General features: G+C 36.9%; 1 protein-coding gene, 1 long non-coding RNA gene and 1 pseudogene across 3 annotated transcripts; 1 reads left to right on the forward strand and 2 right to left on the reverse strand.

The window, feature by feature from the left end:
- Positions 1 to 37,814: 37,814 nt before the first annotated feature.
- Positions 37,815 to 38,869, reverse strand: LOC143660093 (histone chaperone ASF1-like; annotated as a pseudogene).
- Positions 38,870 to 62,981: 24,112 nt separating this feature from the next.
- ZNF568 (zinc finger protein 568) lies at positions 62,982 to 148,468 on the reverse strand. 2 transcript variants are annotated; one of them, XM_077133386.1, is made up of 6 exons: positions 147,544 to 148,468; positions 146,307 to 146,374; positions 142,953 to 143,011; positions 77,769 to 77,895; positions 77,396 to 77,491; positions 62,982 to 67,899 (listed from the first exon to the last, which is right to left on the reverse strand). In XM_077133386.1, the coding sequence occupies exons 1-6, from the start codon at positions 147,693 to 147,695 to the stop codon at positions 66,326 to 66,328; spliced, it is 2,076 nt and encodes a 691-aa protein (XP_076989501.1). In that variant the 5' UTR covers positions 147,696 to 148,468; the 3' UTR covers positions 62,982 to 66,325. The 2 variants fall into 2 exon arrangements, with proteins under 2 accessions (XP_076989501.1, XP_076989502.1); XM_077133387.1 differs by lacking the exon at positions 147,544 to 148,468 and adding an exon at positions 147,395 to 147,533.
- LOC143660096 (uncharacterized) lies at positions 147,371 to 202,411 on the forward strand. Its single transcript, XR_013163840.1, has 3 exons — positions 147,371 to 148,737; positions 197,035 to 197,151; positions 202,068 to 202,411. It is a non-coding gene; the product is annotated as an uncharacterized LOC143660096 (long non-coding RNA).
- The last annotated feature ends 43,987 nt before the right edge of the window (positions 202,412 to 246,398 follow it).

Here is a 246,398-nt window from a genome sequence, read left to right on the forward strand (position 1 = left end):
ACATCGCAATTTGAAGCCATTAAAACCAGCCTATAACCTTCCCTCTGTCTCCACCATGCACACAGCAGGGAGAGCCTTTCAAAGTTAAAGGAGCCACAACATCTTTTACTGGTGGGACCCGCAGACAGACAAATGCCACATACTGGGCAGGATAAGAAAAAGAGAGCCCAGAGACTTCACAGGAAAATCTTTCAACCTGCTGGGTCTCACACTCAGGGAAATCTGATTAATGTCCAGATGCCAGCAAAAAATAACAAATCACACCAGGAAAATTGAAGATATGGCCCAGTCAAAGGAACAAACCAATAGTTCAAAGGAGATACAGGAGCTGAGACAACTAATTCTGAATATATGAACAGAAATGGAAAACCTCTTCAAAAACCAAATCAATCAATTGATGGAGGACATGAAGAAGGCAAGGGATGAACAAAAAGAAGAAATGGAAAGTCTGAAAAAACAAATCACAGAACTTATGGGAATGAAAGATACAGTAGAAGAGATGAAAAAAAAAAACAATGGAAACCTACAATGGTAGATTTCAAGAGACAGAGGTTAGGATTAGTGAACTGGAGGATGGAATATCTGAAATCCAAAAAGAAACAGAAACTATACTGAAAAGAATGGAAAAATTTGAGCAGGGGATCAGGGAATTGAATGATAATGTGAAGCGCACAAATATGCGTGTTGTGGGTGTCCCAGAAGGAGAAGAGAAGGGAAAAGGAGGAGAAAAACTAATGGAAGAAATTTTCACTGAAAATTTCCCAACTCTTATGAAAGACCTAAAATTACAGATCCAAGAAGTGCGGCATACCCCAAATAGAATAGATCCAAATAGGCGTTCTTCAAGACATTTACTAGTTAGAATGTAAGAGGTCAAAGAGAAAGAGAGGATCTTGAAAGCAGCAAGAGAAAAACAATCCATCACATACAAGGGAAACCCAATAAGACTATGTGTAGATTTTTCAGCAGAAATCATGGAGGCAAGAAGACAGTGGGATGATATATTTAAATTACTAAAAGAGAAAAACTGCCAACCAAGACTTCTATATCCAGCAAAATTGTCCTTCAAAAATAAGGGAGAAATTAAAACATTTTCAGACAAAAAGTCACTGAGAGAATTTGTGACCAAGAGACCAGCTCTGCAAGAAATACTAAAGGGAGCAATAGAGTCAGATATGAAAAGACAGAAGAGAGAGGTGTGGAGAAGAGTGTAGAAAGAAGGAAAACCAGATATGATATATATAATACAAAAGGCAAAATGGTAGAGGAAAGTATTACCCAAACAGTAATAACACTAAATATTAATGGACTGAATTCCCCAATCAAAAGACATAGACTGGCAGAATGGATTGAAAAACAGGATCCTTCTATACGCTGTCTACAGGAAACACATCTTAAACGCAAAGATAAATATAGGTTGAAAGTGAAAGGTTGGGAAAAGATATTTCATGCAAATAACAACCAGAAAAGAGCAGGAGTAGCTATACTAATATCCAACGAATTAGACTTGAAATGTAAAACAGTTAAAAGAGACAAAGAAGGATACTATGTATTAATAAAAGGAACAATTCAGCAAGAAGACATAACAATCATAAATATTGTGCACTGAGCCAGAATGCTTGAAAATACATGTGGCAAACACTGAAAAGAGAAACAGACACATCTACCATAACAGTTGGAGACTTCAATTCCTCACTCTCATCAATGGACAGAACATCTAGACAGAGATTCAACAAAGAAACAGAGAATTTGAATAATACAATAAATGAGGTAGACTTAACAAATATTTATAGAACATTACACCCCACAACAGCAGGATACACCTTTTTCTCAAGTGCTCATGGATCACTCTCAAGGATAGACCATATGCTGGGTCACAAAGCAAGTCTCAATAAATTTAAAAAGATTGAAATCATACAAAACACTTTCTCAGATCACAAAGGAATGAAGTTGGAAATCAATAATAGGCAAAGTGCCAGAAAATTCACAAATATGTGGAGGCTCAACAACACACTCTTAAACAACCAGTGGGTCAAGGAAGAAATTACAAGAGAAATCAGTAAATACCTCAAGGCAAATGAAAATGAAATTACAATATATGAAAACTTATAGGATGCAGCAAATGCAATGCTAAGAGGGAGATTTATTGCACAAAATGCATATATCAAAAAGAAGAAAGGGCACAAATGGAGGAATTAACTGTCCACTTAGAAGAAGCACAGAAAAAAACAGCAAACTAACCACAAAGCCAGGAAAAGGAAAGAAAAATGAAGATTACAGCAGAAATAAATGAAATTGAGAACATGAAAACAGTTGAGAAGATCAATAAAACCAGAAGCTAGTTCTATGAAAAAATCAATCAGATTGATGGACCCTTAGCAAGATTGACAAAAAGAAGAAAAGAGAGGATGCAAATAAATAAGATCAGAATTGGAAGAAGAGACATAACCACTGACCGCACAGAAACAAAGGAAGTAAAAAACAGGACACTATGAACAACTTTATGCTAATAAATACGACAATGTAGATGAAATGGACAACTTTCTCAAAAGGCAAGAATAACAAACTATGACTCGAGAAGAAATAGACAACCTCAACAAACCAATCACAAGTAAAGAAATTGAATCAGTCATTAAGAAGCTCCGCAAAAAGAAAAGTCCAGAACCAGATGGCTTCACATGTGAATTCTACCAAACATTCAAGAAAGAATTAGTACCAATACTGCTCAAATTCTTCAAAAAAATTGAAGGGGAGGGAAACCTACCTAACTCATTCTATGAAGCCAACATCACCCTCATGCTAAAGCCAGACAAAAATACTACAAGAAAAGAAAACTAAAGATCAATCTCTCTAATGAATATAGATGCAAAAATCCTCAACAAAATTCTAGCAAATCAAATCCAGCACCACATTAAAAGAATTATACATCGTGACCAAGTAGGATTCATCCCAGGTATGCAAGGATGGTTCAACATAAGAAAATCAATTAAGGTGATATACCATATCACAAAATCAAAGCAGAAAAAACACATGATCATCTTGATTGATGCAGAAAAGGCATTTGACAAAATTCAACATCCTTTCCTGTTGAAAACATTTCAAAGGATAGGAATAGAAGCGAACATCTTCAAAATGATATAGGGAATATATATGAAAAACCCACAGCTAACATCATCTGTAATGGAGAAAAACTGAAAAATTATCCCATAAGATCAAGAACAAGATGAGGATGTCCACTATCACCACTTTTAATCAACATTGTGTTGGAAGTTCTAGCCAGAGCAATTAGACAAGAAAAAGAAATAGAGGGCAACAAAATTGGAAAGGAAGACGGAAAACTCTCACTGTTTGCAGATCATATAATACTATATGTCAAAAACCCAAAAAAATCCACAGCAAAATTACTACAGCTAATAAATGAGTACAGCAAAGTGGCAGGTTACAAGATGAACACTCAAAAATCTGCAGTGTTTCTATACACCAGTAATGAACAATCTGAGGGGAAAATCAAGAAAACAATTCCATTCACAATTGCAACCTAACGAATAAAATATTTAGGAATAAATTTAAAGAGACAAAAGACCTATACAAAGAAAACCACAAGAAATTGTTAAAAAAAAAAAAATCACAGAAGACCTAAATAGATGGAAGGGCACATCGTGTTCATGGATTGGAAGACTAAATATAGTTAAGATGTCAATTCTACCTAAATTGATTTACAGATTCAATGCAATACCAATCAAAACGCCAACAACTTACTTTTCAGAAAAAGAAAAACCAATAACCAAATTTATCTGGAAGGTCAGGGTGCCCCAAATAGCTAAAAGTATCCTGAGAGAAAAAAATGAAGTTGGACGTCTCATGCTACCTGACGTTAAGACATATTATGAAGTTACAGTGGTCAAATCAGCATGGTACTGGCACAAAAATAGATATATTGACCAATGGAATCGAATAGAGTGTTCAGATATAGATCCTCTCATCCTTGGACAATTGAACTTTGATAAGACAGTCAAGACAACTCACCTGGGACAGAACAGTCTCTTCAATAAATGGTGTTAGAGAACTGGATATCCATATGCAAAAGAATGAAATAGGACCCACATCTCACACCCTATACAAAAGTTAATTCAAAATGCATCAAAGAACTAAACATTAGATCTAAGGCCATAAAACTGCTAGAAGACTAATTTGTTGGATATTAGTATAGCTACTCCTGCTCTTTTCTGGTTGTTATTTGCATGAAATATCTTTTCCCAACCTTTCACTTTCAACCTATGTTTATCTTTGGATCTAAGATGTGTTTCCTGTAGACAGCATATAGAAGGATCCTGTTTTTTAATCCACTCTGCCGGTTGGATACTAATATCCAACAAATTAGGCTTCAAATGTAAAACAGTTAAAAGAGACAAAGAAGGATACTATCTACTAATAAAAGGAACAATTAAACAAGAAGACATAACAATCATAAATATTTACGCACTGAACCAGAATGCTCCAAAATACGTGAGGAATACACTGCAAATACTGAAAAGGGAAATAGACAAATCTACCATAATACTTGGAGACTTCAATTCCCCACTCTCATCAATGGACAGAACATCTAGACAGAGGATCAATAAAGAAACAGAGAATTTGAATAATACAATAAATGAGCTAGACTTAACAGACATTTATAGGACATTACACCCCACAACAACAGGATACACCTTTTTCTCAAGTGCTCATGGATCATTCTCAAAGATAGACCATATGCTGGGTCACAAAGCAAGTCTTAACAAATTTAAAAAGATTGAAATCATACACAACACTTTCTCAGATCATAAAGGAATGAACTTGGAAATCAATAATAGGAAGAGTGCCAGAAAATTCACAAATACGTGGAGGCTCAACAACGCACTCTTAAACAACCAGTGGGTCAAGGAAGAAATTACAAGAGAAATTAGTAAATATCTCGAAGCGAATGAAAATGAAAACACAACATATCAAAACCTATGGGACGCAGCAAAGGCAGTGCTAAGAGGGAAATTTATTGCCCTAAATGCGTATATCAAAAAAGAAGAAAGGGTAAAAATTAGGGAATTAACTGTCCACTTGGAAGAAATGGAGAAAGAATAGCAAACTAACCCCAAACCAAGCAAAAGGAAAGAAATAACAAAGATTAGAGAAGAAATAAATGAAATTGAGAACATGAAAACAATTGAGAAAATCAATAAGACCAGAAGTTGGTTCTATGAGAAAATCAACAAGATTGATGGGCCCTTAGCAACATTGACCAAAAGAAGAAGAGAGAGGATGCAAATAAATAAGATCAGAAATGGAAGAGGAGACATAACTACTGACCTCACAGAAATAAAGGAGGTAATAACAGGATACTATAAACAACTTTATGCTAATAAATACAACAATGTAGATGAAATGGACAAGTTCCTAGAAAGGCATGAACAACCAACTTTGACTCAAGAAGAAATAGACGACCTCAATAAATCAATCACAAGTAAAGAAATTGAATCAGTCATTCAAAAGCTTCCTAAAAAGAAAAGTCCAGGACCAGATGGCTTCACATGTGAATTCTACCAAACATTCCAGAAAGAATTAGTACCAACCCTGCTCAAACTCTTCAAAAAAATTGAAGTGGAGGGAAAGCTACCTAATTCATTCTATGAAGCCGGCATCACCATCATACCAAAACCAGGCAAAGATATTACAAAAAAAGAAAACTACAGACCAATCTCTCTAATGAATATAGATGCAAAAATCCACAACAAAATTCTAGCAAATCGAATCCAGCAACACAAAAAGAATTATACATCATGACCAAGTAGGATTCATCCCAGGTATGCAAGGATGGTTCAACATAAGAAAATCAATTAATGTTATACACCATATCAACAAATCAAAGCAGAAAAATCACATGATCATCTCAATTGATGCAGAGAAGGCATTTGACAAGATTCAACATCCTTTCCTGTTGAAAACACTTCAAAGGATAGGAATACAAGGGAACTTCCTTAAAATGATAGAGGGAATATATGAAAAACCCACAGCTAATATCATCCTCAATGGGGAAAAATTGAAAACTTTCCCCCTAAGATCAGGAACAAGACAAGGATGTTCATTATCACCACTGTTATTCAACATCGTGTTGGAGGTTCTAACCAGAGCAATTAGACAAGAAAAAGAAATACAAGGCATCAAAATTGGAAAGGAAGAAGTAAAACTATCACTGTTTGCAGATGATATGATACTATATGTCGAAAACCTTGAAAAATCCACAGCAAAACTACTAGAGCTAATAAATGAGTACAGCAAAGTAGCAGGTTATAAGATCAACATTCAAAAATCTGTAGTGTTTCTATACACCAACAATGAACAAGCTGAGGGGGAAATCAAGAAGTGAATTCCATTTACAATTGCAACTAAAAGAATAAAATACTTAGGAATAAATTTAACTAAAGAGACAAAAGACCTATACAAAGAAAACTACAAAGAACTGTTAAAAGAAATTACAGCAGACCTAAACAGATGGAAGGGCATACCGTGTTCATGGATTGGAGGACTAAATATAGTTAAGATGTCAATTCTACCTAAATTGATTTACAGATTCCACGCAATACCAATCAAAATCCCAACAACTTACTTTTCAGAAATAGAAAAACCAATAAGCAAATTTATCTGGAAGGGGAGGGTGCCCCGAATTGCTAAAAGTATCTTGAGGAAAAAAAACGAAGTTGGAGGTCTCACGCTGCCGGACTTTAAGGCGTATTATGAAGCCACAGTGGACAAAACAGCATGGTAATGGCATAAAGATAGATATATCGACCAATGGAATCGAATAGAGTGCTCAGATATAGACCCTCTCATCTATGGACATTTGATCTTTGATAAGGCAGTCAAGCCAACTCACCTGGGACAGAACAGTCTCTTCAATAAATGGTGCCTAGAGAACTGGATATCCATATGCAAAAGAATGAAAGAGGACCCGTATCTTACATCCTATACAAAAGTTAACTCAAAATGGATCAAAGATCTAAACATTAGGTCTAAGACCATAAAACAGTTAGAGGAAAATGTAGGGAGATATCTTATGAATCTTACAATTGGAGGCAGTTTGATGGACCTTAAACCTAAAGAAGAGCACTGATGAAAGAAATAAATAAATGGGAGCTCCTCAAAATTAAACACTTTTATGCATCAAAGAACTTCATCAAGAAAGTAGAAAGACAGCCTACACAATGGGAGACAATATTTGGAAATGACATATCAGATAAAGGTCTAGTATCCAGAATTCATAAAGAGATTGTTCAACTCAACAATAAAAAGACAGCCAATCCAATTACAAAATGGGAAAAAGACTTGAATAGACACCTCTCAGAAGAGGAAATACAAATGGCCAAAAGGCACATGAAGAGATGCTCAATGTCCCTGGCCATTAGAGAAATGCAAATCAAAACCACAATGAGATATCATCTCACACCCACCAGAATGGCCATTATCAACAAAACAGAAAATGACAAGTGCTGGAGAGGATGTGGAGAAAGAGGCACACTTATCTACTGTTGGTGGGAATGTCAAATTGTGCAACCACTGTGGAAGGCAGTTTGGCAGTTCCTCAAAAAGCTGAATATAGACTTGCCATATGACCCAGCAATACCATTGCTAGGTATCTACTCAAAGGACTTAAGGGCAAAGACACAAACGGACATTTGCACACCAATGTTTATAGCAGCATTATTTACAATTGCAAAGAGATGGAAACAGCCAAAATGTCCATCAACAGACAAGTGGCTAAACAAACTGTGGTATATACATACGATGGAATATTATGCAGCTCTAAGACAGAATAAACTTATGAAGCATGTAATAACATGGATGGACTAGAGAACATTATGCTGAGTGTGACTAGCCAAAAACTAAAGGACAAATACTGTATGGTCCCACTGATGTGAACTGACATCAGAGAATAAACTTGGAATATGTCTTTGGTAACAGAGACCATCAGGAAATAGAAATAGGGTAAGATAATGGGTAATTGGAGCTCAAGGGATACAGACTGTGCAACAAGATTGGATACAAAAACTCAGAAATGGACAACACAATACTACCTAATTGTAATGTAATTATGTTAAAACAACGAATGAAGCTGCATCTGAGGTATAGTTTTTTATTATTATTTTTTTATTTTTATTTTTTATTTATTTTTAATTTTTAAAAAATTTTTTTCTCTCTATTGTTTTATTTCTTTTTCTGCTGTCTTTCTATTTCTTTTCCTAAATCAATGCAAATGTACTAAGAAATGATGAATATGCATCTATTTGATGATATTAAGAATTACTGATTGTATATGTAGAATGGAATGATTTCTAAATGTTGTGTTAGTTAATTTTTTTAATTAATAAAAAAAGAGTAAAAAAAAATCAGGCTGGGGGCTGCATTCATAAAGACTCCTAATTGGCTTGCAATTTGATATTGTGTGGTCTTTTTGTTGGTGCGCCCCACTACAATACTACAACATGGATGAACCTTGAAATCATTACGTTGAAATAAACCAGACACAAAAGGACAAATATTTTATTATTCCACTTAATGAAATACCTATAATGAGCAGTTTCATAAAGAAGAAAAATAGATAAGAAATTACCAGGACTGGGGACAAGGCAGAATGGGATTACTGCTTAATGAGTACAGAGTTCTCTTTGGGGCAATAAAACATTTTGGTAATGGATGTTCGTGATGATAGCACAATATTGTGACCACAATTAATACCACTGAATTATATACTTAAAAATGCTAAAATGAAATTTTTATTATATATATATATGTATACACATACACATATACATATAAAACCACAATAGAAATTTTGTTTTTAAATTAAGAAGGATGAAATTTTTTTAGGCTATTAAACTTCCCACTGAGTAGCTCATTTATCCAGGTCTTTGTATTGGTTTGTTAAATGCCACTGGAGTGCAAGGTACCAGAAATGGAACTGCTTTTAAAAACAGAATTTATTAAGTTACAAGTTTATATTTCTAAGGCCATAAAACTGTCCAAACTAAAGGCAACCAGAGAAAGATATCTTGAATGAAGAAAGGCTGATGTCTGTCACATGGGAAGTCATGTGGCTGGCATCTGATGGTCCTTGTTCCTGATTCCGTTGCTTCTGGCTTCTGATGCTAGTGGTTTCCTATCTAAGCATCTGTAGTCCTTCCCTTAGCTCCTCCAGGGCAAAACTCTGGATTCTGGCTTGCTTAGTATCTCATAGGAAGACTCAAGGTGATATCTTCTGGGCTCTGCATCTCCAAACGTTTCTGTCTAGGCCTCTACTCTCTTGACACTTCAAGCATCTCCAGATGTCTGTGTTACTGTCAGCTATGAAGCAACTGTTCTCCAAGCATCTCCAAAATGTTTCCCCTTTTAAAAGATTCCAGTAAACTGATCAAGACCCACCCCGAAGTGGCAGAGTCACATCTCCATCTAATCAAAGGGTCACACCTACAATTAGGTGTGGCACATCTCTATGGAAACAATCCAAAGTTTCCACCCTAAAACAATAGATCTGCCCCCACGAGATTGGATTAGGAGAGAAAACATGGCTTTTCTGGGGTATATAACAATTTCAAACCAGCACAGTACTCCAATAGAAATTTCTGGTTTTCTTCAAATATGCTTTCCTATAAAATATATGCCAATTTTTAAAATTTCTGTTTTGATTGCATATGTTTTTGTCTCTTTCTAATTGATTATTTCCGCTTTAAGCAAATAGTAGTGGATTAGCATATGTTGTTTACTCTCTTAAATGTGTTTATTAAGGTTTTATCTTTATTTCTTGCATTGTCTTGGTTTGTGGTCACATTATGCACACCTAAAATAAATTTTTGGCCTATATTTTCCAATATTTATACTACTTCATAGGTTGTATGGACTTAGATTGGTTATAATTTTTAAAACAATGTTACATCATAAGTCATAGTAGTGATTTGAAGATTCTATTTTATTCCTAATTTTAATGTTAATGGCTTTACTACTTAATCATTTAATATGGTATTTATTTTATTAGGAAAGTGTGCTTAATTTTGCCATATGTATTAGTTCCTTATTGCTGCTGTAACAAATTACCATAAACTCGTTGACTCAAAATAATAGAAATTTATTACCTTACAGTTCTCAGTGTCAGGAGTCCATAGTGGGTTTTATCAGCTAAAATAAAGGTGTTAGCAGAGCTGTATTCCTTCTGAAGGTTCTAAGGGAGCCAGAATTCCTCAATTTACAGCCCCTTCCTCTATCTTCAAAGCACATCACTACAATCACTGCTTCTGTTGTGACATTTTCTCTCTGACTCTGATCCTTCCTCTTATAAGAACCCTGATTTTATCTTGGATCCATCAGATAATCTAGGATAATCATCCCACCTCAAGAACCTTAATTTATTCTTACCTGCAAAATTGCTTTGCCAGGGTGGGCCACGGTGGATCAGCAGGTAAGTGTGCTTGCCTGCCATGCCCGAGGACCTGGGTTCGATTCCTGGTGCCTGCCCATGTAAAAAAAAAAATTGCTTTGCCATGTAAGATAACATATCCACAGGTTCTGGGGATTAGGATGTGGACATCTTTGAGGGACCATTATTCTGTCATCATTTTATCAGAATCATTTCATATATGTATTTTTTTCTACTTTAATTTGTTGATTTGATGTATTTTGTAATTACATTTCTTAATGTCCTTTCAAAATTAGAAATATTTTGACATAATTCATTGTATAAATTTTATACTACATTATTGAAATCAGCTTCATTCTGGAATTTTGCATCTAAAATCATAAATGAAGTCAATTAACACATTTCTTTTGGCCTGTCTTTATCAGCTTTTATGCTAGTTAGACAAAATTAGAAAACATTCTGTCTTTTCCTAACATATTTATAAATGTAATAATATAATCATTATTAGTTCAAAAATTAGTTAAAATGCAACTACAAACCATCTGAGTGTGATACTTTTCTCCCCCCAACTGTTTCAGACAAAGGAAACTTTATTGAGTCTCAGGGTCATGGGTTTCAGGAAAGAGGTAAACCCGTGTGAGGCCAAGGAGCCATGAAGAACCTTTATTTGACTTTCTTTTTGGGGTGTGGATTGTTGGTGTGGCCACACTTCTTACTGCAGTAGCTGACAATGCAGGAGATAGAGGTGAGCATAACACCTGTGGCAGATCATTGTATTGCAACTATACTTCTGGGCAAGCTGGCAGAAGGACAATTCAATGGTGCGTCCCCAGAAGTGAAGCAAAAGTGTGGGTTGGACTCTTTCTGGATGTTGTAATCTGGGAGAGTAATATTATATATTAGTTTCTCTAGCTGTTTGTGCTGTTTTATTAGTTTCCTAGCTGTTAAAACAAATACCATGCAATGGGTTGTTTTAAATTTAGTAGCACAAGGTTTCAGAGGCTAGAAGTCTTCTTTCCTAATTGGGTTAGTATCTTCTGGCTGGTTGGCAATCTTTGGGGTTCCTTGGCTTTTCCATGATGTAGCAATGCACATGTTGATGTCTATTCCTTTCTCTTCTGGTTTCTATTGATTTCCAGCTTCTGGCTGTTCCCCATGGCTTCTCTCTCTGTGGCCTTCTCTATAAAGCTCCAGTAATAGAATTAAGACCCATCCTGATTCAGTTGCGCCACACCATAACTGAAGTTGCCTCAACAAAAAATCTTATTTACAATGGTTTCACACTCACAGGAATGAATTAAAATTAAGAAGTTGTTTTCCTGTGGTACATAACTCCAAAGCACCACATCCACAAATATCTGACACTGCTGGTCAAGTGGGATGCCCTCCTTGACTTGGATTTCAATTTTGACATTCTTGATGGTATCAATAGACTTGAACTTGAGGGTGATGGCCTTGCCCATCAGGTTCTTCACAAGGATCTGCATCTCTGTATCTCTTGGCCACCTCATTGAAGAGATTGTGGTACTTTTTAAATATTTTTAAATACTTTTATATTTTTTTATAGTTATTGTTCTGTTCATGCTTTCTACCTCTTAGTAGAAATTGGTAATTTAAACTTTACTATAAAATCTACAGTTTTCTCTACTATTGATATAGAATTGCACATAACTACTTCAAAATTCTTTAAAACTCTATGTCTATGGTTTAACTGCTATCATTTCTAATGGAAGGGACAACTGAAGACTGGCAAGAAGGGCTGGCTTACAGACTTTTGTGAGTGTGTGCTCACATGGGTGAAGAATTTCTATTTCCTTCAAACTATTTTGTTTGTTTTGATTATGGAACTATGAAAAATTTTGAGTGTAATACAATTCTGTACATCATTCACACTTATGCACATCTCAATTAATAACTTGAATTTTTGTAATTACTTTTTTCTTATGTTTTGTTTGTTCCTATTCTACTTATGAAAATGTAATTTTTACTGTTGACCCTAAAAAATAAAAAAAAATTGGGCTTGTTTTTTGTCCTTTTTTTCTTTTTCAAACAATTAATGTTTACTACATTTTCCAAAAGTCTTGGTCCATAACAGATTGCAAATTTTAAAGAAGGAAAGAACTATTCTAAAAAACAAAGGATGGGGGGCAGTGCAATGGTGGCTCAGCAGGCAGAATTTTCACCTGCCATACTGGACACCTGGGTTCAATTCCCAGTGCCTGCCCATGTGAAAAAAAAAAGAAAAAAGAATGGGCTATTTACTTGATCTGCTTTGAAGAAACCACTAAATGGTTATCTGTATTCCAGTTAAAGTGACCAAAGACTCTCAGGATAATAAGATCAAATTTAATCTTTAACAAAAACTGTAAGCCCAGTGGAATTGTCTGCCTAAAGCACCTGTATGTCCCCAAATAGCTAAAAGTCATGCCAACTAGTAGAAAGAAGAGATCAGTTATTTTGTTTAGAGGTCCACCTCTTCCACTTCTAACACTGGGGCATCAGTCATCCTGTGGGTGACTTTTATTGTCAGCTCAACTACTCCTTGTGTTCACTTTCACTTCAACATTTTGACTATATGATCTGGCCAGTCAGTTCAAATGCCTTCTCTTTTTTTTTTCCATGCATGTCTTTATTTTGTTACTCATCTACCCACATACTGGATAAAGGATGTGTCTATCACAAGGTTTTTACAATCACACAGTCACATGATAGCAAGTATATAGTTATACAGTCATTATCAAAGGTGGGGTTACTGGATTACAGTTCAACAATTTCAGATATTTCCTTCTGGCTATTTCAATACACTAGAAACTAAAAAGAAACATCCATATAATAGTTTAGTTGTGATAATCATTTGCTAAATCCTAATTTCTCAATTATAGCTCCTCCCTCTCATTTGATCTTTCTCTCATTCAGATGCCTTGTGTTTTAGATAATGATTAGAGTTTATTTTTTGCCATTAGTATTTTTCCCTTTAAGGAATACCCAGTCACAGTAGAAATCAAGTTTGCACTCTTGTCACTGGGAAGTCTTAGAAAGTTATGATCCAACATGTAACAAGAAAGTCAAATTCTACAAAAGTTCAGAGGCTAATATAACAAATTTGCATGTGTCTTGGGCCTGGCCAAGACATGCATGCAGGAGTATCACCAATGATAAGAAACCACTTTGCAACAAGGCACCAACCTAGCACAGTCCTTCTGCCAAGCTCAATTAACAGACCATTTCAGGAGAATTTCATTAAATGGCAGTTCATGTTCTCTTGGTTAAATTTAGAGGAGAAACAGCAGTTGGTTACATGGGAACACTAAAATGTCTTTCAGAGGCAGTTGTTAATTATGCTCCAGAAGCAGCTGCTGAGGCAAGTGGCCTTTGCTTCTGTACTGGCATTATGTCCATGGTTTTTGCAGCTGACATTCATCTGTATTTGTTGGTACACAGAGTTATCAGTTGAAACCAGTCACTGTGGCTATTATTTCCATGGCTTGACATGCTGAAAAAAATGAAACTACCGAGACAGAATTAACAGCACTAAAAGTTAGGAACTTTCATAAATGTATAACTTCCATATGACCCAGACAGTCCACAACTAGGTATTTATGGGAAAAAAAACCCAAATATATGTATTTATATAAAGACTTGTACACAAATGTCCATGGTGGCTTTATCTGTAATAGCCCAGAACTAGAAGAATGATTCCCTAATAGGTGACCGGACCAACAAATTCTGATACCATTACTCAGCAATACAAAGAAACAAACCATTTATACACACAACAACAGAGATGAGTCTTACAATATCTAAGCAAATGAAGTCAGACACCAAAGAAATTGTATGATTCCATTTACATGAAATTCTAGAATAGGCAAAACTATTATATGGAGAAGATGTTAGAACAATAGTTACTGAAAATAGGGATGATAGTTATTGTTTGCAAAGCAGTCAAGGAAACTTTCTAGGGGGATGGACATATTCTATTTTTTGATGTGGGTGATTACCACACATACATATATATATGTAAAAATTCAACAAGTTGCATACTTAACATTCTTATATTTTACTATATGTAAATTATACCTCTTTTTAAAAAAAAAGAGAAAAGGAAAAACTAAAAGAAATCAAACTCTTGTGGTTAAGGAAGTGAGTAGGGAAGTTTTGGAGACCTGGGTCAGAGACAAGAGTAGAGAAAAAAGGAAAGAGTAATTTTGGGCAAATAGCTTGATAGCTGTGGGTTAATCAAGGCCCTACAAATATATTTTAGACCTAAGAAATATGTATAGGCTTTACAATATGAAAACCACAAGATGAAAATCAGCATTTATAGTATAATGTTTCAAAAATTTAACATGACAGGTATATTATTCAAACCAATTACATATATAAATAAGTTAATAAATGCTGTGTAGGTGATATGTGTTTTAACACATTTATTTATTTTCTGAATGCTGAAGTCCTCACAAGTCCCAAAAGTTTATTTGGATCTTAAAAGAGCCCTGGTAGAACAAGTGGACAGATTGGTGTTTCTGTTGTGGTTAGTGGGTGAGACTGGGTTAAGAATCCTCATATTACGACTTTCTTTTTTGCCTGCTTTAAATCTCCAGCTAATACCAAAGGGAATGGCAGTAGGTTTTCTTATCACCTTTACCATATGTGGGACAGAAAGGAACATCGAAGGTGAAATTTTTTGCTAGGCAACCACATCCCCAAATTGAAATCAGACTCTTTGTAACATAGCTCATATAAGGTTTTCATAAATTTCCCCAAATCAGGATTTACTTCAAAGCATTTCAGTAAAATACATTTGACTGTGAAAAAACAAATAGCCCTGGTCTTTCCTTCTTTAATCTCTCACCTCTCACCCCTTTGTCTCCCTCAGTTCCAATTTCTGTGTAAGAAATAACCTTCTGCTCCAAGGATCCTGGCCTCTGTCTTTCACATTTCAACTTGGTTCAACATATCCAGTCCAATTCAACCCCTGGTGAAAGAGCTTTTCACCAGACCCAGAGAGGATTAATAGAATTTGGGATTCCCTCTCCTGGGAGATCTTTTTTAACCTACTTCACCTGGCTCTTTGACCCACAGGTCCCAGAACAATTAAATTTTCTCACAAAACTAACCCAAGATCAAGGCTGCCTTTGGGCAAAGTTTGAGGCCCATTATGCAGAATTCTAAGAGAAAAGACAATGTAGCATGATTAAGTTAAGCATGGGCCCATCTTTCTTACTAAAGCCAAACCTACACATCCTTCCTATAAATCCTCAGGACAGAGACCTTATAGGGATGGAGACTTCCAATTAACCCCTTGGAAATCACAGGAAACTGCATACTTCCATCAAAATTTCATTTGAAAACTTTGACTTTAGAGACACTGTGTCTTGATTGTTGGCTTGGAAAGTGTGTAATTATTTTTTAGAGATGCTACTTTTTGAAGACATTTAGTTCAAGTTTTAGGACCTTTTGTGGACTTGATAATTATAAGGAGAGTGATTCTACTGAGAATAAACAGACCCTAGATCCATGTCTCCCAACTGCGTCATTAGTTTTCTCAGGTCTTGTTTGATATTTTTATCTCAGGTACACATTGTTATATTACTCACAACCCTTGGGGTATACATATGTTCATCACTGATCATGTAGAACCCACATTTAATTATTTAGTTGGTTAGTGTAGTAGATTGTGATATAACATTTTTAGCTCCTCCCTTCTGGGTTCCTCTTATAATAAGAGTATTATACTTCTTGCCATTGATACCAGACTTGATGAAGTGACTTGCTCTGGTCAGTGAAATGTGAAAGTGACATGCCAGTTCAGAGCAGAATCTTTAAGAGCTGTTGGATGGTTTTGTCAACTCTCTTTAATATTCTTAACACTCTTTCTTTCTTCAAAAATTATAAACATACCACACTAATGCTAGGGATCAATAATACGGGGTGTGCAGGTTTGGAAGTATTATATGTGCCCCAGAAAAGCCATATTTTGATCCTCATTCTATCTTGTGGGGGTAGCTGTTTCTTTTAATCCTGATTCAATATTAAGGGGCAGAATTTTTTTACTGGATTATCTCCAAAAGAGATGTGACATGCCCAACTGTGTCACAGCTTTCAATTAGATAAGCTGTGACTACACCCATTCAAGGTGGGTCTTGATTAGTTTACTGGAATCCTTTAAAAGAGGAAACATTTGGAGAAAGTTTAGAGCCAACATACAGAGCAGATGTAGATGCTTGGAGAACAATTGCTTCAGAGAACAGAGATACAGATGTTTGGAGATGCTTGGAGCCCAGCAGACATTGTCATGTGCTTTCCCATGAGATGTTAAGGAAGCCAGAACCTGGAGAGAGCCAAGAGAAGCCAAGAGATGAAAGCCACCCTGGTAAAGTGAGGAACCCTCACAGGAACAGAGGCTGAGAGCAATGGAGTCCAGGAGCAAGGGACAAGCAGATGCCAGCCACGTGCTTTCCCAGCTGACAGAGGTGTTCCAGATCCATTGGCCTTTCTTGAATAAGGCATCTTGTCCTGGATGCCTTAGTTTGGACATCTTCATAGGCTTAGAACTATAAACTTGTAACTTATTAAATTCCCCTTAAAATTAGCCATTCCATTTCTGACATATTTCATTCTGGCAGCTTAGCAAACTAATACAGGGGAGATGAGGATGTTTGGGTTTTATCCTTTTTTTCTTTTTACTTTTGCTTCTTAAAGTAATGGAAATGTTCAAAAAATTGACTTGGTGATGACGCACAGCTATGCTGACACTGTGAGCCACTGATTGTATACTGTGGATGGATTCTATGGTGTGTGAATATATCTCAGTACAATTGCATTAAGAAAACCCTGCCAAACTATTTTTCAAAATGGCCCATCAATTTATGTTCCTACTAGCAATGTATTACAGAACTTGGGAACACACTTCCTCTCCAACACTTGGTATTAGTGCTGAATAGTTTTAATTTACTCCTCTAGCTAAACTCTTCACTCTTTCCCACCCTACTCTGTGCCTCAGAGGCTGACCTGTATGGACTGCATCAATGTAAGTTTATATGTATAGCTAATATCTTTTCCTAATTGTAACTTGTTTATTCTGGTTTCTGGTTGGATTCATCCCATGGGATGCACACCATGAGATCAAAGGGAGAGAGAGGAGTGGATGATTTATTTATTACTCCCTAATCCATTCCTGAGGGATTGTAACAGGTTGGCCATGTCCCTAAATCAAAGGGCACAATTCTTGCCCTCTGTTTCTCTGGTTCTGATATCATCTTCTTTTCCTACATCTTAAGGTTTAGTAGTGATTTGGGACTTTTGCACCAGGATACATCTCTATCTCTTGTGTTTTTTCTAGACACTACCCACATATTTGTAAAAACTTCCTCTAATAACCTCTACTCAACTTAGCCTATTTGAATGGTGATCTATTTTCTGCCAAGCCCTGTTGATACATTATTGTCAGGTTCTAACTTTTGCCAATTGAGTGAATGCAAAATGACATCTTGGTGTGGTTTTGAACCTGCATTTTCATTATTCCTAATGATGATGAATGTCTTGTCATACATTTTTTTACCTTATATATTTCTTTTTCTTGAAATGTTTGCTCTTGCTTCTTGTCAATATTTTTTATTGATCTGTAGAAGTTTAAATATATATATAATCTTGATAGCAATAATTTGCCAATTATATGTAGCAAATTTCCTTTCCTAATTTATAACATTTTTCTTTTGCCTTCCTAAAGTTGTCACTTAATATTCTTAGTTTTAAAATGACCAAATTTATTAATTTTTTCTTTTCTAATAAACTGTACTTTGTTTGAGAAATATTTCTCCACCCTGATGTTTAAAAGATATTTGACTATATGTTTTACCAAGTGTTTTAAAGTTTTGATACTAAAATCCATTCAGAGTTCATTTTTGTGTATCTTTGGAAGTAGGAATCTAATTTCATCCTTTGCCAAATAAATAAAGTTTTCCTGCTCCACTGATTCCACTGTCCCTCCTATCCCCCTGGCCTGATATGCTGTCTCCAACTGTAATGGATTCAATGGTGGCCCCCAAAAGATATGTCCATGTTTTAATCCTTAGAATCTAAGAACATGACCATATTTAGAAACAAAAGTAATAAAGGTAAATATTTCAAGATGAGATCATCTAAGATTATCTTGGTGAGTCCCTGGCCTGATATGCTCTCTCCAACTGTAGTGGATTCAATGGTGGCACCCAAAAGATATGTCCATGTTTTAATCCTTAGAGTCTAAGAACATCACCTTATTTAGAAACAAATGTAACTGGGTGAGACACACAGAAAGAAGAGGAGGAGGCAATATGACCATGGAGATTGGAGTGAGGTAGCCACAAGCAAAGAAACTTCTGGAGCTGCCAATAGCTGCATGAGACAAGGAAGAGAATATCCTCTACAGCCTCTAAAGGGATCATGGTCCCGCCAAAGGCTTGATTTCAGATGTCTGGCCTCCAGAATTGCGGGAGATTATATTTCTCTTGTTTTAAGCCATCAGGTGTGTAGTAATTTCTTACAGCAGCTCTAGGAAACTAACACACTATCAAAAGTCTATATGACTTAGGGAAAGTTTCGGGGTTTCTACTGCATTCCACAGATCCTGACTATGCTGTGACAATATTACTTTGTCTCAATAATAGATGCTATTGGTGTTGCCAAAGGGATCTTTTATTCAATTTTGAACAATTTGTGGTGACTGGGTAACTAAAGACAAGTAAAGTGAGAATGAAAAAGGGAAGAGATTTGGATGCAATAATTCAACAAGCCCTGGTGGGCTCACAGGTAAACTGATCCAAACATGTTAGGAAGGAATAACACCAATTATATACAATCTCTTTCAGAAAATAAAAAAGGAACGTTTCTAAAATCATTTATGAGGTCAGAATAACCTTGACACCAAAACCTGATTAAGAAAAGAATATTATTGGTAAATATCTCTCATGGATATAGATGAAAAAAACCCTAAACAAAGTATCAGCAAATTCAATCCACTAATACATATAAATTACAACCAACTAAGGTTTATTCCAGAGATGCAAGATTAATATTTAAAAATCAATCGGGTGGGCCACAATGGCTCAGCAGGCAGAGTTCTCACCTGCTATGCCAGAGACCTGGGTTCAATTCCTGGTGCCTACCCATGCCAAAAAGGAAAAAAATCAATCAATATATTTCACCACATTTATAAAATAAGGAGTAAAACTACATGCTTATCTCAATGGATTAAAAAAACTAATAAAATTCAATACAGGTGTACCACATTTTATTGTTCTCAGATAATGTATTTTTTACAAATTAAAGGTTTGGGGCAACTCTGCATTGAGCAAGACTATCAGCACCATTTTTTCCAACAACATGTGCTTACCTCATGTGTCTGTATATATTTTTAGACATAATGCTATTTTACACTTAATATAGTGTAAGCATAACTTTTATATGAACTGGGAAACCCCAAAATTTGTGCGACCTGTTTTATTGCAATATTTGCTTTATTGCAAACTGAACCCACAATATCTCTGAAGTATATTTGTACCTATTATGATACAAACTCTTGGCAAGCTAGATATAGAAGAAAACCTCCTTGATCTGATAAAAGGTATGTACAGAAATCTTTAGTTAACATCACACTCAATGGTGAAATATTGGACATCTTTCTCCTATGGCCAGGAAAAAGACAAGGATAACACTTTTATTTAAAATTGTACTGGATATCCTAGCCAGTGCAGTAAGGCAAGAACAATAGATAAACATGTAAATATTAGAAGGGAAGAAGTAAAGCTGTCATTTTCACAGATGACATGATTTTCTATTTAGAAAATCCAAAAGAAACACAAACTATTCAAATGAATAAATGAATTAGCTAGGCTAGTGGATGCAACAGCAATATTTAAAAAATTGTATTTATATATACTAGCAATGAATAAAATACAAATTTAAAAAGTGCTACTTATATAGTAGCATGCAAAAATTCAAATACATATACTTAATGTAAGATGGCAAAAGTTTTATACCAAAATCTACAAACCATTTTTAAGACAAAGTAAAGAAGACATAAATGAATGGAAGCCTACCATGTTCAGGGGATTATAAGTCTATTAAGATGTCAATTTGCATTCAAATTAATCTATACATTCAATGCAATCCCAACCAGAATTACAGCACAATTTTTTTGTGGAAATCGACAAGCTAGTTCCAAAATGTGTCTGGAAATATTAAACACCTGGAATAACCAAGGAAATATAAAGAAGCTGAAGGACTTACATTGGCAGACAGGAAGCTTATAAATAGAGTTATAATAAATAAGACTGTTTTGGTGCAAAGATACATAAGTAGACAAATGGAACAGAATAAAAGTTCAGAAACAGACAATAATTTTAGATTATTGATTTATTACAAAAATTCCACTGAAATTCAGTGGGGAAGAATGGTCTTTTCAATAAATGGTATTGGGTCAATTGGATATCCATGTGAGAAAAAAATGAAACCTTGATTCTTACCTCAAACTGTACAAAATAATTAATTCAAAATTGATCATAGACCTAAACGTGAAACAAAACATGAAATCCCTAGAAGGAACCATAGGAAAATATCTGTATGTTCTTGGGGTAGACACAGGTTTTCAAACTGGAAATAAAATGCACTAACCACAAAAGAAAAATAATGATAGATTAGATGTCACTAAAATTTGAGAAAAGTCAAAATAGTGGGAGAAGATAATGTATACATCTAACAAAGGATATGTTTCCAAAATACACATCCACAAACCAATCAGAAAGACATGATAAAAAAAATGGGCAATAATTATTCACAATAGGCAAAAGCTGGAAACGACCCAAGTGTGCATCAACAAATGAATGGATAAAATATGTAATATACATAAAATGGAACATTATTCAGCCGTAAGGAAAAAATGAATTTATGAGACATAGTGTAACATGGAAGAACCCTGAAAACATTATGTACAGTGAAATAAAAAGGACACTTAAGGAGAAAAGTTATATGATATTTCTTACAAAAGATGACTAGAAATACCAAATTTGCAGAGATAGAAAGTAAATTAGAGGTAAGGGGGTGTTTGTAAAAAAACATGGGGAATAGACTAGAACAGGCACTTGATAAATGAAGATATTTAAATGGCGAATAACATATGAAAAGATGCTCCACATCATTAGACATCATAAAAACGCAATGATATACCACTGCACTCTCAAATGTCTTTTTATCATTGGTTTCTGTGAAAATGGATCTAAATAGGAACATATATTGCATTGGATTGTAAGGGATCTCAAGTTTCTTTCCATCTAGAATGTTCTTCTCTTTTGAGCTATGTCATTGACTTATTGAAAAGAGATTTGTTGTTCTGTAAAATGTGCAATATTCAGGATTTATCTGATTGTTTCTGTATGATTTCACAACTTTTTTCTATATATTTTATGTAAATGAGAAATTAAATGCACAAGTAGATTACCATTAATTTTTTTGACTGTCTTTATATTGTATCACATCAATTGGTACATAATATTTAGATGTCCTACTTTTAGTGAGGATGAGATTGACCAGTAAGGAAACTGATCTTTCCATTTATTTAAAAGTTTTAGTCACACAGCATAAATCCATCGTAAGTGTCAATCAATTGCTCTTGGTAATATAACATAGTTATGCATTCACCATTACAGTCAATATAAGGACATTCTCATTTCTTTCAAAGAAAAAAAAACCCATACTCCTTATATCCCACTGTTATTGACATTTAGCTTTGGTTTAATGCCTTTGTTACAATTCTCAAAAGAATATTACAATGTCAGTGTTCCGTATAGACCTTAGTTTACATTACTTGTAGGATCTTTCCATTTAAAAATTTCACTTTATGCAGGGTGGCACTTTGGTGTCCTTGTCTCTTTTAATTGTTTTACATTTGAAGTCTAACTTGTTGAATATTAGCATCGCTACTCCTGCTCTTTTCTGATTGTTGTTTGCATGTGTTCTAGTTTGCTAGCTGTCAATAAGCTTCTAGTTTACAGTTCTAAGGCCGAGAAAATGTTCCAAATAAAATAAGTCTATAGAAATGTCCAATCAAAGGCATCCAGGGAAAGATAACTTGGTTCAAGAAGGCCAGTGAAGTTCAGGGCTTCTCTCTCATGGAAGGGCACATGGTGAACATCTGCTCACTTTCTCTTCTGGCTTCCTGTTTCATGAAGTTCCCTGGGAGGTGTTTTCCTTCTTCATCTCCAAAGGTCGCTGGGTGGTGGACTCTGCTTCATGGTGCTGCAGCATTCTCTGCTCTCTCGAATCTCCCATTCTCCAAAATGTTTCCTCTTTTATAGGACTCCAGTAAGCCAATCAAGACCCACCCAACTGGGTGGAGACATGTCATCCTCCACCCACTCTTGACTAAATCACATCATCTAGGAAGATGATCTGATCACAGTTTCAAACATACATATTGAACAGGGATCATTCTGCCTTTACAAAATGGGATTTTGATTAAAACATGGCTTTTCTAGGGTCCATACATCCTTTCAAACCAGGACAGCATGAAATATCTTTTCCCAACCTTTCACTTTCAATCTATGTTTATCCTTGGGTCCAAGATGCATCTCCTGTAGACAGCATATAGATGGGTCCTGTTTTTCAATCCATTCTGCTGGTCTGTACCTTTTGATTGGGGAGTTTAATCCATTAATATTTAGTGTTATTACTGTAAGGGCAGTACTTTCTCCTACTATTTTTCCTTTTGGATTTTATATGGCATATCTAATTTTCCTTCTTTTTACCTTTACTAATAGTCTTCATTTCTGCATTCTTCTCCACACCTCTCTCTTTCCTGTCTTTTCCTATCTGTCTCTAGTTCTCCCTTTAGTATTTCTTGCAGAGCTGGTCTCTTGGTCACAAATTATCCCAGTGATTTTTTTGTCTGAAAATGCTTTAATTTCCCCCTCATTTTTGAAGGACAGTTTTGCTGGATATAAAATTCTTGATTGGCAGTTTTTCTCTTTTAGTATCTTAAATATATCATACCACTGTCTTCTTGCTTCCATGGTTTCTGCTGAGAAACCTATGTATTGTCTTATTGGGCTTCCCTGTTATGTAATGGATTGCTTTTCTCTTGCTGCTTTCAAAATTCTCTCTTTCTCTTTGACATCTGACTTTCTGATTAGCAAGTGTCTTGGAGTATGTCTACTTGGATCTATTCTGTTTGGGGTACACTGCATTTCTTGGATCTGTAATTTTAAGTCTTTCATAAGAGGTGGGAAATTTTCAGTGATAATTTCCTCCATTAGTTTTTCTCCTCCTTTTCTCTTCTCTTCTCCTTCTGGGACACCCACAACACGTATACTCATGCACTTCATGCTGTCATTCAATTCTCTGAGTCCCTGCTCACATTTTTCCATGCTTTTCCCTATACTTTCTTTTGCTTGTCGAATTTCAGATGTCCTGTTCTCTAGTTCACAATCCTATCTTCTGCCTCTTGAAATTTAACATTGTAGGTTTCCATTGTTTATTTTTAAAGTTCTTCTATTGTGCCTTTCACTCCCATAAATTTTGTGATTGGCTTTTTCAGACTTTTGATTTCTTCTTTTTGTTTGTCCCTTGACTTCTTTATATCTGCCCTCAATTCATTGATTTGTTTTTGATGAGGTTTTCCATGCCTGTTGAACATTCTGAATTCATTGTTTTAACTCCTGTATTTCATTTGAATTGTTGGTTTGTTCCTTTGACTGGGCCATATCTTCAATTTTCCTAATATGATATGTTTTTTTTTTGCTGGCATCTAGGCATTTAATTTCCTTAATCAGTTTAGTCTGGAGATTGTTTACACCTTTTTTACCTAGGATTTTCTTGCTGGATGACTTTGTTGTCTATCTGTTCTTTGACATTCAGTTCAGCTTATTCTAGACCTCTAGCTTAGGTTTTGTTAAATAGATCAGAATTTTTCAATTCTTGTTTTCTTGTTTCTTGCCCTGCTTGTATGCTGTCCTTTTTTCCCCCTTTATTAGGGCCTATTATTTATTAGGGTGTATTATATACCCCAGTCAGATTTTCCCAGACCAAATTGGCCTCCTCTCAGGAGGAAAGAGTCACCTGCATCAGTTTTCCCTGAGGGTGAGACCCAGCAGGTTGAAAGACTTTCCTATGAAGCCTCTAGACTCTGTGTTTTTCCTTCCTGCCCAGTATGCAGTGCTTGTCTGCTTGTGGGTCCCACCAGCATAAGGTGATGTGGTACATTTAACTTCAGCAGACTCTCCCTGCTGGGGGTGTGGTTGAGACAGAGGAGAGGTTGTAGGCTGGCTTTAAGAGCTTCGGTTTTCCAAACCCTGGGGTCTGAATTCCTTGAGGGAGGGAGTCCACCTGAGCTGGGCCCCACCCCTCTTCTGGGGAAGGCCCAGCCTCCAGCCAAACTCTTAGACGAGATTAATTCTGCCCTTGCCTGGAGCCTGAGAAGCCTTGCTGTTTATCCAAAGAGCAGTCAAGCCTTAGAAACACAGCCACAAAAAAAAAAAGAAAAGAAAAAAATAGATCCTTTTTCAGAGTAGGACCCCCATTCCTCAGGTTTACTGATCAAGAGCTTAAGTTAGTACATTGCTCTTTGTATCTCCAGGTCCTACAGGCCCCTCCCTTCCTTCAGGACCCTTTCAAGAATTGTGTGCTGTCCGATCCAAAAAACCTTTTTTTTTTTCTTTTCCATCTGCCCTGCCTCCTCTGTGCCAGGGCAAAAACCAGCAACCTTAGCTTTTACTCAAGGTTCAGCTAAGCTGGGGGCCTATTTTTATTAGTTAGAATTTGTTAATTAATTCCACAATTGCAGCTTGATTGTGCTCAGCCCCTGCTGCTAGTAAAATTTCTTTCCTTTCCCCTCTGGGAACCAGCCTGAGGGGGTGAGGTGCCAGGCACCACAGCTTGGGGGACTCACGGTTCTGGGTGGGATCATAGCTGATCCAGCTTGTCCAGACTGGTGTACACTGTGTGTGTGGTCACTGACGTGGCACCAGCAGTTGCTCTGTACTGTTCCTGGCCATTTACTAGCTGCTCTGGAGGATGAACTAAATCCCACACCTCACTAAGTCACCATCTTGGCTCCCTCCTGGTGTCCAGAAAATATTCAGTTTTCAAATTAACATTTCATTTACTGTTTTAGCATATTTTGATGATTATTGTTTGAATCAGTTATTTTATTAGAGGTTGCAAAAATTTTATTTTTTCTAATTCTAGCATTCTTCCTACACTTATTGACCAGAATTATTCTATGTAGGACTTTCCTTTATCAACTATTTGGCTATTTACAACACCCATTAGGACTATTTGGTTATTATGAAATAATATAGTTCCTATAGAGAAAAAAAGATAAATTCTTACTTCCCTTTATCATTTTTACAGAATAAGGAGTTGGTGAATTGGCTATTGTCAGCAGTGAAAAAGTTTTTGATTTCTTGCTTTCTATCTTTTCCAGTATTATTTAATCTTAAGAATTCTGACAAATTTTATATATTTCAATGCTCTCTAGTCATTAATCTTTTTCTTGTTAAAACCATCTTATCATAAAGAGATTTGATGTAAGTGTTCATGGAGAGAGATTTTGGGAATACAGAGGCAGGATTTATTTTAAAATTTTCACTAGTAGGTTAAAGATGCAAGAGGAGTCAAAATACGAGATGTAGATAGTAAGATTGGACAAATAGATGAACAAATAGAAGAAAAGCACAGTAAACATTATAGAATCCAAAGAAGGAAAACGTATTTCAAGAACAAAATAACTGTGTTGAGCAACGAATTTCATTTTAATAAATACTGGAATATTTTTGCTATAATATTAAAATGGCTAAGGGCAACACTATTCATAATATGGCATCATTTAAAATATAGTTAATAGCTTAGATAATCTGTTTTAATACTTTTAATAACATAAAATAAAATCCTATTAAGTTTAGTGTCAGATTCACAAGTAATTTAATGGGTGGAATCCTGGTTTGGCTTCCATAAAGTCACTTAATAATACTGATCTGTGAACAATCATTAACAAATTAATAACAGCCAAGTTTCCAACCACTTTATTGTGTTTTCTTCACCAACCATTTGAATGTTTTGCATATGCTTTTAAGCTTATCAAAGAAATAGCTGACATAATTAAATTTGCACTTACAATTTCATCTGTATTTTGTCTTTTTGGAAAAAAGTCAGCAAAATTATTTTTTTCCATCTTCCCACAGAAAGAATGTTGAAAGAGACTATTTAGTGTTTAAAAGGCACTTCTGCATTTGCAAAGTTATTTGAAATTACATAATATATATTCTAAGTGTGCTGGTCATCAAACTCTTTAGTTTACTGTACAATAGCGTGAACTTGCCTGAAAGTTCCATTAAGAAATATCTCCAGAATGCACTTGACCTTGGTAAATTAGACTGAAAATATGCTGATGGTTTGCATGGCCTAGGAATAAGCACTTTAAAACAACTGGCAGGATTCTAATTTCTCTTGGTTAGTGCATCAATTATGTTTAGTATCCTGTATCCTAACGTTTAAATGAAAACGTGATAACTTATATTAAAATGTCCTTTATGTAGTGATTTACAGTTATTATAATAAAAAAGTATATTTAATTTTTTAAAAACACCATCTTATCTTTGGGCCAATGAGACTCTTCAGATTGGCTCATGTGTCCTTTGGAATGATCTGATTACTTTTTCCTTTCTGACAAACTAAAAGATTCGAGGCTTTTGTAATGATGTCTGGTTTAACTGCACTGTGATCAGAGTATAGTTTAAGATATCAGTTACTGGTATTTCTTTTTTTTAATTAGAAATGTATTAATTTTTTTAAACTTTTTTATTAATTAAAAAATTAACAAACAAAACATGTAGATATCATTCCATTCTACATATACAATCAGTAATTCTTAATATCATCACATAGTTGCATATTCATCATTTCTTAGAACATTTGCATTGATTTAGAAAAAGAAATAAAAAGACAACAGAAAAAGAAATAAAATGATAACAGAGGAAAAAAAAGATTATACATGCTATACTCCTTACCCCTCGCTTTCATTTACCACTAGCATTTCAATCTAAATTTATTTTAACATTTGCTCCCCCCTGTGTTAGTTATATTCAGTTGTCAACTTGGCCAGGTGAGCATACCTAATCTTGTTGCTGTGGACATAAGCCAATGGTATGTGAACCTCATCTGTTGCCAATTACATCTGCAGTCAGCTAGGAGGCGTGTCTGCTGCAATGAGTGACGTTTGACTTAATTGGCTGGTGCTTAAATGAGAGAACGCAATGTAGCACAGCCTAAGCAGCTCAGCATTCCTCATCTCAGCACTCGCAGCTCAGCCCAGGCCTTTGGAGATGCAGAAAGAAGTCACCCCGGGGAAAGTTGTTGGAACCCAGGGGCCTGGAGAGAAGACCAGAAGAGACCATCCTGTGCCTTCCACATAAGAAAGAACCTCAGTGGAAAGTTAGCTGCCTTTCCTCTGAAGAACCAACAAAATAAATCCCCTTTTATTAAAAGCCAATCCGTCTCTGGTGTGTTGCATTCTGGCAGCTAGCAAACTAGAACGCCCCCTACTATTTATTTTTATTCCATATGTTCTACTCTTCTGTTGATATAGTAGCTAAAAGGAGCATCAGGCACAAGGTTTTCACATTCACAGAGTCTCATTGTGAAAGCTATATCATTGTTCAATCATCATCAAGAAACATGGCTACTGGAACACAGCTCTACATTTTCAGGCAATTCCCTCCAGCCCCTCCATTACATCTTGGATAGCAAGGTGATATCTACTTAATGCATAAGAATAACCTCCAGGATAACCTCTCAACTCTGTTTGGAATCTCTCAGCCATTGACACTTTGTCTCATTTCACTTTTCCCCCTTTTGGTGGAGAAGGTTTTCTCAATCCCTTGATGCTGGGTCTCAGCTCATTCTAGGATATCTGTCCCACATTGCCAGGAAGGTCCACACCCCTGGGAGTCATGTCCCATGCAGAGAGGTGGAGGGTGGTGAGACTGCTCATCATGTTGGCTGGAGAGAGAGGCCACATCTGAGCAACAAAAGAGGCTCTCTTGGGGGTTACTCTTAGGCCTAAATTTTAAGTAGACTTGACCTATCCTTTGTGGGGTTAAGTTTCATATGAACAAACCCCAAGACTGGGGGCTCAGCCTATAGTTTTGGTTGTCCACACTGCTTGTGAGAATATCAAGAATTCAACTTGGGGAAGTTGAATTTCTCCCCACTCTCACCATTCCCTGAAGGGGGCTTGCAAATACCTTTCCAGTCACTGACCAAATCACTCTGGGATTCATTGGGGCATCACTCTGGACAAACCAACAAAATCTCATGTCCTACCTGAGATTCCAAGTACTTATGACATTCAAACTATCTACATGAATTATATTAGGAAATGCTCTAGTCAAAATATAAATTTTGTAACAAACATTTTTTGCTTTAGTCTCACATATAAGGTGACATTTTAAAGTATTAGTTATCATCTATTTTCAGCACCCTGCAATAATGACATTCCTTTGTTCTTCCTCATGCAAAAACATTTTTAAAATTTGTACATTGTACATTTCACTATTATTATACACTCTAGGCATTCCTAGATTATACCATCTCGATCTTTAACATCTATCTTTCTTTCTGATTTCATTTATGTCCCCAGCCCTCCTCCCTCTATCATTCTCACGTGCAGCTTCATTCAGTGTTTTAACATAATTACATTAGTTAGGTAGTATTGTGCTGTCCATTTCTGAGTTTTTGTATCCAGTCCTGTTGCACAGTCTGTATCCCTTCAGCTCCAATTACCCACTATCTTACCCTATTTCTATCTCCTGATGGTCTCTGTTACCAACGAAATATTCCAAGTTTATTCACTAATGTCAGTTCATATCAGTGAGACCATACAGTATTTGTCTTTTGTTTCTGGCTAATCACACTCAGCATAATATCCTTAAGGTCCATTCATGGTGTTACATACTTCATAACTTTATTCTGTCATACAGCTGCATAATATTCCATCTTATGTGAATGTCACAGTTTGTTTAGTCAACTGTCTGTTGATGGACATTTTGGCTGTTTCCATCTCTTGGTAATTGTTAATAATGCTGCTATAAACATTGGTGTGTAAATGTCCATTTGTGTCCTTGGCCTCGTGTCCTTTGGGTAGAGACAGCATATAGATGGGCCCTGTTTTTAAATCCATTCTGCCAGACTATGTCTTTTGATTGGAGAGTTTAATCCATTAACATTCAGTGTTATTACTGCATGGGTAGTACTTTCTTCTACTATTTTGCCTTCTGGATTTTATATGTCATATCTAATTTTCCTTCTTTTTACCTTTACTCATAGTCTTCCTTTCTACACTCTTCTCCATACCTCTCTCTTCTGTCTTCATATCTGTCTCTAGTGTTCCCTTTAGTATTTCTTGCAGAGCTGGTCTCTTGGTCACAAATTCTCTCAGTGATTTTTTGTCTGAAAATGTTTTAATTTCTCCCTCATTTTTGAAGGACAGTTTTTCTGAATATAGAATTGTTGGTTGGCAGTTTTTCTCTTTTAATAATTTAAATATATTATCCCACTGTCTTCTCGCCTCCATGGTTTCTGCTGAGAGATCTGTGCATAGTCTTATTGGGCTTCCCTTGTATGTGATGGATTGCTTTTCTCTTGCTGCTTTCAAGATCCTCTCTTTCTCTTTGACCTCTGACATTCTGATTAGTAAATGTCTTAGAGTATGTCTATTTGGATCTATTCTCTTTGGGGTACACTGCACTTCTTGAATCTGTAATTTTAAGTCTTTCATAAGAGTTGGGAAATTTTCAGTGATAATTTCCTACATTATTTTTTCTCCTCCTTTTCCCTTCTCTTCTTCTGGGACATCCACAACATGTATATTCATGCGCTTCATATTGTCTTTCAATTCCCTGAGTCCCTGCTCATATTTTTCCATTTTTTTCCCTATAGTTTCTGTTTCTTGCCAGATTTCAGATGTTCCATCCTCCGGTTTTGAAATCTTATGTTCTGTCTCTTGAAATCTACCATTGTAGGTTTCCATTTTTTTTCATCTCTTCTACTGTGTCTTTCATTCCCATAAGTTCTGTGATTTGTTTTTTCAGACTTTCAGTTTCTTCTTTTTGTTCTTTCCTTGCCTTCTTTATATCCTCCCTCAATTCATCGATTTGGTTTTTGATGAGGTTTTCCATCTTTCTTCGTACATTCTGAATTAATTGTTTCAGCTCCTGTATGTCATTTGAATTGTTGGTTTGTTCCTTTGACTGGGCCCTATCTTCAAATTTCCTAGTGTGATTTGTTTTTTTTTTGCTGGTGTCTAGGCATTTAATTACCTTAATTAGTTTATTCTGGAGATTGCTTTCACTTCTTTTATCTAGGGTTTTCTTGCTGGATGAATTTGTTGTCTATCTGTTCTTTGACATTCCATTCAGCTTTCTGGACCTTTAGCTTAAGTTTTGTTTAACAGAGGAGAATTTTTCAGTTCTTGTGTTCTTGTTTCTTGCCCTGCTTGTGTGGTGCCTTTCCCCCACACACACTTAGAAGGGTCTACTTAGATATTATAGACCCCAGCTGGATTTTCCCAGACCAAACTGGCCTCCTATCAGGAGGAAAGAGTCACCTGCGTCAGTTTTCCCTGAGGGTGGGACCCAGCAGGTTGAAAGACTTTCCTGTGAAGTTTCTGGACTCTGTTTTTCTTATCCTGCCCTGTGTGTCACGCTTGTCTGACTGCAGGTCCCACCAGCATAAGATGATGCGGTACCTTTAACTTTGGCAGACTCTCCCTGCTGGGGGTGTGGTGGAGACAGAGGAGAGGCTGTAGGCTGGTTTTAATGGCTTCAAATAACCAAGCCCTGGTGTCTGAATTCCTTGATGGAGGGATTCCACCTGAGTTGGGCTTCACCTCTCCCCTTGGGAAGGCACAGGCTCCAGACAAGCCCCAAAAGAGCTCACTTCTGCCTATGCCTGGGGCAGTGCAGCCTGAAAAGTCCTGCCGCTGTATCCAGAGGCAGTTAAGCCTTTGTAGATACACAGCCACAAAAACCTCTGTTTCTACTTTTTTTTCCCCCCTTTTTCTGTCAGTCCTGCCCCCTTGGCACCGGGGCAAAAATGAGCAACCTCCGCTTTGATCAGGTTCACCTAAGCTGGGGGCCTATTTTTAGTAGTCAGAATTTGTTAATTATTTCCACAATTGGCATTTGATTGTGCCCAGTCCCTGCTGCTGGTAAAGTCCTTTTCTTTCCCCTCTGGGAAGCGGCCTGTGGGGGAGGGGCACTGGCCACCGCAGCTTTGGGAACTCACGGTTCGGGGGGGTGCTCGCAGCCAGTCCAGCTGGTCTAGACTGGGGTATGCTGTGTGTCCGGTCACTGACGTCGCCCCAGGAGCTGTTCTATACTGTTTCTAGTTATTTAGTAGTTGTTCTGGAGGACGAACTAAAACGCACACGTTGTTAAGCCGCCATCTTGACCCGGAGTCAGAAACTTACTAATTTTAAATAGCAAACCTGGAGATACTGATTTTAATCATATTGAATTTCAACAAAGAAACAATAATTGCTAAATCTTGTTGAAGCATCACAGAATGGTAGCAATTTCTAATTGTTAGTAAATAGTGCCAAGAGATACTACAGTATGCAGATATTTATTCTGAGAATTCATAAAACTTCAGCTATTACAAAATTGCAAGAAGAGATTCTTGATTCTCTGAAGATTAAAAGACATAGGAATTAACAGAAATGTAAGGAAAGAGTGAAAACTGACAGCTGCAAATAAAATAGAAAATGACAAAAATATATATATGTAACATATATATACACGTAAATAACATTAGTCTGAAAGACCATGAAAAGACTATCAAAATTTTATATTTTTCTTTAATATTCCAGATTATTTCTATTTACTTTAATTTTTTTTTTAATTTATTAATTAAAAAATCAAGAAACCAAATAAAACATCAACATACATAATCTATTACTGGTATTTCTTGATATTATATTTATGATCAATTTCTACAAATGTTCCACACAAACTGTATATTCTGAAGTTGCTAGGCACATTGTGCAGTAAGAAATTTAACCTTGACCTTTGCCCTCAGTTTCTGGGAGTTAATCTGTAAACCCTTGGAATGTCATGCCTGACAGGTAAGTCTTCGTTTGCCTGGGGGCATTGGATCACATTGGATAGTCTGACAATGTGATTTAGTAAACGGGCTGGCCATACCAGATAGTAACATGATTTAGGGTGGGGGTTTTGGGTCATGCAGTATCAGTCAACTTCCAAAGGGCCCGGATATTATGTCCACATAATGGAGCCCTAATAGAAACTCTGAACATCAAGACAACGGTGAATTTCCTTGGTTGGCAATACTCCATGCATATTATCCCATACAGATACTAGGACAGAAAGGCTGTTTTGACTCCATGGGGAGAGGCCACCTGGAAACTCTGCATTTGGCACTCTCCTGGTGTCTACCCTATGCACTTCTACCCTTGGTTGATTTTAATCTATACCATTCCCTGTAATAAACCATAACTGTAAGAGTAACTGCTTTCGATGAGTTCCACGAGTCCTACTGAATTATCAAACCTGAACGTGGAGAAATAAGGGCAGCCTTGAGGACTGGGTAACTTTTTTTTTTAATTGATAAACAACATACAATACAAACATTCCTAACATACTGTGCCAGTTTGAAAGGATGTATGTACCCTAGAAAGATCATGTTAATTCTAATCCCATTCTATAAAGGCAGCCGTTTCTTGTAATCCCTATTTAGTATTGTATGTCTGAAACTTTAATTAGATCATTTCCCTAGAGATATGACTCAATCAAGAGTGGTTGTTAAACTGGATTAGGTGACATGTCCCTAGGTGGGTCTTGATTACTTTACTGGAATCCTATAAAAGGGAGATTCAGTGAGAGCAGAGCAGAATGACAGAGCCATGAGAAAGCAACAACACAGAATGCCATAGAACCATGAAGCAGAGAGTCCACCAGTCAGTGACTTTTAGAGATGAAGAAGGAAAACACCTCCCAGGGAACTGGATAGGAAGCTAGCAGATGATGCTGTGTTCGCCATGTGCCCTTCCAGCCAAGAGAGAAACCCTGACCATGTCCGCCGTGTGCCTTTCCACTTGAGAGAGAAACCCTGAACTTCAGCCTTCTTGAATCAAGGTATCTTTACATGGATATCTTAGATCGGACATTTCTACAGACTTGCTTTAACTGGGACATTCCCGCAGCCTAAAAACTATTAACTTGCAATTTATTAAATTCCCCTTTTTAAAGCCATTCTGTTCCTGGTGTACTTCATTCCCACAGTTAGCAAACCAGAACACATACAAACATTCTATACATGGTGTACAATCAGTGGCTCACAGTATTATCACATAGTAGTATATTCATCACCATGATCATTTTTCAGAACGTTTGCATCACTCCAGAAAAAGAAATAAAAAGAAAAGAGAAAAACTCATACATACCATACCTCTTACCCCTCCTTCTCATTGACCACTAGTATTTCCATCTACCCAATATATTTTAACCTTTTTTCCCCTTATTTCTTTTTCTATACCCCTTACCACTCCCTTTCATTGATCACTGGTATTTCAATCTACTCAATTTGTTTTAACATTTGTTCCCCGTATTATTAATTTTTTTAATCCATATTTTTTACTCATTTCTCCATACTATAGATAGAAGGAGCATCAGGCATAAGGTTTTCACAATCACATGGGACTGGTTAACTTTTGCATGTATGTTCTGGATAAATCTAATAGGTTAATTTTGTTAATAATTTTTCAAATTATCTGTAAACCTAATAACCTTTTGTCTGCTTGATTAATCATACAGACAGAGGGAAAGAGAGAGATGTTATAAAATCTCCACTTTACTGAAACTACTCTTGTCAAGGTCACCAAATAACTTCAACATTGTTAATAACTTCAACATTGCTAAATTGTTTAGCATTCTTCTTTTACTTATTAACAAAATTTCATAAAATTCATCACTTTCTCCTTTTTAAAACACATTCTTCACTTTGCTTGCAGTATACTATCCTCTTTGGGGGGGATTTCCTACTTTGTCCGCTCCAACTTCTTGTCTCTTTGCTGTTCTGACTTCTAACCACTGTTGCTCCCCCTGAGATCAGCACTTAGATCTCTTTCCATCCATTCTCATGGCTTTGAATACTATCAACATGCTAACAACTCATGAATGTTTATCTCTAGTCAGATCTCTACTCTGGATTTCAAACCCACAAATCCAATTGACTACTGGACTTCTGTGCTTGGAAATCTAAAAGGAATCTCTCTAATAACCAGTCACCCATACTCCCAAACCTACTCTTCTTATAGCTTTTCCATCTCAACAAATGAAAATATGTATTTTATGTTGATCAGATCAAAACTATTGATGCTTTTCTCTCACACACACACAAGCACCAAACCAAATCTGTCAATCTTTCTATCTCCACCTTGAACATATCTCAAGAACCTGACTACTTCTCAATTCACCATTATCACCCTGGTCCCAGACATCTAGCCACTTGTTTTGTGTTTCTGCATCTACACTGTTCCTCTCTTTCATAAATCCACTAAAAGTTCCCTTAAAATACATTACATTATGTCAAAGCTCTTCAATGGTTTCCATTCCCTACAAAATGAGAGCCAAATTAATTCCTAAACTCTTTGAGGCACTACATAACCTGGTCTTGCTCCCTGTTTGAATTTTATAACTTTAAGATTACTCTTCCCCTCCTCACTTTGTTCTCACCATAAAGTCTACTTCTTACTATTCCTTGAACATGTCAGTCATACTCTCACTGTGGGGTCTTTGCATTTTGTTTTCTATAGCTGAATATTATTTATTCAAATTTCTTCAGGACTCATTACCTCATCTCAGATCTTTGCTCAAATGTCAAAGAGTTCCACTTCCTGTAATGGAAAATTTATGTCAGACTAACCCACCCATGGATAATAATTATAAACTCTGGACAAAATATGTATTAAAAAAAAAACTACTTGAAGGCACTGGGAAACAACTAAAACCACGCAAAACTCTGAGGGGAGAATACCCTTGAAAAAGGAAAAGTGCAATGGGAAAGATACACGTTTGTACAGATTTTCAACAAAGGGCACTTCCCAGACCCTGGGGGATGGATGGGTAGAATTCAAGCAGAAAGCCACAGTCTTACTGACTTGAGAAGTCAGAAGATGGATTTTGGGGCTGCTAAAGTGAGGGGAAAATTCCAGAAAAGAGGGAGTCGCCGAGAAAGAGTACTCAAGATCTATATATAAACTCCACCCAAATCTTTGACTTATGCCTGCACATGTTTAGGGAAACTCCAAGCAGGCCAGCAAGCAACAGCTAGAAGACTGAAAGAACTATGTGGGAATTTCAGCTACTTCAGGAAAGAGAGAGTTTGTATTTTACGTCCGGTCAAGTGAACTGCTTTTTAGAACAAAAATGAAGAGTCCGAAGAAAAATAGAATTCTAGAGTCTCTATAACATATTATTCACCATGTCCAGTATATAATTAAAATTAATAGCTATGCAAAGATACAGGAACTGTGACTTAGAGTCAAGAGAAATTATTGGAATTGTAAAGGGTTTTTAAAAAACTTTTTAGTTTGACATAATTTTAGACTTACCAATCAATTTTAGACTTACTAACATAATTTTAGACTTATTTACTAAATATTTTTACTAAATTTTACTTATTTACTAAATATTTACTAAATTTACTAAATTTAGTAAATTTAGACAATGTTAAAGTCTAAGTCTAACTGGATGAAGGGCATGTGGAAAGTTCCAGTTTCCTGCAATGTTCACATTTTATATTTTCATAGTAAAATGATCAAAACCAGGAAATTAATTTTTTTTTTTTTTTGCATGGGCAGGCACCAGTAATCAAACCCAGGTCTCTGGCATGGCAGGTAAGAATTCTGCCACTGAGCCACCATCGCACTGACTGAAATCTTTTTTTTTTTTTTTTTTTTTGGTTGGAAAATATTACGTTAATTTTCATTTTAAGTAATATTTTAACATTTTCTTTTCATTGCAATTAGACAAAAATGAGATTTTTCTTTATATAGTTTTAGCGGTCACAGTATTTTCCTTTTACAGTCTATGAACTGGTTAACAGACAATCTTTTAATAATCTGGTGTATTAGACTTCAAAGTTTAACATTTAGCAAAATTTTGCTTCACAAATTAATTTTTATAATGACAGGAAATAGGTACAACTTAGAATCCATGTTTAGACAAATGTCTTTTTCCCATCGTTAAAATAAAAGCTTTAAAAAGTGCAGTATAAAAATTTTAGATATGAAGGCACTGCATAAATTTGCATCATATGGCTAATGTCTTGCTAAGCAGCAAGGGTAAAATACTCTACTTAATTTAATGAAGCATAAGAAATTTTTTGAGGAAGGACCTAATTCTTACCAAAGAAAAATAACCTTTTGACCCATCTAGTTAATGGATTCCTCTCCAAGACTGTGCTTTAAAAATTTATCTGGAAAAGGTTTCTAGAGTATATCAACCACAAATCTCCCTAATGTTATTCTGAATGAGTGTCAGGGAGTGTGGAGAAGAGTACTACTGGTGTGAAAAAATACATATTTCCAAAAAAGTAACTTATCTTTTTTGTTAAAGTTAAATATACCTTTCCAAATCCACTGTTTTTATATAAATGTAGCCAACAACAGATGATCCATTAGAACAATTTTCCAAAAGTTAAGTTCATAGTATTTTTATAAATCTAGCGAACAGATCTGAGTCATTATAATCTCTTATTCTTAAACTCAGGGAATTGTATTTGTTTTGGACATGTTGAATTCACTGGGCAATAATGACTTATGATTCAGTGAGTTGTCTGATATCCTAAACTCTGTTGTAAAAACAAAAACCACAGCCAGAGGACCTTATAATTAGACACATCTGTTATCTTAAGACACCAAACCAAAAGCTGTCCAACATTCATGAACTGCAGTAATAGCCATAGAGGCTTCAGGGAAGACTGGAAAATCATCCTCAAGTTCTTGTTAGCATATAGCTGATTTCATATGTACCCTTTTTACATACATGTGAAAAAAGAATGTAAAATTTCCCCTTAAACTAAACCACACTATGTATTTTCAAGGAAGAAACATTTTAGTAGAACTTCGTTCTTTTCAGGCCAGTAAAATAGTGGCCCACAAGATTATTGTCCAAGAAGCTACAACATTTTTACAACCTGGTCTAATGATTCATGGTTTTCTTTATAAGTACATTATAGAGGAAAAGAAAACAATATATATGCTTTAATCAGATTAGTTTCAAATAAAATTACACATTAGAGAAAATTTTACTTAAAAATAGCTGTATTTATATTCCACAATTTGCTTAAATAATGGTTTTCTTATAAACTTTCTACAAGATGTTTTCAAAACAAATTCTTCACATTGTGTCTTGACTATGTATTTTTGGAATTTCAGGGAAATAGTTCTGTGTGTTTTTATAGCTTATTTTGTACTTAAAGGGATGGTAGGTGGTCACATGCAGTCCATGTGGAATTCTAACATGACATTTACTGAGTTTTCTGACATGGCCCATCCCTTTGATGCTGAAGGCAATACATCTGTTCAAAGAAGTGACTGTAGATTTGGATTACTGCTCTCTGCATCTTCCAGTTTCTCTGTGTTATCTTCCCAATATGGAATATTGTGACCCTGGGATTAGATGCCAAAATATTCCTTTGAAGCATAGAAAAGTATGGTTTTACTAGTGGATTTTCCCTTAATTCTGTCTCAGTATATTCATTATTTACATAATAGCCGACTCTAATAAATTCTTGACCTCAATAGGTGCATGTGATTAGCACAACTGTTACACCTACTGCATCTGCATCTGGAATGAGTCCTGGATTACATGCATCAGCCTGAAATACAAACATGTCTTCCTGTAGGAACAGGACAGAGCCTAAAACCTGGTCGTATTCTTCACTTTCTGCAGAGCCCACACAGATGATTTTCCATTCCAAGTCTTTTATTTCCTAGCTTACTTTTGTGTTTTAAGTTCAGGGTGTATTCTGTATCTGTTTGGATGTGGAGTTATTTTAATTTGATTTCAACACGTTCCTGGAGAGAGTCTTCTTTCAGACTATTTAGAAGCCAGTGATTAAGTGTCCTGGAAATTTATTTAAACATTTTTACACATTTCTGCTCTTGGGTTAAACAGAACTTTCTAGTTTAGAAATGTTTTTCTTACTTCAGACAGGTCCTTGATACACTAGAAGCTGATCTCGAACTGGAAGTGGTTGTAGAAAGGAGAAGGGTTATCCAGCACCACTACACTGTTCACCTGAACCTTTGCCATATTTTGAAAAAAAAACAAACAATGGGAACCCGGGCTGCCTGCGGCACAATAAAGTCTGGCGCTCGGAGGCTCGGGAGAGCGCAAACCCCCGCCCGGCGCGGCCCCTGCAGCGGCGACTTGAAAAACTATTTCTCCTTTTTTATTTACACTGGAGTACTCCACAGTGTCACTGCCCGGGATTAACTTTTGATATAATACTATTATTCTAAATTTAAGAATATATGAAATATGTCAAGAACTCTATGACATAGGGAAGTTAATTATTACCATTTTACACTACATACAGTATGATAATATCACTAAAGAAAGGCTCACATTAATATATGGGATGGGTCCTGGCAACCTATATGCACCCAATTCCCCAAAAGGGTTTCATCCACAAAAATGGGAACCACCAAGTTAGCCTTACTTAACAACAGACTGTATACTTGTGAATGCAGAAAATGCTAATCCTTTTGTCACCTCTTGAATAACACATTTTATTTTGAGAATAATCTTGCAGTATTATGCTTTTTCCCCCAATTACCCATAATGCCTATTTTATGTATAACTTTTAAATTATATTTATTTTATCCTAAAATATGTTTCGCAGTGTCTCAACAAGCATTTTTTCCTTTAAGATATTATGCCAATACCACTTATTAATTCCGTTTATTCCTTTCTCTTCTTAAAATTGCCTCCCAGCTCCTTTCAGGACTATTTTTTCTATTCTTCGAGCTTCATATCTGTATTTGCATAGTGTTTAAATCATTATTACATTTTAAAGCTTAAATAACTGATAACACCATACTTTTTGTTTTTGGAGATAGTTTTCCTATTTTTCTTTTTAAAAATTAAACTTTATTGTGAAATAATTTTAGAAAATACAAAGACATACAAAGAACAAAAGAATGGTCATCTCTAATCCACTCAAGCAGTGATAACTACTGTCAAATAGTGGAGCAAATTCTTTCGGCTTTCTCCTACAAAAATATACTGATGCTTTATATAAAGTACTGTAAACTGCCTCTGTTACAAGACACATAAAGAATATGTTTTCAGGTTGGTTAATATAGGTCGTTATCATTATATTTAATGACTTTGTTGTGTCATTCATGGTATTCACGGCTCTACAATTATTTTATCAAACTGCTACTGTTGAACATTGGGATTATCTCCAAATTTTTGCTGCTTTAAACATCCCCTGAATTCATTTTGTTATGCTTGTCTGCTTTTAAAAATTAATTCTAAATTTAAGAATATATGAATATCTTCTCCTTCTAAAAGATAAAAACAATGTAACTATGGTTAAATTTTCCCTTGACCACTATGTCCAACCATAACCCTTTCCTAAATTTTACTAACCTCATGGTAGTTGTTAGTAAGCAACAAATGTTGAGGATTAAATAAGTTAATATTTAGAGAGCGTACTTGTAACTATGCCTGTCACGTATTAGGTCATCAGTAAATGTTAGCCATTCTTATCATTTTTATCAGCACCATGATTATCTCTTGAAAGGTCTTCAACTTTAGACAATTTATATTCAGGAAAGTGTAACTAATGTGGGAACTTGTCATCACCTCTTCTTTAGCGAGCAATAAATATTTCAACCTGAGAAAAAAATAAAGAGGTAATGTGTATAAAAAGCTTCATTAAGAACCTCAACCTTTATGTTGAATCACTAAATTCATACCAGCAAGAAACCTGGGGATATAATAGTGTTGGGGGGAGGCTATTTGGGAGTACAGCTTTTAAACAAGTAGGAATAGACCTGAAAAAGTTCTCCAATCAATTCCAAAAGAAGCAGGAATTATATGGGTCATGTACTCTGGCCCAAATTAATCTAAATTTTTCAATAATATAGTAAAAAGTGTATGAGTATTGATTTTAAATCTTATCCAAATAGCTCTTTGGATTAAGGGGAATTTTTTTTTTTTAGAACCTGAGATCTTGTTTATTCTTTAACAAATTATTTGATGCTTAAAGCATTCTAGTGCATCTCAATGGAAAAAATTTTATCTCATACATATATATATGAAATATATATACATTTCAAATATTGTTTTGTTAATAAATTACCCCTAAATATTAATATAGTTCATGTCAGATTAATTTTCATAAACTGCTTAAGAATTTGGGTGAGGAACAATGTATAATTGACATTGATCTTTGTTGGACTTTACAGGTATAGGTATAATGTATGGAAGATTCTGAGTAGTTGGTAACCTAAAATACTTATCTTTAGCTTTCTTTGCATTCCAAGTCTTGACAAAGGCATTTCAAGCAGCATACATGAGAAATTCTGTGCCACTGCTAACTCACTCTTTGTTGTGGATGTGAATGAATATTTTTAAGTATTGTGGTTATTGGTATTCTTTTTTTCCCCACTATATCTTTCCATTTACATTGGCTTTCTTTATTTCACTTAGTAAAGGTACTTTTGTTTGCATATAAAGTTCTTGCATTTCTTTTATATATATATTAACTTCTTATTGTATAGTGTAACATATATACAAAGAAAAGAAATAAAAAAGCAATCATTTCCAGAGTACTCTTCAACAAGTAGTTACAGGACAGATCCCAGAGATTATCATGGGGTACCTACCATATGATCCTCTCAGATCTTCCTTCTAGCTGCTCCAGAATATAGGAGGCTAGAGGGCTTCAATATCTTTTTATCATCACAATCGACTTATTTTTCTTCTTTTTTGTGAAAAATAACATTTATACAAAAAAGCTATAAATTTCAAAGCACAGCACCACCATTAGTTGTAGAACATGTTTCAGAGTTTGATGTGGGTTACAATTCCACAATTTTAGGTTTTTGTTTTTAGCTGCTCTAAAATACTGGAAACTAAAAGAGATATCAATTTAATGATAAAGCATTCATATACATTTGTTAAGTCCTATCTTCGATGTATAAATCCACCATCACCTTTCATCTTTCCATCTCTCTCTTTAGGGGTGTTTGTGCTATGGCAATTCTAAATTTTTCATATTGGAAGGGTCTGTCACTAATATGGGGTAGGGAGATGAACTATCCGATGTTCTGGAGAGGCTGGGCTAGGTTTCAGGACTTATCTGGACCAGGGACCCATCTCGAGGTTTCAGGTTTCTGAAAAGTTACTCTACTGCATGGAACCCCTGTGAAATCTTATACATTGCCCTAGATGTTCTTTTTTTTCTTTTTAATGTTTTTAAATTTTATTTATTAAACATACCAACATACAAAGCCAAAATTCTTACCATATGATCATTCTATTTTACATATATAATTAATAACTCACAATAACATCATATAGTTGTATATTCATCATCATGATCATATCTTAGAACATTTGCATCAATTCAGAAAAAGAAATAAAAAGACAACAAAAAAATTCATACATACCATTCACCTTACCCCTTCCTTTCATTGACCATTAGCATTTCAATATACTAAATTTATTTTAACATCTGTTCTCCCTATTAATTATTCATTTTTACTCATCTGTCCATACCGTAGTAAAGGAGCATCGGACAGAAGGTTTTCACAATCGTACAGTCACATTGCGAAAGCTATATCACTATACAATCACCCTCAAGAAATATGGCTATTGGAAAACAGCTCTACATTTTCAGGCACTTCCCTCCAGCCTCTCCACTATATCTTAACTAAAAAGGTGAATCTATATTACTATGCATAAGAATAACCTCCAGGATAACCTCTCAACTCTGTTCGGAATCTCTCAGCCATTGACACTCTATATTGTCTCATTTTGCTCTTTCCCCTTTCTGTCAAGAAGGTTTTCTCAATCCCTTAATGCTGAGTCCCAGCTCATTCTAGGATTTCTGTCCCACAATATCAGGAAGGTCCACACCCCTGGGAGTCATGTCCCATGCAGAGAGGGGGAGGGCAGTGAGTTTGCTTGTTGTGTTGGCTGAGAGAGAGAGGCCACATCTGAGTAACAAAGGAGATTCTCTTGGGGGTGACTTCTAGGCTTACTTTTAAGTAGGCTTGACCTATTCTTTGTGGGGTTAAGTTTCATATGAACAACCCCCAAGACTGGGAGCTCAGCCTATAGCTTTGCTTGTCCCAACTGCTTGTGAGAATATTAAGAATTCAACTTGGGGAAGTTGAATTTTTCCCCATTCTCTCCATTCCCCAAAGGGGACTTTGCAAATACTTTTTTATTCACTGTTAAAATCACTCTGGGATTTATCAGGGCATCACTCTGGACAAATCAACAAAATCTCATGTCCTACTCGAGGTTCCATGTACTTATGGTGTTCAGTTAAGTTCAATTCTCACTGCTTGTGAGAATATCAAGAATTCTCCACTTGGGGAAGTTGAATTTTCCCCTCTCACCATTCCCCCAAAGGGACTTTGCCTATACTTTTTTATTCACTGTTCAAATCACTCTGGGATTTATCGGGGCATCACTCTGGACAAACCTACAAAATCTCATGCCCTATTCAAGGTTCCATCTACTATGATGTTCAAATAAGCTGTCCACTTAAGTTATATTAGGAACTGCACTAGTCAAAATATAAATTTTGCACAAAATAAGCAGTTTTTTGCTTTAGTCTCACAATAAGTTAAAGTTTTAAAATATTAATTACCATCTATTTTCAACACCCTTCAGTATTGACATTCCTTTGTTCTTCCTCATGCAAAAACATTTTTAAATTTATAGTCACTATTATTATACACTCTAGGCATTCCTAGATTATACCATCTCAGTCTTTATCATCTATCTTTCCTTCTGATTTCATTTGTGCCCCCAGGCCTCCTTCCTCTATCATTCTCCCATTCAGCTTCAATCAGTGTTCTAACATTGTTGTATTACAGTTAGGTAGTATTGTACTATCCATTTCTGAATTTAATAACCAGTCCTGTTGTACAATCTGTATCCCTTCAGCTCCAATTACCCCAGATCAACCCTAATTCCTATCTCCTGGTGGTCTCTGATACCAACTGAAATTTTCCAAGTTCATTCACTAATCTCAGTTCATATCAGTGAGACTATACAGTATGTGTCCCTTTGTTTCTGGCTAATCTCAGTCAGCATAATATCCTTAAGGTCCATCCATGTTGTTCCATACTTCATAACTTTATTCTGTCTCATAGCTGCATAATATTCCATTGTATGTATATATATATCACAGCTTGTTTAGCCACTCGTCTGTTGATGGACATTTAGGCTGTTCCCATCTCTTGGAAATTGTAAATGATACTGCTATAAATATTGGCTTGCAAATGTCCATTTGTGTCCTTGTCCTCAAGTCCTCTGAGTAGATACCTAGCAATAGTATTGCTCAGTCATATGGCAATTCTATACTTAGCTTCCTGAGGAACCACCAAACTGCCTTCCACAGTGGTTGTACCATTTGACATTCCCACCAACAGTGGATAAATGTCCCTCTTTCTCCACATCCTCTCCAGCACTTGTTGTTTTCTGTTTTCTTGATAACGGCCATTCTGATTGGTGTGAGATGAGATCTCATTATGCATTTGATTTACATTTCCCTAATAGCCAGGGAAGTTGAGCATCTTTTCATGTGCCTTTTGGCCATTTGTATGTCTTCTTATGCCAGTACCATGCTGCTTTGACCACTGTACCTTTGTAATACACTTTAAAGTCAGGTAGCTTGAGACCTCCAACTTCATTTTTCTTTCTCAGGATACTTTTAGCTCTTCGGGGCACTCTGCCCTTCCAGATAAATTTGGCTATTGGTTTTTCTATTTCTGAAAAGTACGTTTTTGAGATTTTAAATGGTATTGCATTGAATCTGTATATCAATTTAGGGAGAATTGACATCTTAACTATTTAGTCTTCCAATCCAAGCGGTATGCCCCTCCATTTGTTTAGGTCTTCTGTGATTTCTTTTAACAATTTCTTATACTTTTCTTTGTATAGGTCTTTTGTCTATTTAGTTCAATTTCATCCTAAATATTTTTTTTTGGTTGCAATTGTAAATGGAATTTTTTTCTTGATTTCCCCCTCAGACTGTTCATTGCTAGTGCATAGAAACACTAAAGATTTTTGAGTGTTGATCTTGTAACCTGCCACTTTGCTGTACTCATTTATTAGCTCTAGTAGTTTTGCTGTGGATCTTTCAAGGTTTCTGACATATAGTATTATATCATCTGCAAACAGTGAGAATTTTACTTCTTCCTTTCCAATTTTGGTGCTTTGTATTTTTTTTTCTTGTCTAATTGCTCTGGCTGGAACTTCCAACACAATGTTGAAATACAATGGTGACAGTGGACATCCTTGTCTTGTTCCTGATCTTAGGGGGAAAGATTTCAGTTTTTCCCCTTTGAGGATGATGTCAGCTGTGGGTTTTTCATATATTGTTATCATTTTGAGGAAGTTCCCTTCTATTCCTCTCCTTTGCAGTGTTTTCAACAAGAAAGGATGTTGAATTTTGTCAATTGAGATGATCATATAGTTTTTCTGCTTTGATTTGTTGATATGGTGTATTATATTAATTGATTTTCTTATGTTGAACCATCCTTGCATACCTGGGATGAATCCTATTTGGTCATGGTGTATAATTCTTTTAATGTGCTGCTGGATTCAATTTGCAAGAATTTTGTTTAGGATTTTTGCATCTATATTCATTAGAGAGATTGGCCTGTAGTTTTCTTTTCTTGTAATATCTTCGTCTGGCTTTGGTATGAGGGTGATGTTGGCTTCATAGAATGAGTTAGGTAGGCTTCCCTCCTCTTCAGTTTTTTTGAAGAATTTGAACAGAATTGGCACTAATTCTTTCTTGAATGTTTGGTAGAATTCACGTATGACGCCATCTGGTGCTGGATGTTTGTTTTGGGGGAGTTTCTTAATGACTGATTCAATTTCTTTACTTGTGATTAGTTTGTTGAGGTTGTCTATTTCTTCTCTAGTCAATGTTGGTTGTTCATGCCTTTCTAGGAAGTTGTTCATTTCATCTACATTGTCTAGTTTATTAGCAAAAAGTTGTTCATAGTATCCTCTCATTACCTCCTTTATTTCTGCCTCCTCTTCCATTTCTGATTTTATTTATTTGCATCCTCTCTCTTCTTCTTTTTGTCAACCTCGCTAAGGATCCATCAATCTTATAGATTTTCTCATAGAACCAACCTCTGGTTTTGTTGATTTTCTCAATTGTTTTCATGTTCTCAATTTCATTTACTTCTGCTCTAATCATCATTAGTTCTTTTCTTTTCCTGCTTTGGGGTTAGTTTGCTGTTCTTTCTCTAGTGCTTTCAAGTGGACAGTTAATTCCTCCATTTTGCCCTTTCTCCTTTTTTGATATAGGCATTTAAGGCAATAAATTTCCCTCTTAGCACTGCCTTTGCTGCATCACATAGATTTAGATATGTTGTGTTTTCAGTGTCATTTGCCTCAAGATATTTACTGATTTCTCTTGTAATTTCTTCCTTGACTCATGGTTAAGAGTGTGTTGTTGAGCCTGCATATAGTTGTGAATTTTCTGGCACTCTGCCAGTTGCTGATCTCCAACTTCATTCCTTTATGATCTGAAAGTGTTTTGTATGATTTCAATCTTTTTAAATTTACTGTGACTTGCTTTGTGACCCAGCATATGGTCTATCCTTGAGAATGATCCATAAGCACTTGAGAAAAAGGTTTATCCTGCTGTTGTGGGGTGTAATGTTCGATAAATATCTGTTAAGTCTAACTCATTTATTGTATTATTCAAATTCTGTTTCTTTATTGATCCTCTGTCTAGGTGTTATGTCCATTGATGAGAGTGAGGAATTGAAGCTTTGAACTGTTATGGAGGATGTGTCTATTTCTTTTTTCAGTGTTTGTCTCATGTATTTTGGAGCATTCTGGCTTGGTGCATAAATATTTATGATTGTTATGTCTTCTTGATGAATTGTTCCTTTTATTAATATACAGTGTCCTTCTTTGTCTCTTTCAACTGTTTTACATTTGAAGTCTAATTTGTTGGATATTAGTATAGCTACTCCTACTCTTTTCTGATTGTTATTTGCATGAAATATCTTTTCCCAACCTTCACTTTCAACCTATGTTTATCCTTGGGTCTAAGATGCGTCTCCTATAGACAGCATATAGATGGTGCTGTTTTAATCTATTCTGCCAGTCTATGTCTTTTGATTGTGGAGTTTAATCCATTATCATTTAGTGTTATTACTGTAAGGGCAGTACTTTCTTCTACCATTTTGCCTTTTGGATTTTGTATGGCATATCTAATTTTTCTTCCTTTTACCTTTACTGACAGTCTTCATTTCTACACTGTTCTTCACACCTCTCTCTCCTGTCTTTTCCTATCTGTCTCTAGTGCTCCCTTTAGTATTTTTTGCAGTGTCAGTCTCTTGGTCACAAATTCTCTAAGTGATTTTTTGTCTGAAATTTTTTAAATTTCCCCCTTATTTTTGAAGGACAGTTTTGCTGGATATAAATTTCTTGGATGGCAGTTTTTCTCTTTTAGTAACTTAAATATATCATCCCACCGTCTTCTCACCTCCATGATTTTTGCTGAGAAATGTACACATAGTCTTATTGGGCTTCCCTTGTACTGATGGATTGCTTTTCTCTTGCTGCTTTCAAAATGCTCTCTTTCTCTTTGACATCTGACATTCTGATTAGTAACTGTCTTGGAGTACATCTATTTGGATCTATTCTGTTCAGGGTATGCTGCACTTCTTGGATCTGTAATTTTAAATCTTTCATAAGAGGTGGGAAATTTTCAGTGACAATTTCCTCCATTAGTTTTTCTCCTCCTTTTCCCTTCTCTTCTCCTTCTGGGATACCCACAACACATATATTTCCATGCTTCATTTTGTCGTTCAATTCCCTGAGTCCCTGCTCATATTTTTCTATGCTTTTCCCTATATTTTCTTTTGCTTTTTGGATTCCAGATGTCCTGTCCTCCAGTTCATTAATCTTATGTTCAGCCTCTTGAAATCTGGCATTGTAGGTTTCCATTGTTTTTTCATCTCTTCTACTGTGCCTTTCACTCCCATAAGTTCTGTGATTGTTTTTTTCAGACTTTCACTTTTTTGTTTTTGCTCATTCCTTGCCTTCTTTATATCCTCCCTCAAGTCTTTGATTAGATTTTTGTTGAGGTTTTCCATGTCTGTTCGAACATTCTGAATTAATTGTTTCAACTCCTGTATCTCATTTGAACTGTTGGTTTGTTCCTTTGACTGGGCCATATCTTCAATTTTCCCAGTATGATTCATTAGTTTTTGCTGGTGTGTAGGCATTTAATTACATTAATTAATTTATTCTGGAGATTGTTTTCACTTTTTTTACTTAGGATTTTCTCACTGGATGACTTTGTGGTCTATCTGTTCTTTGACATTCAGTTCAGCTTATTCTGGACCTCTAGCTTAGGTTTTCTTTAACAGATCAGAATTTTTCAGTTCTTGTTTTCCTGTTTATTGCCCTGCCTGTATGGTGCCTTTTCCCCCCGTAAGAGGGTCTACTTAGGTATTATAGACCCCAGCCAGATTTTCCCAGACCCAACTGGCCTCCTCTCAGGCAGAAAGAGTCACCTGCTTCAGTTTTCCCTGAGGGTGAGACCCAGCAGATTGAATGGCTTTTCTATGAAGCTTCTGGACTCCGCACTTTCCCTATCCTGCCCAGTATTTGGCGCTTTTCTGCCTCCGGGTCCCACCAGCATAAGGTGATGCAGTATCTTTAACTTCAGCAAACTCTCCCTGCTGGGGGCGTGGTTTAGACACAGGAGGGGTTGTAGGCTGGCTTTACTCGCTTCACTTTTCCAGACCCTGTGGTCTGAACTCCTAGAGGGAGGGATTCCACCTGAGCTGGGCTGCACCCCTCTCCTGGGGAAGACACAGGCTCCAGACAAACACTCAAACAAGTTTAATTCTGCCTATGTCTGGGGCAGTTGGAGCCCGAGAAGTCTTGCAGCTATATCCAAAGAGTAGTCAACCATAGAAACACAGCCACAAAAAAGAGAGAGAAAAATCCTTTTCAGAGTAGGACCCCCATTCCTCAGGTTTGCCAATCAAGAGCTTAAGTTGGTATGTTGCTTTGTGTACCTTCAAGTCCTACATGCCCCCTCCTTTTCTTCAGGGCCCAGACCCTTTCAAGTATTATGTGGTATCCAATCAAAAAAACCTCTGTTTCTTTTTTTATTTTTTCATCAGCCCTGCCACCTCTGTGCTGGGACAAACCCAGCAACTTCTGATTTTACTCGAGGTTCAACTGAACTGGGAGCTGAGTTTTAGCAGTCAGAATTTGTTAATTAATTCCACAATTGGAGCTAGGTTGAGCTCAGGCCCTGTTGCTGGTGAAGTCTCTTTCCTTTCTCTTCTGGGAAGCAGTCTGTTGGGGAAGGCGCCAGCTCTGCAGCTTGGGGAACTCACGGTTCTGGGTGGGCTCACAGCCAGTCTAGCTGGTTCAGACTGGGGTATGCTGTGTGTCCGGTCACTGATGTGGCCCCAGCAGTTGTTCTATACTGTTCCTGGCTATTTACTAGATGCTCTGGAGGATGAACTAAATCCTACATCTCATTAAGCTGCCACCTTGGCCTGATCTTGTCTCACTTTCCCCTAGGTGCTCTTTAGATTGGCTGGAATGATCCTGGTTGGGGGTTGGCAGGTTATGATATATAGCAAGGTCTAACTGAAGCCTGCTTAAGAGCAACCTCCAGAGTAGCCTATCAACTCTATTAGAATTCTCTCTGCCACTGATACTTTATTAATTACATTTCTTTTCCCCCTTTTAGTCAGGATGTAATTGTTGATCCCATGGTGCCAGGTCTGGATTCATCCCTGGGAGTCATCTCCCACGTTGCCAGGGAGACTTTCACCCCTGGATGTCATGTCCCATGTAGCAGGAAGGGCAATGATTTCACTTGCAGAGTTGGGCTTAGAAAGCTGAGGTCACATCTGAGCAACAAAAGAAGTCCTCCTGAAGTAACTCTTAGGAATGCCTATAGGTAGTCTAAGCTTCTCTGCTACCTACATAAGACTCACAGGAGTAAGCCTCCTGATCAAGGGCCTGGCCTATAGATTTGGATGTCCCTAAAGTTTGACACAGTATCAGGGGATTCCCTCATGGCAAGACTTAATAGTTTCATATTTTTCTCCCATCCCTCAGGGGACTTTGCCAATATTTTTTGATTATCTGCTTAATATACTCTAGGATGTATCCAGGCATTGCAATAATCCATACAGGATTTAAGGACCTCTTTCTTATTCTGTGCTCCCTGTGTTTCAATTGTTCAAATGAGCTAAAGAGAAACAGGTTGAATTAGATTATGCACTACCGAAAATTTCAGTTCCAGACCAAACAAACCTTTCTTCTATTTTTCTCAAATAGTATGTGCGGTTCTAAATTTTAGACATTGTCTTCATTACCCCTATGTTCTGAATTACTTTTACCTGGATTAAGGGGAAATTTTTAAGCTATATAATTTCTTTGGAACTAAATAACACTAGATATAGTACCTTACAAAGCCAACTGTTGCCAAAACTATTCTTAGAGAAAAATGGATATCCTTAAAATTCATATACATATCAAGATATTAACATACCAACCAAACAACTAACTATATAACACAGTAAGCTCTGAGAACAGCAAAATAAACCCAAAGACAATGGAAGGTATTCATAAAGCTAAAAGCAAAGTTAATTTTTAAATGCAAAAAAAACCCTATAATATGAAAATAATTTGTTTGAAAGAAACAAAAAACTTTGAAAATTCTCATGTAAACAAAGGCAAATGAATACTGTTATGAATGATTTATAGATTTATTTTGAGAAATGTAAAGGTAACATTACATAATAATAGTTCCTTTTGTAAAATAGGTCAAATGCTGTTTTTTCCAGGAAAAAAAAATCACCAGAATTTATTCAATGAGAGAAAAACTTAATAGATTGATAAACTCACACACAAAATAAAACATAGCCAGTAGTTTCATCTAAAGTAACATCAAACTAGATATTTATAGGATAAAATCATCGAAAGATTTCATGGAACTCCTAGAATATATTAAAAGATAAAATGCTTGACACCTCATCCTACAACTGGAATAACCTTAATTAAAAAAATATTGTGGTAATGTACATACAGCATAACGTTTTCCATTTTAACTTCTTTCAAGCATACAATTCAGTGGTGTTAATTCAACTAATAATGTTGTGCTACCATCACCATTACCATAACTTTTCCATAAACAGAAACTCTACCCATTAACCAATAACTTCCATTTCCCTCCCCACCTCTGTATGTTTTAATCATCTATCTCCATGAATTTATATTGTAATAGCCTCAATTTTCAAATGGAACTACGAAGTTACAACCAGTTTTCCATTTTCAATTATAAAATTTACACAAGAATCTTAAGTAAATATGCAAATTTAATCTAGTAATCTATTAAAATAGTACAACAGAAGAGAAAACAATCAGAAAATTTGAGGTGGCTTGTTTCAGATTAAATGTATTTCCAGAGTTTTAATAACAAACTTTCAGGGGAAAAAAAAAAGAGGAATTGACCCAACCTCAGCATCATCTAGGTGCAGTCTCTTCATATTACTCAACATTAAAGGAGATATTTTGATATATAAATGATATATAATTCATTTTTCATGTACAACTGTAATTTAAACATTTAAGAGTTAACTTTCTCTCCATCCACTCCCCCACCCCCCAAAAAAGACTCACAATACCAATATTGCAATAGATTAATTCTCAATCTAGGAAATAATGTAAACATTAAAATATGAAAATAGTTTGCAAGGTCTTTCAATTAAAATAAAGGCAACAATATCAAACCTCCACAATTTACCTTTTTAAACCCAACATGTCTCAATTTAACTTGAGACTGCTTTTCCCCTAATAGCTAGTAACACTGTGGCATAGACACAAATTGTGATAGTTATGACTAAGGGTGGAACTTTACAAAATTATTATGGATGGTTAGCTAAGTATTTGGGGGACACAAAGCTTCTCTGGGTTTTTCACATTTCTATAGTCTTTAGTTAGCTGGATCCAAGGTTGAATCACTTGAGGGCATTTTTCTTTAAACTTTTTTATTGTATAGTATAACTATATACAAAGCAAAGAAATAAAAAAGCAACAGTTTTCAAAGCACTCTTCAACAAGTAGTCACAGGACAGATCCCAGAGTTTGCCATGGGCTACCATACGATCCTCTCAGATTTTCTTCCTTCTACCTGTTCCAGAATATAGAAGGCTAGAAGGCTTAAATATTTTATCACCACAATCAACGTTTTGTGTGTGTGAAAAATAACATACATACAAAAAAGCTATAAATTTCAAAGCACAGCACCACAACTAGTTGGAGAACATATTTCAGAGTTTGATATAGGTTACAATTCCACAATTCCAGGTTTTTATTTCTAGCTGCTCTAAGATACCGGAAATTAAAAGATATCAATTTAATGATTCAGCAATCATATACATTTGTTAAATCCTATCTTCTTTGTATAACTCCATCATCATCTTTGATCTTTCAGTCCCTCCCTTTAGGAGAGTTTGAGCTATGGTCATTCTAATTTTTTCATGTTGGAAGAGTCTGTCACTAATATAGGGTAGGGAGATGGAACTAGTTGATGTTCTGGAGAGGCTGGGCCCTCCAGGTTTCAGGTCTTATCTGGTCCAGGGACGCATCTGGAGGAGGTAGGTTTCTGGAAAGTTACACTAGTGCATGGAACCCTTGTGGAACCTAATATATTGCCCTTGGTGTTCTTTAGGATTGGCTGGAATGGTCCTGATTGGGGGTTGGCAGGTTATGATACGTAGCAATGTGTAACTGAAGCTTGTGTAAGAGCAACCTCCAGAGTAGCCTCTCAACTTTATTTGAACTCTCTCTGCCATTGATACTTTATTAGTAACACTTCTTTACCCTCTTTGGTCAGGATGAAATTGCTGATTCCACATTGCCAGGGCCGGATTCATCCCTGGGAGTCATTTCCCTTATTACCAGGGAAATTTTCACCCTATGGATGTCAACTCCCATGTAGGGGGGAAGGCAATGGTTTCACTTGCAGGCTTGGGCTTAATGAGAGTGAGCAACAAGAGGTCTTGAGGATAATTTTTTACTCTGAATTGTGGTATGCTGATGAAAGGAAAAATTGCACAGCATCAATGGTTCTTAATCATTATTTTGAGAAAACTGGAGGTTCTTTTCTAAGTGTTAAAAAAGTCAAGATATGCAAAAGTTAAAATAACCACAATCGCAGTATGCTTTGTTTCTATTTCATATTTTATGTTTATCATAAATGAAACATTTTCTTTCCTTGTATATGTACATTTTCAAGTTTTCATCAGCCAAAATTACAAAGCACGCTTTTAATATAAGCTGAAAACAAATGCAACGTCTTAGAAAGAAAAGATAACATTCTCCATTCCTCACCATTTCCTTTTTACCCTTCTCCTTCAAATAGAAAGAGCATCCTTGGGTTTACAGTTCGTGTGTAATCTTTCATATCCTTCCTTTTGCTCAAACATTAACACACATTTGATCTTTTATTTAATTTTAAAATGTGCATTCATGCTATACATTTCTGTAACTTTTCTCATGCAACAATACATCTTCAGCTTTAATTCATATTTTCCAATGGATACATTATATTCAACAATAGAATAATGCTATGCTGGCATTTTTTATTGTTAGTCTTCAATGCTACAAAACCAAGGTTTTGTTTTGTTTTTTCTTTTCGGCATGGGCAGGCTCAGGCACAGCAGGTGAGAATTCTGCACTGCGCCACAGTTACACTGCCCAAAACCAATGTTTTAATAAACATCTCTCTCTCTCTCTCTGATTCTTTATTTCTTTAAGTTAGTCTCATCAAACGAGAATTCCTGAGGCAAAGGGTATGGATTTCTTAAATAGACATTATTTGGGGAACCATCTTAGATTTAAAGAAACATTTTACAGATAGATTTCCCATCTGCATAGCAGATAGTACATAGGGTTCCCACATACCATCTCTGCCCACCTGTACAGAGTTTGCTCTATTATTAAATCCTACATTAATATGGTATATGATTACAATTAATGAACCAATATCAACACATTATTATTAAGTCAAGTCTATAGCTTATTCAGATCTCTTTAGTTTTTACTTAATGTAATTTTTTGATTCCAGGACTCTATTCAGGATCCCATATTACATTTAGGTTTCATATTTCCTGAAGCTCCTTTTGGCTGTAGTAATTTCTCAAACTTTTTGTTATTGTTGTCCTTGCCAATTTTGAGGCATACTGCCTATTATATAGTAGGATGACCTTCTATTGGAATTTGCCAATGTTCTTCTCATTAGACTGGGATTATAGGCTTGGAGAGGAAAACCTCAGAGGTAACGTGCCATTTTCATCACCTCCTATAAATGGTACATACTATCAACCTGATTTATGACTACTGAAATTGATCTTAATTACCTGGCTGAGGTAATGTTTGTCAGATATCTTCATGGTAAAGTTACTCTTTTCCTCCCTTTCCACACTTGTACTCTTTGGAAGAAGTCATTATGTGCAGCCCAAACTCAAGGAGTAAGAAGTTATAGCTGTCCCCATCTTTGAGGGTGGAGTACCTACATAATTTATTTGGAATTATTCTGCATGGGAGATTTGCCTCTTCTCCCCATTTTATTATTCAATCATTTATTTATATCAGTATGGACTCATGGGTGTATATTTTATATTTGGGCTATAATTCAATACCACTTTATGTTGTTTCTTAGATTGTTGTAGCCCTATTAGGAGCTTGTTTAGTTGGCTCCTGTGCTCCCCTGACATACCTCCAAATTGTGTGTGTCCTGTGAGACTTTGAGCATTTCTTTGTTTTCTGACCCTACAAGATGCTCCTGCCTCATCTTGCATGTTTCCTGTCCTTTTCCCAGAATCAGCCATCTCTCCAAGATCTGGATGTTAGGTGCAGTAGGAATGTTGTTTCTTCTAGACCCTCTCACCTGACAGAGCAAAGATATGTTTGTATATACTAACCTATGTAAATGCACATATTTATACACATTTTTAAATATAACCATCTGTAACAATATTGTATTAAACATAAGTTTTTACTGATGCTTCTAACTCTAATCCAGTACCACACAGATCACTCTGGTCTCCTCACCTGGAGGATCTGCAAATTTATAATGCAATGGTGAGAAATCTGGCTCCTACTATCTGTCATCTATTTACTTAGTTGTTCGCTTCCAGTACACATATACAGCAGTATCAGAATTATTAACCCATAACCCACTTATAAAGTTGGGAAACAACTTTATTGACTAGAGTACATATTTATGTGCTGTTCCTTTTGTCTCTAATCTTATAGACTATATCCATTTCCAAGGTTATTTAGATTAGCACCTTTTCCCATTCCCTTTACTGAGGCTGTGTTACAGATTGAATAGTGGTCCCCAAAACAGATATGTTGACATCTAATCCCTAGTACCTCAGAATATGTCATTTGGAAATAGGGTCGCTAACAAATGGAATTAGGCAAGTTAAAATGAGGTCATAGTGGAATAGGATGGGCCATTAATCTAATATGACCATTGTCCTTATCAGAGAAAATATAGACACAGACAAATGAGGGAGAATGTTCTGTCTTGACTGAAGCTAGAAAGTGAAGAACACTTTTGACTGCTGGCAAACCACCAGAAGCTAGAAGAGATGTAGAACAGATTTTTTTCTTCAGATTTCAGAGGAATCACGGCCTTGCTAACACCTTGATTTCAGACTTCTGCTTCCAGAACTGTGAGACAATAAATTTCTGTTGTTTTAAGCCATTTACTTTGTGGTACTTTATTATGGCAGCGGTAGGAAACTAAGACAGGCTTTTTCACACATTGGTAATAGATTCTCTTATCATAGTCTGCATAATTTCCCAGGGATCCCCTGACTTGCTATGTGGTTTTTAAATTTTGCATATATTAAGGTTCATTCTTTGCATTGTTAAAATTTATAGGTATCGCCAGATGCATAATTTCATGTACCCACCATTACACTGTCATACAGAATTGATTCCTCCTTTTGGCTGTTGTGAATAGAGTTCTATCAGCTTTTGCCTTATGTATTTTGATGCTCTGTTGGTAGGAGTCAATATATATCAAGGACCGTTAATGTCTTCTTGGAGAACTGATCCCATTATCGTTGTGGCACTCCCTCTTTATCCCATAATTTTCCTTTTTTGAAGTTTGCTTTGTCTGAAATTAAAATAGCTACTTCAACTTTCATTTGATTAGCATCAGCTAGGTATATCTTTCTTCATTCTTTTATTTTTATCTGTCATTATATTTAAAATAGGTTTCTTGTAGACAACATAATGAGTCATTTGTATCCACTGATGGTCTGTATTTTAATTGATGACTTAGATTATTTACATTTAAAGTGTACTGATATAGTTAGATTAATCCTATCATAACTATTTTCTATTTTTAGCACTTGTTTCTTTTTCCCCCTTTCTTTTTCTGCCTTTATGTTATGATTTCTTAAATTTTGATAACATAATACATAAAATTTGCCATTTTAGCCACTTCCATGTGTTCAATTCAGTGGTATTAATATTTACAATGTTACGCTGCCATCACCACCTTCTATTACTAAAATTTTTTCAACACCCAAAACAGAAACTCTTTTATCCATTAAGCAATACTTCCCATTCTCCTTCATCCCAGCCCCTGGTGACCTTTAATCTAACTTTTGTCTCTATGCATTTGTAAATTTTAGATATTTCCTGTAAATATAATCATACATTATTTGTCCTTTTGTGTCTGGCTTACTTTACTTAGTATAATTTTCAAGGTGCATCCAAACTTGCAGTATGCATATAACTAATTCCTTTCAAAGGATGAATAATATTCGTTTGTATGTATATACTACATTTTATTTATACATTGATCTGATGGACACTTGGATTGTTTCCACTTTTTGGCTTTTGTAAATAATGCTGCTATGAACATTGGTGTACAAGTATCTGTTTGAGTCCCTGCTTTCTATTCTTGAGGGCATATACCTTAAGAGTGGAATTGCCTGATTGCCAAAAAGGTGTATTAGTTTCCCAGGTGCTAAAACAAATACCATACAAGGGTTTGGCTTTAAAAAAAATGAGAACTTATTAGCTCACAGTTTTGAGGTTAGGAGTCCAAAATCATGGGGTCAGCAAGGTAGTACTTTCTCCCTGAAGACTGGCATTCTGGGATTGATTGCCAGTGATCCTTGGGTTCTTGGCTTTTCCATCACATGACAGTACACATAGCAGCATCTTCTCCTTTCTCTTCCAGGTCCCATTGACTTCTAGCTTCTGCTTGGTGGCTTTCTCTGTGTCCTTCTCTAGAAGGCCCCCAGTAATAGGATTAAGACCCATCCTGATTCAGATGAGCCACAACTTAACTAAAAATAACATCTTCAAAGGTCCTACTTACAAGGGGTTCACACCCACAGAAATGGATTAAGATTAAGAACATGTTTTTCTGGGGGTAAATAATTCATCCTACTATATTGGGTCATATGGTAATTCTAAGTTTATGTTTTTGAGGAACCAGCAGCTACACCATTTTTTACATACCCACCAGCAATGAGTGCAAGTTCCAATTTTTCCACATTCTCAACACTTACATTTTTTATTTTTATAATAATAGCCATCTTGTGGTTTTGATTTCTATTTCATTAATTACTAATGATGTTAAGCAACTCTTTATTTGCTTATTGGCCATTTGGATATCTTCTTTGGAGACTGTCTCTTTGGTTTTACTTGAGTATTTTGTATATTTTCTCTTAGCATATCAAGTATACTTATTTTTGAAATAAAAACAGTGGTTTTTCTAGAGTTTGCAATATACATTTACAACTAATAAAATTCTACTTTCCAATAACACCATATCACTTCACAGGTAGTACAGAGTATTACTAATTACTTCTTCACATTCCTTATAACATTGCTGTCATTGTTTTCACTTAATCCTTAGGCTATCATCCCCTAATTTACTGTTACATTTATTACTCTGAAGTTATTTATTAATAAGAAAAATAAAATATTATTTTACCTTCATTTATTCCTGCTGATAGCCTTCCTTCCTTTATTTATATCAGAATTTCTGACCAATATAATTTTCTTTCTCTCTAAAGAACTTCTTTTAATATTTCTTTCAAGAACAGGTCTACTGTCAATAAATTCCTTCCATTTTGTTTCTCTGAAAAAGCCTTTATTTCTCCTTCATTTTGAAGAATAATTTCACTGGATATAGAATTCTAGATTGGTGCTTTTTAATTTTTCTTTCACTACTATAAATATTTCACTTCTTTCTCATCTTGCTTGCATGGTTTCTGATGGCATGATGTAATTCCTTTCCTTATTCCTGAATAGGTAAGGTGTCCCTTTCCTCTTCTCACCAATACCCCACCCCTATCATCTGGCTTCTTTTAAGACTTTCTGTGTTGATTTTTTGCAAATTGAATATGATATGTCTAGGTATAGATTTTTTGATATTCATTCTATTCTCTGAGCTTCTTGGGTCAGTGCTTTTATGTTATTTATTGCAAAAACCCTTAAACATTATTACTTAAAGTATTCTTTCTGCTCCTTTCTCTTTTTCCCCTATTTGTTATTCCAATTACACATTATACTTTTTGTAATTGTCCCACAGTTCTTGAATATTGGTTCTGTTTTCTTCCATTTATTTTTTCCCTCAATGCATATAGTAGTTTGTAAGCTGCCCAAATGCAATATACCAGAAATGGAATGACTTTTAAAAAGGGAATATAAGAAGTTATAAGTTTACAGTTCTAGGCCTATGAAAATGTCCAAACTATGACATCCAGGTAAAGATACCTTAATTTAAGAAAGGCCAATGGATCTGGAACAGCTCTATCAGCTAGGTAGTCTGCTGGTTCCTTGTTCTTGGGCTCCACTGTTTTCAGCCTCTTTTCCTGTGGGGGTTCCTCACTTTGCTTCTCCAGGGCTAGTTTTCATTTCTTGGCTTCCCTTGGCTCTCTCCAGGTTCTGGCTTGCTTAACATCTCATGGTGAAGTCTGTTGGGATCCAAGCATCTCTAAGCCTTCGTGTCGGCATGTGTGTCAGCTCTGCTCTGAAGTTTCTGTTGCCTCTGTTGTTTCTGAGGTTTCTCCAAAATGTTTTCCCTTTTAAAGACTCTAATATACTAATCAAGACCCACCTGGAATGGATGTCGTCACATTTCTATTTAACCAAAAGGTCACACCCATAGTTGGGGTGTCACATCTCTACTGGAGATAGTCTAATCAAAAGTTTTCAACGAAAAGTACTGAATCAGGATGAAAAGAAGTGGCTGACTCCACAAGATTGGATCAAGACTAAAACATGGCATTTCTGGGGTACATAATAGAATTAAACTGGCACAATGCATTTCAGTTTGAGAAGTTTCTACTGTTATATTTTCAAGCTCACAGATTCCTCCCTTGGCTCTGTCCAGTCTACTAACAAGCACACCAAAGTTATTCCTCATTTGTTAGTTATTTGTATTACTAATGCTTCCATCCCTCTTTTTACACTAGTCATTTATTCTTGCATGTTGTCTAATTTTTCCACTGTAATCCTTAAGACACTTATAGTTACCTTAAATTGCCTGACAATTCCAAAATCGATGTCGTATCTTAGCCTGATATTTGCTTTGTCTTTTTTTTAAATAACAAACTTTGTTTTTAGAATAGCTTTAGATTTACAGAAAAACTGCAAAGAAAATAGTGTTCCTATATGCCCCCCTCAGACTCCTCCATAACTAATATCTTGTATTAGTCTGGTACTCATGGTACAATCATGAACAATACTGATGATTAGTAACTAAAATTTATATGCTAAATAGGCCTTAGTGTGAGATTTTATGTTAATCTGTCTAGGGCTGTGCTTCATGCTTGCTATAGCTGTAGGTCCCACAAGCTTCAGTTCCTCTACTATCTACCTTATTGTTATTTCGCCCCCCTCACCTGTTGTCCCTGATTTTTCCTCGTAACTCCTTAGGTGCAGTCTGTGCCTAGTTCTTTCAGTTAAAATCCATTGTTATAATACTGGAGCACTATTATGATGGTAAGGTGTGAGGAGGGGAAATATTCCAAAATCTTATGAATATAAATCTCAGCCTTTTAGTGGATATGATTTCCTGGGATGTGTCTTTCAGAAGTATTTATTAACCATTTTTTTCCTACCTTTTGGTGAAAGAGTAAGGATAATAGGAGCTGAAGGTAGCTAATTGTCCTTCCCCCAAGTAAATAAGTTTCTGGTAATGTTATTTCCCTGGAAGAGAAGCCCTTTGCTATGGAGAACACTCCAGGGCATTTCAAAATTGTTACCAGATTTTAAAATAGCTATTCCACGTTTAATTTACAAAAGGACCACTTTATTTCACATTTCCCCCAGCAATGAATGATTACCCTTTTACTTGCATCATCACCACTGCTGGATGTTGTTAATCTTTGTAATTTTTGCAAACTAATGCATAAAAACAGCATATTATTACTGCTTTAATTAAAATTATTTTCATTAATAAGGTTAATTATATTTTCTCCTGTATTTCCCATTTGGATTTTCTCTGTAATTGCCTATAGACATATGCTGATCATTATCAATTTGAATGAACTCTATTAATGAAAACATTAAATAAAAAATAAAAGATATTTTCCATGTTTAACATGTCTTTTACTTTTGCTTTTTCCAAACTGAAAATTTTATTATACTGAAAATAAGCCTTTTCTGTATTTTCTTTCTTATGAAGACCTTTCTCACCTCAACATTAATACTGTGAAATTTTTCATATTATTTTAAAGTTGTTTATTTATTATTGTAATCCAGCCGAAATTTATTTATAAGTGTGAAGTAAGAATTTAGCTTTGTTTCCATACAGATGGGAACCCAGTTATGCCAGCACAGATTTTAATTAATCCATCATTATTGCATTGATTTAAAATATCTTCTTTGTATAGTTTGATTGCTGCATCTTCTGTTCTACACTAGTGGCCTTTGTTTTACAGTAACTTTACAGTAACTTTATATATCTGGTATAGCCATTTTAGGCTTTGAAAATGTGGGCTCATGATTATCTGGTTTTAAAAACCTATATTTCCCAGCTGATTCTGCAGTTTCTTCTGGCTGCTTACTGAATTTTAGCCAGCAGGATGTGAAGAAAGGTAATGTGTGTAACTTTAGAAAGCTGTCCTTAAAATAAATCAGAGTACCTCTTTGTCTTCTGCTCTGTACGGTGATTTGGGATGTGCAGAGAAAAAGAGGAACTACATCAGTCCTGGACTATCTAATTGCTGACAATTAAAAGGGAGGTCAGAAAAATCAGCTTCCATTTGAAAGTATGGTTATTTAGGTCCCTGCCACATGCAATTAAATTGTATCTTAAAACATTATTAGCCTTACATTTAACAATAATGGAACGTGAAATACTTTCAAACCCATGGTAACCCCCCTGAATTATATGCCACTGTCTTCCAGTATTTTGTCTTTTTTCACCCCTGTACAATTCTACTATTCTTTTCCACTGTTAATACTCATTTATATTTATCCACATATTTAACATTTTCTTTGTTTACCAACCCTTCTTGCTTCTCCAACCCTCCATCTGGGACTACTTGTATATTAATAGTATGCCAGTAACTTCCCATTTCCCCTCCCCCACATACCTCTTTAGTCCATGACATTGAGTTTTTGAAGAGATCAGGCCAGATGTCAAACAGCTGTGCATAAAGAGTAGTCTGGAAATTCCTAAGGGTCCCTGATGTCAAAACTATTTTTGTAATAATTCTAAGACTTTATTTTCCTTTTTCACTCTCTTTCTCTTATGAGGGTACATGAGTTTCTCAGAGCCTACATGACATGTGACGCTACTACAGACTGAATGCAGAGGCAGATATGAGAACTTAGCTGTCATCGATTAAGCCAGACCATAAAAGGATTTGCAAAATTGTATAAAAATGCCACTCTTTTCACTAAAAATTTTTGTTCTGGAAAGCAATTATTTTTCATAAAAGATATGTTAACATGCAATGAGTTTACTATTTTTTTAATGAATTAAAAATACTTTAAAATTTTCTGTTTGAGATTGCTATTACAAAATCCCCCTTCTCTTGGGTCAGTTTCCCTGGGAAACAGAATCTGAAATGGAGATCTGTCCTCAGGTGGTTAACTGGGGAGAGCTCTTGGGAACATCACCTGCCAAGGAATGAGGGAAACAGAACTGGGTGGAAGGAGAAGTTGAATTGTGATGTAGTTGCAATCCCTTGGGTAGTTTTAGAGCCAGGATGGCTCTTTGGAGTAGTCCTAACTTAAGGCAAAGGGGACCAGGCTGCCCTTAAGGAGGCAGTGTAGCCAGAGGCAGGCAGTTCCTTCATGTGAGAACAATTCCTGCAGGGGAACTTAGCTATGAGTTGTGAGCTTTCAAGATGTCTGGCACTTGGCAGCACCTCAGTCCTGCAGGGGCAATCTGAAACAACTCTGCGGCACTCCTTACTGTGTAATAAGGAATTTAACCTTGCCCAAAGAGAGGTCTGGTCTTTGCCCTTGGCTCCTAAGAGGTAACCTCTAAGCCCACGTGTTAAGACTAAAAGAAGGGTTTTTGTTTGCCATGGAGTCTTTATTTGCCACGGGTATTCAGATCATCTAACAACGTAATTTTGGCTGGGGCTATGGCTCATGCAGTATCAGTTTGACATGTAAAAGGTCTGGAGAATGAGATTACCCATGTGGTAAATCAACCATGCCTTACATATGGAGCCCCAATAAAAACTCTGGACATCCTTATGTTCTATGCTCAGAATTTCCCTGAACTCAGCCCCATGCTTCTTTTTCATTGGCTGCCTTTAATCTGTATCCTTTCACTGTAATAAAATGAGTATAATAGCTTTCAGGAAATTATGTGAGTCCTTCAAGTGAATTATCGAAACTGAAGGTGGTCACGGGGAACCCTGATGTTGCAATTAATATAAAAAATGAATGTCGTCTTAGGACCCCAAACTTGCAATTGGGTATCAGAAAAGAGGGGTGGTGGTGTAAACTATTCCCAACTTTGCATTTCTACTCCAGAATTCTCCTAGCGATCAGGCTGAAATGACCCATGGTGGGACTATGCCTGAGGTTGCATTCTGATATTTCCTCTTTCATTTTCTTCTTCTTCGATGCCCTGTTTTTTTTAGGTTTTTCTTAATAAATCCCTTGCATGTGAATCCTCATTTCAAGGTCTGTTTCTGGGAAATGCAAACAAAAAGATTGTTCACAAGCAGAACTTGATTCCATTACCTGATCTTTACCCCAAAATGCTCCTCTCTGATCTGCTGCATTTTTAAGCCAATTGTTCATCATTCAGTTTCTCCCCCTAAACCATAAATGTCACCCCTTATTCTTTTTGCCTCCTCTTTTACATCAGCAAATTTTATTCATTCACCTCCAAAATACATCTCAAATCTACCAATTTCTACTGATGTATCTCTAATTCAAACCACCATTAATATTTTTTATTTCATGTGTGCCAAGGTCATTTTCAGGAAATGGACATTTTGAAGTTGAAAAAAGAATAAAATCTAGAATAGAAACTCTACAGGCAGCAGTTCATGTATATCCAGGTAAACAGGGATTACCATGCTTTAATTAATGATTTTTCAGATGCTACCTCGACCACTTATCTTATTACTTAAACCCTTTAGGGTAGGGAAAAAAAATACCCCAAATAAATGAATTTAAAGAGCTCAGATCACCCACTTGCTGACACAGATTCAGTAAAACATCTTTCCTATATTTTAGGTTGAGGTTAACCCTCAAGTACTTAACCTCACCTGATAAGCACAGCCATTCTTATTGGCTGAAAGAGGTACCTTATGAACCTTAAGTGAAACATTAAATTGCTCTAGTGACTTTGAAGCCATGCAAAGGAATGGGCAGAGGACCTAAGGCATATAAAGTATGGGTCAAACAAACATGAAGAAGAAAATCAGAGATAAAATGACAGTTTAGACAAAAAACAAAGTCTTGCAAATAATAGTACACAGGTTTTCTAGTGTGGGCAACACATGAACTTTGAAGCTATTTTTTTTTTAAAAGAGGACTACAAGTGTTAAGTGTGCTTTCAAAACTGGATTTAGTATATAACCTTCTAAAGAAGAGACTATTAAATAATAATATTCATTTAAATATTTAAATTTTGGTAAATTTTTGTTTCCATAAAAATCGGCACCTACTGATAAGTCCTAAGTCACTGTAAATCTTTTAGGATAGCTAATAAAATCCAAATATTGATGTAGTCATGACTGTATTTCACAACTTTCATTTGAATAGGAAAGAATTTTGTGATATGAGGTTTCCAAATAAATCAGATGATGTTCAAATATAAAAGCCAAAGATCCTTTTTGATCAACACCCCCAATCCCAATCTCCTTTAAAAAAGGCATTAATGACTTCCTTTAAATCATAATATTTTGGAGATGACATAATAAAAAATTACTCTTAGTAAGGGTTGGTTCATGTACTGTTATAAATAATAGCAGTTTTAGAGGAACACTAGAAGAACTCTAAATATATTGCCCAGAACTCTAAAGTTACTGCTCAGGGAGCACTTGTGGATAAGGACCACAAGTAGTATACCATAACTCTAAAGTTACTGCTCAGGATCTGAGACCACCCCCAACCATCCCACCATTTCCAAACAAAACTAGAGAGGCTGATTAAGTCAAGGGTTGTGGAAATAAGAAAATGATCTGTAGGTTAAGAATGAAGCAATTTTATTTATACAATTGCTTATGGCTGCCTCAAAGAAATAAAAAGGCTTTCTTATTTCAAAGTATTTTAATAATTAACAATAACATTAATGATTATGGGTGGTCATATGGAAACTTACAGGGCAAGAAAACTAATATCCTAGAGACAGTTTCTCATAAAAACCATATTCTCCCGATAATGACTCTACATATTATTCAGTAGTATACTAGGAGCTAAATAAATCTGTTGTCAAATAATGCTAAACATACTCAGAGGATAGGGACCACAAGTAGTATATCATGATGTCATGGAACAGTAAATGACAATTTTTGACTTGTTACAGTTGCCTCATTTGCAAAGTTTTAATAAAGTAATTATATATTTACTTGAATCTAAGACACTATTGGCTGAAATGAGTCCCAATTTCAAAATGTTAAAATGTAAAAAATATGTATTACAGAATAATATGTTAATCTCATATTAAAAACAGGACTACCTGTTTTTGGGAGATATCTTTGATGAAATAGCATTTGATAGGGCATATGTATCTATTATAATATTTTTTCTTTAGGCACAGGCTTTCCCCTGGCCCTTTAATTCGGAGAAATAACTAGAAAAACACTATTAAGACACCCACATACCATCGCACATCCATTAATTTTTAAGATTTATTTTGTATGCTACAAGTGTTGTTTTTTAAGGCATAAAGAATTACAAATAATGCTAAATTAAAGCATGAACATCCCAATCCCAATCTCCTGCCAGACACAACCACTATCAATAATTTGGTGTGTATCTTTCTAATCCATTTAAAATAGTTTTACAGACATACATGTACCAGCAATAAAAACAGAATTTTGTTATTTGCAAATATTTTCATTCCAATTTACATGAGCGGCATTATATAATATGTATCATCTGTACCTTGATTTTCTTCAACTCGGTTCTGTTTCCAATAACTATCCATGTTTAAAAATATGGATGTACTTCATTGCTTTCAACTGCCATATAGCATTTTATCATTTGACTATATTTTATTCATCTATTACCTCATTGATAAATATTTATTTGTTTTCAATTTACATATATAATTTTATGTATCTTTAAAGCATATTGTGAGTTCCTTTAGGATGTATATCCAGAAGTGGAACTGCAGGGTTATTATGTCTTTTAAAAAATGCTTCTCTGCCTCAAAGTCTTAAGGACAGTATCTTGTATTTTCCCCCCAAAGTTTTAGTTTGGCTTTTCACATTCCAGTGTTCAAGTCCTTTGGAATTATATTTCTTTAAATGGTGTGAGGTTATATGTAATTTTATTTTATTTTCCCTAATATGGAGAGTCAAATACTCCAACAACTTTTATTGACCAGGCCATCATTTCCCTACTGACTCATGATATGTTACCTAACACATTTATTCTGGGGTCTGTTTCAAGACACTCTAATCTATAAAACCTGTTTATTTACCTATTTAATGCATTAATCCCACTTACTTTTTAATGACTATGATTTTATAGTACATGTATATATGGTATAGGGTTCTTTTAAAAATTGTTCTCTGTTCTTTTTAAAAACTGACTCAGCATTCCACAGATTCTATGAATTTTAGAATCATTTTGTAAAGTTCCTAGGAAATTCTTGTTAAACTACATTAAGTCTGTAGACTAATTTCAGGAGAATTTACATTTTTTTGATATTGGACTTTTTCATTTAGTTACTTCCTTTGCCCTTCAACAAAGCTTTACTCTTTTTCCATAAAGATCTTGTGTATCTTTTATCAAATTTACTCCAAGATATTTTTAAAGTTAGGTAGAACATGGGTTGAAATTAAGAGACGACCTTAATTTCTCTTTCTTCTCTTATTCAGTATACTATGTGTTTCTCACCTGTATGACCTCTCTTATGTATAGAAAGGGATGCTCTTTGAGAGAATGCTTTACCACATTCATTACATTCAAAGGGTTTCTCACCAGTATGACTTCTCATATGTATAATAAGTAATGAGCACTGAGAGAAGGCTTTTCCACATTTACTACATTCATAGGGTTTCTCTCCCGTATGACTTCTCACATGAAGAGTAAGGGATGAGATTCGAGAGAAGGCTTTACCACAGTCATTACATTTAAATGGTTTCTCTCCAGTATGAATTTTCTCATGTTCAAGGAGATTTTGCCTCTGACTAAAAGCTTTTCCACATTGGTTACAATGATAGGGTTTCTCTCCGGTATGAATTTTCTCATGTTCAGTGAGATTTGATTTCTGACTAAAGGCTTTTTCACATACTGTACATGCATAGGGTTTTTCACCTGTATGAATTCTCTGGTGTCGAATGAGATTTGACATCTGAATAAATGCTTTCCCACATTCATTACATTCATAAGGCTTCTCTCCAGTATGAATTTTCTGATGTGTAATGAGATTTTCTTTTCGGCTGAAGGCTTTCCCACATTCATTACATTCATAAGGTTTCTCAGCTGTATGATTTCTCATATGTACAGTGAGGGATGAACTTTGAGAGAATGCTTTCCCACATTCACTACATACATAGGGCTTCTCACCTGTATGACTTCTCATATGTATAATAAATACTGAGCATTGAGAAAAGGCTTTTCCACACTTATTACATTTATAGGGTTTCTCTCCTGTGTGACTTCTCATATGTAGAGTAACAGATGACATTCGAGAAAAAGCTCTACCACATTCATTACATGCATAGGGTTTCTCCCCAGTATGAATTTTCTCATGTTCAATAAGGTTTTGCTTTTGGCTGAAGGATTTCCCACATTCTTTACATTCATAGGGCTTTTCTCCAGTGTGAATTCTCTCGTGTTCAATAAGATTTGATTTCTGACTGAAGGCTTTCCAACAATCTTTACATGCATAAGGTTTCTCCCCAGTATGAATTCTCTGGTGTCTAATAAGGTTTGACATCTGGATGAAAGCCTTTCCACAATCACTACACTGATAAGGTTTTTCCCCAGTATGAATTTTTTGATGTGTAATTAGATTTTCCTTTCTGCTGAAGGCTTTTCCACATTCCTTACAATCATAGGGTTTCTCTCCACCATGAATTCTTTCATGTCTGATGAGGTCAAATTTATGACTGAACTCTTGTCCACATTGATTACATTTAAAAGGAATTACAACATGTGATGAGCAATGGTAAAATGGTTTCTCATGCTCATTATATTCATAATTCTTCTCTCTTACAGAGCCTTTCTCACTACTCAGTGAGACTGAATTATGTTCCAAACACTTATATTCACAGAAGCTTTGTCTAGAAGTAAGGATGTCTGAACTAAGAGGAAATACTTGTGTAACTTTTTTACACTCACTGACTTTTTCCTTAATCAGAGTTTTCTTGGAGATGGATGTGACTTTTTTCCTCACAAGTGTTTCCTGTTTCTTCTTGATCTGTTCATCAACTTCCCAAACTTCTAAAATGGAGGACCAAAAATTATTACTTGTGAATTTTCTTCTACTGAACTATTAATAACATTTAAGAAATTTGCTAATGTAGAGCTAAATCTTTAATGTTGGCCCTAATCTTCCAATACGAGCAAAATTCAAAGTGTAAATGTCCCTAGTTTCTAAGGATTGATAAGGTAACTCCTATAGAAAATAGTATGGAGAGAAAACTGATATTTATAGGCCCAAGGAGCTCTGATTGCTTTTTTTTTTTTGGCATGGGCAGGCTGTGGGAATCAAACCCGGGTCTCTGGCATGGCATGTGAGAATTCTGCCCAGTTGTACCACCCTTTGATTGCTTTTTAATGTCCCTGCACACTACAGAAATCAGCAAAATGGACAGAATAATTAAGATGAAAGGACAAACACATGACTGAATAGGAAGTCAAATAACTACAGAATAAAATTAACACTCATGGTAAAACACAGTGGATTGATTATATCTCTTTCTCTTCCTTCCTAAAATTTCATTAAAATGAGAGAAAAAGAATAAAGGGTCAAACCCATAAGACAAAGAAAACAGAATTGTAAACAAGGGCAAACAAAGATTCAACAAAATACTGGAAGATGAAAGGTGTATGGAAAACTATAAACTGATGGCAGAGCCAAGAAGCTAAACAAAGTACCCTGAAGGTAGAAAATGCCAATAAGGAACAAAATAATTTGGCCATTCACTGGAAAAGCTTAAGAATGGAGGATTTGGATACTCAAATGACAGGGATAAGAATGGGGCTGAAAGAAGAGGGTTACTTTCTTTCAAGTCTGAATAGGAAACAGGACTCTATCAGCCAAATATCGTGGATCCACTTTGACAACATCTATTCCAACCTTCTTCTATGTTTTTCCATCCTGCAGAGGTTAAGAGAGCTAAAACCTAAATTTTCCAGACATACCTACATTTCTAGATATGATTTAGATATGCCATATAAGATATATCCATAACATTTCAATTAAAAACCGACTTAATAATTCAGAACACAGCAGTAAGGAAGACAGTGTCTATGTTTTAGAACCACACATACTCTCTGAGACCAATGGAAGAAAGGTTTATTTGGTTGGGACCTGAAATATTCTGTAGTGCATAATCTAATTCAACCTATCTGTATTTGAACAAGTGCAACACAGGGAGAACAGAATAAGAAAGAGGTCCTTTAATCCTGTATAGACTGTTGTAACGCCTGGAAGATCCTAGAGTATATCAAGCAGATAATCAACAAGTATTGGCAAAGCCCCCTGAGGGAGGGGAGAAAGAATATAGAACTATGAAGCCTTAACATCAGGGAATCCCCTGATACTGTGTCAAACTTAAGGGACACCCAAATCAATAGGCCACGCCCTCGATCATGAAGCTAACTCTTGTGACGCTTATGTAGGTAACGGAGAAGCTTAGACTACCAATAGGCATGCCTAAGAGTTACTTCTGGAGGGCCTTTTTTGTTGCTCAGATGTGGCCTCACTCTCTCTAAGCCCAACACTGCAAGTAAAATCACTGTCCTCCCCACTATGTGGGACACGACATCCAGGAGTGAAAGTCTCCCTGGCAACATGGGAGATGATTCCCAGGGATGAATCTAGACCTGACCCTGTGGGATCAATAATTTCATCCTGACTAAAAGGGGGAAAAGAAGTGTAATTATTAAGTATCAGTGGCAGAGAGAATTCAAATAGAATCGAGAGGCTACTCTGATGTTGCTCTTAAGCAGGGTTCAGTTAGACCTTGCTACCTATCATAACCTGCCAATCCTCAACCAAGACCATTCCAGCCAATCCAAAAGAACACCTAGGGCAATTTATAAGATTCCACAAGGGTTCCAGGCACTAGAGTAACCTTCCAGAAACCTAGCTCAGCCTCTCCAGGACATCAGATAGTTCCTCCCTATCCCATATTAGTGACAGACCCTTCCAATATCAAAAATTTAGAATTGTCATAGCCCAAACACCCCTAAAGAGAGGGATGGAATGATCAAAAGTTATGGTGGCATTATATAGAGAAGATAGGACTTAACAAATGAATATGAATGCTGATTCATTACATTGATATCTCTTTTAGTCTCCAGTATTTTAGAATAGCTAGAAGTAAAAACCTAAAATTGTGGAATTGCAACCCATGTCAAAATCTGAAATATGTTCTCCAACTAATTGCAGTGCTGTGTTTTGAAATTTATAGCTTTTTTGTACATGTCATTTTTTATTTAAAAAAAAAGGAAAAAAGTAGATTGTGAAGATAAAACAATATTTAAGCCCTCTAGCCTCCTATATTCTAGAGCAGTTAGAAGGAAAAATATAAGAGGATCATATGGTATTCCATGACAAACTCTGGGATCTGTTCTGTAACTCCTTGTTGAAGAGTGCTTTGAAAACTATTGCTTTTTAATTTCTTTGCTTTGTATGTATGTTACACTACACAATAAAAAGTTAAAATAAATAAATAAAAATAAGGACTAGCTGTTGAATTATAAGATCATCTCTGCATCTTTTGACACTATCATTTAGATTTTAAATTATGGATGGGATATATTATATTATTGGATTTTTGTAACACTAAAATATAAAACTTTTCCAGTCTAAGAAAACAAAAACTGACTTGAGTGTAAAGAGACTAGGCATGAGGCATTTATTATGTTTATGACATTTTAGCAGAAGTGGTTCTGGAGCCCAGAGTTTTGTTGTGGCATCTCCTGGTAATTATATAAATAAGTCGAAGATGGCCTTTGTTTATGGGCCTTATGCATTGTTTACTTCTTCAAAGCAGTTTGGGTCTGTTAAAAAAAAAACCTGCTGACAACAAACACAAATTCTTACACATCCAATTGTTTAAAAAATAGCCAAATATAAGCAAAATTTTTTGCCATTTATAGCTGGCCTGCTTTGCATATCCTGCTGAAAAATGCCCAACATCTGAGAGCCAGGAATAAGATAAAATACTGCAGTTATAAAGCCCTAAGTCATTTCAGTGTCTTGGAGCAATTTGGTCCATAGGCTCCTCATCATGCTGTTTTATAGTTTTGACTTTGGAACCATGTAAATACTTTTTCATTTTTAAAACATTCAATAAAAAAGTATAAAAAGCCCAAGAAATCCTACCTTTTGAAAACAAATGGAAATGAGTAAATCTATATATCAAGTTAGTGCCATAATCACACACAGAAGAATTATTTCAAATGACTTTAAAATACAGTATGTTGACTGTACATTTCTAGTAGAATATAACCTAAGGGAGGAAAAACCCATAAAGAAATCTTAAACTACATTGAGTAATACTGATATCAATCTTAATGAGAGAGAGAGAGAGGGAGGGAGGGAGGGAGAGAAGGAAGGAAAGAAAGAGAAAGAGACAGAGAAAGAAAGAGAGAGAGAAATCAGTTTTGCCCTCCAAAGGATTATTTGGCAATGCCTGGAAGACATTTTTGATTGTCACAATGTGGGAGGAGAGCAATGTTACTGGCATCTAGTGGACAGAAGCAGGGATGCTGCTAAAGACCCTAGAAAACACAGGACAGTTCTCATGCCCCCAATAAAGAATTTCCAAAATACCAACAATGATGATGTTCAAAAATGTTGATGTTATTAGGAAAAAGATTTTCAGCATAAGAGATAAGAGATTAAATATAAATTTTAAAAAATTAAGCACAATGGAAGTATTAAGTGTTCAAGAAGCATGATGTATTCAACCTACTCTAAATGTTTAAAAAATTAATGTATAAATAGATTGACAAACAGATAGATAGAATGATACAGAAACCGGCAAAATGTTTAAATTGGTGGATGTGGGTATTTAGAGGTGAGTGAGAGGTATGTTGGGGTTTTCTGTATGGGCTTTGTATTTTTTTTTGTACGCTGTGTGGCAAGTTCACATTTCATTTTTTTTCCATTTGAGTATCCATTTTGCTGTACCATTTGTTGATCATTCGGTTGGTTGGTTCGTTTGATTGTTTGTTTGCTTTGGGAAGTGATTCAGATGTTCTCAGCCTGATCCATGTATTTTAAAGATACATGTGCCATGTACCATCTCTGGCCAAAGATGAGATGATTTGACTATCAAAATAATGAATTACTATTATGAAGCTCAAGTTGCATAAATATAAATGTATGGATCTATAATGATTTAAGTTAGTGAACTGTGGGAATTGCTAGGGTATTAATCATTACTTGAAAGATCTTAATGGGAAAAAAATCCTGTCCTGTATAAAGTAGAGCAATAAAATAGTTCATAAGAACATTCTCCTTTATGGGGGAATTCCTGCTAATAAAAGCAGAAGGAACGCCTAATAAAATAATGGATCTAGGCAATTATCGTCAAGGCTGCCAAAACCCTTAAGTGAAAGGTTAATGGAGATCTTTAAAATATATGGATCAGGCTGAGAACATCTGAATCTACTGATTAATCTTCATATCTCTAAGAGGTAAATAAACAGGCAGGTAAAATGTAAAATATATACACAGCACAACCTATGAGGTATTCTTACCAAAGAATCTAACTTGAATCTAATTAAAGCCAGATTATAAGAAAAAAGGGAATGAGATCTATGTTAAACAATATCAGGATGAAGCAAATTACCAAATAAAGAATACGAGACATTATAAAGTAAGGGTAGGCAAACTTCAGCCATAGCTTGATTTTGTTTGAAAGTTGGAAAAACAAACAAAAAACCCCGCAAGACCAGTGTAATGAATTAATTAATGTTGTTAGGTGTAGGAAAGATAATATTGTGATTATATTATTTTTAAAATTTTATTTGCTGGGGATACATACTGTAGTATTTAAGGGTGAAATCTAAAACAGGTCAGGGCAGGCCACAGTGGCTCAGCATGCAGAGTTCTCGCCTGCCAAGTCGGAGACCCGGGTTCGATTCCCATTGTCTGCCCATGTAAAAAAAAAAAAAAACAGGCCAGAGAAAAGGCAAAACAACAAAACAAAACTGGACTGCAGGAGCAAAGCTGGCAAGTAAACACGATCGGAAAAAGTTGAGAATTTCGAAGCTGAATGATGAATACAGAAGATTTATCATACTATTCTCTTTACTTTTGTGTATGTGTGAAAACTTTCCTACTATACTTTTAAGTTGCAGTATAAGCATATTTATTTAGAGATATGGAGGTCAATACCAAAATAAATAGTTAAATAGGCTGAAAATAATTTCCTAAAGGAAATGAAATGTGAGGTCAGAAAAGGTAAGTCTTATATTTCTGTAATTTTGAGAAAAATTGAAAATGTATATTAAAAGGGAAAGAAATGTTAAAAATAAATAACAGTAGCATTCAGTTTGGAGAAGCAACTAATAATCCAACTTCTCATTACCTTTGCCTAGATTAGATGTTGTATGATCCTTAAAAACCTATTTTTTGTGCATTCTGAATAATATGATTTCTATATAAACAAACTTGAAACTTAAGCCTGTCTGAATTAAATGCAAACCATTGTTGGTAAGAACTATTGAAGAGACCCCAACTTTTTATCTAATTGTAATTCATTCTAATATAGGCCTAAAGAACAAAGCATATACGTATCCAATGGAAAGTGTAAAATAAATCAGAAGCAAGCAATCATTGCTCAAGATCTGATTTACTGCAATATTCTTATAGTGGGTACTATCATTTTGTTCTATATTTATTTTTGGACCCTGAACCTGTCCATGCCACCAAATCCTGTCACTTTGTTTTTCTGCTTTCATCATGGCTGACATACTATCACCCAAAATGACAACCATTTTTTTACATCATTAGTCCTACATTGGTTTTCCATATCCCTGGCATTCTATCAACTATGAGTAACTCTGAGTTCAGATAATTAGTCATTTTTAACCTTTATATTCAGTTATCTTATGAACCTCTGCTTACAACTAACCACTGTAACCTTGCTGCCACCATGTAAAATGCAAAACTATAGTTTCAATAAAAAAAAGAAAATATTAAACTGACTTGTCAATATTTTTCTGAAATATAAGAGAGGGAAAAGAAAGCTGGCAAACCTCAGAACTCTCTGATGCTATACTGGATAACCCATCCTCCATTCCACTAACTCCTTACAATCATCTCCTCCAATTAGGCCACGATTTTAAGTTTATTCCACAAATGTGTCATGCTAATTTTATTCTCCTAACTTTTGTTATGTTTTTCTCATTAAGTATGCTTTAGGAAGCTATAACTCTTTTAGAAAAAGAGATTCAACACAAAGCTCTCCTAAAAAAGAGAGAAAGAAAGGAAGAAAGATAACACTTTCTTTATGTTATTATTCTCTTTGGTAGCCCTTTTCTTAAAACTTTTTAATGTATTCACTGTCTGATTCACTCATTTACTAAACAAATGCTTTGCATGCAGTTTACGATTTCAACAGTATTTCATGTGGCTATGCCCTGCCTTCCTGTCTCTAACTTTTAGTGCTTCTGCATTTCTTTTGAAGGTCTGTAGGTATATATTTTAAAACAGCAAAAACAACAAAAAACTCTCCAAACATAGCTCTACATCAATCATAACATCATTTAAAAGAAGAATAAGACATAGTCCTTTCTTTCGCTCATCTGTTTTATAATTCAAGTCTAAAACATCAAAGTGTGAAAACACATATGACAGTCTATGATTTCAGATTCCAAATCACTCTGGTAGTCATGAAGTAGAATGCTGATTCAGAGATGGGAGATCTAGCACTCTGAAAGTGCTAGAAATTGAGTTCAAGGTTAAATGACTGCCAGAATCTCAATAGGTAGAACACTCATAATTAAAGGTACAGATGTGAAGAATTTCACAATTGTGAGTCATTAAAGATACAAGGTTGTCATTTATGGAGTAAAGTGACATACCAATTTAAAGACATGAATAGCCACATGATGAAATTACATAAAAGAAAAAGGAATTCCTCATGTAAGTTAGAACTGCTTTGAGTGTTAGTTTAGCACATACTGAGAAAAGTGGTCATATAAAAGACATTTCAGAAACAAAGTAAAAACAAACAGGAATGAGGAGAAATCAGAATCCTTTAGAAAGGAGCGACAAAAAGCGATTTACAGAAAGGGCAATACATATGATCAAAGAGGACTTCCTCCTAATAAAGGAAGAATTAAGCATCTCTACCCTCTCTTTGCAAACATGGAGAATGACAAACAAAGAATGAGAAAAATAAATTAAGTCCTTGTTGAAACTAAAACTAAACTCCAACTCCATATGTAAGGAAAGAACAAAAGACAGCATGGACCAGGCAGCAGAAGAACTCTAGACACAGTTCCTCAGACAAAAAACATAGAGAAAAAAGTTTTCCCAAACAGGAGGTATGCCCTATCACTGACTCATCAAGTCCTGTTTTACAACAATGGGGTCCAGAGGTGTTGCGAGTGGTGGTAGAAACATCATGGATGGCATCTGGCATTGCCAAATAGTAGAGAAGACAGGGTTAATGAGGAGATACAAGGAGCCATTGTTCTTGTACAAAGCAGTCTGTTGGTGTGAGAAGGTGAAGATACACTTTGTGCACCAGAGGAACCATGCAAATGATAATCTCTCCTTGACTGAGGAGAAGTAAAGGTTAAAACAACTCTCAACTCAAAATCTTGTATAAGAGACTTCCACGTAGCTCACAGCATTTTTCTGAACAACCTCTAACACTATCCTTGAAAGAAGAGGAAGAAACACCCTCAAGCAAAGATAAGAACTGATAATTGAAAAAGAAGCCAGTACCAGACCTATACAATCATGTTACCAGAAGCAAAAAACATGAATCCACAGGAAAAACTGAAACTGATTGATTAACATTAAGACATGGCCTCATAAAGTTCTGAAGCTTTAAAGAAAAAGAACCTAGAGTGTCAAGGCAAATAACTAAGTGACCTATGAGGAGTAACAATCAAGCTTCAGACTTCTCCAAGTAATATTCAAAGCTAGGTGACAGTAGAAAATTGCCTAAAGTCTTTGGGGAAGTATTATCAAATGGTAGAACCATTTTGGAAAACAGTTTGGCAGTTTCTTAAGAAGTTAAACATAACACCTTCTATATGATCTGATCATTCCTTTATTAGGTATCTATCCAAGAGAAAAGTAAATATATGTCCATACAGAGACTTCTACACAAATGTTCACAGAAGTTGTCTATAAAGTCCTCTGGGAAAGAACGTATGGATCAGAATTTTATACTGTCAACTATCAAATATAAAGATTTTAAAAAAAGATAGTTTTACATGCAAAACCACAGGGACTCTTGTTTCCAATAGTTATAAGATCTATGAGGACAGGGACTTTGTTGTGTACACTGTCATGGGCCCATGCCCAGAATGGCACTTTATCTTTATTGTTACAGCTATAAATGTGTATTTCCTTCCTTCCTATCTTCTACCTGGTTGCTGATATATATATGAAAGCTACTGTTTTTGTTAATTTGATATATTATCATCTCACTGGATTCTCTTACTGTTTGTAGCACTTTTCCAATTGATTATCTTATGTTTTCCAGGGAAACAATCTTATCATATGTAAACACAGACAGTTTTATAGCTCCTTTCCAATTCTTAAAGTACTGATTTTACTCTTGTTTTATGCTTAGGCAAAAACTTAACAAGAAATATACAGAAGCTACAAGGGAAGACTTGAAAGATTTTCTGAAGAACACACAAGTATATAATCTGAACAAAGCAAAGCATGTTTTTGGACAGAAAGCCTCAACACCAAAGGATGCCAAATCTCCAAAAGTTTATTCATACATCTAACAAAAATTCCCAGAAAATTTTCAACAGGTTTTTTCTTAAAATTGACAGTGAGTCTAAACTACATATGGTAAAATAAACAATGAATAATATCACAAGATAACGCTAAAAAAAGAATTATATATGTCAGGGGAAAGGAAAGGACTAGGTGTCAAGAATGAGAGGGAGACCTACTTTTCAATGCATCTTTCAGACTATTTATGTTTTTTACCAAGTACGTATAATTTTCAAAAATTAAAGGACTAGAAGGTGAGACTAACCATGAAGGTGGTACCAATTTGTAGTCAGAAACCTTTAAAGCTGCAGGAGATTGAGAGGGTTCTGAAGCACAATTAGAAGTATGACTATCACACCTCTGAAGTTTTTCAAATGGAAAAAAGGAAAGAAATGAAAAGGAATCTAAGTATCAAGCTAACAAACCATGTTTTAAAAATACTACACATCCATGAAATATTGAATTGCATAAGAAAATAAAGGAGAGAGAGAGCCTAAGGAAAATAAAAAGGAACAATAATCTTGAAAGTAAGGTTGTTGGCATCCTGAAGGCAGATAAGTGAGGCTGCTGCCCTTTACAATTTGAAAAAGAAGATAGCACAAATATAGGAAGAATAGTACATGGAAATGTTACAGAAATCCAAGGCAGTCATACCATTTTTCATTCTAAAAGACCAGGGCCTTTAAGAAAATCTCCTTGGAAAATGTGAAATGGTATCAACCCCTCACTGAAGAACTGTCATATTCTTTCTCATTCAAAGATGACTAATTTTCACTTCTTTACCTGATTTATGCCTCCCAAACATTTCTTCCTCTACCACCCATGGCTCCTCTTCCTGTTCCAACTTGAAGATCACATCAGGTTTGGTGACTTGATAGCCTATTATGGGAAATGGCAAACATCATGTATGTTAATGCAGGGGACCAAAAAAAAAAAACAACCCAGATCTTGGGCTGAATCCTGAGGGCTTAGGACTTTTACAGGAACTTTCAAGGAAGCAAAATGACACAAAGTAACTAACTAGCCTTTATCTTGGAGGCTGGAGCACATACAGTTCATGAAAAAAGGGGAGGCCAGACTGATCTAGCCAGTAAAAGTTTTTACACATTTCTGAAAGGGAAAGGAATTCTGTATTAAATGGCAAAGCTATTCTTACCCACTGTGACTAGGTTGCTATAGTTCTCCAGCATCACATCCCGGTACAAATTTCTCTGAGCAGGTTTCATTTGATGCCAATCCTCCTGGGTAAGGTCCACAGCCACATCCTTAAAAGTCACTGTTTCCTGTAAAAACACAATTCTAATTAATTTGAAGTCATCAAAATTTGGCAATGCAGTTAAAACATATAAGGACTCACTTAGCTAACATTCATGGGTCAGAGGTGCTGAAAACTGTATAGCAGGTCTTCATATTTCCCTAATTTTGTATAATACTGTTGGGAAAAATAAGTTATAGTAGAAATACTTTGTAAAAGTATTTTAATTATTGGGTGAGCCAACTGATGAATTCACTGTCTATAATGAGAGAAGGTGGAGATGGTGGTCACTGAATTATTGGACTGTGACAGATGGACACCTGGCCAGGTGGTTGTATGATCTAGTAAGAAAAGGAAAATGGCAGAAGTTGAGGATAAAAGAAAAAGAAGGCAGAAGTAGGAAAGAGAGGTTTGAAGTCTGAACATGCAAAGTTTGAAATTCCTATAGGACTTTCAGATGGAAATATCAACTTGTAAATATAGAGAAAGGAAATGAGTATTTGTTAGCTGTAAATCCAAATAGAGATATGAATCCGTGGCCAAAGTATGTAAGTGGTTGTGAAGAACACACATGATGGGAACAGAGCTAAGGACACAATCAACAGTTAAGCAACAAAGAAATGGATTCAGGTTTTTGTTTATTTTACACACAAATAGAGGATTAGAATTAAAACAAAGAGAGTGGTGTAAACAGAAGCCAAGAAGCAAATTATCAAAGAGCTAATGATGAATTTTTGGAAAAGAATGTGATAATCACAGATATCTAACTCTTCTTCCATATTTAAAATCTCCGATAACCAAATAAGAAAAGAGACAAAATTTTCATCAACAAAGGTACTAAGAAAGAAAAGCAGCCACATATTTCAAACCTGGATGAATTTTCAAGAAATAGTACAATTATTTCTATTTTTTTAGAAAATAGAATGAGACGAGACAAATGAGAACTACAAATGGAAATTCCCAAGGGCTGAATCACAATGTTTATCAGAAACTATCTCTATGATGTTGAAACCATTATTATCAAAAATATCCTCATCATCATCATCTCCTGAGTACTTACTATGTACCAGGTATTGTCATAATTCTTTTAGATATATTAACTTTTTAAATTCTCCCAATGTTGTAGTCTACCAAAGCTGCCAGAATGCAACACACCAGAGATGGATTGGCTTTTAATAAAAAGGGATTTATTTAGTTAAAAATGTATAGTTCTTCAGAGGAAAGGCAGCTAACTTTCAACTAAGGTTATTTCTTACATGGGAAGACACAGGGCAGTCTCTGCTGGCCTTCTCTCCAGGCATCTGGGTACCAACAACTTTCCCTGGGGCGATTCCTTTCTGTATCTCCAAAGGCTCGGGCTGAGCTGCTGAGTGCTGAGATGAGGTATGCTGAGCTGCTTGGGCTGTGTTACATTAAGCTCTCTTATTTAAGCTTCCAGTCAACTAAATTAAACATCATTCATTGTACAATGCACACCTCCTAGCCAAATGCAGATGTAATCACCAACAGATGAGGTTCACAGGTCATTGGCTCATGTCCACAGCAATAGAACTAGGCACCTTCACCTGGCCAAGTTGACACCTAACCTAACTATCACACCCAATAAGGCTATAAAGTAGCTACTGTTACTTTCCATTTTAAAAGTGAGAAAGCTGGGGCTGAAGAGTAAGTCGCCCATGGTCACAAAGCTACTATATGACTGGGATTCCAGTTCAGGCAGTCTGGCCGCAGAGACCATGATCCTAACTAGCATACTACATTTCCTCTCCAAGACAGCAGGAAAAGGTTCAGAATCTCACAAACATCCCCTTATTTCAGCAGACAATTGGACACCGGAACTCCTATAATTGAAGCCCCCTTTCTTGCTGAGGGTAAATGTATGTGAAATCACTAATAATGGGAAACCACTGGATATATCAGATAAAAAAATCAAAAACCAATGATGTGGTAAATTATGCTGACTTTGGGAAGCACAGAAAGAAGCATGGATGAAGTATGGACTGAAGACAAAATCAGATGTAGAAAACTGACCCTTCATGAGATGGTTTCACTAATTACTATATGAACAAAAAAAGCAGCTGTAAAACCTTTTTGCTGTTTCTATCCAAACCTCCTGATACCCCATAGGATACTGTATTAATCAAACTAGTCAAATGAACTCAAAGAAGCTACTGTTTAAGATTTTAGGTGAAGAGTGAGATAATTATTAAAATAACTTTAAAGCAAATACCTGGGAAGACTTGGGAAATATAAAAACAGAAATTAATTTACAGTAAAAAACAGCTATAAAATATACATATATGTATCTTCATTTCTAAAAAAAAGTGGTTTCTTAAAAATTCTAAAAAATTAGACAACACATAACAAAGCCTTTAACAATAAAAACTACAATTATCCAAACTTGGGATTCAAAAAAGGGCATCTCACAGTGGCTCAGCAGGCAGAGTTCTCACCTGCCATGCTGGAGACCCATGTTCAATTCCCAGTGGCTGCCCATGCAAAAAAAAAAAAGGCATTTAAAATGTTATGAGAGGAGCTCCACTTTCAAGATGGTAGAATGAGCTTCACAAATCTGCTCTCTGGTGAAACTAGCCTGTTACACGCTATAAAAAAAAGTCTCTGGAAATTGTCCTAAGGGTCTATAGCCAATGAAGAAATATTTATTCAAAAAATCTACATTAACTCCCTAAGAAATATGACAGTTTATAGCATTATAGTCACAACCCACTCATTTGCTCTTGACCATTAGCTTGATAGAGGCTCCACTCTAGGTGGATATGGTGAAGAAGTCAGGAACCCCTCTCCCTGCAGGTACTAACCAATCAAGGGCTATAGTATCTCACTGGAAAGTGCAGACAGCAAACATTCTCATTCAAGCTGAAGAGGCTAAATTCCTAGTAAATTCCTGTGGTTGAGAGATCAAGGACTCCTTTCCTCCTTCCTGTCCCAACTAATAGGGTGAAGACTCTATCCAGGCACAGCATGCCAGGATGGAATCACCTTGATTGCGTCTCACTCTCAGGGCAGAGGTTCCACACCCAAGCAGGCAAGCTAAGAAGACCACAGGCTTCTGCCCATACCCAGTACCTAGAGTAGCATCTAGAGATTTTGCCCAGGGGTAGAGGCAGTCCATAAGAACAAGAACTCCAAAGCACTCCACAAAGGCACTGACAATATTTGAAACAGAACGTGGGGAAGTTCAAGCCTAAGGACACACTTAGAAACAAAAAGATTTCAGTGGTAAGCAAATAAGTAGAGGCTGGTAGGCTCTTTTAATTAAGAACAACAAGGTAAAGCACAGGCCAGATAATATACCAGGGAGAACCAGGGATAGAGAGAGCTAAGAAGAGACCTCCTGGGGTCAGAACAAACATAAAAAAAATGGCTTCAGAAACTACTCCTGCCTGAATTTAATTGGATCAGACTGTGGACCAATTTAAGTTCAGGGCATTGTTGAAAACAGTAGCACAATCAGCCATAAATTAGTGGCATCTAAGAGGCAGACAATTTAAACGGGAATCAAGAAAAGGGACAGAGAAAGCCCCGTGTACATGCTCAAGGATGCACTATCTGAGGAATGATACCAAAACCTTTATATTGCAAGGGGAAACACATTTCACAAAAATAGTTTAGACAAGTCACTAAATGAAAAAACAGAAAACAACACAAACAAAGCAAGAGAAACAGGCTAAACACTGGAATAATGTGTGCCAAAATAATATAACAATGGGAGTTCTTAAATAGCACAGTTTCTATTTGGGGTAATAGATGAGTTTTGGTAATAGCTGGTGGTGATGGTAGCACAACATTGTGAATATAATTAACAGCACTGCATTATATATTTGAATGTGGTTAAAATGGGAAATTTTAGGTTGTAATAAGTTACTAGAATAAAAACATAGGGCTAGGGTATGTAAGGATAGTTCAGTGGTAGAATTCTTGCTTGCCATGCGGGAGACCCAGGTTGGATTCCAGATCCGTGCACTTCCCATAAAACAAACAAGCAAAAACAAACAAAACAAAAAAATTCAACAAATGGTGCTGCAATTATGGAATACGCACATGGAAGAATAATGAAATCTGACTCCAGCATATGAAAAACAAAACAAAACATAGGACTGTACAACACAAACAGTGATCCTTATTGTAAATGATGTACTACAGTTAATAGTACAATTATAAAAATGTTCTTTCAGAAATTGTAACAAATGTTATCACACTAATGCAAGATGTTAATCATAGGGTAGTGTGCTGGTTTGAAACTATCACATACTCCCAAAAAGCTATGGGTTAATACTGATTCAACCTTGTGGGGGTTGCTGTTTCTTTTAAACTTAATTCAATATTGTAGAGTGGAAACTTTTGATTAGATAATCTCCAAAGAGAAGTAGTGCACCCAGTTGTGCGTGTGCCTTTTGATGAAATTATATCCACGAAGATACAGCATGCCCAATTGTGGGTGTGGCCTTTTAGATAGCTGGATATGTGACTCTGCCCATTCAGGGCAGGTCTTGATTAGTTTACTGTAGTCCCTTAAAAGGGGAAACATTTTGGAGAAAACACAGATGCAGACACAGACACAGATGTTTGGAAGAGCAAATGCAGAGGTTTGGAGGTTGAGGCAGAAACAGCCTGGGTTCCAAGCAAGGACTCTCAGAAAGAAATAGCCAGAACCTGAAGAGAAGAAATCTCTGGCCCAGCAGATGCTAAGCTAGGAGATGAAATCCAGAGTTTTGTCCAAGAGCAGCTGAGTGAATGCCTACAGATGCTTAGAGAGGAAACCACTGGCATCAGAGGCTGAAAGCAATGGAACCAGGTACAAGAACCAGCAGATGCTAGCTACATGCCTTCCCAGATCACCCTTCCTTGAGCCAAGGTATCTTTCTCTGGATGCCTCAGTGTTGACATATTTATGGCCTTAGAACTGTAAACTGGCAACTTAATAAATTCCCCCTTAAAAGCCCCTCCATTTCTGGTATATTGCATTCCGGCAACTTAACAAACTAGTATAGTCCACAATACAATATTGAAGAATAAAGCTGGAAGACTGATGCTACCCAAGGAAAACAGAAACACAGAGTAGTTCCAAAACTTTTCTGATGTTATAGTTAGTTTGGAATTCAAATCCAAGTGTTTGGGTTGTTTTGTTTTGATTGAGTGGGGAGACAATGCTTTATGCTATAAATCATTATATGGACTTACCTTAGAAATATCTCTGATTAAAAAAAAAACAACAACCTTTAGGAGAGGGGGGAAGGGAATCAGAATTTAGAACTGCAACAATTCATTACCTAAAATGTACAGTTTTCAACAAAATATTACAAGAAAGGCAAAGAAAAGGAAAGTGAGACCAACACACAGGGGGAAAAGCAATGGGAGCTGTCTCTAAGAGGGCCAAGATGTTAATTTAACACACTAAGACTTCAAAGCAACCATTATAAATATGTTCAAGAACTAAAGGAAACAGATTTAAAGAAGGAATGAAGGTATGATGGCAATGCCTCAATCAACCAGAAGATATCCATAGAGATAGAAGTTATAAAAAGGAAAAAAGGGCCAAATGACAATTCTAGAATTAAGTATAATAAACAAAATGAAAAGTGCACCAGAAGGGTTAAACCATAGCTTTCAATGGTAAAATATCAGCAAACTTGAAGATTATACAACCTGAAGAACAAAGAGAAAAAAGAATAAAGAAATATGAACACAGTATCTCAGAAATGTGGGATGCCATCAGGTACACCAACATATCCATGGTGTGAATATGAAAAAGAGAAGACAGAAAGGCACCAAAAAATATTCAAAGAAATAACAGCTTAAAACTTTCAGAAACTGATGAAAAACAATCTATACATCTAAGAATCTTAACAAACTCCAAGTAGGATAAATGCAAAGATTCCACATCTAGATATATCATGGTAAGAATGTTATATCTAGCCACAGACACAGAGAAGCAAGGAAAAAAAAAACTTGTCACAAACAAGGGAAACATGATAAGATTAACAGCTGACTTCATCCAGATAAAATGGAAGCCAAATAAGCACATAAAAAGATTTTCAGTATCATTAGCCATTAGGGAAATGTAAATCAAAACCACAATAATGTACCACCTCACACCCACTGGAATGGCTATAATTTAAAAAATGGAAAATATTAAGTGCTGGTAAGGATGTTAGAAATAGGAACCTTAATACATTGCTGATGGGAATACAAATGGTGCAACTGCAGTGGATTACAGTTTGACAGTTCCTCAAAAAGTCAAACAAAGAAGTAGCACATAGCCTAGCAATCCCATTTCAAGATATAAAATCAAAGGAAACAAAAGGGATTCAGACAGATACTTGTACACCAATGTTCACAGCACCATTATTCACAATAGCCAAAGGGTAGAAGCAACCCAAATTTCCATTAGCAAATAAATGGCTAAATAAGTTGTGGTATATACACACAATGGAATATTATTCAGTCCTAAAAAAAAAGGAATGGAGTTCTCATACATGCTACCACGTGGATAAACCTTGAAGACATCATGCTGAGTATATTAGGTAAAACAAAATGGGACAGATATTGAATGATTCTATTTATATGAAAAAGCTAGAATATAAAAATTATTAGAGGCTGAAAGTAGACTATAGGTTGCCAGGTCAGTGGCAGGGGTGGGTAAGAAAATGGAGAGTTAATGCATAATGCATACAGATTTTCTATTAGGGATGATGAAAAAGTTCTGGTACTGGATGGTGTTAAGGGTAACACAACATTGTGCATGTGATTAATCTCAATGAATTACATGCTTGGAATGGTTGGGATAGAAAAATTCACATTGTATGTATGTTTCCATTATTCAAAGAAAGAGAGAGACTAAAGAGAATAACAACTAAATATAATACCTGAGCCTGCACTGGATCTAATAATGGAAGGAAAAAACACTCAAAAGGACATTATTGGGATAACTGAAAAACTTGGAATTATAAGTTTCGTATTAATGATAAAGTTTTATATTAATGATAAATCTCTTGAACTTAGTAACTGCACTAATAGTGATTATATAATGGAACATCTTTTTAGAAAATATACATGGAAGTATTATGTGTTCACAATGTACCATATGTGCAACCTGCTCTCAAATGTTCAGAAGACAGAACATTGATAAAAGTGATAAAACATTTGGTAAAGGTGGCAAAATGTTAAAATTTGTAGATCTTTTGGGGGTTTGTATTATTTTTGTAACTGTCCTGTCAGTTTGAAATTATTTCAAAATAAAAAGTTTAAGGAAAAAAATGAAGGTGAAATAAAGAAATCCCCAGATAAGCGAAAAATGAAGTAATTCATTGCTAATAAACCCAACTTACAAGAATGATAAAGGAAGTTCTTCAAGCTAAAAGCAGTTGAACCCAGAATAGTTTTTCATGAATCTACATGAAAAAACAAACAGTACCTATAGAAATATTTAATTTTAAAAGATAGCATAAAAGCATATTTTGACTATTCTCTTAAATGATTTTAAAAGCACTTGCATAAAACAATATTTGTACACAAAGTGTTGGATCCATTACATATAGAAATGTCATATAATTGCAAATAACAGCACAAAGGAGGTGGGTGAAACAAAGTTGTACAGGAGTACAGAAATGATACCAAATGGTAACTCAAATCTATCCAGACAAATGATGAGAACTTTAAGAAAGGGTGAATGAAAAGGATAATACAAGCATTATAAACATATACTTTGCTCTACTTACTTTTACCAGCTTCTTTAATAGACATAAAACAAAGTAAAGGAAAATTACAATATATTACTGTTTGTAACATATATAGATGCAATTTGTATAACATTAATGGCACAAAATGGGGGTGGGGGAAGAAATTACATAGGAGTAACATTTCTATTTCTTATAGGAATTCTGCATAAATCTTAAGTAGATTATAATAGGTTAAGATATATATGGCAACAAAATAAAGTGTCAATGGCTGAGAGATTTCAAACAGAGTAGAGAGGTTATCCTGGAGGTTATTCTTATGCATTAAATAGACATCACCTTTCTAGTTAAGGCGCAACAGAGAGGCTGGAGGGATCTGCCTGAAAATGTAGAGCTGTGTTCCAGTAGCCATGTTTCTTGAAGATGATTGTATAATGATATAGCTTTGATAATGTGACTGTGTGATTGTGGAAACCTTGTGTCTGATGCTTCTTTTATCTACCTTATGGACAGACGAGTAAAACATATGGATTAAAAATAATTTAAAAATAGGGGGAACAAGTGTTAAAATAAATTTAGTAGACTGAAATGTTAGTGATCAATGAAAGGGAGGGGCAAGGGGTATGGTATGTATGAATTTTTTTCTGTTGTCTTTTATTTCTTTTTCAGAATTGATGCAAATGTTCTAAGAAATGATAATGATGATGAATACACAACTATGTGATAAAAAAGAAAGTTCATATTGTATGTTGATTGGCTTTATTAATAAAAACTTAAAAAGATACATATGGCAAGCCATAGGGCAACCACTAAGAAAATATATATAATGAAAGAATTATTAAAGAAATTAAAATTTTATTTAGAAAATAGTTAATTAATGACATGAAAACATTAAAAGATAAGAGAAACAAAAAAAGAATGAGATAGAGAGAAAATAAAATAGACAAAAATCCAATAATTTTTAGTATTAACCTTAAATGTACATGAATTAAACAATACAAAGGCAAGGAAAAGACTATTAAGCTGGATTTAAAAATTGGATCCAATTATATGCTGTTCACAAGAGATACACTTTAGGTCCAAATTATGAATAGGTTGAAAGCAAAAGCACAGAAAAATATCTATCATGCAAGCAGCAACTATGAGAAAGCTGTAGCGGATATAATGACATCAAACAAAATAGACTTTAAAACAGAAAATGTTACTATAGATAAAGAAGAACAATGTACAATGATAAAAGGGATAATCCCACAAGAAAATATAACAGGTATTTATATATGCATATAAAAAGAGACACAAAATACATGATGAAAAAAACTGATAGAACCGAAGGAAGAAACTGGTAATTCAAAAATAACAGCTGAAGACTTCAACATACATCCTTCGATAATGGATAGAACAAAACTGCAACAAGGAAAGAGAAGAATGAATAACACTATAAAACAAATAAGCCTGACAGACATATACAGAACACATGCCATCATACAACAGTATACATATATACATTGTTTTCAAATGTGTAGCAAACATTCCCCAGATAGACTGTGTGCTTAGCGTTTATAAAACAAGGCTCAAAATTTACAAAGATCGAAAACACACAAAGTTCTCTGATCACAATGAAGGAAAATAAGAAACAAATAACAGAAAGAAACATGGGAAATTTACAGTGTAGGAATTAAACAATACTCCCCAGTAACCTGTGAGTCAAACAAGAAATTGCAAGAGATATTAGAAAATTCTCTGAAATAATAAGTTACAACACACCAAAACTTAAGGAATACTGCTAAAGCAGGGCACTTACAGCTATAAATTTCCCTCTAAACATTGCTTTAGCAGCATCTGCTTAAAAAATTATATTTACAAAATCCCCTACAATTTCAAAAAGAATGTATTTTTTAATTTTAATAATGTATTTTATTTAATCTAATATTTCTAAAATATTATTTCAACATGTAATAAATATGAAATAATTAAATATTTTAGTTATATTATTTGTAACATCGCAAATTCAAACTGGCTACATTTCAGGTACTCAGCAGTCTTGTGTGGATAGTGGCTACAATGTTACACAGGGAAAGTCTAGACAGTATTGTAATGTCACAGGAAATGGCTCAAGGGGACATGTGAGAATCCTCTAATCTTTTGCAGACTAATATGATCAGAGAAAATAATGTATTTTTAATTAATTTATTTATTTATTAAGCATAACCACATACAAACATTCTTACCATATGATCATTCCATTCTTGATATATAATCAATAACTCACAATATCATCACATAGTTGTATATTCATCATCATTATAATTTCTTAGAACATTTTCATCAATTCAGAAAAAGAAATAAAAGGAAAGCAAAAAAATTTATGCAAATACCATACCCCTTACCCTTTCCTTTCAATGATCACTAGCATTTCAATCAACTAAATTTATTTTAACATTTGTTCCCACTATTACTTATTTATTTTAGTCCATATGTTTTACTCATTTGTCAATAAGGTAGATAAAAGGAGACTCAGACACAAGGTTTTAACAATCACACAGTCACACTGTGAAAACTATATGATCATACAATCATCTTCAAGAAACATGGCTACTAGAACTCAGCTCTACATGTTCAGGCAGTTCCCTCCAGCCTCTCCATTAAACCTTAACTAAAAAGGTGAATGCAAAAGAATAACCTCCAGAATAACCTTTCGACTCTGTTTCAAATTGCTCAGCCATTTACACTTTATTTTGTCTCATTTTGCTCTTTTCTCTTTCGGTCGAGAAGGTTTTCTCATCCCTTGATGCTGAGTCTCAGCTCATTCTAGGATTTCTGTCTCACACTGTCAGGAAGGTGCACACCCCTGGCAGTCATGTCTCATGTAGAGAGGGGGAGGGCAGTGAGTTTGCTGTGTTGGCTGAGAGAGACAGACTACATCTGAGCAACAAAAGAGGGTCTCTAGGAGGTGACTTTCAAGCCTAATTTTAAGGAGGCTTACCCTATTCTTTGTGGAATTAAGTTTCATATGACCAAACCCCAAGATTGCTTATTGCTTTGGTTGTCCCCACTGCTTGTGAGAATATCAAGAATTCTCCACTTGGGGAAGTTGAATTTTCCCCCTCTCTCACCATTCTCCCAAAGGGACTTTGCATATACTTTTTAATTCACGGTTCAAATCACTCTAGGATTTATCAGGGCATCACTCTGGACAAACCTACAAAATCTCATGCCCTACTCAAGGTTCCGTGTACTATGGTGTTCAAATAAGCTGTCCACATAAGGTATATTAGGAACTGCACTAGTCAAAATATAAATTTTGTACCAAATAAGCACTTTTTTGCTTTAGTCTCACACATAAGTTAAAGTTTTAAAATATTAATAACCATCTATTTTCAACACCCTTCAGTATTGACATTCCTTTGTTCTTCCTCATGCAAAAACATTTTTAAATTTGTAGTCACTATTATTATACATTCTAGGCATTTCTAGATTATACCATCTCAGTCTTTATTGTCTATCTTTCCTTCTGATTTCATTTGTGCCCCCAGCCCTCCTCCCTCTATCATTCTCATGTTCAGCTCCATTCGGTGCTTTAACATAATTGTATTACAATTAGGTAGTATTGTAGTATTTACTGAATTTAACATTCAGTCCTGGTGTACAATTTGTATTCCTTCAACTCCAATTACCCAATATCTACCCTATTTCTATCTCCTGATGGTCTCTGTTACCAACTGAAATTCTCCAAGTTTATTCACTATTGTCAGTTCATATCAGTGAGACCATACAGTATTTGTCCTTTTGTTTGTGGCTAATCTCACTCAGCACAAGGTCCATCCATGTTGTTACATACTTGATAACTTTATTCTGTCTTATGGCTGCATAATATTCCACCGTATTTGTTTAGCCACTTGTCTGTTGGTGGACATTTAGGCTGTTTCCATCTCCTGGCAACTAAATAATACTGCTTTAAACACTGGGATGCAAATGTCCGATTGTGTCCTTGTCCTCATGTCCTCTGAGTAGATACCTAGCAATGGTATTGCTGGGTCACATGGCAATTCTATACTTAGCTTCCTGAGGAATCGCCAAACTTCCTTCCACAGTGGTTGTACCATTTGACATTCCCACCAACAGTGGATAAGTGTCCCTCTTTCTCCACATCCTCTCCAGCACTTGTCATTTTCTGTTTTATTGATAATGGCCATTCTGGTGGGTGTGAGATGATATCTCATTGTGGTTTTGATTTGCATTTCGCTAATAGCCAGGGAAGTTGAGCATCTTTTCATATGCATTTTGGCCATTTGTATTTCCTCCTGAGAAGTGTCTGTTCATGTCTTCTGTCCATTTTGCAATTGGGTTGTCTGTCTTTTTGCTAACGAGTTGAAAAATCTCTTTATATATTCTGATACTAGACCTTTATCTGATATATTGTTTCCAAATATTGTCTTCCATGTTGTAGGCTATCTTTTTACTTTCTTTCTTTTTTTTTTTTTTTAACATGGGCAGGCACCAAGAATTGAACCCGGGTCCTCGGGCATGGCAGGCAAGCACTCTTACCTGTTGAGCCATGGTGGCCCGCCCTATCTTTTTACTTTCTTGGCAAAGTTCTTTGATGCACAAAAGTGTTTAGTTTTGAGGAGTTCCCATTTATCTATTTCTTCCTTCAATGCTCGTGCTTTGGGTGTAAGATCTAAGAAATCACCTCTTATAAGATTTATAAGATATTTCCCTATATTTTCTTCTAAAAGTTTTATGGCCTTAGATTTAAAGTTTAGGTCTTTGATACATTTTGAGTTAATTTTTGTATAGGGAGTGAGATATGGATCCTATTTCATTCTTTTGCATGTGGATATCGAGTTCTCTAGGTACCATTTATTGAAGAGACTGTTCCATCCCAGGTGAGTTAGCTTGACTGCCTTATCAAAGATCAATTGTCCATAGATGAGGGTCTATATCTGAAAACTCTATCCAATTCCATTGGTCAGTGCATCTATCTTTATGCCAGTACCATGCTGTTTTGACCACTGTAGTTTCATAATAAGCCTTAAAGTCAGATAGCGTGAGACCTCCAACTTCATTTTTCTTTCTCGGGATATTATTTGGGGGCACCCTGCTCTTCCAGATAAATTTGGTTATTGGTTTCTCTACTTCTGAAAAGTATGTTTTTGGGATTTTAATTGGTATTGCATTGAATCTGTAAATCAATTTAGGTAGAATTGACATCTTAACTATATTTAGTCTTCTAATCCATGAACACGGTATGCCCCTCCATTTGTTTAGGTCTTCTGTGATTTCTTTTAACACTTTCTTGTACTTTTCTTTGTATAGGTCTTTTGTCTCTTTAGTTCAATTTATACCTAAATATTTTATTCTTTTGGCTGTAATTGGAAATGAAATTTTTTTCTTGATTTCTCCCTCAGATTACTCATTACTAGTGTATAGAAACCCTACAGATTTTTGAGTGTTGATCTTGTAAACTGCCACTTTGCTGATTTATTAGTTCTAGCAGTTTTGCTGTGGATTTTTCAGGGTTTTCAAAATATAGTATCATACTATCTGTAAACAGTAAGAGTTTTACTTCTTTTTTTCCAATTTTGATGCCTGTATTTCTTTTTCTTGTCTAATTGCTCTGGCTAGAACTTCCAACACAATGTTGAATAATAATGGTGACAGTGGAAATCCTTGTCTTCTTTCTGATCTTACAGGGAAATTTTTCAGTTTTTCCCCATTGAGGATGTTAGCGTGGGGTTTTTATATATTTCCTTTATCATGTTGAGGAAGTTCCCTTCTATTCCTATCCTTTGAGGTGTTTTCAACAAGAAAGGATGATGAATTTTGTCAAATGCCTTTTCTGCATCAATCAAGATGATCATGTGGTTTTTCTGCTTTGATTTGTTGATATGGTGTATTATATTAATTGATTTTCTTATGTCAAACCATCGTTGCATACCTGGGATGAATCCTACTTGGTCATGGTGTATAATTCTTTTAATGTACTGCTGGATTCCATTTGCAAGAATTTTGTTGAGGATTTTTGCATCTTTGTTGAATATTTTTGCATATATTCATTAGAGAGACTGGTCTGTAGTTTTCTTTTCTTGTAGTATCTTTGCCTGGCTTTAGTATGACAGTGATGTTGGCTTTTCGTCCTCTTCAATGTTTTGAAAAGTTTGAGCAAGATTGGCACTAATTCTTTCTTGAGTGTTTGTAGAATTCACATGTGAAGTCATCTGGCCCTGCATTTTCTTTTTTGTGAACTTCTTAATGACTAATTCAATTGTTTTACCTGTGACTGGCTTGTTGAGATTGTCTGTTTCTTCTTAAGTCAATGTTGGTTGTTCATGCCTTTCTAGGAAGTTCTCCATTTCATCTACATTGTCTAGTTTATTAGCATAAAGTTGTTCATAGTATCCTCTCATTAGCTCATTTAGCTATGCAGGGTCAGTGGTTATGTCTCCCCTTCCATTTCTGATTTATTTATTTGCATCCTCTCTCTTCTTTTTGTCAACCTCACTAAGGTTCATCAATCTTATTGATTTTCTCATAGAACCAACTTCTGGTTTTGTTGATTCTCTCGATTGTTTTCATGTTCACAATTTAATTTACTTCTTCTCTAATCTTCATTTTTTCTTTCCTTTTCTTGCTTTGGGGTTAGTTTGTTGTTCTTTCTCTAGTTCTTCCTAGTGGACAGTTTAGTCCTCGATTTTTGCCCTTTCTTCTTTTTTGATACAGGCATTTAGAGCAATAAATTTCCCTCTTAGCACTGCCTTTGCTGCATCCAATAGATTTTGATATGTTGTGTTTTCATTGTCATTTGCCTCAAGATATTTACTGATTTCTCTTGTAATTTCTTCCTTGACTGACGGTTAAGAGTGTGTTGTTGAGCCTGCATATATTTGTGAATTTTCTAGAACTCTGCCTGTTATTGATTTCCAACTTCATTCCTTTATGATCTGAGAAATTGCTTTGTATGATTTCAATCTTTTTAAATTTATTGAGACTTGCTTTGTGACCTAGCATATGGTCCATCCTTGAGAATGATCCATGAGTACTTGAGAAAAAGGTGTATCCTGCTGTTGTGGAGTATAATGTTCAATAAATATCTGTTAAGTCTAGCTAATTTATTGTATTCAAATTCTCTGTTTCTTTATTGATCCTCGGTCTAGGTGTTCTGTCCATTGATGAGAATGGGGAATTGAAGTCTCCAACTATTATGGGACATGTGTCTATTTCTCTTTTCAGTGTTTACCTCATGTATTTTAGAGCATTCTGGCTTGGTGCATAAATCTTTATGATTCTTATGTCTTCTTGTTAAATTGTTCCTTTCATTAATATATACTGTCCTTCTTTGTCTCTTTTAACTGTTTTACATTTGAAGTCTAATTTGTTGGATATTAGTATAGCTACTCCTGCTCTTTTCTGATTGTTATTTGCATGAGATATCTTTTTTCAACCTATATTTATCCTTGGGTCTACGATGCGTCCCTGTAGGCAGCATATAGATGGGTCCTTTTTTTAATCCATTCTGACAGTCTATGTCTTTTGATTGGGGAGTTTAATCCATTAATATTTAGTGTTATTACTGTAAGGGCAGTACTTCCTTCTACCATTTTCTGCGTTTTGAATATTATATGGCATATCTAATTTTTCTTCCTTTTACCTTTACTGATAGTCTTCATTTCTACACTCTTCTCCACACCCCTCTCTCCTGTCTTTTCCTACCTGTCTCTAGTGCTCCCTTTAGTGTTTTTTGTAGAGTCAGTCTCTAGGTTACAAATTCTCTCAGTGATTCTTTGTCTAAAAATGTTTTAATTTCTCCCTTATTTTTGAAGGATAATTTTGCTGGGTATACAATTCTTGGTTGGCAGTTTTTCTCTTTTAGTAACTTAAATATATCATCCCACTGTCTTCTTGCCTCCATGATTTCTGCTGAGAATCTACACACAGTCTCTTTTGGGTTCCCGTGTATGTGATGGATTGCTTTTCTCTTGCTGCTTTCAAGATTCTCTTTCTCTTTGCATCTGACATTCTGATTAGTTAAGTTTCTTGGAGTAAGTTGTTTTGGAGCTATTCTATTTGGGGTACACTGCACTTCTTGGATCTATAATTTTAAGCATTTCATAAGAGGTGAGAAATTTTCAGTGATAATTTCCTCCATTAGTCTTCCTCCTCCCTTTTCCTTCCACTCTCCTGGGACACACACAATATGTATATTCCTGTGCTTCATTTTGTCATTCAACTCTCTGAGTCTCTGCTCATATTTCTTCATTCTTTTCCCTATATTTCCTTTTGCTTGTCGGGTTTCAGATGTCCCATCCTCCAGTTTACTAAGCTTATCTTCAGCCTCTTGAAATCTGACATTGTAGGTTTCTATTGTTTTTTAAATCTCTTCTACTGTTCCCTTAACTCCCATAAGTTCTGTGATTGCTTTTTTTTTCAGACTTTCACTTTTTTCTTTTTGCTCATTCCTTGCCTTCTTCATATCCTCCCTCAATTTTTAAATTTGATTTTTGATGTGGTTTTCCATGTCTGTTTGAACACTCTGAATTAATTGTTTCAACTCCTTTATCTCCTTTGAATTGTTGGTTTGGTCCTTTGACTGGACCATATCTTCAATTTTCCTAGTATGATTCGTTATTTTTTGCTGGTGTCTAGGCATTTAATTACCTTAATTAGTTTATTCTGGAGGTTGTTTTCACTTTTTTTAACCTAGGATTGCTGGATGACTTTGTTGCCTATCTGTTCTTTGACATTCAGTTCAGCTTATTCTGGACCTCTAGCTTAGGTTTTGTTTAACAGATCAGAATTTTTTACTCCTTGTTTTCTTGCTCTGCCTATATGGTGCCTTTATCCCCCCTCACTCCCTTAGGAGGGTCTACTTAGGTATTAAAAACCCCACCCAGATTTTCCTAGACCACACTGGCCTCCTCTCATGAGGAAAGAGTCACCTGCACCAGTTTTCCCTGAGAGTGAGACCCAGCACATAGAAAGGCTTTTCTGTGAAGCCTCTGGACTCTGTGTTTTTCCTATCCTGCCCAGTATGTGGTGCTTGTTTGCCTGCAGGTCCCACCAGCATAAAGTGCTGTGGTACCTTTAACTTCAGCAGACTCTCCTTGCTGGGGGCATGACTGAGACAGAGGAGAGGTTGTAGGATGGCTTTAATTGCTTCACTTTTCCAGATCCTGGGGTCTGAATTCCTTGAGGGAGGGAATGCACCTGAGTTGGGCCCCACCCCTTTCCTGTAGAAGATACAGTCTCCAGAGAAACACTCAAACAAGCTCATTTCTGCCCATACCTGGGGCAACTGGAGCCTGAGAAGTCCTGCAGCTGTATCTAAAGAATAGTCAAGCTGTAGAAACACAGCCACAAAAAAGAAAAAGAAAAATCCTTTTCAGAGCAGAACCCCCATTCCTCAGGTTTGCCAATCAAGAGCTTAAGTTGGTATGTTGAACTCTGTATTTCTAGGTCCTATGTGCCCCCTCCTTTCTTTCAGGGCCCAGACCTTTTCAAATCCAAACAAAACTTCTGTTGTTTTTTTTCTTTTTCCACCGGCCCTGCCCCCTCAGTGCTGGGGCAGCAATGTCAGCTTTTATTCAAGGTTCAGCTGAGCTGGGGGCCTATTTGTAGTAGTCAGAATTTGTTAATTAATTCCACAACTGGAGCTTGGTTGTACTTAGTCCCTGCTACTGGTAAAGTCTCCTTCCTATCCCCTCTGGGAAACAGCCTGTGGAGGAGGGTCACTGGCCACCACAGTTTGGGGAACTCATGGTTCTGGGTGGGCTCACAGCCGGCCCAGCCTGTCCAGACTGGTGTACGCTGTTTGTCCAGTCAATGACGTGGCCCCAGCAGTTGTGCTGTACTGTTCCTGGCTATTTACTAGCTGCTCTGCCACCATCCTGGGCTGACACCTCTAGTCTTAATCAAATAATATATTTTTAATGTAAGAAGAAAGATCTTAAATCAGTAAACTAGCCTTACACCAAAAGATATAGAAAAAAGAATAGCAAAGTAAACCAAAAGTAACTAGGAGGAAGGAAATAAAAATTTGAGCAGGAATAAATGAAATACAGACTAAAAAAAACAGAGAAAATTAACTAAACTAACAGTTGGTTCTTGGAAAAGATCTGAAATTGACATACAGGGAGAGGACTCAATTTACTAAAATCAGGAATAAAAGAAAGGGCATTATTACTAGGTTTGCAGAAACAAAAAGCATTTTAAGAGAATAAAATGAACAACTGTAGGCAATACATTAGATAACTTAGATCAAATGGACAAATTTCTAGAAAGACATAAATTAACAGTGATGAATCAAGAAGAAATAGACTGAACAGGCCTATAAAAAATAAAGACCATAAATTAGTAATAAAAATTATTCATAAGGAAAAGCTCAAGATCAGATGGTTTTACTGGTGAATTCCACCAGAGATTTACAGACGGATTAATGCCAATTCTTAACAAACTCTTCAAAAAAGTACAGAGAAGGGAACCATTCCTAACTCATATTATGAGGCCAAACTTAACTTGACACCATAAGCAAAGACATCACATAAAGAAAAACACTGTAGACCTATATCTTTAATGTATAAAAAGGCAAAAATCTGCACCAAAATAAAAGCAAGCATAATGCAGCAATATATAAAAAAGATTATACAATAAGACCAAAGAGGATATACACTAGGAATGCAAGATTGATTTAACATCTGAATATCAATTAATGTAATGGACCACATCAACAGACTAAAGAATAAAAACCGTATGATCATCTCGAAAGATGCAAAAAACAAACACATATAAAACTAATTTGACAAAATTAAATACAACTAATTATAAAAACACTCAACAAAGTAACAACAGAAGGGGACTTCCTGAACATGATATAAGGTATCCATGAAAAACCCATAGATAACATCATACTTAATAGTAAAGGACTAAATGCTTTCCCCCTAAGATCAGGAACAAGGCAACAAAGTCCTCTATGGTCACTTCTATTCAACACTGCACTTTATGTTCTAGACACGGCATTAAGTAAGTAAAAGAAACAAAAGTCATTCAAGATTGGAAAGGAAGAAATACAACTATTTCTATTTTCAGATGGCAAGACCCTATATAGAGAAAATCCTACAGAAATGCTAAAAAGCTCTAGGACTTAATAAACAAGTTCAGTGAGGTTGCAGGATATGAGATCAATATACAAAAGTTGGTTGATTTCTATATACTTGCAGTGAACAATCCAAAACTGAAATTAAGAAAATTCCATTTAAAGTAACAACAGAAAAAATAAAATACCTAAGGAATATATTTACTAAAACAAGTATAAATCTTATTTTCTGAAAACTACAAAATATTGTTGAAGGAAATTAAAGAAGTTCTACAGAAATGAAAAGATATCCATGGTCACAATTCAGAACAATTAATATTGTTAAAATTGTAATGCTTCCCAAATCGATCTACAAATTCAATGTGATCCCTTTCAAATTCCCAGCAGGCTTCTTTGCAGAAATTTACAAGCTGATATACTAAAATTTATATGGAAATGCAAAGAATCCAAAATAGCCAAAACAATCTTGAAAAAGAAGAAAATAGTACCTATACTTCTTGATTTTAAAATGTGTTGCATGGGAAGATGGCTGACTAAAGTAGCTCGAGATCAGCCCTGCTGCACAGAAAAGTTAGAGAAGGGACAGAAGGGTGACTGAGGCAGCAATTTGGGAGTGCGGCTGACCTGGGAGAGCCTTCTGCACAACATGTGAGCAGCCCTGGTTGCAGAGGCTGAAGAACTGAGAGGCCTGGTATGGAGGTGTGGAGCTGCGGACCCTGCGGGAGTACACAGACAGGAACATGGGACTAGGAATTAAGCCAGGCCACATTTCTTGGGCACACTACCCCATGACCAGCAACCCACCCCACATTCCATGCACCTGAACCCCGTCACTCACTCCTATTCCCCGCGATCTAGGCACCCCCATCCCACCAGCCCCCAGTGCATGTACCTGCCCCACACCCACACCCCAAGCGCAGCCCAACCCACATCTCCTGCACCCCTCCCAAGAACTACCACCGCCCCCCCATTCCTTGCAGGCTGCTGCCAGCACATAAAGGTTGTGGGCACTAAACTCCACACCTAAGCTACCCCTGTCCCCTGCCCATAGTGTTGCACAACCTCACCCAGCCCTCCCTGAGCTCAGTGCATCCATTTACAGCACTCCCAGGCCCACATATGCACACAGGCCCCCAATCACGTCATTCAGCTCTGGTAACCACACTTTACAGAAGTCCTAGAACCATGCATGAGCGCTGCCCTCAGCCTCACTTCCTAGCTCTGAGAAAGTGCCAACCTGCACAGCCAGGTCACATCTACCCCAAATCCACAAAGATATAATGCTGACCTGCTGCCACAGCTCTATGCATGAGTACAAAGGGCCGCATCCCTTAGACGAGTGCACGGGTTTACACCCCCCAGACCAGTGAACTCACACAGGTACATCCTCCCTGGCCACTGGGCACCCATGTTCAAAAGCATCAGCGTAACATCCCCACCCTGCACCCATAACTGCCTTGAAACAAATCACCATACCGAGGGCTCCACTTTGTGCCCTGCTCCCTGCTGTACAACCATCCCACAAACAAAAGGCCTTAGACTACTGAAAGAAATTAACTCCCAAAGTAAATTAATCAAGATATTTACATGTCACAAAAACAGCAGAAGATCACTAAGCATATCACAATGTGGAACAATACAGTCCTGCGTAATGACCAAATTAAATACCAGATGAGACACAGACGCTGGAACAACTAATCAAAGATGTTAATATAATTCTACTTAATAAAATAAGTGGCATAGCAAATGATGTAAAGGAGATTAAGAAGACAGCAAAAGAACACAAACAGGAATTTGAGAGAATAAAGAGAAAAATAGCAGAAATTACAAAGATTAAAGCCTCTGTTGAACAAATAAAAAACATTCCAAAGGCACGCAACACCAGATTTGAAAAGAAGAAGAAAGAATAAGTGATACAGAGGACAGGATAACTGACTTCGAAGACTCAACACACAAATGGCAAAAAAAGATGGAAAAAATTGAATGGGAACTCAGGGAAATGGTAGACAAAACAAAGCACACAAATTTAAGAATCACTGGTGTCCCAGAAGGAGGAAAGAGGAGTAATGGGCTAGGAACAGTAGTTGTGGATATATGGGGAAAAACTTCCCAACCTTCATAAAGGACATAAATATACAAGTCAAAGAAGCCCAAAGAACTCCAAACAGAATAAATCCAAATAGGCTTTCCCCAAAGCACATACTCATCAGTCTGCCAAATGTTGAAGAGAAGCAGAAACTCCTGAAAGTGACAAGAGAAAAACAATCTACTACATAAAGGGAAATCAAATAAGACTGACTGACAGACTACTCAACTAACACCCTGGAGGCAAGAAGGCAGTAGTACGATATATTCAAGATCCTGAAAGAGAAAGACTTCCAGCCAAGAATTCTGTACCCAGCCAAATTGTCCTTCAAAATTGAAGGAGGGTGGGCCACGATGGCTCAGTGGCAGAGTTCTCACCTGCCATGCTGGAGACTCGGACTCAATTCCAAGTGCCTGGCCATGCAAAAAAAAAAGAGGGAGAGATTAAAGTTTTCATAAAGAAGTCCTGAAAGAATTTGTCAACAAGAGACCTGCCCTATAAGAAATACTAAAAGGAGTTCTGCTGGTTGAAAAAGAAAGAAAGGAAAGGGTGTCTGGAGGAGGGTACAGAATTGAAGAGTACCACTAAGGGTAATTTAAAGAATACGAAGAGAAAGAGGGAAAAGAACATATAGATCTGACAAACAAAATTTTAAAATGTATAATCAGAGGCTTATAACACAGAATATAGGGGACCTAGAGATACATAGACGCTAGAGATGGGTGAACAGTTAGCTAATGAGATTGAACTCCAATGTAAGGGAACAGTTCAGAGCAAAGGTGATTCTCTAGTGGGTCTAAAAGTAATATTACCATATTGAAGATGAACAAGATTGAAAGGGGTTGTATAGGACTAAGTGTCTCACTGACTCACACTAGAAATGTGAATGAATTCTCGTAAGAATTACTCCGAAGATATGATTCTTGTATAAACAGTGTTTAATTCCAGGGTACAGGGGGAAACTGCTATTGCATGCTATGAGCTATGTTCAAAAGGAAACCATCAGCTATAGCAGAGGCAAATAATGCGGTGAGGGACAAGAGTTAAGAAGAGGTTTAGATTTTCTATTGGGTGAGGGAGTGCTTATCGGTTTTTTGTCCTTGGGAACAATTAAATTATCTAAAATTGAGAATGTTGATGGACTGTGGACATTGGGCCTTCTACATGATGCCCGATGAATGCAGGTGGCTGAAGGATGCGCTGATGGAGAAGTAGATTGGCAAACGATGGAATATACTTATGAATGAAGATTGTGCTCCTACAAAAAGGAACAAAAAGGAGGAATGCAACGATGTGAATGAACATGTGGGACATTTGGTGAGACAAAATAAGCCAGAAACAAAAGATCAAGAATGGTATGGTCACCTTTAGAAAATGCTTGTAAGAAAACAGGGGCCTAGATTGTAAGCTTTTAGAGCAGACACATAAAGTCCAGAGTGGTGATTATTTTTCTGGATTTTGAGAGGCTGGTTTATATATATATATATATAACCTGATATTTAGAGATAAGAATGAAGCCAGACAAGTTGGGGTTAAAGCAATTCAGAACATAGGGGTAAGGAAGACAGTGTCTATATTTTAGAACCACACATACTCTTTGAGACCAATGAAAGGAAGGTCTATTTGATCTGGAAATGAAATTCTCTGTAGTGCATAATCTAAGTCAACCTATCCGTATAGCTCATTTGAACAACTGAAACTCAGGAAGCACAGAATAAGAAAGAGGTCCTTTTATCCTGTATAGATTATTGTAATGCCTGGAAACATCCTAGAGTATATTAAGCAGATAATAAAAAAGTATCGGCAAAGTCCTCTGAAGGAGGGAGAAAGACTACGGAACTATTAAACCTTATCATCAGGGAATCCCCTGATACCGTATCAAACTTTAGGGACACCCAAATCAATAGGCCATGCCTGTGATCATGAGGCTTACTCTTGTGACGCTTACGTAGGTAGCGGAGAAGCTTAGATTATGTATAGGCATGCCTAAGAGTTACTTCTGGAGGACCTCTATTGCTGTTCAAATGTGGCCTCAGTCTCTCTAAGTTCAACTTTGCAAGTGAAATCATTGCCCTCCCCCCATGGGGGACATGACATCCAAGGGTGAAAGTCTCCCTGGTGACGTGGGACAGGACTCCCAGGGACGAATCTAGATCTGGCACTGTGGGATCAACAATTACATCCTGAGCAAAAAGGGGAAAAGAAGTATAATTAATAAAGTATCAGTGACAGAGAGAGTTCAAGGTAGACCTTCCTTACCTATCATAACCTGCCAACCCCCAACCAGGACCATTCCAGCCAATCCTAAAGAACATTTAGGGCAATTTATAAGATTCCACAAGGATTCTAGGTATTAGAGTAACTTTCCATAAACGTACAACCTCCATGTGGGTCCCTGGTCCAGATAAGTTCTGAAACCTAGCCTAGCCTCTCCAGAATATCAGGTAGTTTCATCTCCCTACCCTATATTAGTGACAGACCTTTCTAATATCAAAAACTTAGACTTGCCATAGCCCAAACAACCTTAAAGAGAGGTATGGAAACAGCAAAGGTGATGGTGGAATTATACATATTAGACAGGATCTAACAAATGAATATGAATGCTGAATCATTAAATTGATATCTCTTTTAGTCTCCAGTATTTTAGAGCAGCTAGAAGTAAAAACCTAAAATTGTTTAATTGTAACCCATGTCAAAGTCTGAATTATGTTCTACAACAAATTGTGGTGCTGTGCTTGGAAATTTATAGCTTTTTTGTATATATGTTATTGTTCACAAAAAAAGAAGGAAAAAAAGTTGATTGTGATGATAAAAAAGTATTTAAGCCCTCTAGCCTCCTATATTCTGGAGCAGCTATAAGGAAAAATACGAGTGGCTCGTATGGTAGCCCATGACAAACTCTGGGATCTGTCCTGTAACCACTTTTTGAAGAGTACTTTGAAAACTATTGCCTTTTTATTTCTTTGCTTTGTACATATGTTATACTATACAATAAAAAAGTTTTAAAAATGTGTTGCAATGCTACAGTGTGATAGTGGAATAAAAATAGACATAGAGATTAATGGAATAAAATTGATAGTCCAGAAATAAACCCTCACAATAGATTTTTGACAAGGGTGCCAAGACAGTTCATTGGGGGAAATAATAAGACTTCTTAACAAATGGGCCTGGGATAATTGGTCATCTCCATACAAGAGAATGAAATGTGGATACCTACTTCACACTCTATATAAAAATCAACTCAAAATGGATCTAAGGTTTAAAAGCAAGAGAGAAAATTTAACAGTCTTAGTAGAAAATGCAAGTGAATAAATTGTGACCTTGGATTAGGCAATGGCTTAGATATGACACCAAAAGCACATAACAAAAAGAAAAACAGATGAACTGGACCATAATTAAATATTACTGTGCTTCAAATGACACCATTAAGAATGCGAAGAAATAATCCACAGAATGAGAGAAAATATTTGCAAATCATATATCTGGTAAAGTATGTGTATTTGGAATATACAAAGAGAGTTCTTATAATTCAAAGATAAAAAGACATATAACCCAATTTAAAAAATGGGCAAAGGATCTGAATACAGATATTTGTTCAAAGAAGATTAGGAAATGGCCAAGAAACACATGAAAACATCTCAACATCATTAATCATGAGGGAAAGGCAAATGACATCACAATGAGAAAATACTTCATATCCACCAGGATGACCATAATTTTTTAAAAAAGGAATGTAATCTTTGGGGAGAATGGGGAGAAATTAGAACCTATATACATTGCTGGTAGGAATGGAAAATGGTGCAGCTACTTTGGAAAAGTCTGGCAATTATTTAAAATGTTAAAAGTACAGTTACTACATGGTCCTGCAATTCCACTTCTAGGTATATACCTAAGATAAATGAAAACATATATTACCACAAAATCTTGCATATGAAGCTTTACAGCATTATTCATAATCGCCAAAAACTGTTACCAAATGTACATGAACTGACTCATGGATAAATAAAATGCAGTATACCTAGACAATGGAATACTATTCAGAAATAAAAACAAATTAAGTACTACATGTTTTCAATGATGAACCTTGAAACATTATGCTATGTGAATGAAAGTAATCACAAAGGATCACATATTACATGATTCCATTTATATGAAATGTCCAGAATAGAAAAATCCATTCCATAAAGATATAAAGGAGATCAGTAGTGGCCTACCCTGGGGGTAGAAGACCTAGGGAAATTGGGGAGTGATAATGGCTAGTGGGACAGGGTTTCTTTCTCAGATGACAAAAATGTTCTAAAATTGTGGCAATAGTTGCACAACACTGTAAATATACTAAAAATGATCGACTTGGGTGAATTGTATGGTATTTGAATTATATCTTAGAAATGGTTATTTTTAAATTATGAAGCTATTTTTTCACTTCTTTTTAACTGCAAAATACAACAAATATACAAAAAAGCAATAAATTCCCAACTACATTTTAACAAGTAGTTACAGAACAGATTTTAAAGTTTGTGTGGGTTACAGTTTCACAATTTTTCATTTATTCTTCTAACTGCTCCAAGACATTGGAGACCAAGAGAAATATCAATATAATGATTCAGCAATCACACTCATTTGTTAAATCCTGTCTTCTCTGTTATACTTCTCCTTCTCTTTAAATAACATATATACATAAAAACAATAAATTTATTATGAAGCTATTTTATAAGAAGCTTTTTTAAATTTAAGCAATGGGAATTTATTAGCTCATGGTTTTGAGTCTAAAAGCCCAAAATCAAGATATCAACAAGGTTTCCTTTTGCCCCAAGTATTTAATTATTTTTGAATCCCAATAAAAAATAACTCCATAAGAAAATGTTACCTTGATATATTAGATTATTATTCATTGAGTAGTCACTCCTCTCCCTTCTATTTGTGGGAATAGTACAGTTATTCATACAAAAAAAAATAAGGCTTGATTAAGTCATTTGTTTGGGCTAAAGTAATGTAAGTAGACGTGATATGTGCAGAAGCCTTAAATGTGCCTTGTCTCTTTGACATTGTTCGTGCACTTCAATGATCTGCCTAGAGTAAAACTTATCCTGGGAACTGTTATTCCTTGGCTGGAGTCCAGAATAAACATATGGGGAGCAGACCTGAACCCACCCACAGCATGAGCAAAGGTCAGTTGATCCACAGTCTAAAGCACAGCCACCCACACAATCAACCTGCAGACCCTTGACCATGAGCATAATTGTGTACTACTCTATAACAACAAGTTTTAAGGCTGCTGTCAAGCAGCATTATTGTGTCACAAACTGACTCAAAAAAGAAGTAGAAGAGCTGAAAAGATACCTGTTTAATAATACATACATGACTGTCAAGGTACTAAGCTCTCACATCAAGCTAGGTGTAGATACATTTACGAGTAACAGTGAAGCAATGGAGTCAGGTTTCACAGAATGAAATATTTGCTTCAAAATTTACTAATTATGACCCTCACATCTATGGCCAACTGATTTTTGACACGGCTGTCACGTCCACTCAATGGGGAAAAATACTCTCTTCAACAAATGGTATTGGGAAAGCTGCATATCCACATACAAAAGAATGAAGGAGGATCCCTACATCACACAATACATAAAAATTATCTCAAAATGGATCAAAGACTAAATATCAGAACCAAAACGTTATAACTCCTAGAAAAAAAATGCATTGAAAACATCTTCAGGACTTTATGTTAGGCAATAGTTTCTTAGACTTCACATCAAAAGCACAAGCAACAAAAGAAAAAAATAGATAAATGGGACCTCATCAAAATAAAAAACTCTATGCATCAAAGGATTTTATCATTAACAGTGAAAAGACAACCTACAGAATGGGAGCAAATATTAGGAAACCTTACATCCAATAAGGGTTTAATAATCAGAATATATAAAGAAATCCTACAACTCAAACACAAAAAGACAAACAACCTAATTAAAAAACAGGAAGAAGACTTGAATGGACATTTTTCCAAAGATATACAAATGGCCAGTAAGAACGAAAAGATATTGGGAATGTATAATGGTGCAGTCACAATGAAAGACTGTTTAGTGGTTCTTTAGGAACCTAAATTATTGAGTTCCCCTATGACCCAGCAATAGCAATACTTGGTATATACCCAGAAGAGCTGAAAGCAATAACACAAACAGACATTTCCACACTGATGTTCATAGCAGCATTATTCACAATCACCAAAAGATGGAAATAAACCAAATGCCCATCAACAGATGAGTGGATTAACATAATGTGCTATTACATACGATGGAATATTATGCAGCAGTAAGACGAAATGACATCCTGAAGCACATGACAGGATAGATGAGCCTTGAGGACATAATGCTGAGTGAAATAAGCTAGACACAAAACGATAGATACTGCCTGATTGCACTTTTATGGCCATGGAACAGGGAAAATCAGAGGCTTATAATACAGAATACAGATACACAGATACCTAGACATGGGTGAACAGTTAGCTATTGAGGCTGAACTCCAATGTAAGGGACTAGATAGAAGTGAAGGTGGTTCTCTAGTAGATCTATAAGTAATATCACCATATTGAAAATGAACAAGATTGAAAAGGATTGTATAGGCCTACATATTCCACTGATTAACACTAGAAATATAAATTAGTTCTTGTGAGAACTACTTCAAACGTACGATTCATGTACAAAGAGTGTTTAAGTCCAGGGTACAGAGGGAAAACTGTTATTGCTTGCTATGGGTTATGTTTAAAAAGAAAACACCAGCTTTACCACAGCAACAGCAGAGGTAAATAATGGGAAGAGGAACAAGTGTGAAGAGAGGTTTAGATTATCTATTTGGAGAAGGTGTGTTTATTGGCTATTGTTCTCATGGGAAAAATTAAATTATCTAAAATTGGGAGTATTGATGGACTGCGGACTTTGGGCACTATACATGATTCCTGATGGATGCAGGTGGCTGAAGGATCCACTAACTGAGAAGTAGACTGGGGAATGATGGTGTATACTTATGAATGAATGTTGTGCTGCTACAAAAAAGGAACAAAGTCATGAAGCAAGTATGTGAAGCAAACTGTGGGATATTTGGTAAGGCAAAATAAGCCAGAAACAAAAGAACAATAATGATATGGTCTCCTTTAGAACATGTTTACAAGAAAAGAGGGGGCTTGATTGTAAGCTTTTATACCAGACACAGTTAGTCCAGAGTGGTAATCATTATTTCTGGATATTGAGAGGATGTTATACATATATATAATTTGATATTTAGAAATAAGAACAAAGCCGAGTAGGTTGGGGTTAAAGTAATTCAGATGGGGTAAGGAAGACAATGTCTATGTTTAGAACCACACATACTCTTAGAGACCTTTGGTCTGGAACCAAAATTTTCTGTAGCACATTATCTAATTCAACGTATCTGTATAGTTCATTTGAACAACTGAAACACAGGGAGCCCAGAATAAAAAACAGGTCCTTTAATCCTGTATAGCCTAATGTAATGCCTGGATACATCTTAGAGTAAAAGCAGATAATTAAAAAGTATTGGCAAAGTCATGTTTCTTGATGATGATTGTATAATGATATAGCTTTCACAATGTGACTGTGTGACTGTGAAAACCTTGTGTCTGATGTTCCTTTTATCTACCTTGTCAACAGACGAGTAGAACATATGGAATAAAAATAAATAATAGGGGGAACGAATGTTAAAATAAATTTAGTTTGAAATGCTAGTGATCAATGAAAGGGAGGGATAAGGGCTATGGTATGTATAATTTTTTTCTGTTTTCATTTTATTTTTCTGTCATCTTTTTATTTCTTTTTCTGAATTGTAATTTTTTTTAATTTAAAAATTAATTTTTTTTTAAAAAAGTATAGGCAAAGTCCTTTGAGGGATGGGGAAAAAATATGGAACTATTAAACGTTACCATCAGGAAATCTCCTAATACTGTGTGAAACTGTAGGGACAGCTAAATCATTACTTCATGCTCTTGATCTTGAGGCTTACTCTTTTGAAGCTTATGTAGGTAGTGGAGAACTTTAGCCTACCTATAGGTATGCCTAAGAGTTTTCCATAAACTGAAAAGAGATATCTATATAATGTGTAAGAATAACCTCCTGACCCTGATTGAAATCTCTCGGCCACTGACACTTTATTTTGCCTCATTTCTCTTCCCCGTTTCAATCAAGAAGATTTTTTTTATTATTTTTTTTAGAGGTTCTCTTGGGGGTGACTCTTAGGCCTAATTTTTTTTTTAACATGGGCAGGCACCGGGAATCGAACCCGGGTCCTCTAGCATGGCAGACAAGCATTCTTGCCTGCTGAGCCACCGTGGCCTGCCCGAGAAGATTTTCTCAATCCCTTGATGCCTAGTCGCAGCTCATTCTAGGATTTCTATCCCATGTTGCCAGGGAAGTTTATACCCCTGAAGTCATGTCTCACATAGAGAAGGGGAGGGCAGTGAGTTCGCTTGCAGTGTTGGTGGACAGAGAGACACATCTGAGCAACAAAAGAGGTTCTCTGGGGGAGACTCTTATTTTAAGAGTCCTTTCAAGGCCTTATTTTAAGTAGGTTTAATCTATCCTTTGTGGGGATAAGTTTCATTTTAACAAACCCCAAGATTGAGGGCTGGGCCTATTGATTTGGTTATCCCCATTGAGTGTGAAAATATCAAGAATACTCCAAATGGGGAAGTTGAATTTTTCCCCATTCTCACCATTCCCCTGAGGAGACTGTGCAAATACTTCTTTATTCACTATTCAAATCACTCTGGGATTTATCAGGGCATCACACTGGACAAACCTACAAAATCTCATGCCCTATTCAAGGTTCCATGTATTTATGGTACTTAATTAACCTGTTCATATAAGTTATACTAGGAATAGTACTAGTCAGAATATAAGTTTTGTACCAAATAAACATTTTTTGCTTTAGTCTCATGCAGAAGTTGAAGTTTTAAAATATGAAGGGCCATCTATTTTCAACACTCTGCAATACTGACATTCTTTTGTTCTTTCTTATGTAAAAACATTTTTTAATTTATACATTTAGTCACTATCATTGCACATTCTAGGCATTCCTAGATTATACCATCTCAGTCTCTATTGCCTATCTTTCCTTTCGGTTTCATTTGTGCCCCCAGCCTTCCTCCCTCTTTTATTCTCACATTCAGCTTCATTCAGCGTACTTACATTATCGTGCTACAATCAGGTAATATTGTGCTATCCATTTCTGAAGTTATACAATCAGTCCTGCTGTACAATCTGTATCACTTCAGCTCCAATTACCCAATATCTACCCTATTTCTATCTCCTAATGACCTTTGTTTTTAACTGAAATTCTACATGTTCATTCATTAATGTTAGTTCATATCAGTGAGAACATACAGTATTTGTCCTTTTGTTTCTGGCTAATCTCACTCAGCATAATGTCATTAAGGTCCATCCACATTGTTACATACTTCATGACTTTATTTTGTCTTACAGCTGCATAACGGTCCATTGTAAGTATACCCCACAGCTTGTTTAGCCACTTGTCCATTGATGGACATTTGGGCTGTTTCCATCTCTTGGCAATTGTAAATAATGCTGCTATAAACACTGGTGTGCAAATGTCCATTTGTGTCTTTGCCCTTATGTCCTCTGAATAGATACCTAGCGATGGTACTGCTGGATCATATGGCAATTCTACACTTAGCTTCCTGAAGAACTGTCGGACTGCCTTCCGCAGTGTACTATTTTACATTCCCACCAACAGTGGCTGTATGCCTCTTTCTCGACATCCTTTCTAGCACTTGTTGTTTTCTGTTTTATTGACAGTGGCTATTCTGGTGGGTGTGAGATGATATCTCATTGTGGTTTTGATTTGCATTTCCCTAATAGTTAGGGAAGTTGAACATATTTTCATGTGCCTTTTAGGCATTTGTATTTCTTCTTCTAAGAAGTGTCTGTTCATGTCTTTTGCCCATTTTTTATTCAGGTTGTTTGTCTTTGTTGTTGAGTTGAACAATCTCTTATATATTGTGGATACTAGACCCTTATCTGATATGTCATTTGCTAATACTGTCTCCCACTTTTAGGCTGCCTTTTTACTTTTTGACAAAGTTCTCTGATGGGCAAAAGTTTAATTTTTTTAAATATCAGTAAACACCAAACAAATGCAAACATTCTTAACTTTTGATCATTCCATTCTACATGTGTAATCAGTACTTCACAATATCATCACATAGTTGCATATCCATCATCATAATCATTTTTGGGTACATACACATTTATTCAGAAAAAGAAATAAAAAGAAAACAGAAAAAAAATTCAATATACCATACCCCTAACCCCTCCCCTTCATTGATCAATAGCATTTCAATCTAAATTTATTTCAACATTTGTTCCGCCTATTATTTATTTTTATTGCATATGTTTTACTTGTCTGTTGATAAGGTAAATAAAAGGAGCATCAGACACAAGGTTTTCACAATCACACAGTCACATTGTGAAAGCTATATCATTATACAATCATCTTCAAGAAACATGGCTGGGGCGGTACCAAGATGGTGACTTAGCAAGGTGAGCAATTTAGTTCATCCTCCAGAACAGCTACTAAATAACCAGGAACAGTACAGAACAGCTCCTGGGACCACGTCAATGACTGGACAAACAGCATACCCCAGTCTGGACCAGCTGTGAGTCCCCCAAGAATCGTGAGTTCCTCAAGCCCTGGCGACTGGCACCCCTCCCTGACAGGCTGCTTCCCGAAGGGGAAAGGAAAGAGACTCTACCAGCAGCAGGGGTTGAGCACAACCAAATGCCAATTGTGGAATTAATTAACAAATTCTGACAACCAAAAATAGGCCCCCAGCTAAGGTGAACTGGTCAAAGCAGAGGTTGCTCATTTTTGCCCTGGCGCCAAGGGGGCAGGGCTGATGGAAAAAGAAAAAAAGAAAAGAAACAGAGGTTTTTGTGGCTGTGTTTCTACAAAGGTTTGACAGTCTTGGATACAGCAGCAGGGTTTCTCAGGCTGCAACTGCCAAAGGCATAAGCAGAAACAAGCTTGTTTGAGGGCTTGTCTGGAGCCCATGCATTCCCCAGGAGAGAGGTGAAGCTCAACCCAGGTGGAATTCATCCTTAAGGAATTCAGACACCAGGGCTTGGTAATTTGAAGCCATTAAAACCAGCCTACAACCTCTCCACTGTCTGCACCACACCATCAGGGATAGTCTGCCAAAGTTAACGATACCACATCATCTTATGCTGGTGGGACCTGCAGGGATACAAGTGCCACACACTGGGCAGGATAAGAAAAACAGAGCCCAGAGACTTCACAGGAAAGTCTTTCAACCTGCTGGGTCTCACCCTCAAGGAAAACTGATGCAGGTGACTCTTTCCTCCTGACAGGAGGCCATTTTGGTCTGGGAAAATCTGGCTGGGGTCAATAATACTCAAATACCCTCATAAGGGTGGGGGGGGGGTGAAGGCACCATACAGGCAGGGCAAGAAACAAGAAAACAAGAACTTAAAAATTCTCCTCTGTTAAACAAAACCTAAGCTAGAGGTCCAGAAAAAGCGGAACTGAATGTCAAAGAACAGATAGATGACAAATTCATCCAGCAAGAAAACCCTAGGTAAAAGAAGTGAAAACAATCTCCAGAATAAACTAATTAAGGTAATTAAATACCTAGATGCCAGCAAAAAATAAGAAATCACACTAGGAAACTGGAAGATATGGCCCAGCCAAAGGAACAAACCAACAATTCAAATGAGATACAAGAGTTGAAACAATTAATTCAGAATATACCAACAGACATGGAAAATCTCATCAAAAATCAAATCAATGAATTGAGGGAGGATATAAAGAAGGCAAGGAATGAACAAAAAGAAGAATTCAAAAGTCTGAAAAAGCAAATCACAGAACTTATGGGAATGAAAGGCACAGTAGAAGAGATGAAAAAAACAATGGAAACCTACAATGGTAGATTTCGAGAAGCAAACAATATGATTAGTGAACTGGAGAATGGAACATCTGAAATCTGACAAGAATAAGAAAATACAGGGAAAAAATGGAAAAATATGAGTAGGGACTCAGGGAATTGAATGACAATATGAAGCGCATGAATTTATGTGTTGTGGGTGTCTCAGAAGGAGAAGAGAAAGGAAAAGGAGGAGAAAAAATAATGAAGGAAATTATCACTGAAAATTTCCCACCTCTTATGAAAGACTTTAAACTGCAGAGCAAAGAAGTGCAGCATACCCCGAACAGAAAAGATCTAAATAGACGTACTCCAAGACATTTACTTATCAGAATGTCAGACGTCAAAGAGAAAGAGAGGATCTTGAAAGCAGCAAGAGAAAAGCAATCCACCACAAATAAGAGAAGTCCAATAAGACTATGCATAGATTTCTCAGCAGAAATCATGCAGACAAGAAGACAGTGGGATGATATATTTAAATTATTAAAAGAGAAAAACTGCCAACCAACAATTCTATATCCAGCAAAACAGTCCTTCAAAAATAAGGGAGAAATTAAAACATTTTCAGACAAAAAAATCACTGAGACAATTTGTGATCAAGAGACCAGCTCTGCAAGAAATAATAAAGTGGGCAATAGAGACAGATAGGAAAAGACAGAAGAGAGAGGTGTGGAGAAGAGTGTAAAAAGGAAGACTATGAGTAAAGGTAAAAAGAAGGAAAATTAGATACGACATATAAAATCCAAAAGGCAAAATGGCAGAAGAAAGTACTACCCACACAGAAATACCACTAAATATTAATGGAATAAACTCTCCAAACAAAAGACAAAGACTGGCAGAATGGATTTAAAAAGAGGACCCATCTATATGTTGTCTACAGGAAACACATCTTAGACAAAGGATAAACATAGGTTGCAAGTGAAAGGTTGGAAAAAGACATTTCATGAAAATAACAATCAGAAAAGAGTAGGAATAGCAATACTAATATCCAACAAATTAGACTTCAAATGTAAAACAGTTAAAAGAGACAAAGAAGGATACTATGTATTAATAAAAGGAACAATTCAGCAAGAAGACATAACAATCATAAATATTGTGCACTGAGCCAGAATGCTTGAAAATACATGTGGCAAACACTGAAAAGAGAAACAGACACATCTACCATAACAGTTGGAGACTTCAATTCCTCACTCTCATCAATGGACAGAACATCTAGACATAGATTCAACAAAGAAACAGAGAATTTGAATAATACAATAAATGAGGTAGACTTAACAAATATTTATAGAACATTACACCCCACAACAGCAGGATACACCTTTTTCTCAAGTGCTCATGGATCACTCTCAAGGATAGACCATATGCTGGGTCACAAAGCAAGTCTCAATAAATTTAAAAAGATTGAAATCATACAAAACACTTTCTCAGATCACAAAGGAATGAAGTTGGAAATCAATAATAGGCAAAGTGCCAGAAAATTCACAAATATGTGGAGGCTCAACAACACACTCTTAAACAACCAGTGGGTCAAGGAAGAAATTACAAGAGAAATCAGTAAATACCTCAAGGCAAATGAAAATGAAATTACAATATATGAAAACTTATAGAATGCAGCAAATGCAATGCTAAGAGGGAGATTTATTGCACAAAAATGCATATATCAAAAAGAAGAAAGGGCAAAAATGGAGGAATTAACTGTTCACTTAGAAGAAGCACATAAAGAACAGCAAACTAACCACAAAGCTAGCAAAAGGAAAGAAATAATGAAGATTACAGCAGAAATAAATGAAATTGAGAACATGAAAACAGTTGAGAAGATCAATAAAACCAGAAGCTAGTTCTATGAAAAAATCAATCAGATTGATGGACCCTTAGCAAGATTGACAAAAAGAAGAAAAGAGAGGATGCAAATAAATAAGATCAGAATTGGAAAAAGAGACATAACCACTGACCCCACAGAAACAAAGGAAGTAAAAAACAGGACACTATGAACAACTTTATGCTAATAAATACAACAATGTAGATGAAATGGACAACTTTCTCGAAAGGCAAGAATAACAAACTTTGACTTGAGAAGAAATAGACAACCTCAACAAACCAATCACAAGTAAAGAAACTGAATCAGTCATTAAGAAGCACTGCAAAAAGAAAAGTCCAGAACCAGATGGCTTCACATGTGAATTCTACCAAACATTCAAGAAAGAATTAGTACCAATACTGCTCAAACTCTTCAAAAAAATTGAAGGGGAGGGAAAGCTACCTAACTCATTCTATGAAGCCAACATCACCCTCATACTAAAGCCAGACAAAGATACTACAAGAAAAGAAAACTACAGATCAATCTCTCTAATGAATATAGATGCAAAAATCCTCAACAAAATTCCAGCAAATCAAATCCAGCACCACATTAAAAGAATTATACATCGTGACCAAGTAGGATTCATCCCAGGTATGCAAGGATGGCTCAACATAAGAAAATCAATTAAGGAGATATACCATATCACAAAATCAAAGCAGAAAAACCACATGATCATCTTGATTGATGCAGAAAAGGCATTTGACAAAATTCAACATCCTTTCCTGTTGAAAACATTTCAAAGGATAGGAATAGAAGTGAACATCTTCAAAATGATATAGGGAATATATATGAAAAACCCACAGCTAACATCATCTGTAATGGAGAAAAACTGAAAAATTAACCCATAAGATCAAGAACAAGACGAGGATGTCCACTATCACCACTTTTAATCAACATTGTGTTGGAAGTTCTAGCCAGAGCAATTAGACAAGAAAAAGAAATAGAGGGCAACAAAATTGGAAAGGAAGAAGGAAAACTCTAACTGTTTGCAGATCATATAATACTATATGTCAAAAACCCAAAAAAATCCACAGCAAAATTACTACAGCTAATAAAAGAGTACAGCAAAGTGGCAGGTTACAAGATGAACACTCAAAAATCTGTAGTGTTTCTATACACCAGTAATGTACAATCTGAGGGGAAAATCAAGAAAACAATTCCATTCACAATTGCAACCTAACGAATAAAATATTTAGGAATAAATTTAAAGAGACAAAAGACCTATACAAAGAAAACCACAAGAAATTGTTAAAAAAAAAAAAATCACAGAAGACCTAAATAGATGGAAGGGCACATCGTGTTCATGGATTGGAAGACTAAATATAGTTAAGATGTCAATTCTACCTAAATTGATTTACAGATTCAATGCAATACCAATCAAAACGCCAACAACTTACTTTTCAGAAAAAGAAAAACCAATAACCAAATTTATCTGGAAGGTCAGGGTGCCCCAAATAGCTAAAAGTATCCTGAGAGAAAAAAATGAAGTTGGACGTCTCATGCTACCTGACGTTAAGACATATTATGAAGTTACAGTGGTCAAACCAGCATGGTACTGGCACAAAAATAGATATATTGACCAATGGAATCGAATAGAGTGTTCAGATATAGACCCTCTCATCTTTGGACAATTGAACTTTGATAAGACAGTCAAGACAACTCACCTGGGACAGAACAGTCTCTTCAATAAATGGTGTTAGAGAACTGGATATCCATATGCAAAAGAATGAAAGAGGACCCACATCTCACACCCTATACAAAAGTTAATTCAAAATGCATCAAAGAACTAAACATTAGATCTAAGGCCATAAAACTGCTAGAAGACTAATTTGTTGGATATTAGTATAGCTACTCCTGCTCTTTTCTGGTTGTTATTTGCATGAAATATCTTTTCCCAACCTTTCACTTTCAACCTATGTTTATCTTTGGATCTAAGATGTGTTTCCTGTAGACAGCATATAGAAGGATCCTGTTTTTTAATCCATTCTGCCACTTGGATACTAATATCCAACAAATTAGACTTCAAATGTAAAACAGTTGAAAGAGACAAAGAAGGATACTATCTACTAATAAAAGGAACAATTAAACAAGAAGACATAACAATCATAAATATTTACGCGCTGAACCAGAATGCTCCAAAATACGTGAGGAATACACTGCAAATACTGAAAAGGGAAATAGACAAATCTACCATAATAGTTGGAGACTTGAATTCCCCACTCTCATCAATGGACAGAACATCTAGACAGAGGATCAATAAAGAAACAGAGAATTTGAATAATACAATAAATGAGCTAGACTTAACAGACATTTATAGGACATTACACCCCACAACAGCAGGATACACCTTTTTCTCAAGTGCTCATGGATCATTCTCAAAGATAGACCATATGCTGGGTCACAAAGCAAGTCTTAACAAATTTAAAAAGACTGAAATCTTACACAACACTTTCTCAGATCATAAAGGAATGAACTTGGAAATCAATAATAGGAAGAGTGCTAGAAACTTCACAAATAGGTGGAGGCTCAACAACGCACTCTTAAACAACCAGTGGGTCAAGGAAGAAATTACAAGAGAAATTAGTAAATATCTCGAAGCGAATGAAAATGAAAACACAACATATCAAAACCTATGGGACGACTTCCTGGAAGATGGCGGCTTAGTAAGACGCGCGGATCTTAGTTTCTTCTCCAGGACACCTACTAGGGGAGTAGAAACGATACAGAAAGTGCCCAAAGCCACAACAGAGATAAAAAAGACAGCGTACCCCATCCTGGAAAGGCTGGCTGGCTGAGAGAAGCAGCTCGGGTGAGATCGCTGAGGCACGCGGGCCTTACCGGGCGGGGTGGCAAGCGGCCGGAGTTACTCCCTTCCCCCTTCCCGGGCCGGCTGGGAGAATTGGAGAGGCAGTCCCCTGAAACAAAGACGGCTGGCGCCCACACCACGCACAGCCCCCGGACCAACTGAGAGAATTGGATCGGAAACCCCCAGGCCGCGGAGAACGGTGACGGGTGGGGGAGGCCCCTTCCAAACCCGTGACTCCCGGGGAACGTGCACTCTCTCGGGTGGGCCGCTGCCGCTGGCGCCCTCCCGCCACACTTGTTGCCCAGGGCCGACTAGGAAATTCGGACGGGCTCTTTCCCTGGCTGCGGCGACCAGCAACCCTCCCTGCGTTCGGACCCGGGCCGGCTCAAGCCGTTTCGGCTAGTGAATCCCCAGGACGGCGAGAGTTTTCCAAAGTTTAAGGTCCCACAGCACCTTTTACTGGTGGGACCCGCAGACAAACGGGTGCCACGAGCGCCACCTACTGGGCAGGATAAGAAAAACAGAACCCAGAGATTTCACAGAAAACTATTACAACCTTGCTGGGTCCAACACCAAGAGAAATCTGAATAAATGCCCAGACGCCAGCAGCAGAAGATAACTGTCCACGCTCAAAAGATTGAGAATATGGCTCAGTCAAAGGAACAAACCAATAGCTCAAATGAGACACAAGAGCTGAGACAACTAATGCTGAATATACGAACAGAAATGGAAAACCTCTTCAAAAATGAAATCGATAAATTGAGGGAGGACATGAAGAGGACATGGGCTGAACATAAAGAAGAAATAGAAAAACTGAAAAAACAAATCGCAGAACTTATGGAAGTGAAGGATAAAGTAGCAAACATAGAAAAAATAATGGATAGTTACAATGATAGATTTAAAGAGACAGAAGATAGAATTAGTGATTTGGAGGATGGAACATCTGAATTCCAAAAAGAAACAGAAACTATAGGGAAAAGAATGGAAAAATTTGAACAGGGTATCAGGGAACTCAAGGACAATATGAACCGCACAAATATACGTGTTGTGGGTGTCCCAGAAGGAGAAGAGAAGGGAAAAGGAGGAGAAAAACTAATGGAAGAAATTATCACTGAAAATTTCCCAACTCTTATGAAAGACCTAAAATTACAGATCCAAGAAGTGCAGCGCACCCCAAAGAGATTAGACCCAAATAGGCGTTCTCCAAGACACTTACTAGTTAGAATGTCAGAGGTCAAAGAGAAAGAGAAGATCTTGAAAGCAGCAAGAGAAAAACAATCCATTACATACAAGGGAAACCCAATAAGACTTTGTGTAGATTTCTCAGCAGAAACCATGGAAGCTAGAAGACAGTGGGATGATATATTTAAAATACTAAAAGAGAAAAACTGCCAACCAAGACTCCTATATCCAGCAAAATTATCCTTCAAAAATGAGGGAGAAATTAAAACATTCTCAGACAAAAAGTCACTGAGAGAATTTGTGACCAAGAGACCAGCTCTGCAAGAAATACTAAAGGGAGCACTAGAGTCAGATACAAAAAGACAGAAGAGAGAGATATGGAAAAGAGTGTAGAAAGAAGGAAAATCAGATATGATATATATAATACAAAAGGCAAAATGTTAGAGGAAAATATTATCCAAACAGTAATAACACTAAATGTCAATGGACTGAATTCCCCAATCAAAAGACATAGATTGGCAGAATGGATTAAAAAACAGGATCCTTCGATATGCTGTCTACAGGAAACACATCTTAGACCCAAAGATAAACATAGGTTGAAAGTGAAAGGTTGGGAAAAGATATTTCATGCAAATAACAACCAGAAAAGAGCAGGAGTGGCTATACTAATATCCAACAAATTAGACTTCAAATGTAAAACAGTTAAAAGAGACAAAGAAGGACACTATATACTAATAAAAGGAACAATTAAACAAGAAGACATAACAATCATAAATATTTACGCACCGAATCAAAATGCCCCAAAATACGTGAGGAATATACTGCAAACACTGAAAAGGGAAATAGACTCATATACCATAATAGTTGGAGACTTCAACTCACCACTCTCATCAAGGGACAGAACATCTAGACAGAGGATCAACAAAGAAATAGAGAATCTGAATATTACTATAAATGAACTAGACTTAATAGACATTTATAGGACATTACATCCCACAACAGCAGGATACACCTTTTTCTCAAGTGCTCATGGATCATTCTCAAAGATAGACCATATGCTGGGTCACAAAGCAAGTCTTAACAAATTTAAAAAGATTGAAATCTTACACAACACTTTCTCGGACCATAAAGGAATGATGTTGGAAATCAATAATAGGCAGAGTGCCAGAAAATTCACAAATATGTGGAGGCTCAACAACACACTCCTAAACAACGACTGGGTCAAAGAAGAAATTGCAAGGGAAATTAGCAAATACCTCGAGGCGAATGAAAATGAAAACACAACATATCAAAACTTATGGGACGCAGCAAAGGCAGTGCTAAGAGGGAAATTTATTGCTCTAAATGCCTATATCAGAAAAGAAGAAAAGGCAAAAATTCAGGAATTAACTATCCATTTGGAAGAACTGGAGAAAGAACAGCAAGCTAACCCCAAAGCAAGTAAAAGGAAAGAAATAACAAAGATTAGAGCACAAATAAATGAAATTGAAAACATGAAAACAATAGAGAAAATCAATAAGGCCAGAAGTTGGTTCTATGAGAAAATCAATAAGATTGATGGGCCCTTAGCAAGATTGACAAAAAGAAGAAGAGAGAGGATGCAAATAAATAAGATCAGAAATGGAAGAGGAGACATAACTACTGACCTCACAGAAATAAAGGAGGTAATAACAGGATACTATGAACAACTTTACGCTAATAAATACAACAATTTAGAGGAAATGGACGGGTTCCTGGAAAGACATGAACAACCAACTTTGACTCAAGAAGACATAGATGACCTCAACAAACCAATCACAAGTAAAGAAATTGAATTAGTCATTCAAAAGCTTCCTAAAAAGAAAAGTCCAGGACCAGATGGCTTCACATGTGAATTCTACCAAACGTTCCAGAAAGAATTAGTACCAATTCTCTTCAAACTCTTCAAAAAAATCGAAGTGGAGGGAAAACTACCTAATTCATTCTATGAAGCCAACATCACCCTCATACCAAAACCAGGCAAAGATATTACAAAAAAAGAAAACTACAGACCAATCTCCCTAATGAATACAGATGCAAAAATCCTCAATAAAATTCTAGCAAATCGTATCCAACAGCACTTTAAAAGAATTATACATCATGACCAAGTAGGATTCATCCCAGGTATGCAAGGATGGTTCAACATAAGAAAATCAATTAATGTAATACACCATATCAACAAATCAAAGCAGAAAAATCACATGATCATCTCAATTGATGCAGAGAAGGCATTTGACAAGATTCAACATCCTTTCCTGTTGAAAACACTTCAAAAGATAGGAATACAAGGGAACTTCCTTAAAATGATAGAGGGAATATATGAAAAACCCACAGCTAATATCATCCTCAATGGGGAAAAATTGAAAACTTTCCCCCTAAGATCAGGAACAAGACAAGGATGTCCACTATCACCACTATTATTCAACATTGTGTTGGAAGTTCTAGCCAGAGCAATTAGACAAGAAAAAGAAATACAAGGCATCAAAATTGGAAAGGAAGAAGTAAAACTATCACTGTTTGCAGACGATATGATACTATACGTCGAAAACCCGGAAAAATCCACAACAAAACTACTAGAGCTAATAAATGAGTACAGCAAAGTAGCAGGTTACAAGATCAACATTCAAAAATCTGTAGCATTTCTATACACTAGTAATGAACAAGCTGAGGGGGAAATCAAGAAACGAATCCCATTTACAATTGCAACTAAAAGAATAAAATACCTAGGAATAAATTTAACTAAAGAGACAAAAAACCTATATAAAGAAAACTACAAAAAACTGCTAAAAGAAATCACAGAAGACCTAAACAGATGGAAGGGCATACCGTGTTCATGGATTGGAAGACTAAATATAGTTAAGATGTCAATCCTACCTAAATTGATTTACAGATTCAATGCAATACCAATCAAAATCCCAACAACTTATTTTTCAGAAATAGAAAAACCAATAAGCAAATTTATCTGGAAGGGCAGGGTGCCCCGAATTGCTAAAAACATCTTGAGGAAAAAAAACGAAGCTGGAGGTCTCGCGCTGCCTGACTTTAAGGCATATTATGAAGCCACAGTGGTCAAAACAGCATGGTATTGGCATAAAGATAGATATATCGACCAATGGAATCGAATAGAGTGCTCAGATATAGACCCTCTCATCTATGGACATTTGATCTTTGATAAGGCAGTCAAGCCAACTCACCTGGGACAGAGCAGTCTCTTCAATAAATGGTGCCTAGAGAACTGGATATCCATATGCAAAAGAATGAAAGAAGACCCATCTCTCACACCCTATACAAAAGTTAACTCAAAATGGATCAAAGATCTAAACATTAGGTCTAAGACCATAAAACAGTTAGAGGAAAATGTTGGGAGATATCTTATGGATCTTACAACTGGAGGCGGTTTTATGGACCTTAAACCTAAAGCAAGAGCACTGAAGAAGGAAATAAATAAATGGGAACTCCTCAAAATTAAACACTTTTGTGCATCAAAGAACTTCATCAAGAAAGTAGAAAGACAGCCTTCACAATGGGAGACAATATTTGGAAATGATATATCAGATAAAGGTCTAGTATCCAGAATTTATAAAGAGATTGTTCATCTCAACAACAAAAAGACAGCCAACCCAATTACAAAATGGGAAAAAGACTTGAACAGACACCTCTCAGAAGAGGAAATACGGATGGCCAAGAGGCACATGAAGAGATGCTCAATGTCCCTGGCCATTAGAGAAATGCAAATCAAAACCACAATGAGATATCATCTCACACCCACCAGAATGGACATTATCAACAAAACAGAAAATGACAAGTGCTGGAGAGGATGCGGAGAAAGAGGCACACTTATCCACTGTTGGTGGGAATGTCAAAGGGTGCAACCACTGTGGAAGGCAGTTTGGCGGTTCCTCAAAAAGCTGAATATAGAACTGCCATACGACCCAGCAAACCATTGCTAGGTATCTACTCAAAGGACTTAAGGGCAAAGACACAAACGGACATTTGCACACCAATGTTTATAGCAGCGTTATTTACAATTGCAAAGAGATGGAAACAGCCAAAATCTCCATCAACAGAAGAGTGGCTAAACAAACTGTGGTATATACATACGATGGAATATTATGCAGCTTTAAGACAAGATAAACTTATGAACCATGTAATAACATGGATGGACCTAGAGAATATTATGCTGAGTGAATCCAGCCAAAAACTAAAGGACAAATACTGTATGGTCCCACTGATGTGAACGGACATTCGAGAATAAACTTGAAATATGTCATTGGTAACAGAGTTCAGCAGGAGTTAGAAACAGGGTAAGACAATGGGTAATTGAAGCTGAAGGGATACAGACTGTGCAACAGGACTAGATACAAAAACTCAAAAATGGACAGCACAATAATACCTAATTGTAAAGTAATCATGTTAAAACACTGAATGAAGCTGCATCTGAGCTATAGGTTTTTGTTTTGTTTTGTGTTGTTTTGTTTTGATTTTACTATTATTACTTTTATTTTTTTCTCTATATTAACATTCTATATCTTTTTCGGTTATGTTGCTAGTTCTTCTAAACCAATGCAAATGTACTAAGAAATGATGATCATGCATCTATGTGATGATGTTAAGAATTAATGATTGCATGTGTAGAATGGTATGATCTCTAAATGTTGGGTTAATTTTTTTTTTCCATTAATTAAAAAAAAAAAAAAAAAGAGAAGGGATAATTGGAGATGAAGGGATACAGACTGTACAACGGGACTGGATATAAAAACTCAGAAATGGACAGCACAATACTACCCAATTGTAATGCAATTATGTTAAAACACTGAATGAAGCTGCATGTGAGGTATAGGTTTTTTGTTTTTGTTTTTTTTTGTTTTTTTTCTTTCTATTATTGTTTTAATTCTTATTCTGTTGTCTTTTTATTTCTTTTTCTAAATCGATGCAAATGTACTAAGAAATGATGAATATGCAACTATGTGATGTTATTAAGAATTACTGATTGTACATGTAGATTGGAATGATTTCTAATTGTTTTGTTAATTCTTTTTTTAATTAATTAAAAAAAAAAAGAAAAAAAAGAAAAAAAAAAAAACCTATGGGACGCAGCAAAGGCAGTGTTAGAGGGAAATTTATTGCCCTAAATACCTATATCAAAAAAGAAGGGCAAAAATTCGGGAATTAACTGTCCACTTGGAAGAAATGGAGAAAGAACAGCAAACTAACCCCAAAGCAAGCAAAAGGAAAGAAATAATGAAGATTAGAGCAGAAATAAATGAAATTGAGAACATGAAAGCAATTGAGAAAATCAATAAGACCAGAAGTTGGTTCTATGAGAAAATCAACAAGATTGATGGGCCATTAGCAACACTGACCAAAAGAAGAAGAGAGAGGATGCAAATAAATTAGATCAGAAATGGAAGAGGAGACATAACCACTGACCTCACAGAAATAAAGGAGGTAATAACAGGATACTATAAACAACTTTATGCTAATAAATACAACAATGTAGATGAAATGGACAAGTTCCTAGAAAGGCATGAACAACCAACTTTGACTCAAGAAGAAATAGATGACCTCAATAAACCAATCACAAGTAAAGAAATTGAATCCGTCATTCAAAAACTTCCCAAAAAGAAAAGTCCAGGACCAGATGGCTTCACATGTGAATTCTACCAAACATTCCAGAAAGAATTAGTACCAACCCTGCTCAAACTCTTCAAAAAAATTGAAGTGGAGGGAAAGCTACCTAATTCATTCTATGAAGCCAACATTACCCTCATACCAAAACCAGGCAAAGATATTACAAAAAAAGAAAACTACAGACCAATCTCTCTAATGAATATAGATGCAAAAATCCTCAACAAAATTCTAGCAAATCGAATCCAGCAACACAAAAAGAATTATACATCATGACCAAGTAGGATTCATCCCAGGTATGCAAGGATGGTTCAACATAAGAAAATCAATTAATGTAATACACCATGTCAACAAATCAAAGCAGAAAAACCACATGATCATCTCAATTGATGCAGAGAAGGCATTTGACAAGATTCAACATCCTTTCCTGTTGAAAACACTTCAAAGGATAGGAATACAAGGGAACCTCCTTAAAATGATAGAGGGAATATATGAAAAACCCACAGCTAATATCATCCTCATTGGGGAAAAATTGAAAACTTCCCCCTAAGATCAGGAACAAGACAAGGATGTCCATTATCACCACTGCTATTCAACATCGTGTTGGAGGTTCTAGCCAGAGCAATTAGACAAGAAAAAGAAATACAAGGCATCAAAATTGGAAAGGAAGAAGTAAAACTATCACTGTTTGCAGATGATATGATACTATATGTTGAAAACTCCAAAAATTCCACAGCAAAACTACTAGAGCTAATAAATGAGTACAGCAAAGTAGCAGGTTATAAGATCAACATTCAAAAATCTGTAGTGTTTCTATACACTAACAATGAACAAGCTGAGGGGGAAATCAAGAAGGGAATTCCATTTACAATTACAACTAAAAGAATAAAATACTTAGGAATAAATTTAACTAAAGAGACAAAAGACCTATACGAAGAAAACTACAAAGAACTTCTGTGATTAAAAGAAATCACAGAAGGCCTAAATAGATGGAAGGGCATACCGTGTTCATGTATAGGAAGACTAAATATAGTTAAGATGTCAATTCTACCTAAATTGATTTACAGATTCCACACAATACCAATCAAAATCCCAACAACTTATTTTTCAGAAATAGAAAAACCAATAAGCAAATTTATCTCGAAGGGCAGGGTGCCCCGAATTGCTAAAAGTATCTTGAGGAAAAAAAACGAAGTTGGAGGTCTCACACTGCCGGACTTTAAGGCATATTATGAAGCCACAGTGGTCAAAACAGCATGGTACTGGCATAAAGATAGATATATCGACCAATGGAATTGAATAGAGTGCTCAGATATAGACCCTCTCATCTATGGACATTTGATCATTGATAAGGCAGTCAAGCCAACTCACCTGGGACAGAACAGTCTCTTCAATAAATGGTGCCTAGAGAACTGGATATCCATATGCAAAAGAATGAAAGAGGACCTGTATCTTACACCCTATACAAAAGTTAACTCAAAATGGATCAAAGATCTAAACATTAGGTCTAAGACCATAAAACAGAGGAAAATGTAGGGAGATATCTTATGAATCTTACAATTGGAGGTGGTTTTATGGACCTTAAACCTAAAGCAAGAGCACTGAAGAAAGAAATAAATAAATGGGAGCTCCTCAAAATTAAACACTTTTATGCATCAAAGAACTTCATCAAGAAAGTAGAAAGACAGCCTACACAATGGGAATCAATATTTGGAAACGACATATCAGATAAAGGTCTAGTATCCAGAATTTATAAAGAGATTGTTCAACTCAACAATAAAAAGACAGCCAATCCAATTACAAAATGGGAAAAAGACTTGAACAGACACCTCTCAGAAGAGGAAATACAAATGGCCAAAAGGCACATGAAGAGATGCTCAATGTCCCTGGCCATTAGAGAAATGCAAATCAAAACCACAATGAGATATCATCTCACACCCACCAGAATGGCCATTATCAACAAAACAGAAAATGACAAGTGCTGGAGAGGATGCAGAGAAAGAGGCACACTTATCCACTGTTGGTGGGAATGTCAAAGGGTGCAACCACTGTGGAAGGCAGTTTGGCGCTTCCTCAAAATGCTGAACATAGAATTGCCATACGACCCAGCAATACCATTGCTAGGTATCTACTCAGAGGACTTAAGGGCAAAGACACAAACGGACATTTGCACACCAATGTTTATAGCAGCATTATTTACAATTGCAAAGAGATGGAAACAGCCAAAATGTCCATCAACAGATGAGTGGCTAAACAAACTGTGGTATATACATACAATGGAATATTCTGCAGCTTTAAGACAGAATAAACTTATGAAGCATGTAATAACATGGATGGACCTAGAGAACATTATGCTGAGTGAGACTAGCCAAAAACTAAAGGACAAATACTGTATGGTCCCACTGATATGAACCAACATTAGAGAATAAACTTGGAATATGTCATTGGTAACAGAGACCATCAGGAGACAGAAATAGGGTAAGATAATGGGTAATTGGAGCTGAAGGGATATAGACTGTGCAACAAGATTGGATACAAAAACTCAGAAATGGACAGCACAATACTACCTAATTGTAATGTAATTATGTTAAAACACTGAATGAAGCTGCATCTGACGTATAGTTTTTTAAATTTTTTTAATTTTATTCTTTTTAAATTTTTTTCTCTATTATTGTTTTATTTCTTTTTCTGTTGTCTTTCTATTTCTTTTTCTAAATCGATGCAAATGTACTAAGAAATGATGAATATGCATCTATGTGATGATATTAAGAATTAGTGATTGTATATGTAGAATGGAATGACTTCTAAATGTTGTGTTAGTTAATTTTTTTTAATTAATAAAAAAATTTTAAAAAACTGTTAGAAGAAAACGTAGGGAAATATCTTATAAATCTTATACTTGCAGGCACTTCTAGACCTTACACCCAAAGCAAGAGCATTGAAGAAATAAATAAATAAATGGGAACTCCTCAAAATTAAACACTTTTCCACATCAAAGAACTTTGTCAAGAAAGTAAAAAGACAGCCTACACAATGGGAGACAATATTTGGAAATGACATATCAGATAAAGGTCTAGTATCCAGAATTTATAAAGAGATTGTTCAACTCAACAACAAAAAGACCGAAACCCCAATTACAAAATGGGCAAAAGATTTGAACAGACACTTCTCAGAAGAGAAGATGCAAATGGCCAAAAGGCACATGAAGAGGTGCTCAACTTCCCCAGCTATCACAGAAATGCAAATCAAAACCACAATGAGGTATCATCTCACACCCACCAGAAAGGCCATTATCAATAAAACAGGAAATGACAAGCGCTGTAGAGGATGTGGAGAAAGAGGCACACTTATCCACTATTGGTGGGAATGTCAAATGTTACAACCAGTGTGGAAGGCAGTTTGGTGGTTCTTCAGAAAGCTGAATATAGAATTGCCATATGACCCGGCAATACCATTGCTAGGTATCTACTCAGAGGACATGAGGGCAAGAACATAAACGGACATTTGCACACCAACTTTATAGCAGCATTATTTACAATTGCGAAGAGATTGGAACAGCCGTACTATCCATCAACAGATGAGTGGCTAAACTGTGGTATATGCATGCAATGGAATATTATGCAGCTCTAAGACAGAATAAAGTTATGAAGTACGTAGCAATATGGATGGACCTTAAGGACATTATGCTGAGTGAGATTAGCCAGAAACAAAAGGACAAATACTGTATGGTCTCACAGATATTAGTGAATGAAGTTAGAGAATTTCCTTGGCAACAGAGACCATCAGCAGATAGAAATAGAGCAAGATCTTGGGTAACTGGAGCTGAAGGGATACAGATTGTACAACAGGACTGAATGTAAAAACTCAGAAATGGATAGCACAATACTACCTAACTGTAATTGTGCTGTCCATTTCTGAGTTAAAACACTGAATGAAGCTGAATGTGAGAATGATAGAGGGAGGAGGGCTGGGGGCACAAATGAAATCAGAAAGAAAGGTAGATGATAAAGATGAAATGGTACAATCTAGGAATGCCTAGAGTATATAATGATAGTGACTAAATGTATAAATTTTAAAAATGTTTTTCCATGAGGAAGAACAAAGGAATGTCATTACTGCAGGGTACTGAAAATAGATGGTAATTAATGTTTTAAAATTTCAACTTATATGTGAGACTAAAGCAAAAAATGTTTATTTGGCATAAAATTTGTATTTTGACTAGTGCATTTCCTAGTAAAACTTATGTAGACAGCTTAATTCAACACCATAAGTACATGGAACCTTGAGTAGGACATGAGACTTTGTGGGTTTGTCCAGAGTGATGCCCCAATAAATTTCAGAGTGATTTGAACACTGAATAAAAAAGTATTTGCAAAGTCTCCTTTGGGGAATGGTGAGAAAAGGGAAAAATTCAACTTCCCCAAGTTGAATTCTTGATATTCTCACAAGCAGTGTGGACAACCAAAGCAATAGGCTGAGCCCCCAGTCTTGGGGTTTATGCATGTGAAACTTAACCCCACAAAGGACAGATCAAGCCTACTTAAAATCAGGCCTAAGAATCACCCCCAAGAGAGCCTTTTTGTTGCTCAGATGTGGCCTCTCTCTCCAGCCAACACAACAAGCAAACTCACCACTCTACCCCTGTCTACGTGGGACATTACTCCCAGGAGTGTGCACCTTCCTGGCAACGTGGGACAGAAATCCTAGAATGAGCTGAGACTCAGCATCAAGGGACTGAGAAAAACTCTAGCATGAGCTGAGACTCAGCCTCAAGGGATTGAGAAAACCTTCTCAACCAAAAGAGGGAAGAGTGAAATGAGACAAAGTGTCAATGGCTGAGAGATTCCAAACAGAGTCAAGAGGTTATTCTCAAGGTTATTCTTATGCATTAAATAGATATCACCCTGTTATTCAAGATGTAATGGAGAGTCTGAAGGGAACTGCCTGAAAGAGTAGAGCTGTGTTTCAGTAGCCATGTTTCTTGATGATGACTGTATAATGATATAGCTTTCACAAGGTGACTGTTTGATTGTGAAAACCTTCTGTCTGATGCTCCTTTTATCTACCTTGTCAACAGACGAGTAGAACATATGGAATAAAAATAAATAATAGGGGGAACAAATGTTAAAATAAATTTAGTTTGAAATGCTAGTGATTAATGAAAGGGATGGGTAAGGTATATGGTATGTATAATTTTTTTTCTGTTTTCGTTTTATTTCTTTTTCTGAATAGATGCAAATGTTCCAGGAAATGATCATAATGATGAATATGCAACTATGTGATGATATTGTGAATTACTGATTATATATGTAGAACGGAATGATCAAAATGTTTGCGTTTGGTGGGTTTGTTTTTTGGTATTTAAAAAAAAATTTTTTTAATTAAAAAAAAGAATCAATTTGGTTATTGGTTTTCCTATTTCCGAAAAGTAAGTTTTTGAGATTTTAATTGGTATTGCATTGAACTTATAAATCAATTTAGGTAGACCTGACATCTTAACTATATTTAATCTTCCACTCCATGAACACAGTGTGCCCTTCCATCTATTTAGGTCTTCTGTGATTTCTTTTAGCAGTTCCTTGTAGTTTTCTTTGCATAGGTCTTTTGTCTCTTTAAACTTATTCCTAAGTATTTTATTCTTTTGGTTGCAACTGTAAATGGAATTTGTTTCTTGATTCCCCCTCGGATTTCTCATTACTAGTGTACAGAAACACTAGAGACTTTTAAGTGTTGATCTTGTAACCTGCCACTTTGCTGTACTCATTTATTAGCTCTAGTAGTTTTGCTGTGGATTTTTCAGGGTTTTCAAAATACAGTATCATACTGTCTGTAAACAGTGAGACTTTTACTTCTTCCTTTGCAATTTTGATGCCTTGTATTTCTTTTTCTTGTCTAACTGCACTAGCTAGAAATTCCAACACAATGTTGAATACCAACAGTGATAGTGGACATCTTTGTCTTGTTCCTGATCTTAAGGTGAAATTTTTCAGCTTTTTCCATTAAGAATGATGTTAGCTGTTGGTTTTTCATATATCCCCTTTATCATATTGAGGAGGTTGCCTTCTATTCCTATCTTTTGAATTGTTTTCAACAAGAAAGGATGTTAAATTTTGTCAAATGCTTTTTCTGCATCAATCGAGACGATCATGTGGTTTTTCTGCTTTGATTTGTTGATATGGTGTATTACATTAATTGATTTTCTTATGTTGAGCCATCCTTGCATATCTGGAATGAATCCTACTTGGTCATGGTGTGTAATTCTTTTAATGTGCTGCTAGATTCGATTTGGAAGAATTTTTTGAGGATTTTTGAATCTATATTCATTATGATTGGTTTGTAATTTTCTCTTCTTGTAATATCTTTGTCTGGCTTTGGTCTTGAGGGTGATGTTGGCCTCATAGAATGACTTAGGTAGCCTTCCTTCCTCTTCAAATTTTTTGAAGAGTTTGAGCAGGATTGGTACTAATTCTTTCTTGAATGTTTGGTAGAATTCACATGTGAAGCCATCTGGTCCTGGACTTTTCTTTTTGGGGAGCTTCTTAATGACTAATTGAATTCCTTTACTCGTGACTGGATTGTTGAGTTGGTCTATTTCTTCTCGAGTCAATGTCAGTTGTTCATGCTTTTCTAGGAAGTTGTCCATTTCACCTACATTGTCTGGTTCATTAGCATAAAGTTGTTCATAGTATCTTCTCATTACCTTCTTTATTTCTGTGGGGTCAGTGGTTATGTTTTCTCTTTCATTTCTGATTTTATTTATTTGCATCCTCTCTCTTCTTCTTTTTGTCCACCTTGCCAAGGATCCATCAATTTTATTGATTTTATCAAAGAACAGAGAATCTGCAATCTGTAGGGCAGGCTGTGAAGCTAATGATTCCGATGGAGGGTCTGGACAAACTCCATAGGAGAGGCTCGCTGGCCAAAGCAGCAAGTGCTGGCCTGTCTCTTCTGAATCTGATTTAAAGGCTTCCAGTGATTAGATTAAGCATCACTCATTGTGGAAGCACTCCCCTTGGCTGATTACAAATGGAATCAGTGGTGGATGCAGCTGACATGATCATGATTTAATTCTATGAAATGTCCTCATACCAACAGACAGGCCAGTATTTGCCCAACCAGAAAAAAAGGTACTACCACTTGGCCAAGTTGACACATGAACCTGACCATGACACCTGGTATGTGACAGGTTGCTTTTCTCTTGCTGCTTCCAAAACTCTCTTTCTCGTTGGCATCTGACTTTCTGATTAGTAAGTGTCTTGGAGGATGTCTATTTGGATCTATTCTGTTTGGGGTATGTTGCACTTCTTGGATCATACTTTTAAGTCTTTCATAAGAGTTGGGAAATTTTCAGTGATGATTTCCTCCATTAGTCTTCTCCATCCTTTCCCCTTCTCGTCTTCTTCTGGGACACCCACAATATGTATATTCATGTGCTTCATGTTGTCATTCAATTCCCTGAGTCCCTGCTCATATTTTCCCATTCTTTTCCCTATACTTTCTTTTGCTTGTCAAATTTCAGATGTCCCTTCCTCCCATTCATTAATCCTATCATCTATCTTACTGATAGCCTTCATTTCTACACTCTTCTCCACACTTCTCTCTCTCCTGTCTTTTCTTATCTGTCTCTAGTGCTCCCCTTAGTATTTCTTGCAGAATCAGTCTCTTCATCACAAAGACTATTGAAATCTAGCACTGTAGGTTTCCATTGCTTTTTCATCTCTTCTATTGTGCCTTTCATTCTCATAAGTTCTATGATTTTTTTTCAGACTTTCAATTTCTTCTTTTTTCATCATCCCTTACCTTCTTTATACTGTCCCTAAATTCATTCATTTGATTTTTGATGAGATTTTTCCATGTCTGTTAGAACACCCTGAATTAATTGTTTCAACTCCTGTATCTCATTTGAATTGTTGGTTTGGTCCTTTGACAGGGCTATATCTTCAATTTTCCCAATATGATTCATTATTTTTGGCTGGCGAGCAGACATTTAATTTCCTTAATTAGTTTATTCTGGAGATTGTTTTCATTTTTTAACTAGGATTTTCTTGCTGGATGGTTTTGTTCTTTGACATTCAGTTCAGCTTATACTAGACCTCTAGCTTAGGTTTTAACAGATCAGAATTTTTCATTTATTCTTTTCTTGTTTCTTGCCCTGCCTGTATGGTGCCTTTTTTTTTTTCATTAAGAGGGTCTACTTAGGTATTATAGTCCCTAGTCAGATTTTCCCAGACCAGTCTGGCCTCCTCTCAGGAGGAAAGAGTCACCTGCATCAGTTTTCCCTGAAGGTGAGACCCAGCAGGTTGACAGACTTTCCCACGAAGCCTCTAGACTCTGTGCTTTTCCTATATGCCCAGTATGTGGCACTTGTCTGCCTGTGGGTCCCAACAACATAAAGTGATATTGCACCTTTAACTTCAGCAGACTCTCCCTGCTGGGGACATGGTGGAGACAGAGGAGAGGTTGTAGGCTGGCTTTAATTGCTTCAATTTTCCAGACCCTGAGGTCTGAATTCCTTGGGGGAGGGATTCCACCTGAGCTGGGCCCCACCCCTCTCCAGAGGAAGGCACAGCCTCCAGGGAATTACCTCCTTTCACCTGACCAGCCTCTTTGTCTCTCAAAAATCTTCATTCCACCCTTGCCTGGGGCAGGTGGAGCCTGAGAAGCCTTGTATTTGGATCTAGTAATTAAGCAGTAGAAACAAAGCAAAACAAAAAAATCCTTTGCAGAGCAGGAACCCTATTACCAGGGTTTGTTCATCAAGAGCTTAAGTTGGTACGTTGTTCTATGTATCTCCACGTTTTATATCCACCCCACTTATTTTTTTTTAAGGTCCAGACCTTTTCAAGTATTTTGTGCTGTCTGATTAAAAAAAAAAACCTGTTTTTTCTCTTTTTTTTTTCCCGTCAGCCCTGCCCGCTATGCACTGGGGGAAAAAACTAGTAACATTAACTTTTATACAAGGTTTATCTGAGTAGGGGGCCTATTTTTTTCTCTTTGAAGGCTTAATCTTTTTTTCCAGATTTATAACTTTTTTATTGTATCATATAACATATATACAAAGCAAAGAAATTAAAAAGCAAAGTTTTCAAAGCACTCTTCAACAAGTAGTTACAGGACAGATCCCAGAGTTTGTCATGGGCTACCAAACGATCCTCTCACATTTTTCCTTCTAGCTGCTCCAGAATATAGGAGGCAAGAGAGCTTAAATATATTTTTATCATCACAATTGACTTTTTTCCCTCTATTTTTTTGTGAAAAATAACACATATACAAAAAAGGTATAAATTTGAAAGCACAGCACCACAATTAGTTGGAGAACATATTTCAGAGTTTAACATGGGTAACAATCTCACAATTTTAGGTTTTTACTTCTAGGTGTTGTAAAATATTTAGACTAAAAGAGATATCAATTTAATAATTCAGCATAAAATATTTAGACTAAAAGAGATATCAATTTAATGATTCAGCATTCATATTTATTTGTTAAATCCTATCTTCTCTGTCTAACTCCACCACCACCTTTGATCTTTCCATCCCTCTCTTTAGGGGTGTTTGGGCTATGGTCATTCTAAATTTTTCATACTGAAACCAATATGGGGTAGGGATATGGAACTATGATGTTCTGGAGAGGGTGGGCTAGGTTTCAGGACTTCTCTGGACCAGGGACCCATCTGGAGGTTGTAGGTTTCTGGAAAGTTACTCTAGAGCACAGAATCCTGGTGGAATCTTATATATTACCCTAGGTGTTCTTTAGGACTGGCTGGAAGTGTCCCAATTGGGGTTTGGCAGATTATGATAGGTTGCAATATCTAACTGAAGCTTGCATAAGAGTCACCTCCCAAGTAGGCTCTCAACTCTATTTGGACTCTCTTTGCCACTGATAACTTTATTAATCACACTTCTTTTTGCCCTTTTGGTCAGGATGGAATTGTTGATCCCACTGTGCAAGGTCTGAATTCATCACTGTGAGTCATCAACCACATTGTCAGGGAGACTTTCCCCTGGATGTTATGTCCCATGTAGCAGGGAGGGCAATGATTCCACTTGCAGAGTTGGGCTTAGAGAGGTTGAGACCACATTTGAGCAACAAAGGAGGTCCTCCAGAAGCTTCTCTGCTATCTACATATGCTTCACAAGAATAAGCCTCTTAATCGAGGGCATGGCCCATTGATCTGGGTGTCTCTAAAGTTTGACACAGTTGTAGGGGATTCCCTGATGTTAAGGTTTAATACTTTCATATTCTTTCTCCTATCCCTCAGGAGACTCTGCCAATACTTTTTGATTATCTGCTTAATTTACTCTAGGATGTATCCAGGCATTACAATAGTCTATACAGGATTAAAGGACCTCTTTCTTATTCTGTGCTCCCTGTGTTTCAATTGTTCAAATGAGCTATACAGACAGGTTGAATTAGATTACATACTGCAGGAAATTTCAGTTCCAGACCAAATGAACCATTCTTCCAATTGTCTCAAACAGTATGTATGATTCTAAACTATAGACATTGTCTTCCTCACCCCTATGTTCTGAACTACTTTAACCCCAACTTGTTCAGCTCCATTCTTATCTCTAAATATCAGATAAAATAAATATCAGATATATATATATATATATAAAACAGCCTCTCAAAATCCAGAAATAATAATCACCACTCTGGACTTAATGTGTGTGCTCTAAAAGCTTATAATCTAGGCCCCTGTTTTCTTTTAAGCATTTTCTAAAGGTGACCATGCCATTCTTATTCTTTTGTTTCTGGCTTATTTTGTCTTTCCAAATGTCCCACATGCTTATTCACATCGTTGCATGCCTCACAACTTTGTTCCTTTTGCAGCAGCACAATCTTCATTCATAAGTATACACCATTGTTTGCCAATCTACTTCTCCATCAGTGCATCCTGCAGCCACCTGCATTCATCGGGCATCACGTTAAGGGCCCAAAGTCCACAGTCCATCAACATACTCAATTTTAAATAATTTCATTGTTCCCAAGAGAAAGAAAATCAATAAACACACTCTTGCCAAACAGGAAATCTAAACCTCTTCTTAACTCTTGTCCCTTCCCCCATTATTTGCCTCTGCTGTTGCTGCATCAGTGCTGATGTTTTCCTTCTTCTTTTTTTTTCTTTTTTTTTTTTTTTTTTTTTCTCATGGGGCAGGCACCTGGAATCAAACCTGGGTCTCTGGCATGGCAGGCAATAACTGTGGTTGCTGAGCCACCATGGCCCACCCTGATGGTTTCTTATTGAACTTAGCTCATAACATGCAATAGCTGTTTCCCCCTGTACCCTGGACTTAACCCTCTTTCTACAAGAATCATATCTTTGAAACAATTCTTGAGAGAGCTAATTCATATTTCTAGTGTTAATCAGTGAGACATGTATGTATATACACCCCTTTCAATCTTGTTCATCTTCAGTATGGTGACATTACTTACAGACCCACTAGGGAACCACCATCATGCCTATCTATTCCCTTTCAACCACATTAGCTAATGGTTCACCCATCTCTTGCTTCTATGTATCTCTAAGTCTCGTATATTCTATAATATAAGCCCCTGATCATACTTTCATGCTGGTGATAAAAATGGAATCACAATATCCTTTTGCATCTTGCTTATTTCACTTAGCATTATGTCCTAAAGGCTCATCTATTTTGTCAAATACTTCAGGACATAATTTTGTCTTACTGCTGCATAATATTCCATCGTATGTATATACCACGTTTTGTTGAGGCACTCATCTATTGCAGGGCATTTGGTTTGTTTCCATCTTTCAGCAATTGTGAATAATGCTTCTATGAACATCAGTGTCCCATTTTGTTCTTCTTTTTGAGCATGCTTTTAGCTATTTGGGGTTTCTTTCCCTTCCAAATGAATTTGGTAATTAGCTTTTCCAATTCTTCAAAGTACATCATAGGAATTTTGATTGGTACTGTGTTGAATCTGTAGATCAATAAGGGTGAACTGACATCTTAACTATATTTAGCCTTCCTATCCATGAACAGGGAAGTCATTTCACCTATTTAGATCTACCTAGATTTCTTTTAGTAATGTTATGTAATTTTCTGTGTATAAGTCCTTTATGTCCCTAGTTAAGTTCATTCCTAAATGCTTGATTCTTTAGCTGCTATTTTGAATGGAATTTTTTCCTTAACTGACTCCTCAGCTAGGTCATTGCTTGTGTATACAAATGTAACTGATTTTTGCACATTAATTTGATATCCTGCCATCTTGCTCTATTTGTTGATTGGCTCAAGTAACTTTGTTGTAGATTTCTCAGGATCTTCCAAGTATAGTATCATATTATCAGCAAATAACGAGAATTTTACTTTTTCCTTTCCTCAATTGGGATGCCTTTTATTTATTTGTCCTGCTTGATTGCTCTAGCTAGAACTTCTTGCACAATGTTGAATAATAGTGGTGATAGTGGGCATCCTTGTCTTGTTCCTGATCTTAGGGGGAAAGCTTTCAATCTCTCTCGCCATCGAGTTCCATGCCGGCTATCGATTTTTCATATACTCCCTTTATCACATTGAGGTAATTACCTCTGATGTCTATCTTTTGGATTGTTTTTATCAGAAAAGGATGCTGAATTTTGTCAAATGCTTTTTCAGCATCAATAGAGATGATCATGTGATTTTTCTGTTTTGATTTGTTAATGGTTTGCAATATTACATTAACTGATTTCCTTGTGTTGAACCATCCTTGCGTTCCTGGTATAAACCCCACTTGGTCATGGTGTATAATTCTTTTAATATGTTGTTGGATTCGATTTGCTAGTATTTTATTGAGAATTTTTGCATCTATGTTCATTAGAGAGATTGGCCATAGTTTTCCTTTCTTATAGCATCTTTACCCAGTTTTGGTATTAAAATGATATTATCTCCATAAATGAGTTAGGTAGGGTTCCCTTTTCCTCAATTTTATGGAAAAGTCTGAGCAGGATTGGCATTAGTTTTTTTGGGTTTTTTTTTTTTTTTTTTTTTGCAATGTTTGATAAAATTGTCCTGTGAAGCCACCTGGCCCTGTGCTTTACTTTGTAGGAAGATTTTTGATGACTGACTGATTCTGTTTACTTGCGACTGGTTTGTTGAAATCTTCTATTTCTTCCTGAGTCAGTGTAGACTATTTGCATGTTTCCAGGAATTTGTCCATTTCATCTAAGTTGTCCAGTTTGTTGGCATGTAGTTGTTCATAGTCTCCTCTTATGATTTCTTTTATTTCTTTAGAGTCTGTGGTTACACACCCCTTCTCGTTTCTGATTTTGATTTTTTTGCATCCTCTATTTTTCTTTGTCAGTCTTGCTAGTGGCCCATCAATTTTACTGATTTTCTCAAAGAACCAACTTTTGGTTTTATTGAATCTTTCTATTGTTCTTTTGTTTGCCCATTCATTTATCGGTGCTTTAATCTATGTTATTTCTCTTCTTCTATATGCTTCGTAGCTCGCTGTTCTTTCTTAAGTTCCTTCAGGTGTGCTTTTAAGCCCTGGATTTTTGTTCTTTCTTGTTTTTTCATTTGTTTGTTTCTGTTTTGGCATGGGCAGGCACACGGAATCGAACTTGTCTCCAACATGGCAGGTGAGAACTCTTCCACTGAGTCACTTGCCCTTTTTTGTTTTTTAATATAGGTATTTAGGGCAATAAATTTCTCTCTCAGTGCAGCAACTGCTACATCCCACAAGTTCTGATAAATTGTATTCTCATTTTCATTCATCCTGAGATAGCTACTGATTTCTCTAGCAATTTCTTCTTTGACCCATTGGTTGCTTAAGAGTATGTTATTTAATCTCCATATATTTGTGACAGTTCTTGTTCTTTGGTGGCAATTGAGATCCAGCTTCATCCCACTGTGATCAGAGAAAGTGCTTTGAATAAGTTCAATGTTTTTAAATTTATAAAAACTTGTTTTGTGTCCCAGCATATGATCTATCCTGGACAATGTTCCATGAGTACTAGAAAAGACTGCATATCCTTGTGCTTTGGGGTGCAATGATCTATATATGTTTGTTAGGTCTAATTCACTTTTCAAGTTACTTAACTTCTCTATTCCCTTGTTCATTTTCTGTTGGTTGGTCTATCTATAGAGAAGAGTGGATGTGTTGAAGTCTCCTACTATTATTGGTGAAACATCTATCACTCCCTTCAGTTTTGCCAATGTCTGTCTCATGTACTTTGGAGCTCCTTGATCGGACGCATAAACATTTAGGATTGTTATATCTTCTTGGTGAATTGACCCTTTAATTAGTACATAGTGTTCTTCTTTACCTCTTACAGTGTCTTTAAAGTCTAATTTTGCCTGATATTAGTATAGCTACTCCTGCTTTCTTTTGATTACAACTTACGTGGAAAATCTTTTTCCATCCTTTCACTTTCAATCTATTTGTATCCTTGCGTCTAAGATGAGTCTCTTGTGAGCAGAATATAGCTGGATTGTGTTTCTTAATCCATTCAGCCAATCTGTATCTTTTAATTATAGGTTTAGCACATTAACATTCAAAGTTATTACTGAAAAGGCATTTCTTGAGTCCACTACCTTATGGTTTTAATTTCATTTGTTAGATCTATATATTCTTTTCCCTCTTTCTCTTTGTAATCTTTAAATTACCCTTAGTGGTACTCTTCAATTCTATGCCCTCCTCCAGACCTACATCCCGTCTTTTTTTTTCAGCTGGCAGAACTCTTTTGAATATTTCTTGTAGGGCCAGTCTCTTGTTGACAAATTTTTTCAGGACTTTTTTGTCTGTGAAAACTTTAATCTCTCCCTCAGTTTTGAAGGATAATTTGGCTGGGTACAGAATTCTTGGCTGAAAGTCTTTTTCTTTCAGGATCTTGAATATATCATAGCACTGCCTTCTCACTTCCATGGTGTTAGTTGAGTAGTCTGAACTCAGTCTTATTTGGTTTCCCTTGTACGTAGTAGATTATTTTTCTTGCGACAATTTCAGGAGTTTCTGCTTCTCTTCAACATTTGGCAGACTGATTAGTATGTGTCTTGGGGAAGTCCTATTTGGATTTATTCTTTTTGGAGTTCATTAGGCTTCTCTGACTTGTATATTTATGTTCTTTATGAGGGTTGGGAAGTTTTCCCCCATTATATCCTCAACTATTCTTCCTAACCCTTTACTCCTCTCTTCTCCTCCTGGGACACCAATGATTCTTATATTTGTACGCTTTGTTTTGTCTATCAGTTCTCTAAGATCCAATTCAAAATTTTTCCATCTTTTTTACCATTTGGTGTTTTGAGTCTTCAAATCAATTATCCTGTCCTCTATATCACTCATTCTTTCTTCTTCTTCTTTTCAAATCTAATGTTGTGTGACTGTAGTATGTTTTTTATTTGGTCAACAGAGTATTTAATCTCTGTGATATCTATTTTTCTATTTATTCTTTCAAATACCTTTGTATGCTCTTCTACTGTCTTCTTGATCTCCATTATGCCATTTGCTATCCCACCTATTAAGTAGAGTCATATGAACATCTTTGATTAGTTGTTCACATCTGTGTCTCCCTGGTGTTTTAATTTGGTCATTAGCCAGAGCTATATCTGTCTGTATTGAGATATGCTTAGTGATCTCCTGCTATCTTTGTGGCATGTAAATATCTTGATTGATTTACTTTGGGAGTTGATTTCTTTCAGTAGTCTAAGGCCTTGTGTTTGCAGGATGATTGTACATCAGGGAGCAGGATACAGGGTATGGCACTCAGTGGAGTGATTTGTTTCAGGGCAGGTATAGGCGCAGGTTGGGGATGTTATGCTGATGCTTGTGAACGTGGGTGCCCAGTGGCCAGGGAGGATGTAGCTGTGCAGGTGCACCACTCTGGGGGGTGTAACCACGATGTGCACTGTTCTTAAGGCACAAGGCCCTTTGTGTGCATGCGTAGAGATGTGGCAGTAGGTTGGCTTTATAACTTCCTGGATTGGGGGCTGATGTGACCTGACGGGGCACAGGTCAGCACTTTCTCAGAGCTGGGATGTGTGGCTGAGGGCTGTGCACATACACATCCAAGCTCCAATTGTGGAAGCTGTAAACTGAGGTTCCCAGAGCTGAATGGCATGATTGGGGGCCCATGCACATGCATGGTTCTAGGAGTGTTGTAAACTGATGCATAGCTCTAGGAGTGCAATAGCCTGGGTATGGAGGTTAGTGCCCACAGCCTGTATGCGCCGGCAACAGCGTGCAGGGAACATGGAGAGGGAGGTAGTGTTCAGGAGGGGTGCAGGAGAGGTGGGTTGGGCTGCACTTGGGGTGGGGGGTGGGGCATGGGGCAGGTATGCGTACTGGGGGCGTGTGGGGTGGGAGTGCCTGGAGTGTGGGGAATGGAAGCGGGTGATGGGGTTCAGTGTGTGGAGTCTGGGGTGAGTCACCAGTCATGGGGCTACACTGGTGAGGGTAGCGCGCCCCAGGAACATGGCCTGGCTTACTTCCTAGTCCCTGGCTCCCGTCTGTGCACTCCTGTGGGCTCCGCGCCCCCGTATCAGGCTCCAGCTTTCTGCCACTCAGTTTCTTGGGCTCTGTGACTAGAGCTGCCCTATGTGGTGTAGAAGACTGTTCCAGGTCAGCCACACTCCCAAACCACCACCTCAGTTGCCCTCATGTCCCTTCTCTTGGGGCCTATTTTTTGTAGTCAGAATTTGTTAATTAATTCCACTATTGGAGCTTGGTTGATCTCAGCCCCTTGCTGTTAGAAAAGTCTCTTTCCTTACCCCTTTGGGAACCAGCCTGTGGGGAGGGGTGCTGGTCTCCGTGGCTTGAACAACTCACAGTTCTGGGTGGGATCGCAGCTGGTCCAGCTTGTCCAGACTGTTGTACACTGTGTGTCCAGTCACTGATGTGGCCTCAGCAGCCACTAATGTGGCTATTTACTAGCTGCTCTGGAGGATGAACTAAATTTCACACCTCACTAAATCGCCATTTTGGACGGTTCCCATCATTTCTCCTTTTCTCCATGCTACTTTAAAGGCTTTATCTTTCTCCTACATACATCAAATACATTAAAAAAAAATTTTTTTTTTCTGAATTGTTTTGTTTCTACTCTTAACATCTTTCTTTCAGTTAATTTTGAGCTAGCTATGGTCTGCATGTAGGAATGCAATTCATTTTTTGTATTGTGTTTCTGAGGTCTATATTTGACTGAATTATCTTCAGCTACCCATATACATAACAATTTCACCTAGATATATTTGTATGCATTTTCCTAATATTTTTTTAATTTTTTCTCTTTTCTGTATTCACCAACAAAAGTTCTGAAATTATAGTAAGTAAATGTGTGGTCTGATTTTACAAATTTGGGTAGTCTAACCATGTTTCTGACTTTAATGGGAATGCATCTCATATTTCACCAAGAAGCACAGCACTGGCTTTTAGCTTAATATATGAATATCCATACGTCTTGTTTATATTGGTGAACAATTTTTTTAAAAATCTCACTAAGAAAGTATCCTTGTACTGTTATTTTATAAATAGTCCCTTTTAAATCTCAAATTTTTATCTTTTTGAAATTTTTTCCATTCTATGGCGCTAATAATATTTTTATCTTGAATATGGCCGATTATATTAATAGATTCCTTTATAATGATCCTTTCTTTTTTTTAATATTGAGACATTGTCACACACGGTACAATTCATCCAAAGTACACAATCAATGGCTCACGATATCATCACATAGTTGTGTATTTATCATGATCATTCTCAGAATATTTATATCACTGCAGTAAAAGAAAAAAGAAAAACTGCATTCATCCTCTATCCCTTGACCCTCCTCACTGACCATTAGTATTACAATCTACACTTTTTTGTTTTTTACCCCTTATCCTCTGCTATTACTTATTTACTTTTGCATCCTTATTTTTCTACTCATTTGTCCATACCCTGGATAAAGGGAGCAAATTGATCCATTCTTGATTGTAACAGATAGAAAACCTGTTCCTTTCCAATTAATCTATATATTTTTTGCATCGTCAAATGAAATCACAAAAGAATTTTTTCCTAGAAGTAGATAAGCTGATTCTAAAATTCAAATGGAAGTATAAAAGTCCCAAAGTAGGTGAAAAAATTTTGATAAACAAAACAAGGTATCTGTGGAGTGACAGGAAAAATCTTATAACAATATAAGACTATATTGTTATAACAATAATCAAACAGGATTATTATAAAGTTACAGTATTTAAAACAATGTAAAAACACACACAGAGTATAGCAATGTTACAGATGTAGACAAATAGATCATTGAAACAGATGACAGAGTTTAGAAACAGAACCAAGCATGTATGATAAAGGTGAATTCAACAGAAAAGACCTATCTAATAAACAGTGTTGGTTTTCTACATTGAAACATAATTCCACTGATAGAATTATCAGAAAATCCCTACCTCACACTAATTATAAAGTTCATTTCTAGTTGTATTAAAGATTAAATATGAAAAGTAAAGCCATAAAAAGAGTATCTCTATAACCTTATATTAGGAAAGCTAACTTAGAGAAGACCAACATGACAACTCATAAACGAAGACTGTTAACTATTGATTTTCTTTTCTTTTTTCTTTTTGCAAGGGCAGGCACCGGGAATCAAACTTGGGTCTCCGGCATGGCAGGCAAGAACTCTGCCTGCTGAGCCACCATGGCCTGCCCAAATATTGACTTTCATATATTTTGAAAATTATTTTCTTGTATGTAAACATTTGTCATCTGCTAAATGTAACTATCCAAATTTAAAGTGTCAATACAATAAAAGATAAATTGTAAAATATAAGTGAGGTTGGAAGAATGTATTTGCATAAATTCAAATACAAAAGTAGACATTCTTAAAATTTCCATTTTAAAATAACAAGATAGATATAAAAACAACAACTAATATAAAGTGGATAAAACATATGAACAGGCAACTAGCAGAATTTGCATTTCTTCACTTATGAGCAGGATTCAATTCATACAGTGTCATATAGTATGGGCCTTAGCGTCAGACCATCTGGGTTTGTACCTAGCTTTAACAGACATTTAATGCACAAAGTTATATAAGTTCCTAATTTCTGTGGTTCACTTCTCATGTCTGCAAAAATTGAAAAAACAATATCTACTTCACAAGCTTTCTCATAATAATTACATGCAATTTCATAGCACATTATAGCTGGCACATAGTAGGTACTAAATAGAGCTATTATGTTTTTGTTGTAGAACATTTTTCCACCTGTTGAACAGGTATTCATATACAGATAAGAGCTATCATGGCATATATTTACATCCAGATTCTAGAATGAGTTTTGGACTACACACCAGAAACAGAGTCAGTTCATTTCTATTTGAGAGTCCATTTTTATTTGATAGTACAAACCAAAAGATTTGTCTCTGATATCTGGCAAGGACTGTATGAATTTTAGACAGCTAATAGCGTCCTATTCATAGATTACAACTCCTTTCACATGCTCTCCAGGTTTTTACTTTGCAAAGAAAATGCATGTGTGAGCTAATTATTAGAATCTTCTCATAAAAGATAGTCCTTACTCATCATTAAAAAAACATCTATCTGCAAATCTTAATGGTCTATTTCTTGTGACATTGTTACATCAAAATCTTTATCAGCCACCTGCATTTCTTCCAACAGCTTCATGTTTTTCACCCACATTTCTAATAGGATTCATTTTATGTACCCTGATCAGCAATATTCCCTTGTAGCTTATGGATTTCCTGTTAAACTAAAAAACCAGGTCAATGAATAGAGCCAACACATTCAAAATCCTTTTGAGATAGGAAAGGAAGACTATATAGCTAATAATAATAATACTATCTATCATCTGCTATGTGCATTTAACCCTCTCAATACTCCTATGGGTTAGGTACCACTATTATCTCCATTTACATATGACGCAAAAGAGCAAAAAGAGATTAAAAAGAGAGCCAGAAACTGTGCTCTTAATCAATGTGCCAAAAAAAGAAATATCTGGATGAGCCACATGATCATCTGGTCAAAAGAATTATATGTGTTTTTAAGAATGAGAAACATTTAAGTGGAAGAGCAAAGGGCAGTGAAGTGGGAAATTTTTAATATACAGGAATGTGAGGGATAGCTAATAGAGAAAGAGTCCATAGGTGGAAATAGAAGGAGTCAAGAGCAGAGGACAACAGGTTCTTTTAAAAGGATATCTTTTTAAAAGATGCATCTTCTGAGACCATACAAAATCTGGAAAGCTATGGATACCAGAACCTTGAGATTTTGCCAAGGAATATTAGGCCATATTTTGACTCAACTTGTATCAAAAGCTCAATTAAAAAAAACACACACACACACGGAAAATCATTTTAAAGACATAAGTTTCATTTATTCCTTCAGATAATTTAGATTTTTAGTCCTTGGCCAAGATAGATTTTTTAAAAATGGAGCTCAACAATTTAAAGAATTATGGAATTTTTTCAGAATTTATTTTTCACCTAGGTTCCAATAAAAAGCCTTCTTTTCTGAGAGAACTATTAAGCTGTTTCCTCAAAAACAGTATGAATGATGAAATGAATGTTGTACCCAGTTTGCTTTGCTTCTCCAGGTCACATTCAAATTTGAACTCAACTTTAATAAATGTGTGTGGACTTTTTCCTGAATATCCATATCCCAAATTTCCTCTGGTTCTAATCTTCTACTTGTGTTTTTTCCACACTCTGATTTTCATCTATTTAGTTATTTCCCAAATCACTGTGTAAGTTAGGGTAACCCACTGCATCTGACCTGCAAAATAAGGCAGGAAATAAATACGGACTCAAAACTTACAAGAGACTTGGTCATATCCTCTTCTTCCTTGGAAAGATCAGAGTCATGAGAATGCCAAGCTGAGGGAAGAGAAATAGAACAGGTTTTTTTCAGAGCTCCAGATAAATGAGTAGAAATCTTCAGCACTAGGGGGCTACTAGGTGCCTTATGGGTGAATGATCCTCAGAGCCATGAATAATGTTAACAACCACCAGGTTATGGAAACAGTGAAATGTACATGGAAGGCTTATTTAATCATATGCAATCCAGTGGCGTATCTGGAGGGTGAAGTATATGGCATCCAATGAATCTATCAGCAATACAGTATACCCCTAGGTTCTTGCTAATTTATTTCTAGAATCTTATCCTAAGTACATAACAATAATTACCACAAAGATTCAAGGATTAGGATATTCTTTGTGGTGCTATTTTGAAGATAAAGAATTTGGTAAAAATCTTAATCAGAGATTTGTTATAGACATTGTGGAACATTTTAATGATGGGATGAAATGCAGTCATGAGTCTAATGACATTTTAAATTAACTTAATTGGTCTATATTTTACCATAAAAAATTTAGGGGCAGGCAGGCCACAATGGCTCAGCAGGCAGAATTCTCGCCTGCCATGCCAGAGACCTAGGTTTGACTCCTAGTGCCTGCCCATGCAAAAAAAAAAAAAAAGAAATGTAGGGCCTCCTGGTAAAATAACAGACTGATGCCTGGATTTATCTCCATTTGCTCCCCAAAACAACCAATATAAGGGAACATAAGAGGGCATCATATCACAAGAAAAAATACTTCAGTAGATAATGTCAACAAAATTTTTGAAGCAGGAGAGCGGACAGATTAGCAAACCAGAGGAAGCTTGACTTAAATCGGAAGAGGAGGTGAGGAAGCTATGGCAGAACCCAGGAAAGGCACATTACAGAGACTTAGGTACTTTTGCATATAAGCATTTTCAGTGGTGCTAAACACCAGAGAACTGAGTATAAAATGTTATAAACACCTGTTAAGACCATGTGATGTCCTCTTTCATCTCACACAGCTTAGAAACATTTCACCTACCCTCGCAAAAAAGTTAGAGATTTTTTCTTCAGAAATCCTGAATGAAAAAGGCTCGGGATTTCAGGCATACCGTAGTCAGATGAAGATAGGTTTTAAAAACTATAGAGTAAATATTGAAAAATGAAGCCCCTCCCCCCACCTATTCTTTCTTTTGTTTGCTACCCATAAAGCTGGAATCTTGACTTACAACCTTTAAGCAAAATCCAGAAGAACTTTCCCCTGGGGAAACTGACTAGCCCTAAAGAAATTGTCTACAGAGGCTGACATTTGATCAAACTCCAATGAAACACCATACTGGGAGGAAAGACAAAGGATAGTGTGTATTTATGCTGGGTTGGGCATGAGGGAGATGAGGAAGGGGTTATGTAGTGAAAGAAATATAAAAATCACCACTGTCAAAAGTCAATATGAAATATCTAAAACTGAGATATAAGGCATCAAAACTAGGAGAATGTTACTCAGAAATACGGAGTTGAATACCAGAATATCTGAACAAAAACAGTTCAAAGTGGTTCCTCTGGGTAGTAGAAACAGGGTACTACTAGGAGGGATGATACAGATTTTTTTGTTTGTTTGTTTTTAGTGGCACTTAAAAATATTTAAATGGATTATTTGAGAAAAATAGAAATTACATTTTAAAAATTCATTTAAAAAAGTCAAACAAAAGTCAATAGTCAAGTAAATACATTAGAAAACAAATGTCTATTCTGAATAGTCAATAATACTATTCTGAATAGTCAATGTACTTTCTTGATTAAGAGTACTGAATTTCCTAACTCCTTTTACTCTCTCTGCCCCGTGAATGCATGGCCTCTCTCTCCTAAGCTCTGCCCTATCTAAAAGCCACCTCACCCCTCCTTTCCAACAACTGGGTCAAACATTTTATTGTTCCACAGCTACTGGTGATTTCTGAAGGTTGAGATGTTATTTGGGCCTTGCTTGCTCTGGGCAAGAGGGTTAAGATAAGCTGAAAAGCCAGTAAGTCCAAGGTCCACTCCTAGGACTTTGCAACATGTGGCTTGTAGGAAGTATCTCTCCGTGATAGATATCTGTGCCTACGGCTTCCTTCTATTCACACCACAGAACTGTTTTCTCTATGTGGACATAGGACCTATGAGTTTAGGACATAAATCCAGTTTACCTGAGGCCTTTTCACTCGACCCCTGTGATAACCAGTCTCAAACATGGCTCCCCAATAAGCACTGTGTTTTGGTTTTCATGTCTTTGGTAGGTCCCTCCCATGCCAAATAGGACTGACTCATATAACTAATAGGATATTGCAGAAATGACAGTGTGTGACTTCCAAGGCTTAGTCAAAAGAGACATTGTGGCTTTTGTCTTGTGCATTTTTGGTTCATGGGAGAAGTCAGTCATCATGCCATGAAGATGCTCAGCCAGTCCTATAAAGAGGCTTCCTGCCAACAGTTAACACTAACTTGTCCACCATCTTGGAAGTGAATCCTCTAGCCCCAGTCCAGCTTTCTGATGACTGCAGTCCCATCAACATTAAGACTGCATGTGAAACCCAAGCTAGAATTACCTGCTAAGCTATGACCTGCACCACACAGAAAATGTGAAATAATAACGCTTATTGTTATTCAAGTCACTAAGTTCTGAGGTACTTTGTTATAAAATAATAGATAACTAATTCAGCCCTCAACACTTCCCTTCCTTCCCTGGAATTCACACTCTCTGGAGTCACTGACCAAGGATACTGGATGCAGAGAATAGGAGGAATCTGTAAGAAAACTCAAAGACTTAGCAACCCAGGTTGAACCAAGTACTCAACAGAGACACCAAGAGTCTAGAAACAAAGTGAATACAATAATGATGTTCATACAATATCTGCTCCTCAATTATCTTCTGTATTATCTTCTGTGAGTATAAAGGTATAGACTCAATGAAGGAATGGATATAAAGTTGTCAGAAAACACTCAGATTTACAGCAACTCCAGATTTAGAGTAAAAAAGTAGTTGCATTAAAATCCCAGCTATTCCATTTTCTATCTGAGTTACCTTGGCAACTGAGATATAATAGAGTTGCATTAAAAGTTCCAGATTCTTCATTTGAAATGAGAATTATACCATATACTAGATGAATAAATAAGTTTGAGTTTCAGTAAACGTGCATGCTAAAAATTCAAGACTAAGACTAGATATTGAATTAATAACCTCCAAGCTAGTGGAGACAGCAAAAGGGATAAGGTAAACCTGTACAATAAAAAGGCATAATAGAAAATAAGAAATAAAAATAAAACATAAAAATAATATATATCAGCAATTACAATAAAGGTAACTGAATTAAACTCACCTATTAAAATACCAAACAGGATAAATAGGGGAAAAGCCCAGCAATTTTGTTCTTTACAAGAGAAAGACCTGAAACATAAAAAAAGGGGGGAGGGGGATTGGAAAATGAAATTCCTGGAAAATACACACATTAAAAAAAAAAAAAAAATGACAAGCAATGTTATCAGCCAAAAGAGAACCTGGGCTAAAAAGCACTCACAGGATAAAGAGACATGTTTTTTAATATGGTACATTGGAATGTCAGTGTAATTCTTCACTCCTCTCTAACAAGATTATACATCCACACACTCTCTGCCATGCTCTCCTACTGTGGGTACAATATACTTTCCCACCCTGTAGATTGGCTACATGACTTGCTTTGGCTAATTAATATTAGTGCACTCGGGAATTAGAAGTTTAAAGAAGTTAAAAAGATCATTCAAATGATCTTGGGCTCTTGTACTCTAGTGATCTACCATGAGAAAAGCATTATTCTGGTAACCCCTACTCCCATAGCCAAAACTCAGAAAGAACAAATGTGGAACAGATGTGAACCCATTCTGAACCTGAGCCACGACAGCCAAGCCCAACTCATATCAGCTGAACAGAAGAATAAATGTTTGCTGCTGTACGCCACTGTGTTTGAGGGTAGTTATCATGGCAACAGCTAAGTAATACTCATTATAAAAGAAGCAAGCCACAAACAATGAGATAATAATGAATCTAGGAAAATATCAACAAGGAAGAAGGCCAAGCACTGTTGGGAAAAGAAAGCAGCAAAGGAGACTTAAAAAGAATTATCTAATGGTGAGAGGGAAGGGTCACTAGAAAACCAAATACAGAAATGTTTTTCAAGGAAGCGTTACCAACTACATCAAATGTTACAGAGAAGTGAAGTAAGAAAAGAACAACTACACACATCAGGATCACACTCACACACACATACACCAAGCACTTCATCATAATCACACACAGCTACAAATATTATCGTGATAAATACAAACAATCATACATATCATCACAATGACTCACGCCATCATGCACACATTCACACATACCATTCTCTCTCATACACCCAATCAGACACACACACACAAACACTTTTCCCACCAGTTTCTTTCAGACCACACCGATTCCCACAGCTGCTATTCCGGCACTCAGGGACCCCCTTAAAGGCTCCGCCCCGTGGCCGTGAGGCCACCCTTATTCAGGCCGCTCCAGCCCTTCCTCCCCACAGCCAGTGCGGGCGTCAGCGTCACCTGCAGGAAACGCTTGAAAGCGCGTCCCGCGTGCAGTTTCTAGGTGGCTTAGTAAAGGCGACACGAAGGCAAAAACGGCTGCCAGTTGTAGGTAGCGGCGAACCCTCCCTTAGAGCCCGCCTCCAATCCACAGGTCCACCGCCAAACATCATTTCCCAGGAGGCCTGCGCGGCCCGATTCAACTTCCGGCTAGGGCGCTATCACGTTTCCTACGGGGAGAGGGGCGGAGCCCGGTTCGCAGAATAGGTTCAGCCCCAAGCCATACTGAAGAACTCCGAGAAAAGGCTGGATGCTGACAAGTGAAGAAACAGACATTTAGGTTGGGTCCAGGTCAGGCGCAGAGAGGAATTGGCCGGCCGTAACCATCTTGTCTGCCGAAGTTTCTGCTCCAGACCACATTTCCCAAAGGGCCCGGCGACCCAGTGCTCTTCTCGCAGGAACTTGAAGGGTTTGTCATTCCTGGCGGGACCGTTAGATCCCTGATTGAGTTGAGCAATCGCAGGCGGCGAGGAACTGGCTCAGCTCTACAGCTCTGACCCGAGGAGATCAGGAAGCCTGAGGTTAATAGACCTAAGGACGGTGTGGAGCTGGGGCCTCGGACCTGTGCTGGTGGGGTGGCGAGAAGAAAGGGAGCGTAGGATTGTCTGTGAGAAGAGATTGCAGGGGAGATAGGACACCCTTATAGCCAGCCTTATGTGCCGACATGGGATTCCTGCGATTGTGAGAATGTGACTATTTGTGTCCCGTGGTGGGTGTGTAATTGGCCATGTGTGACTAGTTCTGTATTGTACGATGTGACTATGCCTGTCCCCCTTTAAAGTATGACTGTGCCTAAATATATTTGTGGGTCTGTGGGGGGTCGGGAGGAAGTGGCATGAAGCTCCTTTCAACTGTGTGATTGTGACTCCGGAACTCTTTCTCCGGGAGACCTCTGCGACATCTTGTCAGTTTCTGGCCCTGAACGGCTGTGACCTCACCCTTTCCCTGAAACACTCAGATTGAATAGGATGATCCATTCTCTTCTGATCCCCATTCTGTGGTGTGGTGGTGATGGGGCTGGGGGTGACCTCTGACCTGAGTTGGCTCACCAAGAAACAGTCGCTTTCTCCTGCTACACTTCTACCGTTCTCCATTTTGAGGGGCCCAGAAGAGGAGGGAAGAATGCATGATGAACTTCTACAAGCAATGTCCAAGGTATGTTGTGATTTCCTCTTTACTTGCCTAATGAAAGTAGTTGCTTAATTAAAATTACGTCATTTGATTATAGGTTCCGTAATTTCTCCATTGGACAGAAGCATAGTTGAGCCTGATATTAGAACCCAATAGCTTCCACTGCCTAATGATCATTTATTTGGAAATTGGCCCCACTTCTGTAGGCTCCTTTCTTCTTTTTAATACAATATTATGATTTTGAAATTAAAACATGATTATTTTAGAAGTTTTGGGAACACGGAATTACCAAGAAGAAAATAAATAAAACCAACTACTCAGAAATAACCAGTGTTAATATTTTGGGATATTTCATTACCTTTTCCAAAATCAAATTATACTTCATTTACTGTTTTTATAGCTTATATTTTCACTAAAAAGGGTAGTAAATTTTCTCCCATGACATCAAATAAGTACCACTTTTCAAAGATACCTATTTCGTTGTATGAATGACCTATGGTTTATGTTTTCTTCTTTGATGGCACAATATGTATACATGCAATAATTGTGTAATACAAATATGTATAGTTTAACAAATAATTATTAAGGGAATTCTTAAATAAACTCAGATCTGTAGTGTCAGACTTAAATCTTTGACAAATGTGGTAGGCAATTATTAATTGGTCTGTGTGTGTGCATGTCTGTATATATACTTTCACTGTTTTTCTCTTGGGTTATCTCACTGATTCGTAAGAGTTTATTGTACAATCTGGGTTGGGTCCTTTATTATATATTTTTGCTATTTGGGTTGACTTAGCACTTCCTTTAAGGTAGTTTTATGAGCATATATCCTAATTCTAACAGTCAAGTTTATGATTTTTTTTCCCCATTCTGGCGAGTGGTCTGTATATCGTATTTAAAAATGCAGATATTTTCCCATATTTATACTTATAGTTTTACCTTTCCCATTTAGTTATTTTACCCACCAGTAGTTGACTTTTGTGTAAGGTAAGGATCAAAGTGTTTTATCCCATGTGAGTACCCACTTTTTCTCAGTACTGTTTATTGGAAAGCCGGTATATTCCTACTGCTCTGCAAATATACCCAGTGTCTATTTGTGCATGGGTCTGTTTTAGAACTCTCTATTTCTTCCTTTGATCTATTTGTATGTCCTGAGCCAGTATCATAGTCTTGGTTACTATGACTCCTCTCCTTTGAAGGAAATCTGTCTTTTCTTCCTCTGCCTGTTTTAAAAATATTCTCTCCATTTTTAAAATTTTTCTGTTTTAATATAGTGGGACTTTAGTGTGCATTTTTTTAATTTTTCCTTTTTGGATTTGTAGGGATTCTTGGGTCTGTGCATTGTTATCTTTTATTAGTTCAGAAAAATCTCAGCCATTATCTCTTGAAATATTGTGCCTGTCTCATTCTTTCTTTTCCTTCTCAGGCTCTAGTTAAACATAGGTAGAATTTCTCATTCTTTACTTTTTTCTTTTTGATATTTGGAGTTGATACCTAAACTGCAAATCAAAGCAATATTAAACAAAAGAAACTTGCCTCTTCTCAGGAGGGAGCTATGGGAATAATCCTGGGAGTTTTAGGATTATTCTCTCAATAGTAGAAATGATTTTATTCAGTTTGTGTTTCAACATGTCTTATCTTGGGGAACTCACTAAATCATCATAGGCTACCCATGTACCTTACGATTCTCCTACCTGAAGATGAGAGGCTACAGGGGTAATGTGCAGGTATACCTTGTTTTATTGTGCTTTGCTTTATTACACTTCACAGATACTGCCTTTTTTACAAATAGAAAGTTTGTGGCAACCCTCTGTAAAATATGTCCATCAGCAACCAATTTTTCCAACAGCGTATACTCACTTCATGTCTCTGTGTCACGTTTTAATTAAGATGTACATTTTTAAGACATAATTTACATTCAGTGGATTACAGTATAGTATAGTCATAACTTTTATATGCCTTGGAAACAGTAAAATTTGTGTGGCTTACTTTATTGCAATATTTGCTTTGTTGGAGTGGTCTGAAACCAAATCCACAATATCTCCAAGGCATCCCTGGACTCAGAGTAGGGGATAGTATTTTCTCAAGGTATAAATTTGGTAATCTGAATTAGCTTACTCTCAATTTAAAAATTGTGAATATTTGTTACAGATATAGAGGAAATCAGGATAAGAATCAGTTTCCCCAAATTTATTGAACTTTAAAGTTTCTATATTTGAATTTCTTTAGAAAATACCATGTCTTTCCAATCCATTTTCCTGTATCAGTGTCCACACATAGTATATGATTCCCCTCTCCCATCAGCCTCTAATTATATTCACAATTTCTATAGTGAAGATTATTGTCCAATATTAATGGAAATAACTCTAGGGAGGTAGTATGCTGTAGTAGAGAATACTTTTTTCTTTTTTTAAAATATTTTTATTGATAAAACTTAACATACAAACATTCTTAACATTTCATATATGATGTATAATCAGTGGTTCACAATATTATCACATAGTTGTGTATTAATCACCATGATAAGAATAAATTTTAAAAGGAATAAAATGAAAGTTGCTTACAGAAGCTAACCTAAAACTTAATCACTAAATATTTGAAGCATTCCCAGTAAAATCAGAAAAAAAGGCAAGGATATACACCATCACCAGTACTATTTAACATTGTTCTGGAGGTATTAACCAAAAGAATTAGACAAGAAATTTTTCAGATGTAAAATAAGTGTTGGCAAGGATGCAGGAAAATAAGAACACTCATGCTTTGTGGATAGGAATGTAAAATGATGCAACCACTATTGAAAACTGTTTGGCAATTCCTCAGAAATTATAGAATTACCATATGACTCAGCATTCCCACTTACAGGTATATGTGCAAAAGTATTGAATGCAGAGATTTGAACATATTTGTATACCAGTGTTCATAGCAGCATTATTCACAATAGCCAAAATATGGGAGCACCCCAAGTGTCCATCAGTGGACAAATGGATATATATAAAGTGGAATGTTCAGCTGTAAAAAGAAATGACGTTCTGAAACATGCTACAACATGGATGAATCTTGAATTCATCATGTTAAGTGAAATAAGCAAGACACAAAGGAACAAATATTGTATGTTCTCACTTATATTAAATAACTAAAATATACAAATTCATAGAGACAGAAGGATCACAGGGTACCACGGGTGGGAGTGGAAGTGGTGTATAGGGAGTTAATACTTAATGGGTATCAGAATTTCTGTTAATGGAAAAGTTTTGGTAATGGATAGTGGTGATGGTAGCACAACATTGAGAAAGTAATTCCCACTGAATCATGTACTTGAGCATGGTTAAAATGGGAAAGTTGTGTTTTATATATATTGCCACAATAAAAATAAAAGAAAACAATCATTAAACTTTCAACTTAAAATAAGTATGTATGTTATGAACGTTGGTGTTCAAGTATCTGCACAAGTCCCTGCATTCAGTTCTTTGGGATATACCCTACAAATGGCATTGCCAGGTCATATGATAATTCTGTCTTTTCTGAGGAATTGCCAAAATGTTTTCCATCGTGGCCGCACCATTTTGTATATATTCTACTATCTGGCAAGGCTAATCTTCACTCAATAAGTTTTGTTTTAACAAAAATATTCTGCCTATTCTGGCTTATTTTGCACATGAGCTTTAGAGGCAGCTTATCTGTTTCAAGGACAGAAGAAATAGGTGAAAATCTGCTTTTAAAAAAATGATTTATTGGATGACAGCCACAACCATTCTGTCGATGGCTGCATTTGTACTACATAGTGGAGATGCATAGTTGTGACAGAAACTGGTCTGCAAATCTAAAATAATTTCTTTTGAGAAAAAGATTGCCAACCCTTATACTACTTTGTTAAAATGTTTTTTCCTTTTATTGTGATTTCTCATAGCATTTGATTAACTTAAGAAGTTTTGATATATTTCTAATGTTGACTTTTGCTTTCTTAGAACATGGTTTATCCTTCTATTTGTTTATAGTTCCTTTTGTGTTCATCAAGAACATTCTAAAACTTTCTTCATGTAGATGAGGCATGTGTCTTATTGAGGTTACTCTTAGGTATTTTTCTTCTTTTTAGTAGCTATTCTAAATGCTTTTTTCCCCCAATGTATCTTCTATCTGTTGTTTATATACATGGAGTCTTTTGATTTCTGTATCTTCATTTTGCACCAAGCTACTTTCCTGAAGTCTCAATACTTTTGCTAGTTTTATGTCTGTAACAAGATATCGAAATGTGCCTCACTCTGCCAGTTTTTTGGAGGCCTGCCAAACAGATCTGGACCATTTAGGCAGGATTTGCAAAGTTGGTGACTAAAAACTGGTTTTGTGATCCTTACTTTAAGCCTACCTCAAGGGTTTTTCAGAGGTTGGAAAGAATGAGGACTGTCTGTAGGTAGAAGCCTGTTTTTGTAAAGTTGTTAGTATACTATGCATTTCTGTCCCATAAGAGAAATGAGGGTGCTGTGAATGGAACCTCTTCCTTCAGTGTGCCAGTGCAATAACTTCTGATAGCAGCTACAATGCAATTCCAACATTAACTATCCAGAATTAGGTAAAACTCCACAGGTTAAGGGTACCATCCCCACAAACTGCTTTTACTTCAGTCACCACCAGCAAGTTTGGGAGCTCCTCGGCTACCTGCATTTTTGACCCACTGGCTACAAATTCAGGGGTTCCCACCACCACCTCAGGTTTGATAATTCACTAGAAAGACATAGAGAACTCAGGAAAGCACTATATTTAACAATTATAGTTTTCTAGCAAAAAAGAATACAAATCAAAGAAGCTGAAGGAAGAGATGCATAGGACGAAGTCTGTCAGAACCTAAAAGGCAAAACTTCCATGTGCTCTCCCTGTGAAGTCAGAATGCATCACCCTCCCTGCACATCAATGTATATTATCACTCATGGAAGCTTGCCCGAACTTCGGTGTCCAGAATTTTTCTTGGGATTTCCTCGTGTAGGCATGATTGATTGAATCAGTATCCACCTGATTGAACTCTTATCTCCAACCCCACTCCCTTATCTGGAGGATGGGCTGATAGGACATGACTCAAAGCCCTAACTCCCTAATCACGTTGGTTGATCTTTCTGGAGTGGCCAGCCCTTCTTTCTAAGACTACCTGGTGTGGCTGGTCCCACTCTTGAGTCATCTCAGGTTAACAACTAAATTGCATTGTAGCTGGTGTCAGTAGTCCTTTGTACCCAGAAACTAGGAAAATTTATAGTTGGAATGATGAATAATTATAAATACGATCATCCAAAGGCATAAGTTGAAAACCATAAAGCCAGATCTGCCCAAACAAAATGTCTGAACATGAAAGGTTTATTCAGTAATACCTATATTGTGGAAAATTCTGCCACTAATAAGATTATAAAATTAGAGAATTTGCAGTAATAGGGAATAATTCTTACAAGACATAAGAATTTGAATGTGCTCTTTTCTGAGTGATATTTTAAATTAATTTTGCATTTTAAAAATTCAAGGAATGTTAAAAGACATCAAAAAATGTAAGGGCCCTGTTCCACTACCCAATTCCACACCCTGCCCAGGTGACTACCCACTGCTCTTCTTGCTATTTCTCTTCGCAGTTTTCCTATATTTCCAATTAATAGTTCTATTTTGCTACTTTTAATACACATTTTCTAGTGACTTTCATGCAGGTTAAGGTAGACCGAGATTTCCCATACCATGTTCCTTATTCCCTGCCCTTGCCGTAGAGTTATATCACAGTTTATCTTCAAATCACTGATTAGGACCTGTCTTGCAAAGATTGTTTATCTGAGCCAAGTATTGCCTGGGCCCCTGGCTTCTTTCTAGTACAATTTTTATATTTCTGAGAGTAAATTGCCTTGCCTGTTTCTAGGTATGTGTTGTTAATGTTCTTTGAAATCCTCCAACATTGCTGTCAGTTGCCTATCCATATTTTTTATACCATTGAACATAGCTCATTTTTCCTTGGAAGCCTCTTCTGTCCTCCCCTTCTCAGATGTGACTCTCTAGGTCTGCTCCCAGAAGTTATCCTGGGACTTGCCTTTTACAATTATACTGAAACTTTTCCTTTACCACTCTAGTATTAGTTGTCCAGTTTCTGAATATAATACCTTTTCTGTTTCTTAGTTTACTCCCTAGTTTTGATGAAGCACACATATTTCCTATGTAGCTATTAAGAAAAGCTACATAGAAATAATTTTATCATTCTTTACAGATCTAGAAATGTCTTGTTCAACTTTCAAGCTTGTTAATTTGGGTTTAGAATTCTAGGCCAGACTTTAATTTCCTTTGTAATATCAAAGGAATTGCTTCATTTTCTTCTTATTTCAAGTGGTACTGTTAAGAAGTCTATTGCCATTCTGACTTCTGGAATGTTTTATATGATCTGCATTTTCTTCTTGGAAGCTTTTGGAAAGCTTTTTTTTGCTTGATATTCTGAAATTTTTTTCTAAAATATGTCAATTTTTAAAGTTCATCACTTTTTTTCCTTCCTTGGGGTTTAAAGGGGAAAAGAAAAGGAAGAAGAAACTCACATTTATGAAGATTAGTATGTGCCAGGCATCAAGCTGGGTGCTTGCTACCTCATCTCTTTGGAAAAGTCTACTGGTTTGTATATTCCTATATGTATTTCTCTATACACAGGAGATATATCTTCTATTATATAATAAGATTCAAACCCCTTCCATTTGCTCACTAATCTCTGTCCTCTCCTGCAGAGCCTTCCACCACCTCCTCTACTACCATCTTTTTCTTCCCTGTTTCCATTGTGAAAGTATATTTGTTGTTTCAGGGGTCAGTGATGTTCAGGAATGTGTCCGTAGATTTATGTTGGGAAGAATGGGAATGCCTGGACTCTGGTCAGATGGTTTTATACAGAGAAATGATGTTCGAAAATTATAGCAACCTGATTTCAGTGTGTAAGGATAACTATCCCCCCAAATTCAAAAGTCTACCCTCGAGAATGTCTCCTTCCATTATGAATTATTCATTTCAAATAACCACCTGAATTTCTGCTTCCTATTCACAAAGGAATGGTTTGAGTTGAAATGGAATGGAATAGTTAGAAATGGGCAGCTCCAATGGGATGCAACTGAAGCTTCATCTTCTCCCTCTTGCTTTGGTTCTTCCTATAGTGGCATCTTTTCCTTGATCATCAAGGTACCAGATCTGATTTCTGGAATAGCAACAACATAACCATTCCCTATGTCTTTTCTTGTGAGCAGGACTTTCCAGTTCTAAGCCAGTTGTGATCTCCTTATTAGGACAAGGAAAAGAGCCCAGGATGGTTGACCGAGAGCCAACAAGAGGCCTATTGTGGTAGTTAGGTTCAGGTGTCAAGTTGGCCAGGTGAAGATGCCTAGTTTTGTTGCTGTGGACATGAGCCAATGGTATGTGAAGCTCATCTGTTGCTGATTACATCTGCAGTCGGCTAGGAGGCATGCCTGCTGCAATGAATGATGTTTGATTTAATTGACTGGAAGCTTAAATGAGAGAGCTCAACATAGTATAGCCCAAGTAGCTCAGCATACCTCATCTCAGCACTCGCAGCTCAGCCCGGGCTTTTGGAGATGCAGAAAGGAATCACCCCAGGGAAAGTTGTTGGAACCCAGAGGCCTGGAGAAAAGACCAGCAGAGATCACCCTGTGCCTTCCCGCATAAGAAAGAACGTCAGTTGAAAGTTAGCTGCCTTTCCTTTGAAGAACTACACATTTTTAACGAAATAAGTTCCCTTTTATTAAAAGCCAATCCATCTCTGGGTTGTTGGATTCCAGCAGCTAGCAAACTAGAACACCTATGTTCAAGTAAGTGACAGGTGATCTATTTTGAACATGATGCTTATTTTATCCTCTTGTGAACTATTAAATTGTAAAAGTATTTCTTAATGTATAATTCTGGTCTTTAAGGGCTAAGTTCCCATAATGACCATATCTTCATTCATTCTATCAGTTCTCACAGTTTATAACTTCACAAATACTGTTATATGTTTCCTTTGTTAGCTCTTAACATGCCATCTCACTTTTGGTATGCATTTTAAATGCAATTTGTAATTTCCATTTTGATATTTTTGTTACAAAAGAGTCATTTAGGTATTTTTTTTATATTTTCCTCCTAAGATTAAAACCAAAATGAGAATAAAGGAATCAAAACTGAGATATCTTTTGTACCTAAGCTAGTTTTCACATCTTGTTAAAACTAATGCACGTCCCATTACATCTGTGCTACATCCCTTTTTAACTCTGTAAAAACACAAAAATGAATCTATTTGTTTATATTACCCAAAGGTGTAGCCACTCTAACATAAAAATGAGGCATATATATTAAATAATGGCAGCATACATATTAAAACCATCCTTGGGGACCTATGCTTTAACACTTTATGTTGGCAATTATCAAAGTTTCCAAAGATTATCCATTAATTATTCTCCAAATCTTAAAGTTAACTAAGAATTTTGGCCATTATGTTTAAGCTAATATACTACAGAGTAACACTGTTGCTTTCAATATAAGAAAGTTTGACAGAATTATAATTCAATTTAGTTTAACACAATTTTAATTTTTTATAATCTTTAATACTTTATACAGATAAAGTGGGGGAGAAGATATATAGCTATTTTTAAATAAAATTTTTAAAGATATCTGGTTTGATGGAGGATTCACCTTAATCCCTTAAAACATGGATTGTTAAATTTAAAAACATATTTTTTGAAAAAGCAATTCTGATGTATTTTTTGGAGAGGAAGGGTTATTTATTATTTTTTAAGGGTAGTGTAGTCAAAATATTAGAAGACCTCTGTATCTACTTTCATGCTATGACAGCAGATGAATAGCAAACAAAGTGGAAAATATTTGCCATCTATTTCTTTTCAGAAAAGTTGGCCAGCCTCTGGTCTATATGAACCAGTCAGACTAGAAACCCTTTATTTATTTATTTATTGGTGGCAACTTTATTGAGATATAGTTCACATGCCATACAATTTGCCCATTTAAAGTATACAATTCAGTAGTTTAAAGCATTTTTACAGAGTTGTGCAACCATCACTATGCTCAAGTTTAGAACATTTTCATCAGCTCAAAAAGAAACCTGATTACCCTAAACTCTCAAACCTTCCCCAGCTATAGACAACTGCTATTCTAAGTTCCTATCTCTGGATTTGCCTACTCTTTAGACTCTCATACAAATAGAATCATATAATATATCCAGTTTGTGACTACCTTTCATTTAGCATATGTTTTCAAAGGTTATCCATGTGGTAGCATGTTCATTCCTTTTTTTATTTTTTTTTATTTTTTTAATTTTTTTTTATTACATTGGCAGGGCACCGGGAATCGAACCCGGGTCCTCGGGCATGGCAGGTAAGCATTCCTACCTGCTGAGCCACCGTGGCCCACCCCATTCCTTTTTTTAATAGCTGAAAACATTCCAGTCTAAGATACATGACATTTTATTTATCCATTCTTCAGTCAGTGGACATTCAGGTTGTTTACACTTTGGGGCTAAATGAATAATCCTGTTATGAAAATTCATACGGCCAAGTTTTTTATGGACATGTTTTCGTTTCTCCTGGGTACCTATCTAGGAGTGGAATTGCTGGGTCATAAGGTAAATTTGTGTTTAAACATTTAAAGAATTTTTGGCTTCTTTTCAAAAGTGGCAGCACCATTTTACTTTTCTACCAACAGGGCATAAGGGTTCCAATTTCTCTATATCCTTTACAAGTTGTTATTTTCTGTTTTTGAATTATGGCCATCTTCATGAATATGAAGTGGTATCTCATGATTTTGGTTTATATTTCCTTAGTAACTAATGATTTGAAGCATATTTTCATGTGCTTATTAATAAGTCCTTTTTGTATGCCCTTTGACAAAGTCTTTATTCAGATACTTTGTCCGTTTTTAATTGGGCTTTTACTATTGTAACTGTTCTTTATATATTCTAAATACAAGTGCCTTTTCAGGTAATAATGATATACAAATACTTTCATTCTGAGTTGTCTTTTCATTTCCTTGATGGTGTCCTTTGAAGCACAAATATTTTTAATTTTGACGAAATCCAATATTTCTATTTTTCAGAACTCCCTTAACTTAAAAACCTTTTAAAATCAAATTTATTAATACCTTTCAAACATAAGAAAATATTTCAAAAAGTTTTTCCCAATTAAAGACACAAAGAAAATTTTCAACTTTAGTTACAACTTTGGCCATGAGTCGTAAACAAAGAACTCAAGAGTTTGCCATGCCAGATCTCAAATGTCTGTTTTTTATTTCCAGTAGGTGTAGAGTATTACAAAAAGACCAACAAGGAAAATTAAAAAAAAAAAAAGTCCATCATCTATTCAACAGAAATCATCAGAAAACCAAATTACTAATCGTGATAGTATACCAGCCTTGCAAAAACTAGAACTAATGCTAGATTTGGCCCCCAGAAAAAACAAAACAAACACTGGGACACAAGGGGGTGAGAGAAACAGAGAATGAATAAAAGTAGACTTTTATTGCTGCTGGGACTTATTTTACTATCCAAAAAAAGAAGACCTGCTTGGACTTGAGAAGCACTTGATGTACTCTTCTTAAGCAGCACACTTTAATTGACTCCCACAAATGAGTCAATTTGGAAATCTCAGGGGAAGCTTCCAAATTCTCAATATAATTTTCAAAAGTAAAAACATGGCTCTTTTATGAATGTATATTAAGCACATTTCTAAGATTCATTTAGCAAGAATGATGTCAACAAGATTGCGGAGTAATAAGCTCCAAATGCATACTCCCTTCCCATAGAAACCAAAAAAAAAAAAAAGGTAGAAACTGTCAGAAGCAGCTTTCCCAGATAATATTTCTCTGGAAAATAGTCAAAGATAAACAGCAACCAAATTTGGTTTGCTGTTTACCTTTGACTATTTTCCAGGGAAATATTATTTCCAGGGAATACTGTTCATTTGGTTTTTTAAAAACTAGGAAAGCTGTGTGGTGCTTTTATGTGGCCTGGTACCACGCTTCCCCTGGCTCAGATGTGTCCCCAGAACAGGTTCCTGGTATCTGATTACAGAAGAAAGAGAGCACACTTACTGCAAAAATTTAATTATGTTTGTGTATCTGTTTCAACCTGTCTGATGGCTCTCTGAAAGACTGACCCAAGGCACTCTTAAGTTTCACCTCACCTGGAATTCACTCAGAGCAGAAAACCAGCCTGAAGTGACTTAGAATTGAGCAATCCACAGCCACTTGGGGCAAAAGATTGTGGTGGATACATAAATACAGTGCTTGGACTGGGATAAAAGACAAATTGGAGACCATGACTTTTTTTTTTTTAATTTTTGGATAGAGAGTGTTTAAGACACCCAAGACATTTGTGCATACTGGAGAACTGAAAGCTACCACATGTCCAAGGCAAGACACAGTCTCTGAAAGACCCTCAATGTTCATGTCAGACTGTAAGTTCAATATAACCTACGTTAAACATTGAAGGAAAGCCTTGACACAGAGCCAATTTACACCACAGCCTTCAACAATCAAAAACAAAAGCAAAACAACGAAAAAGCAACAATGGAGCAAGACTCTGAAAAGGGGGAAATAGCATTTCCTGAGTTAGCTAAGGATGCCCAAACATCAATAAAAAAATCAAAAGTTATACAGAGAAACAGGAAGAGATGACCTATTTAAAGGAGAAAATAGTCAGAAATTATCCTTCAGGAATTGTAGACATTGGAATTACTAATCAAATGTGTTGTCAGCTTTCCTAAATGAGCTCAGTGAGATAAAGGGTTAAAAATGGAAAAGGAGCTAAAGATAATCAGAAAAATGATACAAGAAATTGCAAAGACAAATTTTAAAAAGGAACCAAACAATTCTGTGTGGAGGAAAAGGAAATGTCTTCAGATAGAGTATGGTGGCGAAGACATGTCTATAATTAGGCAGCATCGTATAATGTGTGAATAAAACTGTTTAAAAATGAACAGAGAGACAATTGGACTTCTGGGAAGATGGCTGACTACAGCAGTTTGAGATTAGCCCTGCTCCATGGAAAGTTAGAGAAGGGACAGGAGAGCGACTGAGACAGCAATTTGGGACTGCGGCTGGCCTGAGAGAGCCCTCAGCACCACATATGGGAGCCCTGGTTGCAGAGGCCAAGGAGCTGAGAGGCAAAAAGTGGAGCCAGGCGCGGAGCCCACAGGAGTGCAGGGACAGGTACACAGGGACTGTGTTCCTTGGGAGCACTACTCTCTCCGTTACAACCCCGTGTCCAATGACTCACCCCACATCCCACACACCTGAACCCTTCACCAGCTCCCATTCCTCATGCTCCAGGTGCCCTGACCCCACCAGCCTCCAGTGCACGTATCAGCCCCATACCCGTACCCCACGTGCAGCCCAACCCACCTCTACACCCCTCCCAAGCACTACCTCCCCCTCCCTGTTCCCTGCGGGCAATTACCAGCATAGAAAGGTTGCGGGCACTAACCTCCATACCTAGAATACCCCCACCTATAGTGTTGTACAGCCCTCACCCTGCCCTCCCTGAACTCAGCACATCTATTTACAGCACTCCCAGGCCCATGCATGCACACAGGCCCCCAATCACGTTATTCACCTCGGGGAACTGCACGTTACAGCAGTCCTAAACCCGCTTAGGCACACAGCCCTCCTCCTCACTTCCCAGAATGAGAAAGTGCCAACCTGCAGAGCTGGGTCACATCTGCCCCCAATCCACAAAGGGTAACGCCGAACTGGTGCGTCAGCTTTATGCATGTGCACAACGGGTCCCATGCCTTAGACCGACACACACCAGGATTACGTCCCCCAAACTGTACAGCTACATCCTCCCGGGCTGCTGGGCACCCACATTCACAAGCACCAGTGTAATATCCCCAACCTGCACCCATACCTGCCGTGGACAAATTACTGTACTGAGTTCTTCACTGCGTTCTCTGTTCCCTGCTGTACAATCATCCCACAAACACAAGGCCTTAAACTACTGAAAGAAATCAACTCCCAAAGTAAATCAATCAAGATATTTACATGCCACAAAGACAGCAGAAGATCACAAAGCACATCATAGTGCAGTCAGATATAGCCCTGGCTAATGACCAAATCAAAATACTTGAGACACAGACATTGGAACAACTAATCAAAGATGTTAGTACAACTCTACTTAATTAAATAGGATAGCAAATGACATAAAGGAGGTCAAGAAGACAGTAGAAGAGCACAAAGAGGAATTTGAAAGAATGAATAGAAAAATAGCGGATATCATATAGATTAAAGGCTCTGCTGACCAAATAAAAACATACTAGAGGCACACAACACATAAGAAATAAGTGCTATAGAAGACAGGATAATTGACTTCAAAGACTCAAAACAGCACATGGCAAAAAAGATGGCAAAAATTGAATGGGAACTCAGGGAAATAATAGACAAAACAAAGCACACAAATATAAGAATCATTGAAGTCCCAGAAAAAGAGAGGAGTAAAGGGCTAGGAAAAGTACTTGAGGATATAATGGGGGAAAACTTCCCAACCCTTATAAAGGACATAAATATACAAGTCAAAGAAACCCAAAGAACTCTAAACAGAATAAATCCAAATGGACCTTCCCCAAGGCATATACTAATCAGTCTGTCAAATGTTGAAGATCAGCGGAAAATCCTGAAAGCAGCAAGAGAAAAACAACCTACTACATACAAGTGAAATCAAATAAGATTGAGTTCCAAACACTCAACTAGCACCCTGGAGGTGAGAAGGCAGTGGTATGATATATTCAAAATCCTGAAAGAGGATTTTGAGAAAGAGAAAGAGAAAGACTTCCAGCTAAGAATTCTGTACCCAGTCAAATTGTCCTCTAAAATTGAGGGAGAGATTAAAGCTTTCACAGACAAAGAAGTCCTGAAAAAATTTGTTAACAGGAGACTGGCCCTACAGGAAGTACTAAAAGGCATTCTGCCAGCTGGAAAAAAAAAAAGGCAAGAGAGGGAGGTCTGGAAGAGGGCCAAAATTGAAGAGTAACACTAAGGGTAATTTAAAGAATGCAAAAAGAAAGGGAAAAGAATATATAGATCTGACAAATAAAATTAAAAAGTTAAGATGGTGGAATCAAGAAACACCTTTCCAGTAATAACTTTGAATGTTAATGGACTAAACTTGCCATTTAAAAGATACAGATTGGCAGAATGGATTAAGAAACACAATCCAGCTATTTGCTGCTTACAAAAGACTCAGACACGAGGATACAAATAGATTGAAAGTGAAAGAATGGAAAGAAATCTTCCATACAAGTTGTAACCAAAAGAAAGCAGGAGTAGCTATACTAATATTGGACAAAATAGACTTTAAATATAAGACATCATAAAAGATGAAGGACACTATATACTAATTAAAGGGTCAATTCACCAAGAAGATATAACAATCATAAATGTTTATGCTCCCAATCAAGGAGCTCCAAAGTACGTAACACAGACATTGGGAAAACTGAAGGGAGTGATAGATGTTTCAACAGTAATAGTAGGAGACTTCAATACACCACTCTCCTCTATAGATAGAACAACCAGACAAATCAACAAGAAAATAGAGAAGTTAAATAACCTGATAAATGAATTAGACCTAACAGATATATCCTATTTGGTGAAGGTGTGCTTATTGCTTTTCTGTCTCTTGAGAACAATGAAATTATCTAAAACTGAGAATGTTGATGGACTGTGGACTTTGGGCCCTCAAAATGATGCCCAATGAATGCAGGTGGCTGAAAGATGCACTGACAGAGAAGTAGAATGGCAAACAATGGTGTATATTTATGAGCGAAGGCTAAGCTGCTACAAAAAGGAACAATGTCATGAGGCATGCAACGATGTGAATGAACATGTGGGACATTTGGTGAGACAAAATAAGCCAGAAATAAAAACCAACAATGGTATGGTCACCTTTAGAAAATGCTTATAAGAAAACGGGGGCCTAGATTATAAGCTTTTAGAGCAGACACATTAAGTCCAGAAGAACCTGAAAGAGATAAGAACGAAGCTGAACAGGTTGGGGTTAAAGAAATTCAGAGCATAGGGATAAGGAAGACAGTGTCCATACTTTAGAGCCACACATACTCATTGAGATGAATGGAAGAAAGGTTTATTTGACCTGGAACTGAAATTTTCTGTAGTACATAATCTAATTCAACGTATCTGTATAGCTCATTTGAACATCTGAAACACAGAGAGCACAGAATAAGAAAGAGGTCCTTTAATCCTGTATAGATTATTGTAATGCCTGGAACATCCTAGAGTACATTAAGCAGATAATCAAAAAGTATTGGCAAAGTCCCTGAGGGAGGGGAGAACGAGTATGAAACTATTAAACCTTACCATCAGGGTATTCCCTGATACTGTGTCAAACTTTAGGGACACCCAAATCAATAGGCCATGCCCTCAATCATGAGGCTTACTCTTGTGAAGCTTATATAGGTACTTATAATTACCTACAGTCATGCCTAAGAGTTACTTCCTTAGGCATGCCTAAAAGTTACTTCTGGAGGATCTCTGTTGTTGCTCAGATGTGACCTCAGTCTCTCTAAGCCCGACACTGCAAGTGAAATCATTGCCTTCCCCCCACGTGGAACATGACATCCAGGGGTGAAAGTCTCCCTGTGATGTGGGAGAGGACTCCCAGGGATGAATCCAGACCTGGCACAGTGGGATCAACAATTACATCCTGAGCAAAAGGGGGAAAAGAAGTGTAATTAATAAAGTATCAGTGGCAGAGAGAGTTCAAATGGAGTCAAGAGGCTACTCGGGAGGTTGCTCTTAGGCAAGCTTCAGGAAGACCCTGCTACCTATCAAAACCTGCCAACTCCCAACCAGGACCATTTCAGCCAATCCTAAAGAACACCAAGGACAATTTATAAGATTCCACAGGAGTTCTAGGCACTAGAGTAATTTTCCATAAATGTACAACCTCCTTGTGGGTCCCTGGTCCAGATAAATCCTGAAACCTAGCCCAGCCTCTCCAGAACATCAGATAGTTCCATCTCCCTACCCCACATTAATGACGGACACTTTCAATATCAAAAATTTAGAATTGCCATAGCCCAAACAACCCCAATGAGAGATACAGAAAGATCAAAGGTGATGGTGGAATTATACATAGAAGATAGGACTTAACAATTGAATATGAATGCTGAATCATTAAATTGATCTCTTTTAGTCTCCAGTATTTTAGAACAGCTAGAAGTAAAAACCTAAAATTGTGAAATTGTAACCCCCGTCAAAGTCTGAAATATGTTCTACAACTAATTGTGCTGTGCTTGGAAATTTATAGCTTTTTTGTACATATATGTTATTGTTCACAAAAAAAAAAGAAGGAAAAAAGTCTATTGCGATGATAAATTATATAAGCCCTGTAGCCTCCTATATTCTGGAGCAGCAGAAGGAAAAATGTGACAGGATCGTTATCATAGCCCATGACAAACTTTGGGATCTATCCTGTAATCACTTTTTGAAGAGTGCTTTGAAAACTATTGCTTTTTTATTTCTTTGCTTTGTGTATATGTTATACTATACAATAAAAAAAAAGTTTTAAAAAATGAAGAGAAACAAGTGCTAGAGAAAGTGTGGAAAAGAAATGTGCCTATTCACTGTCAGTAGGTAAATGAGAGGTTTAGCCCCTTGGAGGGCAGTGTGGTTGTTCTGCGAGAGGCTAGGGGTGGGTTTGCCATATGATCCTGAAACCCCATTGCCCCATATATACCTGGAGGAACTGAATATGGGAACATGAATTGACATTTGCACACTGGTGTTTCTGGCAGCAGTGTTCCTGATCCGCAGTGAATAGAGGTGGCTCTAAGGGTACAACGATTGAAGAAAGGAAGGGGAAGCTATGGTGTACACATACAATGGACTACTGAGTGGCAGCAAGAAGGAATGATAAAGAAGGATGATAAAGTTGTGAGGCATGCAACTAGAAGAATGTTGAATGAAATGTCAGGAACAAAAGGACAAATATTTTTATCATGCCTCAATCATATGGACTAACTATAATATAAAAACCCAGTGAACTAAAGTCAAAAGTATTAGTTGTCATATTGGGGCTTATTGTAAAGGGTCCTAGATTATAAACTCTTACAACAGTCACATACATTCAGGCGATGAAACTGTTCTAAATTCTGAGATACTGAGCTGTTTGTAAATAACAGGGTCTTTTCCAGAAAGTTTCAGTTACACCTGAGACTCAGAGTTAGAGCTCTGAAACTAAGAAAGCCAGCAGGACCCCATGTTCAGAAACTTTAAAAAATTGAAAAAGTGATCAGACCTCGAGTAGAGACATGACTGAAGCTGATCTGGATAGGACTAAGGTATATCTGAAGACTGGATTAAGGATGATATCATGCACGTTTTAAAATTTCAACTTCGTTAATGTCTGCTGCTAAGGTTTCCACTACAGATGCAAGAAAAAAGGTCCTCACTTTCTGTCTGTCTGATTGTGACAGTCAAGATTGAATAGGGGAATACAAGAAAGTCTGAAAACATGGGGAAGGGAAAACAATCTTTGTAACTCAGAAATAAATTTTAGATAGCAAATAGCCTTTTTACTCCACCAGAAAAAAAAAAAGTCACCTTCTGTGATACTAAAGGGAGAGATGTTTATTTGGTGCAAAATTTATATTTGGGGTAGTGCATTTCATAATTTAACTTGTATGGTCAGTTTAGTTGAACACTATAAGTACATGGAATCTTGAATAGGGCATGCAATTTTTGTTGGTTTGTCCAGGTTAGTGTGATGCCCCAATAAATCCTAGAATGATTTGGGCAGTGAATCAAGAAGTATTTGCAAAGTCCCCAAGGGGGAATGGGGAGAAAGGAGGAAATATTCAAACTCCCTATTGGAGAATTTCTGATATTCTCACAAGCAATGGAAACAACCAAATCATAAAGCATTCAATCTTGAGGTTCATCCCTATGAAACATTTCTGCAAAGGATAGGCCTAAGAGTCACCCCCATAGAACCTCTTTTGTTGCTCAGATGTGGCCTCACTCTCTAAGCCAACTCAGCAGGTGAACTCACTGCCCTCCCTCCCCTGTGGGATATGACTCCCAGGGGTGTAAATCTCTCTGGCAACATGGGACAGAAAGCCCAGGATAAGCAAGGGCCAGCATCAAGAGACTGAGAAAGCCTCAACCAAAAGAGGGAGGAGAGAAATGAGAGAAAATAAAATTTCAGTGACAGAGATTTCAGAGGGCCGAGAGGTTATCTTGGAAGTTATTCTTATGCATTATATAGATATCCCTTTAGTTTATGGTGTGTTAGAATGGTTGGAGGGTAGTACCTGAAACTGTTGAACTGTTTTCTAGTAGCCTAGATTCCTGAAGACAAGTGTATAAAGATATAACGTTTACACTGTGACTGTGTGATTGTGAAAACCTTGTGTCTGATACTCCTTATATCCAGAGTATGGACAGATGATTTTTAAAATGTGGATAATAAATAAATAATAGGGAGCAAAGGGTAAAATAAATTGGGTAGATGGAAACACTAGTGGCCAATGAGAGGGAGGGTGTTCTAGTTTGCTGCCTGCTGGAATGCAATATACCAGAAACAAAATGGCTTTTAAAAAGGGGAATTTAATAAGTAGCTAGTTTACAGTTCTAAGGCTGAGAAAATGTCCCAATTAAAACAAGCCTATAGAAATACTCAATTTAAGGCATCTGGGGAAAGATACCTTGGTTCAAGAAGGCCGATGACATTCAATGTTTCTCTCTCAGTTGGAAGGGCACATAGTGAATATGGCAGTGTCTGCTGGCTTTCTTGTGGCTCTACCAAAAAAGGACTCTCTCCAAAATGTTTTTCTTTTAAAGGATTCCAGTAAGCAACTCCACCTTCAATGGATGGAGACACACCTCCTTGGAAATCATCTAATCAAAAGTTACCACCTCCAACTGGGTGGGTCACATCTCCATGGGAACAATCAAAATGCTCCCACCCAGCAATATTGAATGAGGATTAAAAGACATGGCTTTTCTGGGTCCACTGCATATTCAAACTGGCACATTCTACCCTTTGGACCCCAAAAAGACATGCTCTTTCCAAATTCAAAATACATTCATCCCATAGCAATGTCAGAAATCCTTAAACCATCTCAGTAGCAATACAAATGAAATACAAACATTAGAAACAGTGCAAACTACTATCAAAGTTACAGGCATGGTCTGTTCTAAAGCAAAATTCTCCTCTGGCTCTGGACCTGTAAAACTCAGGACACATTATTTACTGTCAACATATAAAAGAGGAACATTCATAGGATACATATACCCATTTCCATAGGGAGGAAGTAACACAAGGATCACTGGACCCACACAGTTTCAAAAACCCACAGGGCAAAGTCCATTAGATTTCAAAGTCTGAGAGTCATTTATCCTCAGGTCTTTAGAAAGCAGCAGTCCCACCCTTTCCAAGGGCCTATGCAGAGGCCCGCCTCTCTCCGAATGCAACCTTGGGGGACATCGGGGAGGCCAACTTTTTCTTGGCTCCACCCTCTCCAAGGATTGGGGCTGCACCCGGGCTGTCTTCCATCTCTGGGGCACATGCTCAACCCCTCCATGTGGTGGCAGCCAGGCTGTCCCCAAACCCCAAGGAATGTGCTTCATCTGCTCAAGGCCTGAGGTGACATGACTCTTCACTGCAACAAGTTGGAAGGCCCATCCTCCGCCTTTGGGGCAAACTCACCCTCTCCATGGGTTTGGGTGGATCTGCTCTCCTGGCCCAAGGCTTCTTGACTTCAGACCTCAGCCTCCATGGCTTTGCCTCTGAAGTTATTTTACCTTCACGTGTCCCTTCTCTGAACCCCTCAGTGCAGACTGGCAGCGACTCTGTTTATACAGGTCCCACAGCACTGTCATTGACTTTCTATGCAGTAGCCTTGGATCATGCCCATCAGACATGAGTTTCCACAAATCCTTCCTGGATAACTCCATGTCCAATCCTGACTTTCTCTGAAATGGCTGACTCGTTCCACATCTGACCAAATCCTCACATGGAGCACTATTCTCTGGGGTGTCCCTTCCCAGAAGCCCAGAATTTTCCAGAACATCAATTTCTGGTTTCTTTTTACTCAAGAGTTCAGTTTTCAGCTCTTCTCTTTCCTGTCACATTTCGCTATAAGCTGTGAGGAGAAACCAGGCTGCACTTTTGATGTTTAATTTGGAGATCTCTTCTGCTAAATATCCAAGTTCATGGCTTTTAAAATTTGCCTTCCAGCCAAAGCCACTAGTCAATTTTGCCAGATTTTCTGCCATTTGAAAACAAGGCTCATTTTCCTTCCAGTCTTTAATAACACACGCCTCATTTCTCTCTAAGGCTTTATCAGAAGTGTCTTTAGAGTCCACATTTCTGCCAACAGTCTCTTCAAAGCATTCTAGGCCTTTTCTATCAAGCTTCTCGAACTCTTCCAGAATCTTCCCCTTATCCATTTAAAAAGCCATTCCAACATGTCTGGTATTTGCAAACCTCAGCAGCACCCCACTCTCTGGTATCAAAATCTGTTCTTGTTTTCTGCCTTCTGGAATGCAATATACCAGAAACAAAATGGCTTTTAAAAAGGAGAATTCAATAAGTGACTAGTTTACAGTTCTAAGGCTGAGAAAATGTCCCAATTTAAAAAAAAAGTCTATAGAAATGCCTGATTTAAGGCATCTGGGGAAAGATACCTTGGTTCAAGAAAGCCAATGACATTCAACATTTCTCTGTCAGCTGGAAAGGCACATATGGCAGTGTCTACTGGCTTTCTTGTGGCTCTATCAGAAAGGGACTCTCTCCAAAATGTTTCCTTTAAAAAAGGGATTCCAGTAAGCAACTCCACAGCTTCATGGAAATCATCTAATCAAAAGTTACCACCCACAATTGAGTGGGTCATGTCTCCATGGGAACAATCAGAATGTTCCCACCCAGCAATATTGAGTGAGGATTAAAGGACATGACTTTTCTGGGGTCCACCACAGATTCAAACTGGCACAGAGGGGTAAAGTGTATAGTACATATGAGTTTTTCCTTTTTTCTTTTTATTTCTTTTTCTGGAGTGATGCAACTGTTCTAAAAAATGATCATGGTAATGAATACACAACTATGTGAGGATATTGTGAGCCATGGATTGTGTATCATGTATAGAATGTATATATGGGAATATTTCTCAGTAAAAAAAATAAGGAACCAATCAAATTCTGGCACTCAGAAGCACAATAACTGTGATTTAAAAATACTTTGGAGACACAGACTGGTGTATAACACTTTTCTGGTGTTATATACTCCAGAAAAGCCATGTCCTTTTTTTCCGGATCAAATCTTGTGGAGGTAGCCATGTCTCTTTTAATCCTGATTCAATATTGTGGGGTGGAAACCTTTGATTAGGTTGTTTCCATGGAGACTGACCTACTTAATTGTGGGTGTGACCTTTGATTAGATTACAACCATGGAGATGTGGCGCACCCAATTGTGGATGTGGCCATTTGATTAGATTGAGTTACTCCACCCATTTAAGATGGGTCTTAATTAGTTTACTGGAGTCATTTAAAAGGGAAACCACTTTGGAGAAACCTAAGATGCAGATGCTTGGAGAACAGCTGCTTCAGAGCTGACAAAAATGCAGACATTTGGAGATGGTTTAGAGTGCTGACAGAGCAGATGCCTAGACGGGGATATTTGGAGATGCAGTGCCTAGCACACATCACCATATGCCTTCCCATGAGATATCAAGCAAACAAGATCCCAGAATTTTATCCAGAAGAGCTAAGTGAAGGCCCACAGATGCTTAGAGAGGAAATCACTGGCATAGAAGCTGGAAGCAACAGAACTGAGAACAAGAATCAGCAGACACAAACCACATGCCTTCCCAAGGGACAGACATCGGCCTTTCTTGAGTCATGCTATGTTTATCTGAATGTCTTATTTTGGACATTTTTATGGCCTTAGAACTCTAAACTTGTAACTTAATAAATTCCCCTTTTAAAAGTTGTTCTGCCCTTGAGATCCAAGATGGCGGCTTAGTAAGGTACATGCGTCTTAGTTCCTCCGACTCCAAATCAACTAATAGGTGAACAGAAACAGTACAGAACAGCTCCCGGGGCTACAGCAGGGAATGGACACACAGCGTAACCCAGTCTGGGCTGGCTAGTCTGACTGCGAAACTCGGCTGCGGTAAGTGAGATCCCCGAGCGGCACGCGATTTCCCAAGGAGCCGCAGCTGCGGCAGTCCGAGCTAATCCCTCCCTCCTTCCCGGGCTGGCTGAGAGACTCGGAGAGACAAGCTTCCCAGCCAAGGCAGCCGGCGCCACACTTTTGCGGGCGGTTTCGAGTCTCGGCTTCGAGTCCGCGACTACGAGTCTCGGATCAGAGGGCTACCCAAAGTCTGGGCTGGCAAGTCTGACTGCGAGACTTGGTGGCGGTGAGACCCCCGAGCGGCACGCGGTTTCCCGAGCAGCCGCAGCTGCAGCGGTCCAAGCTAATCCCTCCCTCCTTCCCGGGCTGGCTGAGAGACTCGGAGAGACAAGCTTCCCAGCCAAGGCGGCCGGCGCCACACTTTTGCGGGTGGCTTCGAGTCTCAGCTTCGAGTCCGCGGCTACGAGTCTCGGATCAGAGGGCTATCCAAAGTCTGGGCTGGCAAGTCTGACTGCGAGACTTGGCTGCGGCAAGACCCCCGAGCGGCGCGCGATTTCCCGAGCAGCCGCAGCTGCGGCGGTCCAAGCTAATCCCTCCCTCCTTCCCGGGCCGGCTGAGAGTATCGAAGAAGCAAGTCTCCCAAGCCGAGGCAGGCGGCGCCCTTCTTTTGCGGGCGGCTTTGAGTCTCGGCTTTGAGTCCGCGGCTACGAATCTCGGATCAGAGGGCTATCCAAAGTCTGGGCTGGCTACACTGACTGCGAGACTCGGCTGCGGTGAGACCCCCGAGCGACGCGTGATTTCCCGATCAGCGGCAGCTGTGGTGGTCCGAGCTACTCCCTCCCTCCTTTCCGGGCCGGCTGAGAGTATTGGAGAAGCAAGTTTCCCAAGCCGAGGCAGGCGGCACCCCTCTTTTGTGGGTGGCTTCGAGTCTCTGCTTCGAGTCCGCGGATACAAGTCTCGAATCGGAGGGCTATCCAAGCCGCGGTAGCCCCCCCCGCAGGAGGCTTCCTGGTCCGGTGGGGAACCCCCAGGCCCGCTGCGGCCCACAACCAGCCACAGGGTCCCCTCAAGCTGCGGCAGCTGACGCCCCCACCACGCGCGGCCCCTGAACCAACGGAGAGAATTGGATCCGAAATCCCGAGGCTGCAGAGATCGGTGACTGGGGGAGACCCATTCCAAACACTTGAGACAAACGTGTGCCACGTGCGCCACGTACTGGGCAAGATAAGAAAAACAGATCCCAGAGATTTCACAGAAAAATCTTACAACCTTGCTGGGTCCAACATCCACAGAAATCTGAATAAATGCCCAGACGCCAGCAGCAGAAGATAACTGTCCACGCTCAAAAGATTGAGAATATGGCCCAGTCAAAGGAACAAACCAATAGCTCAAATGAGATACAAGAGCTGAGACAACTAATGCTGAATATACGAACAGAAATGGAAAACCTCTTCAAAAATGAAATCGATAAATTGAGGGAGGACATGAAGAGGACATGGGCTGAACATAAAGAAGAAATAGAAAAACTGAAAAAACAAATCGCAGAACTTATGGAAGTGAAGGATAAAGTAGCAAACATAGAAAAAATAATGGATAGCTACAATGATACATTTAAAGAGACAGAAGATAGAATTAGTGATTTGGAGGATGGAACATCTGAATTCCAAAAAGAAACAGAAACTATAGGGAAAAGAATGGAAAAATTTGAACAGGGTATCAGGGAACTCAAGGACAATATGAACCGCACAAATATACGTGTTGTGGGTGTGCCAGAAGGAGAAGAGAAGGGAAAAGGAGGAGAAAAACTAATGGAAGAAATTATCACTGAAAATTTCCCAACTCTTATGAAAGACCTAAATTTACAGATCCAAGAAGTGCAGCGCACCCCAAAGAGATTAGACCCAAATAGGCGTTCTCCAAGACACTTACTAGTTAGAATGTCAGAGGTCAAAGAGAAAGAGAGAATCTTGAAAGCAGCAAGAGAAAAACAATCCATCACATACAAGGGAAACCCAATAAGACTATGTGTAGATTTCTCAGCAGAAACCATGGAAGCTAGAAGACAGTGGGATGACATATTTAAAATACTAAAAGAGAAAAACTGCCAACCAAGACTCCTATATCCAGCAAAATTATCCTTCAAAAATGAGGGAGAAATTAAAACATTCTCAGACAAAAAGTCACTGAAAGAATTTGTGACCAAGAGACCAGCTCTGCAAGAAATACTAAAGGGAGCACTAGAGTCAGATACAAAACGACAGAAGAGAGAGATATGGAAAACAGTGTAGAAAGAAGGAAAATCAGATATGATATATATAATACAAAAGGCAAAATGGTAGAGGAAAATATTATCCAAACAGTAATAACACTAAATGTCAATGGTCTGAATTCCCCAATCAAAAGACATAGATTGGCAGAATGGATTAAAAAACAGGATCCTTCTATATGCTGTCTACAGGAAACACATCTTAGACCCAAAGATAAACATAGGTTGAAAGTGAAAGGTTGGGAAAAGATATTTCATGCAAATAACAACCAGAAAAGAGCAGGAGTGGCTATACTAATATCCAACAAATTAGACTTCAAATGTAAAACAGTTAAAAGAGACAAAGAAGGACACTATATACTAATAAAAGGAACAGTTAAACAAGAAAACATAACAATCAAATATTTATGCACCGAACCAGAATGCCCCAAAATACGTGAGGAATACACTGCAAACACTGAAAAGGGAAATAGACTCATATACCATAATAGTTGGAGACTTCAATTCACCACTCTCATCAATGGACAGAACATCTAGACAGAGGATCAACAAAGAAATAGAGAATCTGAATATTACTATAAATGAACTAGACTTAATAGACATTTATAGGACATTACATCCCACAACAGCAGGATACACCTTTTTCTCAAGTGCTCATGGATCATTCTCAAAGATAGACCATATGCTGGGTCACAAAGCAAGTCTTAACAAATTTAAAAAGATTGAAATCTTACACAACACTTTCTCGGATCATAAAGGAATGATGTTGGAAATCAATAATAGGCAGAGTGCCAGAAAATTCACAAATACATGGAGGCTCAACAACACACTCCTAAACAACGAGTGGGTCAAAGAAGAAATTGCTAGAGAAATTAGCAAATACCTCGAGGCGAATGAAAATGAAAACACAACATATCAAACTTATGGGACGCAGCAAAGGCAGTGCTAAGAGGGAAATTTATTGCTCTAAATGCCTATATCAGAAAAGAAGAAAAGGCAAAAATTCAGGAATTAACTATCCATTTGGAAGAACTGGAGAAAGAACAGCAAGCTAACCCCAAAGCAAGCAAAAGGAAAGAAATAACAAAGATTAGAGCACAAATAAGTGAAATTGAAAACATGAAAACAATAGAGAAAATCAATAAGGCCAGAAGTTGGTTCTATGAGAAAATCAATAAGATTGATGGGCCCTTAGCAAGATTGACAAAAAGAAGAAGAGAGAGGATGCAAATAAATAAGATCAGAAATGGAAGAGGAGACATAACTACTGACCTCACAGAAATAAAGGAGGTAATAACAGGATACTATGAACAACTTTACGCTAATAAATACAACAATTTAGAGGAAATGGACGGGTTCCTGGAAAGACATGAACAACCAACTTTGACTCAAGAAGAGATAGATGACCTCAACAAACCAATCACAAGTAAAGAAATTGAATCAGTCATTCAAAAGCTTCCTAAAAAGAAAAGTCCAGGACCAGACGGCTTCACATCTGAATTCTATCAAACATTCCAGAAAGAATTAGTACCAACTCTCCTCAAACTCTTCAAAAAAATCGAAGTGGAGGGAAAACTACCTAATTCATTCTATGAAGCCAACATTACCCTCATACCAAAACCAGGCAAAGATATTACAAGAAAAGAAAACTACAGGCTGATCTCTCTAATGAATATAGATGCAAAAATCCTCAATAAAATTCTAGCAAATCGTATCCAACAACACATTAAAAGAATTATTCATCATGACCAAGTAGGATTCATCCCAGGTATGCAAGGATGGTTCAACATAAGAAAATCAATTAATGTAATACACCATATCAACAAATCAAAGCAGAAAAATCACATGATCATCTCAATTGATGCAGAGAAGGCATTTGACAAGATTCAACATCCTTTCCTGTTGAAAACACTTCAAAGGATAGGAATACAAGGGAACTTCCTTAAAATGATAGAGGGAATATATGAAAAACCCACAGCTAATATCATCCTTAATGGGGAAAAATTGAAAACTTTCCCCCTAAGATCAGGAACAAGACAAGGATGTCCACTATCACCACTATTATTCAACATTGTGTTGGAGGTTCTAGCCAGAGCAATTAGACAAGAAAAAGAAATACAAGGCATCAAAATTGGAAAGGAAGAAGTAAAACTATCACTGTTTTCAGACGATATGATACTATACGTCGAAAACCCGGAAAAATCCACAACAAAACTACTAGAGCTAATAAATGAGTACAGCAAAGTAGCAGGTTACAAGATCAACATTCAAAAATCTGTAGCATTTCTATACACTAGTAATGAACAAGCTGAGGGGGAGATCAAGAAACGAATCCCATTTACAATTGCAACTAAAAGAATAAAATACCTAGGAATAAATTTAACTAAAGAGACAAAAAACCTATATAAAGAAAACTACAAAAAACTGCTAAAAGAAATCACAGAAGACCTAAACAGATGGAAGGGCATACCGTGTTCATGGATTGGAAGACTAAATATAGTTAAGATGTCAATCCTACCTAAATTGATTCACAGATTCAATGCAATACCAATCAAAATCCCAACAACTTATTTTTCAAAAAGAGAAAAACCAATAAGCAAATTTATCTGGAAGGGCAGGGTGCCCCGAATTGCTAAAAACATCTTGAGGAAAAAAAACGAAGCTGGAGGTCTCGCGCTACCTGACCTTAAGGCATATTATGAAGCCACAGTGGTCAAAACAGCATGGTATTGGCATAAAGATAGATATATCGACCAATGGAATCGAATAGAGTGCTCAGATATAGACCCTCTCATCTATGGACATTTGATCTTTGATAAGGCAGTCAAGCCAACTCACCTGGGACAGAGCAGTCTCTTCAATAAATGGTGCCTAGAGAACTGGATATCCATATGCAAAAGAATGAAAGAAGACCCATCTCTCACACCCTATACAAAAGTTAACTCAAAATGGATCAAAGATCTAAACATTAGGTCTAAGACCATAAAACAGTTAGAGGAAAATGTTGGGAGATATCTTATGGATCTTACAACTTGAGGCGGTTTTATGGACCTTAAACCTAAAGCAAGAGCACTGAAGAAGGAAATAAATAAATGGGAACTCCTCAAAATTAAACACTTTTGTGCATCAAAGAACTTCATCAAGAAAGTAGAAAGACAGCCTTCACAATGGGAGACAATATTTGGAAATGATATATCAGATAAAGGTCTAGTATCCAGAATTTATAAAGAGATTGTTCATCTCAACAACAAAAAGACAGCCAACCCAATTACAAAATGGGAAAAAGACTTGAACAGACACCTACCAGAAGAGGAAATACAAATGGCCAAAAGGCACATGAAGAGATGCTCAATGTCCCTGGCCATTAGAGAAATGCAAATCAAAACCACAATGAGATATCATCTCACACCCACCAGAATGGCCATTATCAACAAAACAGAAAATGACAAGTGCTGGAGAGGATGCGGAGAAAGAGGCACACTTATCCACTGTTTGTGGGAATGTCAAATGGTGCAACCACTGTGGAAGGCAGTTTGGCGGTTCCTCAAAAAACTGAATATAGAATTGCCATACGACCCAGCAATACCATTACTGGGAATCTACTCAAAAGACTTAAGGGCAAAGACACAAACAGACATTTGCACACCAATGTTTATAGCAGCGTTATTTACAATTGCAAAGAGATGGAAACAGCCGAAATCTCCATCAACAGAAGAGTGGCTAAACAAACTGTGGTATATACATACGATGGAATACTATGCAGCTTTAAGACAGGATAAACTTATGAAGCATGTAATAACATGGATGGACCTAGAGAACATTATGCTGAGTGAGTCTAGCCAAAAACTAAAGGACAAATACTGTATGGTCCCACTGATGTGAACAGACATTCGAGAATAAATTTGGAATATGTCCTTGATAACAGAGTCCAGCAGGAGTTAGAAACAGGGTAAGATAATGGCCAATTGGAGTTAAAGGGATACAGACGGTGTAACAGGACTAGATACAAAACTCAAAAATGGACAGCACAATAATACCTAATTGTAAAGTAATCATGTTAAAACACTGAATGAAGCTGCATCTGAGCTATAGGTTTTTGTTTTGTTTTGTTTTGTTTTGTTTTGATTTTACTATTATTACTTTTATTTTTTTCTCTATATTAACATTCTATATCTTTTTCGGTTATGTTGCTAGTTCTTCTAAACCAATGCATATATACTAAGAAATGATGATCATGCATCTATGTGATGATGTTAAGAATTAATGATTGCATATGTAGAATGGTATAATCTCTAAATGTTGGGTTAATTTCCTTTTTTCCGTTAATTAAAAAGAGAAGGGATAATTGGAGCTGAAGGGATACAGACTGTACAACAGTACTGGATATAAAAACTCAGAAATGGACAGCACAATACTACCCAATTGTAATGCAATTATGTTAAAACACTGAATGAAGCTGCATGTGAGGTATAGGTTTTTTGTTTTTTTTGTTTGTTTGTTTGTTTTGTTTTTTTGTTTGTTTGTTTGTTTTTCTTTCTATTGTTTTAATTCTTATTCGGTTGTCTTTTTATTTCTTTTTCTAAATCGATGCAAATGTACTAAGTAATGATGAATATGCAACTATGTGATGTTATTAAGAATTACTGATTGTACATGTAGATTGGAATGATTTCTAATTGTTTTGTTAATTCTTTTTTTAATTAATAAAAAAAAAAGAAAGCATTGCCACAAAAAAAAATAAAAATAAATAAAAATAAAGATAAGTGAAGGAAAAAAAAAAAAAAAAAACCAAATCAGGATTTCCGGAGAAGATGGCGGCTTGGTGAGACGTGCGGGTCTTGATTCCTCCTCCAGAACAGCAACTAAAGAAACGGAAACAATACAAAACAGCTCCCGGAGCCACAACAGAGACCAAAAAGACAGCGTACCCCATTCTGGAACGGCTGAACGGGCAGGGAGAACCCGCTGCGGTGAGATACCCGAGGGGTCCACGCTTTCCCGGGCCGGGGCGACTGGCGACCGGGGTCCCTTACACACACGCGGCTTCCCAGTCCGACTGGGAACGTTGGATGGTGGGGCCCTCCCGCCATGCTTGACGTCTCGGGCCAGCTGGGCAGTTTGGACCGGCACACCCCCCAGCCACGGTGGCCGGCGACCCCCCCTCCACGCGCGGTTTCCCGGGCCGACTGCGAGATTCGGATTGGCAAGTTGAAGGAGCCACAGCATCTTTTGCTGGTGGGACCTGCAGGCAGACAAGCGCCACGAGCGCCACCTACTGGGCAGGAAAAGAAAAACAGAGCCCAGAGATTACACAGAAAAACCTTTCAACCAGCTGGGTCCCACACCCAGGGAAATCTGATCAAATGCCCAGACAACAGCAGAAAATAATGGATCACGCTCGGAAAATAGAAGATATGGCCCAGTCAAAGGAACAAACCAATAGTTCAAAGGAGATACAGGAGCTGAGACAACTAATGCTGAATATACGAACAGAAATGGAAAACCTCTTCAAAAACCAAATCAATAAATTGAGGGAGGACATGAAGAAGACATGGGCTGAACAAAAAGAAGAAATAGAAAATCTGAAAAAACAAATCAGAGAACTTATGGGAGTGAAGGACAAAGTAGAAAAGATGGAAAAAACAATGGATACCTACAATGGTAGATTTAAAGAGACAGAAGATAGAATTAGTGAACTGGAGGATGGAACATCCGAATTCCAAAAAGAAACAAACTATAAGGAAAAGAATGGAAAAACTTGAGCAGGGGATCAGGGAACTGAATGATAATATGAAGCGCACAAATATACATGTTGTGGGTGTCCCACAAGGAGAAGAGAAGTGAAAAGGAGGAGAAAAACTAATGGAAGAAATTATCACTGAAAATTTCCCAACTCTTATGAAAGACCTAAATTTACAGATCCAAGAAGTGCAGCACACCCCAAAGAGAATAGACCCAAATAGGTGTTCTCCAAGACACTTACTAGTTAGAATGTCAGAGGTCAAAGAGAAAGAGAGGATCTTGAAAGCAGCAAGAGAAAAACAATCTGTCACATACAAGGGAAACCCAATAAGACTATGTGTAGATTTCTCAGCAGAAACCATGGAAACTAGAAGACAGTGGGATGATATATTTAAATTACTAAAAGAGAAAAACTGCCAACCAAGACTTCTATCTCCAGCAAAATTGTCCTTCAAAAATGAGGGAGAAATTAAAACATTTATAGACAAAAAGTCACTGAGAGAATTTGGACCAAGAGACCAGCTCTGCAAGAAATACTAAAGGGAGCACTAGAGTCAGATACGAAAAGACAAAAGAGAGAGGTATGGAGTAAAGTGTAGAAAGAAGGAAAATCAGATATGATATATATAATACAAAAGGCAAAATGGTAGAGGAAAATATTATCCAAACAGTAATAACACTAAAAGTTAATGGACTGAATTCCCCAATCAAAAGACATAGACTGGCAAAATGGATTACGACCCAGCAATACTACTGCTAGGTATCTACTCAAAGGACTTAAGGGCAAAGACACAGATGGACATTTGCACACCAGTGTTTATAGCAGCATTATTTACAATTGCAAAGAGATGGAAACAGCCAAAATGTCCATCAACAGACGAGTGGCTAAACAAACTGTGGCGTACCTACGATGGAATATTATGCAGCTTTAAGACAGACTAAACTTATGAAGCATGTAATAACATGGATGGACCTAGAGAACATTATGCTGAGTGAGTCTAGCCAAAAACTAAAGGACAAATACTGTATGGTCCCACTGATGTGAACCGACATTCAAGAATCAACTTGGAATATATCATTGGTAACAGAGACCAGCAGGAGTTAGAAACAGGGTAAGATAATGGGTAACTGGAGCTGAAGGGATACAGACTGTGCAACAGGACTAGATACAAAAACTCAAAAATGGACAGCACAATAATACCTAATTGTAATGTAACTATGTTAAAACACTGAATGAAGCTGCACCTGAACTATAGTTTTTTGTTTGTTTGTTTGTTTGTATCTTTTGTTTTTGTTTTTTCTTTTTCCTTTTTATGTATATATTTTTATTATTATTATTATTTTAATTCTCTTCTCTATATTAACATTCTATATCTTTTTCTGCTGTTTTGCTAGTTCTTTTCCTAAATCGATGCAAATGTACTAAGAAATGATGATCATACACCTATGTGATAATACTAAGAATTACTGAGTGCATATGTAGAATGGAATGATTTCTAAATGTTGTGTTAATTTCTTTTCTTTTTTTTAATTAATAAAAAAAGTTAATTAAAAAGTCACCAAAAAAAAAAAAAAGAAAAGAAAGAATGGGGCCACTTGCCTAGCTTCACTGGTTATTATTAAAACTTTCAGGGTATTCTGAAAAAACAAAAAAGCCAAATCAAAGAATTGAGGGAGGATATAAAGAAGGCAAGGAAAGAACAAAAAGAAGAAACTGAAAGTATGAAAAAAGAAATCACAGAAGTTATTGGAAGAAAGACACATTAGAAGAGATGAAAAAAACAAGGGAAACCTATAATGGTAGATTTTGAGAGACAGAATATAGGATTTCTAAACTGGAGGATGGAACATCTGAAATCTGACAAGAAACAGAAACTATAGGGGAAAAATGGAAAAATATGAGCAGGGACTCAGGGAATTGAAAGGCAATATGAAGCACACGAATATACGTGTTGTGGGTGTCCCGGATGGAGAAGATAAGGGAAAAGAAGGAGAAAAACTAATGGAGGAAATTATCACTGAGAATTTCCCAACTCTTATGAAAGGCTTAAAATTACAGATCCAAGAGGTGCAGCATACTCCAAAGAGAATAGATCCAAATAGACATACTCCAAGACATTTACTAATCAGAATGTCAGAGGTCAAAGAGAAAGAGAGGATCTTGAAAGCAGCAAGAGAAAAGCAATCCATCACATACAAGGGAAGCCCAATAAGACTATCCTCAGATCTCTCAGCAGAAACCATGGAGGCGAGAAGACAGTGGGATAATATATTTAAATTATTAAAAGAGAAAAACTGCCAACCAACAATTCTATATCCAGAAAAACTGTCCTTCAAAAATGAGGGAGAAATTAAAACATTTTCAGACAAAAAATCACTGAGAGAATTTGTGACCAAGAGACCAGCTCTGCAAGAAATACTAAAGGGAGCACTAGAGACAGATATGAAGACAGAAGAGAGAAGTGTGGAGAAGAGTGCAGAAAGGAAGACTATGAGTAAAGGTAAAAAGAAAGAAAATTAGATATGACATATAAAATCCAGAAGGCAAAATAGTAGAAGAAAGTACTACCCATGCAGTAATAACACTGAATGTTAATGGATTAAACTCTCCAATCAAAAGACATAGTCTGGCAGAATGGATTAAAAAACAGGACCCATCTATATGCTGTCTCTACCCAAAGGACACGAGGCCAAGGACACAAATGGACATTTACACACCAATGTTTATAGCAGCATTATTAACAATGACCAAGAGATGGAAACAGCCAAAATGTCCATCAACAGAGAGTTGGCTAAACAAACTGTGACATTTACATAAGATGGAATATTATGCAGCTATAAGACAGAAAAAAGTTATGAAGTATGTAACACCATGAATGGACCTTAAGGACATTATGCTGAGTGTGATTAGCCAGAAACAAAAGGACAAATACTGTATGGTCTCACTGATATGAACTGACATTAGTGAATAAACTTGGCATATTTCGTTGGTAACAGAGGTCATCAGGAGATAGAAATAGGGTAACATATTGGGTAATTGGAGCTGAAGGGATACAGATTGTGCAACAGGACTGAATATAAAAACTCAGAAATGGACAGCACAATATTACCTAACTGTAATACAATTAGGTTAAAACACTTAATGAAGCTGCATATGAGAATGATAGAGGGAGGAGGGCTGGGGCATAAATGAAATCACAAAGAAAGATAGACGATAAAGATTGAGATGGTGTAATCTAGGAATGCCTATAGTGTATAATGATAGTGACTAAATGCACAAATTTAAAAAATGTTTTTGCATGAGGAGGAACAAAAAATGTCATTACTGCAGTGTGCTGAAAATAGATGGTACTTAATAGTTTAAAATTTCAACTAATGTGTGAGACTAAAGCAAAAACATTTATTTGTTACAAATCTATACTTTGACTAGTGCATCTCCTAATATAACTTATGTAAATAGTTGACTGAACACCTTAAGTACATGGAACTTTGTATAGGACATGAGATTTTGTTGGTTTGTCCAGGTGATGCCATGATGAATCCCAGAGCGATTTGATCAGTGAGTGGAAAAGTATTTGCAAAGTCCCCTTCAGGGAATGGTGAGAACGGGGGGAAAACTCAACTTCCACAAGTTGAATTCTTGATATTCTCACAAGCAGTGTGGACAACCAAAGCTATAGGCTGAGCCCCCAGTCTTGGGGTTTGTTCATATGAAACTTAACCCCACAAAGGATAGGTCAAGCCTACTTAAAATTAAGCCTAAGACTCACCCCCAAGAGAACCTCTTTTGTTGCTCAGATGTGGCATCTCTCTCCAGCCAGCACAGCAAGCAGACTCACCACCCTCCCCCTGTCTATGTGGGACATGACTCCCAGGGGTGTGGACCTTCCTGGCAACGTGGGACAGAAATCCTAGAATGAGCTGAGACTCAGCATCAAGGGATTGAGAAAAAACCTTGAATGAGCTGAGACTTAGCATCAAGGGATTGAGAAAACCTTCTCGACCAAAAGGGGAAAGAGGGAAATGAGACAAAGTGTCAATGGCTGAGAGATTCCAAACAGAGTCGAGAGGTTATCCTGGAGGTTATTCTTATGCATTAAATAGATATCACCTTGTTATCCAAGATGTAATGGAGAGGCTGGAGGGAATTGCCTGAAAATGTAGAGCAGTGTTCCAGTAGCCATGTTTCTTGATGATGATTGTATAATGATATAGCTTTCACAATGTGACTGTGTGATTGTGAAAACCTTGTGTCTGATGCTCCTTTTACCTACCTTGTCAACAGATGAGAGGAACATAAGGAATAAAAATAAATAATAGGGGGAACAAATGTTAAAATAGATTTAGTTTGAAATTCTAGTGATCAATGAAAGGGATCAGTAAGGGGTATGGCCTGTAAAATTTTTTTTCTTTGTTTGTTATATTTTTCTGTTGTCTTTTTATTTCTTTTTCTGAATCGATGCTAATGTTCTGGGAAATGATTATGATGATGAATATGCAACTATGTGATGATATTGTGAATTGCTGAGTGTATGTGTTGGGAATGTTTGTGTTTCTTGTAATTTTTTTTAATAAAAAAATTAAAAAAAAATTTATAAAAGTGTCTCATGTAACCATGGGAAATTAGCATCCAAAATGTGTAGTGTGGGCTGCGAAGCTGATGATCCGATGGAGGGTCTGGATGAAATTCCACAGGAGAGGCTCACCAGCTGAAGCAGGAAGAGACCCTGTCTCTTCTGAATTTTCCTTAAAAGGCTTCCAGTGATTAGATTAAGCATCACTCATTACAGAAGACACTCCCCTCGACTGATTACAAATGGAATCAGCTGTGGAAGCCAATGTGATCATGATTTAATCCTATGAAATGTCCTCATAGCAAAAAACAGGCGAGCACTTGCTCAACCAGATAAACAGGTACCACCACCTGGCCAAGTTGACATATGAACCTGACCATGACAACTCACTACCTAGATACCCAGATTTACCAACTTTAACATTTTGCCACATTTTCTGTATCTACCTGTGTACCTACATATTTTCTAAATTTTTTAGAGTACATTGCATGCACTATGCTCCTTTAACTCCTAATACTTCTGTGTATATTTCTTAAGAACAAGAATATTCGCTTATTCAACTACCCTAAGTAAAATTATTAAGTTCAAAATATTGAACATTGATATAAAGCATATAATCTATAATGCTGTTTGTTCAGTCATTCCAATGTTTTTTGTTGTTGTTGTTGTTATTTTCTCCTCTATTATTAGAGCCAGTCCAAGATCATATAGTGGATTTATTTGTCATTGTCACTTTAGTCTTTTTTCTCTTTCTCTCTTTTTTATAATTGTTGTAAGATGTATACAACATAACACTCTCCATCTCAACCACTTTGAAGCATATATTTCAGTGGTTTTAGTTACATTCAGTGTTGTGTTACCATTGTCACCATCAATTGCCAAGGCTTTTCCTAACTCCAAACCAAAACCATGTGTCCATTATGCTTTAACTTCCCATTTTCCCTCTTCCCCACCCCTAGTAATGCATAATCTACTTTCTATCTCCAGGAATTTTGCATATTCTAGTTTTATGGACTCTTGCAGAATCTGTCCTTTGTTTCTGGCTTATTTCACTCAGCATGATGTCTTCAAGGTTTATGTGTGTTACACCTTTTTTTTCTTCAGTTTTTAATCTTCCATTTTCAATCCACACTCAAATCTGTCCCCTCCTTTTTTAATTAATTTTAAAAATATTTCTATTGAGAACTATCCATACATGTACAGTTCAACCATATTATACAATCAGTGGCTAACAATATCATCACATAATTGTATATTCATCACCATGATCATTTTTAGAACATTTGTATCACTCTAGAAAAAGAAACAAAAAGAATTTATACATGCTGTACCCTTAATCCTACCTCTCATTGACCCCCACTATTTCAATCTACCCAATTTTTACCCTTTATCTTCCCCTATTATTTATTATCCTTTTTTTTTTTTAACTCATCTGTCCATACCCTTGATAAAAGGAGCATCAGAAGCAAGGTTTTCACAGTCACACAATTACATTGTAAAAGCTATACAGTTATAGTCTTCTTCAAGAATCAGGGCTACTGGAACATCTCAGCAGTTTCAGGTACTTCCCTCTAGCCACTCCAATGCACCATGAACTAAAAAGGTATATCTATAAAATGCATAAGAATAACCTCCCGACTCTGAAATCTCTCAGCCACTGAGACTTTATTTTGTCTCATTTCTCTCTTCCCCCTTTTGGTCAAGAAGACTTTCTTATTCTCATGATACTGGGTCCCCGCTCATCCCTGGGAGTCAGGTCCCACGTTGCCATGGAGATTTACACCCCTGGGAGTCATGTTCCATGTAGGGGGTAGGACAGTGAGTTCACCTCTCAATTTGGCTAAGAGAAAGAGGCCACACCTGAACAACAAAAAGAGGTTCTTCAGGGCTGACTCTTTAGCATAATTATCAGTAGGCTTAAGCCTATCCTTTCCGGAAACAAGCTTCACAGGGGCAAGCCCCAAGATTCAGGGCTCAGCCTATTGAATTGATTGTCCCCACTGCTTGCAACAACATCAGGAATTTCCCAGATGGGGAAGTTTAATATTTCTTCCTTTCTCCTCAGTTCCCCAAGGGGATTTTCAAATGCTTTTTTATTCTCTGCCTAAATTACTCTGGGATATACAAGGGCATCACACTAACCTGGACAAACCAACAAAACCTCATGCCTTATTGAAGATTCCATGTGATTATAGTGTTCAAATAATACAAATTAAATTAGATAATGTGCTACCCAAAATACAAATTTTGCACCAAATAAACATTTCCCTTTGGTCTCACACAGAGGTAGAAATTTGAAAATATGGGCCATATCATCTTTTACCCAGCATTCTGATTTACCTTAATCCTATCCAGAGCAACTTTATTCATATCTCTAAACAAAGTCTGATCATTTTTTTCAGCTTTTTTAACAGTTGCTGTGTAGGGTAATGGTGACGTTCACAGCTTCAGTGCTCTAACTCTGAGTCTTAGGTGTCATATAAATACCCACAGTTTCAGGGAATGACCAGGTTATATACAAATAGCACAGTATCTCAGAATTTAGAAATATCAGTTATAACTCCTAAATATTTGTGACCGCTATAAGAGCTTATGATCAAGGAGCCTTTATAGTAGGCCCCGACCTGATAACCCATGCTCTTGACTTCAGTTCTCCAAGTTTGTATATTATAGTAAATACATATGAGTGAGGCATGATATTTGTCATTTTGTTTCTGACATTTTATTCAACAAACTGTCCTTAAAATTGATTCACCTAGTTGCATGCCTCAAAACTTCAGTCCTTGTAGCCCCCAGTCATCTGTTATATGTAAACACACAGTTCCTCCATTTCTTCCTCAGTCATTGTATCCTTAGGCCACCTCCATCCGTTGCAAATCTCGAACACTGCTACCATAATCAACCATGTGCAGATGTCCATTCACATCCCCACTCTCAGTTCCTCCAGGTATATACCTAGCAACAGGGTTGCAAAATCATTGTGGCCCCACCACTACCCTCCTGTGGAACCACAACACTGCCCTCTGGAGGGGCTGTACTTCTCAGCTTCCCTACCAACAGTGAATAGATACATCTCTTTCTCCACATTTTCTCTAACATTTGTTTCTCTGGTCTTTTTTTTTTTGTATGCTGTATGGCAACGGTCACATTTCATTCTTTTTCCACGTGAGTATCCCATTATTGCAGCACAATTTGTTGAATTTTTGTGTTTATTTTTGCATTTGTTTATTTGTTTGTTTTGTTTTGGGGAAGTACATGGGCCGGGAATTGAACCTGGGTCTCCAGCATGGCAAGCAAGAATTTTACCACTGAACTACCCTTGCACCCCCTCTCTGTTCATTTCTTTAAAAAATTTTTTTAAACATAACAACATACAAACACAAACATTCTTACCATATGATCATTCCATTCTTGGTATATAATCAATAACTCATAATATCATCACATAGTTGTATATTCATCACCATGATCATTTCTTAGAACATTTTCACCAATTCAGAAAAAGAAATAAAAAGAAAAAAAATCATACATATCATACCCCATCCCCCCTTCTCATTGATTGCTAGTATTGCCATCTACCCAATATATTTTAGCCTTTGTTTCCCCTATTTTTTCTATACCCCTTATCACTCCTTTTCATTGATCCCTAGCATTTCAATCTACTAAATTTATTTTAACATTTGTTCCCCTATTTTTAAACCCTCTGTTTTACTCATCTGTCCATACTGTAGATAAAAGGAACACCAGACACAAGGTTTTCACAATCATACAGTCACATTGTGAAAGCTGTATCATTATACAATCATCTTCAAAAAACATGGCTACTGGACCACAGGTCTACATTTTCAGGCACTTCCCTCCAGCCTTTCCTATATACCTTAATTAAAAAGGTGATAGCTATATAATGCATAAGAATAACCTTCAGGATAACCTCTCGACTCTGTTTGAAATCTCTCAGCCATTGACACTTTATATTGTGTCATTTCTCTCTTCCCCCTTTTGAGAAGGTTTTCTCAATCCCTTGATGCAAATTCCCAACTCATTCTAGGATTTCTGTCCCACATTGCCAGGAAGGTTTACACCCCTGGGAGTTATGTCCCACATAGAGAGGGAGCAGCAGTGAATTTTATTCACACAGCATACAATCCAACCTAAGTAAATAGACATGCCTTCACCACTATAATCTATATGAAGACATTTCCTTTTCTTCTGTATAGAATCCATACCCCTCCTGTATGCTGGTTGACATTTATTTTTGGTATAATGCCTTTGTTACATTCAGTGTAAGCATATTACAACATTTCTGTTGACTATAGGCCCTAGCTTGCATTGATTGGACCTTTTCCTATACACCATCCCTTTTCAATACCTTGCAATGTTGACATTCATTTGTTCTCCCTCATGCAAAAACATTTTATATTTATACATTTAATCACCATCATTGTCCATTGTAGACATTTCTAAGTTATACCGTCTCAGTCTATCCTCTATCTTTCCTCTTGGTTTCATACATGTCCCCAGCCCTTCTCCCTCAACCATACTCACATTCAGCTTCATTCAGTGTATTTGATTATTGTGCTCCCATCAAGTAGTATTGTGCTAGCCATTTCTGAATTTTTACAATCAGCCCTGTTGCACAATCTGTACTCCTTCAGCACAAAATGTCCAATCTCCTGATAACTTGTGTTCTTAACTTTAACTCTCAAAGTGCACTCATTTAATATTAGTTTATATCAGTGAAACCACACAGTATTTGACCTTTTGTTTCCAGCTAATTTCACTTCCTTAATGTCCTCAAGGTTCATCCACATTGTTACATCCTTCATGACTTTATTCTGTCTTATGACTGTGTAGTGTTCCATTGTTTGCATTTACCACAACTTGTTTAGCCACTCATCTGTTGATGGACATTTGGGTTGTTTCCATGTCTTGACAATCCATGTCTTGTAAATAATGCTGCTATAAACATTAGTGTGCAAATGTCCATTTGTGTCCTTGCCTTCAGTTTCTCTGAGTATATACCTAGTAATGGGACTGTTGGCTCATACGGCAGTTCTTAAACTTCCTGAGGAACTGCCAAACTGCCTTCCAGAGAGGTTGTACCATTTGACATTCTCACCAACACTGGATAAGTGTACCTCTTTCTCCACATCCTCTCCAGCACTTGTCATTTTCTGTTTTTATGATAATGGACATTCTAGTGGGTGTGCGATATCTCCTTGTGGCTTTGATTTGCTTTTCCCTAGTAGCCAGTGAAACTGAGCATCTTTTCATGTACCTTTTAGCCATTTGTATTTCCTCTTCTGAAAATTGTCTGTTCATGTCTTTTGCCCATTTTTAAATTGGGTGGTCTTTGTTGGTGGGGTTGAAGAATCTCTATATATTCTGGATACTAAACCCATATCTGATACATAGTTTTCAAATATTGGCTTCCAATGCATAGATTGCCTTTTTACTTTCCTGAAAAAGTCCTTTGATGCACAAAATTTAATTTTGAGGAGATTCTATTTATCTTTTTTTTTCAATGTTTGTGCTTTGGGTTGTAAGATCTAGGAAATCACCTACTCCTGCAAGATTTATGAGATATTTCCCTACATTTTCTTCTAACAGTTTTATGGTCTTAGCTCTAATGTTTAGGTCTTTGATCCATAGGTGTGAGATTTGGGTCCTCATTGTCCTAGGTGGGTTGGCTTGACAGCCTTGTTAAAAATCAATTGTCCAGGGTGGGCCACGGTGGCTCAGCAGGCAGGAATACTTGCCTGCGATGCCAGAGAACCCAGGTTCAATTCCCAGTGCCTGCCCATGTAAAAAAAAAATTTTTTTTTAAATCAATTGTCCAAGCACCCAGGAGACTGGTCAGGAAGTTGCAGCCCAAGCACAGGGGCTCGGTGGGGAGCAGCTTGTGCCCTGCATGCAGGCAGGTGGCCCTGGGCCCTTTCTCTGCCTGTTCCCTCATCTGCAAAATAGGGGCCATAAGATGCCCAGCAGAGTGCTCTAGGAACCTTAGCTGCTAAAAAGAAAGGAGGCATTAAACAGAGGGACCAGCCTATGTAAATGTCCTGGGACAGAAAAGATCTGAATACATGCACCACCCAGAGGCCTCCCAGCAGTCTCTGCCCTGTAGACCATGAAGCCCTGAATCACTTTCTCCATAACGACAGGTCAAAACCTGCTGGTTCAGTCTCCACCTGAATCTGCTTCCCTTAGCTCTGTGTCATCTTACTGTGAATGTCCCCTAGGGGCCAGGTGAGCCGGATAGAGCTATTAGATCATGAAGCTGGAATCAAAAATGCAAATCTACTGAGCATTTGTCCTAAGAGCTTTCATATGGATGTCGGAGCAGAGAAGAGCCATCAACCCTGGTGTGGTAGGCCCAGCTGACCTCTCCCCACTGCCAGGAAGATGTACATACAGAGCTGGCCTTTCTGGAAAGCAATTCCCAATCTATGTAGGAGCTTGGAAAATACTCATACTCTATGACCTAAGCCCATATTTAGAAAGACTACATTATCTACACAGAGATCATCATAATTTTATTTCTAATGGCCAAGCTAGAAAAACAAGATGACGCATTTGTAGTTAGTAACAAGGAAAAATGTTCACTATATATTGTTTAATTTAAAAAAGCAGCTTAGAAATAGTACAATCCCATTTTTGTCAAATAAATATAACACAAATATAAATGTGTCTATACATACAAATCTAAGTATATAGATAAATATATCTAAGGATATATACCCAAAAGCTAAATACAAATTTGTAAGGTCATTTTTTACAGTGAACATTTATAATATTAATTAATCTCAATTTTAATGTATGAATAACTTTGATATGAGCAAAAGCTTTTGCTAGAATGTGAAGTTTAGAAAAATGTATATACCCCATATGATCTCAATAATGCAAAGGTAACCATTCACTCCATAGGGGCTAGTCATTTTTATGTTGCCAATTGACTTATAAATGGTACAGTTCCTCTAGAGGGCAGTTTAACAATTTCTAGTAAAATGACATGCCCTTTGATCCACAATTTTCATTTCCAGTCACTTATTGTATAGATTACTCTGCAGGCCAATAGATGCAAGTAAAGGAGAGACACTGACTGTCTGTTTAAAAAATACTGAAGCAGTCCAAGGGCCCAACAATTAAGAACTGGCTAAATAAATTGTGGGGACACAAGTAAAATAGAATTTCATGAGACTATCAATAAGAATAAGGCAATACACTGATAGGAGAGAGTTCCAAGGTATTTCATTAAGTGAAAAAAGTCAAATGCAGTACGATGTTGTAGAACACAGCCACCTGGTAGATGAAAATTTACATACATAAGTTGGCAAAATTCTAGGCTCTCTGGTAATAGTGGTTGTCTCTGAAGAAGAAAATCAGGTGGGAGGAGGGAATGGGTGGATACCTTTTGAACTCTGTACTGTGTGCATATATTTATGCAAAAAAATAGTTTAAAATATTAGTGGATAGGAAGATGGGTAGAATTATCAGTGGTAGTGGGGGTGGGACTTGGAGCTTACTTGCCGCTGCTTTACTTGTGTTTTACTGTGCCTGGCAACTTTTTTTTTTTAAATAAACATTAGTTTGTGTTAAAAAATAAATCAATTGTCCACAGATGAGAGAGGGTCTGTTTCTGAACACTCAGTTCTATCCCATTGATCAGTATATCAAATTTTATGCTAGTACCATGCTGTTTTGGCCACTGTATCTTCATAATATGAAGTCAGGTAGTGTGAGACTACCCACTTAATTTTTCTTTCTCAATATATTTTTAGCTATTCAGGACATCCTGTCCTTTCAAATAAATTTGGTTATTGGTTGTTCTATTTCTGCAAAGTAAGTTATTAGGATTTTAATTGATACTGCATTGGGTCTGTAAATCAATTTGGGTAGAACTGATGCCTTAACTATATTAAGTCTTCCAATTCATGAATACATATGCCCTTCCATTTATTTAGGTCTTCCATGATTTCTTTTAGCAATTCCCTCTAGTTTTCTATGTATAGGTTTTTTTTATCTTTACTTAAATGTATTCCTAAATATTTGATTATTTTGGTTCATGTGTGTTGTATCCTGTATTATTATTTTTAATGGTGTCATAGACTTCTTCTCTGTGGTTGACTATAATTTTGTGAAGCAACTACTGACAAACAGTACCCTGTAAATTTTTGCAATTTTAAAACTTTCTAAAAGCAACTTTATTGTTTTTTTTGTTGATTTGTTTTCTTTGAAAACATTATTTTTCAATGCTGAAAGAACTCATGGACATTTTCTCTATAAAAATTGACACTGCCAAGGGCCCAAATCCCTTTAATGTAATTACTGTTATCTATTCTTCCAGATACTTTCTTACTGTTTTTACTTACATGTTTATGCGCACACACACATATATGCACATATGTTAAATACTTGTAGAAATGTAGGTGCTGTTTTATAATTTTAAATAGATATATCACTGTACATACTCATGAGAATTAAATTAATAAATGTAAGAAGATGGAAGTGTTATAACATATAGTAAATGTTTAATGGATGTTATCCATATTAACATTAATATCTTCATCAGTATTATTCATGAAAACAGCTTTAAAAATGTTATACACCTTAGTTGATGTTTAAGTCTGTTAAAGCTGATGAAATACAATGCATCAGAAATGGACTGACTTTTAACAATGGGGATTTATTAACTTACAAGTTTACAAATCTAAGGCCATGAAAATGTCCAAATTAAGGCATCAACAGGACAATGCCTTCTCCCTAAAGGCCAGGAAAGCACCACTGTCATGTGGCCAGGCACTTGGTATCATCTGCTGGCTTCTCCTTTATCTCCAGGGTTGTTTCATTGCTTCCAGCTTCTGTCTTCATTGGTTTCCTCTTTTTTATGTGTGTCCTCTGTTTTCATTTCTCTCTCTCTGATTGTCTCTGGGGTGCTTTTTCAGTGTCTTCTCTCTTTTATCTTTTAAAGAACTCCAGTAAGAGGATTAATACCCCCCCTTAAATGAACTGAGTCACATCTCAATTGAAATAATCTAATCACAAGGTCCCACCTACAGCAAGTCTATGCCCACAGGAATGGATTCGCTGATCTTTTCTGCACATGATCTTTTCTAGGGTACATACAGCTTCTATCCATAACAGTTAACATTAGGGAAGTCCTAATAAGAAAGACTGCTAAGTGTAATGCTTATAGGAAAGCTTCTGACCAACACTTAGTCCTTATTCAGCATGGAGTTAAAACTTTTTTTTAAAATGAAGAAATGAAGGTCAAGGAAAAAGAATATTTGGATACATCATCTTTCATGAGGGACAAAAATTTCATAGTAGTCTAAAAATGTACTTATATAATGACAGTAGTTAAAAACATCCTAAAGGCAGGGAAAGATATACAAATTTTACTCAATAGTCTTTTTTTTAGAATGGAGAAAAAGTTAATATTAAATAACCAACAAATATATGAATCTTGATAATAGCCCACCAAAGAAAGGAAAAGGGAGTTTAAAAGCTCAAACCCTGAATTTTATTTTTAAATGAGTGAAAATGATTGCATTATATAGAAAAACCTGCAGGTTGGTAGCCAAGAATGTGTTCAGATAAAAATGTGTGGCCCACCTGACATGTATATATTTATAGTTCAAGGGATTATTAATAAATGAACTAAATGTACATCACAAAAAGATAAAAGAATAATAACAATGTAAATTCAAGAATAATGGAAGGAAAGTACATGAAGAAATAGAAATCATTGCAGTAAGATAATTTCATGGCTAAATACAAATAGAAATGCTAGTGCTATTGTATTTTTGGTTTGTAACTCTACTTTTTACTTCCTATAGAATCTAAAAGGCAGACACACAAAATATAAATCACTGGTTTGGGACTCATGTATAAATATGTATATTATATATACAACTATGTAAAGGTGGGGGTGGAGAGTTATTGGAACAAAGTTTATGTATGGTTTTGAAGTTAAGTTGGTATCAAAGTGTATGAGATTTTTACAAATTTAGGATGTTAAATTTAAGTGGTAACCACAAAGAATATATGAGAGTATATGCAAGTTCACAGAGATAGAAATTGAGTACAAAATATCCAGGATGGGGGACAGGAGTAATTGAGTTAATCCAAAATGAGTGTAAGGTTTCCATTTCGAATAAAGGGAAAGTTTTATCAATGTATGGTGGTGAGGATACTGCAACATTGTGAATGTGATTAGTCCCAGTAAAAGGTATGCTTGGAAATGGTTGAGATGGGAAGATTAAGGTTTGTATATATGTTTCCACAATTAAAAAAAGAAAGAGAAACTGAAAACATAATGACAAATACAATGTATGATACTGAATGGGATCTAAAAATGGAGGAGAAAGGGCTCAAAAGGATGAAACTGGGACATAAGAAAAATGGATTATAGAATGTAAGTAACTGTTAAATTTCTTGAATTTGATAAATGCACTTAAGTTGTTGGCATTGGTGGGTATTCTTGTTTGTAGGAAATGTGCATGAAGTATGATGTGTGCAGCCTGCCCTCAAGTGTTCAGAAGGTGGATTGATAGATAGATAGATAGATACATGGAATGGTGCAGCAGGTGTGACAAAATGTTGAAGTTGGTGGATCTGAGGGGGCTGAGGGTATGTTGGAGTTCTTTTTCATGGGATTTCTATTTTTGGTACTGTTCTGTAAATTGGGAATTAATTCAAAATAAAAAGTTAAATAGTAGAAGGAATGTATTCAAAATAAAAGGCAAGAGTAGTCAAAAGAAAAAGTAAAATTGTTTCACAAAAACAAGAGCATGTATAGAACACAGCCTTAGTGATTCTGTGGGGGAAAAAAGAAAGACAAGTGAATACATGAGATATGGAAATGATTAGTGTTGGAGAGATTAAAAATAACATCTGAAAATATAGACAAAATGTATAATATTTATAGGATAATGTGTAATTTGTCAGAATTGACTCAAGAAGTATAGACACTTAATTGATTAAAATAATAAACACTGGGGAAAAATTGTATAATCAAATAGCTCCACTCAAGTCAACAAGCTAAATCACTTTATGAGTAAAATCAACCAAACTTTCATAAATTCTTCCAAATCAAATGAGATAGTGAATTTTCCAAAACAAATAGAAGAGCTTAAAATTATAACAATTTAGTGTCATTTAGTAGAGTATACAAATGAAAATTTATTCTGGCAATCTACTGTAAGTTAAGATATTCATCAGAATCTGAGCTCAGAAATTCCTTTTGAAAAATCCTTGCTATCAAACTCCAAATTAGGAGAAAGCTATTAAGTTGCGCAAATTGATACAAGATACAAGATCAATGTAGAAAAATTACTTGTATTCCTATATATTATCAATAAACAATCCAAAAAAATGAAATTAAGAAAATAATTGAATTTATAATAACATCAAAAAATAAAATATGTAGAATAAATGCTGGTTTTGACACTGAAAACTACAAAACATCATTGTAAGGAGAGAAGTCCTTAAATAAATTTAGCTGGCATTAGTACTCCCCAAAGTGATCTCCAAATTCATTGTGATCCTTATTAGTGTGGTACTATCATAAGAATAAACATATAGATCAATGAAAGAGATTTGAGAATCTAGATGTAAACCTAGATTTATGGTGATATTTATGATTAACTGATTTTAGATAATGGTGACAAAACTATCAACTAAAAGGATAGTCTTCGACAAATGTTGCTGGGACAACTGGATATCCATATTGAAAAGAATGTATTTGGACCCTTGACTCACAACATATGCAAAAATTAATTCAAAATGGATCAAAGAACTAAATATAAGAGCTAAATCTATAAAACTGTCAAAAAGAAATGTAGATGTAAATTTTCATGGTCTTAAATTAAGCAACAGTTTCTTAATTATTACATGAATTGTACAAGTATCAAAAAATATATTGGACTACATCAAAATTAAAAAATTTGTGCATAATAGGATTCTATCAAGAAATTGAAACAATGCACAAAATGGGAGAAAATGTCTGCAAACTATCTATTAAGCTAAGTGAAAGAAACCAGACACAAAAGGCCATATATCGATTGTATGATTTCATTTGTATGAAATGTCTAGAATAAGAAAATCCATACTGACAGATGGTTAGTATTTGCTAAGGGCAGCAGGAATGGGGATTGACTGTTTAATGGGTACTGGGTTTCTTTTTATTTTTTTCTGAACTTGTGAGGCATGCAACCAGGTGAATGAACCCAGAGATATTATTTTGAGGGAAATAAACCAAAAACAAAAGAACAGATATTGTATAGTCTCACTAATATAAACTAACTATAATGAACAAACCCTTGAGAATTGAATTTGAGAGCATAGGTTATCAGTGAATAGAAAGTGGGCACAGTTTGGGCAATCAATGATTAAGGAGTTCATAATGTTCAATAAAGCTCATTGTAAAGGTTTCTAAATTGCAAGCTTTTATAACAGTAACATCTATTCTTGAATTTTGATTATTATTTTTAAATTGCGAGATGTTCTGCTCTTTGTGTGTAACCTGCGAATTCCCTGGACTTTGGGTATCTGAATGTTACCTGAGACTCAGAGTCAGAGTTCTGAAGCCTGGAAAGTTAGCATTACTCCATACAGCAACTGTTAAAGAAGTATTAAGGCAAACTGACATTGTAGGAAGATGAATCATGTTTATCTGGAGACATCATGTCCTTCTTAGCATACAGGATGTAGTATGTTCAAAAGCAGATTTACTGATTGGTTCAGTAAGCTCATGAAACGTTGTTATCAGAACTTATAGAAACATCTTCCTCCCTGGTGGCAGGGACAGATTCTATGCCAGAGTCCATCCCAGTCCACAGTCCTGAGCAGCAATTTTATCCCAGTACCTGAGCCTCACAGAGGGCACATGGGGCAAGCTCATTGGTAACTTTGGTACTGAGTTTAACATTGATGAAAACGTTATGGAATTAGTGATGGTGCTTCAGAATCCATTCAAAGTGGCTCATGCACATGGCTGGATTGGCCATTTACTGGAGCTCAGCTCAAGCTGAGGACTAAGAAATGTCTTTCTCTGTGCCCCATGGACTGTTTCGTATTATTCACACAGAGACTGTGTTCCAAAACGTTGTCCCCAAGAAGGCACTATGTAATTGCATGGAATGTTTATTTCCTAATTTCAGACATTACATAGCATCACTTCTGCCATGCTGTGTTGTTAGAGGCACTCAAAAACTGCTCAGGTTCAAGGAGAGGGAACAGAGATGCCACCACTCAATGGGAGGAACATCAAGCCCACATTGTAATATTATGTGTGATGAGAGTTACTGTTGCAACCATCTTTGGGAAATTTATGATCTTTCCTAATCCCTTAGAGGATAAAAGCAATTTGGGTAACCAAGCCTTGCAAACCTGAGTTCTTTTTCTCTAAAATTCTCACTTCCTAACATGAATGTTGAACAGAGTTTTCTGTTGATGTTGAACTATATGAATGTAGACATCCTATATGTACCCTAAGTGTAGTGAGTTCTCTCATATGGTTGCAATTTGGAATTAAAACATCATGTCAAAGGAGGAAGATGGTGGACCAAGATGGCGGCTTAGCAATGTCTGCGATTTTGTTTGTCCTCCAGAACAGCTACTAAATAACCAGAAACAGTACAGAACAGCTCCTGGGCCACGTCAGTTAACGGACACACAGCGTACCCCAGTCTGGACCAGCTGTACCAACTGTGAGCCCCCCCAGAACTGTGAGTTCCCCAAGCCATGGCAGCCAGTGCCCCTCCCCCACAGGCTGCTTCCCAGAGGGGAAAGGAAAGAAACTTTACCAGCAGCAGGGGCTGAGCACAACCAAATACCAATTGTGGAATTAAATATAACAAATTCTGACAACTAAAAATGGCCCCCAGCTCAGGTGAACCTAGTCAAAGCAGAGGTCACTCATTTTTGCCCCAGTGCCAAGGGCCAGGGCTGACAGAAAAAGAAAAAAAAATAGAGGTTTTTGTGGCTGTGTTTCTACGGAAGCTTGGCAGCCTTTGGATACAGCAGCAGGGCTTCTCAGGTGTAATTGCCACAGGCATAGGCAGAAACAAGCTTGTTTAAGGGCTTGTCTGGAAACTGTGCCTTACCCAGGGGAGGGGTGAAGCCCAACTCAGGTGGAATCCCTACCTTAAGGAATTCAGACACCAGGGCTTGGAAATTTGAAGCCATTAAAACCAGCCTACAACCTCTCCTCTGTCTCCACCATGACCCCAGCAGAGAGAGTCTGCCAAAGTTGAAGGCACTGCATCATCTTATGCTGGTGGGGTCCTCAGGCAGACAGGTGCCACATACTGGGAAGGATAAGAAATACAGAGTCCAGAGACTTCACAGGAAACTCTTTCAACCTGCTGGGTCTCACGCTCAGGGAAAACCAATGCAGGTGACTCTCCTCCTGATAGGAAGCCAGTTTGGACAGGGAAAATCCGGCTGGGATCTATGATACCTAAGTAGATCCTCCTAAGGGTGGGGGGGAGGCACCATACAGGCAGGGCAAGAAACAAGAACTGAAAAATTCTCCTCTGTTAAACAAAACCTAAGCTAGAGGTCCAGAAAAAGCTGAACTGAATGTCAAAGAACAGATAGACAACAAATTCATCCAGCAAGAAAGCCCTAGGTAAAATAAGTGAAAGTAGTCTCCAGAATAAACTAATGAAGGTAATTAAATTCCTAGACACCAGAAAAAATAACAAATCACACTAGGAAAATTGAAGATTTGGCCCAGTCAAAGGAACAAACCAACAATTCAAATGAGATACAGGAGCTGAAACAATTCATTAAGAATATACAAACAGACATGGAAAACCTCATCAAAAACTTAATCAATGAATTGAGGGAGGATATAAAGAAGGCAGAGAATGAACAAAAAGAATAAATTGAAAGTCTGAAAAAACAAAGCACCTTTATGGGAATGAAAGGTGCGGTAGAAGAGATGAAAAAACAATGGAAACCTACAATGGTAGATTTCAAGAGACAGAAGATAGGATTAGTGAACTGGAGGATGGAACATCTGAAATTTGACAAGAAAAAATATATAAGGGAAAAAAATGGAAAAATATGAGCAGGGACTCAGGGAATTGAATGACAATATGAAGCACATGAATAAACATGCTGTGGGTCTCCCAGAAGGAGAAAAGAAGGGAAAAGAAGGAGAAAAACTAATGGAGGAAATTATTACTGAAAACTTCCCCCCTCTTATGAAAGGCTTAAAATTACAGATCCAAGAAGTGCAGTGTACCCCCAAAGAAAATAGATCCAAATATACGTACTCCAAGACACTTACTAATCAGAATGACAGAGGTCAAAGAGAAAGAGAGAACTATCACCATTGTTATTCAACATTGCATTTGGAAGTTCTAGTCAAGCAATTAGACAAGAAAAAGAAATACAAGGCATCAAAATTGGAAAGGAAGAAGGAAAACTCTCACTGTTTGCAGATGATATGATACTATATGTCAAAAACCCCAAAAAATCCACAGCAAAACTACTAGAGCTAATAAAGGAATACAGCAAAGTGGCAGGTTACAAGATCAACACTCAAAAATCTGTAGTGTTTCTATACACTAGTAATGAACAATCTGAGGGGGAAATCAAGAAACAAATTCCATTTACAATTACAACCAAAAGAATAAAATATTTAGGAATAAATTTAACTAAAGAGACAAAAGACCTATGCAGAGAAAACTACAAGAAATTGATAAAAGAAATCACAGAAGACCTAAATAGATGGACGGGCATACTGTGTTCATGGATTGGAAGGCTAAATATAGTTAAGGTGTCAATTCTACCTAAATTGATTTACAGATTCAATGCAATACCAATCAAAATCCCAACCACTTACTTTTCAGAAATAGAAAAACCAGTAACCAAATTTATCTGGAAGAGCAGGGTGCTCAGAATAGCTAAAAGTATCCTAAGAGAAAAAAATGAAGTTGGACATCTCACGCTACCTGACTTTAAGACATATTATGAAGCTACAGTGGTCAAAACAGCATGCTACTGGCATAAAGATAGATGTATTGACCAATGGAATCAAATAGTGTTCAGATATAGACCCTCTCATCTATGGACAATTGATCTTTGATAAGGCAGTCAAGCCAGCTCACCTGGGACAGAACAGTCTCTTCAATAAATGGTGCCTAGAGAACTGAATATCCATATGCAAAATAATGAAAGAGGACCCATAGCTCACACCCTATACAAAAGTTAACTCAAAATGGATCGAAGACATAAACATTAGATCTCAGACCATAAAACTGTTAGAAGAAAATGTGGGGAAATATCTTATAAATCTTATACTTGGAGGTGGTTTTATAGACCTTACACTCAAAGCAAGAGTACTGAAGAAAGAAAGAAAGAAATGGGAACTCCTCTAAATTAAACACTTTTATGCATCAAAGAACTTCATCAAGAAAGTAAAAAGACAGCCTACACAATGGGAGACAATATTTAGAAATGACATATCAGATAAAGGTCTAGTATCCAGAATTTATAAAGAGATTTTTCAACTCAACAACAAAAAGACAGACAACCCAATTACAAATGGGTAAAAGATTTGAACAGACACTTCTCAGAAGAGGAAATACAAATGGCCAAAAGGCACATGAAGAGATGCTCAACTTCCCTGGCCATTAGAGAAATGCAAATCAAAACCACAATGAGATATCATCTCACACCCACCAGAATGGACATTATCAACAAATCAGAAAATGACAAGTGCTGGAGAGGATGTGGAGAAAGAAGCACGCTTATACACTGTTGGTGGGAATGTCAAATGGTGCAGGTGTGGTGGAAGGCAGTTTGGCGGTTCCCCAAAAAGCTGAATATAGAATTGCCATATGACCCAGCAATACCATTGCTAGGTATCTACTCAAAGGACATAACGGCAAGGAGACAAACAAACATTTGCATACCAATGTTTATGGCAGCATTATTTACAATTGCAAAGACATGGAAAAAGCCAAAATGTCCATCAACGGACAAGTGGCTAAACAAACTGTGTATATACATACGATGGAATATTATGCAGCTGTAAGACAGAATAAAGTTATGCAGTATGTAACACCATAGATGGACCTTGAGGACATTATGCTGAGTGAGATTAGCCAAAAACAAAAGGACAAATACTGCATGGTCTCACTGATATGAACTGACATTAGTAAATAAACTTGGAATATTTCGTTGGCAACAGAGAACATCAGGAGATAAAAATAGGGTAAGATATTGGGTAACTGGAGCCGAAGGAATACAGATTGTGCAACAGGACTGAATATAAAAACTCAGAAATGGACAGCACAATACTACCTAACTGTAATACAATTATGTTAAAAACACTGAATGACGCTGAATGTGAGAATGAGAGAAGGAAGAGGGCTGGGGGCACAAATGAAATCAGAAAGAAAGACGATAAAGATTGAGATTGTATAATCTAGGAATGCCTAGAGTGTATAATGATAGTGACTAAATGCACAAATTTTAAAAATATTTTTGCATGAGGAAGAACAATGGAATGTCATTACTGAAGGGTGCTGAAAATAGATGGTAGTTGATATTGTAAAATGTCAACCTATGTGTGAGACTAGCGCAAAAATGCTTATTTAGTATAAAATTTATATTTTGACTAGTGCATTTCCTAATATAACTTATGAAGACAGCTTAATTGAACACCATATATATATGGAACCTTGGGTAGGACATGAGATTTTGTTGGTTTGTACAGAGTGATGCCCCGATGAAACCCAGAGTGATTTGATCAGTGAGTGGAAAAGTATTTGCAAAGTCCCCTTTGGGGAATGATGAGAACGGGGGAAAATTCAGCTTCCTCAAGTTGAATTCTTGAAATTCTCACAAACAGTGTGGACAACCAAAGCTATAGACTGAGCCCCCAGCCTTGGGGGTTGTTCCTATGAAACTTAACCCCACAAAGGATAGGTCAAGCCTACTTAAAATTAGGCCTAAGAGTCATCCCCAAGAGAACCTCTTTTGTTGCTCAGATGTGGCCTCTCTCTCCAGCCAACACAGCAAGCAAACTCATCATCCTCCCCCTGTCTACATGGGACATGACTCCCAGGGATGTGGACCTTCCTGGCAATGTGGGACAGAAATCCTAGAATGAGCTGAGACTCAGCATCAAGGGATTGAGAAAAACTCTGGAATGAGCTGAGACTCAGCATCAAGGGGTTGAGAAAACCTTGACCAAAAGGGGGAAGAGTGAAATGAGACAAAGTGTCAATGGCTGAGAGATTCTAATCAGAGTGGAGAGGTTATCCTGGAGGTTATTCTTATGCATTAAGTAGATATCACCTTGTTATTTAAGATGTAATGGAGGGGCTGGAGGGAACTGCCTGAAAGAGTAGAGCTGTGTTCCAGTACCCATATTTCTTGATGATGATTGTATAATGATATAGTTTTCACAGTGTGACTGTGTGATTGTTAAAACCTTGTGTCTGATGCTCCTTTTATCTACCTTGTCAACAGATGAGTAGAACATATGGAATAAAAATAACAGGGGGAACAAATGTTAAAATAAATTTAGTTTGAAATGCTAGTGATCAATGAAAGGGAGGGATAAGGGATATGGTATGTATGAATTTTTTTTCTGTTTTCCTTTATTTCTTTTTCTTTATAGATGGAGATGTTCCAAGACATGATCATGATGATGAATATGCAATCATGTGATGATATTGTGAATTACTGATTATATATGAAGAACGGAATGATAAAAAAAAAAAAACAAGAACATCACATCAAAAAGTAAAGGCATTTAGGAAGAATTACATTCAATTTGCTTCCACAAAAATCCATCTAACAATTACATGCCGAGGCTGGAGGTTACAAACATACAAAAAAATAATTGCAGTGGGATAGTCTGCACTGATGGAGAAACTCCAATGATGAGATTAATTTAATTAGAATATATGGTACATGGAAACATGCCTTGCAGGAAATGGTTCCTAGGTATTATAAAATTGAGAAACACTTCCGGAGAAGACGGCGGCTTAGTAAGACGCGCGGGTCTTAGTTCCTCCTCCAGAAAAGCAACTAAAGAAACAGAAACAATACGAAACAGCTCCCGGAGTCACGACAGAGACCAAAAAGACAGCGTACCCCACTCTGGAACAGCTGAACAGGCAGGGAGAATCTGCTGTGGTGAGATACTCGAGGGGCGCACGTTTTCCCGGCCGGGGCGGTTGGCGACAGGGGTCCCCTCCACGCACGTGGCTCCCCGGTCTGACTGGGAACGTTGGATAGCGGGGCCCTTCCGTCACGCTTGGCGTTTCGGGCCAGCTGGGCAATTAGGACCGGCACTCTCCCAAGCCGCGGCGGCCAGCGACCCCCGCCTTCACGCGCGGTTTCCCGGGTCGACTGCCGTGCAGACAGACGAGCGCCACGAGCGCCACCTACTGGGCAGGAAAAGAAAAACAGAGCTCAGAGATTTCACAGAAAAACCTTTCAACCAGCTGGGTCCCACACCCAGGGAAATCTGATCAAATGCCCAGACACCAGCAGAAAATAATGGATGACGCTCAGAAAATTGAAGATATGGCCCAGTCAAAGGAACAAACCAATAGTTCAAATGAGATACAGGAGCTGAGACAACTAATGCTGAATATACGAACAGAAATGGAAGAAGTCTTCAAAAACCAAATCAATAAATTGAGGGAGGACATGAAGAAGACATGGGCTGAACAAAAAGAAGAAATAGAAAATCTGAAAAAACAAATCACAGAACTTATGGGAGTGAAGGACAAAGAAGAAAAAATGGAAAAAACAGTGGATACCTACAATGGTAGATCTAAAGAGACAGAAGCTACAATTAGTGAACTGGAGGATGGAACATCTGAATTCCAAAAAGAAACAGAAACTATAGGGAAAAGAATGGAAAAACTTGAGCAGGGGATCAGGGAACTGAATGACAATATGAAGCGCACAAATATACGTGTTGTGGGCATCCCAGAAGGAGAAGAGAAGGGAAAAGGAGGAGAAAAACTAATGGAAGAAATTATCACTGAAAATTTCCCAACTCTTATAAAGACCTAAATTTGCAGATCCAAGAAGTGCAGCGCACCCCAAAGAGAATAGACCCAAATAGGCGTTCTCCAAGACACTTACTAGTTAGAATGTCAGAGGTCAAAGAGAAAGAGAGGATCTTGAAAGCAGCAAGAGAAAAACAATCTGTCACATACAAGGGAAACCCAATAAGACTATGTGTAGATTTCTCAGCAGAAACCATGGAAGTTAGAAGACAGTGGGATGATATATTTAAATTACTAAAAGAGAAAAACTGCCAACCAAGACTCCTATATCCAGCAAAATTGTCCTTCAAAAATGAAGGAGAAATTAAAACATTTATAGACAAAAAGTCACTGAGAGAATTTGTGACCAAGAGACCAGCTCTGCAAGAAATACTAAAGGGAGCACTAAAGTCAGATATGAAAAGACAGAAAAGAGAGGTGTGGAGTAAAGTGTAGAAAGAAGGAAAATCAGATATGATATATATAATACAAAAGCCAAAATGGTAGAGGAAAATATTATCCAAACAGTAATAATACTAAAATTTAATGGACTGAATTTCCCAATCAAAAGACGTAGAATGGCAGAATGGATTACGACCCAGCAATACCACTGCTAGGTATCTACTCAAAGGACTTAAGGGCAAAGACACAGACGGACATTTGCACACCAGTGTTTATAGCAGCATTATCTACAATTGCAAAGAGATGGAAACAGCCAAAATATTCATCAACAGACGAGTGGCTAAACAAATTGTGGCGTATACCTAGGATGGAATATTATGCAGCTTTTTTTTAAGACAGACTAAACTTATGAAGCATGTAGTAACATGGATGGACCTAGAGAACATTATGCTGAGTGAGTCTAGCCCAAAACTAAAGGACAAATACTGTAAGGTCCCACTGATGTGAACCGACATTCGAGAATCAGCTTGGAATATATCATTGGTAACAGAGACCAGCAGGAGTTAGAAACAGGGTAAGATAATGGGTAACTGGAGCTGAAGGGATACAGACTGTGCAACAGGACTAGATACAAAAACTCAAAAATGGACAGCACAATAATACCTAGGTGTAATGTAACTAGGTTGGAACACTGAATGAAGCTGCACCTGAAATATGGTTTTTTGTTTGTTTGTGTGTTTGTATCTTTTGTTTTTGTTTTTTTCTTTTTCCTTTTTATATATATATATGTATTTTATTAGTATTATTATTTTAATTCTCTTCTCTATATTAACATTCTATATCTTTTTCTGCTGTTTTGCTAGTTCTTTTCCTAAAGCAATGCAAATGTACTAAGAAATGATGATCATACATCTATGTGATGATACTAAGAATTACTGAGTGCATTTGTAGAATGGAATGATTTCTAAATGTTGCGTTAATTTCTTTTCTTTTTTTTGATTAATAAAAAAATTAAAAAAAAATTGAGAAACATAGCATATTAGGTTCCCCTCTTAGAGATTCATGCTTCTCATGAGTAAAGGATGGGATCCAAAAGGAGTTATTCAGTAAACAAACCATTTTACTGTCTTTTTTTTTTTGATAAAATATTTTGAGTATGGAAATCTTTTTGTTGAGTTACTGAGTATTACAAAATACAGGTAAAAAGAAATGCTGTTGGGTATCACAGTGGCAAAATTCCCCCCTGCCATTCCAGAGACCCAGGTTCAATTCCCAGTGCCTGCCCATGCCAAAAAAAAAAAAAAAAGGAAATGCTGTTATATAGCATTAGCATCTGTGATCAGAAATTTTCATATATACAAGGTGGCAATACTGTACTGCTAGAATGCTTTGAGTTCTTTTTCCACCTTTAAAGATCAATTTTCTTTGAGTTATGATTTATATACAATAAAAATGCACTTATAGATTTTAAAAAGGTATATAGTTGGGTAACAACCACCGCAATTATATGATAGACATTTCCATCACCCAAAAGATTTCCCTTGTGCTCCTTTGCAGTATCCAGTTTTTTGTCAAAAGGGATTAGTTTTCCTGTTAATCAAAGGGGAAAACACCATTCCTTTGGACTAAACACAATGCCTCAGTGATTTAAAAGATTTTCCACACTTTCTAGGAGAGCTACTGTAGCAGTGCCATCTGAAAGAAATATAATGTGAGCCATATATGTAATTAAAAATTTCCTACCGGCCACTTTAAAAAGAAGGCAAAGATGAAATTAGTTATAATATACTTTACTTAACCCATATATTCAAATGTTATTTCAACAATAAAAATTATTGAGACATTTTAACTTCCTTTTGTTCATATATTTTCAAACCTTTCATATGTACAGCGTGCACAGGTGGTTCAGTGGTAGAATGCTTACCTTCCATATGGGAAACCCAGGTTTGATTCTCAGCCCATTCACACCACACCACCCCCTAACTCCCCACCCCACCTCTGAAACTGTGTATTTTATCTTACACCACATCATTAGCTGCATTTCAAGTGTTCCATAGGCACGTGTGGTGACCATGGTGTACTGTGCCAGTTTAGAATTCTCTAACTCACAGAGCCCATCCTGTTCTCAATTTCAAAGAAGGAAGGTAAGTTTTTGAATCTGTTCTTTTAAGAGACCTGGCAACCTAAACAGTCACATTGTTTTAAGTAGCTCTTCAGTTTTACTAAAAGCTTATGTGGAATAAATTAAATTCTCAATTCCAGTGTAATTTTTAAAATTTAATTTCAAAACACTTCAAACAGTAAGACAATTACAAAAATAACACAAACCCCATAAAGAGAATTCCAACATAATTTTACACCCCCAGATACCCAGATCCACCAAATTCAACATTTTACAATATTCATCTATCTAGCCATCTATCCATTTATCCAACTCTGTCCATCTATCTACCAATCTACTTTCTGAACACTCAGCATGACAATGTACATCTCCTAAGTGGAAGGACATTCACTTATGTAACCACCTTATGTGTAATTTCTAAGTTAAAGAAATTTAACATTGATAAATGTTAAATTACAGTCTATATTCACTTTTTCATATGTCCCAATAATGCCCTTTTATTTTTATTGATATATATTATATATTCATATACCATGTAATCATCTAAGGTGTATGATCAGTGGTTCACAATATCATCATATAGCATGTATCATCAAAATAGACTTTTTTTCTTTTTTGTGAAAAATAACATCTAAACAAAAAAGCAATAAATTTCAAAGCACATTACGACAATTAATTGTAGAACAGATTTCAGAGTTTGGTATGCATTACAATTCCATATTTTTAGGCTTTTACTACTGGCTGCTCCAAGATTAAAAGAAATATTAATATAATATTTAATATTAATATAATAAAATAATGTGACATCTGAGCAACAAAAGAGGTCCTCCAGAAGTAACTGTTAGGCATACCTATAGGTAGGCTAAGCTTCTCCACTACATACATGAGCTTCACAAGAGCAAGTCTCAAGATCAAGGGCTTGGTCTATTGACTTGGGTGTCCCTAATGTTTGATACAGTATCAGAATTTCCCTGATGGTAAAGTTTAATAGTTCTATATTTTTTCCCTCATCCCTTAAGGGGCTTTGCCAATACTTTTTGATTACCTGTTTAATCTACTCTGGGATGTATCCAGACATTACATTAAACTATAAAGGATTAAAGGCCCTCATTCTTATTCTGGGTTCCCTATGTTTGGTCTATTTAAATGATCTATCCAGACAGGTTGATTTAGATTATGTGCTACAGAAAATACAGGACAAAATAAATCTTTCTTCCTTTGGTCTCATTAAGTTGGTGAAGTTCTAAAATACAATGTCTTCCTTACCCCAGTATTCTGAATTACCTTAATCCTAACCTGATCAGCTTCATCTCATCAATAAATTCCAAATTATGCATATAGAAAACAGCCTTTCAAAATCCAGAAATAATAGTACTGGTCTGTACTACATGTGATTACAATAAGAACTTACAATTTAGGCCCCGGTTTCCCTATAAGTATTGTCTAAATGAGACCATAAAATACTTGCTCTTTTGCTTCTGACTTATTTTCCCTCACCATATGTCCCATGGGTTCATTCACAATGTTGCATGCCTCACATTTTGTTGCTTCTTATAGCAGCACAATATCCAATCATATGTATACACCATCATTCACCAATCTACTTCGCAATCAGTGCATCCTTCAGCCACCTCCACCCATTGGGTGTGTATGATGTCCAAAATCAACAGTCCATCAACATTCTGAATTTTGGATATTTTCATTGTTCCCGAGAGAGAGATGAACAATAAACACACCCTCATCAAACAGAAAATCCAAACCTCCCCTTAGCTCTTGTCCCTCCCCCATTATTTACCCATGATATTGTTGTGCTACTGTTGGTATTTCCCCGTTAAAAATAGCCCACAACATGCAATAGTAATTTTCCGCTATACCCCAATATTATTTATTCTTTGTACTAGATTCATAGCTTTGCAGTAGCTCATTCAAGAACTTAATTATATTTGTAGTGTTAATCAGTGGGACACATGGGTTGATACAACGCCTTTCAATCATGTTCACCTTCAATATGGTAATATTACTTATAGACCCACTAGTGAACTGCCTTCACTTCTATATACTTCCTTACATTTAAGTTCAAACGCTTTAGATAACTGTTCACTCATCTCTAGCCTCCATGTATCTCTAGATCCCCTATATTCTGTATTATAAGCCTCTGATTTTACCTTTACCATGGTCACAAAAGTAGAATCATATAGTATCTATCCTTTTATCTGGTTTATTTCACTCAACATTATGTCTTCAAGGCTCATGCATCTTATGTGCTTCAGGACATCATTTCACCTAACTGTTGTATAATATTCCATTGTGTATATATATATATATATATCACATTTTGTAAATCCATTCATCTGTTTATGGACACTTGGATTGTTTCCATCTTTTGGCAATTGTGAATAATGCTGTAATGAACATCAGGCTGCAAATGTCTGCTTGTGTCATTGCTTTCAGCTCTTCTGGGTATATACCAAGTAGTGCTATTGCTGAGTCATAGGGCAGCTTGATTTTTAGTTTCCCAAGAAACCACCAGAGTCTTCCATAGCAGCTGCACTATTGTACATTCCCACAAACAGTGCAAAAGCGTCCCTGTTTCCCCACATTCTCTCCAACATTTGTAGTTTCCTGGTTGTTTAATAGCAGCTATTCTCATAGGTGTGAGGTGGTATCTCATTGTAGTCTTGACCTGCATTTCCATTATAGTGAATGAAAATGAGCATCTCTTCATGAGCTTTTAGCTATCTGTATTTGCTCTTCAGAAAAATGACTATTCAAATCTTTAGCCCATTTATAATTGGGTTGCTTATTCTTTTGTTGTTGAGCTGCACAATTTCTTTATGTATACAGGATATCAAACCTTTATCTAATATGTGATTTCCAAATATGTTCTCCCATTGAGTTGGCTACCTAGTCACCCTTTTGACAAAGTCTTTGGAGGTGCAAAAGCATTTGATTTTGAGGAGCTCCCATTTATCTATCTTTTCTTTTGCTGCTTGTGATTTGGGTGTAAAGTTTAGGAAGCTACCTCCTATTACTAGGTCTTGAACATGTTTCCTTGTATTTTTTCTAGAAATTTTATGGTCTGGTTCTTATATTTAGGTGTTTGATCCACTTTGGGTTAATTTTTGTATAGTGTATAAGGAAAGCATCCTCCTTCATTGTTTTGGCTATTGACATCCAGTATTCCCATGCATTTATTGAAAAGACTATTATGTCCCAGTTCAGTGGATTTGGAAACTTCATCAAAGATCAGTTGACCATTTCTGCATTCTTGATTGGATTCCATTGGTCAATAATTCTATCTTTGTGCCAGTACCATGATGTTCTCTCACTGTGGCTTTATAATAAGGTGTAAAATCAGGAAGTGTTAATCCTCCCACTTTGTTCTTCTTTTTAATATGTTTTAGCTATTCAGGATCTCTTTCCCTTCCAGATCAATTTTTTTAAATAGCTTTTCCAAATCTTCAAAGTAGATTGTTGGAGTTTTGATTGGTACTGCATTGAATCTGTAGATCAGTTTGGGTAGAAATAACATCTTCAGTACATTTAACCTTCCTATCCATGAGCAGGGAATGTCTTTCCACTTATTTAGATCTTTGATTTCATTTACCAATGTTCTGTAGTTTTCATGTACAAGCCCCTTCATCCCTAGTTAAAATCATTCCTAGATACTTTATTCTTTTAATTGCCATTTTGAATGAAATTGTTTCCTTAATTAAATCCTCAGGTCATTGCTTGTGCATAGAAACATTTCTGATTTTTGTGAATTAATTTTATATCCCACCTGAGTTAGGGTTCTCTAGAGAAACATAACCAACAGGATAGAGCTGTAAATATGAGATTTATAAAGGTGTCTCATGCAACTGTGGGAATGGAAGTGTCCAAAATCTATAGGGCAGGCTGTGAAACTGGCACCTCCAATGAACGATCTGAATGAACTTCACAGTGAAGTTTGCTGGCTGAAGAAACAGCAAAAGAGTTTCTCCCTTAAAAGCCTTTAACTGATTGGATTATCACATTGTGGGAGACATGCCTTAGTTGATCTCAGATGTAATCAGCCACAGATGCAATCGACTGACTGATGATTGAATACACCAGCCTTCTGGTTTATATACCAGCCATGAAATATCCTTGCAGCAATGGTCAGCCAGTTCTTACCTGACCAGACAACTAGGTGTAATCACTTGGCCATATTAACACCAGAACCTAAACCATCACACCGCCACCTTGCTAAATTTATTAGGTGATGTAACTTTGCAGTAGATTTCTCAGGTTTTTCCAAGTATGATATCATGTCATTTGCAAATAATGAAAGTTTTACTTCTTCTTTTCCAATTTGCATGCATTTTATTTCTTTTTCTTGCCTGATTGCTCTAGCTAGAACTTCTAGTACAATGTTGAATAATAGTGGTGACAGAGGACATTGCTGTCTTTTTCCCAATCTTAGGGGAAAGCGTTCAGTCTCTCACTATTGTATACGATGGTGGCTGTGGGTTTTTCGTATATGCCTTTATTATATCGAGGAAGTTAACTTTGATTCCTACCTTTTGAAGTGTTTTTATCAGAAAAGAATGTTGAATTTTGTGTAATGCTTTTTCAGAATCAATCGAGATAATGTGATGTTTCCCTTTTGATTTGTCAATGGGCTATATTACGTTAACTGATTTTCTTGTTTATTCCACCCTTGCATTCCTGGTATAAACCCCACTTGGTCATGGTGTATAATTATTTTTATGTGTTGTTGGATTCGATTTCCTAATATTTTGATGAGAATTTTTGTATCTATGTTCATTAGGGAGATTGGTCAATAGCTTTCCTTTCTTATAGCATCTTTTCCTGATTTTGGTGTTAAAGTGACATTAGTTTCATACAATGAGTTAGGTAGTGTTCCTTTTTCCTCAAGTTGTTGTAGAAGTTTCAGCAAAATTGGTGTTAGTAGTTTTCAGAATGTTTGATAAAATTCCCTTGTAATTATTGCAGGGTGCTGAAAATAGATGATAATACAAAAAAAAAATTCCCTTGTAAAGCCATCTGACCCTGGGCTTTTCTTTGAAGGGAGATTTTTGAGGACTGATTGAATTTCTTTAATTGTGATTGGTTGATTGAGATCTTCTATTTCTTCTTGAGTCATTGAAGATTGTTCATGTGTTTCCAGGAATTTGTCCATTTCATCTAAGTTGTCTAGTTTTTTGGCAACTATAGTTTGAACAACTATAGTTGTTCATAGTATCACCTTATTTTTCTTTATTTCTTTAATGTTTATGGTAATGACCCTGACTCATTTCTTATTTTGTTTATTTGCATCTTTTCTCTTTATTTCTTTGTTAGCCTTGATAATGGTCCATTGATTTTCTCAAAGAACCAACTCTTTAATTATGATTCTTCCTTTGTTCTTTTCTTCTCCCATTCATTTTACTGTACCTTAATCTTTGTTATTTCTCTTCTATTTGCTTTGGGGTAAGTTTGCTGTTCTTTCTCAAGTTCCTCCAGGTGAGCAGTTAAGTCCTCCATCTTTGCTCTTTCTTCTTTTTTTTTAACTTTTTAAAATCCAAAATATAAGATATATACAAAGCAAGGAAAGAAAAAAGCAACAGTTTTTAAAGCACTCTTCAACATGTCGTTGCAGGACAGATCCCAGAATTTGTCATGGGCTACCATACCATCATCACAGATTTTTCCTTTAAGCTACTCCAGAAGGTTGGAGGTTAGAAGGAATAAATATTTTTTTAACATCACAATCGACATGTTTTTCTTTTCTTGTGTGAAAAATAACATATATACAAAAAAAAACAATGAATTTCAAAGCACAACACAACCATTAGTTGCAAAACAGGTTTCAGAGTTTGGTATGGGTCACAATTTCACAATTTTAGGTTTTTACTTCTAGCTGCTCTAAAATACTGGAGACTAAAAGAAATATCAATTTAATGATTCAGCAATCATGCTCATGTGTTAAACCTTATCTTCTCTGTATAACTCCACCATCCTCTTTGATCTTTCCATCACACACTTTATGGGTATTTGGGTTATGCCCATTCTAACTTTTTCACGTTGGAAGGGGCTGTCAATAATATGGGTTAAGGAGAAGGAACTATTGTTCTGGCTTCTCTAGGTTTCAGGACTTACCTTGTCCAGGGACACATTTAGAGGTTGTAGGTTTCTGGAAAGTTACTCTAGTGCATGGAACCTTTGTAGAATCTTATATATTGTCCTAGGTGTTCTTTAGGATTAGCTGGAATGGTTTTGGTTGGGGTTTTAGCATGTTGTGATAGGTAGCAATGTCTTACTGAAGTTTGCATAAGGGCGACCTCCAGGGTAGCCCCTAAACTCTATTTGAACTCTCTCTGCCACTGATACTTTATTTCTTTTGCTTCTTTCCCCCCTTTTGTTCAAGATGGCATTGATGATCCCATGGTGCCAAGGCTGGACTCATCACTGAGAGTCATCTCCCGTGCCACCAGGGAGACTTTTTTTTTTTTACATGGGCAGGCACCAGGAATCGAACCCGGGTCCTCGGGCATGGCAGGCAAGCACTCATACCTGCTGAGCCACCGTGGCCTGCCCACCAGGGAGACTTTTGCCCCTGGATGTCATGTCCCATGTAGGGGGGATGTCAATGATTTCACTTGCACAGTTGGATTTAGAGAGAGTGAAGCCACATCTGAGCAACAAAAGAGGTTCTCCAAAAGTAACTCTTAGGCATACCTATAGGTAGGCTAAGCTCTTCCACAACATACATAAGTTTCACAAGAGCAAGCCTCAAGACAAAGGGCTTGGTCTATTGATTTGGGTGTCCCTAATGTTTGACACAGTATCAGAGGTTTCCCCAATGGTAAAGTTTAATAGCTCCATTTTTTTTTCCCATCCCTCAAGCGGCTCTGCCAATACTTGTTGAGTATATGCTTAATATATTCTAGGGTGTATCTGGGCATTATGTTAAGCTATACAAGATTAAAGGCCCTCATTCTTATCCTGGACCCCCCCATATTTAGATTGTTGAAATGAACTAACCAGACAGGTTGAGTTAAATTATGTTCTACAGAAAATTTAGGTTCTGGACAAAATAAACCTTTCTTCCTTTGGTCTCCAAGAGTAGATGAGGTTCTAAAATGTAGACAATGTCTTCTTTACCCCTGTGTTCTGAATTATTTTAATCTCGACCTGGTCTTATCTCTAAATACCAGGTTATACATATATAAAACAGCCTCTCAATATCCAGAAATAATTACTGCTCTGGACTAAATGTGACCTCTATAAGAGTTTACAATCTAGGCCCCTGTTTTCTTAGAAGTATTTTCTAAACAATAGTTGGTCTTTGGTTTCTGGCTAATTTTGCATCATCAAATGTCCCACAGCTTCACTCACAATGTTGCAAACCTCATAACGTCATTCCTTTTTGGTGCAGCACAATATTTGATCATATGTATACACCATGGTTCAGCATTGTACTTCTCTGTCAGTGCATCCTTCAGCTACATGCATTTAATAGGCATCATGTATAATGCACAAAGTCCACATGGCCCATCAATACTCTCATTTTAGATAATTTCATTGTTCCCAAGAGAAAGGTAACAAATAAACACACCCTCACCAAATAGAAAATCCAAACCTCCCCTTAACTCTTGTCCTTCCCCCATTATTTATCCCTGGTGTTGCTGTGATGCTGCTGATGTTTTCCTGTTAAACATAGCCCATAGCATGCAACAGAAGTTTTTCCCCTGTACCCTGAACTGAAACACTCTTTATGCAAGAATCATACCTTTGAAGTAGTTCATGCACGAATGTATTTATATTTGTAGTGTTAATCAATGGGACACATAGGTCTATACAACTCCTTTCAATCATGTTCACCTTCAGTATGGTAATATTACTTACAGACTCACTAGTGAACTGCCTTCACTTCTATCATATTCCCTTACATTTGAGTTCAACTTCATTTAGCTAACTGTTCACATATCTCAAGCTTCTATGTATCTCTAAGTCCCCTATATTTAGAACTATAAGCCACTGATTTTACCTTTACCATAGTCATAAAAGTGGAGTCATTCAGTATCTATCCCTTTCATACAGTATATATCCTTATCTGTTTGGCTTATTTCACTCAGCATTATGCCCTCAAGGCCCATCCATCTTGTCATGTGCTTCAGGACATCATTTCGTCTTACTGCTGCATAATATCCCATCATATGTGTATACCATGTTTTGTTAATCCACTTGTCTGTTGATGGGCATTTGGACTGTTACCATCTTTTGGTGACTGTGAATAATTCTGCTATGAACATTAGTGTGCAAATGTTTCTTTGTGTCACTGCATTCATCTCTTCTGGGTATATATCAAGTAGTGCTATTGTCAGGTCATAGGGCAACTCGATGTTTAGTTTCCTAAGGAACCACTAAACTGTCTTCTATAGCGGCTGTACCATTATACATTCCCACCAGCAGTGCATAAGTGTCCCTATTTCTCCACATCCTCTCCAACATTTATAGTTTCCTGTTTGTTTAATAGCAGCCATTCCTATAAGTATTAGATGGTATCCCACCGTAGTCTTGATCTGCATTTCTATTATAGAAAATGAAAATGAGCATCTCTTCATATGCTTCATAGCCATCTGTATTTCTTCTTCAGTAAGATGTCTATTCATATCTTTAGCCCATTTTATAATTGTGGTGCTTGTTCTTTTGTTGTTGAATTATATGATTTCTTCATGCATACAGGATATCAAACCTTAATCAGTGATTTCCAAATATTTTCTCCCATTAAGTTGGCTGACTATTCACCCTTTTAAGTCTTTTGACACACAAAAGCATTTGATTTTGAGGAATACCCATTCATCTATTTTTTCTTTTGTTGCTTATGCTTTGGGTGTAAAGTTTAGGAAGCTACCTCCTATTACTAGGTCTTGAATATGTTTCCCTACATTGTCTTCTAGGAGCTTTATGATACTGGTTCCTATATTTAGGTGTTTTATCCCCTTTGAGTTAATTTTTGTGTAGGGATGGAAGGTGAGGGTGCTCTTTCATTCTTCTGGCTATTGATATCCAGTTCTCCCATGCCCATTTATTGAAAAGACTATTTTTTTATTTTTTTTTTATTTTTTTTTATTAACGGAAAGAAAAAAAAAAGAAATTATCACAACATTTAGAAATCATACCATTCTACATATGCACTCAGTAATTCTTAACATCATCACATAGATGCATGATCATTGTTTCTTAGTACATTTGCATTGGTTTAGAGGAACTAGCAACACAACAGAAAAAGATATAAAATGTTAATATAAAGAAAAGAAATAAAAGTAGTAGTAATAGTAAAAAACAACAACAAACAAACCAACAAGCAAACAAAAACAAAAAAAACCCTATAGCTCAGATTCAGCTTCATTCAGTATTTTAACATGATTATTTTACAATTAGGTATTATTGTGCTGTCCATTTTTGAGTTTTTGTATCTAGTCCTGTTGCACAGTCTGTATCCCTTCAGCTTCAATTACCCATTGTCTTACCCTGTTTCTAACTCCTGCTGAACTCTGTTACCAATGACATATTTCAAGTTTATTCTCGAATGTCCGTTCACATCAGTGGGACCATACAGTATTTGTCCTTTAGTTTTTGGCTGGATTCACTCAGCATAATATTCTCTAGGTCCATCCATGTTATTACATGGTTCATAAGTTTATCTTGTCTTAAAGCTGCATAATATTCCATCGTATGTATATACCACAGTTTGTTTAGCCACTCTTCTGTTGATGGAGATTTTGGCTGTTTCCATCTCTTTGCAATTGTAAATAACGCTGCTATGAACATTGGTGTGCAAATGTCCGTTTGTGTCTTTGCCCTTAAGTCCTTTGAGTAGATACCTAGCAATGGTATTGCTGGGTTGTATGGCAATTCTATATTCAGCTTTTTGAGGAACCGCCAAACTGCCTTCCACAGTGGTTGCACCCTTTGACATTCCCACCAACAGTGGATAAGTGTGCCTCTTTCTCCGCATCCTCTCCAGCACTTGTCATTTTCTGTTTTGTTGATAATGGCCATTCTGGTGGGTGTGAGATGATATCTCATTGTGGTTTTGATTTGCATTTCTCTAATGGCCAGGGACATTGAGCATCTCTTCATGTGCCTCTTGGCCATCCGTATTTCTTCTTCTGGTAGGTGTCTGTTTAAGTCTTTTTCCCATTTTGTAATTGGGTTGGCTGTCTTTTTGTTGTTGAGATGAACAATCTCTTTATAAACTCTGGATACTAGACCTTTATCTGATATGTCGTTTCCAAATATTGTCTCCCATTCTGTAGGCTGTCTTTCTACTTTCTTGATGAAGTTCTTTGATGCACAAAAGTGTTTAATTTTGAGGAGCTCCCATTTATTTATTTCCTTCTTCAGTGTTCTTGCTTTAGGTTTAAGGTCCATAAAACCGCCTCCAGTTGTAAGATCCATAAGATATCTCCCAACATTTTCCTCTATCTGTTTTATGGTCTTAGACCTAATGTTTAGATCTTTGATCCATTTTGAGTTAACTTTTGTATAGGGTGTGAGAGATGGGTCTTTTTTCATTCTTTTGCATATGGATATCCAGTTCTCTAGGCACCATTTATTGAAGAGACTGCTCTGTCCCAGGTGAGTTGGCTTGACTGCCTTATCAAAGATCAAATGTCCATAGATGAGAGGGTCTATATCTGAGCACTCTATTCGATTCCATTGGTCGATATATCTATCTTTATGCCAATACCATGCTGTTTTGACCACTGTGGCTTCATAATATGCCTTAAAGTCAGGCAGCGCAAGACCTCCAGCTTCGTTTTTTTTCCTCAAGATGTTTTTAGCAATTCGGGGCACCCTGCCCTTCCAGATAAATTTGCTTATTGGTTTTTCTATTTCTGAAAAATAAGTTGTTGGGATTTTGATTGGTATTGCATTGAATCTGTAAATCAATTTAGGTAGGATTGACATCTTAACTATATTTAGTCTTCCAATCCATGAACACGGTATGCCCTTCCATCTGTTTAGGTCTTCTGTGATTTCTTTTAACAGTTTTTTGTAGTTTTCTTTATATAGGTTTTTTGTCTCTTTGGTTAAATTTATTCCTAGGTATTTTATTCTTTTAGTTGTGATTGTAAATGGGATTCGTTTCTTGATTTCTGCCTCAGCTTGTTCATTACTAGTGTATAGAAAAGCTACGGATTTTTGAATGTTGATCTTGTAGCCTGCTACTTTGCTGTACTCATTTATTAGCTCTAGTAATTTTGTTGTGGATTTTTCTGGGTTTTCTACATATAGTATCATATCATCTGCAAACAGTGATAGTTTTACTTCTTCCTTTCCAATTTTGATGCCTTGTATTTCTTTTTCTTGCCTAATTGCTCTGGCTAGAACTTCCAAGACAATGTTGAATAATAGTGGTGATAGTGGACATCCTTGTCTTGTTCCTGATCTTAGGGGGAAAGTTTTCAATTTTTCCCCATTGAGGATGATATTAGCTGTGGGTTTTTCATATATTCCCTCTATCATTTTAAGGAAGTTCCCTTGTATTCCTATCTTTTGAAGTGTGTTCAACAGGAAAGGATGTTGAATCTTGTCAAATGCCTTCTCTGCATCAATTGAGATGATCATGTGATTTTTCTGCTTTGATTTGTTGATATAGTGTATTACATTAATTGATTTTCTTATGTTGAACCATCCTTGCATACCTGGGATGAATCCTACTTGGTCATGATGTATAATTCTTTTAATGTGTTGTTGGATACGATTTGCTAGAATTTTATTGAGGATTTTTGCATCTGTATTCATTAGAGAGATTGGTCTGTAGTTTTCTTTTTTTGTAATATCTTTGCCTGGTTTTGGTATGAGGGTGATGTTGGCTTCATAGAATGAATTAGGTAGTTTTCCCTCCACTTCGATTATGTTGAAGAGTTTGAGGAGAGTAGGTACTAATTCTTTCTGGAATGTTTGATAGAATTCACATGTGAAGCCGTCTGGTCCTGGACTTTTCTTTTTAGGGAGCTTTTGAATAACTAATTCAATCTCTTTACTTGTGATTGGTTTGTTGAGGTCGTCTATTTCTTCTTGAGTCAATGTTGGTTGTTCATGTCTTTCCAGGAACCTGTCCATTTCTTCTAAATTGTTGTATTTATTAGCGTAAAGTTGTTCATAGTATCCTGTTATTACCTCCTTTATTTCTGTGAGGTCAGTAGTTATGTCTCCTCTTTCATTTCTAATCTTATTTATTTGCATCCTCTCTCTTCTTCTTTTTGTCAATCTTGCTAAGGGCCCATCAATCTTGTTGATTTTCTCATAGAACCAACTTCTGGTCTTATTGATTTTCTCTATTGTTTTCATGTTTTCAATTTCATTTATTACTGCTCTAATCTTTGTTATTTCTTTCCTTTTGCTTGCTTTGGGATTAGTTTGCTGTTCTTTCTCCAGTTCTTCCAAGTGGACAGTTAATTCCTGCATTTTTGCCTTTTCTTCTTTTCTGATAAAGGCATTTAGGGCAATAAATTTCCCTCTTAGCACTGCCTTTGCTGCGTCCCATAAGTTTTGATATGTTGTGTCTTCATTTTCATTTGCCTCTAGGTATTTACCAATTTCTCTTGCAATTTCTTCTTTGACCCACTTGTTGTTTAAGAGTGTGTTGTTGAGCCTCCATGTATTTATGAATTTTCTGGCCCTCCGCCTATTATTGATTTCCAACTTCATTCCTTTATGATCCGAGAAAGTGTTGTGTATGATTTCAATATTTTTAAATTTGTTAAGACTTGCTTTGTGACCCAGCATATGGTCTATCTTTGAGAATGATCCATGAGCACTTGAAAAAAAGGTGTATCCTGCTGTTGTGGGATGTAATGTCCTATAAATGTCTGTTAAGTCAAGTTCATTTATAGTAATATTCAGGTTCTCTATTTCTTTATTGATCCTCTGTGTAGATGTTCTGTCCATTGATGAGAGTGGTGAATTGAAGTCTCCAACTATTATGGTATATGTGTCTATTTCCCTCTTCAGTGTTTGCAGTGTATTCCTCACGTATTTTGGGGCATTCTGGTTCGGTGCATGAATATTTATGATTGTTATGTCTTCTTGTTTAATTGTTCCTTTTAATAGTATATAGTGTCCTTCTTTGTCTCTTTTAACTGTTTTACATTTGAAGTCTAATTTGTTGGATATTAGTATAGCCACTCCTGCTCTTTTCTGGTTGTTGTTTGCATGAAATATCTTTTCCCAACCTTTCACTTTCAACTTATATTTATCTTTGGGTCTAAGATGTGTTTCCTGTAGACAGCATACAGAAGGATCCTGTTTTTTAATCCATTCTGCCAGTCTATGTCTTTTAATTGGGGAATTCAGTCCATTGACATTTAGAGTTATTACTGTTTGGATAATATTTTCCTCTACCATTTTGCCTTTTGTATTATATATATCATATCTGACTTTCCTTCTTTCTACACTTTTCTCCATGTCTCTCTCTTCTGTCTTTTTGTATCTGACTCTAGTGCTTCCTTTAGTATTTCTTGCAGAGCTGGTCTCTTGGTCACAAGTTCTCTTAGTGACTTTTTGTCTGAGAATGTTTTAATTTCTCCCTCATTTTTGAAGGACAATTTTGCTGGATATAGGAGTCTTGGCTGGCAGTTTTTCTCTTTTAGTAACTTAAATATATCATCCCACTGTCTTCTAGCTTCCATGGTTTCTGCTGAGAAATCTACACATAGTCTTATTGGGTTTCCCTTGTATGTGACGGATTGTTTTTCTCTCGCTGCCTTCAAGATCCTCTCTTTCTCTTTGACCTCTGACATTCTAACTAGTAAGTGTCTTGGGGAACGCCTATTTGTGTCTAATCTCTTTGGCGTGCGCTGCACTTCTTGGATCTGTAATTTTAGGTCCTTCATAAGAGTTGGGAAATTTTCAGTGATAATTTCTTCCATTAGTGTTTCTCCTCCTTTTCCCTTCTCTTCTCCTTCTGGGATACCCACTACACGTATATTTGTACAGTTCACATTGTCCTTGAGTTCCCTGATACCTTGTTCAAATTTTTCCATTCTTTTCCGGATAGTTTCTGTTTCTTTTTGGAATTCAGATGTTTCATCCTCCAAATCACTAATTCTATCTTCTGTTTCTTTAAATCTGTCATTGTAGGTATCCATTGTTTTTTCCATCTTTTCTACTTTATCTTTCACTTCCGTAAGTTCTGTGATTTGTTTTTTCAGTTTTTCTATTTCTTCTTTATGTTCAGCCCATGTCTTCTTCATGTCCTCCCTCAATTTATCGATTTCGTTTTTGAAGAGGTTTTCCATTTCTGTTCGTATATTCAGCATTAGTTGTTTCAGCTCCTGTATCTCATTTGAACTATTGGTTTCTTCGTTTGACTGGGCCATATGTTCAATTTTCTGAGCGTGATCCGTTATCTTCTGCTGGCGTCTGGGCATTTAGTCAGATTTCCCCGGGTGTTCGACCCCACAGGTTGAAAGATTTTTCTGCGCAATCTCTGGGTTCTGTTCTTCCTATCCTGCCCAGTAGGTGGCGCTCGTGGCACACGCCTGTCTGTGGGTTCCACCAGCGAAAGTTGCTGTGGGTCCCTCAACTCTGGAAAACTCTCGCCGTGGGGGAGGTTCGGCAACCGAAGCGTCTTGGAGGAATGCTAGCCGGCCCGGGGTTCCAAACGCGGGGAGGGTCGCCGGCCGTCGCAGCACAGGAGAGCGTCCGGCCAAATTAGCCAGTCGGCCCGGGGCACCAAGCGTGGCGGGAGGGCGCCAGCTGTCGCAGCCCGGGAGAGTGCACTGTTCCCAGCCGACGGGGGAGTCACGTGTTTGGAAGGGATCCCCCGGTCACTGTTCTCCGCAGTCTGGGGATTTCCGACCCAACTATCTGAGTTGTTCCGGGGGGCTCGTGTGGTGGGGGCACCAGCCGCCGCGGCCTAAGGGGACCGCCTGTCCAATTCTACCAGCTGGCCCAGGAAGGTGGAAGGGAGGGACTCCGGTCGCTTGCCGTCCCACCCAGGAAAGCCCGTGCCCCTTGGTGATCTCACTGGAGCTGGTTCTCCCAGATAGTCAGCCGTTCCAGGATGGGGTATGCTGTCCCTTTGATCTCCCTCGTGGCTCCGGGAGCTGCTCTGTATTATCTCCACTCCCCCAGTAGCTGTTCTGGAGGAGGAAAGGTGAGGGCGGCAAGGCTGTCGAGGCTGGTGGCGGAGGAGCACGGTGAAGGCGGGGGAAGAGGGCACCGTGGTGGTTGGAGAGCAGCCAGAGCAGGAGGGGGAGGAGAGGGGAGAAGGAGGGCGGGCGGCTTGGCTGCTGCGGGGCGTGGGCGCCGCGCAGCGGGCCGGCGGAGAAGGAAAGGGGAGAAGGAGGGCGGGCGGCTCGGCTGCTGCGGGGCATGGGCACCGCGTTGCGGGCCGGCGGAGAAGGAGAGGGGAGAAGGAGGGCGGGCGGCTCGGCTGCTGCGGGGCGTGGGCGCCGCGCGGCGGGCCGGCGGAGAAGGAGAGGGGAGAAGGAGGGCGGGCGGCTCGGCTGCTGCGGGGCGTGGGCGCCGCGCGGCGGGCCGGCGGAGAAGGAGAGGGGAGAAGGAGTGAAAAGACTATTTTGTCCCAGTTCAGTAGATTAGGGGGCCTTGTTGAAGAACGTAGATTGATGGTCTGTTTCTGCACTCTGGATTCGATTTCATTAGTCAATGCTGCTATCTTTGTGCCAGGCTGTTTTGCCTACTGTGGCTTTATAAGAAGTTTTAAAATCAGGGAGTGTTAATCCTCCCACTTCATTCTTCTTTTGTAGGGTGCTTTTTAGCTATTCAGAGTCTCTTTCTCTTCCAGATGAATTTGGTAACTAGCTTTTGATGCCTTCAAAGTAGGTTGATGGAATTTTGATTCGTATTGCATTGAATCTATAGGTCAATATGGGTAGAATTGACATCTTAACTACAGTTAACCTTCATATCCATGAGCAGGGGAATGTCTTTCCACATATTAGATCTTCCTTGATCTTTTTTTACAATGTTATAAATTTCTCTGTGTACAAGTCCTTTACATACTTAGCTAAGTTCATTTCTAGATACCTGATTCTTTTAGTTGCTATTTTGAATGGAATATTTTCCTTAATTGACTCCTCAGTTAGGTCATTGCTTATGGATAGAAGCATTACTTATTTTTGCACATTAATTTTATAACCTGTCACCTTGCAGAATTTATTCTCAAGTAACTTTGCTGTAGATGTCTCAGGATTTTCCAAGTATAGTATCATGTCATCTGCAAATAATGTATGCTTTACTCCCTCCTTTCCAGTTTGCATGCCTTTTATTTCATTTTCCTGCCTAATTGCTCTCATTAGAACTTCTAATACAATGTTGAATAATAGTTGTGACAGACGGCATCCTTGTCTCATTCTCTATCTTAGAGGGAAGCTTTCAACCTCTCATCATTGAGTACAAAGCTGGCTATAGGTTTTTCATATATGCCTTTCATCATATGAAGAAGGTACCTTTAATTCCTGTATTTTGAAATATTTTAATAAAAGGATATTGAATTTTGTCAACTGCTTTTTCAGCATCAATTGAGATGATTATATGATTTTTCCCTTTTGATATGTTAATGTGCTGTATTGCATTAACTGATTTTCTTGATGAACCACCCTTGCATTCCTGGTATAAACTCCACTTAGTCGTGTTGCATAATTCTTTTAATGTGCTATTGGAATCTATTTGCTGATATTTTGTTGAGAAAATTTGCATTTGTATTTCCTCTTCTGAGATGTGTCTGTTCATGTGTTTTGCCCATTTTTTATTTGGGTTGTTTCTGTTGTTGGTTGTTGAGTTGTAGAATCTCTTTAAATATTCTGGATGCTAAACCCTTATCTGATATGTGGATTCCAAATATTATCTCCATTTGCATAGGCCACCCTTGTTTTTCTTTCTTTTTTCTACTTTGCATTAATTTTATTTTTACCATTAACCATTCCATGTTTTAATATTTTTAAAACATTTTTATTGTATAGTATAACATATATACAAAGCAAAGAAATAAAAAAGCAATAGTTTTCAAAATACCCTTCAAAAAGTAGTTACAGGATAGCACTGCAGGCTTCAGAGAGCTGTGGGGCATTGGGGTTCTGCAGTGGTGCAGAGGGCAGGGTGGTACTTGGTGCCAGTCATGAGGTGAGGCTGAGTGCCTGCAGCATCCCCTTCTCTGGCTTCACAGTTACTACTTTTTCCCAAGAGCAGCAGAAATGAATAAATTCCAGTGCATGAGTCAGAAATCAAACCTGGGAGCCACTTGGCAGGTGAGAATTCTACTACTGAGCTACTTTTGCACCCCCAGCTAACCCTGATTCCTTGTGGAACAAATCTGAGAAATAAGAGGGATGGAACTACTGAAACAAAATCCCACCAGAAAGAAAAACTGCGGCATTTGCACTCTTCAGAGTTTCATAGTCTTATTGGGCTTCCCTTGTATGTGATGGATTGCTTTTCTCTTGCTGTGTTCAAGATTCTCTCTTTCTCTTTGACCTCTGACATTCTGATTAGTAAGTGTCTTGGAGTACATCTATTTGGATCTATTCTCTTTGGGGTATGCTGCACTTCTTGGATTTGTAATTTTAAGTCTTTCATAAGAGTTGGGAAATTTTCAGTGATAATTTCCTCCATTAGTTTTTCTCCTCCTTTTCCCATCTCTTATCCTTCTGAGAGACCCACAACGCTCTTATTCATGTGCTTCATATTGCCATTCATTTCCCTGAGTCCCTGCTCATATTTTTCCATTCTTTCCCCTATATTTTCTTTTGCTTGTCAGATTTCAGACATTCCATCCTCCAGTTCACCAATCCTATCTTCTGCCTCTTGAAATCTAACATTGTAGGTTTCCATTGTCTTTTAATCTCTTCTACTGTGCCTTTCATTCCCATAAGTTCTGTGGGTTTTTTTTCTCAGACTTTTGATTTCTTCTTTGTGTTCATTCCTTGTCTTCTTTATATCCTCTCTCAATTCATTGATTTGGTTTTTGATGAGGTTTTCCATGTCTGCTCAAACATTCTGAATTAATTGTTTCAACTCCCATATCTCATTTGAATTGTTGGTTTGTTCCTTTGACTGAGCCATATCTTCAATTTTCCTAGTGTGATTTGGGTTTTTTTGCTGGCATCTAGGCATTTAATTACCTTAATTAGTTTATTCTGGAGGTTGCTTGCACTTCTTTACCTAGGGTTTTCTTGCTGGATGAATTTGTTGTCCGTCTGTTCTTTGACATTCCATTCAGCTTTTTCTGGACCACTAAATTAGGTTTTGTTTAACAGAGGAGAATTTTTCAGTTCTTTTTTTCTTGTTTCTTGCCCTGCTTGTATGGTGCTTTCCCCACCACCACCACTTAGGAGGGTCTGCTTAGTTATTGTAGACCCCAGCCGGATTTTCCCAGACCAAACTGGCATCCTGTCAGGAGGAAAGAGTCACCTGCATTGGTTTTCCCTGAGGGTGAGACCCAGCGGGTTGAAAGACCTTCCTGTGAAGTCTCTGGACTCTGTTTTTCTTATCCTGCCAAGTATGTGGTGCTTGTCTGCCTGCAGGTTCCACCAGCATAAGATGATGTGGTACCTTTAGCTTTGGCAGACTCTCCCTGCTGGGCACATGGTAGAGACAGAGGAGAGGTTGTAGGCTGGCTTTAATGGCTTCAAATTTCCAAACCCTGGTGTCTGAATTCCTTGAGGGAGGAATTCCACCTGAGTTGGGCTTCACCCCTCCCCTGGGGAAGGCACAGTCTCCATACAAGCCCTCAAACAAGCTTGTTTCTGCCTATGCCTGGGGCAGTTGCAGCCTGAGAAGCCCTGCCACTGAATCCAAAGGGAGTCAAGCCTTTGTGGAAACAGCCCAAAAAACCTGTTTCTTTTTTTCCCTTTTTCCATCAGCCCTGCCCCCTTGGTGCAGGGACAAAAATCAGCAACTTCTGCTTTGACCAGGTTCACCTGAGCTGGGGGCCTATGTTTAGTAGTCAGAATTTGTGAATTAATTCCACACTTGAAGCTTAGTTGCACTCACCCCTGCTGCTGGTAAAGTCTCTTTCCTTTCCCCTCTGGGAAGCAGCCTGTGGGACAGGGGAGCCAGCCACCACAGCTTGGGGAACTGACGGCTCTGGAGGGGCTCGCAGCTGGTCCAGACTGGGGTACACTGTGTGTCCGGTCACTGACGTGGCCCCTGGAGCTGTCCTGTACTGTTTCTGGTTATTGAGAAGCTGTTCTGGAAGACAAACTAAACCCCACACCTTGCTAAGCCGCCATCTTGGCACTACCTCTGCAGAGTTTCAGAGCAGAGACAAATTCCTAGAAAGGAATCAATCCTGGAGCTACAGAGCAAAGCAATTCTTTATCCCCTAGGTACATGGTCCAGGAATCAAACCCGGGTCTATGACATGGAAGACAAGCTTTCTATCACTGAACCACTTATGCATCATAACTGAGTTTTTTAATGCAACACTATTACATAGTCCATGAGATAGAAAATTGATGTTAGAATTTCATGGATTTCTAACTATGTTTTAAAAGTTATTTTGTTAATGCTTGCTCTGAGGATTACAATATATATCTTAATAGATTCTGCTTCAGATTTATACTAATTTAATTTCAGTAAAATATGGAAACTTTGCAGTAGTATAACTCAATTCCTTTCCCCTTTTTATATTTGTACATTACAAATCAAAGAATACAATAGTATAATTATTGTTCTATGCATTTTATGTCCATCACAGAAGCTAAGGAGAAAATATATTAACATAGTATTTATATTAATCTTATTATTTGTGCTTTCTAGTTCATGTCATTTCATCCTGTGGATTTCAGTACTATCTATTTTAATTTCCTTATTCCATTATTGCTTTATTACCCCACCCCTTCTTAGTGCTACTATTTTAATATATATTATAGTTTTTTATATTATAGGCCCAATTTAAGGATGCAACTTTCTGAATATTATTTTATGCAACAATTTTTAAGCAGTTTTATTGAGATATATTCACATACCATACATTCCATCCAAAGTGCAAAGTCAGTAGCTTTTAGTATAGCCAAAGTTGTGCATTCATCACCACAATCAATTTTAGAATATTTTCATTACTCCAAAAGAAAAACCCCATATCCCTCAGCAGTCACCTCTCGATCCCACCAAACTTCCCCACTCTACATAACCACCAATCTAATTCTGTCTCTTTAGATACTTTATATTTATATATTTTTAATTAATTTTTAAATTTTTAAAAAATATAATGACAAACAAACCCAAATATTCTTAACATATGATCATTCTGTTCTACATATACAATCAGTAATTCACAATATCAGCACATAGTTGCATGTTCATTATCATAATCATTTCTTAGAACATTTGCATCAATTCATAAAGAGAAACAAAAAGACAACAGAAAAAAATTTATACATAACATACCCCTTACCCCTCCCTTTCATTGATCACTAGCATTTCAATCCACTAAATTTATTTTAACATTTGTTCTCTCTATGATTTATTTTTATTCCATATGTTTTACCCATCTGTTGATAAGGTAGACAAAAGAAGCATCAGACACAGGTTATCACACTTACACAGTCACATTGTGAAAGCTATATCATTATACAATCATCTTCAAGAAATATGGCTACATGGCTACACAGCTCTACATTTTCAAAAATGTAGAGGCTGTTCCCTCCAGCCTCTCCATTACATCTTGACTAACAAGGTGATATCTATTTAATGCATAAGAATAACTTCCAGGATAACCTCTCAACTCTGTTTGGAATCTCTCAGCCGCTGACACTTTCTCTCATTTTGCTCTTCCCCTTTTGTTCAAGAAGGTTTTCTCCATCCCTTGATGCTGAGTCCCAGCTCATTCTAGGATCTCTGTCCCACGTTGCCAGGAAGGTTCACACCCCTGGGAGTCATGTCCCATGTAGAGAGGGGTAGGGCGGTGAGTTTGCTTGTTGTGTTGGATGGAGAGAGAGGCCACATCTTAGCAACAAAAGAGGTTCTCTTGGGATGACTCTTAGGCCTAATTTTAAGTAGGCTTGGCCTATCCTTTGCAGGGTTAAGTTTCATATGCCTATTGCTTTGTTTGACCCCCCTGCTTGTGAGAATATCAAGAACTCTTCACTTGGGGAAGTTAAAGTTTCCACCTTTCTCACCATTCCCCCAAGGGGAGTTTGCAAATACTTTTTTACTCACTGTTCAAATCACTCTGGGATTTATTGGGGTATCACTCTGGACAAACCTACAAAATCTTATGCCCTACTCAAGGTTCAATGCATTTATGATGTTCAACTAAGCTGTCCACATAAGTTGTATTAGGAACTGCACTAGTCAAAATATAAATTTTGTACCAAATAACATTTTCCACTTTAGTCTCACACATAAGTTAATATTTTAAAACATTAATTACTATCTATTTTCAACAACTTGCAGTATTGACATTCCTGTGTTCTTCCTCAGGCAAAAACATTTTTAAGTTTGTACATTTATTCATTATACACTCTAGATATTCCTAGATTATACCATCTCATTCTTTAACATTTATCTTTCTTTCTCCCTCTATCATTCTCATATGTAGTTTCATTCAGTGTTCTAACATAATTGTATTACATTTAGGTAGTCTGATGCTATCCATTTTTGAATTTTTACAATCAGTCCTGTTGCGCAATCTGTATCCCTTCAGCTCCAATTACCCAATATCTTACCTTATTTTTATCTCCCAATGGTCTCTGTTACCAACTGGAATTCTCCAAGTTTATTCACTAACGCCAGTTCATATTAGTCAGACCATACAGTATTTGTCCTTTTGTTTCTAGCTACTCTCACTCAGCATAATGTCCTTAAGGTTCATCCATGCTGTTAAATACTTCATAAATTTATTCTGTCCTACAGCTGCATAATATTCCATTGTATGTATATACCACAGCTTGTTTAGCTACTCATCTGTTGATGAACATTTTGGCTGTTTCCATCTCTTCACGATTATAAATAATGCTGCTATAAACATTGGTGTGCAAATGTCCACTTGTGTCCTTGCCCTCATGTCCTCTGAGTAGATACCTAGCAATGGTATTGCTGGATCATATGGCAATTCCATATTTAGCTTTCTGAGGTCCTGCCAAACTGCCTTCCAGAGTGGTTGTAACATTTGACATTCTCACCAATAGTGGATAAGTTTGCCTCTTTCTCCACATCCTCTCCAGCACTTGTGGCTTTCTGTTCTATTGATAATGGCCATTCTGGTGGGTGTGAGATGATATCTCATTGTGGCTTTGATTTGCATTTCTCTAATAGCCAGAGAAGTTGAGCATGTGCCTTTTGGCCATTTGTATTTCCTCTTCTGAGAAGTGTCTGTTCAAGTCTTTTGCCAATTTTGTAATTGGGTTGTTCGTCTTTTTCTGAGTTGAACGATATCTTTACATATTCTGGATACTAGACCTTTATCTGATATATCACTTCCAAATATTGTCTCCCATTGTGTAGGCTTTTTACTTTCTTGATGAAGTTCTTTGATGCACAAAAGTGTTTAATTTTGAGGAGTTCCCATTTCTTTCTTTCTTTCTTTAATGCTCATGCCGTACATGGTGCCTTATCCACCCCCCCCCATGTTAGGTGCCTTATCCATCCCCCCCCCCCCATGTTAGAAGGGTCTACTTAGGTATTATAGACCCCAGCCAGATTTTCCCAGGCCAAACTGGCCTCCAGTCAGGAGAAGAGTCACCTGTTTCAGTTTTCCCTGGGGGTGAGACCCAGCAGGTTGAAAGACTTATTATGAAGTCTCTGGAGTCTGTGTTTTTCCTATCCTGCCCAATATGTGGTGCTTTTCACCCTGTGGGTCCCACCACCATAAGGTGATGTGCTACCTTTAACTTCAGAAGATTCTCTCTGTTGGGTGGAGATAGAGGAAAGGTTGTCAGTTGGCTTTAATTGCTTCAATTTTCCAGACGCTTGGGTCTGAATTCCTTGAGGGAAGTAATCCACCAGAGCTGGGCCCCATCCCTCTCCTGGTGAAGGTACAGACTCCAGACAAGCTCTCAAACAAGCTTGTTTATGTCTATGCATGGGGCAGTGGAGCCTGAGAATCCTGCAGTTGTATCCAAAGGCAGTCAAGTCATAGAAACACAGTCACAAAAAAGAAAGAGAAAAATACTTCTCAGAGCAGGACACCCATTTCTCAAGTTTGCCAATCATGAGCCTAAGTTGGTATGTTGCTTTGTGTACCTTCAGATACTGTGTGGCCCCTCCTTTCATTCAGGGCCAGATGCTTTCAACTATTACATGCTGTCCAATTCAAAAAATCTCTATATTTTCTTTTTATGTCAGCCCTGCCCCCTTGGCACCACAGCAAAAATCAGCAACCTCCCCTTTGACTCGAAGTTCAACTGAGCTTGGAGTATATTTTTGGTAGTCAGAGTTTGTGAATTAATTCCATAATTGGAGCTTAGTTGCACTCGGCCCCTTTTGCCGGTAAAGTCCCTTTCCTTTACCCTCTGTGAAGCAGCCTGTGGGGGAGGGGCACTGGCCACCACAGCTTGGGGAACTTACGGTTCTGGGTGGGCTCACAGCCAGTCCAATTGGTCCAGACTGACATGGCCCCAGTAGTTGTTCTGTACTGTTCCTGGCTATTTACTAGCTGCTCTGGTGGAGGGACTAAATCCTACACCTCACTAAGCCACCATCTTCCCACACCTTTTTGCATACCTATTTATATTTTATATAAATGGAATCATGCCCCCCCAAAAATGTGGCTACAGAATAGATCCCAGAGTTTCTCAGGGACTACCATATGGTCCTCTCATATTTTTCCATCTAGCTGCTCCAGAATATAGGAGGCTACAGGGCATAAATACTTTTTTATCATCACAATCAACTTTTTTTCCTTCTTTTTCTGTGAACAATAAAATATATACAAAAAAGCTATAAATTTCCAAACACAGCACCACAATTAGCTTGTAGAACATATTTCGGACTTTGACATGGGCTACAATTTCACAATTTTAGGTTTTCACTTCTAGCTGCTCTAAAATACTGGAGACTAAAAGAGATGTCAATTTAATGATTCAGCCTTCATATTCATTTGTCAAGTCCTATCTTCTATGTATAATTCCACCATCAACTTTGATCTTTCCATACCTATCATTGGGGTTGTTTGGGCTATTGCAATTCTAAATTTTTGATATTGGAAAGTTGTGTTACTAATGTGGGGTAGGGAGATGGAACTATCTGATGTTCTGGAGAGGCTGGGCTAGGTTTCAGGACTTGTCTGGACCAGGGACCCATCTGGAGGTTGTAGGTTTCTGGAAAGTTACTCTAGTGCCTGGAACCCTCGTGGAATCTTACAAATTGCCCTAGGTGTTCTTTAGGATTGCCTGGAATTGTCCTGGTTGGGGGTTGACCAATTACGATAGGTAGCCAGATCTACCTGAAGCTTACATAAGAGCAACCTTCAGCATAGCCTCTTGACTATTTAGACTCTCTCTGTCTCTGATATTTTATCAATTACACTTCTTTCCCCCTATTTGGTCAGGATGTAATTGTTTATCCCACTGTGCCAGGTCTGTATTCATCCCTGGTGGTCCTCTGCCATGTCAGCAGGGAGACTTTCAGCCCTGGATGTCATATCCTATGTAGTGGGACAATGATTTCACTTGCAGAGTTGAGCTTAGAGAGACTGAGGCCACATCTGAGCAACAACAGAGGTCCTCCAGAAGTAACTCTTAGGCATACCTGTAGGTATACTAAGCTTCTATGCTACCTACACAAGCGTCACAAGAGTAAGCCTCATAATTGAGGGCATGGCCTACTGATTTGGGTCTCCCTAAAGTTTGACACAGTATCAGGGGATTCCCTGATGGTAAAATTTAATAGTTCAATAGTCTTTCTCTCCTCCCTCAGGGGACCTTGCCAATACTTTTTGAGAACGTGGTTAATAAATGCTAGAATGTTTCCAGGCATTACCATAATCTATACAGGATTAAAGGACCTCTTTCTCATTCTGTGCTCTGTGTGTTTCAGCTGTTCAAAGAGCTATACAGATAGGTTCAGTTAGATTATGCACTACAGGAAATTTCAGTTTCAGATCAAATAAACCTTTCTTCCATTCATCTCAATGAGTATGTGTGGTTCTAAAATATAGACACTCTCTTCCTTACCCCTATGTTCTGAATTACTTTAACCCCAACCTGTTCAGTTTTGTTCTTATCTCTAAATATCAGGTTATATATATAAAACAACCTCTCAAAATCCTGAAACAGTAATCACAACTCCAGACTTAATGCATCTGCTCTAAAAGCTTATAATCTAGGCCTCTGTTTTCTTCTCAGCATTTTCTAAAGGTGACCATACCATTGTTGTTTTTTTGTTTCTGGCTTATTTTGTCTTACCAAATGTCTCACATGTTCATTCACGTCATTGCATGCCTCACGACATTGTTCATTTTTGTAGCAGCACGCCTTCTTTCACAAGTATACACCATCGTTCACCATTCTACTTCTCCATCAGTGCATCCTTCAGCCACCTGCATTCATCAGGCATCATGTAGAGGGCCCAAAGTCCACAGTCCATCAACACTCTCAATTTTAGACAATTTCGTTGTTCCCAAGAGAAATAAAACCAATAAGCACACTCTCACCACATAGGAGATCTAAACCTCCTCTTAACTCTTGTCTCTCTCCCCATTATTTACCTTTGCTGTCACTGTGGTAGTGCAGATGGTTTCCTGTTGAACATAGCTCATAACATGCAATAGCAGTTTTCCCCCTGTACACTGGATGTAAACACTCTTTACACAAGAATCATCTTTTAAGTCATTCTTACCAGAAGTCATTCATTTTTCAAGTGTGAGTCAGTGGGACACGAAGGTCTATACAACCCCTTTCAATCTTGTTATATCTTCAATATTGTAATATTACCTCTAGACTCACTAAAGAATCACCTCTGCTCCTATCCCCTTATATTGGAGTTCAACCTCGTCAGCTTACGGTACACCCATCTATAGATTCTGTGTATCTCTAAGTCCCCTGTATTCTGTATTATGTCTCTGATTATGCCTTTATGCTGATAATAAAAGTGTAATCATACAGTATCTATCCTTTTCTGTCTGGCTAATTTCACTTATCATTATATCCTCAAGGCTCATCCATCTAGTCATGCACTTCAAGATGTCATTTTGTCCTACTGCTGCATAGTATTCCATCGTATATGTATATACCATATTTTGTTTATCCACTCATCTGTTGATGGACATTTGGTTTATTTCCATCTTTTGGTGATTGTGAATAATGCTGCTATGAACATCAGGCTGCAAATGTCTGTTTGTGTCATTGCTTTCAGCTCTTCTGGGTATATACCAAGTAGTGCTATTGCTGAGTCATAGGGCAGCTTGATTTTTAGTTTCTCAAGAAACCACCAAACAGTCTTCCATAGCAGCTGCACTATTGTACATTCCCACAAACAGTGCATAAGTGTCCCTGTTTATCCACATCCTCACCAACATTTATAGTTTCCTGTTTGTTTAATAGCAGTCATTCTTATAGGTGTGAAGTGGTATCTCATTGTAGTCTTGATCTGCATTTCCCTTATAGCCAGTGAAAATGAGCATCGCTTCATGTGCTTTTGAGCCATCTGTATTTGCTCTTCAGAAAAATACCTATTCATATCTTTAGCCCATTTTATAATTGGATTGTTTGTTCTTTTGTTGTTGAGTTGCATGATTTCTTGGGGTATACAGGAAATCAAGCCTTTGTCTGATATGTGATTTCCAAATATTTTCTCCCACTGAGTTAGCTGCCTTTTCACTTTTTTTTAATTTTTTTTATTAATCAAAAAAAAGCAAAGAAATTAACACATTTAGAAATCATTCCATTCTACACATGCATTCAGTAATTCTTAGTATCATCACATAGATGTATGATCATCATTTCTTAGTACATTTGCATCGATTTAGGAAAAGAACTAGCAAAACAGCAGAAAAAGATATAGAATGTTAATATAGAGAAGAGAATTAAAATAATAATACTAATAAAAAAATATATATATATAAAAAGGAAAAAGAAAAAACAAAAACAAAAGATACAAACAAACAAACAAACAAACAAACAAACAAAAACCTATATTTCAAGTGCAGCTTCATTCAGTGTTCCAACATAGTTACATTACACTTAGGTATTATTGTGCTGTCCATTTTTGAGTTTTTGTATCTAGTCCTGTTGCACAGTCTGTATCCCTTCAGCTCCAATTACCCATTATCTCACCCTGTTTCTAACTCCTGCTGGTCTCTGTTACCAATGATATATTCCAAGCTGATTTTCGAATGTTGGTTCACATCAGTGAGACCATACAGTATTTGTCCTTTAGTTTTTGGCTAGACTCACTCAGCATAATGTTCTCTAGGTCCATCCATGTTATTACATGCTTCATAAGTTTAGTCTGTCTTAAAGCTGCATAATATTCCATTGTAGGTATACGCCACAGTTTGTTTAGCCACTCGTCTGTTGATGGACATTTTGGCTGTTTCCATCTCTTTGCAATTGTAAATAATGCTGCTATAAACACTGGTGTGTAAATGTCTGAATGTCTGTCTGTGTTTTTGCCCTTAAGTCCTTTGAGTAGATACCTAGCAGTGGTATTGCTGGGTCGTAATCCATTCTGCCAGTCTATGTCTTTTGATTGGGAAATTCAGTCCATTAACTTTTAGTGTTATTACTGTTTGGATAATATTTTCCTCTACCATTTTGGCTTTTGTATTATATATATCATATCTGATTTTCCTTCTTTCTACACTTTACTCCATACCTCTCTCTTCTGTCTTTTCGTATCTGATGCTAGTGCTCCCTTTAGTATTTCTTGCAGAGCTGGTCTCTTGGTCACAAATTCTCTCAGTGACTTTTTGTCTATAAATGTTTTAATTTCTCCTTCATTTTTGAAGGACAATTTTGCTGGATATAGAAGTCTTGGTTGGCAGTTTTTCTCTTTTAGTAATTTAAATATATCATCCCACTGTCTTCTAGCTTCCATGGTTTCTGCTGAGAAATCACACATAGTCTTATTGCGTTTCCCTTGTATGTGACAGATTGTTTTTCTCTTGCTGCTTTCAAGATCCTCTCTTTCTCTTTGACCTCTGACATTCTAACTAGTAAGTGTCTTGGAGAACGCCTACTTGGGTCTATTCTCTTTGGGGTGCGCTGCACTTCTTGGATCTGTAAATTTAGGAGGAGAAAAATTAATGGAAGAAATTATCACTGAAAATTTTCCAACTCTTATGAAATACCTAAATTTACAGATCCAAGAAGTGCAGCACACCCCAAAGAGAATAGACCCAAGTAGGTATTCTCCAAGACACTTACTAGTTAGAATATCAGAGGTCAAAGAGAAAGAGAGGATCTTGAAAGCAGCAAGAGAAAAACAATCTGTCACATACAAGGGAAACCCAATAAGACTATGTGTGATTTCTCAGCAGAAACCATGGAAGCTAGAAGACAGTGGGATGATATATTTAAATTACTAAAAGAGAAAAACTGCCAACCAAGACTTCTATATCCAGCAAAATTGTCCTTCAAAAATGAAGGAGAAATTAAAACATTTATAGACAAAAAGTCACTGAGAGAATTTGTGACCAAGAGACCAGCTCTGCAAGAAATACTAAAGGGAGCACTAGCATCAGATACGAAAAGACAGAAGAGAGAGGTATGGAGTAAAGTGTAGAAAGAAGGAAAATCAGATATGATATATATAATACAAAAGCCAAAATGGTAGAGGAAAATATTATCCAAACAGTAATAACACTAAAAGTTAATGGACTGAATTTCCCAATCAAAAGACATAGACTGGCAGAATGGATTACGACCCAGCAATACCACTGCTAGGTATCTACTCAAAGGACTTAAGGGCAAAAACACAGACAGACATTCAGACATTTACACACCAGTGTTTATAGCAGCATTATTTACAATTGCAAAGAGATGGAAACAGCCAAAATGTCCATCAACAGACGAGTGGCTAAACAAACTGTGGCGTATACCTACAATGGAATATTATGCAGCTTTAAGACAGACTAAACTTATGAAGCATGTAATAACATGGATGGACCTAGAGAACATTATGCTGAGTGAGTCTAGCCAAAAACTAAAGGACAAATACTGTATGGTCTCACTGATGTGAACCAACATTCGAAAATCAGCTTGGAATATATCATTGGTAACAGAGACCAGCAGGAGTTAGAAACAGGGTGAGATAATGGGTAATTGGAGCTGAAGGGATACAGACTGTGCAACAGGACTAGATACAAAAACTCAACAATAGACAGCACAATAATACCTAGGTGTAATGTAACTATGTTGGAACACTGAATGAAGCTGCACCTGAAATATAGTTTTTTGTTTGTTTGTTTGTATGTTTTGTTTTTGTTTTTTTCTTTTTCCTTTATATATATTTATATATATATTTATTAGTATTATTATTTTAATTCTCTTCTCTATATTAACATTCTATATCTTTTTCTGCTGTTTTGCTAGTTCTTTTCCTGAATCGATGCAAATGTACTAAGAAATGATGATCATACATCTATGTGATGATACTAAGAATTACTGAGTGCATGTGTAGAATGGAATGATTTCTAAATGTTGTGTTAATTTCTTTTCTTTTTTTGATTAAAAAAAAAGGTCATACCCACAATTGAGTGGGTCAATCTCCATGGAAACAATCTAATCAAAGGTTCCCACCCTGCAATATTGAATCATGATTAAAGGACGTGTTTTTTCTGGAGTAGGCTACACTTTCACAACAACTCAATCTGGTTGAGTTTTAATCCACATTACTGGAGTCCTGTATAAACAGAATGAAATTCAGATATAGAAGGAAAAAGCTATTGGAAGTGAGAAGCTGGAAGTCAAGGGAACCCAGAGGAGATAGAAGAGGTGCCATGCACATTGCCATGGGGTGGAAAAGCCAAGACAGGCAGTCAGCCAGAAGATACTGACCCTGGGAGCAAACAAGCTTTCTAGGCTTTGAGAGTTTGAGCCAATAAACTCCTGTTAAGCCAACCCATTGTATGGTATTTGTTTTAACAGCTGGGAAACTAAAATGGGTACCAATTAAAAGACTGAGATAGATTGCATATGGAAAGACGTCAAAAATATAAAGTGAAAAAGCAATCTGCAAACAGTGTAAACATACATACTTATCTCAACTGTGTAGAAACTATAGATTTGAATCAGAAAATTTTGGAATTTGTTCAAACGTGTTAATGATTTGGTGATGAGAGTGAATAAAGATATTAAACTTAAAAAAAAAAAAAAGAAAGTATGTTGAATTTTGTCAAATACCTTTTCTGCACCAATCAAGATGATCATGTGTTTTTTCTGCTTTGATTTGTTGATATGGTGTATTACATTAACAATAAAAAATATAACGCAAAGTCAGAAACAGTACAAAATCTCATCAAAGTCAGCTACAGGCATAGTCTGTTCCAAGGCAAAATTCTCCTCTGGCTCTGGACCTTTAAAACTCAGAACAATATTTTTACTGCCAACGTACAAAGGAGGGACAATCATAGGATAATTACTCTCTCATTTCCATAGGGAGAAATTGGAAGGAATACAAGGGGCACAGAACTGAAGCAGTTTCAAAATACTACAGGTCAAACTCCATTAGATTTCTAAGTCTAAGAGTCATTTATCTTCGGGGCTTTAGAAAGTGGCAGTCCCACCCTTTCCAAGGGCCTACACAGCAGCCTGTCTCTCTCTGAATGAAACCTTGGGGGACATTGGGAAAACCACCTTTTCCTCAGCTCCACCCTCCCCAAGCATCAGGGGCACACACTCAACCCCTCCATATGGTGGCAGCCAGGGCCTCCCCAATCCCCAAGGAATAAGCTTCACCATCTCCAAGGCCTGAGGAGGTACAACTCTTCCACTGCAATGAGTTAGAAGGCCCACCCTCTGTCTATGGGGCAAACTCATCCTCTCCAAGTGCTTAGGTGGCTCTGTTCTCCTGGCCTGAGGTTTCTTGACTTCAGACCTTAGTGTCCATGGTTCTTCCTCTGAAGCCATTTTACCTTTACTTTGTCCCTTTTCTGAGTCTTTTAGTCCCACTTTCAGCAGTTTCATTTATACAGATCCCACAACACTCTTGTTGGCTTTCTATGCAATATGCTTGGATCATGCCCATCAGAAAAAAGGACTGTCCACAAGTCCTTCCTGGATAACTTCATCTCCAATCCTGGGTTTTCCTGAAATGGCTGACAGCTTCCATTTTGGATTAAATCATCAGGTAGGGCAAGATTTTCTGGAGTCTCCATTTCTGGAAGCCCAGAATTTTCCAGAACATCAACTTCTGGCTGGAGTCTTTGTACCCAAGAGTTCAATTAACAGCTTACCTCTTTCCTGTCACATTTCACTATAAGCTTAAAGGAGAAACCAGGCTGAACCTTCTTTTTGTTTTGTTTTTTAATATTTTATTGATGAAACTTAACATACAAAAAAACCTTAACATATAAACATTCTTAACATACTAACATTCCACCCATGGTGTACATCAATGGCTCACAATATCATCACATATTTGTGTATTCATCACCATGATCATTTTTTAAAACATTTGCGTTGCTCCAGAAAAAGAAGAAAAAATAACCTCATACATACCAAACCCCTTACCCCTCCCACTCATTGGCCACCAGTATTTCCATCTACCCAATCTATTTCAGTCTTTATTCCCCCATTATTTACTTTTTATCCATCTTTTTCACTTTTTTACTATAGATAAAAGAAGCATCACACACAAGGTTTTCACAATCACACAGTCACATTGTAAAAGCTATATCATTATACAACCACCTTCAAGAAACAAGGCTACTAGAACACAGCTCTACAGTTTCAAGTACTTCCTTCTAGCCACTGCAATACACCATAAACTAAAAAGGGGACATTTATATCATGCGTAAGAATAACCTCCAAAATAACCTCTATACTCTGTTTGAAATCTCTCAGCCACTGACACTTGATTTTGTTCTCATTTCTCTCTCCCTCCTTTTGATCAAGAAGGTTTCCTCAATCCCTTGATGTCTGGTCCCATTGCATCCCAGGATTTATGTCCCACATTGCCAGGGAAATTAACACCCTGAGGAATCATATCCCACATAGTAGGTGAAGGCAGTGAGTTCACTTGCTGAGTTGACTTAGAGAGGCCACATCTGAGCATTAAAAAATGTTCCCTTGGGTGATTCTTAGATCTAGTTTTAAGTAGCCTTAGCCTATCCTTGCAGGAATAAGTATCATAGGGGGTGAACCCAAGTTCGAATGCTCAGCCTATTGATTTGATTGCTTGCAAGACTATCAGAAACTCTTCAAATGGGGACTTTGAATATTTACCTCTTTCTCCTCATTCCCCTAAGGGACTTTGCAAATACTTCTTTATTCACTGTCTAAATCACTCTGGTATTTATCAGGCATCACACTAACCTGGATAAACCAACACAATCTCATGCCCTATTCAAGATTTCATGTATTTACGGTGTTCAACTAAACTGACCATATAAGTTAAATTAGGAAATACACTAGCCAAAATATAAATTTTGCACCAAATAAACATCTCTCCCTTTAGTCTCACACAGAAGTTGGAGTTTTAAAATATGGATGATATCATCCTTTACCTAGTCTTCAGATATATCTTAGTCCTATCACAGATCAGCTTCATTCATGTCTCTACTAGATGTCTGATCACTTTTTCAACTTTTTAAACAGCTCCTGTTTGTGATAATTCTGACTGTCATAGTTTCAGAGCTCTAACTCTGAGTCTCAGGTGTCACATAAATACCCGAAGTTGCTGGGAAAGACCCTTTCCCTGGGAAAGACAAACAGCTCAGTATCTCAGAATTTAGAATTAACAGTTACATCTCCTGAATATATTTGACTACTGTAAGATCTTACAATCTAGAACCCTTTAAAATAAGCCCCAACCTGATAACTCAGGCTCTTGACTTTAGTTCACCAAATTTTAATATTATAGCTAATCCATATGATTGAGATATGAAAATATTTGTCTTTTTGTTCCTGATATTTCATTCAACATACAGCTCTTAAGCTTCATTCATCTAGTTGCATACATCACAACTTCATTCCTTCTTGAGGTGGCTTAGTAGTCCATTATATGTATACACCACAGTTCCCTCTTCATTCCTCTGCCGTCGTATCCTTAGGCCACCTCCATTCATTGTGGATCATGAACAGTATCACCATAAACACCAGTGTGCAAATATCCATTTGTGTCCCTTGCTCTCAGTCCCTCCAGGTATGTAATAAGCAATGGAGATCCAGGATCATATGGCAAACCCTCCCCTAGCCTCCCATGGAACCATCACACTGCCCTCCAATGAGCTGCACCTCTCATTTCTCTACCCATAGTGAATAGGTACATCTCTTTCTCCACATTTTCTCCAGTACTTGTTTCTCTCTGTTCATTTTCAGTTTTGTTCACACATATAGTCCAGCCTAAGTGTATAGACATGCCTTCCCACCATATTGTATCTAAAGACATTTCCTTTGTTCCACAAAAAAAGCATTCCAACATGTTTAGTATTTGCAAACCACAGAGCACCCCACTTCTCTGGTGCCAAATTCTGTTCTAGTTTGTAAGCTGCCAGAATGTGATATACCAGAAAGAGGATGGTTTTTAAAAAAAAAAGGAAATTTATTAAGTTGTAAATTTACAGTTCTACGTCCATGAAAATGTCCAAATTAAAGCAAGGTTATAGAAATGTCCAATCTAAGTCATCCAGGGAAAGATACTTTGGCTGATGACATTCAGGGCTTCTCTCTCAACTGGAAAGGCATATGGGAAACATGGCAACCAATCTGCTAGCTTTCTCTCCAGGCTTCTGGTTTCATGAAGCTCCCCCAGGGGCATTTTCCTTCCTCATCTCCAAAGGTCTCTGTTGTGTGGGCTCTCAAGCTTTTCCCAAAATGGTTCCCTCTTAAAGGGCTCTATGAGCAACCCCACCTTGAATGAGTAGAGGCACATCTCCATGGAAACCATCTAATCAAAAGTTACCACCTACAATTGGACACAATAAAAAAAAACCCACCCAGCAATACTGAATGAGGATTAAAGAACTTGGCTTTTCTGGGGTAGACAACAGATTCAAACCAACACCCAACATTTCACCTTCAACCTATTTTTCCTTACGTCTAAAATGAATCTGCTATAGACAGCATATAGATGGATCCTGTTTTTTAATCCATTCTGCCAATCTATGTCTTTTGATTGGGGATTTTAATCCATTAACATTCTATGTTATTACTGTAAATAATTGCTGGGTGGGAGTTTTTTTATTGTGTCCAATGGTACTTTCTTCTACCATTTTGTCTTTTGGATTATGTCATATCTGATTTTTTTTCTTTTTACCTTTACTGGTGTTCATTTCTACACCTTTCTCCAGACCTCTCTCTCCTGCCTTTTCTTATCTGCCTTCTGCCCCCTTTAGTATTTCTTGCAGAACAAATCTCTTAGTCACAAATTCTCTCAGTGATTCTGTCAGAAAATATATTAATCTCCCCCTCATTTTTGAAGGACAATTTTGCTGGATATAGAATTTTTGGTTGGCAGTTTTTCTCTTTTAGAATCTTAAATATATCTTACCATTGCATTTTCACCTCCATGATTTCTGCTGAGAAATCCACACATAGACCCATTGGGCTTTCCTTGTACATGATGGATTGCTTTTCTCTTGATGCTTTCAAAATTCCCTCTTTCTTTTTGACATTTGACAATGTGATTAGTAAGTGTCTGGAGTATGTCTCTTTGGAGCTATTCTATCTGGGGGTATGCCTCAGTTCTTGGATATGTTATTTTATGTCTTTCATAAGAGATGGGAAATTTCCAGTGATTATTTCTTCCATTATTCTTTCTCCTCCTTTTCCCTTTTCTACTCTTTCTGGGACACCCACAACACATATATTCATGTACTCAATGTTTTTTCATTCAATTCCCTGAGATCCTGCTCATATTTTTTCATTCTTTTCCCATTATTTTATTTTGTGTGTAGGATTTCAAATGTCCTGTCCTCTAGTTCACTTATCCTTTCTTCTGCCTCTTTAAATCTATAGTTGTAGGTTTCTGATTTTTTAAATCTCTTCTAGTCTGCCTTTTATTTCTATAAATTCTGCAATTTGTTTTTTTAATCTTTCAAGTTCTTCTGTTTGTTTACCCAATGTCTTCTTTATATCTACCCTCAACTTATTGATTTGATTTTTGATGAGATTTTCCATGTCCATTCGAACATTCTGAATTACTTGCTTCAGCTCTTGTACCTCATTTGAATTTTTGGTGTGTTCCTTTGACTGAGCCATATCTTTAATTTTCCTAGTAAGATTCATTAATTTTTTCTGGCATCTAGGAATTTAATTTCCTTCATTAGTTTATTCTGGAAGTTATTTTCACTCTTTTACCCAGGATTTTCTTTCTGGATGGCTTTTTCTGTATCTTTTTTTTTTACATTCAGTTCAACTTATTCTAGACCTGTAGCGTAGATTCTGTTTAAGTGATCAGAATTTTTCAGTTCTTGTTTTTCTGTTTCTTGTCCAACCTATATTGAGCCTTTTTTTTTTTTTTTTTTTTTTAAAGGAAAGACAGAGAGAAGGAAGGAAGGATAGAAGGAAGGAAGGAAGGAAGAAAGGGAAACATTTTTAAACATTTTCTTGTTTTATTGTATTCTGTTTCTCCGTTTTTGTTACATGGGCTGGGGCCGGGAATCGAACCGAGGTCCTCCGGCAAAGCAGGCAAGCACTTTGCCCGCTGAGCCACCGCGGCCCGCCTATTGAGCCTTTTTTTTTCTGAAGAGAGTTTCCTCAGATATTATAGACACCAGTCAGATTTTCCCAGACCAGACAGGCCCACAGCTCAGGAGGAAAGAGTAGTCAGCATGAGTTTTCCCTAAGGGTGAGATCCAGCAGGATGACAGACTTTTCTATGAAGCCTCTAGACTCTATCTGACCCAGCATGTGGGCACTTGTCTGCCCACAGCTCCCCACCAGCATAAAGTGATGTGGTGCTTTTAATTTCAGGAGACTGTCCCTGACAGGGAAGTGGTTGAGACAGAGGTGAGGTTGAAGGATGACTTTAATTGTTTCAGTTTTCCAGTCCCCAGTGTTTGAGTTCCTTGAAGGAAGGATTCCACTTGAGCTAGGCCCTGCCTTTTTCTTGGGAAAATATACCCTTAAAGGAATTACCTCTTTTCACCTGACTAGTTACTTTGTCTCTCAGATTAGCTTATTTCCACCCTTGCCTGGGGCAGTACTGGAGCCTGAGTGTGCTTCCAATTCTATCTAATGAGCTATTAAGGAGTAGAAAAAAAGGCAAAAAAAAAATATGCCTTTTCAGAGCCAGACCCCTGCTCCTCGGGTTTGTCCAACAAGAGCTTAATTTGGCATGTGGCTGTATGTATCTCCAGGCTATATGTGCCCCCTTTTCTTGGGGTCCAGCCCTTTTCCAGTGTTTTGTGCTGTCTAACTCAAAACTCCTATTTTTTCCATCAGCCCCACCCTCTCTCTGCCAGAGCAAAAACTCCTAGTACCTTCAGTGCTTATTCCAGGTTTATCTGTGCTGGTGGCCGATGTTCAGTAGCCAGAATTTGTTAATTAATTCTGCAATTGGAACTTGGTTTATCTTAGCCCTTGGTGCTAGTAATGTCTGTTTCCTTGCCCATGGGGAAAGGATGCTGGCCTCCACGACTTGGAAGACTTAACATTTCTGTGTGGGGTCTCAGCCATTCCACCTGGTCCAGACTGATATACACTGTGTCTGATCACTGATGTTCCACCAGCAGTTGTTCTGTACCATTCCTCGCTATTTACTACCTGCTCTGGAGGACAATCTAAATGCCACACTAAGCTGCCATCTTGCCCCACCTCTCTGTAGTGGTGTTTTCAGGTAAGACAGTCTTAAATAATCAGTGGGTCAAAGAAGAAATTGCTATAAGAATCAGTAAATATCTGGAAATGAATGATAATGAGAAAACAACATATCAGAACTTATTTGATACAGCAAAAGCAATGCTGAGAGGAAAATATATTGCCCTAAATGCCTACGTTAAAAAATAAGAACAAGCAAAACTTGAGGATTTAACTGCTCACCTGGAGAATTTAGAGAAAGAATAGCAAACTAACCCCAAAGCACATAAAAGGGAAATAATAAATATCAAAGCAGAAATAAAGAAACTAGAGAATAATAAAACAATAGAAACAAAACCAAAAGTTGGCTGTTCAAGAAAATCAATAAAATTGATGGACCCCTAGGTAGACTAACAAAGAAAGAAAGAGAGAGGATACAAATAAACAAAGTCAGAAATGAGAGGGAGGTCACTACCACAGATCATGAAGAAATTAAAATATAATAAGAGAGTATTATGCAAACTATATGTCAACAAACTTAGATGATGTGGAAAAATTCCAAGAAACACATAATTAGCTATACTGACTCAAGAAGAAACAGAACATCACAAGTAAAGAGATTCAATCAGTCATAAAAAAATCTTTCTACAAAGCAAAGTCCAGGATGAGATGGCTTCACATGTGAAGTTTATCAAACATTCCAAAAAGAAGTAAAACTAATCCTGCTCAAAGTCTTACACAAAATTGAGGGTAAAGGAATACTACTGTATCCGTTTGCCAGCTGCCAGAATGGAATATACCAGAACTGGAATGGCTTTTTTTTAAAGGGAAAGTTAATGAGTTACAAATTTACCATTCTAAGTCTGTGGAAAATTTCAAACTAAGGCATCCAGGGAAAGCTACCTTAATTCAAGGAAGGCTGATGCATCCACAACAATTCTCTCAGTTGGGAAGGTACACTGGTCCATTGCTCCTGGGCTCTATTGCTTTCAGCCTCTGTTCCTGTGGAGGCTCCTCACTTTACTTCTCAAGGGCTGGCTTTCATCTCTTGGCTTCCCTTGGGTATCTCCAGGCTCTGGCTTGTGTAATGTCATGGCAACATCTGCTGGGCTCCAAGCATCTCCAAATATCCATGTCTCTGCTCTCTGTGTCAGCTCTGTTGTGAATTTTCTGTCAACTCTGAAGTTTCTGTTGTTTCTCTAGGTTCTGTCCTTACTATCATTTCAGTCTGCTCTGCTGTTTCTCTGAAATGTTCCCTCTTTTAAAGGATTCCATTAAGCTAATCAAGACCCACCTGTAATGGGTGGAGGCACATCTCTATCTAATCAAAAATTAATACCTCCATGGAGATAATCTAAAGAAGAGATATCAACCTACAGTACTAAACAGGGATTAAAAGAAATGGTTACTCCCACAAGATTGGATCAGGATTAAAACATGGCTTTTCTGGGGTACATAATACTTTCAAACCAGCATGACTACTTATTTAATGAAGCTAATATCACTGTAATACAAAAATCAGATAAAGATGTTATAAGAATAAATACAGACCAATCTCCCTAATGAACATAAATGCAAAATTTTTTAACAAAATACTAACAAATCAAATCCATGAAGTATAATAACAAGGATTATAATTAGTTAATTATAATTATAATTAAACTAATTTAAATTTATTTAATGAAATAATTGTTTAGTTGTTTGATTTGATTCAATTATAATTTAATTAAAGCTAAAAGAATTATACATCATGACCAAGTGGGATTCATACCAGGAATGCAAGCATAGTTCAACTTAAGAAAATCAATGTAATACAGCATATTAACACATTGAAAAGAAAAAAATCATATGATCATATTGATTGAAGCTGAAAAAGCATTCAACAAAATCCACAATCTTTTCCTGATAAAAACATTTCAAAAGATAGGAATCAAAGGAAACTTTCTCATACCATATAAAGGGCATATATGAAAAACCCATATCCAGCATCATACTTGTGTCTCTATTCTCCAAGTGTCAACATCTGTGTCAGCTCTGTTCTGAGGTTTCTATTGGCTTCTCTCTGTGTTGGTTCTGTTGCTTCTGTTGTTTCCATTGGCTTTGTCATTTCTGGTATTTTTCCAAAATGTTTCCCCTTTTAAAGACTCTAGTAATCTAGTCAAGACCTACCTGGAATGGATGGAGTCACATCTCCATCTAATAAAAAGTTAATACCTGCGAATGGGTGTGTCATATGGCCATGGAGGTAATCTAATCGAAAGAGTCCAACCTACATTATTAAATCAGGATTAAAATAAAGGGCTGCTTCCACAAGAGTGAATCAGGATTAAAACATGGCTTTTCTGGGGTACATAATATTTTCAAACTGGCACATTCTACACTCTGGACCTGCAAAAAGACATGTTTTTACACATACAAAAATACTTTCACTGCATTACAATATCACAAAAGCCTTAAAATACTTCAGTAACAAGTGATGATAGCACGTTTATGCAACTTTACTATTAATTGAACTCTATGGTTTAAATTAGGTGTAATGTAGTTCCATGGATGTAAAAAGAAAAGCTTTATTCAGTTACTATATATACAGTCTAATATTTCCACTTTTAACCATGTTTAGATATATATTTCAGTGCTGTTAATTTCATTCACAATGTTGTGCTACCATCACTATGGTCCATTACCAAAACATTTCCATCATTCTGAAGAAGAATGCTGTACATTTTAAGGCTTAACTTCCCATTCTCTATCCCCACCTCATCCCCTGGTAGCCTATATTCTAGATTCTGACTCCATGAACTTGCTTATTCTAATTTTTTCAAATCAGTGGCAGCATGCAATATTTGTCCCTCTGTGTCTGGCTTATTTCACTCAACATGATGTCTTCAAGGTTCATCCATGTAGCATGTATCATTATTCATTCCTTTTATGGCCAAATAATATTACATTGCATTATATAGCACATTTTAGTTATCTGTTCAGTAGTTGATGGACACTTAGGATGTTTCAATCTTTTGATAATTTTGAATAATGCTGCTATGAATGTCAGTGTGCAAATACCTGATTGAGTCTCTGCTTTCAATTCATCTGGGTATATACCTAGGAGTGGAATTGCTATGCAATATGGTACTTATATACCTAGCTTTTACAGGAACTGCCAAACTGTCTTCCACAGGAGCTACACCATTTTATATCACCATGAGCAATGAACAAGTGTTCATATTTCTCCACAACCTCTTCAACACTTGTTATTTTCTGTGTTTTTACACATCGAGTGTCTTCTCATTTCTATTGGATACATTTTTCATCTGTTGTTCTTTTAATATTTTTTTCTTTCTGCCCCTCAACCTGACTTATTTCAAGTGTCTTGTTTTCAAGTTCACTGATTCTTTCTTCTGCCAGTTCCAATCTGCTGTTTCTCAAATGTAATTTTATTGTGAGGTATTCATACACTGTACAATTCATCCAAAGAATGCAATCAATTTATTGTATCATATTATAGTTTACAGATTCATTATATGGTTGTGAATTCATCACCATGATAAATCTTAAAAATCTTCATTTCTCCAGAA

The sequence above is a fragment of the Tamandua tetradactyla genome, chromosome 16 (assembly GCF_023851605.1).
Source record: "Tamandua tetradactyla isolate mTamTet1 chromosome 16, mTamTet1.pri, whole genome shotgun sequence".
NCBI classification, from domain to species: Eukaryota; Metazoa; Chordata; class Mammalia; order Pilosa; family Myrmecophagidae; genus Tamandua; species Tamandua tetradactyla.

Bases quoted from the DNA above. Each gene is read 5' to 3' on its own strand.
- ZNF568 (XM_077133386.1), bottom strand. From the start codon at position 147,695: ATGATGTTTGGCGGTGGACCTGTGGATTGGAGGCGGGCTCTAAGGGAG. The intron at 146,375-147,543 runs GTGACGCTGACG...TTTATGTTTCAG, and splicing joins CTTTCAAGCGTTTCCTGCAG to GTCTTTCTCTTGTAAAGAAC. The intron at 143,012-146,306 runs GTGAGTTTAATT...CTCTTCCCTCAG, and splicing joins CCTGTTTGGTATTTTAATAG to CTTGGCATTCTCATGACTCT.